The following is a 223233-nucleotide window of genomic DNA, read 5'->3' as shown; positions in this document are numbered from 1 at the left end:
GCCCTGATACGTGCAGAGCCTCACACACGCTGACCGGGGCTTCAGTTCAGGACCGAGCGAGCTCACACCGCGCATGCGCAGCGTGCTTTCTGGCTTTCTGGCTTTCTGCTGCAATTCGGCAGAAATCTGTCACAGCCAAAATAACAGGCAGAAAACAGAGCTCTGCTGTTTAAAGTGAGATAAAGAACTTTTTCACAGTGTTTTGCAGCTATAGTGAAATTTTAATGACATTGATATTAGCATGAATTGACATTAGCCCAACTGGATTCCAGGATCATTCTGTGAAGTGGTCAGGATCAGAAAAGAGGCCGGTGGCAGGCCGCAACATGTCACAGTCATGAGAGAGGGCTTTGTTCCAGCAGGCTTATCTGGGATCAGCTGTTTTAATAGTTTTGATATGCATGCAGTTTCTTCTACTTGGGCTAGGACTGCATAGCATGAACAAAATGCTATGCGATGTTTAAAGGGGAAAGATTTTTCACAATTTGTACACAATTACAAAGTCATCCAGAGTGGTTTGGTGTCAAATGGTTCATTGTAGAGAAACTCACAGACTCAGATGGCTTTACAGTGGCTGTGATGGGAACCAGGGGTTGCCATGTCTACAACACAGACACAGGCACTTTATTTACTATCCAAAAACCAGGCAACAAATATGTGTCCTCTGAGTTTTATATGTGATGTTGATGATGGTAAAATAGTGATAAATAAAAAAAAGGGACTTTTCTTTACTACAAACTGCATGTACCTTTCTGCTCTGAATGGATTTTAAAGGCAAATTTAAGGCCAAAACCTTCTTAAATTTCATCATAGATCAGCGCCTCAGACATTATATTCATAAGCATTTAATGTAATAAGTAATGTAATAAGTTGTATTCTTCGCACCAAACCAATCTAAATGACTCTGTTTACATCTTAAGCATTTTATTATGCAGAGTTTTTTGAAAAGTAGCTGGAATTCCCCTTTAATGCCAAAACGATTCTTTTTTTTCGTTTTCGGAATATTGACTCATCACAGCATCAGGAACGTGCCTTCAGGATGCTCACGGCACACAATAAATACAACTCATTTGCATATCAGCATCACAAAGGTCAAATATTATGATCATGATTAAAGAAAGATATATTGGCTCTACTGAATCTTGTGATCCGAAATCTTTTTCACTATTCCAGAGAATTCCAGATGATCTTCCTACTCACTGGAGGAGAAGGCCGTCTCTCTCTCTCTCTCTCTCTCTCTCTCTCTTTCTCTCTCTGAGAGAATGCTGGCTGAATTAAAGTGATAGTTACTCATCGTCCTCCACCAGCATGTCTGTAATTTGGCTCTAAATCTCTGAAGTTACTCTCATCCATGAACTGCTCAGGCAGGCCTTCTCTGCCATGTGGGTTTAAGGGAGGAGACCGAGGAATTTACGAATGTGTGTTTTATTCATCGTTTGTTTGCGAGTTCGGGCCTCTTCACACATTCAGTTTAGAACAGATGTGGGTCACTGCGATGGCGTTCCACAGCTTTGAAGCTGGAAGAAATGTATTATAGAAATGTAATAGACTGTTAGTCTTCAGTCAGTGTTGTTACAGTCAGTGATGTGACAACTTTACTGAGGTTTTCAACATAACACTATGTTTTACATGTAAATTGCATATTAATATTTGTGCCTGGTTTGCCATCATAGTCACGACCTTAAATAGTAATAGTAGTACTCTTAGTAAAAGCTAAAAATGAACTTAAATGAAATAAAACTTTAAATATATATATATATATATATATATATATATATATATATATATATATATATATATATATAAACTATATTTAAAAATGTCATTTACCTTAAAGTAGTAATGACCCTTAAACATAAACTGCTGGGGAGGAAATGAGCAGAAAGTGAACACAAAAAAATAAAAATGTACACTTTATTACATGTGTGGTAGGTGTACCAGGAGCTGACAATAAAACCAACATAAAATGTTCATATAAGAAGATGAAATTGCTGACATGTACATTGCAGAACCCTTAAATGTATTATTATTATTATTATTATTATCATTATTAATTTAACGTGGTGCAATCTGCAATTTAGCACACAACTTTTATTTAACTTTCCTAATTAACAAGAGTTTTAGCATTTAAACCATTTAACCTTTAGGTTACTTATCACTAAGCTAAGTAAAATTGGCTTTCCACAAACTATCGATAACATTTTCACAGCTGTCTGCTTTCTTCATCATACCGCCTAAGCTCAAATGACCAGAATCTGTGATCCTCTTTAAGGCCCAGTCTCACTAGTGTTTGCAATTTGCAACCTCTCACTGGCCTCTGTAGGGGCGGCCCTTCTTACAGCAACAGGTTAAACACCACCCCGTCGAACATAGAGTGTTCCATAACTTTTGCACTGGCTGCACACAATAGTTGTGCATTAAAATGTGCAAAAGTGTGTTCTTGACCATTTGACTAGGGGGGCCAGACCTTTGCATATAACTGTAAATGAGCATTATTTTTGTGGGGTATAGATGAATTGGCCAGCTTGCTGTTAGCTCCTTATCTAACTGCAGCTGCACACCAGTCACTGCACTACCACCAACCATGCCCATTATCTACCGTCTTGATGAACGTGCAACGTATAATGTGGCAAATACCTGATATAATTTTGTTCACTTTTGTGTCTTTACTGTTTACAGTAGGCAAATTAGCCAGACTGCTAACTGCTATATTAGCTGTTTGGCTAACCGCAGCTGCATACAAGTCACTCCACTCTCCTCAGACATATATACAGTATATTTACCAATCAGTGCAGCACTCTCATCTCACGTATTTAGTCAGCTAATTTTGGGGTTTTTGCCGGTTATCAAGTTAGCTGCTTGCTATCTGCACCAAAATGGAGAATTTTTTGACATCACCAATCTGGACCAGTCTCGGTCACACTCATTTTCGCAACCTGCAAGAGTCACGTGTGACTGTGACTTTAGCTGCTTACTAAGCAGGAAGTTCAGCCCATACTTTAACCATCCTTTTGTTGTTTATTTGTTTATTCAGCATTGTGTTTACTTTTTGCGAATGATCGTCCAACAATTACGTAAACTGTAGCTCTATGCAGAGTACATGTCAGAGGCTTTGTTTCTTTGGTGTCATCTGGCCAGAGGTCAGGCCACTAGAAGTCCAGAAAACAAACACAGACACGCGCTTCAACAAGAAAAACAACAGAAAGAGCCTAGTAGCCTAAATATATGACTTGTCAAATTCAACTTTGTACTAATTCTACACATATTCATTTTATAGTCCATCTTCAAAAAGAGAAAAAGAGAAAGCAAGTAAACAAGAGGCCCAGACAAAAGGAAATAAAGGTATTAAAATGCTGGAAGGTGTAATTTTGTCACAAATGTATTCAAAGAAAAGCAGCAGGAATGAGCATCATCCTTGTCAACAAAAACTTGCGTCAAAATTGCCAGTAGTGAAAAATGTTTGGTTAATTTTGTGTGTGTGTAGATCTGTCAGTGTCTAGATAGAGGTTCTATCCTTTGTCAATGTTCTTGTTCTCTTAGATGTAGATCCGACCATTTATTCCAACTAATCTGCTAAGCATGGACTTTAATTAATGTCTTTTTTGATGGCCTAGTGCTTGATTAGCTGAGACGCATGTCTAAAGCTTTAGTAGGAACAAAGACGTTGACCTAAATTATACCTTTGTTGAGAAGACTGTGGACCACTGCTCTAGTCTGTACCATTTCTCTATTCAAGACTCTCCAGCTTTGGTCTTCGTGATATACCCTACGTGTAAAGTTTAGTTATAGCCATATGATAGCCCATGTGATCCAGGTTATCATGGTCTTCTGGAACATCTGGGCTCCATATCCAGATGTTTGCAAAGCCCATCAATTTAAAAAGAACTCTTCCCTGGAAGTCTGTAACATTTCTCCAGTCTCCAGGCTTGCAGGGTCTACAAAGGGTCATCCCAACTCTACTCAACACAGTATCTAATTAGTGAAATCAGGTCATGGTTTGTCTAGTTAAACACCAGTTTTCATCTTGGGGATCTACTTTCTTGCAGTTTAGTTTTTCACCCTATTTCACTGCTGTTCACCAGTGATTACGTTCCTGTTCTGGAGGGCAGGTGTTAGCATAGTTTTGTGGTTTCCTTGCTCAAACACACCTGTTTCAATCCATCTGTTAATCGCGTTTTGCAGTGTTTTGTGGGTGTGTTTCAGTAGGGGAATTATCAAACTGTGCTGGACACCCGCCTTCCAGGACCAGAGTTGAATACCTGTACTGAAGACCCTGTTGTTCCATTGTTTCCCCACCCGGTCCTGGGGATCTACTTCCCTGCATAGTTTCCAGTATTCAATCCTGATCCAGCTAATCAGGTAATTGTTAAGGTCTTAATGAGGTGAAAAAATAAAACTATGCATGAAAGTTGCCCCCCAGGACTACAGATGAAAACCTCTTGTTTAGTCTGGTGATTCCCATTCCAGTTTTTGGTGCCCCTAGACTGTTCACATTTTTGCACCTCCAAGCTTCCAACACATTTGAACCAAGCAATCAGGAACCAGACAGTTGGTACAGGTGTTCAGGGACCTGAGATACAGCAAATGAGGGCTGTCTGAGGACTGAGTTGAAACCATTGCTCTAGACTGTGACCTTTCCCTGTTTTCTTGTGTGTGAGTCAGTGAGGGTCTGTAACACTCCAACTGCTGTATTTTTTTCAAATATTTATGTTACGTATGTTTGGCCTCTTGGTCCCGGACCTCCTCAGAGCCGGATATCGTCCAGTGAGGTGAGACGCTGCCCGAACAGCTGCTCCTCATAGTCCAAGAGCTGTCGGAGAAAACCTGCATTGGGTGCAGCACATGTGCGCCTTTCTTTGAGCCAGCGGAAGGCATGAAGCAGGGACCAGCGACGCTGTTCCATCAGGAAACCCAGTGTCAACACCGAGCTACGGCTGCGGCCCAGGCTGCAGTGCACTAGGACACGCCCACCGGGTGATCCCGGAGACCCCCGAAGAACTGCTGCAATGAACCGGGAAGCTTCGGGAAGGGCCTGCCGAAGGTCCTGCTGGGCGTCATCACTGAGCCGTAGCCGCAGGTACCGCAGGACATTTGGGAAGGCGTCAGAAATTTCAGCGGTAGCATTGACAACATGTGTGATATGGAGGTTCTTGATGATGCGGTAATCGTGGGCCTGGGAGGCAGAACCTTGGTACAGCGCCCCCTCCAGGATCTCGGAGGGATATATGGTGAGTAGGCGGCGCTCAGACTCGAGAAGGACCATGCGTGGTGTGCACAGGAAGGGGTAGAGGGAGTGGAAGGCCGAAAATCCACCCAGTAAGATCACAGGGTCCATACCGAGAGCACTCAGTTGGAAGAAACAGTGCTGAAGAGTGGGGCTGTCAGCACGGGCTTCCTGACTGCCTACTAAAACAACACACAGTAAAGGAAAGAGAGAAGAAACACATGTAAATAAATTACCTTTTGTTAATGGATAAATTTGGAGAGTTTAGATCCATTGTATATGGGCTACTACAGTTAGCTTGTAGGGCTACATCTAAAATGGGCCTCATGCAACAATATCCTCCTAATTTTTTCATAAATTTGTTCTTGACAAAGGTCCTGTGAAAAAATCTATGTCAGATTCATGACATGTTCTTACACAGCAGAACCATTTGAGTGTCTGTAGATTCTATTCTTACCTAAGAACAAATCCCAAGTAAGAAAACGTTGGTGAATGTCGGAAAACTGCATAAGTTGGTTTTAAGAAGAATTTCTTCCTAAGAATGGTTAGTAAATGAAGCCCAATGTATGGCTGTGCTAAGACATTGTCTCCAATAGATGGCACTAGAATCTAATTTGTATAGTTAATGGGGCCTATAATCATCATCAGAACTGCCTACAATTTGTTCATGATTTACACCAGTAAATAATTTGCCAGAGCAACTTTTGTTTGTTCTAAGAAGAGAACCGGGAGTTTGGGCCATTCCTTAAATATACCCATTGTAGCTGTGATTAAATGAAAATCATTGTGTACAAGTTTTCAGTTCTACAATTTTGATGCAGATTTGTACTTAATACCTATTTCTGGAATGTGCTGCTGTAGTTTTAACTGGGGACCAGAATGTATTCATCTTCGAGTGTTTGAAGAGCATGCTACCTGGGCTGTGTCCCTCTTCTGCATATAGCAGAATAATGGAGAACTCCTGTAGCTGGACGCAGCTTATCAAACAGCCCAGCTCAGGGTGAATTACTGTCACACTTGCACGTGCCGTCACCAGATGACTCTGCTTATACCTGTGCACAGAAGCATTATTTTTTCCATATAAGTGGCTTTGGAAAAACACTTCTTAACTGTGCATTCAGACATGGAGATACTTCAATGGACATGTACAATAGGATTTACATTTGACAGACCTAAAAGCAGAAAACAATAAAATAATGAATGTGGCATGTGCAAACGTTTGGACACCCTTCCACTTGTAAAGACTCCAAACTTCACTAACTCATTGGAACAGGTCGAGATTAGGCAGGTCAAGAATTTTCATCAGGAATTGTCGACTGATTACAGTTCCAGAGCGAAATTAATTCTCTGACTCTTCAAACCTTGGGCTAACACTCAACCACCATGTGGTTCTATAAGCAGCTGAGGATCTGAAAACAAAAGTCATTGATTTCTACAAAGCAGGGGAAGGCTATAAAAAGATTTCAAAGTGGTTCCAGCTTCTAATTTCCACTATAAAGAAATGCCAGTCAAGGGTAACTGTGAAAGCTGAGACAACGTAAAAATGGAGCACTTTGGCCACGGTCACCAAAGGTATGTTTGGAGAAAAAAGGAGCAGCATTCTATGAAAAAAGGGTAAATTCATTATGCTTTGGGCCTGTGCAGCAGTAAGTGATACACGGATATAGAAGAATAATTTCCCCTATATATCAGAAAATTCTGGAAGCAACTGAATAGTCAGTCAAAAACTGAAGCTGAAAGAGGCTGGCTCCTAAAAAAGGGACAATGATCCAAAACTTACCTCAAAATCCACAATGAACTACTTCTAGAAATGCACGCTAAAGTCCTCAAGGTCCCTTGACTTGAGCATCACTAAAAATCTGTGAGTAGATTTTAAAGATGCGGTGCAAGAAGGCTCAAAAAACAGGAATAGAAAGACACCAGTCCTAAGCATTTAGTCCTAAGTATTTATATAAGACACTAAGTATTTAGGACTAGGACTTAGTAGGGTGTCCAAACTTTTGCACCTGTCACAATTGCTATATTTTTTTTCTGTTTTTAAATTAATTAAACATACCATAACTGTACATTAATCTTATTCATCTTTTCCTTATTCAAATATCGAAAGTGCCTATCAGAGTACAACAGATGAAACACATACAAAGTGGGTGGTCATGCACTATATTAAGAGCTTTTGTAAGTACAGTGGTCCTATAGAACTCGCTATGCTGCTTCTTCTGCCTACCTGTAAGATTGCCAGCCATTCTAATGATCCAAGCTAGGCTTTATCAGAGCAGAGGAGCGGTGTGTATTACCTGTCTGCGGAGCGGCAGTCCAGTATGAGAATGTAGTACGGGTCATGAAGTGCAGGCTCACCAGCTTCAGCGTTTAGCAGGTTATACACCTGTTGAGGGGTCACATAGCCCCTCTCTATGTTTGTTTTCTCGGGAAGAGCAGGAACCAACAGCTCCTCTAAACACACAAACACATACATACTCAGACAAATGCCAAGATTTTTTATTCTAGATGACAAACACCGATATTAGCATCTCAGTCTAAAAGCATCAAACCTTCATTGTTAGTCTGAGTGCCTGAGAGGTGTGAAAGCTTGGCCGTGCCATTCATCTCACTGCAGGGGGCACTGCGTTCTCCAGGCACGGACCTCCGAAGCCCAGTGGAGGAGACTAAACGGCATTTATCAGCCCTGCGTGGTGAGAGGGGAGGAGGAGGGGTGGAAAAGGTGGGAGGGAAGAATGTATGAAGGAGGATTATAGGAAAATAACACTTGTGGGTATACTTGTAACAATATGTAAATACCAAAGACTAATCTAACATTATGCTATTATAATACATTAGAAGGCATATCAAATACTATATAATACTATACCATATAATTTATACCAAAGACTTTCTGTCTAATGTGTAGTTTTGTCTGGACCCCTTTCTACACTAAATTATAAGGAATTTTAAGATAATGATATGCTGTGTCCATATTTCACCACCGTAAATTTGTCCCAGTTATATACTGAACACTAATTCAAACTGGCTTTAGTAGATATACTATGTAGCAGGGATATAGTCCAGTCTTGGTGATCTACTGCCCTGGAGAGTTTAGGCCCACTCTTAAATGCAGATACTTCTGAAGGCCATGAATTAACTGGAATTAGTTGGAACAAAACTAATATATTGTAATATATTCACATGCAGTAAATGTAAGTATAGGCATATGCGCCTCGCCATTCCCCCTCAAGAGAATCCCCAATACCGTCTTCTGTTACTTTATCTGCTAGAAAAAACAGCATAGACTAGCCTGGCCTGTAACTAGCTAAACCAGTATATGCTGTGTTTTGAAAACTGGTATGCTGGTCAACCAGCATGACCATGGTGGGTGACCAGCTGAACCAGCACGAGACCAGTATGAACCAGCTAGGTGAATATGAACCAGTATAAACCAGCATGGAATCTGCTTTTTCAGCAGAGTTCTTAGCTCAGATGAAGTTCATTAGCTTAGTATTTAAAATGCTTAGACTGGGTTTAAGGTAGCAAAGCACTTCGCCAATACAGCTTCATTACTTTGCTAGCTTGCTTGTTAGCTAAAGGCTACACTGCTAACAACAATACAAAGAAACACCCACCATGGTTCTAAACCAGACAGCCAGACAACAACGTTATTCATGAAGTACGTATGTTATGTTCAGATGTCTCACAATTTGTTTTGTTCTGCTTTACAGAGTTCGCGTGGCTAGATAATTAGCTCACTGTTGCTAACCTAGCTAAGGGTGAGCGCACACTGGGTCCTTTGGGATGATTTTGGTAAGGGCATGTTAAAAAATGAATAAAGTAGCCGTAGGATTTGTTAAATTATGCGGTGAGGAAACAATGAAACGCAATATGGAGCGGCACGAATGCTCAGTCGAACGCTAGCTAGCTAACCTAGCTAACAAGCTCAAGCTAGAACAAGAAGGTTAGTTAATACAACAGTGGACAGGAGCATATTTAATTCTGTACACTGAAATGTATAATAAAAAAAAAAACGAAAACCAAATGGACCAACAGGAAAACCAAAAAGACCAACAGGAGTACAGATTAGCATATGTTAAATTAGCATAGCAACATCATTTCATCACTTCCTGTCCGTACAAATTGGTAGTACATTATTTTTGTGTTCTATCCAGCCAAAATCTTACAATATTAAGATTAGAACACACTACGTACCTTATAGTATTAGTGTTTAGAACACTGGGACACACTTATTTATAATTTACAGTCATTAAACCTACATATTTTAGCATTTATTTAGTGTTGCTCTGAATGCACTTACCTGGACAGCACAGTGCCCATGGTTTAGGGTGGGAGGCATTCGGGATTCTTAGCCTTCTTCGCTGCTATGGGCCGAAAGGTAAGAGAGTCGGCAAAACCATCCCGACGCGCACATACACCCTCACACACACCTGAGAAGACCTCTCCTGACTCCAGTCACTCAGAAGGGTGAAGCTGATATCTGGCCATGGTGCTCATTTGTTCCGCAGGTGTGAAAAAAGTGAGTGCTCTTTTTTTCTTCCTTTTTATTCTTTCTTCCTTTCTGCCCGCTTGACCCTCCCCCCCTTTCTTGGCTCCTTTTTTTTGTTGGATTGCCATGGTAATGGTGCAGACTGAAGTGCTCTACAGGAACAGGGGGGAGCTGGACCTGACAGCTCCGAGTGTCAAACACTCACATGCACATACAAACACACAAACACACACCACACGCACACACAGTCATACACACCAAAACTGACACAAACATATCTAAATACTTTTTATGCAAAATGCAGCATCCAAATTGAATGTACATACATACACACATGCATATCGCTGTTGTCAGAAGAAAACCTCGTATCTCCAAAATTCTAGCTTTACAGGAGAAGATAAAGGCATACTCTTACTTTTCAAGGAAGTCAGTGGATCAGAATTTTTTCTGAATCATTTTGGGCCGTTTCTTTTAGTCCATTCATCATGAAATTTGTATACAGTGTAAAGGAAAACAGGCAATTTTAAATTATGTCAAAAAACAAAAACGTCAAAAATGGAGATACAAGGTTTTCTTCCAACAACAGCGATATATACATACATATATGGGTATTCATACATATATATATATGTGATGTAAACAAATTTAGAGTAGTTTAGTGTGAAATGCTTTGTTATAGAGAAACTTGTATATAATGGTGGCGATCCAGACATCCGAAGAGTCTATTGCCTCTAAAAGCTCCCCCACAGAAAGCAATAACATGAAATGATTACACGTGTGTTGTTTGACTTTTATAAACAGATCTGAGATTTTGGGTCAAAACATTGCAGTTGGTTCCGATTACCGCCATTGTGAACTATGCACCATCAAGCTAAACCAAAAACTGAAAATCGACAAAAATGGAGATACGAGGTTTTGTTCCGACAACAGATATATATATAAATATATATATATATATATATATATATATATATATATATATATATATATATATATATATATATATATATAGTATCTTACAAAAGTGAGTACACCCCTCACATTTCTGCAAATATTTTATTCTATCTGTTCATGGGACGATACTATAGAAATTAAATTTGGATATAACTCAAAGTAGTCAGTGTGCAGCTTGTATAGCAGTACAGATTTACTGTCCTCTGAAAAGAACTCAACACACAGCCATTAAAGTGTAAATAGCTGGCAACAGAAGTGAGTCCACCTCGCAGTGAACATGACCAAATTGTGCCCAATTGTGTGGTTGTCCCTCCCTGGTGTCATGTGACTCATTAGAGTTACAAGGTTCCAGGTGTGAATGGGGACCAGGGCTGTTAAATTTGGTGTTTTGGGTACAATCCACTCATACTGGCCACTGGATATTCAACATGGCTCCTCATGGCAAAGAACTCTCTGAGGATGTGAGAAATAGAATATTTGCTCTCTACAAAGATGGCCTAGGCCAGAGGGGATCTGAATCCTGACCCAGACGTTGTCCTATGCGGATCTGGACCTATAACCGATAAACTATGGATAACTATTTAATTTTGATGGGGTGGTCCTATTTTAATTGCTGTAACTTTTCTAGCCTTTATGTTACTGGTTTAGTGGCTCGGGAAACTCCTAGACCAATCGCATGTGTTTTACATATCACGTGACGGCACTCAGCCGATCAGATCTATGCATTACGATGAGCACTGAGACTCGAGTGAGTGACGCACACACAGGGGATGAACGAGGCAAGACACAGCACTTAGGATAGGAAAGTGAGTCAGAGGGAGGTTATTTCACATGGCTTGGTCTAAAAAGAGAAAACTGACAATAAATGTTGCTAAAATATAACTGAAATGTACTTTATTTGATTTGACATTCAGTTGTTGTAGATTCTGATAATACTACTAGGCTGCTTCAGTAAACAGTATATGGCCACTGAATCATGATGCAAGATCCGGACCTTTGCTTGAGGAATTTTTTTGGACCTTATTGAATTTCAATTAAACACCCCTATCCTAGGCTATAAGAAGATTGCTATCACCCTGAAACTGAGCTATAGCACAGTGGCCATACAATGATTTTCCAGGAAAGCTTTCACTTCGAACAGGTCTCGCCAGGGTCGACCAAAGAAGTTGAGTCCACATGTTCAGCATCATATCCAGAGGTTGGCTTCAAAAAATAGATGCATGAGTGCTGCCAGCATTGCTGCAGAGGTTGATGAAGTGGGAGGTCAGCCTGTCAGCGCTCAGACCATATGTTGCACAATGCAACAACTTGGTCTGCATGGCTGTAGTCCCAGAAGGTAGCCTCTTCTGAAGCTGACACACAAGAAAGCTTTTTTCTTTTTTTTCACAATTTGCTGAAGACAAGCAGTCCAAGAATACAGATTACTGGAACCATGTCCTGTGGTCTGACGAGACCAAGATAAACTTGTTTGGCTCAGATGGTATCCAGCATGTGTGGAGGCGCCCTGGTGAGGAGCACTAAGACAACTGTCTCTTGCCTACAGTCAAGAGTGTGGTGGTAGCATCATGGTCTGGAGGAGCTGCAGTTCATTGAGGGAAACAAGAATTCCAACATGTACAGAAGCTATAATAGATATAGTAGATATATATAATAGATAGATAATGACCCCAAACACACCTCCAAGATGACAAATGCCTTGCTGAAGGTAAAGGTGATTTACTGTCCAAGTATGTATATAAGTATCTGTGCAGCTCTGGTGAATTCCATGCCCAAGAGGCAGTGCTAGATAATAATGGTTGTTGCGGCTTGTGTTGCCAGCTATTTAGACATTAATGGCTGTGTGTTGAATTATTTTCAGAGGACAGTAAATCTGTACTGCTATACAAGCTGTACACTGACTATTTTAAGTTATATCCAAGTTTCATTTCTACAGTATTGACCCATGAAAAGATATAATAAAATATTAGCAGAAATGTGAGAGGTGTACTCACTTTTTGGAGATACTGTGTGTATATATATATATATATATATATATATATATATATATATACACAACCCCAATTCCAAGGGCATGTTTACCACTGTGTTACATCACCTTTTCTTTAAACAACACTCAATAAGCGTTTGGGAACTGAGGCCACTAATTGTTGAAGCTTTGTAGGTGGAATTTTTTTCCCATTCTTGCTTGATGTACAACTTCAGTTGATCAACAGTCCGGGGTCTCTGTTGTCGTATTTCACGTTTCATAATGCGGCACACATTTTCAGTGGGAGACAGGTCTGGACTGCAGGCAGGCCAGTCGAGAACCAGCACTCTTTTACTACAAAGCCACGCTGTTGTAACACGTGCAGAATGTGGCTTGGCATTGTCTTGCTGAAATAAGCAGGGACGTCCCTGAAAAAGACATTGCTTGGATGGCAGCATATGCTGCTCCAAAACCTGTATGTACCTTTCAGCATTAATGGGGCCTTCACAGATGTGCAAGTTACCCATGCCATGGGCACTAACACACCCCCACACCACCGGCTTTTTTTTTTTTGCTGGCTTTTGAACTTTGCGCTGATAACAATCCGGACAGTCCTTTTTCTCTTTGGCCCTGAGGACACAACGTCCATGATTTACAAGAACAATTTGAAATGTGGACTTGTCAGACCACAGGACACTTTTCCACTTTGCGTCAGTCCATTTCAGATGAGCTCGGCCCAGAGAAGCCGGCGGCGTTTCTGGGTGTTGTTGATATGTGACTTTCGCTTTGCATGGCAGAGTTTTAACTTGCACTTGTAGATGGAGCGACGAACTGCGTTCACTGACAGTGGTTTCCTGAAGTGTTCCTGTGGTAATATCCGTTACAGAATGATGTCGGTTTTTAATGCAGTGCCGCCTGAGGGATCAAAGGTCACAGGCATTGAATGTTAGTTTTCTGCCTTGCCGCTTACTTGCAGAGATTTCTCCAGATTCTCTAAATCTTATGATGATATTATGGACTGTAGATGATGAAATCCCTAAATTCCTTGCAATTGCATGTTGAGAATCGTTGCTCTTAAACTGTTAGACTATTTGCTCACGCAGTTGTTCACAAAGTGGTGAACCTCGCCCCATCCTTGCTTGTGAACGACTGAGCCTTTCAGGGATGCTCCCTTTATACCCAATCATGACACTCACCTGTTTCCAATTAACCTGTTCACCTGTGGAATGTTCCAAACAGGTGTTTTTTGAGGATTCCTCAACTTTCCCAGTCTTTTGTTGCCCCTGTCCCAACTTCTTTGGAACATGTTGCAGGCATAAAATTCAAAATGAGTGAATATTTGCAAAAAACAATAAAGTTTATCCGTTTGAACATTAAATATCTTGTCTTTGTAGTGTATTCAATTGAATACAGGTTGAAAAGCATTTGCAAATCATCGTATTCTGTTTCTGTTTATGTTTTACACAACATAACATTCCCAACTTCATTGGAATTGGGGTTGTATATAGATAGATAGATAGATAGATAGATAGATAGATGTCAAACCATTTTTGTCTTTTTTTCACATTTTTGCTATAATTTGAAAAAGAACGTTGCTCTTTACATTGTGTGAAACAGACAAAAACTCTGGTTCCATTGACTTACATTAAAAGTAAAGTATGTTTTTCCTTCTCCAAGTTACCATTTTGAGAGACAAGCTTTTGTTTTTTTGCACTTTTCCGCTGTAATGTTGTTCATGAATTCTATCTTGTCAGGCTGATATTGTGTCTTGTTCATCTGTATGTTGTACAGCACAGTTCTCACACTTGTCTGAGGTAAATGGTACCAAAAGCACACACATCCCATGATGCCACCAGGGTTGTTAGTCATTGTGTAATCGTTGATGTATTGTTGGAAGTCACTGGCCTACAGCTGATAGCATTATGGAGGCTTCTGTTTGCTCTGCTTTTCAGTGGTGTTTGTGTCAACATTATGCAAAACTTTATTTATTCAGGTAAAACTAAAAACAGATATGTGTGCAATATAAGACAATCATAATTATAGTATAATAAAAAGCTTGGTACTTGTAATCTGTTAATATTAGGCTACTGTTGTTATTTCTACTTTGCTTCATTTTAGGTTATGTTGCTACAAGTAATGAGGCTGAATCTGATCAGATTAGTTCTGTTCTCTGATATCTGCTTCAGTACTTTATGCTGGTAATGGCCCAATACTGATCCTGGGAATGCCATCTCTTATTAAAAGTAATGTTTGGAGATGCTGCCAACAAACATCAACCAACGCCTGTATCACATTCTACATAGAGTATCAAACCACAATGCTTTTTAGTGGCTAAGATCACTGTAAGAGCAATGGATTACTTCACTGAGAGACAGAGTAGAGGGCTGAGGTGGGGGTGTGGAGGAGGAGTGTCACTCACAGATGGTCCAGCCAAAATGTCAACCAGTGTTTATGTATGGAGCCTCACTGATGACATCCATTCTTCACAAAAATAATGCGTGTCCTCTTAAGTAAGTGTAATTAAGCCATGACTTTGTAAAGCATGGGAACAAGATAATTAAGTTGGGTCATGACTTAATAAGGTGTGGAAATGAGAAGATAAGTCATAACCACAATTTACTAAGGTGTGAGAACTACATAATTAAGTCATAGCCACAACTTAGACATGGGAACGAAATAATTAAGGCAAAATTTTTAATCAGTGTCTAGAGTGCAGGCAGCTCAGTTTAGGACCTGGACTCTTTTTTACAGAGCTATGCTGATGTTATACATGTAGAATGTGGTTTGACTTTATTGTGCTGAAATAAGCAAAGCCTTAAAAGGCCTGAAAAAGACGTTGTCTGGATGGCAGCATGTGTTGCCAAAACCTATATATATCGTTCAGCATTGATGGTGCCTGCACGGGTGCAAAAGATACCCATGCCATGTGCACTAATGCACCCCTGTGTCATCATAGAACTGTGCACTGATAACAAGTCGTGTGGTCTTTGGTGTCCATGATTTCCAAAACGAATTTCAATTTTTGATTCGTCAGCCCACAGGACACTTGTCCACTTCACCTCAGTCCATCCTAAGTGAGCTCAGGCCCAGAGAAGGCAGCGGTTGTTTTCGGATCCTTAGCCTAAGGTTTCTCCTTTGCATGGTAGGGTTCACAGACAGTGGGGCCTTGCAGTGATTTTCACCACAGAATCATGTCTGTTTTTAAACCAGTGCCGTCTGTGACACAAAGATCATGGGCAGCCAATAGTAATTTCTTGTTCCATGCATACAGAACCTTTCTCTGGATTCTCTGAATCTTTTAATGTTATTTTGTACCGTAGATGATGAAAAGCAAAAGTTCTTTGCTATTTTCCATTGAGAAATGTTATTCTTGAATTGTAGCACTATTTCCCCACGCAGTGTTGCACAGAGAGGTAAAGCCCTCCCCATCTTTACTTCTGAAAGACTCAATCTCTCTGGGATGTGATTTTTATACCCAATAAAATAGTCATGAGATGTTCCACCAGATGTTTTTTCTAACATTACACATCTTAGCCAATCTTTTGTTGCCCCTGTCCCAACTTTTTTTAAATGTGTTGCTGGCATCAAATTCAAGTCATCTTGTTTCCCAGTTTCAAAATTTTATATGCTGTCTTTGTACTAATAACAATTAAATATATGGTTTAAATTATTAGCACACTATTGCATCATTAAGATATGAGTTCCAATAAACGTGCTCAGACAGTCTATGTGTGTTTTCAAGAGTTCAGCAGCCCTGATAGGCCAGCGTGTAGGTTGTTGTATGGCAAAATATTCTCCAACCAACGTCAACATTACATATAAAAACTCAAAAGACAAGTGTGGGTTCAGTGGTCATTATGGACAGTGAATACAACAGCTATAATTGCTTTGTAAACATTGCGTCCCCTAGTTCCTATCGCCATCACTATAGCGTTTTATTAAGCATTTCACATCAAACCCCTCTGAACAGCTTTGTTAACATCTCAACAAAGTTGTAGGGCAGCACTTTGATGTATTAATGTGATTTTCCAATGTCATTTTTGTCCATTTCTATTGGTTCTATCATTGACAGCTACTATAGACTTTATATATCTTTAACTGTTAACCAAACAGTTTCAGTCATTACCTTTGGTCATCTATAGTCATATATGACTTGTATGGTATTTTATGACCCATAATGATGATATGAATTACCGCCAAAAGACTACCAATCAGAAACCTATCTGAAAAGATAAAATAATAGGCCACATGTAATGACTGTTAGAGAGACCTGTTTTGGCTGGGTTTGTGGAGGTAGAGAGAGTAAGAGAGAGGTGTTAGCAGAAAGATAGTGATGATGAAACACATTAGTTTATGTTAGTGAGGGTGGCTCAAAGTCCAACCTGAGCGGTCAGTGCCTCAGAGCATACATAGGCACATTCAGGAGGGAACAAACAGAAGCCCCCCATCATATCTCAGGACAGAATATTAGTACGCTTAATGTGATGATAGATCTGAGAAAATGACCTAGTGGACAATATATGCATTCTTTCTTTCTCGCCTGGCCGCTTAGGAACAGGAGGAGAAAAAAAAATGGATAACATGACACATCTGCAAAGTGAGTATATGAAGTTGTTCTCTTCTTTTGGCGCGATTTGACTGTGTTTGCTGGTGTTTAAGTAGCTATTTTCTACAGTTTTCTCACACAGCATTACATGCAAACTAAAAACCAGCATAGACCAGCAAAACCAGCGCATGTTGTGTGTTACATGCTTTCAAACGGTTAGAATGTGTAAATTGTAATTAACAACCATGATAATCAGCTTCCATTTAGTTTTCTTCTGAAACTGATGCAGACTTTTTGGCTTCTTTGGACTGTTGTAACTGCTGTGAGAATTTACTGACCGTTTACAAGTTACATTGCAAGTGGCAATCAGCGGGGTCCAAGTACTGTACGCTCTTTTGGATATTAAGTATTTAGAATGGCTTCTATTTACAATAGATGTTGGTTCTCAAAAAAATGCCTGCCATTTTTTTTTAAATTCAGGCTTTTTGATCTTTGTATGGTAAGTAACATTTTTTAGTTTTTCTGCTGAAAAAACACTGAAAAGTTTCTGTTGGCTGCTGGTTGTGCCCAATAGTCAGTAATGGTACAGGAAAATGATTTCATATGCATTCAATGTTTTCTAAGACATTGGGATCTAAAGGGATCTTCTTTAGGATCTAAAGGTGTCCAACAGGAAAGTAGTGGTCGCTAATGGTAACCATTAAGCTAATTTCCATTAGATTAGGTTTTAGTCCTGATGGTTCGAATGCTCTATTTTCAGTAGAGAAGTAAACATCTCAGAACAGTACAGTTTATGGACATGCCATGTATCTGAACTTCTGTTTAACTTAATGAACAAAGCAATTCCACAGCAATGACTCTTGCATTTGTGTCTCAGCGCAGCGCATTTTCTTCTAGAAACAATGCTGCCAAGCCACTTTACACAAGGTTGCTTCCTGAACTCATCTTTGCACTGCTCATGAGTTTTCATGTGTGCTTCATGCAACAGCCCAGAATTGGTAGTAGGTCTATATTTATGCAACGCACCAAAACTCTTTTACTTTTATAATGGAGTAAATATTGTGCGCTAACAAGAAAGATAGAGGAGAGATACATTTTATTTTATATTCCTAAATACATTTGGAAAGAAATAAAAGAACAATATTTATTTTTATAAAAGCTACGTATTTCCTCTACAAATGAAAACGTTCTTTCCAGCACCTACCATTTGTGAACAATACAGCCTAAAGCGGTGAAAGTGAAATGTCACAACTTACCCCATAGGCCAGCTTATCTGTGATAGACTGTGGGGCAGGTTGTCTGGTAAGTTGCTGAAGCTAACCCTGCCGTGAAGGCTGTGCTTTAGCCTGGTTAACTCTCACTGTGAGTTTTTATATATTTAAAAAACAGCGCTATATTACAGCCACCAAGAGTGAGATTAAAATAACACAGGAGTGAATTCTGTGACTTATATGGCCAACTCAGTATTCGTGATACTCTTATGATTAAAAACATAAATTATATGGTACAAAGAAAGTCTTCAGGGCAAATCTTGAGAAATATCTGTCAGATTGCTGTAATGCTGCTATAAGAAGATGACCAACAGTATGCTCAGTGTACAGAGTGCAATGAGACTTTTATTGTGCTGGTGCAATGATGGACCTCATGAAGTTTTTGAATAAACTTGTTTTTATATCGTAGGAACCTTGTGACTTTGTGACTGTGTGTCCAGTGGCGTGGGGTCACCACTGAAGCCCACCTGGCCTCACTCTGCTGGATCCCAACTGGACCCAGAATGCACCTCTCCAAATGGTCAGAAAATCACTTTATAGTTCAGACAAAAAACACACAGTGTTCCTTCTTGTTTCGAATGTAGTAAATATGTTTGGTCTCTGAATTTTGTTTCTTTAGCTTTGTACTGGAGCTATGAGGCTAATGTAGCTAACGAGAAATAAGGCCTTACGCTCATCAGCTGGCATACTGAAAACCACATGGCTAAATCATCAAACACTAATTTAGCAACCAAGAAAAAAGCAATGTTTTTTGTACTTTTTATTTGTTTGGGGCAATAATAAAAACAATTGGTGTTTTTTTTTTTTTTTTCGTTTTTTTGACCCCACAATTTTTTAAATATTCACGTCTACGAAACGGTCGAAATTGCACTTTGTGGCATATATACTGACTCAAAACGTGCTCTACCAAATGGTTGAGCAGAACATTAAAGGGTTAAGGGAAAAATTGCGGAATTATTTATTTATATTTATTTATACACTTAGCAAGCAGTCCACTCTAGCTGGCCTAATGCTGCTTTTACTTGGCATCTGTTTAGGCTACTTAACCAGGCTAACTCAGTGCTTAACTTTAGCCTTAAGGCTCTCATGGTCAGTAAAATGCAAAAGTCAGAAAGCACCCTTCATTTATTTAAGTCAAATGACTGTCAATGCAAGTTATTCATTATTCAGGATATTTTTCTTGCTTCACAAAAAAGAAAACAAAAATTACCCAGAAGCCTCAGTATCTAAATATGATATCAGTTTTTCTCAGTATTTTTCCTTCCAGTCTTTACCTTTATTACAGCTTCCATTCTGTTCAGGAAATTTGCTTTCACTTTCTCAAAGAAATGTGCAGGGATAATTTCCTCCAAAACACCTCCAAAGTTCAGTCTTGGAAGTTGGTTGCATTTTCTGCTTCTCATGATCGAAATAATCCCAAACAACGTTGAGGTCTGGACTCTGTAATTGTCCTAAAGACAAAAGATGAATGTTTCTCTGATGGGGTCAGTTTTGGTTGTCTACCAGGTCTTGCAGGTGGTCATTAGGAGTCTCATTTTCTCAAAAGTTTTGGAAACTTGTTTTCCTTTCTCCTTCCTTATGCAAGTAGACTATCTTACATGTAATCTCAGAAATTTCTCCTGTATAATGAATAACTTGTGCTTAATGGCCATTTAGACTTGTAAACTGAAGGGTGGTCTTTGACTTTTGCTCAGTTCTGTATTGTGTGCTTCTGCATAATAACATGACTTTTGCTGAGTAATTCCCTCGTTTCTGTCTCTCCCAGTTCAGCGTGGCTGCAGGTACATTGCCCTACTGCACTGAAGGTGTGTTCACATAAGGTTTACAAAAGCCTGGCCCCACTCCTGCCCTGCAGTGCCGCCATAGTGGTGGTAGTGTTGTACTCACTGGCGGATCAACTCCACAGCTTTGTGTGTGGAATCTTCATGCCTCAGTACCGCTACCCATATGCAGTGCCTCTCGCCCTCATACAGGTACTCTCAGCCTTGAAAATGCTCACTGGAGAGTTTCAGTTACAGTCTGTGGCTCATCTGTTTCTGCACAATTTGTCAGCTTCCACTATCCAATTCACCACTGGTCAGGACTGACCGCAGGACTGCTGTTGATCAGACATTATTTGGGGGGTAGACCATTCTCAGCTGCGTCGAGTCACTGCTAGATTAAGCATGAATACACTTATTAAGCAGATGCTTTTATTCAGCGCAACTTACTGTAGGTCAGTGTAGCGTTAGTCTGTATGTCTGTACTTTCCAGATGTTGCTGAATCTCCTGGCACTGGTTGGTCTGCATGCTGTGGGCCTGGTCAGGCTGAAGCCGTATTCCCTAAGGCTGGCTGAGCGTCTGATGGTGCCAGCCGTGTGTGGTAGTGTCCAGTCTGTCCTGGCCCTGTGGGCAGAGGCCAGCGCCCACTCCGGTCTTTATCCCCTCACTGCCCGCCTCCTGCCTGTCCTCAGCCTGGCCTGGAGCCACCTGCTTGCCCTAACCACGTCCAACAACACCCACTTCAACTGCATTCTGGTTGCTGTCACTTTCGTCTCTGTCACCATCACAGGTAGAACCACAATACCCAGCATGCATCAAGGCAAGAATAGGATGATTATGAATAGGCAGATCATTAATTATGGTCTATGAGTGTGTCAATGTCTAGTTAAAAATCCGATAACTGCAGAAAATCAGATTATGTCAGTAATCCAATCAACACATTTGCATGCACTTCAGTAATCAGATAATGTGGAAACTCCGGGTCTACGCGAGTCAGACAGTAATCTGATTTCTGCTTTCCAACTTGCCAATAAACTGGGCTTGATGTAAACATGATGAAACTTCATAACATAGCTTTTTTTTATTTTTTAAAACGCCACTTTACTTGAAAATATGAACATACATCATTTAGAAAGCGAAGAATATTTACATCTTTCATTTTGTCAAGCATGTAGCTGGTTTCAGCGTCACTTCAAAGTGTTTCGTGGCAACGCTGCTTGCTCAATTTCCAGTACCAGTGTGTTTTCACACATGCGCAGACTCTGAATCTGAAAGAAATCAGAGTAAGAGTGTAACTAATAAATCTGGTTGCTGAGCTAAAATTTACACAACCATGTGAATAACTAGATAACTGCAGAAATCCATAAGGAATTATGATTGGATTATTCAGTGCATGTAAATGAACTCAATGTTAGCATTTTTAGAACGGCTATTCCCTAAAGGGACAGTCCATCCACAATAAAGAAAAACGCAACCATGGCAAATGTGTTGCGAACAATGCTCACTCACATTTTCTAAGCCGCGTGGGTGCTAGAGCCTATCCCAGCGGTCATCGGGTGTAAGGCAGGAAACACCCTGGACAGGTCAAAACCTAGGGGCATTTTAGCATGTCCAATTGGCCTAACATGTCTTTGGACTGTGGGAGGATACCCACGCAGACAGGGGGAGAACATGCAAATTCCACACAGAAAAGGCCCCGGTCGCCCGGCCGGGGAATCAAACCCAGACCCTTCTTACTGGGAGGCGACTGCGCCACCGGGCCGCACGCTGCACAAACATACCTTTGCAAACATAAAATTGTCCCTGGAGGGCAGTACAGTTTGCTTGCATCTGTAATTTTCTAAAATGGTTTTGAAACAGCAGTCTGAGTGCATTCATGCCTGAACCTTTATTGCCTGCCACTTTCATTTGAAGTCATTTGGCAGCATCAGACTTCAGAACACTCAGGCTGAGCCCCAAACCATGTACTTTAGCACAAAATAGTATGTGAAAAAACAGTGCAGCACCATTAGAAGTGCATTCCTTAGTGTAATTATGTAAAGCACAGAATGCGTGGGTCAGGACGGAGCCTCAGTAACACTAGCATATGGACAGACTTTGATGAATACAATGGATGCATTGGCAAAGCTTTACACTAAAGAATAAACTGTCAGTCACTTGTTTCACACAGCCAGTGCAATTAAAGCTATCATGATGGCCATTCGGAGGAACTGGAAGCATAATCACACAATATAAAGCTCATTTGAAAATGTATAGTACAGTGCAGAAATCAGAGTACCCTCTTATTTATTTAGTTTTATTTTTAGTTCTTTATTTTCAGTGTCAGAAAAAAAAAATTACAGTAAACTACCAACAAAAAACTTCCATCCATCCAAAACTATCAGTTTTATTGTGCACTTATGAATTCTGTGCCCCTGCTGCCACTTTAACTCTCCCTTCTTTCTAATCTTAAAAATGGTTTCAGCTATATCTTTCCAAAAAACGATATTCCCCTTTGAAGAGACACGTGCACACAAGAAACTATCCATTCTCACCTCAGCTGAATCTCGTGAAAAAAGTGAGAAAAGCAGGTGTTTCCAAAACTGGACATTAAAAAAACGACTAAAAAAACAGAAAATGGGACTCCTAACAACCACCTGGAAGACCTAGTAGACTGTTAAAACTGCTCCCATCAGACAAACAGCGCTTAAAGCTTTCATCTTTGAGAGAAAGGAGAAAATCAAGCTGCTTCAGATCTGAAAACATCCGCAGGTGTTTCTGTCCATCCTTTTACTGTGAGAAGACCACTCAGCGCACTGAGAGAAGGAGACAGACAAAAGAGAACTTTTGCACTAGAACACTAAACCTGGACATCTGAGAGGTTGGAAGCGTGAAAAATATCCCTGCGGATTTCTGAAAAATGAATAAACTGAAAGCGAGTCTCCTGAAAAGAGTGGAAGCTGTAATAAGGGCAGATACTGAAAAGTTGATATTATATTCAGATGTTGTGCCTTCAGTCAATTAAAATCTATGAAATAAGATGCACCGAATGGCTGTTTTGACAGTAAATTCAATAAATGAAAGTATGGTTTGCACACTCCTTCTTCTTCTTTCGGCTGCTCCCTTTAGGGGTCTCCACAGCGGATCATCTGCCTCCATCTTGCCCTATCCATTGCCTCCTCTACTTTCACACCAACCATCTCCATGTCCACCTTCACTACATCCATAAACCTTCTCTGAGGTCTACCTCTTCTCCTTCTGCCTGGCAGCTCCATCTCCAACATTCTTTGCCCAATATATCCACTATTCCTCCTCAACACCTTGTCCAAACCATCTCAACCTGGCCTCTCTGGCTTTATCTCTAAACTGCTCCACCTTCACTGTCCCTCTGATCTGCTCATTTCTAATCTTGTCCAGCCCTGTCACTCCCAACGAAAATCTCAGCATCTTCATCTCCGCCACCTCCAGCTCAGCCTCCTGTCTTTTAGACAGAGCCACAGTCTCCAAACCATACATCACAGCAGGACGCACTGCTGTCTTGTAAACCTTCCCTTTCACTCTTGCTGCTATCCTTCTGTCACACACCAGCCCTGACATCCGTCTCCAGCCACTCCATCCTGCCTGCACCCTCTTTATGGTTTGCACTCTACTGTAGTCTAAAGTGATTCTGAACTTCACACTGCCTCCTGTAAGGTGTATGTATGTTTGTCTTTTCAGCGTATAAGGGCCTCTATACCATCGAGCCACTGGAGTACTTGTACTCTCCTCTCAGCCTCTTCCTGCACAGCCTCTCCCTCGCCTGGCTAGCCAAGGTGGCCCAGTCTGAACGAGGACACACCTCAATCTTTGATATTTACTACACCCTGACAGTGACTCGCAGCTTATTGCTGGGGTTCCTGTGCCTGCTGCACCCGGACAGCCCGCGGGCCATCACAGACGGCAGCTGGCATAGTCTGCTGTTCCTGGGCTACATGCTGGGCTTGCTGCTGCTGGGTGCAGTGCAGGTCCTTATGGTGGACATTACGGCCCTGAGCTTCTCCGGCCTGGCTGCGGCCCTGCTGCACTCAGCCAGGGGACTCGCTCTGCCACTTTACAACCTGCTATAGCACAGACTGTGCAATCAGAACTAGGAGTGCCTCCTGTCCAGGATTTCCTTGGATTCTAGTGGTCTTTCCAGGAAAATACTCCCACTTTGTCCTGGATTCTATGCATTTTCATATGTCAGCATTTCTTCTTCTTTTTAATGAGATACAGGAGCACATTCAGTGCAAGGCTCATTCTACCAAAATGCACCACAGAGCACCACAGGAAGTCTTTCTTACCTGTAGCCATCAAACTCTATAACTCCTCCCTCAATGTACAAGAACTCAGAGGTGCAATAATTTTACTGTATTTGTAAGAATTTAAACTTGTTCATATACCTGCTACAAACTGCTCCAAGTTATTAAGTAAACCCAATCAGACTTGCTTACATGGTTTCTGGCACTGTACGACATGCTGTTATGTGAAAATGCATGAAAGTATGGACAAAAGTCAGAATTCAAGATATCTGAGGCCTACAGCTGCTGGCACATTGTTAACAACACAGTAACAGTTTCCCAAATTATATTCAGGGGAGATGCCAGGTTTACTGTGGTTCATCTTCCAGAAATATTTAGCCAATAGCAGCTCCATGGTCAGAAACCTGACCTCTGATGAAGAGCTACACAACTGTGCATCAGCAGATGGGCTACAGTCTGTAACTGTAAGGTAAACCTTTCTAATAAAATGTAGAACTTTCTGAGCCGCCTCCACCTCACAGCAATAAAACACAATGATGCTTTTGTGTAATGTGGCTGTAAAAGCATCGATGTCAGAAGTCCTGAACAAATAGGCCACTGGATTAGACTTTTCTCCTCTCTGTGCTAATTTAGGTTTATATGGCTAGACTCACATTTGAGTTTATAGGTAGTAATTGCAGGTTTGTTTGACTGGGAAAATGATGTGCATCCTGAAGAGCAAATATCTAGGCTATCATATAGAATGCTGGAAAATATTATAGCTGTGTTATACTTTAGCTGTTACGTAAAATAACTAATTAATAAATATAGAAATGTAGCCAAACCAATATGTGTATGTATATATATATATATATATATATATATATATATATATATATATATATATATATATATATATATATATATATATGATTGGAACAGGAGAAGAAAACCTATAATGTAAACCTTTAATGTAAGTCAGTGGAACCAGATTTTATTCTAAGTAATTTGGGGCTGTTTCTTTTGGTCCATTCATCATGAAATTCACACACAATGTAAAAGCCAACAGGCCTTTTCAAATTATGTCATAAACAAAAACAAATGACAAAAATGGAGATATGAGGTTTTCTTCCAAAGGCAGCATTAAATGAACGCTCTAAAGGGCAGAAGATTTGCATTTTTTACTCAGTTTTTCTGTGATAAGCAGTTTTTTAATTTGTTTTCCTAAGATATTATATTATTTATATTATTATCAAAATATTAAAAGTGTTGTTTTCTCTTCATACTTATGCCATTGTAACAACAGAACATGTTGTCTTGATAAAACAGTGCATATTATGTTGTGATAATAGCATAAATAACTCGAGATCTTGTGAAAACCACATTAATAGGGGGCAGTCATGGGCTGGAGGTTAGGGAACTGGCCCTGTGACCAGAAGGTTGCCGGTTCGATCCCCAGTGCTGACAGTCCATGACTTAGGTGATCTTGAGCAAGACACCTAACCCTCAAACTGCTCCCTGGGTGTCATGGATAGGGCTGCTCACTACCCCTACTGTGTGTATATTCACTAGTGTGTATGTGGTGTTTCACTTCATGGATGGGTTAAATGCGGAGGTGTAATTTCCCTGTTCGTGGGATTAAAAGAAGTATCACTTAATTTGACCATGGTATTGACATGTCATGAGCTCTTGGGTAAAAAAAAAAGCAAATGAAGATGCAGTGAAAAAAGCAAATCTATGGCTTATATATTTAATACTGTCAGACAGTATTAAAACCAGTTAAACATGTATATATTAGAGATTAATTCACAAATCCCTTTCTAAGAAATTTTTTTTAAATACCCCACAGCTTCAACTGATGGGTTTTGCTCCTTTTTCAGAGATACACTGGGTGTATGTATATATATATATATATATATATATATATATATATATATATATATATATATATATATATATATATATATATATATATGTATATATATATATTATATATATATATAAAGCTATGGGGTATATATGAAGCTATATAAATGAAGCTGTGGGGTATTTTAAAAAATTCTTAGAAAGGGATTTGTGAACTAATCTCTAATATATACATGTTTAAGTGGTTTTAATACTGTCTGACTCACTACAAACTGTAAATTTGCAAAGGTATTGACAAAGTTTAGCCCAAAGGGGCCATTCTCTGTCAGGAGTCTGAGATAGCATAATTTGCCTCACTTTCTCTGTGGGGGTAGCTCTTCATCTTTTTGTCTCCATCACTCTCCCCTCTCCCAGGCCTGTGCAGTATTTGCTAGTTTTCCCTGCTAGAATAACCAGCATGGTCTAGCATGGACTAGCATGGCTGATCGCCACCAAAACTAGCTTATCGCAGCTGTCGGAACAAAACCTTGTATCTCCGTTTGTGTCATTTTTCTTTTTCTGACATAAATTGAAAATACCTGGTGTTCTTTATGTTGTTTGTAAATTTCATGGTGAACAAACCAAAAGAAACGGCCCAGAATGACTTGGAAAGACGTCTGGTTCCACTGACTTACATTAAAAAGTAGTTTTTTTCCTTCTCCTGTAAAGTCACCATTCTGGAGATACAAGGTTTTGTTCCGATAGCAGCGATATGTTGTGTTCGTGGCTGGCATGCTGGTGAACCAGCATGACCATGCTGGGGTGCCAGCTAATCCAGAACCAGACCAGCATAAACCAGCAGACAAAGAGGGATCTGACCATTTACATATCCCCAGGCCTCTGTTAGCTGAATTTAGCATAACAGAATTAGCAGTTAGCATTCTCCTCCAAACATGTTGAGCTGTGCAATGATGTGTTAGCAGCAGTTTGAAAAGATGGTGGTGCTCAAAGTTGGGATGTAACTGAATACAAATATATAGAATACCGAAATTAAGTACCTGTGTTTTACATCTTGTAAAGCCTCAGAATCTGGTTACCTTAAACTGCTAATCATTAACAGTGAGGAAAAGTGTGGAACAAAGAATTCCCAAGTGCCTTACCAGCTAAACCAGAACTAGTATGTACTGATAAAGTATACTGGAGGGTACTTATTGTGTTGTAATGGAGGGTGTATTCAGAATTTAGCCATCATTACTTGTGAAAGTTTTTCCCAGGCCTGGTAGAGCTTCATGTCTCAGAGGAAGCGTGTGCTAGCGTTTACCCTGCTTGGTAGCACTATGTGATGGGTGAGACTTAGCCAACAGGTAGGAATCTACTGGCAATTTTTCAACTCTGGGCTTCCTAATTCCCACCTCAAAGCGTTCAGATCACCTAAACTGTTCTAAAAATTGATTCTCACCATAAACTAGTCCTAGTAACTTGGTTGCTGATTGCCTACAGAATGCTCTTTAAAAGCATTTACAGCAGAATTAGGATGTTGTTTGGCTAGTGCTTCATTTATTTTAAATGTGGATTTAGGTTACAGCAATTTATCATTAATATAGGGGCAGAAGTTACATGATAGTGTGGATCAAAATGCTCAAACAGAAACTTTAAAATCAGCTTGAAAACGCTCAAAACACACTATTACTACTTATTCTACAGTGATGAGCCACGAAAGCACAACTAGGAGAAGGCTGCGCTCTTCGGAAAGACCTTTTCCATCTGGGAATTACAAGCTGGCTGTTTGAATAGTTTTTCTACTTGGAAGTTTCAAAGTTCCCAATTTCCGCTTGGTGATGAAATTCAAGGTTCAAAATGCCTGATACCGTTATTTTTTGTGTGCTTTTGTTGAATTCTATAGAAAACACTGCATTCATAGAGTCAAAAAACACATAAGCAAGTCTACTTGAGATTACTTAACATCTCAACATGATTTGAGGTATGTGGTGAAAGTTCCACTGCTTGTTAGCTACATGAGCCTCACAGCTCCAGTGGAAAACTAAAGAGGCGAATGTCAAGCATGAAATGCATCTCAGGCCTTACCTCATTTGGGATACGGGAAATATGTGTAGACATTTTATTACCTATATTCCCAAACTATTTGTTGAAGAGAATAGTCTGGTGCTAACATTGTTTCCGCCAAAACCTGAATTCCGGGCAGGTACGAGAAAAGGTATGATTTGACACTAGAGATGTGCTTCACAAGCATTGCCAGAGGATAAATGTGAAGGATAAAATCACCAATGATTAATCCATGAAGACTCTCTGTGAATCTGGTTAATGTAACACCACCAGCAATCCAGTTTATCAGAGAAGGACAGTTAAAACACTGCAGCAGTTTTCTCATCTGTGACCCTTTATGAAACTATCTGTAATTAAATATTATTTATTTGGTAGAGTACTGTAGACAAACACATTACAAAATACTGTATGAAAATACATATGCATATTAGAAAACAGCGTTGAATACCTAATACCTTTCAACCTTTCTAACTTTGAGAGAAATGTTACTCTGAGATTTGCCCAAGAAAATGCAGACTAGATCAAAATTCAGTCCTTCTGCTCTGGTTGGCTTAAGACTGGTCAGCGTTAGGGGGCAGGTGGATGCCCAGGCTCTGCAGCAGGTTAGAGGCAGGTCCAGCAAGGCCAGCCTGTGAAGCCAGGGACTCGAGCAGATTTGTGACCAGGTTCACATCCACATTCAAGGGCTGGAGGTCCTCCTCTGCTGGCTCTGAGCTGCTGGCTGCATCTGCTCTGTCATTGCCCTGTTGGAAATATTGAACAAGGAATGTTAATACTAAATCAAAACTAAATTTAACAAATGAAGCTAATTCATTTTTTTCCATGGGAAATACATGAAAACTGAACCTGTTAAGAAATCCTGACAAGAACTTAAACATGTCAAGTGAGTACTACAAACTTTTATATAAAATGTTAAATGGCCCATATTCTACATTTCTACATTTTGTAGTGTTATTTCCCCCTCTTGAAATCCATGTATACAAATGTTGTGGATTTAGGCCATTTAATTTTTAATTTTTGCATTTTCTAGCAGCATCTGTTAGAATTAAACAGGCTATTTTTGTTACTGTGCCTTTAAGACTGGTGTAAGTGCCCCTTATTGTGCATCATTCAGAAAGCCACACACTTTCTACAGTAACAACACCCCTTATATCTCCAGCAGGCCAACCCTCTATTGGCTGAATGGGCAGTCACACATTTAAATGCGTTATAAATGGCTGTGATATTAATTCAAAATGTGATATTTTTGCAGTTCAGTTTCTATATATTGACTGGGGAGTGAACACTAAAAACATTTGAAATTTGGATTTCCATGCAATGGGCTCTTTCATTTTCAGCAATCAAAACATTAGTTATTAGGTTTCTCACTTTGGCGTTGCGGGTGAAACTCTTGCCAATGTTTGTGGTTTGCAGCTCTTGATCCATTTCATCCATGTATCTCCTCAAACTGCCCAAAGCTTCTGCTCCTGCTTGCTCTCGAGGGCCTACTTCTTCATCCTCATCCTCCTCATCCTCATCCTCAAAATCATCCGAATCCAGCTCCTCATCTTTTCCACCTGTAAAACGACGTGAATCAAAAAATCATCTATAAACCTTTTGTGAGTACTATATAAAAGTATTCATATGTCATATCAAGGGGAATTAGATCATACAGAATATTAGAATATTCAATCACAGAACTATTATTAGACCTTTTATTTCACATCCATCATGTTAATCAAAAGCCAAGAAAGTTGGCTCATAAGCAAATCACAATCAGAAAAACACACACACACACACACACAAACAGAAGCATGTACACTGTATGGGCATAGTAGGAACAGAGGCCTAACTTACCAAGCAGTCTGTCCATTGTACTGGTCACTACATCAGGGTCAAAACTAAAGGGTTCTGGCAAACAAGACCTGAAACCCAAAGGTCAGCTGTTTACTGTTTAACCCAGTGCATTCAAACACATTGCTGAAGTATTACTGCAGTGTTTGAAGTGATTTATGAAGTACTGTAATATTATAAATATTGTTCTGGACAGCCAGTGTCCAGCACAGTCTGGTCATTTCCCTGCATCTGAACCTGGTAACCATCAGGAGTGCTTACGCGAGGAAGTCACCAAACTGTGCTGAGTTCCAGGAACAGATTAATAATGATGATGATACCGTGGGAATTCTGCTCCTTCGTGTGACGACATGGCGTTGATGAAGTTTTTCATCCCCTGCGTCACGGCCACCAGACTGTAGCCAGCTTCTTCTTCTCGCTCCTCTTCCTCAGCCACTCGCGTCCCACACGTAAACCCCCGACCACCCCTTTCCTCCAGCAACCTCTCCAGCTCTTGAGAACTGATGTTCAGCCAGTCATCACCTGCAGGGGGCAGCAAAGAAACACCTCAATACCTTTTACAGCACTTACTGAATGGCCCAATCCCATTATTTCTTTTTACCCCTAACCCCTTGGAACTGAGTTACAAGGGGTAGTGGTTGAACTCTTGCCCTATGAAATGGGAACCTAAAAAAATTAATTAAAAAACAAAATAAAGATATATAATAAAAAAGAAATGATAATAAAAAAGGAGGTAAAGTTCAGCTCCTCACTGCTGGGCTTTAGTTACATTTAGGGCATCATATGCCTTCAAAGACGGGGGACAGTTATTTATTATCACCCACCCCCAATTCTTTGGTAATATGAAGCTGAAGTCAGATATTCAACAGCTTCCTGTTCGAATTTTCCTGTTTCACCTTAAATGGAGCAGCAGTTACATTCTGGCGCTTCAGGCATTGATACTGCAGGACTATTTAAGGTGGAATGGGAAAGTTAGCTACCTAGCTCCTATAGACATTAGCATGCCATTAGTGATTTTTTTTATGCTTGTTATGAAGAAAATGAACATAACACATTGAAACTACATTAAACTAAGATAACAGAGGGGATTGGCATTACTGTCTTATATGTCTTAGAACCTTAGAAACCAAGGGGAATTTCACAGATTTCTCAAAATTTCTGCAAAATTCAGTTGCTGAGATGTGAACAGTCATTCAGAACACTTTTATGTAAAAAACTTTACTGCGGAGACCAAATTCCAAATCTCTTTATAATGGTGGTGATAGGAACCAGGGGCACATGTACCTCTCATGGATGCCATGCAGTCTCAGATATTAGGCAGCGTATTCAAAACTAATTCATGTAATAGCTTTCTGTGAGGGTGATTTTAGAGGCATTAAACTGACATCTGGTTCCCATCACCACCACTGTGAACGACTCTGACTTGTCAAGTCACACGTGGCAAGCCAAACATGTCTTGGATAATGGACTACATTTGGGGCCAAAGAAAAAATATATACTTAAAATTAAATTATATTAAATTAAATTACTTAAAATTAAAATATATTTAATTCTTCACTCAGCTATATGGTAACACTTTATTCAGAGGGTCCACTGTAGATGCTTTGTAGATGCTCAGAATATCTTTAAGTAATATTCAACTAAATGCAACTGAACAGGTTGGGAATGGAAGATTCTATCAAATATATCTCCAACACTAAGCCTAAAACTAACCCTAACCTCAAGGCAAATCCTACACCTACTCCTAAACCTAACCCCAACCATAATGTTACTGATAATCACCTGAATATCACCTGTAATAACGTTAATGATTTAAGTATTGATAGATCATCTACAGGGGACCATCCAAATGAAGTGTGACTGCTATATTTTATATTAGTGGTCTACAGACATCAGCTGTGTTTATAGTCTAATTCCGGCAATACGCTGTAAATTAGACTACCATCGAACTTGCAGTTATAAGTCCCTGTATACATCTTAGCGCTGAGTTTTGGTTCAAAACCTTATCATTTGAAGTAGACAGCTTCACTCAACATAACTGCATTTGCATTGAGACAGTCTGATCAGAAGTACGTTTCGAGCGGTGCAGGCACGCTTGGTCCCAGCTCAGCTTCAGGGAGCAGCTGTGAAGGAAAATATTCTGTATTAAAGGCAAATGGAAATGGACTGATGGCTAGAAGGGTTAACAGCTCTGTGTAGTGGAACCTCAGCTATGTTGTCATCAAGCAAGCAACAGCGGGGAAAACATACTCTCCTCCGGTGGAAGATGTGCCTCTTGTTTCTTCAGTTCCTCCAGACTATAGGGGGCGCTCTGTAACACCTGCAGCACCTCTTCACCTGGACCATGAACACTGGAACTGTGAGGGATTTGATACACAGAAAATACTGTTTATTATAGGTTTAAATGTTCATATTATTAAGGCTGAGATTAGGATCACAGTTAGTGCTAGGACCAGGGTTAAAATCGGGGAATATTTTGGTGAATTGAATAGGTATTTAATTAAATATCAGTTCAATGCAAGGTAAGCGTCTACAGAGCGTCTACAGTGGGCTATGTAAGTGTTACCAGAACATGGGTAAATTTATCTGTAATATAGTACCAACACCACAACTTCATCAAATCAGAAGCAATTTTGTACACAGTGCACATTAATGTTCAATGCACAGTGTAGTTTTTATTGTTCTTCTTCTTCTTTCGGCTGCTCCCTTTAGGGGTCGCCACAGCGGATCATCTGCCTCCATCTTGCCCTATCCACTGCCTCCTCTACTTTCACACCAACCATCTCCATGTCCACCTTCACTACATCCATAAACCTTCTCTGAGCTCTACCTCTTCTCCTTCTACCCGGCAGCTCCATTTCCAACATTCGTTGACCAATAGTTTTTATTGATATTATAAGGGAATTTAGCCCTTCTGTATAGACATATCGCTGTTGTCGGATCAAAACCTTGTATCTCCAAAATGGTAACTTTACAGGAGAAGGAAAAAAGTTGACTTTTAATGTAAGTCAACTTTTTTCCCCTCCAAGTCATTCTGGGTCGTTTCTTTTGGTCCATGCATCATGAAATTTACACACAACGTAAAGGGCAACAGGCATTTTCAAATTACGCAAAAAACAACAAAAATAGAGATAGAGACAGCAGCGATATTCTTAAATGTAATTAAATAGACTGTTATCCCACATGGGTAACCTTGGAAACTGAAGAGGACCATGCTAATAAAGCTACCTTATACTAAACTGACAAAAAGACTGGTATCAGTATACTGTATGTATCTGATGATGAGATACTCATCTAAACCTATTTAATCCCAGGACTTTGGATTTGAATGAGAAACGCCAATTGTGGAGCCCCACCTGTGTGTCCTTGTGACTGACTGCTTGAAGAAGTTCTCTGCCGAAGTCATTAACTCTCTGTACCGCACGGAGCCTTCCAGTTCCCCCTGAACACACATCATAAAACAAGAAAAGCTCCGTGATGATTATTTCAATGCAGAGTTAATCTCGTTTGCATAGAAGTTTCAAACAGTGTCTCAGTTCACCTTGAAGTACCCGTTCCTCTGCAAGCTGTCCAGAAAGCCTCTCCAATGTGGGTGAGAGCTGACTGGAGCCTCGTGACCCGCGGCTGCTGCCAGCCCATTCTTACTGCACAGGATCTCAAAGCCGTGAGCCTTTGGGGAAAAATAACACCTTACATATTCGACATTATTTTTAACTACAGAACTGTGGAAATAAGTGAAAGTTATTAAATTAAAAAATACTTAGATTTGCTCCTTCTGTGCACTAGGTGGCGCCTTGGAGAAGTGGATGATGTGGCCAAAATGTATATATTTACAAAATTGACATGTACGCCAATCAGGCACAACATTAAGACCTTGTTTCTACACTCGTTGTCCATTTTATCAGCTCCACTTACTGTATAGTTTCACTTTGTAGTTCTACAGTTACAGACTGTAGTCCATCTGTTTCTCTGATCTTTGTTAGCCCCCTTTTACCCTGTTCTTCAGTGGCCAGGACCCCCATGGACCCTCAAAGAGCAGGTACTATTTGGGATCATTCTCAGCACTGACGTGGTGGTGGTGTGTTAGCGTGTGTTGTGCTGGTACGAGTGGATCAGACACAACAGTGTTGCTGGAGATTTAAAAAAATGTGTCCACTCGCTGTCCTCTCTATTAGACACACCTGCGTTGTCGGTCCACCCTGTAGATGTAAAATCAGACAGCTGTACAGTATGAGCCAAATCATCCTCTAGTCCTTCATCAGTGGTCACGGGACGCTGCCCACAGGACGCTGTTGGCTGGATATTTTGGTTGGTGGACTATTCTCAGTCCAGCAGTGACACTAAGGTGTTTAAAAACTCCAGCAGCACTGTTGTGTCTGATCCACTCGTACCAGCACAACACACACTAACACAACAGGGTCCATGGAGGTCATGACCACTGAAAAACAGGGTATAAGGGGGCTAAGAAAGTAGAGAAGCAGATGGACTACAGTCTGTAACTGTAGAACTACAAAGTGCACCTATACAGTAAGTGGAGCTGATAAAAAGGACAATGAGCGTAGAAACAAGGAGGTGGTCAGAATGTAATGCCTGATCGGTGCATGCATTTATATACTTAAGTAGACCTATATTTGTAGATTAACAGTGTGTTTATTATTCTAGGATATTAATTTTTATTTAAGAAGCATCTTTAACCATGAAATGTATATGTAAAATATTTTTATTGGGCAAAATAGTAAAACCAAAACACAACAGTACATAGATAAACCTGTATCAACAAAGGGTGTAAAATGGCGTAGAGCATTGCTATATGTTGTTTCCTGTCTGTTTTTCTTCAAGGCTGGAATTAGTGTCATATTCTGCAGCTTTTTGTTCTAATTTTCCGTTCCACCTTAAAAGGACCTGCATACAGCACCTGTGCAGACACCTGAACGTAACAGCTGCAGCATTTAAGGTGGAACGGGAAATTCAAATAAGAAGCCAGCTTCAGCTTTGAACAATTTTTCTAGTCATTTGTTTAAAACGTGTGACCCGTACTCTCACGCCACTGACCATCAGACATGCAGGCTACTTCAGATGAAGTGGGAAGTGACTGAGGATTTGCTGCATCATTTCCTTTCAGAACGTGACTGAACATCAGCGCATGAAGAGCCCATAACTCACATTTTACTAGTACTTTATTTTCACCCCCTGATGTCCACTTATAACACTTCTGTGGGTCTGTGAAGCAAAAATGGCCACAATTCCCTTTTACATGACCATTTCAAATCCCGCTTTATTCCACACAATTAAACAGTCTATTATTTAATATGCTATAATATCCATATAAGTGTAAATGGTCTCTGTTCTGATTGGCTGTGCTGTATTTTGCCTCATTCTATAAACAGTCCTTGCTGAAAAACCCTTAGGACCTCAGCATGAATAGGTTGGCCCAAGTATGTAGGCTGAATGTATGTTTAAAATGCGCGTCATTTTTGTGACATCACAATTCAACATGACTACAATGCTCAGTTTCCATGTATGGACTGGACCTTTAACAGTATTTACATAATACGTCAAACACTTATTTATTCACAAAAAGCCAGGAAAATTTGGTTTTCAATGACATGGGCCCTTTAATTTAAGTAATTTGTAATTAAGTAAATTGAAGTAATCTGTACACAGCTACTCCACAACAATTGACCACTGAGCTCTGTGGGCATGAGGGTCAGTAAGGAAAGGTCCAGGCACTCACCAGCTTCATGCCCAGCTCATGAGCCTTGTACTGGGGGTGAGAGCGAGGGGGCAGGGTGTATCCACTCCTTCGGTCTGGAACAAAACTCTGCTGCATCAGCTGAGCGTACAGACAACGAGTGAACGTCACCTGATAACAGAGAGAGAGAGAGAGAGAGAGAGAGAGAGAGAGAGAGAGAGAGAGATGACACACAGGATACAGTGGGATGTTTCAGTAACTTAGTTTTAGTCCAGACATGTACAATTTTATTTATTTATTTATTTATTTTGTACGGCAGTTGTTTACACATTCATATATATATATACATACATATATAAAATTTTCTATATATATATTTTCTGTTTTCAGCTTTTTAGAAGAATGGTCAAGGTAAGGATGTGCGATATGGCAAAGATATTATATCACGGTACATGATATACATCATGATATTCTGTTTTTCTGAGATTTAATAAGCTGGAACATGTAAAATAGAATCTGTAGTGCCACATAAAGAATACTATAATAATAATAATAATAATAAATCTACAACACTTTGTAGATTAACCCTAACCCTAACCCTAACTCAATGTTTTATGGACTGTACTGCACTAAATCCAATTAAAAAGGTTAATTATGCTCACTTTGTGATTAAACATGTAGTTAGTCTGTGTTCTTTAAATACTAACAATATCCACAATATGCTCAAAAAAGTGTATCGTGACAATTTATCATGATAGCAATAAAATATCATCATATTGCCCACCCAAAAGTGAAGACATTCAAGCTAGAAAATGAGCAAGACAATCTTCTTGATTCCTTCAGAGCTCTTTAGTTTGGAGCAGAAGTTTCTAATCAGTTTGAACTGCACATTTTCTGTGTCATGCACTGAATTCAGTGCCATCCAATCAGAATCATTTGCACCCCTATAGCTCCTGCATACAATAATACCAATTTTTTATGTACCTAGTCATAATCATTTTTACACGACTATTTCCCAACCTCTATTTACCCTTTAGATTTAAACAAGCTGATTTAGTTCTACTGTTACTGCGCCTTTAAAACACATGAGAGATGTAAATGAGCTTTGCTGTGATTAGCCACCGTCTATAGTGCTTCGATGGATGGATTTTGCTTGAACGTTTCAAATGATTCACAATGAGCTCTGCAGTCAGCAAGAAGTGTCAACAATCAAATCTCTCAGATTCTTCACAGCAGCGCTTCTTTGCCTTGATGCCGCTTTTTCACTCTCTTCAGCAACTTCACGAGGAGCCACCTGGGATGCTTCTCCAACAGGAGTGAGAAACAATATCCATACCATCTCTCTCCAAAAAAAACTCTCTCTCTAGAACAGTAACTTTACAGGAGAGGGTACAAATGGTCTTTATTTTCAATGGAAGTTCATGTAAAGAGATTTTATTTGAAGCCATTTTGGAGCATTTCTATTGGTCCAATCATCACGGAATTTAAAGACAATGTAAAACACAACTGATGAGCCCAAATTATGCAGAAAAACCAAAAATCGCAATATGCTGACCACTGACCAGGCTCATAAGTACCTGCTTGACAGGTGGATTTATGAAAATAAAAAAAAAAACTTTTAAAGTGCATCTTTTGGAAATAAATTCATTTACATGCATCAACTATTTATGCTTATTAGAAACTTTTTTTTAGCATTAGAACATTTTAAAGTATTTAAAAAAAGCTTTAGTAAGGCATTAAAGCATTAAAGTATTGGAAAAGCATTTCAACTTAAAACCTTTCGATCAAAACATACATCATATAACCAAAATTTTGACTGAAGGAATGTAAGCACACGTACCGAAGTGAGGACTCTGGCGTCCGGCGGAAAGTTCCGGAACGTTCTGCAGGCCTGCAGGTCAATGGGGTCACGCAGATAGAAAGCAGATACGGCAGGCGCTATGAGGGCTGGACGCTGTGACAACACTGCAGCAATGGCCGCAGGCAAGTAACAGTGAGCGTGATGGAGACTAGACTGGATCTTATCAGGGTACCTGCACACAGACGTAGACAGACAAAGAGTTTTCTATTCATCTCCTGCGTGTCAATTTCTTTAAAATGTGCATAAAACTGAAGACTAAAGCCAGAAAGGCTTTAAAAAAAAGGCCCAAATATCAGTGGAAAATGGTTCATCAAGAAGGGGAAAATGTGAAAAACAGAGGGAAACAGATTTTCCATGTAACTGATGACGTAATGGGAACACGTTTGTCACTTCATCCTATCGGAACTGTTTGCCCCAGTGGTGTTTGTGGGGGTTTGATGGGTGATTGAGACTTCAGCCCTTATTAAACGGACCACTGCCTGCTAGGGATGGGATCTTTAACGTGCTATATATGCTTACCTGAGCATGTCGTGGATAACGTTGGTAATTAAATGAACTCTGTCGACCTGCATGTTTCACTACAAATAGCGTAATTGTGCGGAATTTAGTGCAGTGCAGTTTGTAAAACACTGAATAAAAATGAGTCATAGATTTATTATTGTATCGAATACACTGAATGAAAATAACTGCAGTCATAGTTATTATTGTATTTGTATGTGGCACTACAGGTTCTTGTCTGTTCCAACCTGTAATAACGCATGTCCTGTCACAGCGAGCATTACTGTGCAAGAGTCTAACATCATCTTCAGGAATTTGTGCAAAACAGAAGACGAAACACTGAGTGGGTTTACGTGCGCTCAATCTTCCGATCATAATCGGATTTCTGCACTTCTCATTATTCAAACGGTCATGTAAAGACCATACTCCGATCTAGAAATCCGATTAAGTATTCTGATTAAGAGGCTGGGTTTTAGCTCAGTAATCAGATTTCTCAGTGCATGTAAACTCTTACTCTGACTTCCTTCGGATTTCTCAGTCTGAGCGTGTGCGGAACAGACGGTGGAACCTGAAGACGCAGCTAAACACTTTTTGGAGCGACGCTGAAACCTACAAACTACATCCTGGAGGAAATGAAGGATTTAAATATTCTTCATCTTCTAGATGACGTAGGTTCATTTTTTCAGGTAAAGTGAAGCAATGGTTAAAAAAAAGCCGTGGCATGAAGTCTGAGTTTCACACTACGTTTACGTCCCGTCTCCGTCTGTGAGTTTACTGGCCGGCTGCAAAGCAGAAATCCAATTACTGTCTGAAGATCTGAAGTTTCCCCATTATCTGATAACTCAAATGCATATAAACATGCGTTGATCTGCGTTTTCATTATTATACTTTTGTTTTACTCAAAGGTCTGGTGTTAGACCCCGGCCCTGCGATGGACTGGTGACCTGTCCAGGGTATATCCTGCCTTCCACCCAATGACTTACAGGATAGGCTCCAGCTCCCCCCCTACCCAGAAGCATAGGTGGCCTAGAAGATGTGTGTGTGTGTGTGGGTGTGTGTGTGTGTGTGTGTTACACCCTGATGTCCAGGCTATTAGCCTCGTTTCTCAATCCTCACCCCTGCAGTCTGCGGTCGATTGCAGAGCGGATGCGCTGATGTGCCAGGCAGTGGTCAGCATGTTTGTGCAGCACGTCCAGGGCCTCCTGCAGAAATGGCACCGAGTCCCGGGGCCAGCCCACCTCTCCAGAACGCGTGCGATTGGGTAATATGTGCAGCTCCCCGCGATACAGGAACACCTTCAGAGTGACGAACAGACAGAGCAGCCAATTAGCAAACAGATGCATAAACAGTGAGGAATTCATATGTAGTGCGACACAGCATGTGTCACTACATATCAGTATTTGGCCATAGGAAGCAACACTAACTTAAAATCAAATATAATATTTTTTTTATTTTAAGAGGTAACTGACGATAGTATCAGATCGAAAGAGTTTGGCATCTTACTCTGTTCTCGCTGCTGTCGGGGTCGAGCCATTTGGGCAGATATTCTGCCGCCTCAATCAGCAGGAACTGCCCATCGTTGTCATGGATACTGGCAGCCAGTTGACTGAAGGTGCGTGTGAGGTGCTTGAGCAGGTAAACGATGAACCACTCGTCCTCCACGTTATCACCGAACTCTGTGCTGCCAGCCAGGTGGGCCGGCACACCCCCTGTACACCAAATGTAGCACTGTTTAACAAGTTGACACACAATGCTTCTGTGCACGTTTGCATATATCTACCTATTCAGCCTACAGTAAGTTATCCCATTAGAGTTATCTACAGCATTTCAGCCCAGGCAGCCAATCAGAGGACATAGGAGAACAGAGGTTATTTACATCAGTCTTAAAGGCAAAAAAAAGTAGGATATGGTCCCTTTAAAGCACACAGTGATCTACTACATGTTCCCACCTTTCTCTGGATGGTAGCTGAGGTTGAACGGCTGTTGCTGCCAAATGTACTTCACTAAGAGAGGAGCGAGTTCAGCCAGCAGGTCCTCCAGAAGCTGGGGAAGGGTCTCCTCACTGGTCTGTGTGTCTGGATGGACTAGAAAGAGCCTGTAGTGGACCACATCCTCAGAAACGGGCACTTTCTTCAGGGGATCCATCACAATAGTGTCCACCTTCAGTTAATTTAAAGCAGAAAACATGTAGTTGAGCAATGTATCAAAATACAGCAAACATCCATATCATCAGTCATCATCATCAAATTCACTGTTTGTATGCAGTGTCATGGCTAAAACTGCTGAACCTATGATGTCCAGTGGAAAACAGAGGAGCTCAAAGGGGAACTCCACCAAATCTTTCAACATTTCTGCAAGTCATTCTGAGAGGTTTGATGTGAAATATGTCATTCTAGAGTCACAGTGGTGGCCAGAGGAACCAAACATGTGGAGAATTTAATTCTCTGTAATGTCTGTAATGCTTAGATTATTAGAACTAAGATCTATGCAGATTTTCTTGAAAATAGGTAGAATGTCCTTTTAACATGATTCCCAAATAAAACTATTATGACTAATGGCTAGTAGAACTATACATGGACCAGCCATAGCATTAAAATCACCTCCTTATTCGACCCCCCCCCCACCTCCACCCACCACAGGGCAGGTATTTGCAGTGACACTGATGTGGTGGTGTTGTGTTAGCGTGTGTTGTGATGGTACGAGTGGATCAGACAGATCAGTGCCACTGGAGTTTTTTAACACTTTGTCCACTCACTGTCCACTCTATTAGACAATCGTACCTCGTCGGTCCACCTTGTAGATGTAAAGTCAGAGGCTATAGCTCATCTGCTGCTGCACAGTTTGTGTTGGTCATCCTCTAGTCCTTCATCAGTGGTCACAGGACGCTGTTGGCAGGGTATTTCTGGTGGGTGGACTATTCTCAGTCCAGCAGTGACACTGAGGTGTTTAAAAAAATCCACACACACCAGCACAACACATTATCATGTTGGTGTTACTGCAGTGCTGAAAATGATCCACCATGCAAATAATACCTGCTCTGTGGTGGTCCTCTGGGGGTCCTGATCATTGAAGAACAGAGTAACAGAGTATGCAGAGAAACAGATGGACTACAGTCTGTAATTGTAGTCTGTAACTACAAAGTGCTGCTATATGACCAGTGGAGCTGATTAAATAGACAATGAGTGGAGAAACAAGGAGGGTCAGTACATCCAGCACAGAAAGTGAAGTTTATTAGGTATCATTCTTTTGGACTAACATTAAAGCTAAAGCTCTACAGTGAGAACCTTGAGTACCAGTAAAACCGTCCAGGAGCTGAACCAACGCAACAGAATGAAATTAAGCACAAAAAATATGTGTAATTTTTTTTAAGGACACGAAAAGAAAGACTTTATCTCTCCCAAATACACCTGAGAAGAAGTCAGAGCACTATCACTGATGCCTCGATGTCGCCTTCCCAGCTTCTTGTTCGAATTTCCCCGTTCCACCTTAAATAGTCCAGCAGTTACATTCTGGCCCGCCTGAGACGTTATAATTACAGCAGTGCTGCATCATTTAAGGTGGAACGGGAAAATTCGAACAAGAAGCTGGCGAATAAGAAACGGAGCGCGTCTCCAGGTTATGAGTCATAAAGGAAAGGACACTAAAATCATCTCAGCTATGAATTACTTACTCTTTATTATTTCACTCCATCAAAACATCCAAACAGACCAGAACGGCAGGAATAACTCGGGCGTAAGCGTGTAGTTGTGTACATGCGCACAAAACCACGACCAGCAGATACTTGAAGCTTGGGGAGTGATAGATGTCAAAATAAAAGTCCGACAGCCTTGAGACTGAATTCAACTCCCTGTGTTTACAAACTTGTAATTCGTGTACAAAGATTAGATGCGTGTTTTGCTGTGTTGAGATGCGCTCTTTATGCTGTATGTCATGGGAAAAAAATATTTTGACACAGGACCGCTACTGAACTGTGAGTTAGCTAGATAGAGATAGATGCTTTGTTGATCCCGAAGGAAATTTAGTAAAGGTTGGTTAGAATTGATCTAAAACAAACATCTGATAAACATTTTCAAATGCAGCTGAATTAGATACGTTTTGTTTTCGCGACAGCCCCCTTTTTAAAAAAAATGCATATACATTTAATATTGAATTCAAAACAGATTTTAATCGGTGAGCACCAAAGCTGGTTTTTAATTTGACAGGTCAGCTGGCCTAACCTGGAAGTTCTTTGTAGGATGTAGTGAGGTTTTAGTTTACGTCTCGAAAAAGCGTTAGTGTTTAGTGATTTTAATATTAATATTAGATTTGTGGGTGATAATGGGGGAGGCTGATGGCTCTGTTCGGTTCTACTGCACCGCCGGCGGCGGCATGGAGACATTTTTGCTGGATGAAGTCAAACGCAAACTGGAAGCCACCGAGGTGAGCTGAGCTCCTTACATCACACCACATCACATTATTATATCATCACATCATCACATTATTATATCATCACATTATTATATCATCACATCATCACATTATTATATCATCACATTATTATATCATCACATCATCACATTATTATATCATCACATCATGATATCATATCATCATATCATCACATTATTATATCATCACATCATGATATCATATCATCACATTATTATATCATCACATCATCACATTATTATATCATCACATCATGATATCATATCATCACATCACCATATCATATCACCACATCATCTCATCATCATATCATATTATCACATTATTATATCATCACACCATCATATCATCACATCATCATATCATCACATCATCATATCACATCATCACATTATTATATCATCACACCATCATATCATCACATCATATCGTCACATCACATCATATCGTCATATCATCATATTGTCATATCACATCATAATATCGTTATATCATCATAGCATCACATCATCATATCGTCATATCATGATATTATCACATCATCACACTTCAGCACTTCAGCTTTAAAGTTTAAAGAGAGAAGATTTCTGACAGTTTTACTGCTCTCATACACTCACTCTTCTGCGGTTCAGGCAGGTTCAGTGATCACAGTTAAAGGGGAATTCCACCAACTTTTCAAAATTTCTGAATATTTCTGTCCATAAACTCATCCAGTCATCCAGAGTGGTTTGATGAAAAGTGGTTGATTTTAGAGAAACTTACAGACTCTTTGAGAGTGTCAAAAAGGACTTAAAACCTTTCTCTTTAGCAGAACTTACAACCCTTGATCTTTCTAGAGTGTAAAGATGTTTTTATAGTAGTTCTTTGATTTTACAGAGATTTGCTTCAAATGTAAAGTGAGTTACAAATAAAATGTATTATTATCCATCCATCCATTTTCTAAGCCGCTTCTCCGTCAGGGTCGCGGGGGGATGCTGGAGGCGGAAGGCAGGATACACCCTGGACAGGTCGCCAGTCCATCGCAGGGCAGACAGACAGACAGACACAGACAGTCACTCACACATTCACACCCAGGGGTAATTTAGCATTGCCAATTGGCCTGACTGCATGTCTTTGGACTGTGGGAGGAAACCGGAGAACCCGGAGGAAACCCACGCAGACACGGGGAGAACATGCAAACTCCACACAGAGAGGACCCTGGTCACCCGGCCGGGGAATCGAACCCAGGCCCTCCTTGCTGTGAGGCGACAGCGCTACCCACCACGCCACCGTGCCGCCCCATATGTAGTATTAGTATTATTATTATTATTATTATTATTATTTACACCTGTCTTCTGAGTTTTTTATGTGTAACCTGTATATGTTGATCATGGTAAAATAGTGATAAATCTGTTGTAAAAATAAATAAATAAATAAAAATTCTCTTTGGGGACTATTTTGCCTTACAATGCCCTACATGTACCCCTCCACCATAAATGCCCTGAAATAAATGAATTAAAATGCATTTTAAACCAGAACCTTATCACAAAACTATTATAAAACAACGTGTCAGAAATCAGAGATCTTATATCTAACCATTTCGTGTAATAACTTTCTGTCTTTACAAGCATTAAACTCTTTAGATGTCCGGTTCCTATCACCACCACGGTGAACAATTCTGACTCAACAAGTTTCTCTAGAACAGGAAACATTTTTTAAAATCTGTGGATTTCCCCTTTAAGTCAAATCAGCTAATAGGTTATGCATATTCATTGGTTTTGTCATATTCATATGTCTGTATGGAGAACCTGAGGTGACGTGGTGATTATTAATTAACAAAGCTTGGCCACTAAATATCAAACATATCGAAGCCCCCCAGTTATGAGAAACCTAACTTGTTGCCTGAATATATTAATTTGTGGCCTCATTATAGTAATTTATGGCCTTCATATAGTAACTCATGGCCTCAAAGCAGTAATTCGTGGCTATTTCACATTAAAAAATAATCACCCTGTTACCTCCCACCCTGTTGTACATTTGTGGCAAGTTTCTAGTAATAAAACTTTCAAGTTCCATGCAGGTACAGTCATGGAAAACTGACGAACTGTGGTCCATTTATTGCTGCCCAGTTTATCAGCCTCCCCCCCCTCTACTCTATTCATCAGTGGTCATTTTCTGACTGCTGTTGATCAAATGTTGCTTGGATGGGAATAGGGTTTAGGAATTAGGGCAGTATTTCTTGCAGACGTATGTATACGAACTAAACTCACATTGATTATCTTTTCGTTTTTTTTAAAGAACATTATTGTGCGGTAAGAGTTTGTGCTAATGTTTTCTCTTCTAGAAACATGTTAGTGCTCAAATTACATCATTTTTTGTAAATCCCTGATTTGGTTTTGGCCTCTAGCTAGAATTGCATCCTAAATGTGGAAGAAATGGCCCCTGTTGATTGGTCCGGCTCTGTGTGTGTGTGTGTGTGTGTTTGTTAGGTGGAACACATACCTGGCAGAGTGTTTTTCTGTTGCCGGGCAGCTCTACAAGAATTGATGCGGCTGAAATCCGCTGAGAGGCTGTTCCTGCTCCTCCGCAAAGCTCCGCCCACCTCCCTACCCAAAAACCCAGGTATCACACAGGTGTGCAGCAAAGTCAAATGTATATTTATTAGGACCTTTAGACTTCGATTCAGGCTTTCTTTCTTATACCCTATAAATGATGGTTCTTTAAGGGTTCTTTAGTAAAGGCAATGGTTCTATCAAAAGCCATGAACACTCAAAGAACCCTTTTGTTTATTTTTTTGGGGTCCTATATAAAACCCAGTTCAAAAACGTGCTATACCAAACCAGCTACGGCACATTCTCCATCAATCTGAAGAACGCTATCATGGTGCACAAAACCCTTTAATCATGCAAAGAGTTCTAAGAGTGTTAATGGTTCTTTATAGAACCATTTTCTTTACTAAAGAACCCTTGAAGAACCATATTTTTAAGAGTTCAGGGTTAATACAAGTTGATATGAAGGTACAATTAGCAGGACTTTTAGGCCTGTATATAGACTTTAAAGGTCTGGCTGCTTTGCTGGTGTAACTTAGGAAACAGCCATTCACAACTGAAATGTTTCCAGAGGACACTCAAAGAGGATGGAGCCGTTAAAATCTTTGCAGCTGTCTAAGGTCCAGTCAAGTCAAGTTTTTATATAGTGCTTTTTACAACAGGTGTTATCACAAAGCAGGTTTACAGAAAAATCCAGGTCCAATCCCATGAGCGTCGCCTATGGCGACAGTGGCAAGGAAAAACTCTCTTAGAGCAAGAGGAAGAAACCTTGAGAAGAACCAAGACTCTGAAGAGGAACCCACCTTCTTCTGGTCGACACCAGATAGGAAATAGCATTACTACAAATAATTGAACTACAGAAATGGGGAAAAACAGGTGAAACAATGGTTAATTGAATAGTTTGAGTTTATTTAGCAGCAGCAGGAGGGTCAGCTTGCACAACATTGTACAGCGAGATGTTTCATGGTGGACAAACTGGTCCAGAAGGCTGGCGAGCAGTGGGCACCTGATCAAAGCAGAAGAAGCAACAGCATCAGATGCACAGGATGGGCAGCTGTTCAACTCCGCGACTCTTCTGTAAAGAGTGACTGATCACAGATTACAGTGTTAACAGTGCAGCAGAGACTCCAGCAGGTCTAGTTTTCACAGCCTAACTGAGAGAGAGAGCCAGAAAGGTAACAGAGACACGAGGTCTTGCTGAGATATCAGCGCCCCTCGGCTCCATCGTCAACAAACCTGAGTGAGCGAGTGAGTGAGAGCAGCGGGACGACAGCATCAACAATCCCAGTTTACCATAATACTCTATGACCATGAACCCCCAGATCCGTGCCTTTTATCTAACAGGGAAAACTAATCACCAAAGCTTTGACTAACCAAGTGAGTTTTTAGCCTAGACTTAAAGACTGAGGCTGTGTCTGAGTCCCGAACACTGAGAGGTGAGCCAGTACCTTGTGATCTAAGTAGGCATGATGGTTCATAATAAGAGATGAGTTCACTCTAGTACTGAGGGGCTGTTTAGAGCTTTAGAGTACTAACCTGTGTCTGCCTGTGAAGGGGAAACAGCAAATGGGGGACAGCAGGGAGACCTACTCATCTTATCCTTTTCGTGAGGATCCACCGATGGGGAAAAGGGGGGGGGGTCTATTCTGCCTCTAATACCCTGGGGAAGAAGAAAGGAAATAGTTAGGACATTATAAAGTCATGGCCAAAGCAATGTAATTACCAGTAACAGATTGTATAACCCAGGCTGACTGTATATTGCACTATTGTTTGTTTTTAAATGTAAATCACACTGTTCAGACCACATGGTGGGGAATGGGATGCTCGAGGGCAGGGCTTATTACATAAAACCTGGGGGTTCCTCGGAGAACGAAAGGCTACTTCTCCCCATGACTGCCATTGGAAAACACTAGCTGCCAGTAGTGTTTAGAGAACAGAGCGGGTGAAGTTGTAAGGTGAGATGGGACCCAGGCTCGCGGCTGCTTCTCATGCCGAGACCAAGCCTGACGCTTAGTATTCAATGTAATTACTTTATTTTCTGTTTATTTTCCTTTGTACAGTTTTTGTTTCATGTTTTACCTTGTGTGAATAAACCACCTGCTAATGCACTCCACCTTTGGTCTCGTCCATCCTATTGGTCTTCTGCACTGTGTGCTGGCTTTTGTCGGCCACTGTAGTGGACGCAGAGTTGTAGGCAGGTTCTAATTAATCGAGCTTAAAAAGTCAATTTTCTCTCTTCTTCTGTTTTCTGTTTCTGTTTTTCAGGCATTTTAGAGATTAACAGTTTTTATAGATTTTTATTGTACATTTAAACAAAGAAGCATATATTTGTATTATTGCACCAACATGACAAGCGTTTACCCAAACCCTTCCCATCATAACGGTGTCAGTACTCCATTCATTACCTGACCTATTCCAGTACAGTACAGGGCTCTGCAGCATAAAAATAAATAAATAAACTAAATTAACAAACTCCAGCAAATGTTTAAGCATATAAATGACCATAGATATACAGGGCTTTGAAAACACACCAAACTGGGTGGTCGCAGCGTGGTGCACCTCTTTAAGAACTCTGTATATATTTTAAATATTTCCCCCATTTGCGTCTGTACACCTCTAAACCAGAGACCTGTAGAGAGAATTGCCACTCTGTAATGTCTTCCAGCTTTCTCAAACACCAGAGGGCGCTCCTGAGCAAGACCAAAATGAATGGGTTAAGATTTTAGCAAAATCGTGGTTTATAGGCATTTCAAACAGCGTCTGGTGTGTCCATGACGTCACTGAGCTCGAACAGCCAATGAACTGTTCCGCTCGCCAACCAATCAGCACTCAGTAGCGGTTTTTATCCTTTGAGCTCCATTTACTCCCATTCATTTAGGATTCACTCGTGGACGCCCTCTGGCGTTTTACAGTCCTGTTTTTGATATAATGAGGGAAATAGGAAGCAGCCAGGTTCCTCATAAACCGGCTCTGCTATAAACGCCCAAACAACTACAATGTTTATTTTTCATATGCTGCTACTTTGCCCATCTCCCTGCTTCCTTTCACCTCTTAAGGATGATTTGGCTACCAGTCATTAAACTGGTTTGAATCCAAATCTTTAAATATTCTCCGCCGGCTTTTATCCATCCCCGGTTCTAAGGTTTACAGATGTTTTTAAATTGAGTAATAAAGCACTTCACCTCACTGCAACATGACCCTCTGATTAAAACGCAGAGCACTAAGCCACTCACTGCAGATTAACCACTGCATTTCTCTCTCCTCAGCACCGCAGTGTTAAGCTTTTCATTGACGTCAGCCTTTCTTGTTCTTCCACCAGCAAAAGCTGCGAGTATGATACAGCAAAGCATCGTGGGAAATCCAGATGTTTGGAGACAGGCCCTCTCCACCTGGGCTGCGCTCCAGGCGGAGCTTAACGGCTCCCATGGGCGGGGTCAGAAGAGAAAGAGAGAAGAAGAGGAAGACGATGTGAATGGAATAAAGGAGAGCGTAGAGAGTGAGGACGCTTGTGGTTTGGGTCAGAATCGTCCCACCTTCAGGGTCAGTTGCCGCTGCAGTGGAGCCATCGCTCGCTGCTGTAACTCCCAGGTGGGTATTTTTGGGCATTAGTGTTGAAACGAATGGAATAATGCTTTCATTTTTAATTAATGATGCAATACAGATTGGTTACAGTTGCATGCATGAAATATTTGATAACTACACCTACTCTGCAATTTCACATAGTAAAACTGTAAAAAATTATTATAGTTGTAAATAGTGGCCATAAAGACATTATAATATAATTAATATGTACAATAAATTCAGTAAGAAAAAATCAAAGCACAATACAAAGTTATAATAAATTATTATCCTGTATAAATTAATAAAAAAATCACAGTGCACAGTTATAATTAGATTAAATGGTTAGATTCAATAAAATTAGATAATAATTGACATTAGCTTAAATAGTGTTTAAGACTAATTTCCAGTTTTAAGTCATCATTTACAATTAGTATCCAGAGTGATGTTAGAATAAAAACAAATCCATAATAAATGAATATACAGCATAAAGTGATAACAAATTATTATCCAATATTCATTTATGACAAAAACATTATGCAGTTACATTATCTTAAAATTGATATCAATAAAAAAGTTCTAATAATAGATAGAAGTTCTTAAATAATAAGAGTTAAGATTATAATAATAATATTAATATCAAAGTGCTTCATATTGCTGAAGTGGTTGATTGAATCAATTAATAGAAAGGAAGATAGATTGACACAAAACTCAATAACTGATTATAAATCCACAATAACTATTTATCATATACATATTTTCCCCCAAATACTTGAAGTATAAAAATAAAAAGTCTAAAACAAACTTTATATAAAATGAATCAACAGTCATTGCATAACAAAAATAAGATATATGACAATATTGAAGTCAAAACTATGGATTGTGTATTTATGGGTGTGTTTGTGACTGTATATGTGTGCGCGTAAGTGTGTTTATCCATATTTATTGTGTTTGTAATGATTTGTTTATTTTTATAGAACTTGAGTCGCATCATTGGGGTGGCCATCAGCCAACAGCTTGGATGGAAAGCTGACCTGAGACAGCCGAATCTTGAGGTATAGGCAGAAATCAAAAATCTCTCCAGTTGTAAAGTCATACTTTGTTTTGCTGTGTATGCTGTTGTTAATGATCTGTTATCGTTTATATCGTATTGTCTTTTCTTTGATGCCTTTGTGAACCAGGTGAATGTGTATATGAGTGATGACCACTGTGTGCTCGGGATTCCTCTGTTAAGGTACCTCTTTCAATGCCATATCTCTCTAATAGGACAATGCATGGTTAGTGTGGAGTGTTCATAGAGTGTATACTGTGTGCATGTGTGTCTTCTAGGCATCCTTTGGCCAGTCGCAGTTATATGAAGCACACTGGGCTTAGGTCCACTATAGCCTGGGCTATGACATCGGTGTGTCCCATAGAGGTACTATACAAGCAAATTTTAGACACCAGGCTATCGCAGTTTATTGACTATATTTGTTGTGAAGAGAGAATTGTTTACATGACACCCTAACCCTTATTGTTCTGTCCCTGTCTGTCTCTCTGTCCCTCTTTCTCTCGCTCTTGAAGGAGGCCTCTGTGATTTTAGATCCTATGTGTGGAGTTGGCACGATATTATTAGAGGCAGCTCAGGAGTGTCCGGTCTGTATATACACACACACACACACACACACACCATTTAATTAACTCGCACTACTTCGACACATACAGTACAGTGCAGAAGTCAGAGACCACTCTATTTATTCACTTTTCAGTCAAAACGCCCCTTAAGTACAAGATATTCCTTTATCAGGAGACATTTCAGAGGAAATTAGATTAAAGATAATCCACTTGCACACGAAAGGAGAAAGTCAAAAGAACTACACATAAAACGGGGCTCCTAACAACCACCTGGAACACCAAATAGACACCAATACAGTCCCCATTAGATAAACAGAACTTAAAGCTTCCCTGTTTGAGAGAGAGGAGAAAATCAAGCTGCTTCAGATCTGAAAACATCCACAGGTGTTTCTGTCCATCCTTCCACTGTGAGAAGACGACTCAGCGCTATGGGTCTGAAGGGATGTGTAGCTGTTAAGAAGAAGGAGACGGACACACATCAAACAAAGAAGCTAAACCGTGGACTGACCACCCCAGAGTCCAGACCTCAGCATCAGTGAATGGGTTTGATTACTTCAGAAAATGATTAACCGACTTGTAAGACTGAGCTTTGGAGGCGTGTCTGCAGATTTTTGAGTCTCATGAAGAGAATGGACGTTGTAATAAATGTGAAGAGTGACTCACTAAATACTGAACAATGATATTTAGTTGTTGAGGCTTAATTTCCTATTAAATATGTTTTCTGCATTTTTGCTGATGCTGAAAAATGAATACCTTGTACTTAATGCCTGTTTAGAATAGACTTCTGCACAGTACTGTATCTACAGTAATGTCATCACACTCATTAAAAGTGTGTGTGTGTGTGTGTGTGTGTGTGTGTAGAGTGCTGTGTTTATAGGAATGGACAGTGAGGAGGCTCAGTTGCAGAAAGCTGCAGAGAATGTAGAAGCTGCTGGCCAAGTAAACAGAATGCTGCTAGTCCAGTCATCCTGCATGGGTACTTTCCTTTTTGCTTCTTCCTTCTTTCAGTCTCTTGCCATTGATCTCTTTTAATCCCCTCTGTAGTCATCCTCTGTACATTAATAACAAAGGTTGGAGCACAACACAGTGTTTCTTGCTCATATTTCAGTACTGATAGTGCAGAAGGCTGCAATATGCAAATGGGCCTCTAGCCAATCACACTATTTGTTTGTATCGTGCTGTGAGCATCCCACTGTGTTTATAGTGTGCTGTGAGAGTCTGTTGGTGTTCTGGTGAATCGAGGTACTCAGGTCATTCCCCTTAGTTCCAGAGAAGCGAAATCTTAATGCTTCTGTATACCAATACGTTTTGGACACTTTGTAGGAACAGTTTGAGAAAGACCCTTCTCTGTTCCAGCATGACTGAGCCCCACTGCATAAAGCAAGGTCCACAAAGGCATGGCTGGGTCAGCTTGGTGTGGAAGAGCTTGACTGGCCCGCACAGAGCCCCAACCTCAACCCTATCAAACACATTTGGGATGAATTAGAATGGAGATTGTGAGCCAGGCCTTCTCGTCCAGCATCAGTGTCTGAGCTCACAAATGCTCTTCTGGATGAATGAGCAATGATTCCCGCAGACACTCTCCAATATCTTGTAGAAAGCTTCCTAGAAGAGTTGAAGCTGTTACAGCTCCATATTAATGCCTATAGATTTAGAAAGGGATTCATAAAAGCTCTTGTAGGTGTAGTGTGTAGGTGTCCCAATACTTTTGTTCATACATAATTATCTTTGGTCTGTGTATATATATATATATATATATATATATATATATATATATATATGTGCGCAAAATGTGAACAGGTCAAATGACATATTTTTTTAATATTCTAGGGTTAACACATACAGAGGATACACGTCTGCACATTTTAATACACAGTTACTGTTTATTTGCTAAATTTGAAATAAATATGAGCTATGAGGGCAAAACAGTTCATAAAAAAATACAGCAAGCATTTTTTTTTGAGATCTGAGTTAATCATGGTCTCTTTTCCCCTTTCTCTCTGTAGATATCCCATTACCAACGGGCTCAGTGGACGCAGTCCTGTGTGACGTGCCGTTCGGCAGAAGGTTCAGCTGCAGCACGGACATGACCTCTGCCCTGCCACGCATACTGGCCGAGATGGAGAGGTAGTTCAGCAGAGTGTTCACAAAACCACACGTGGTTTGGTCAGTTAAACATTAAAGCAGTAGTCTGGCGAAAAATCAAACATGCACAGTTTTGCTGATTACCCCAAATGTAGTTGGTCAACCAAGACATGTTTGGTCTCCGAAGATTGTATTTAGTTTTACACAAGGAATGGAAACTTGTCTGGTAGCATTATCAGTTAGCATTGTCTAAAACTGTTTGAATTGGTATTGTTATTAAAAGATAATATCAGTAATAGCTGTATAATATACGTGTTGAGATGTAACCAGTCATTCAGAGTGGTTTGATGTGACCTGGTGAGATGTCTTTACAGTGGTGGTGATAGGAACAGTTACAACACCCTGCATGTGTCTCAATTTCAAAAATATGTTCACGGTAAAAATCTCAAAATTATGTAAACATTTTTAGCCACCACATAATGTAGTCATAGCTTGTGTAACTTTTTATGAGGTAGCTTTTAGAGGCTTTGTAAGACGTCTGGTTCCTATCAGCACCACTGTGGACGCTTCTGATTTGGTAAGGTTTTCTAGAACTGAGCGTTTCATCTCAAACCACTTTGAATGACTTTGTTTACATCTTAACTGTTACATTAGGTAGACCTTCTGAAAATTTGGTGGAGTTTCTCTTTTGGTTGTGTCAAATAGGCTTGCTCATGTGCTTTCTGACAAAAGCGTAGAAAACATTCTATCCTCAAATGGCTAAACTGATTTTCAGTCTGATATTATTATTAATATTATTATTAATAATAATAATATTATGATTACAGTCTGACATTTAAATGTGTTTGTCTTTGCAGGGTTCTCAGTGACGGTGGATATCTGGTTCTCCTGTTAAGTCTACAACTTTCAGGCCAGATTAAGAAACTAGTCAAATCAAACACACCCAACCCAGAGTCACGCGCAGCCGGCCGTAACACTAAGTCACCTGACCACACACACGGCGTGAGCAAACACAGCTCAGAGCCAGACGAAAACAGAGAGACAGAAAGACTGAAGCTCAGTTCGCTGCTTCTGCAGAACACACACAGAGTGAGCCTCGGCAGCACCGACGCAATCATACACACCTACACCAAGACACACACACTTACACACTGAGACGGAAGCACAGCCTTCTGTATCACCTGTGACCATAAGCCCAATAAAAGTGATGATACAGGCTTGTCGTGAGGCTTTTTTTTTCAGCAAATGAGCAAATAAATGTAGCTTCTATATGTAAATGTAGCTACAGTTGTGTGCAAAAGTTTGGCTAAATTCCTTATTTTGTTGATTGTTGGTGTCAAATGCATCAAACTCAACCGCTGCAGCATTTTAAAAATACCATTTTCTGCCTATTTTAATGCATAATGTTACTATATATTTGATTACATTTGGGCTTTACAGCTAAATATGGCATCTTTCTGCCTATTTTAGTGCACAAATTCAATTGTATGGAAGTCTGGAGAGACCATGAGGTAGCTATAATTTTCAGCAGGTTGATGATATGGCAAAAATACTTCTTTTTTTTTTTTGCAGTACTTTGAGAAATTTTCATGATAAACAATATGTAACAATATTTGTTTTTTCAGACATCTGATCAGTTGGAGCTGAAAAAATAAAGTGCTACATTTTGAAAAACACTATCAACAACTTTGAATGCCATGATTTGTATTCAATATTCGGCATGTGTTGCAGCCGGTCAGTGTTCTACAAGCATTGACCATATGCACAATATGTTTAGAAAGGCGTTTCGAATTGTAGTGTGGCATAATATATCATGATATTGATATATATTGATTGCACATTGTACAATTTATAGAGGACTTAACTTACTTTAAAAAAATAAAACAATTGCAATACTAATTTGAACATAATTTGGCCATGGGTGCCCAAATTTTTTGCATACAACTGTATATAGACGGCTTGAACCGTTTCAATGCATAAATGGTCCTTTGTATTCCTTCATTCTTCATCTAAACTGCTTATCCTTCTGGATCGCGAGGAGTCCTGGAGCCTATCTCAGCGCTCATTGGGCGGAAAGCAGGAAACACAATGAACAGATCACCAGTCTATCACAGGGCAGACACACAGCCATACACACACCTAGGGGCAATTTAGCATCTCCGGTTGACTTGACTGCATGCCTTTGGACTGTGGGAGGAAACCCACACAAACTCCATCGCCCGGCCGGGGAATCGAACCCAGACCCTTCTTACTGTGAGGCAAATCTTTTGGCTGCAAATGTTAGGACTGTGTTACATTTACATACAATCATTCAGAAACACATAGAAACACTCTACAAAGACAGGAATACAAACATCAGCATGTGAGGATGAGAGAGAGAGAGGGAGTGAGTGAGTGAATAAGCGATTATAGTGCAGTATGTTGAAAAGCCTGCAACAGCAGCATTCCTCTCTTTATTACTCACTACGCTAACCACAGATGAGTCAGGTCAGGTGATTTAGACTAGAATAACAGCTGTGTGTAGGGTGGGGCGGGGTCCACAGATATTCAGAAGTGGAACATTACTTGAGTATACTTCATCGCTGTACTTGAGTATTATTATGGAACATTTGTGCTTTGTGTATGTTGCTGCACTCGTACTCTAATTCAGTTCCATTTCCAAGAGAATAAACATATTTTAACTCCTTACATTTTCATTTAGGCCTTAAAGTTCTCAGATCTCAGATGTTTTTGTTGTTATTAATGTTGTTATTAACACATCCATCCAGTTTAATGAAAAAACTGCTTACAGCTATGTTAATTTGTCCGTGGAAGGTCTAGTGCAGCCTAATACTCACCAAATCATGCAACGCAAAACAAAGAAAATTCTAATTTATCTGGTAAATTAGAAATGTTGTTCTAATGCGCAATGTATGGTGTTCATTTGAATGGCAATAAAGTCTGTCTAAGTCTAAATAATTTACTTTTTACCTTTATGTACTTCTCTGCAATTAGTCACTAGTTCCATTCAACCATTTGCTCCAATCAAGCAAACTCCTGCTCCAGTTAAGTAAAAATGTAATGGATTTGTGCAACGCTGTAAAAAATAATTGGCCCAGTTGAATTAAATTTTAATATACGATAAAGACCATATGACTAAACACAGAATTCAGCTTCTAAAAAAAGATAATTCCATTTATTGAAAATAAACATCTATACAAAACTCATATCATCTGTGTGAAAAAGTAATTGCACCCTAAACCTAACAATTCGTGGTGCCACCTTTGGCTGTAAAAACTGCAATCAAATATTTGCGATAACTTGCTTCGAGTCATTTACATCGCTGTGAAGGAATATTGGCCCAGTGTTTGCAGAATTGTTTTAATTTTGCTACGTTGGAGGGTTCTTAAGCACAAATGGCCCATTTAAGGTCTTGCCACAGCGTATCAATGTTCTTATGGTGGAATGCGATGTTAACTTTCTGCCAGATGTAATGGGACCTGTGTGTTCCAAAAAGTTTCACCTTTGATTCTGTGGACATCAAGTCATCTAGATTTTTTTGGCAAATGTAAGATGATCCTTTGCGGTCATTTTTAGTCAATGTTTGGAGACTGTGGCTCTGTCTAAAAGACAGGAGGCTGAGCTGGAGGTGGCGGAGATGAAGATTCTGAGGTTTTCGTTGGGAGTGGCAAGGATGGACAAGATTAGAAATGAGCAGATCAGAGGGACGGTGAAGGTGGAGCAGTTTGGAGATAAAGCCAGAGAGGCCAGGTTGAGATGGTTTGGACATGTGTTGAGGAGGAATAGTGGATATATTGGTCAAAGAATGTTGGAGATGGAGCTGCCGGGTAGAAGGAGAAGAGGTAGACCTCAGAGAAGGTTTATGGATGTAGTGAAGGTGGACATGGAGATGGTTGGTGTAAAAGTAGAGGAGGCAGTGGATGCGCTGTGGCGACCCCTAAAGGGAGCAGCCAAAAGAAGAAGAAGAAGTTTGGAATAATCCAGTCTTTGAGATGTAGTCCAGGGGTTTGATGTGAAGTGGTTCATTGTAGAGAAATATACAAACTCTAATTTCTTTAGTAGTGATGGGAACCAGGGGTCACGCTGTCTTTAACACAGATATAGCCATTTTATTTACTATCCAAAACCACCAGTGATCCTACATGCCTTCTGAGTTTTTCTATATAATGTTGATGATTGTAAAATCGTCATGAATCTGAAAATAATATGTTTTGTTTGGGGACTATTTTACCTTACAAGGCTCTGCATGTATCACTACACCATGAATGGATTAAAATACATTTTAAGGCAAAACTTTGTCACTAAATATTCACAAAACAGAGTCTCAGACATCAGGTGGCATATATCTAACTATTTCATGTAATGAATTTGTGAAAGAGATCTGTGAAAGGCATTAAACTCTTCAGATGTCTGGTTCCTATCACCACTACTGTGAACAATTCGGGCCCAGAAGGTTTCTCTAGAACAGAGCGTTTCACACCAAACCACCCTAAATGACTCGGTTTAGATCTCAACCATTTAATTATGTAGACTTCTTGGAAATTCGCTGGATTTTCCCTTTAAACTCCTATGCTGATGGATGCTGAATGTTCTTCGCTGAACTTCTATAAGGAGCATGACTTCAGGATTTTTTTTTTGGACCTGATACTTTTTTATTACTAAAGTATGTTTCTAGTTTTACCTCAGATTTAGTCATTTCTTCTTTAAAATAACACTCTTTCTTCAGTTTATGAACACAGTGAGTGGTGATGCTAAATCTTTTAGCAGCAGCTTTATTGCCATTTCAGCCTTAGTGCAGGATGCTCTGTGCGCATGCGCACTTCGCGCCGGAGGCCATGTTGCGGTCGGGTCCGGTCGTTATTGTTTCGGTTCGCCGAACCGATTCTGTCGAACTGTCCGATTCAATGATCCGTTTAGCATAGTCACCATAGACAGTGACTTTCGAGGCAGCGGTATTCACAATGACCTCCTTCGTAAACAACGAGGTTCAGGGAGGGTGGGATGACCAGCTTTACCTGACCTCATCTTCTGTTATGGCTTCATGCTGTGAATTTATTAGTTAACCTTGATATAATATTAATGGGGGCAGTCGTGGGCTGGAGGTTAGGGAACTGGCCCTGTGACCGGAAGGTTGCCGGTTCGATCCCCAGTGCCGACAGTCCATGTCTGAGGTGTCCTTGAGTGAGACACCTAACCCCCAACTGCTCCCCAGGCACCGTGGATAGGGCTGCCCACCGTTGCGGGCAAGTGTGCTCCCTGCCCCCTATTGTGTGTGTATGTGGTGTTTCACTTCACAGATGGGTTAAATGCAGAGGTGGAATTTCCCTGTTTGTGGGATTTTAAAAGTATCACTCACTCACTGTACTTTTAAAAGCATTATGTGTACCTTGGTGTTTTCCCTGCTGTAACACAGTCAAGCTAATCAGCTAATTAGCCAGCTCTTCCTTACTGGTGTGGACATTCTGCAGAACAGGATTTCTCAGTTTAGCCAGATTAAACCGAAACTCAAGCCTGTCCAGTATGGAAAGAGCTTAAGGACACACCTTTAGACAATCCTCAATTATGGGCTTTTGTTATGCAGCTAAATTAGAAATGCCCCCCAGGACCACAGTCTGTGCTATAAAATATACATATAGACTCTTAAACAAATCCTCAACCACAGTGTATGATAAAGTATATAGATTCAAATCTATATGCTATAATTAATCTACCGATGGTGAGTGGCCTAAAACAAAAGCTGTGTCTGTAACAGTGCCCTGTTCTCTATATAGTGCGCAGTTTTGGGGTTCTGCCGTTTTGTAGTGGTGTATGAATACATAGATCCAGTGCACACAAACAGTCCCACATTGCACCCCAACAAATAATGCACAACTAATGTACCATAGAAGATAGGGGATACCCATAATGCACTGCATTGTTTGACAATTCACATGCAACTAGTAGGCTTAGCGAGCTCAGCTACAATGGCAGCATCTCCACAGAGCGCTCTTCAGGCCTGTTACAGGATTTTTAAGTTAAGTGATACTTTTTTAATCCCACCCGTGACGAGAAACATCACATACACACTAGTGAATACAGTGAGCACAATGAGCAGCCCTATCCACGGCACCTGGGGAGCAAGGTGTCTTGGGGGTTAGGTGTCTTGCTCAAGGACACCTCAGTCATGGGGTCACCGTCAGCACTGGGGATCGAACCGACAACCTTCCAGTCACAGGGCCAGTTCCCTAACCTCCAGCCCACGACTGGCCCCTGTTTATAGTGTTTATGTGATGGAATCTGCTGTTGCATAGTAGCGAACAAGCCTGCATGATGTAGTGTCTGAAATCATTTATTACCGTCACATATTCTGTTCCCTATTTTAACTGGTTCTATATACTAATCCAGATTTTCTAATGTAGGGAGGGTGCAGTGATGGGGGGGACCTTTTGGACATTTATGTGTAGCGCAGCATCATATCCTCAGCCTCGTTGATTGGATATAAATCACAATTTTATATCCTTTTCATGTTTCTGTTCATCAGTGTTCTCTTACTACAATGACCAGAATGCATTGTGCAAGACCACCATATAAGCACTGGGAATCCCTGTGGTGCCAACCAACTGTGGGCCACCGATCTGCAGGGTAGTGAATCAGTTAGCATTGGTGTATCTCGACTTGGTGCTCGAACAAAATGATAAGGAAAATAGCACTTTGGATCCTTTCTTTCCACTGTCACCACAAAGTGTCTGCAGAGTCATCAGAAGGATGAGTAAACTGGAACATCAGTAAACTGGAAAATCTCACTCGCGATGCTACTGTAGGGTGCGGGACATGTTTACAGATGTACACTTGTTGTGATTTTTCCATTTTCCATTTCCACCAAAGCGTCTTTTCAAGGATTTCTCACGGTTTCATGTGAGCGTCTGCAGCCGCTCGATTCATTGACTCGGCTGAGTCGAGTTGTTGAAGGGATTCGACTCCGAAGCTCGGCTGGTCCCTGACTCGTTGAACGGCGCTCAGTGTTTGTCTCTCGGTTCGGTGTTTCTCCGACACGGCGCGGGCAGAAGCGCCCTGAGCCGCCGTCGCCATGAACTCCAGCCTGGACCTGTCGAGGCGAAACCCGCAGGAGGACTTTGAGCTCATCCAGCGGATCGGCAGCGGGACCTACGGAGATGTCTATAAGGTGGCTCGGCTTGACTTGACTTAGCTTAGCCTAGCGTAGCTTAGCCTAGCCGCTAGCAGCGGGATAAAAACAAACGGGAGCGGCCCGCTTGGTGTTGGGGGACAGAAGTGCTGGATGGTGATGTGAGGGTCTCGGACAGTGTTGGGACACAACAAGAAGGGGACGGGATGAGTTGTCGAGTCAGCCCTGCTCCCTGACGAGGCTGAAGTCCGCTTATTCTTCTTATTCGTCTGCTTCTTGCTCGAATTCTCCCGTTCCACCTTAAACGTGTAGCAGTTAACTGCTTTACTGTTTAAGGTGGAACGGGAAAATTCAAACAAGGAGCTGGTGTCAGAAGCACTGTTGCTTTTAGGACTTGTATCATGGGCTTTGGGTCCACTCTCATTGCAACCAGTCCCCTGGCATCTACTGTGTGGTTGAGGTTGAGGTTGTGGTTGTGGTTGTGGTTGTGTTGGTGATGAGACACTTGCTTTTATGACCCTGGTATTCTTCTAACTTGCCTATTCTATGGCACTACTGTGTTGTGACTGCAGATTGTAGTGATGATGGAAAAGGAGACTTGTTTTATGGATGAGTATACAGTCTTTGAGTATATCTTATTACAAACCATAACTGAAACTGATGTACTGAGAGATAGCAGTAGGTGACAGTCAGCTTTGGGATGTAATACTTTGGGATTTTGCAGGTATTGGAAAAACAGAAGTTAAGTAGTATCTGTATTCAGGCCAAGTCATGTTTCAGTCCAATGTAATGATTAGTTATTAATTTCAGTGATACTGAGCTCTGCTAAAGCCTGAGTAGACTGATAAACCAACGTGATGATCAGTTATTAATCTCAGTGTTACTGAGCTCTGCTAAAGCCTGAGTAGACTGATAAATCAATGTGATGATCAGTTATTAATCTCAGTGTTACTGAGCTCTGCTAAAGCCTGAGTAGACTGATAAATCAATGTGATGATCAGTTATTAATCTCAGTGTTACTGAGCTCTGCTAAAGCCTGAGTAGACTGATAAATCAATGTGATGATCAGTTATTAATCTCAGTGTTACTGAGCTCTGCTAAAGCCTGAGTAGACTGATAAATCAATGTGATGATCAGTTATTAATCTCAGTGTTACTGAGCTCTGCTAAAGCCTGAGTAGACTGATAAATCAATGTGATGATCAGTTATTAATCTCAGTGTTACTGAGCTCTGCTAAAGCCTGAGTAGACTGATAAATCAATGTGATGATCAGTTATTAATCTCAGTGTTACTGAGCTCTGCTAAAGCCTGAGTAGACTGAAAAATCAATGTGATGATCAGTTATTAATCTCAGTGTTACTGAGCTCTGCTAAAGCCTGAGTAGACTGATAAATCAATGTGATGATCAGTTATTAATCTCAGTGTTACTGAGCTCTGCTAAAGCCTGAGTAGACTGATAAATCAATTTGATGATCAGTTATTAATCTCAGTGTTACTGAGCTCTACTAAAGCCTGTGTAGACTGATAAATCAACGTGATGATCAGTTATTAATCTCAGTGCTACTGAGCTCTTTTACAGGAATGATCAAACTAATTAACATCTCAGTAGTGGGCATGTTTTGCAAATGGTAAATTTAGCATCAGTGATATATTGGACTCCCGCTTTTTTTTTTTTTAATGATGAGAATTTTCATGAAATATATTAATAGAAAAAAATACACGAAGAAAGCTGCTAACCAGTTATAGCAAGGAACTATGAATTAATTAAAAAAAGTTTTCCTATCTGCTTTACCCAGATTTATTTGAAATATATTCTGAATATATTATTTTTTTACGTATTGTAACAGAATACTGAATACATTTCAGACAGTGTATTCAGGTTTCAGCCAGCTCTGCTTTTCCACACTATTTTGCCCAACCCTGGTGGCAGTGTTGTTATTATGACCCATATCGTGGGCTGTGAATATGCAGTCTCACTTCTCTAGACTAGACTACTGAGAGGGTGTGCATCCCTGTGACAGCACTGGTTTTATAACCCTGGGTCATAGACTTTGTCATCACTTCCCTGGCGCTCAGAGGGTGTGCTGAAGTGATAATTTAATGATGTAATGCCCCTAACATCACTATCTGAGAACTGCGTGCCTCAGTCGTCACACACTTGCCTCAGAGTTCTTTACAGTGGTGGTGGTAGGAATCAGGGGAGGTCAACATTGCATATATAGCCGTTAAACTGCTGGTGAACCTCTAAGTGTCTTCTGAGTACTTATATGTAACTCTGATGATGTTAAAATAGTGATAAGTCTGAAAAAGTATGTTTTTCTTGGGGAATTTTGGGCCCCTGAATGTATCTGTCTGCCATGAAAGTTATCTTTTAGTCCAAAAACGGTCATAAAACCTTGTTTCAGACATCAGGCAGTGTATACAAAACCATTTCATGTAAGAACTTTCTGTGAGGGAGCTTTCAGAGACGTCCACCGCTGGGAGCAATTCTGATTTGATGATTTTCTCTAAAATGGAGCATTTCACATCACATCAAAGCACTTTGAATGATTTTATTTACAGGTCAGTTATTTAATTCTGTAGAAATTTAGAAGAATAAGTAAAAATCTACGTGCTTGTGTGGTTTCTGATACTGTACTTCTACAAAAATGGACTGAAGTATTTTGCATCGTATGTTGCAGGAGTGCACTTGACATTTTATCTTAGCTCCAAATTTCTTATCAGTAATGGGTCGGTTTATTACTTTTATTATGGCTGCTCTGTGTTTAAGTTCTTTCATGTAATTAACATGAGTCAGTTAAGTGCACCTGTATTGTATTTGAATGCTGCTGCTATTCTTGCACAAAGATGTTGTAGCATAATTATACATGAGTCATTGTGCCAAGCTGCCAGTTGCCTCTTAGGCTGTGTTCCATTACAAGCCCCATTAGCCACGTTTACATGCAGCCTGATAATCTGTTAATAATCAGGTTAATAGCTCAATCGGAATAGAATACGTCCATGTAAACACCTCAGTCGGAATAGACTAATCCGATTGAGGCCACTCGGAATACAATTTCTATCTGATTGAACGAGGTGGGTAAACCTCTAAATAATCAGTTAAATAGAAGAATATTAGCCATGTAAACTGAATCTGATTACACTCCAATCGGAACGTGTAAGTACGGGCTGTGCATGCGCGTCGCGTCATAACGAAAGGTTTATCAACATGGCAGAGCAGAAACTGGTCTGCAAAGGAGACGGAGTTTATGCTCTGATCTTTAAGAGACGGCGGTGGGACGGACGTCCAGCTTATGTGTCTCAGAACACGACGTCTTCCTCACGCCGCTTTCTTTAATAGTACATGTGAAGGACGTTTTTCTGAGTCTGACATCAGTAAATAAAAACACATGCGCTCCAGCTGGACACTCATCTCACACCGACTGGACCTCACATGATGTTTGCTGTCATGGTAACGTTTACTCTAAGCGCTACTCCATGCATGCGCATCATTTTGCATCGGATTACTTGTAGTGAGCATGTAAATGAAGATTTTCATCAGACTGTTGAGCAGAGTGAGCATAAACACCTCAGTCTGAATCTGTAATCTGAATGTATTCAATCGGATTGGCAAAAATCTTTGCATGTAAACACAGCCATTGATCAAATCAGATTTTTTTTTCTCTCTCTCAAATCCGATCTCTGACGATGATTCGCACTCGTTTAAGTAAGTGATTCAAATCTGTCATTAATGTGAACGAACTGGCATCCTGAAAAGACCCGCCTACGCACATCCTACTCAGTAACTTCACTTGAGCGAATCACTTGCATCATCAACACAAACTAACGGTCAGAACGAGCTTCGCTGTGAAGATAATTAACTCTGATGGCGCACAGGCAGTGGGAGGAAAAAAAAGCACATGAAATCCTATTTGAGTGAATCGGATATGTATCCTGTTTAGGACCACGTCCGAAAGTGGCTGAGGTCGGGTTTAAAAAGATCAGATTTGTGTGTCCACACAGGTGTAAAAACATCAGATCTGAGTCACATTAGGGCTAAAAATCGGGATTTGTGCCACTTCAACCTGGTAATGTGAACACAGCCTTATTTTCGATGGAATGCTTTATTTGATTCAAGGTATTTCATGAACTGATTTTCCTTTTAAAGAGCAGTTAATGTTATTCGTATTGCAACTTAAACGAATGGCTAAAGGCTTACAAAAGTTATCCGTAACTCAGTTTGGCTGTAAAGAAATTAAGCTCAGAATCGGCCATTAAAAATCTTGTAGTTATGTCATTTATTGGACACCAGTGTGTCAAACGCTGCTATCACAGACCACATAAACAAGCCTATTAGAGATAACAGAACAGCTCACAGGGTAAGACAAGCGTGTGATGGTTTAGGCATGCTGTTAGCGTGATGCTACGTTAGCCTCGTTGTTTCAGTGCAGAATTAAAGAAACGTCAGACACCAAACTTTTCTTGACTGCATTTGTGCTGAACAACTCCTTTAGGCCAGGCGGTCGGATTCATGCACGTGGCCGTTCATGTGTTGAGGTGAAATGAGGGGCCGTGGAGGTTCGGTTGTCACAGTGGGGGACAATGCATTCTGAGTGTGTAGTGGCAGATGGTGACAACCAAGTCCTGTGTGTGTGAAAGGGAGCGAGGCGGGTGTGTCTGAGTAGGGGTTAGATCCACTTACATCAGTTGTGTCATTTTATTTACCAAAAAAAGGGTAAATTCATTTTCACGTGACCATTTTGCAACTTCTTTTTGTCCATTAGAATTAAAGTTTTTATTACTGTTTCTTCAGGACTGATATGTAAATGAGCTCTGTTCTGATTGGCTGCTGTGCATTGTGCCTTATTGTAAAAGCACTCAGAGCTGAAACGCTCCTTATAACTTCAGTGTGAATGAGAGGAGTTAAACCGCTGAATATGTGGATATATGTTAAAATAGCTAGTTCATATGACATCACAGAAACAGTGAACTGAAAACAAGCTGTTTTTGCATCTGGACTGTATGGACTGTGGAGTGATGGTAACAATGTGTGCAAATGACTTTAATATTTAAAAAAAAAATGTGAAGAGAAATTCAGTTTTTCATGATGTGGGCCGTTTAAACGGTCGAGCGAGCTTTACACTGAACACTCTCTCTACCAGTTAAGACGATCTTTAGTTAGCACTGAGATGCTTTTGGGAAGCTGGGTCTTTGGGAAAAGTGAGTATGTTGGACTTCCTGTGAGGACGGGAAATAGCTAGACTTGAGGACGTGAGCATGCATGTGTGTGTGTTTGTCTGCACACATGTGTGTGCAGAGTTGGATCTCTGTCCATCCTGTTTGTTCCTGATTGTTCCCTCTTCCTGAAGTTTTGTGGCTGGTGACTGTTTGCCATGTGGTTCAGCAGGCAGCCGTTTATAAAAAACACAGTCTGCTCCTTTAGTAAACTTTAAATGCCAACACATTTGGCCGGTGATGCTGAATAAGCTCCCTGTGAGGGTTTCCTTCCAGCCTTCCACTGAGTAGCAGAATCTCAGCATCTGTGTTAGTGTGTGTTGGTTACTGAGAGAGATCCACCACCCAACTAAGGAGGTCAGAAACTGACCAATGATGAATGCGGTGAAGGGGATCTGATAAATCGTGCAGCGGCAGATGGAGCTGCAGGCTGTAGCTGTGTACCTGTATGGTAGGGATTTCTGATAAAGTGGATGGTGACGTGGTAATGGGGAGAGTTGGGGTCAGAAAGAGCCGAAGGCCAGTTCACTCGGACGGAATTTCAGCTGTAATCCATTTGCAGCTGTTAGAAAGTAAATATGAGCCGAAGTGTTTGTTGTAGACACTCATAATAGCCTGGCTTACATCTTGGCCTATGCTGAGTTGTTGTCTAAAGAAACAGATGTTTGAGTGTGAGTGACGAGACAAGTGGCATCGCTATACTGGCTTAGAGTGAACTCACCTTTTTCTGTACATCCCAACAAGCTTTAGCAGCGTTAAACCACGTCTGCTCCCCTCAACTACAGAACTGTTACAGCGCTCAGTCATACTTTAGTATTAGTGCATTCCCACGCAACAAAAGTTCACCCCTCAAACTACTATGATGGAATAGAGAAACCCGGTGGTCTGCTAGCTGGTGTTTGAATACTGTGATACACTCCGATGTGGTAGGAGTTATGGCACTGAGATGATGTGATCCATCATTGATCTACCCAGCTAATGTGTGCTGTTCATATTAAGCTAATGTTGTTTCGAAAAAGTACCGTTTAGCACTTTTAACCAGATAGCCGAGCCCTTGCCACCAGACAGCAAAAAAAAAGTGTTCTTTCTTAAATTATGAATATAACAAAAATGTATTTTTCCAGCCAGACACACCAGTCTCCCACTGTCCGATGACAGATTTGTGAAATGTTCCACTGTTTGGCGAGTGTTTGTCATGCTCTGACCATAAAGGATAGTTTAAAACAGCAATTAACCACCCAGGAGCAAAACTCTGCCTTCAAACTTGAATGAAATAATGATCTGATATTTATCTTGATATGTATTGATTTTGAACGATATTAAATGTTTTTATCGTGATAACATTTTTGGCCATATCGCCCAGCTCTACCCGCACCCGCCTGCAAACATTTAGTCCCACTCCCGCCCGTGTAGTTCTGTCAAGGCAAACTGACATCCAGTATCTGACGTAGAGTGAATTTACATACACTTAATAATCTGATAACTGTTGGAAATCAGATTTTGTCAGTAATCTGATCAACTTGCGCTTGAGTAATCAGATAATGGGGAAACTCTGGGTCTACATGAGTCAAAGTTATCAGATTTCTGCTTTACAACCAGCCAATAAACTCACATACGAAGGCGTGACAAACATAATGTCAAAGTCAAACTTTTTTTTTGCGCATCTTTACCTGAAAATATGAGCATATCTAGAACATGAAGAATATTTAACTCCTTAATTTCGTATTTGGTTTCAGCACCGCTCCAAAAGTGTTTTGCTGCGTCACGTGGCAACGCTGATTGCTTATTTCGGTACCGAAAAAAATGTTTTCGCACATGCACAGACTGAGAAATCCGAAAGAAACCAGAATAAGAGTTTACATGCACTGAGAAATCTGATTACTGAGCTAAAACCCAACTCTTTTTGTTGTATTTCTTATTCGGATTTCTAAATCGGAGTATGGTGTTCACCAAATGCCATGTATTCCCAGTAAACACAAAGCTGCAATTAAACCACAGAGCGGTTATTTTTGGTATTTTGCTGAGCAGACTGAAGGCTCCATCATCTCTGTAAGCTACAAGTGTGTTCTTCACGTGATCAGTTGCTTTCTTAATTCTTTAGTGACTTAATACATTTTAAATGTTTTACTGTTAACTTTTATATTATTTAGTCATTGTTCTAATTTTTTTTAGGCTGTTCATTAATCTGTGGGATTTCTCTTCTCATTCCTGCCTACTGTGGGCTGGTTTCTACACTGAGAATTGGTCCCATGCCATGAGATATGGTTGCAGGTGCAGTCTTCTAGTCTGAAGTTTGCTTGTTTAGCTTTGCACTAGAGCTATGAGGCTAATGTAACTAAGAAGTAATGGAAGTTTATGTGCACCAGTAAACTTTGGGCAAAGTGCTTTCCTAAATCATCACACGCTCATGTCAAACTGTGTCAAGTTGTTAAAAGTTGTTAAATAATTTCTAATAGACTTGATTTATGTGGTTTCTGACAGCGCATGTCATACTGATGTCTGTAAAAATGGATGGGTTGGATAGTGGAATGGAATGAATGTTAAATGGCAAAAACTAGGTGGAATTGTCTTTTTTTTCTAGAACTGAACTAAATAATATTGATTTAGTTGGTATTAATTTTTGTGTTTGTTTATGTAGATTACAAAGCCTTTGTACATTTAAGAGCACGGTGGAGTAGTTGCTGAATTTGTTTACACAGTAGAGGAGAGAAATGCCTCACGAGTGTGTGTGAGAGAGTGAATGAGGGCAAGCGTGTGTGTGCGTGCGCATTATTCTCTGATATTTTCCTGTTCTCGTTTTGACATCAGTATTATTTTAGTGTTCCAGATAAGTGGTGCTGTGCATATATGCACGTAGTTCTCTGGTGTTCTTGTTTCTAATTTGTACTAAAGCCTGTTGTTACTTGCTGTTTGATGCCCAAAATGATGTAGCACACAGTTTGGAGGTCTGCGCGGGAACGAAACTGAAGCCTGAACCCGACCCCACCCAAATGAGACCCGCCCCAGCCAGGCCTTTGACACTTGCATGCACTAACATATGGATTGGATGCATGTTTTATTGCAGCTTTGCTTTGTCACTCTGATGGACAGAGTCATGCTGGGGTTATTCTAGTAAAGTGGTATTTTGTGATTCTGTAATGCACTGACAGCATTTCCGACTGCTGTAGTTTTGTATTGTATATATCGTTTTGTATGTATGTATTGTTCAGCGTTAACGGATGCACCCCTATAGCATAAATACTGGCTTTTGAACTGGGCCCAGAGGACTTCCAAAAGAATTTCAAATGTTGATTCGTTGGACAACAGGACACTTAAATGGGTTCAGGCCCAGAGAAGGTGGCAGTGTTTCTGGATCCTGTTCATATGTGGTTTCCTCTTTGCGTTTTAGAGTTTTAACTTGCATTTATTCGCATTTCCACTGCAGAATCATCTCTGTTTTTAATGCAGTGCCGCCTGAGGGCCCAAAGATCATGGACAGCTGATGCTGGTTTTTGGCCTTGCCCCTTGCATACAGAAATCTCTCCAGATTCTCTGAATCTTTTAATGGTATTATGTACCGTAGATGTTGAAAAGCAAAAGTTCTTTGCTATTTTACGTTGAGAAACATTATTCTTGAATTTGATTGTGCAGTCTTTCACAGTGGTGAACCCCTCCCCATCTTTACTTCTGAAAGACTCAGCTGCTCTGAGATGCTCTTTTTATAACCAGTCATAGTAACCACCAGGTGTTTTTTTTTAGCATTACACAACTTTACCAACCTTTGTTGCCTGTGTCCCATTATTTTTGGAAGTTGTTGTTGGCATCAAATTCAAAAGGAGCATATATTTTTCAAAAACAATACAATTTCATTTGATATGTTGGCTCTTTACTATTTTCAGTTATATATGTAGTTTCAATGATCTGCAAATCATTGCAGTGTTTTTTATTTACGTTTTGCACAGCATCCCAGATTTTTTTGGAAATGGCGCTGTATGATTAAAATAGTAGATAAATGTTCTCTGCATTGCCACAAAACTGATGCAGCGACTTCACTGACTATAAATAAATTTTTTTACACATCATTTCATGTTTCCAAGGCACCAGGGGAAAAATGAATAAGAAGTTTTTCAGCGTGAGGTGTAAGGCCTTAGTGATTGCCTGAGTGTCCATTGGTTAGTTTGCACAAAACAGACAGACACACGAATCCACCACTTACAGGCGAGAGGCAGATGACAGACTCATGCATGCACAAGTTACATACAATGAGAGGCAGCATGTTTCTCAGCTTGTCTTAATTGACTCATAACTCTGGATGTGAGTGACCAACAGTCTTGTGATGACATGGAATGGAATGACCAGACTGTACAGGTTCAGGAGTTGTTTGAATTGTATTTTTGCTCTGTATTGTTGCAAAGATATTAATAGAAAAACCAAGAAAAATCATAATTTGACGCACCAACACATTCATTGGCCTCAAAGGATTAAGCAAGTTTAACAAGCAAAAGGATAGATCCACTATGATCTTATTAGCGTTAGGTGTAACGGAAATTAGGTATTCTGCGACAGTTAAAAATGACGACAGTATTCAAAAATGTCTGTGTTTATGTGGTATTTCAAAATGATAATGTGCCGGTTTGAGCTTCTTTTGGAGATGCAGCTCCACATGAGACAAAACACAAAATAAACAGAATGAATGTCTTCAAGCGCTCCTCACAGAAAGAGCAAACAGTGACCCTGGAGGCTGCTCTCCATTTAGAAAATGTGAAAGTAACGCACAAGCTTTATCACGTCATTCAGCAGGTGAAACATTCGTTTTTCAACATAAAATTTGGACATTTGCAGGCCAGTTTGGAGTTTCTAATCCTTGTGACATTTGCAAAAAAAGTTCCACTAAGCTATTCAATCATCTTGGTTGTCGCCATGCCAACAGATTTTACCTTTAGTTAGCCAGCATCGAACAGATTCTGTGGTGAGCAGAGCTAGTTTCATGCTAGCTAAACTAGCTAAGCTCCTCTCTCCTGTTTAGCAGGGCTGTTTAACATTTAGCTTTTTTTTTTGAAAGATGGCTTGAAAATTGATTGATTATTTGGATTGTGAGAAGCAGCAATGCAACCAACTTCTGAGACTGAACTTTGGAGGTATGAAAAATTATTCCTGAAGACTTTGTAGAAAAACTGAAAGCGAGTCTCCTGAAAAGATGGGAAGCTGTGGACGCATTAAATACCAGAAATATTTATATTATTTTGTGAAATGTTTTGCAGTAATGTGTATTTTCTGCTTTTTTCCCCAATTCTGAAATTGAAAAACTTTTATTGAAATTGAAAAACAATTAATCTGTTTTGATTGGAAAATAAATAAATGAAAGGGGCTCTCTAGCTTTAGCACTGTACTGTATTCATAATTAAAATGGCTAATCAGAAAAAATGGTAAAATAATGTAAGAACAGGCTAGAATGCATAAGAATAGGTGGCGGTTGCAGTGTTCACATTCTGAGCTGGATTTTATCTCTGTTATCTGGGACCAGACATGATTGTGTATCTTTTTTATATTCTCAGTGCTAAATTCCCTTTTTTCTTCCATCTCTCTCTCTCTCTCTCTCTTTCTCTTCTGGGAGATTACATCATCAGATCTGCTGTTCTGTTAGACAGATGTCTCTCAGTGAAGGCCTTACAGAAGATGCCTTTGTGTCTGCTAGTGTATGTGTGTGACATAAAGAGACCATCTCCCAGTATAGATCTGCAGAATTTCAGAGAATATCCCTCTGCTAACACAGAGAGGGCATCCATACTTGGACTGGGAAAAAGTGACTGAGAGACTAGGAATAGATGATATGGCAAAAGTGTAGTATCATGATATGAAATATGCATAATGATATTACCTTTTTTCTGAAGCTTGATAAGCTGGTACAGAAAAGCAGCCCCACATTTAAAAATATAGTAACAACTAAGAATATGTTTATTCTTCTTCAGTGTTTTGCATATTACAATACAGTATTACGGTATTGTATACAGTGTATGCAATATACATACAGTCTGTAATTGAACATATACAGTTACAGACTGTAGTCCATCTGTTTCTCTGCATGCTTTGTTAGCCCTCTTTCACCTTGATCTTCAGTGGCCCTTACAGGACATAATTATTAGATGCTTATTTAAACTTATTTATTTATTTGCTGTATACATGTGGTATTTACTATTATATAGTTCGAAATAAACCATGTTCAACAACTTAAGGCAATGAAAAATATCTTTACAGTTCAAAACAGAACTGAACAGTCTGTTTACACATCAGCAGCTTCTCTGGCTCAAAAACAGAGCTCAGTGTTATTTCACAAATTTCTCAAGTCATTTTTCTCATATGAGCATCTTGTTCACTTGCGCTGCATCTCTGAGCATCAGTTCAGTAAATATCACCGTCGTTTATGCTGTTAGTATCAGCGACTTTGTGTTTTATCTGGCTTGGTTGAAGCGACAGGCTGCGGGACCCTGCTGCTGAGTGATATAGCCGACTGGTGGATGTCGAATGCAGGTGGTGATGCACACAGGCCTGGCTAGTGGGCTGCTATGCTAAAGGCTAAATCAAGGCTAAATGCAGTCTTTACACCGGGGGTCTGGTGGTTCATTCCACTCTCAGTGATATTAACACAGCGGCAGACAAGTGATTACTGAATGAAGCAGCTCAGCTGTCCGAGTAAGCGGCTGCGGTAGTTTAATGCCGGTACAGGTTCTGCCACAAGCATATTTACTGCTGCTTGTTGTCCCACACCACCGGCATGTTGTTAAGTTCTGCCTAATGGGGCACATCAGATACAGCTTCGTAGCATCAGTCACAGGCATCGGTATCCTGCCACCAATGCCTATAGTCCGTTGAAGTGCCAGTACTGGTGCCAATACGATATTGGTATTGGTGCAACACTAATTATTTGGGTGGCTCAATCTCAGAACTGCAGTGACATTGTGGTGGTGGTGTGTTAGTATGTGTTGTGCTGGTGGGAGTGGATGACACACAGCAGTGCTGTTGGTGTTTTTCAATACTGTGCCCACTCTGTCAGTCTACTGCACAGTTTCTGTTGTTCATTATTCAGTCCTTCATCAGTGGTCACAAGACGCTGGATATTTTTGGTTGGTGGACGATTCTCAGTGACACTGATACACGTGTGTGTGATGGCCATTTGTAAATATTGTTTTGTTGTTATGTATATTTATCGTTTAGTGTGTTGGTCATATACTCTGCACTCGTTTCACACTGTTGTGTATCTGCACTCTATGCTGTCCTGTATAATGTGGTCTGAAGAACAACATTTCATTTCGATTATACAATTTATGCTGAGTAATGATGATAAATACTTCTTGGTTTGAATTTTGGTTAAAGGTAACTGTATGTTAGAAATGCAGTGTCACAAACAACATAAACAAGGCTGTTAGAGATTACTTAGCAACATTAGCCTTGTAGGTCTATTGTAATATAAGCAATCTGTGGGTGCTTTACTTGTCTTCATAAGAGGTGGAAATAGAGATTTTCCACACTGTTCCCTGTTGGCCTTGCAAGCTGACCAGTAGTTCCTTAAAATTTCTTGTCATTAATCAGCCTTTTTATCTCTCCCTTCTACCTCAGGCGCGCAATGTCAACACAGGAGAGCTGGCCGCCATCAAAGTCATTAAACTGGAGCCAGGTAAACATCTTCGTCTGTATGTCCGTCCATCTGTCTATGCATCAGTTTGTCTGACCACCCATCCATCACTTCATCCATCAAAGTTGGCACTGATTGCAAAACCTCTCTGTTTTAGACACAGCATGCTCATGCACACTCCCTCTGGGGTGCAATATTTAACTAAAGTGCATATGCGCATGAGCAATAAGGTGGAATGGTCACAGGCAGTTAAATATTGCTAAACACGTGTCGGTTCGTGCTTCGTTCATGCACATAAGGGCTGCTGGTCACCTAATGCTGACCGAAGTGTGTTATCTTGCCCAATCGCTACCTCTGTATTCTTTCCAGTCGGCTCCACACACTTTCCATAGTGGTGTGTGTACGTGCTTATCTGCTAAGGCTGCGTGACATGGACAACACACCAGTACTGTGACTGTGTTGCAGTTGAGATATACCTTATGATATAGGAGACAAGACACACTTGTATATGTATTGAAAATTGGCATATTTATATATTTTTAAGGGCCTATATCATGGAAAACTGAATTTTACTCATTAAAAAAAAAAAAGAATTGGCAAAGTCTAAAGTTTCAAAACATACCATACACTCCCCTGTCCATACCGTATACACACTGTATGTCTCTACTGAGAACAGGAACGTGCATGGTTATTTATTTTTTAAGATGGCTTTCTAATAATAAAAATGCATTGGGGAATGAATAATATAATGTTGTTGAAGACCAACTTGCATTATTTTGCCTGTTGTGAATGATTAGACATACTCATCTGGAGCTGTGATTGGTCATGGTGCTCAGGGTACACTGTAAACAGCACTGGGATTTGTTTTAGGCCTCATTTGCGTAGTGCAGCCTTTTCTGATGGCAGTATTGCAGAAAGCAATATCGTGATAATGGTTAACTAAAAATTGTGCAGTCCTAATATGTAATTTATTTTCAGAGGGGTACAAACGGTCCCTGCACTAGATAGGACAGAATATATATTTGTGTGTTTGTGTACATTTGTGTGTGTAATGTGTTTGTGTGTGTTTGAATGTGTGCATGTTTGTGCATGTGTGTCCCCACAGTGATGGGACAGAATGTGTTTGTGTGTTTGTGTGCGTGTTTTTGTGTGATTGTATTTTTACTGTTTTTGTATGTGTTACTGTTTGTGTGTTTTATTATGTGTTATACAGCAGTTAGTTCTGGCCACGCAAGCTGATTGGTTGAGAAGTGTTCTAGCCGTGCTGTTATTTAAGCAACTAAGCATTGCTAAGCAACAAGTTTGACAGCTGTAGAAGACGCTCAAGCCATTTGAACGTTATTACTTCTTACTTCGTGCACAAACAGAAAACGGACACTTTTAAGGTCACATTTGACCGACAGCCGATTTGGTCAGACTCTGACACTAAATTCCCAAACTGTCGTCACCACTGAGCGGCTTTTCAGTCGGCAGCTGTGACAGAAGAACAGCTAAACAACCTGGAATCAGCCAGAAATGAACCAAAATACCATTCGCCTAATGTGCAGTCTGATCTTCAGAGTCCATAAAACTTCATAAAACTGACTCAATAAAAACAGAAAAGCTGCTCAGTGGGACGACAGTTTGGGAATTTAGTGTAAGGAGCTGGAGAATGAACTGCCGGCTGTGCAGCAAGTGTGCGGAGCTCATTACTCTGACGTAGCAACAAGCTGCTTGTTAAAGAGCTATAATTTGGAGGAAGGATCTGAACATTAAAACATATTAAACGCCGCGTTCACGGCCAGTTTATTCATTTCTTACTGTATTTATTTAACTGTTGCATTAAAGCAGTAGAGCACTCGAGGTCATGTGTTATCGCCAATAACGTCACGGCTGTGATGATCTACGACGACCAAATCACAGCCGTGATGCTATTCCGCAATAACACACTCCCTCTTGTGTTCTATTGCTTAATTATTGTTTGGGTGTGTTTTGTTTGTGTTTGAGTGCTATTGTGTGTGTGTGTGTGTGTGTGTGTGTGTCTGTCTGTGTGTGTGTTTGCGTTTGTGTGAGGGAGGGGGGGGTCATTGTTCTTTAAATTCTCTATTGCATTGAATAACTTTGAGTGTTCTAATTAATTAATTGGTTTATTGGCTACTGTCTTGCAGGTGAAGACTTTGCGGTGGTACAACAAGAGATCATTATGATGAAAGATTGTAAACACTCCAACATTGTTGCTTATTTTGGCAGCTATCTCAGGTACGGCCTGGACACGAGTGCACTCGAGAAAACCTGAATTGCATGTAAAGCTCAGTCAAAAGTTTGGGCACACCCGATAATGTAATTCCATAATATTGAAGATGATTAATGTGAATAAATGAGTGCCTAAATGCTTGTAATTTGTTTCTAATACAACTATAAGTAGTAAAGTGTATGTTAAATGAATTTTTAAGTCTTTTAGGTTTTCATTCTCTCTGCTTAAAAATGTGAATATATCATTCCTGAGTGGCACAACCGTCTAAACGTTGGCCCTATCATCAGGAGATCGCGAGTTCAATCCCTGGTGATGCTACGGCCGTCCGTAGCCGGGAATCCAAGAGAGAACAATTGGCCTCGCTCTCTTTGGGTGGGTAGGTTGCCCCCCCCCCCCCCTTCTCCCTCCATCACTCAATGCGATGCTAGTCAGCTCAGGCGTCTGTTAGCTGACGTAACAGATCTGGCGGTTGGCGCTTTCCTCCGAGCGCGTTCGGCTGTCCAATGACGTTGCGGCAGTTCGAAAAGAAGCGGTGGCTGGTTTCACAGGTCTTGGAAGAATCCTGTGTGAGCTTTCACCCTCCTAGCATTTATAGCATCATGTGATTGGGGCGTCCTAACTAGTGGATGGATTTGGAGACGACTAAATTGGGGAGGGGGAAAAAAAATAAAATTAAAAAATAATAATAATTTGAATATATCAGTGACGGAAATAGTTTTGCGGATTTGTGTTTGGCTCAGGTCTGCAGGCGAATTTTAAGCTGTATTTTGATTGATTGGAGTGTGCGCAGGTTGTGTGCTGATTGGCTGTTTTTTGTGTTGGTGCTTTAGGAGGGATAAGTTATGGATCAGTATGGAATACTGTGGAGGAGGCTCACTGCAGGATATTTATCATGGTAGGCGTTACTATTACGAAGTCTAGCATTTCATTGAGTTTATACATATTTCCTATATAAAATTTACATCTTTTATTCGTTATAACAGTGACTGGGCCTCTGCTGGAATCTCAGATTGCATATGTATCACGGGAGACACTGCAGGTACACACAAGCTCTCACAGCTACTGAATCGAATTCCCTGTGAGCAAACGGGTGACGTCCTTCTGTTCTGCTGTGTTTCAGGGTTTGTACTACCTCCATAACAAGGGCAAGATGCACAGAGATATTAAGGTAGGCTTTCTCATATCCTCCTCTCTACCTGCATTTAATTTAGAAGCTATACCAACCTGCTAATTTGCTTTAGAAGGGGATGCCAATTTTGATAGATAACCATGAAACCTAAAATCACGCACATGATCCATGAATGAAAAATTCAGATGTGACAGTATCATAATTTACTTACTTAAGCTGGCCAGTATGACAAAATGTACTTAATTTAAATATGTCACAATATGCTTTTCTGAACATATTCTGGATGTCATCAGTACTTTAAAAAGCACTTCCCACCAGCATGTTTGACTAAAAAGAGAAAATAATTAGTCCTGTTTATTTTATACTGTTTAGTATTTTAAAAAATGGGGCACTACTTATTCGTTTTTTGTCTATTGCAACTTAAGAAATTTTAGATAAAAATAAATATTATGACATATATTGTAATTTTTTTTTTTACTATCAGTATATTGAGTTTTTGACATACCGCCCACCTCTAGTGCTTACTTACATTTACCACATATTATTAGCCCAATTTAACAAATACATAAGGCCTGACCGGTTCATACGCATAGTTTAAACAACAATCAACACCATGTTGGTAACTTGCAGCTCTTAAGCTTTTTGTTGTAAGACTAATTACAGTGCTAACTGTTGGCTAATAAACACATCTGCAGGCTATAGCTTGACCCTGCATTCACACCAGCAGCGACCTTTCACCACTTGTCACCCATATCGCTGATCGCTCATCGCCTGTGGACGTTTCTGAACCGAAACTGATCATTGGTTGCCAGAGTTTCACCGACGCCAAGCACAAATCAGATGCGTTCCCTCTAAAATGAAATAAAAATCGCTTGTGTACTTACTTTTTATTTAATCCCCATGTTTGTGTAGTATGAGGAGCACAATATTCGCTCTGTGATTACTGTCTATTTGCGGCGAAATCCCCGTTGCCATTATTACTTCTCTAGTAGGAACAAAAGAACCCAAAAACGAAGTGTACTGAAATAAAGCGTGTATGAAAGCAGCCCGAGACCGTTTGTGGAATACTTGGTACAAGTATTTGCATCAGTTGTTTTGTCCACCAGCTGCAAGAAAGCAGTTTTCCTGAGTGGGTTACACAATAAAGGCTTCATGAGGACCAAAACGTGCTTGAATGAAATTTTAGTTAGTTAATATGAGATAGTCACATTGTTCCTGGCTCACGTGGCTAAATATTCTGATTACAATAGATGCGTTTAGGATCATTTAATCTCTACAACATCTCTTTACCTATGGCTCTGGCTCTGGCTTTAGCAATAAAAATCAAGTGGAATTAACTCCATTGACTCCAGCGGCAGGAGTCAAGAGTCGGAGTCGATTCTGTAAGTCAGGCTTTACAGAGTAAAAATCGCACCTGTTTGAATATCAGTCGTTTCTCTGAAATTAATTACCTTTTAAATGAAGGTATTTGTCAAATATATATGTATATATATGTGGTTAATGATTAATCGATTAATCACCCCTAGTTCCAAACTTTGGCTTGAATAGCTTTTTAGTTTGTTTATGCTATTGTGTCTTTTTGCAGGGAGCCAACATCCTGCTAACAGACAACGGCTATGTGAAGCTGGGTAAGGCATTGTAGAAAGCAGACTGAGTAAAAAAGACTTTACCTCTATGGCTGTTGTTCACTTATGGCTATATTTCTATTTTTCATTGTTTTTGATTGTCCGTTTTTCTCCATAGCGGATTTCGGAGTATCTGCTCAGATCTCGGCTACTCTGGCCAAGAGGAAGTCGTTTATTGGAACGCCGTATTGGTAAAATCCTGCTGTTCTATATTTGTCAGTTTTTGATTAATCGTTAACTGTAAAGACTAAAATCAGTTGTCGAATAGCTGGGACAGGTTCTGAAATCTGATTGGTTGAGCCATATTCAAAGCTGTTGTAAAATACTTGATAAGGACACATTTATAGGTGTACACATCAGTTGAATTCTGTATTAATGAGCCAAGATATGTAAAAATGTATGGACCATAGAATGTAGTATTGATTGATGGAACCAGATGTAAGCATGTTTATGAAGTAGATGGCCCAGTTATATACATAAGAACCTGGTTTAAAACGAGGGACTGGCAACTACAATACATTTATGAATATGTGATTAAATACGAAGAACTTGATGAAATTACTGAAATGATGAGTTACTGAATGTTCTGTATTCTAAGGGACTTTTGTTATATTTACCACTCATCACTAGTACAAGTAAAAAAAAACATGAATGCCGTGTAATTAAAAAAAAAATGTATTGAAACACTGTTCTTTAAAATGAATGTAGCCTGAAAATGACATGCAGGTTATAATGCCCTGCTCACTTATCATACTGATAAATAATTTTTTAAGCAAGTTCACATTGCTCTGGGTTGTGAATGTTCATAATTGTAGTTTGCAGTGTCACCCTCACCCTAAATGCATATTCACTCTGCCCCCTCCCCCCGCCTGTCTGATTCTGTCTGTCTGTCTGTCTGTCTGTCTGTCTGTCTGTCTTTCTTTCGTTTTCTCTCTGTAGGATGGCTCCAGAGGTGGCAGCTGTAGAAAGAAAGGGTGGTTATAATCAGCTGTGTGATATCTGGGCTGTGGGCATCACTGCTATAGAACTGGCTGAGCTACAGCCACCCATGTTTGACCTGCACCCGATGAGGTAATGTATGTTAATTTATGTCAGGGCTGCCTAAAGTGTGGCCCTCGGGGAAAAAGTTGCAACCAGAAAGTTACCCTAATTTGTGTGTGTGTGTGTGTGTGTGTGTGTCTCTCTCTCTCTCTCTCTCTCTCTATATATATATATATATATATATATATATATATATATATATATATATATATATATATATATATATATATATATACACACACACACAGTCAAGCAACATATGTATGTTATGTGTATATGTATATGTGTGTTGCTTGACTGATTTGTTCACTCATAGCTATAAAGATTTCACTGCTTTTAAATGGAAAACGTCTGTCTTGAAAATGAATTTGAGCAAATGTGACAAATTTGATTAATAGTGATTAACTGCACAAAATAATGCAATTACTCATAATTAATTTTTAATTGTTTGACATCCCTAGTTTTTATTATATTTTTTTCAGTGCTCAAAGTACAAAATAGTTACTTTCATTCATTTGTTGATTTAATTATGTTTTACAATAAAAATTCTCTTTGACCCCTTAGAGCCCTTTTCCTCATGACCAAGAGCAATTTCCAGCCTCCTAAACTGAAAGATAAAGTCAAATGGTAAGTGTTTTCATGTGTTTGTCTGTGTATGTGAAATATGCTAAATTATTAAAGGGAAATATGCTAAATTAGTCATCACAGCTTATGCTTATTTAGCCTCTGTGATGTGAAATATGTTGGGAAAAGTTGCAAGAAGCAGCCGTCTCCTCTCTTCTTTACTAAGGACAAATAACTTCCATCACTTTGTGAAAATGGCACTGACCAAAAACCCCAAGAAGAGACCAACAGCTGAAAAACTGCTCCAGGTAAGGATGGCCCCGCCCACTTTTTGAGTGCCATTGCCTGTTAAAATTGCCACACTTACTGACCTCACATCCTGTTTGCATTAATCAAGTCACTGAGTTTAATTGCACCACTTTCTGTTTCCCTCAGCACCCATTTGTGTCGCAGCCCCTGAGTCGGACCCTCGCCATTGAGCTGCTGGACAAGGCCAGCAACCCTGACCATGCCCACTACAGTGACATAGATGATGAGGAGCCTGATCCTGAGGTAAGTGCACAGCCTTGGACCCTTGCAGAATCACAAGAGGAGGTTCAGATATGGAATACTGAAGTCTTATTGGTTGTTTCTTTAGCAGTGACCTCAGTGAAGGTGAGCCATTCACTCTGCTAGTGGTCACTCAGGTACCCATATGACTTGGATGTCTGCGCATGCTCGAGCTGTGAATATTGAATATTCATGCTTTTAAATGAATAGTATTCTAATATCCCAATGAAAAAAATATTCTATGTTGTCATGAATAGGAAAGAAAAGCATGAGAGGTTTAACATGTTGTTTATAGGGTGAGACTCGCATAAGAGGTTATCCCTACATATTAACTTTGCATTTTAACTATCATTTAACATACTACCAGCTGATATGTTTTTGATTGAAGGATTTCATTTGCATTTGAATACGGCGTTTTTGCCTAATGTAAGCCACAATATCAAACCTCTCACAGACTCTGACAAAAACTTAAAGGTGCATTGTGTAAGATTTGGAGGGATCTATTAGCAGAAATTGAATATCGCATACAAAACCATGTTATCATTAGCGTATAATCACCTATAACTGTGAATCGTTGTGTTTCCGTCATCATAGAATGAGCCCTTCATACCTACATAGGGAGTTGCTCCTCTTCCAACAGAGGCTGCTATGTTGTGCATCCTTGTTACTGCAGTAGCCAAGAAAGGAAACCAACCCAAACCGAACGCTGGCTCTAGAGTGCCTTTCATGTTTTTACACTGAAGCTTCAGCTTGAATTTGGTAGTGCTGTAGCACCGGGTGGAAGGCATATAAAGAAGAGGTATCGATGGTTGCTGGTGGTGCTGGCGAATCATTTTGTGGTGTGAGAAGTCTGGGAACCTAAATTGTGACAAATGGAGGATCATGCTTGGTGAATCCTCATTGTCAAAGACGCAAAAACATGAAGAAGCAAAATGAAACCAAAACGGCCACTGTAGATTCTACTCCATGCTTGGAAAGGGAAGGGTGAGGGAGGAGGATTCAGTTGGTTGAATGGTTGGTACCAAAAAAAAAAAAAAAAAAAAATATATATATATATATATATATATACAGTGCATCCGGAAAGTATTCACAGCGCTTCACTTTTTCCACATTTTGTTTTGTTACAGCCTTATTCCAAATTTAATTATATTAATCTTTTTCCTCAAAATTCTACACAAAATACCCCATTGTGACCATGTGAAAAAAGTTTTCTCGAGAGTTTTGAAAATGTATTAAAATTAAAAAACAAAGAAATCATATTTACATAAGTATTCACAGCCTTTGCCATGAAGCTCAAAATTGAGCTCAGGTGCATCCTGTTTCCACTGATCATCCTTGAGATGTTTCTACAGCTTAAATGGAGTCCACCTGTGGTTGATTGGACATGATTTGGAAAGGCACACACCTGTCTATATAAGGTCCCACAGTTGACTGCATGTCAGAGCGCAAACACCAAGCATGAAGTCAAAGGAATTGTCTGTAGACCTCCGAGACAAAATTGTCTCGAGGCACAAATCTGGGGAAGGATACAGAAAAATTACTGCTGCGTTGAAGGTCCCAATGAGCACAGTGGCCTCCATCATTCGTAAATGGAAGAAGTTCGGAACCACCAGGACTCTTCCTAGAGCTGGCCGGCCGTCTAAATTGAGCGATCGGGGGAGAAGGGCCTTGGTCAGGGAGGTGACCAAGAACCCAATGATCACTCTGTCAGAGCTCCAGCGTTCCTCCGTGGAGAGAGGAGAACCTTGCAGAAGGACAACCATCTCTGCAGCAATCCACCAATCAGGCCTGTATGGCAGAGTGGCCAGGCGAAAGCCACTCCTTAGTAAAAGGCACAAGGCAGCCCGTCTGGAATTTGCAAAAAGGCACCTGAAGGACTCTCAGACCATGAGAAACAAAATTCTCTGGTCTGATGAGACAAAGATTGAACTCTTTGGTGTGAATGCCAGGCGTCATGTTTGGAGGAAACCAGGCACTGCTCATCACGAGGCCAATACCATCCCTACAGTCAAGCATGGTGGTGGCAGCATCATGCTATGGGGATGTTTCTCAGCAGCAGGAACTGGCAGACTAGTCAGGATAGAGGGAAAGATGAATGCCGCAATGTACAGAGACATCCTGGATAAAAACCTGCTCCAGAGCGCTCTTGACCTCAGACTGGGGCGACGGTTCATTTTTCAGCAGGACAACGATCCGAAGCACACAGCCAAGATCTCAAAGCAGTGGCTTCAGGACCACTCTGTGAATGTCCTGGAGTGGCCCAGCCAGAGCCCAGACTTGAATCCGATTGAACATCTCTGGAGAGATCTGAAAATGGCTGTGCACAGACGTCTCCCATCCAACCTGATGGAGCTTCAGAGGTACTGCAAAGAAGAATGGGCAAAACTGCCTAAAGATAGGTGTGCCAAGCTTGTGGCATCATATTCAAAAAGACTTGAGGCTGTAGTTGCTGCCAAAGGTGGTTCTACAAAGTATTAAGCAAAGGCTGTGAATACTTATGTAAATATGATTTCTTTGTTTTTTAATTTTAATAAATTTTCAAAACTCTCGAGAAAACGTTTTTCACATGGTCACAATGGGGTATTTTGTGTAGAATTTAGAGGAAAAAGATTAATTTAATTCAATTTGGAATAAGGCTGTAACAAAACAAAATGTGGAAAAAGTGAAGCGCTGTGAATACTTTCCGGATGCACTGTATATATATATATATATATATATATATATATATATATGTGTGTGTGTGTGTGTGTGTACGTACCATATTTGAATGATAGTAGACCCCTGCCAAAATGAAAGAAGTAACCATAGTTATGTCTGTTGTAAATATGCTTACTTGATACCTTATCCACTCACTGTCCACTCCTACCCTGTCAGTCCACCTTGTACAAGTCAGGTCAGAGATGGTGGCTCATCTGCTGCGCAGTTTGTGTCGGTCATCCTCTGTTCCTTGATCAGTGGTCACAGGACGCTGCCCACAGGATGCTGAATATTTTTGGTCGGTGGACTATTCTCAGTCCAGTAGTGACGCTGAGGTATTTCGAAATTCCAGCTCCAAAGGGGTCCTGACCACTGAAGAACAGAGCAAAAGGGGGCTAACAAAGTATCAGAGAAACAGATGGACTACAGTCTGTAACTGTAGAACTACAAAGTGCAGCTATACAGTAAGTGGAGCTGATAAAATGGACAATGAGCGTAGAAACAAGGAGATAGTCAGAATGTTATGCCTGATTGGTGTATATTTGCTTAGTGGTGTATAATGCTGGGTGCTATAGTGAGAGAACCGATCAATGGAGGGATAAAATACTGCACTACGTAAAATGATGTGACACAATAATTAACATATTAAACTGTTATTACGATATTAGGTCAGAATGCACCTTTTAAGTTATCAGATACAAAGATGAGTTCGCATATTTGAGTGACCTTACTGCATGCCTGCAGTGACTTGCAGTGACACACAGAAATCTGTGATGAGCTCAGTATATATAATATAATTATTGAGGTGTATGTTGATAATGACTGGTTTCAATGCAGTATACTCTGTTTGTGTGTGTTTTTGCAGTCTCCTGTGTCTGTTCCTCATCGGATTCGCTCAACAAGTAGAAGTTCACGGGATGGAAAGACTCTGTCCGAGATCAACTGTGAGTGTCTGCGTGTATCTGTAGTCTGGTCAGTCTTATCTAGTGTTCCTGTGTGTCACTCTTTGGTTTGGAGGAGTTGATTTGGTGCATGTGAGCGTGACCTGGTGGCCTGTCTCATAGTGCATGTTCAGCTAAGGCTAAATGTCTAACGGCTCCCTGTTACCTACAGTCTCGTGCATGAAAAATGTGCCACGCTCCACCTGTTTAAAGTTTATAGCCCAGATTTGGGGAAAAATGGGTCGAATTTCAGTAGACAAAAAAAAAAAGAGTTCAGCTTCTATTATAATAATGGTTTAAAATGACATCACCATCTATTTGACTGGAAAGAAGAGTTACAGCCTCATACGACGCCCACCTTTTGGATTTATCTTATGAAAAATGAAAGTTATGAAGAATATGACGAAGTGCGGTTTGGAACCACCGGTGGTTCCAAGGAGTTTAAGAGGTTAATGTGAGACCAAATATTGTCTATAGGTGTTACTGACTCCGTGACAATCGGACACAAAGTCATGGTCATTTCAAACATTCTGCACTCGGAGATTCTCGCCAGGAATACAATAAAACATACATTAGTGAAGTTAGTTTTTTTTTTTCTTTCTTTTTGTTTCTTTTTTCTCTTTTCATTTTCTTTCTGTCTGGTTCTCTTTGTCTCTCTCTCCGTCCTTTTTGCCTTCTTTTTTGCGTTTGTGTTTTTTGTCGTCTTTCTCTCTCCCTCTCTCTTTCTATCTCCCACTGTCTCTCTCATCTCTCGGTTTATTTCTCGCTGTCTTTCTCTCTGCCTCTGATTTTTCTTTCTTTCGTCCTTTCTTTCTTTCTTAACTCTCTTTCCTCACTCTGTTCATTTTGTCTTCTGCCGTGCTTTCTCTTTCTTTCTTTTTTCTCTTTCTTTATTCTATCTTTTCTCTGATTTGCACCCTTTCTGGTTTTCTTTTTCTTTATTTTCTCTTTATCTATTCTTTTTGTCATTTTCTGCCTCACGCTCCCTTTTGTTCCTTATTTCCTTTTTTATTTTTTCTCTTTTTCCTTCCTTTTTTTCTCTCACCTTTTTTTCCCATCTCTTTCCAGGCTTTGTTCGTATGTAATAGTCTATTCAAACATGCAATAACAAAGAACAGGATTTCTAAAGTCAGTGTTTATCTGGCTTCATAGAACATTTTAGCTACCGCTCAACCAGCCTAACAAAATACTCCCAGCTAGAAAACTCGATCCGTCAGCTGCTCAGATGCATAACCTCAAATGTGATTCTGTTGCTGTGCTACAAAGACTGCTGTCAACAGAGAGTCTAAACTATGACTAAACTAGTTTACTCACAGCTGTACAGAAGCACTGTTCTTCTCCACTGCAGTGCTACTCGATTCAACACAGCTAATTAGGACTACTACATTTGACTCATTTACACCATCAATTACTTAATCCTAAGCAGGTTACTTGATATCGGTGAGTACTAAAAATATGTACTTGCAGTCAGTCTGAAAAACTGATATTGATGCATCGCTATTGAAAGCCATTAATATTTTGGGCTTGGCGCATTGTTTTAAACCCAAATAGGTCCAAAAATATTCGTTGACAGAGTCACACAGCTTACAGCTAAATACAAATAAATATAAAATATTATATAAATGGTTTTACATAAGACATATAATGCACTGTTTGGGTGTACAAGCCATTATTTCCTGACCAGGAGCACTCGAACCAGTCGTCTGGCCATAATGATCCGGACCTTGTCAGAGTCGCTCAGGTTGTCACGGCTACCTGTTTCTCCCACATCGAGAACTGTTGGGTTAATGTCTAACATATCGCAGACCTTGACACAGGTGTTATGAGATGATTAGCTGTGAGTGGTTGTAATGTTTTGGCTCATCTGTGTATGCGGTGTATTTAGAGCGTATTTTTTTTCTGTCTCTCTTTTCTTATTTTGCATGTGGTTGTGTGACTCAGTTGATCAGGTGAAGTTTGATCCTCCTCTGAGGAAGGAGACAGAACTGCATCATGAACCGGTATGTAACACGTTTCTTTGTGGGGGGAGGGGGCGGGGGGGGCAAATGGTTTTTGTTTTACATTTTTTGACGTTCAGTGTATTTATTTGTAGGAACTTCAGTTGGAGCCGCACAGTATATTAGGAGACAACAAGTGAGTGTGTTAGTAGTTTGTGTGTGTGTGTGTTTGTGTCTATGTGTCTATGTAGGTGTGTGTGATGTGCACTTTTATATCTGTGTGTTTGTGAATGTGTGGATAACTGTCTTTCTTACTGTTTCTATCTTTATCATCCTCTCGTTCTCTCCTCTGCCTTTTTTCTGTTTCACTTTTTCCCTTTTTCTCTGTCTTGACTCTCTGTCTGCCTTGCTGTCTCCCTCCTTTTTTGCTTTTTATGTTTTTTGTGTTTGTTCTCGTTTTCTCTCTCTCTCTCTCTCTCTCTCTCTCTCTCTCTCTCTCTCTCTCTCTCTCTCTCTCTCTCTCTCTCTCTCTCTCTCTCTCTCTTCCCTCTCCTTTCTTTTTTTTGATTTGTTCCTCGCTATCTTTGTCTGTCTCTGCTTCTCATTTCTTTTTTTCTTTCTCTTTTTCCTCTTCTTTTCTTCACTGTCTTTTTCTTTTTTTCCCTTTTCTCTCTCTCTTGGCCTTTTTTGTTTCTCTATTTTCTCATTCCTTCCTCTCTATTTTCCTCTTTTTCTTTTTCTCTCTCTCCCCCACTCTTTCTCTTTATTTCTTTCTGATTTTCTCTCTGTTTCTCTTTTTATTCTTTCACTTTCCTCCCATTTTTCCTCTCTTTTTTGTCTGTCTCTCTCCCCCTTTCTTTTTTTCTCTTTTGTTTTCTGTCTCTCTCTCTCTCTCTCTTTAGGAGCCTATTAAAATCTGTAGCAGAGGAGCTTAATCAAAGGTAAGTGTAGCCACGCCCCTTTCTGCTTTTGATTGGTCTGCTCTAGTTAGCTCCTCCCACTCAGCAGCGAAGTACAGCCAAGCAACTGTTTAGACTTAACCCCCCCCTCCTCTGCTCAGCGCTGCTTAGCTGCCCTCACTCCTGAGCGAGTGTGTGTCTGTATGTTTGTGAAAGTGTGTGTGTGTGTGTGTGTGTGTGTGTGTGTGTGTGTGTGTGTCCTTCTCTCTTGGCTCTAGATGCCACACCCTCTTAGTCTCCACCCCTTTCTTATGTCTCTCAGGGGTCATGTGACACATTTAGAGGATGGTGAGGAGGAGGAGGATGATGATGGTGGTGGTGATGATGAAGCTGTACAGTAAGTGTCCGAGAGTAAGAGAAGTGTTTATTTGTGAACACACATGTTGTGCCCCTCGTGTCGCATGGTTTGGTCGTCATCATCACCACCTTAACAAGCCGCTGTCTCTGTCTCCTGATCTCTTGACCACTCTTGAGCTCAGACTGCACGGGTTCTGCACTGCTGTCTTCTGTCCTGTGTCTGTGCGCAAAACCGGGTGATTGAGCTTGAGCTCCAGCATGCAGTGGGGCCGGACCGATATATCGTTTATCTGATAAAATCAGTTGATATCAAGGGTGAATCAGTTTCTTAGTATTGATAAAATCCTGCTAATATTACATAATAATACTTACGAGAATAATAAGAATATTTTAGAAGTTTGAAATCACTTGTCATATTAATAACTAAATAGTAATTTGCACAGTGTACAAATATTAAGTGCACACCAAAAGAGAAACGTAATAGTTTATTTACAATGTATTTTGGTCACACCAAGAAGCTATAACTTAAGGTTTAAATAAAATAGTAATTTATTAAATAATAAGTGTAAATAATACTAATAATTAACCCGAGAACTTACTACAAAGAGCTATTTGATTAGTGAGATTTGCGCCTTGCTTTTTAAATATAAGACCTTCTGGATATTTTGTTCATTATAATTAAGCTAATTCTTGAGGTTATACATGTTTTTGAATCATCAACAGTTGTGTTCATTGTTGAAAATGTCAGCTTTCTACAAATTATTTAGAATAAACTGTAAAATTTAATTGGACAATTTTATCATTTGTCTGAATTATTAGCTCCTTAAAATCTGTCATCTAATTTTCATATCAGTCAGGCCCTGACATGCAGGTGTAATGTTTTCTTGTTGGTCTAAGTGTGTGTGTGTGTGTGTGTGTGTGTGTGTGTGTGTGTGTGTGTGTGTGTGTGTGTGTGTGCGCCGTATGGATACATTATGGTTGCTTTGGACTTTTGAACATTAGTGTTGTTGTTGTTGTTGTTGTTTAATGTCTGCTCATGTTCCTCTGTGTCTGTGATGTTGGGCATGTTCTTCCCTTCTGTTTTCAAAGGAGTGAGAGAAACAGGGTATATCTAGTGTGTGTGTGTGTGTGTGTGTGTGTGTGTGTGTGTGTGTGTGTGTTGAAGCATGTTGTTGCTTGCAGTCTCTCTTCTCTCTTCATGCTTCCCAAGTGCAGTGTTATGATGGCCTAATATGCTTCTATCAAAGTAGAAACACAGAGAATGTGTCTCGCTGCAGTGTTCTGATGCTTTGCGCAGCCTACACAATGTTGTGCGTCAGTGCTGAGTTTGCTGTGTTGCTCTGCTGCTAGCAACTATGCTCTTTGCTCCTGCATGACTAACGACCCAGTAATAATGGTGATCTGATTATTGCTGGTTTCACTGGTTCTGCTAAGTAGCTGCACTCAGCCTTTTGCTTGCTCTGCTTGGCAGCAAATGTTTTCCTTTGCATGAGCAGTGAACCCAGCCTAGAAACAGCTTTAGGAATGGGGCTGGGCATTATGCCCAAAAATCTCAACAACATATATTTGTGTTGTTAAATTTTGATTATTATTGTGTTTATTTCCTGTAACACTTTTTTCTGGTGGAATAGTTTTTGGAACAAACTGCTGTCAAAAATATCTCGCTGCTGTCGGATTGATATCTTGTATATCTGTGAATCAAAAGAAATGTTCCAAAATTACTTGTAAAGAAGTCTGGTTCCATTGACTTACATTAAAAGTAAAGTATGTTTTTTTTCCTTCTCCTTTAAAGTTACAAACTTTAAACTGCTAATACCGGTTTGGGGGAAAGATGGTATTATCAGTCAAATCAAAAATCAATCAAAATTTATTTGTATAGTACTTTTTACAGCGGATGTTGTCACAAAGCAGCTTCACAGAATTCCAGAAAAGACAGAGTTTTAACAAGAATGTAAAAAATGTAAAAATGTAAAAGCTTAACTTTTTAAAAATTGTCATTTCAATTGTCATGTTATTATCATTGTTTTAAAGCAATAAAGCAAAATTATTGTCGTTTAGTCGCCTGGTGAATGAGAGCAATTTAATACAAGAAGACACCACAGCGCTAGTTAATTTAACTTCATTCATCTGATTGGTCCCAGTCTTTGTCTTTCATGTCATTGGTCCTGGAATCCTGCCGTCCACTGTGTTTCCTTATGGTTGTTTGCAGATTGGATTTTAAAGACCAGACCTCTTTTTTTTGTGTATTTGTGTTTGTGTGCTGTGTATAATAATCTTAAACTGTATGTTTCATTTCTAGTTCAAATGCCAGTTCCACAATGAGACCCAAAGTACCTCCCCCACTGCCCCCCAAAGTAAGGATTTCTCATTGGTTCTTACATTAAAGAATAATGAGCTGCATATCACGATGCATCTGAAAGTGCTGATTTAAATGCATTCATTTTGTAATCTTTGGCTTGATTTATAATTGACTATGAACTTATTCCTAAAGGCAGTTTTTCCCCCCCAAAGATTTCAGTGTTTTTAAACACAAAAATAAAAAGAATCTTTGTGGAGTCAAAGATTTACATCAGTATTTTCCACCCACCCCTTATGCTCTCTCTCTCTCTCTTGCTCTCTCTCTTGCTCTCTCTCTTGCTCTCTCTCTCGCTCTCTCTCTCGCTCTCTCTCTCGCTCTCGCTCTCTCTCTCTCTTGCTCTCTCTCTTGCTCTCTCTCTCGCTCTCTCTCTCGCTCTCGCTCTCTCTCTCGCTCTCTCTCTCGCTCTCGTTCTCTCTCTTGTTCTCTCTCTTGTCCTCTCTCTCTCTCTCTCTCGTCCTCTCTCTCGTCCTCGCGCGCTCTCTCTCTCTCTCGCTCTCTCTCTCGCTCGCTCTCTCTCTCGCTCTCTCTCTCGCTCTCTTGCTCTCTCTCGTTCTCGCTCTCGCTCTCTCTCTCGTCCTCTCTCGCTCTCTCTCTCGCTCTCTCGCTCTCTCTCTCGTTTTCTCTCTCTCTCTCTCGCTCTCTCTCTCGTTCTCTCTCTCTCTCTCTCTCTCTCTCTCTCTCTCTCTCTCTCTCTCTCTCTCTCTCTCTCAGCCCAAGGCTCTAAGTTCAGCACAGAACGGTCCCACTGGAGATGACAGTGGTGGACAGGGTACAATCAAGCGCTGCCCTGCTTCTCCAAACCCCACCCCTCCTTCTCGCCCTGCCTCCTGTGTGCCCCCCAGACCTCCGCCCCCTCGACTGCCCCCTCACAGACGCCGCAGCTTAGGTAAAGAGCCCACTGAGCACACTCTAACAGAGCCAGGTGGGGATGATGGGAGTTTTAGGTTCTGGGAGTGGCTTCATGCTGAGGAGCAGGAGGAGCAGAAAGAGCAGGAGGAAGACAGTAAGCCTGGCTTCACACAGTAGCCAGATGCCACTCTGTGATTGGTAGATGACCGTGCCAGTTTGCCTCACCTGTAGCCTCATTGGAGTAGAGCTGCAGTCTAGTTTGAGTGGCTTTTAGTGACTCCTGTACTCAATTTTAGCTTTGCACAACTTAATGGCAAAAGTAGGGCCTCGCTTTCCCCCAGGTGTACATGTTGGCGGTCAGCCAATGTAGCTATGTGGCAAATGTAGCTAACAGTTAACATTCTGCTAACTGCATGTCTAAAACATCACATGCTTCAAATAGACCCACTGCAAACAGCCCACTGAAGTCAGAATTTTGTCCTTTTTATAAATGGCTGTCATATTCTGTCATGACATAGATGTGAGGTTACTTAAAGGGCCCATGTTCTTATTTTTAAACGTTTTTTTTTTTTACATTTTTATTGGGGGGGGCACTTTACATGCAGCACTTTATATGCAGCACTTTAGCCTGCATATGCAGAAATATGTTGGTTTTTGTGACATCACAAAAGCAGTGCATCCGAAACAGCCTGCTTTTGCAGCTTGGTTTCCATGATGATTTAGACATGACGGCTTACCCAGTGTTAATTAGTAGAACATAAGCGTGTTGATAAAACTAAGTGTGTGAAGATGACGGATGTGTTTTCGTTGTGTGTGTATAAGCGACGGTACTAATTGAATTTGTGTGTATTCAGGTAACGGAGTTAGCCCGACTCAGCAGAACGGAGAGAGAGAGAGGCAGTCGACCCTCCCCACGATCCCCAGCCGCAAGAGCAAGGACATTCCAGTGAGTCTGACCGCTTGCATTACTGCAGCCACTTCAGCTCTGTTTGTTTTCTTTTGTTTATTTTAAATGTCTCTCCCTCCACTGTTGCAGAAACCCATCAGTAACGGCTTGCCTCCAACTCCTAAAGTGCATGTGAGTCAACCACCTCTTTCTCGTTCTCTGGAATGTGTGATCTGACTCCACCACACATACTTACTTTAGACCAAAAGTCTGGAAGTGAGCTTTATTATTCTTTTTTTTTTTCCTCTTCCATTCATTTTCCGATTTCAAATAGTTTTCCAATAAGTACCTTTGCAAACATCCAACGAAACACAACACGTTTGACATCAATGGTAGCTAAAGTTTGTATTCCATGTTCCAGTAGGTTGCTCTCAGACTTTTCACCAAAAATACATGAACTAAAATGATTACAGTATGTAGCCTACAGTATGTGCTACAAAATCCAATGCCCTAAGCAACAGAGAACGTCTGATCATGCAAGGCGATGATTTCCATTATTCTGAAGTGACACCTTGCAGTTTGGCAGTCTTTTGTGAATTTTTCTTCATTACATAACATGAGGCTACAGATGATGTTGGCACATAATAATTATTTCTCATTTCTCTTACCATTTGAATTATTTGTAAAGTCTTAGATTCTTAGATTCATTTTAGACCAATTTTGACGAAAACCAAAGGTGCCAATTATGTGCATCCCTACAATGCAGTTTTGTAATTACATATTTGTCGCTGTTGTTGTTATTTACATAATCGGCACTGTCAGACAATTACAATGTTTAATCGCGATTGTTTTTTATTGGTATAGTCACCAGTGTTTTTGTGTCCTTAATTGAGATTAATTGTGTTCGTGTGTTAACTGTAGTTAATAATAATTAATTGTATGTATAATTTGCTCAAATTTTACCTTGAATAAAGATTTTTTTCCATTTAAAAGAGCTATATGAATAGACAAAATAATCTTCGTCCAAATGTATTCATTACTTTTAATAAAGGCATAACATTATTAGCTTATGGATGCTTCTTACAGTCGAGGCTCACAATGGGAACTGGAGCACCACTTTGCTTTTGTTCGTTTGCTGCTTTGTGCACTGTGCAGTGTAAACTGTATTTAGGAGCTATATTTGAATGAGAGGTCTACAATCACAGTTTTTTTTAACTTCTGCATATGGCGCACTGCAGCTGGGCTTCAGCCTGCGCTAGTACAGATGGTTGATTTTGTCCTACATACATTCTGCCTCTAATTCAGTTGTGTGTGGTTTGTTTTCTGTAGATGGGAGCTTGTTTCTCTAAAGTGTTCAATGGCTGCCCGCTGAAAGTCCACTGTGCTACATCCTGGGTCAACCCAGACACCAGAGGTAGGACACACAAGTCTGAAATTAATAATCCAATAGATTAAGATTGAGAGACCCTTATTAGTCCCACAACAGGGAAATGTTACCTCTGCAATCTAACCCATCCATGCAGTGAAACGTCACATACATACTAGTGAAGACACACACTAGGGGGCAGTGAGCACACTTGCTAGCGGTATGCAGCCCTATCCGCAGCACCCAGGGGGCAGTTGGGAGTTAGGTGCCTTGCTCAAGGACACCTCAGTCATGTACTGTCAGCTCAGGGGATCGAACCGGTCACCTTCCCGTCTCAAGGCTGGTTTCCTAACCTCTAGCCCACAACACCACCTTGACTGTTAAATCCAAAATCAGCATAACAGACTTTTTCTGTCACAGCAAATCTGTCGTTATCTTCAGCTGTTGTATATTTGTGTTACTTGTGGTTTTAGGATTTGAATAACAGTCCAAATTACTATTCAAAGCGGTGCCTCGGGCCAAATAATGAAAGATTCAAATAATATGCACACCCAGCACACAATCCTTTAACACATTTGACTTGCATCAATAATTGTTGAAGTGTCTTTACATGATGTGTACATTTTGTATTGACGGCCAAATTCTGGCTTAATATCTGATTAAATAGTTCTCAGTGATTTGTGTATGTATGTAGTGGCACATAGCAGATTTTTTAAACTCTGAAGTCACTTACATGCTAATAATATAATAGCTGTGAATTTTTTGTGACTAATTTTTTGATTGCTTTGGTCATATTTTAGATCAGTATTTGATTTTTGGAGCTGAAGAAGGCATCTACACCCTCAATCTGAACGAGCTCCATGAGGCCGCCATGGAACAGGTGAGAAGCTGCATGTAATAGTCTGATTTTTGACAGTTTTCAGTGGGGGTGGGTGGTTTTTTTTCAACTTATACACTTTAAAAAAAAAGGTGCCACAGATGTAGTGCCATAAACAAAAGACTTATAGTTCACATCTCTCTGCAAAGATTTCTGTGCCAAGATAAAATGGACAGAATACCTTGGACATTTAGAAAAGCATGAAAGCATGTATATAATATAGTAAAAGTATATAATAAGTGAAAATAATAAGTAAATTATTTTGCCTAGGAAGCTACATTTTCACTGCCTTTTTTGTTTGTTTTTCCTCAGATATTTCCACGGAGATGCACATGGCTGTACGTGATGAATAACTGGCTTCTGTCTATATCTGGTAAGATTCACTTACTAGTAAAGCATTGTAACTAAATATGCATATAATAAATTAAAAGCAAAGTGGACAGAGAACGAGAGAGAGAGAGTTTTTGCTCGGAGGCCAAAAATTACAGGGCACATATCATGGAGAAAAGAATTTAATTTCAGAGTTTAATGTACTTGTTAAACACTGTTAAAGTTTCAGAAATGTGCTTTTCACTCTCCAAGCCATACAGTCCATATATGCTCCACTAAGCTCCAGAAACAGCCTGTTTTGAATTTACTGTTTTTGTGATATCACAAGAATCAACACAGTTAAATACACTTGTTCAGCCTACAGCCTATGACTGTTTTTTTTTCTTTTTTTCTAACTTTTAATTTTTTCAACAGTAATTTAACTATCCTAATTTAATTTCTAATTCGGCTTAATTTAATTATTTTCTCTTTTAAATGTTGTTTTAGTAGTGTTTCATGTTTTAATGTTTTGCTATTTGTGTTCACTTTTTTAAACAACTCTGTTCTGACTTTTCCCATTTGACATATTTTCAAATTTGTATGTGTATGAAAGGTGCTATATAAGGCAACGCCTTGCCTTAGAGGAGTTTAGCTCCACCCATTACAGCTGAAGTTCTAAGAAGTGCTTTTTGAATGAGGCACAATACAGAGCAGCCAATCAGAACTGAGCTCATGTATCTTAAAGGTAGAGAACCATGAACCAGATAAAGAGACACTGGAAAATGGTCATTAGGAGTTATGACCATTTTTGGCATGTAAAGCCACACAGATGTTGACCTTAAGGGAAAATTTGTAGAATATGTGCCTGCTTAGTGTCAGTGATGTCAAATAAATATATGAACCAGCATTTCAGCGTGTAATGTTTAATGACATTATTTCTACTGCTTCTGTAAAAACTTGTCACTCAAGATCAATGCTAGCCTGGAGTGGACAGCGTCTGCTTGTGTTTTGCAGGCAAAGCCTCCCAGCTGTACTCCCACAACCTCTCAGGCCTCTTTGAGCACGCTCGGCAGATGCAGAAGTTACCAGTTGCCATACCAACATATAAACTGCCTGATAAAATCATCCCTCGGTATGTTCAGTGTTCATCATGTGAAGTACAAAATGAGTTTTGATGCTGAATTGTTAAATGTAAAGTTGCCAGTAATTTCCGATTGAAGAAGTTGATTGGGAAGCTGAGGCCCCTCTGCTGTGCATACTGCCTTTGCTATCTTAAACCTTTATCTTTATCACATATTAAATTATGTATAGCCTTATCTTTAGATGATAAGCTCTTTCATATCCCAAACCATAGGTGCATTTGTGAGCTCTTGCTGTCTGGATTAAGTATCTGTACATTTTACAATCCAAATATTTTGTAGTCTGTCCTTTTTTCCTCCACGTTAAGTAATTGGGATTAATATTTTAGAAGTTATGTAGTTTTTATCTCAGCAACTGTTCTAGAGTCAGTGCTACTTGTTTAATAAAGTTTACATACAACTTTGTATATTAGTCCCACACTATTGAACTGGCGCAGTGGGTAGCACTGTCGCTTCACAGCAAAAAGGGCCTGGGTTCAATTCTCCGGCTGGGCAACCAGGCTCCTTTCTGTGTGGAGTTTGCACGTTTTCCCCCCGTGTCTGTGTGGGTTTCCTCCGGGTACTACAGTTTCCTCCCGCAGTCCGTAGTTATACAGACATGTTAAAATTGTCCTGAAGTGTGAATGTGTGTGTATAGATGTATATGTCTGCCCTATCCTGTGATGGCCTGTCCAGGGTGTTTCCTGCCTTCTGCCTAAGGACCGCTGGGATAGGCTCCAGCAACCCCCTTCGACCCAGAAGGATAAGTGGTTTAGAAAATGTGTGGGTGTGTGCACACGTGTGTGTGCGTGGTCAGCCACATTAGTTACTTAGTTTTCTTTCAGTTAGATTAAATTGATGCTGGTTTTCGTTCCCTGGAACAATGCCGAAGAATCGTGAGCATGTTGTGTTCTCTATAATCAAAACACATTCATTGCCAGAACTATTGAGGCTTATAATTTATATTACTTTACAAATAAAGACCTCAAAATTGTTTGCTTTACATTGTCAAATTAAGGAAATCAAGCATTTTATTGAAGCATTTGTGTTTTGTTGTCCTATAGGAAGTTCACAGTGTCCAATAAGATTCCAGACACGAAGGGATGCCAGAAGTGTTGTGTAGGTGAGTTAACCTTAACATTAATTAACAGTAACTTGAACATCTTAATAACTTAATAACAGTAACTTGAACATCAGTTAATTGATGCGAAGCTAATATGCAGATGGTTGCTTTAACCTTAGGCATAATTATGAAAAATAGTTCACACATGCATGCATCTGTTTTGCTGTGTTTGTGTGTGTGTGTGTGTGTGTGTGTGTGTGTGTAGTTCGTAACCCATACACAGGGCACAAGTACCTGTGTGGTGCATTCCAGTCCAGTGTAGTTCTATTCGAATGGGTGGAGGCCATGCAGCGCTTCATGCTGATCAAGGTGGGGATCTTGTATGTGTATGTGGATTCATGTGTGGGATTATGGTCCTAAATTTTTTATTCTTTCTTTGTGTGTGTGTGTGTGTGTGTGTGTGTGTGTGTGTGTGTGTGTGTGTGTGTGTAATTATGACCTTATCATTGCTGTCATATTAAAATCTTGTAGACCTTAGGTCTTCTATGTGGAAATTTCATGATAAATGGTACAAAATGGATTGGAATGAAATCTTGTTGCAATTCATAATACCTAAAAAGTTGGGACAGTGTGTGAAATACTAATATAAACAGAAAGCAGTGATTGCAGTGATTCCAGATACAGATTTTTTTGGTATATATTCTAAAATCGATGCCTTATAACACATTCCAAAAAAAAAAAAAAAGTTTGGGGCAGGAGCATGGTACGTCACCATTCCTTTTAGCAACACTTAATTGTTTAGGGACTGAACACACTAGTTACTTCACTTTTCACCCATGTTTTCACGAAGAAACGGCTCTGGACTGCACCATATGCAACCGTGCTGTTGTAACATGCACAGTGAGTCCTGTCGTAAGCATGAACGTCTCTGAAAAAGACGTCATCTGGAAGGCTACATATGTTCAAAATATGTATTCAATTTTCAGCATTAATGGTGCCTTTACAGATGTGCAAGTTACCTTCTAATACACCCGGGTACCACGACAGACCATGTTTTTGAACATTACATGGTAACAATCTGGTTAGTCCTTTTCTTCTTTAACCCAGAGAACACAGAAGAGGTTGACCTGTCAGACTACAGTGCATATTTTTGCTGTGCATCAGTCGATTTCTGATGAGCTTGAGCCCAGAGAAGTCGACGGCAATTCTAGACATTAACAAATGTGCTTCCACTGTGCATAGTACAGTCTTGACTTGCATTTGTGGAGTCAGCAACAAAGAGTAGTCATTGACGCCTGTTTGTCATGAGTATTTCTGAATCCGTGTAGTTATATCCATCAGAAGTCATGGGCTGGAGGTCAGGGAACAGGCCCTCTGACCGGAAGGTTGCCAGTTCAATCCCCAGTGCCGACAGTCCATGACTGAGGTGTCCTTGAGCAAGACACCTAACCCTCAAATTCTCCCCGGGCACCATGGATAGGGCTGCCCACCGCTCCGGGCAAGTGTGCTCACTGCCCCTTGTGTGTGTGTGTATTCACTAGTGTATATGTGGTGTTTCACTTCATGGATGGGTTAAATACGGAGGTGGAATTTCCTTGTTTGTGGGATTAAAAAAGTATCACTTACAAGAAGAACTTGTGGGGTTTTAATGCAGTGCTGAGGAATCAAAGGTCACAGGCATTGAACTGTGGTTTTTGGTCTTGCCCTTTACACATAAAGATTTCTTCACAATCCAGATGTTTTTATTTATGCTCAGTAGAGAGTGAAATGCCTAAAGTTTGCAATCACTCATCGAGAAACATTGTTATTAAACTGTTGGAGTATTTGCTGCTGCATTTTTTGGCAGTTTTTTTTTTTTTCACCTGTAAAGTTACCATTCCAAAGTTCCAGCAATGTTATATTTGATAGTATGACTGTAGTCCTGTTGTGTTTTTGTGTGTGTAGAATATAGACTTCACGCTGCCTTGTCCACTGGAGGTGTTTGAGATGCTGGTGGTCCCGGAGCATCAGTACCCACTGATCTGTGTGGCCGTCAGTAAGGGCAGCCAGCCTGACCAGGTGGTGACCTTTGGCACGGTGGACCCGAACGCTCCCGTACCCACCTTCACTGAGCCTGGTACAAATTGCTCTATGTGTGACCTGCACAGTGTTTCAGCTACAGTTATTTAGTGCATCTTGAAATCTTAAATTTCCCTGTGAGATATTTGAGTCTTTTTGAAAATATTCATAAATGGGTCTGGAAGAAGTGTTTACATAGTGGAGTGGAATATAGACATTTAGGGGGAATTTAGAGTTAGGCAAAGCTACATGTTCTTCACCAGAGTGAAAAGATAAGCAAATAAGCAAATAATACTAATTTTCCTAGCAGAAATGTTAAAACAATACAATTAGCAACATAACTAACAAGTAAACGTTACTCAGTGCTGCACAGTAAAATAACTTTTATTTACCTTTTATAATTTCTCTGGTATCTTCGGTTAAAAATAAATAAGGCACAGATGACGATGATAATGACTATGACGACATGCCATTTGCTTTACGTGTTTCTCGTTGATCTAGTGTATTTATGCTGTCATTTGTATTTAGACACGCCACAGACGTGTGTAATCCACGTTACTCAGCTGGAGAGAGACACCATACTAGTCTGCTTGGATCGTAAGTATGAATTACTGCTGTGTTTGTGTAGCAGACGTCAACAAGGCAGGGAACGTAGATCAGAACAGTTCAGACAGCCACACCACACTCAGGGATATGGAGCTCTGTGTAGTTCATTCCTGAACAGTGAACACATGAGACTTGGGGCCACTCTCCCTCTCTTGCCCGTTCAGCATTCACAAAGCTTTTGGTGATTGACCGGAAAAACACACAGTACACAGGCTTTGTGTTGCACTAATTAATGCCCCACCTACAACCAGCAAAAGGGTAACTAGGAACCATGCACATTGAAATTTGTTGAAACTCAGATATTTCACAGTAATATTCACTTATTACTCCACAGTGAGTCTTAGTCAAGCTTTAGTGAGGTTAATATGCAAAGTTATATTCAAATAAAATAAAGAAGTAGTCAAAACCAGTACCTTTATGGCTTTTATTTGCTTAAGGTGTTGTTTTAAGCTTATACAATTTCAGTGCACAGTGTGTAAAGGTGGTCTTTTTATAGTTTTATTATGTCTGTTTATTTTTCAGGATGTATAAAGATGGTGAATTTACAAGGCAGATTAAAATCCAACAAGAAGCTCTCTGCTGAACTCACCTTCAACTTCCAGATTGAAGCAATAGGTGAGTGAAACTGCATTTGTTTGTTTGTGTGGTTCTGTACAGACGTCGTTGCTCCCTGCTGCATGACTGCGTATTTATTTTTTGATAATATTTAGATTGTGTGATTAATGTGAAGTTTATTTGTAAAACCTGTTTTCTGTCTATTTCAGTTTGTTTGCAGGACAGTGTTCTGGCCTTCTGGAGGCATGGGATGCAAGGACGCAGCTTTAAAACCAACGAGGTGAGTCTGAGGCTTCGTACTAACTTACTGTGGCTGTTCAGAGTGTTATGGTGAATTTTGTTCTTAAAGGGGAATACCACCAACAGTCATTCACAGGAGTTTGATATGGAATGCCTGTAAGGTTACCCTACCAACTCAGTGGTAAGTTTACAGTGGTGGTGAAAGGAACCAACTAACAAATTTAGCCATTTTAGTTTCTATATAGTATTTACTGTTTTTTTTTTTTGTTTTTTGTTTTTTTTCTCCTTCAGGTATAGGTCTACCTTGCAAAAAACATTTTAAGCCAAACGCTTATCTCAAAACTATGATCATCCTGTTTTTCAGCATAGATAGCATATTCATAACCATTTTGTGTAGTAACTTTCTGTGAGGGAGTTTTTAGAGACATTAAACTCTTTAGACGTCTGGTTACTATTCCCACCACTGTGAACAGTTGACTCATAAATCTTTTCTCTAGAATGGAGCATTTCACATCAAACCAGCCTGAATGACTGTTTGCTTAACCACTTCTTAAAGATTTAATTATGCAGAAATTTAGAAAAATCTGTTTCCCCTTTAGGTTCTGACTTGCACATCTCTTTGCCTTAAGGAAGATGCATAAAGTCACCTTAAACTCTGTTTATCTTAAACATACTTTGTGGAAATCTTTAAGCAAATGTAGTTTTAGCTTACCTTCAGCTGACATTTTTAATTTGTATCACTTTAAGCACATTTCTTGACTTATGCAAATATGTCCTAAGTATTTAATTTATAAACATCTAAGACATTTTCTGCAGACTGGTCTTTAAATTGTATCTTTCTGTGTTGAGAATGTGGATGCATCTTGCTGTGCATTTTCAGTGTAGCTACATAATGAACAACATTTTAAAAGGTTCAAGAAAAATATGGTAATGTAAAAAAAAAAAGGTTTTCTTTCTTCACAACAAGACTATACCTACAACAATAACTTAGTAAATCAGAATCATAATAAAATATCTCCTCTTCTACTGACAAACGCAAGTGTGGTAGGATTGAAAGTTTAGAAATCACACAATTTCTCCAGCTGATTCGATGAACTATAAGTAAAAATTAATACCAGATTACATCTGGCTTTTGTTATTGTTGACGACGACTGAGACTTCAGAGTTTAAAGTCTCTGGTTAAAGAGGGCAGCGGGATGATTGTCCCAGACTTGAGTTTTGTGTGAGCATGACTGTGCATTTGAATGTGTTCGTAACAAATGTTCTTGCTTTCTTACTGCACCAGATCACACAAGAGATCTCCGATAACTCACGCATCTTTAGACTGCTGGGATCAGACAGGTAAGAAAATTACACTGACAGTACTGCAGAACACCTGCTGTATGCATTTACAGGGCTGGCCCAAATAGCAATTTACAGGCCATTGAATATTTATTGGTATTTCCAAATAAGAACTCGAATGCCTTTTCTCAAAATCACCCTTGAAAACAACATTATGTACAGTACTCTGTGAAAATTTTAGGCATCTAAACAAATTTTTAAACACTTTACCTCAGCAGTGAGTTTATCACAATATACGTTAGAATAAAGTCGTATTCATAATTCCAGTAAACATAAAAACAGTATAAAGTAACAAGAATTTCTTGGGTCCATATTTTTCCTTGACAACTTCATAGACACCACAGACACTTGTCAATATCATCAGTTACATCATGAGCACAATTTACTGAAGCTCTGATTGGTCAAACCAGGAGCTGCTTTTTAAATACATATAATACTGGACTTCCTCGAGGAGAGGCTTGGAAATGGGTAAACAAACACACTAACATCCAGAAAATTTCTCTCTCTCTCTCTCTCTCTATATATATATATATATATATATTTATATATATAGATAGATAGATAGATAGATAGGTTATACAATTATATTTATATAATTGTTAATGAATATTTTTTACATTTAATTTGGTTTATTCAAATAATAACACTTTCTTTTTAATAGATTTTGAAAATGTCTTGGGTGTGTAAGACTTGCACACAGTACTGTATTAACAGGTGCCTAAATCAAGAAAAAATTATCCCATTTTTTTATATTAAGAGTTTGATGTGTGTTAACATGGTTAAATAATGGTTTCAAAACGTTTCATTCGTCTAAGCTGCAAAAACAGCCCATTTTGGATTCACCGCTTTTTGTGATGTTGCAAAAATACATAAAATGGCACAATACATGTGGGATATGGGCCCTTTAATATATTAACAGTGTATACAAGTGCAAATGATCTGAATCAGTTATAGTGTAAGGCTGGCCTACCAAGTGGTACTCTGAAGTGGTGTTACAAGAGGTCTTCAGATAATATCACTGTACTTGTACATTTGAGACAGTTTGTCAAATTTCTTATGCATCCATGGTATACTAGCCTTATTAAAGAGCAAAATAATACAGTTCATGCAATAGTGCAAAAAAATCTTTTCATTTATAAGACAATATTCAGTAAAATATGCAGAAATTAAAAAATATATATATATATTTTTTATAATTCTTTATTTATCGTATTTGTGTTTTTTCATAACAAAAACCCCATCAAATAAATAAATAAAATTAAAATTAAATTTTAAAAAAAGGAGAGAAAATAATAATAGTAATAATAATAATAATAATAATAGATACACATACATATAAAAAATTCAAAAATATTTAAAAGTCAGAGCCCTCCTAGCTATGTGAACATTTATAATTGTGTGGTACATATAGAAAAAAAATTAACTAGATACATTTTTTATATCCACCAGTGCTGTGAATGCTTTCTCTGTAGTCTTTAAAGGCGGTCAGATATCATCCAACCTCACCCAGCCTATAACTTAAACTTGAATTAGTCTGAACAGAAGAATTTCCTCACCACCCTGTAGTGTAGCAATACAAAGAAGTTGTTAAACTTCCTTTACGATGGTTTAATTTCTACTGTATCTCTTCATCAGTATCTTGTGTAAAATTGATTCAAATTGAATGGCGTCCAGAAAACCCAGTGTTGTACATCATTAGTGAAAAGCAGCACAGTTTGTTGTGCTCTGAGGCGAGGTAATGTGGATACCTAGCATTTATGATGTATTCAACTAAACCAGCTATAACATAAAATTTTCCATCTTTAAACAATATTCTGTCTAAATTCCTTTGCTGATTAAATATATTGTGGTTTATACCGTGAATACTGTATGTTGAAACTAACATGTATGTATGTGTCTTTGTGCATGACAGCAATACAATGCACTCCACAAATGCACAAATTGCTATTCATTGTTGGCTGTATTAGCATTTTTGGATGAATTATTCTGTTGTGGTGGTTTATTTATTTATCTTTTTCTTAATTCAATGAGATATCCCTCAATCATTGTTACCTTACAAGTGTGTATGTATGGAACTCAAATCTTGCGATGATGATACCCTTTAGTACACAGAACATAGTTACATGAGTGTTTTTCAACTGCAAGCCTCGCAAACAAGAACTGGGAACCTATGGTTCTAGGTCTGGATCATTTTCAGCCTAATTGAGAGACAAGTGTTACCTTATCTTAATACCCACTGTTTTTATTGTCGTTTTGGTTATTTTATGCCAATCTTAAGTGTCTAACTTGGCAAACTAGCGAATATGCTTGCTAGTTATACTTATTGGTTGATATGAAGTCATATTTTCCACCCTTCACTGCTTATATGCTCACACAAATGACAACAGCTACAAAGAAAAGGCATCTGTTGATTGAATATATTGTAGTTTAAGCTGTAATTTTTGTGGCTTAAAAAGGCAAAGCTACTGAGTGCAAAAATGATGTAAATAATGAAAGAAGATACACACAAATACCAACGTAACAAGCACATACAATTATTAAAATATTCACATTATCTGGGCCAGCCCTAAACATATTTTTGCTGTCAGAACAAAACCTTGTATCTCCAAAATGATAACTTACCGGGTAAGGAAAAAACATACTTTCCTTTTAATGTAAGTCAATGGAACCAGACGTTTTTTCCAAGTCAATTTATGTCTTAATTAAGAACAAAACTGAAAAAAAAGATAAACATTGAGATACAAGGTTTTGTTCTGACAGCAGCAATAAACAATACACTACTGATGATGTGCTTCCACGACTACTGCATACTGAACCTAACTTACACGCATGTGTGTTTGTGCATTACAGGACGGTGGTGTTGGAAAGTCGACCGACAGACAACCCCACAGCCCAGAGTAATCTGTACATACTCGCAGGCCATGAGAACAGCTACTGATCACATACACGCTCAATCTCACTCTCAACGGCATTCCACAGCCAGTCAACATAAAAACTACATCCCCAGCCATGTGTATAAGCTGTGTGTGCACGTAGACATTCCTATAAAACCACACATCCCTCCATGTGCAACAGCCATTCTACTAAACTGCTGTAACACTACAACTCAGCCACAGATAAACACTACCAGAACCTAATCAGCATCAGGAGAAAGAGGAAACAAAGCAAACTCACCCGCTGCTCTACTCGACAAGCACTACAGCACGACTGTACTGTACACACAACGGTTGTGTCACAACGAAACAAACAAGATTGCCTATTCATTTATTTATTGTGGCATGCTACGGAGATGCAGACGGCATCCTCTTTTTCGTTTTTAGATTTTTTGTTTTAAACGTGTCACCGTTCCTGCTTGCAGCCTTTCCTTGTCCTTTTAGAGCCAGAGGAGCCGGTGGTCCAACTTTTGTGTCAGGGGTCCATAACGACTCTGTATTCACTTTCTCAACAGAGCGTAACTTCTGTGTAGGTATTTGTTATTGCATTGTAACCATATAATGATATGCTTGTGAATTTCTGCATTTTACAATATAAGAACATGTACTTGCATAGAAGTTACAGTATGCTAACATACCTATGTACATACTTTGGTTCATCGGACACCTGGTAAGAAGCAGGACCACGTGATTAAGTCCAAGTCCTCATATGAGCCCTTCTAGGCTTAAAGGAAAACTTCATCCAGAATTCTTAATGTTGCTAATAATCTGAGTCAGGCAACAAGGCAAGTGAGAAAATGCTGACTGATGCATAGTTGCCTTTTTATATTACTTATTTAACAATACAGCCTATTTATGATTTATGTAAAGGCTTTGGACTTTTCTCAAATCTAATAAAGTAAGTAAAACTACAACTCTTGTACTTAAACACTAAAGTCAATGTGTTGTTAATGACAGCAGCACAGTTCACTACACAAATGCAAAAATTGCTATTCATTGTTAGCTATGTTAGCATTTTTGGATGAACTATTCCTTTATGGCTGTATGTATTATGCATTTTTAATTAAACGAGCTATTCCTCAATCAGTGTTACCCTACAAATGTGTGTATATATATATATATATATATATATATATATATATATATATATACAGCTGCCAAATGGAACTTAAATCTTGGGATGATGATACTCATTTAGCGCACATGAAGTCAGACTCCCTACACAGTCCATACAGTTACATGAGGGCGTTTTTCCACTGCAAGCCTCAAAAACAAGAACCTGGGAACCTATGGTTCTAGTTCTGGTTCTTTTTCCACCTAACTGAAAGGCAGCTGTAACCATCATGAGCACGATTAATGATTTCCTTGAAATGAACTGTCATTTTAGGTTGTGTTGTGCCAAGCTACCATCCTTGCTAATTATACCCATTTTAACTTTAACGTTGATATGAAACTACATACTGCACACTCCACTACTAACATTCTCAAAGAAATGTCTAGAATTACACAGAATTGTGTGTAGAACACACGCAAAACTTACATTTTTCTGTCAAGTGAGAAATTACGTGCAAAATACTTGTTCTGTGGAAGCTAGCGTTAGCTTCCTAACTAGCGTATCTTAAATCAACATGCCATCCTGGTCTGCATTAGCGACAATGCTTGCTAGATATACTTAGCTAAACTTCTTGGTTGATATGATATACTGCACACTGCTTATATTCTCACACAGATGTCCACAGTTACACAGAATCGTGTGTAGAACAAAAGCAAAGCTTATATTTTTCTGTCGAGTGTGAAAATATGAGCTAAAAAGATTGTTCTGTGGAAATTAGCGATAGCATTAGCTTCCTAACCCAGCTTATAGAAAATTCCGTGAATATTGTTCTGTGGAAGTTAGCGTTAGCTTACTTAGAAAATTCCTAGAATAGCAATCAGCACATCAACATACCATCCTAGTTTGCATTCTGCTGCACTTATTGGTCAAATAATAGTGCTTGGTGAATTTATTCTGCCCTGGAAGAGTAAAGAAATCGCTAAATTGTTATAAGCTTTAGCTGCAAGTGTTAGCAAAGGCAGAGGGGGACACACTCACATCTAGCACTCAAGTATCATTAGTTCATGTTGGTCGGATCTTGATCAGGTACCGAAAACCATATCTGGAACCTTTTGTTACCTGATCCTTTGCCAAAGGAAAAAGCACAGTTCCAATTTTCTGGTACTAAAGATTCTGACACTTTTTGCAGTGGAAAAACGCCCAGAGTGTTCAGTTATTAGTAATTGACCAAGATCAGATTTACTCAACTTTGATGTTTAGTTGCAATTGCAAAATCTACCTAATATCAAATTGGTTCAGACAGAAATGTCTTATTTCATGTTTATCCATTCCGCTTTGTAAAACTTGACCAACTCAAATTGTTTCCTGAATCGTACTGATTGTAGCCAGATTGTGTTACTTTTTATTAATCCTGTCATAGAGGATTTAGTCCAAACTTCAAGATAGCTGCCATAAACCCCAGCTTTAAATGCTGAAACGTTGCCATTTCATGTCCGAAGTTAACCTAGGACTGAACCGCTGTCATATTGTTAAAACCCCATGGGCCAGTCCCATAGATTAAGCCTTATTCTTAACTACAAAAGGACTCAAAGGGAGAATTTCCGTTCATGCTGTATTGGTAGCTGTAGGCTAAGCTCGAAAAAGTCTGTCTGAAACAACCCGGTCCGTTTAGGTTGCTATTTAAGTCTTGCCTTTAAAATAAAGAACAGAAATCAAATGTCACTTATTTCCACTTTAGCGTGAGGAATTTAGTTTTATTTATGGAAAGATGGATTTCAGATCTTGAAGTGGGATGGTTGTTTTTGTATTTTATTGCTTTTAACTGAAAGCCATGCCTCACGTTTGGATGATTTCGTAACATTACTAATCACTGTATCGAAAATTTGCACAGTTTTATACAGACTATAATGTGACATTCGCTGTTCGCAAGTGCATAGGTGTTTCGAGATGTACATAAAATACAGTAACATCCGCGTGCATCGCTTTACACTACGGACATGTGCATTCACACTCTCAAGCTGTGATGTCATTAAGAGATAGAATAGACGAATAGAGATTACTGAGAAATAGTACATGTGAAGAACATGGTGACGAGATACAGTACCGGTCAAGAGATGGACCTGTGAGGGGTTTTTCTTTGTTTTTGCTACTTTTGAGTAATAATAGACATCAGCACTATGTAATATCACAATTACTACAATGGGAAATGTAGGCCTCCTGCTAAATAAGGCACATTGGCTGGTTGATTGGCTGAATGCATTAAGAAGGACAAACATTCCGCTAAGGCTGCGTTCACATTACGAGCCTCACTGCTTAATTTGGTTTCGATCTTTTTGACTTGATGGTTCACATTCCTCTGGACAAGTGGCTTCTTTCTGTCAGTCTGCATCCAAATCATGTAACGTGATGGGACACAGATTTTATTCAGATGCATTGCTTCTGCAGCATTTACTAGGACGGTAAGTTCAGTTTAGGACCTTGTGCAAGAAATGTAATCTAGCCATTCTTATTAAGGTCACAAGCATACAAATCAAGCATGTAACGATCTACAGTGGTGGTGGGGTGGGTTGGGGGGGGGGTTAGTTCAGCCTGATAACATTGAGTTCATGTAACAAGCAGTTGAACAGGTTTTGTTCTGTTGACATAAATGCTTTGAACAAAACAGTGCAAAACAGTATTTCAGCTTAGGTAAACAAAAGAAGTATTAATTTACTTCAAACCTAAATAACATCTGGCCTCTACCACCTTTTACAGTATAGGACCACATGTGAAAGGATGCACTCACGTTACCAGACTAAAGTGGTGTTAATCAGATTTTTTTTGTTCTAATATGCAAAACAGAATTTCAGTTTAGGTAAACAAAAGCAATATTAATTTGCCTCAAACCTCAGTAATATCTGGCTTCTAGCATGTTTTACAGTGTGGGACCAAATAACAGGCTGCTTTCACATTACCAGACTGGAGTAGTGTGAATCCAGTTTTTCTTTGTCCTAATGTGACACAGTCTGTTCAAATCAGATCTGAGCCACTTTTATATGTGGCCCTAGATCAGATACATATCCGATTCATGGCCACGTGACCTTAATGAGAACGCAGAGATTGGATTTTTTTGTTTTTGTACCATCATTTATCATTAATGAGGCAGCAGTGCCTAACCTGAAGTTTAAGCCAATAAACACTGCAAAATCAGTTCATCTTGCGCTAATAATAAACAGCTGAGAAGTGCTCTGAGCAAGTCATTTTCATGACGAAGGCTTGTTCTGCTGGTTAGTTTGTTGTTCATGACACACGTGGTTAATTCGCGTGACGTCATTGATCAGGATGTGCGCATGCAGATCATTTCAGGACACAGATGCGTTCACATTAATGACAGATTTGAGCCACGAGCACGATGTGAACGATCAAGTTAAAAGATAGGATCTGAGCAAAAAAATCAGAATCAAGCAGTGACTCTTGTAATGTGAACGTAGCCGTACAGTGTAAACCACATATGAAAGTGGCACAGATCTGAATTTCAGAGCATTCGCACGTTAAGGCAAAAAAATTTCAACGAAAGTGAACATAACCTAATAAATTCTTAATGAGGCTAGTTCGGATAATTTAATGATTGTGGTTCAAAGTTTTTAACTGTAAATTTAGCTAAACTGAGCTTTTAGTGCAAAATGCCTTTGATTAGAAATAGCAAACATTTAGCTTGGTGTGTCCAGACTTTTGGCCTATACTGTGTTTCGATCTCTGACACTTTTGTAAGAAGAAACAATGCAATGTCTCGCTGATGCAGTATGTGTAAATATGAGAGAACTCTTTCCAGTGTGTAATCACTTCTTAAAAAAAAAATCTTAATGCATTCCCCTTAATCCAGAGCGTTTATTATCGTGATTACTGAATGTTCACTTTTTCAGGAATGACCGAATAATGTCTTGTTGAAGGGCCTAATTTAACGATTGAATTTGGGCTACTTCTTCAGGTTCGTTGAATAACCCAGGGCTAAAATATTTTAATGCAGTTAACGTTCATTTCAGACTGTGTAATTTAGCAGATGATGATGACTCAAGGCTGCATTCTGTAAGATTTCATTATCTTACTCGGTTCCACGCTGGGCCACTCCTGGGGACAGATTAGGACTTGCTGTACATTTTCCCTACAAGACATTCCACATTACCAGTCTAAACATGCAGGGTGAAGTATTGTACACACTACTCTATGGCAAGAATGGGTTTTTAACCCTTACAAGTCTAGTCATTTTTGTTTTGCTATACTTTTACCTGTAATTACACAGTTACATAATGAGTTGGATAGTTAGTTACATAATAAATTAATAGTTACATTGTTATTCAAACATCGGATTAGTAACACTTTATAACAACAGGCCCTGATAAACAGCAACTTAAACATTCTCTATTCTATTAACCATTCACTTAGTAATGTACCAAAATATAAAAATTATTTACTGATCTTTATGATGAATGTATATATATATTTATATTATAAATATAATACATTTATAAAAAGTACAGTGCTTGAATCAATTCCAAGCAACTTGTAAAATTTGATAATAATTTAAATACAGTGGTCTGCAAAAGTGTGGTTCAGTCAAAATTCAAATAACTGAAGTTAAAACAATACAGAAGCTTAAATATGACATTTTTCTCTACAGTTATTATTTGTGTTTAACACATAGAAAAAAATCTAAATATTACAATATAAAATGTGCCATAACTTTTGCACAAGACACTTGTCATACTTTATCCATATGTTAAATTCAGCAAATAAACAGTAATTGTGTGTTAAAACAGGGAATTTGACCAGGTGGAGCGCAAACTTTTGCACATGACTAGCCGCATTTATGAATGCACGAAAACAATAATATAGTTATTAACCAATGTTAGTAAATGTTTAGACAGTTATTAAGTTGCGTTTTATAGGGACCTGTTATAAAGTGTTACTGATGGATTTTATTTATTTATTTTTTTAAACTGACATTCACTTTTTCATCAAATTCAAATCATAATAAAATACTGTTTACAAACACAAATTTACTAGGGATCGAATATTTAGAATCTGTACTTTACGCAAAGGTTCTCTGCTTGTTTCAATAAATTGCAAATAATAAATAATAATTCATATAAAATGACAAACCTCTATAGATTAATGCATTTAGTTTCAGCCTTTCAGAATGCAGCTTTCGTCTCGCAGCAGCATTGCGTAGATTCATCTGACTGAGTCGTAGGTTTGAATTCACACGGTCCAGCATGTGGTAATGAAAAAAAAAACAACGAAACGTTTTGTCGGCTGCATTAACATATTCGATTCACACTGCAATGCACATGACCTGTAAATAGTGTAAAATAATATTTGGTTTTAAAGACTGTATAATCGTCTATATTTTGTTTCAAATGTGAAACTGATCTATGAGACTGAGGTAACACATTAAAAGAAAAGAAAAATCAACATTAAGTGGTCATTGTCCATCTCTGAGTCTTTTTTTGACCATATAAACATATCAAACACACACCTACTTGGGCTTTTTATTGTCAGTAATGAAGGTAGTAAATCTTTTACTTATAATGTAATACTGCCCACATAACTAGTATTGCCTTCTATATTCATCAGCTATATCTGCATATCCTGACATTGTGACATCCTGACCATAACATATTAATTTCTATACAAAGGTATGTACAGCATACCAAGAGTACTGTATAATAGTTTATTAGAGTACAGCCAAGAATATAGCCAATGATGTGACAGCATTATAAAAGTAATATATATTTGTGTATACATGGGTGGTGTTGTGTTCTCTTGGGTGAACTTCAAAAGTTTTGTTGCTAAATAGGGGTGTGAAAATGCATCAAATTTCGAATGTTACAATCAGCTATAACAAAACTTAATAAAGTACAGTGCTATGCCAAACTGTAATGAGTTGAAATCAACCTCCATTTATTTCATTTCCAGTGAAAATGGCCATTCAGTACAAGCGTCAACAAACCTCGACAGCAAAATATAGCAACCTTTATTACAGCTTGCATTCTTTTCAGAGCATTTGCTTTCAGTTATTCATATAAATCTGCAGATATTTTTCCACACCTCCAAAGTTCAGTCTTAGACGTTGGTTGTATTTTTCTGCTTCTCACAGTCCAAGTAATCACACACATGCACAGATTTTTTTAATTCGCTTATTCTCCTGCATGCTGGAGTCTATTAAAGCTCATTGGACAGTAGGCAGGAAACACCCTCGACAGGTTGCCAGTCCATCACAGCCATTCAGGTAATCCAAAACACAAAATTGGATGCTTAAAACGTCACACCACATCTCAGATTTCCAGTTTCAGCGTTCTTGTTTCTTCTTTTTTGTCTGTATCCTTTTCTCCGTGAGGTTCTTCTTGACAGCTACACATCCTTTCAGACCCATTGCACTGAGTGGTCTTCTCACAGAAGGATGGACAGAAACTCCTGTGGATGTTTTCAGATCTGAAGCAGCTTGATTTTCTCCTCTCTCTCAAAGATGAAAGCTTTAAGTGCTGTTTGTCTGATGGGGCAGTTATGGTCTCTACCAGGTCTTCCAGGTGGTTGTTAGGAATCTTTTTCTCGCTAGTTTTTAAGCATTTTTCAAACTTTTGGAAACACTTGATATCTTCCTTATGCAAGTTGATTATATCTAATTTCCTCAGAAATACCTTCTGAAATATGAATAACTTGTACTCAATGGCCGTTGACAGGAAATGAAATGAATGAAGTTCTCTTGCATGGATCTACAAAAAAGCTTTGTGCATTATTCTTTCACTACTGTATAAGTGGTTCCTAAGTAGCTCAAGGTATTTTTAAAAATAATTGTTCATACCAGAGTAATTGAATCAAATTGAGTCAAGGTGAAATGATTCAGTGAATTTTTAGAAATGTGGCCCAAGTTGTTGAACTGTAGTTAACTCAGTCCTGTAGAGGGCAAAACACTTTTTGGTGTATATTTTCAGACAGCAGTGCCTCGGTCGATGTCTCCAGGGTGGGCTACTCTGTTTGACCTGCCGGACTCCAGTTCACTGCTGCTCTGTCCTTCAGCCTTTTCAGTGGCCTTTTCTTTACTGTCCCCACTGGACCTGAGACACATACACCAAATGTAATATTAGTGGTGGATTTTATGCAGTCATATGCAAAAGTTTGAGAATGCACTTCTGCACATTTCACTGAATTTAACATATTGGGGAAAAATAGTCTCCATAAATGGCTCAGCACTGCACTGGAGGGGGCAATCAAGAGCAATTAATAACATAGCATCCAAGCCAACCTAACAGCTGTGTTGCTGGTGCAATCTCATCTGGTGATGAATGGTTAAGATGCTATAAAATACACTATATTGCTAAAAGTATTCACTCACCCATCCAAATAATTGAATACAGGTGTTCCAAATACTTCAATGGCCACAGCTGTACAAAACCAAGCACCTCGGCCTGCAGACTGCTTCTACGAACATTAGTGAAAGAATGGGTGGCTCTCAGGAGCTCAGTGAACTCCAGCATGGTACTGTTATAGGATGCCACCTGAACAACAAGTCCAGTCGTGAATTTTCCTCACTACTAAATATTCCACAATCAACTCTCAGTGGTATTAAAACAAAGAGGAAACAATTGGGAACAACAGCAACTCAGCCACAAAGTGGTAGGTCATGTAAAATGACAGAGCGGGGTCAGCAGATGCTGAGGAGCATAGTGCGTAGAGGTCAACTTTCTGCAGAGTCAATCACTACAGACCTCCAAACTTCATGTGGCCTTCAGATCAGCTCAAGAACAGCGTAGAGAGCTTCATGGAATGGGGTTCCATGTCATTGGACTCTGGAGTAGTGGAGACATGTTCTCTGGAGTGATGAATCACCCTTCTCCATCTTTCAATCCGATGGGCGAGTCTGGGTTTGGCGGTTGCCAGGAGAACGGTACTTGTCTGACTGTATTGTGCCAAGTGTAAAGTTTGGTGGAGGGGGGATTATGGTGTGGGGTTGCTTTTCAGGAGTTGGGCTCGGCCCCTTAGTTCCAGTGAAAGGAACTCTTAAAGCTTCAGCACCAAGAGATTTTGGACAATTTCATGCTCCCAACTTTGTGGGAACAGTTTGGGGACGGCCCCTTCCTGTTCCAACATGACGGCGCACAAGCACACAAAGCAAGATCCAGAAAGACATGGATGAGCGAGTTTGGTGTGTAAGAACTTGAACCCTATGGATTAAGAATGGGATCTCATTCAAGTTCGTATGTGTGTGAAGATAGACGAGCGAATACTTTTGGCAATATAGTGTACAATCATTATGCTCAGCAGCCAAAAAAGCACTTGTACTATGTGAGCCCTCCCTCCTACCCTTGTCATGTTCCATGTGCTCAAAGACCCTGAGAAAATATCAGCGACGTGCTCAGAGAGGCGCATCTTGACATAATCATAATAATATTCATAAAATATCATGATCTCCCCCAAAGACAGCAAGTCCCCATTAGGAAGAGTGTTTGTGTAAGACAGATACATTTTGTTCGTCTCACTTCTTCTTGAAGAGTTTTTTGAAGGAGCTGCGGAAGCCTTTGCCTTCCTTCCTGCTGCGCTCACTCAGAGGGGTGTGTTCTCCTTCCTCAGATACGCCCCTCCACTTTATGTCCTCCCATATCGGGGTTCCAGACTCCTGAGGCGGAAAAACAAACTTGTAAATAACTGTGTATTCAGATGGTCCTTGTCGTAAACGCAAGTAGTAAACTTGGACGGTTTCCGTGTTACATGATGTACAGATGTTATGTTGTTACGTGATCAAGCTAAGAGAAGTTGCTGTACTGTGGAGGGACGTCATAATGACTACAAACAACAAACCAAACTAAAAGCAAAACCATGGTGGTTATGAATATAACAATCATTCTAATTCATTTCTCCTTTTCCGTTAGTTAATTATGGTTAGTTATAAAACATAAATAATATTGTCTTAAAGGTGCTTCTGGGTATTCAAGTGCTCCTTCAAAAGTTCAGAGTGTTCAAAGCCTATGAAATTTTCGAATTTTGTGGATAACCACACCCATCCTTTTAGGTTACAATTTTTGACCATGCAAGTTGACAAGGAGTGTCTAACTGCACTATAAGACAAGGCATCAGCTTTTACAGTATTGATTTCCAGTAATCTCAGTGTGAATTTGCACACACCTTGTTGTGTACTTGTTGCGTTAACTCCTCAGCACCGGTGTGCGGGTGGGTTTCATGCCGACGCGGTGGGCTGCTGCGCCTCAGCCTCGATTTTGCACTCGATTGGCGCTCCAGTCTCGGGTGGATCGGGGTCCTGACCTGGTGGCTGTGGCTGTCGATGTTGTCCAGCTGTAGGCCATTCAGCGATTTGCTCTTCCGTTGCACTGCCTGCAGGGGGCGTGGCCTCATCATGCCGGCCGAGTCGGGCGACACACAGCTGCGGTTGGGCCTGTAAACCCCGCCTCCAGAGCTCCGGCCATTGCCATGTAATTGGTGCCCTGGGCCAGGGGAGGGGCTGCAACGCACAAAAGCAATATCGATGCTGGAGTCTGAGGAGTGGGAGGGGCTTGAGCAGCGAGAGTCTTCGCCTCCATAGGGAAGGAACACCCCCATGGCATTGGCCAAGGCAGAAGACCCTGTCCCCTCCGCCTCTGGGATGCTGTGCAGCGGAGGGGGCGGAGATTTGTGGTGGGACTCCGAGTCGGACACAAAGGAAACAGGAGATGGGACATCGCTATGGTAACGATGAGGCTCTGCCTCCCAGTCTGGGTAACGACGGACTGCTGCCTGCTTGCTTCGTCTCAGACCATGAACTGGATCGCTGGGGGAAAGAAGGAGGGGGATAAATAAATGTGAATAAATGTGCACATGTTGGACAGAGATAAGTAGATTAATTGTGTTGCGATTAACGATTATTTGTTCGAAACTTCAAATTTACCCATAACCAAACAGCCAAGAAGAAATAGTGGTGTCATTTGCTACAGGAAATTTTGTAAAAAAAAATTTTCACTATTCCTTTAATGCACACAGATAGATACAGGTGTGTGCAGAAGTTTGTGCACCCTTGATTGCTATGCTTTGGAAGGTATAGGTAATAACATTATGACCACCTCCTTGTTTCTACACTCAGTGTCCATTTTATCAGCTCCACTTACTGTATAGGTGCACCCCTTTACCCTGTTCTTCAGTGGTCAGCACCCCCATGGACCCTCACAGAGCAGGTACAATTTGGGTGGTGAATCATTCTCAGCACTCAGTGTGTGTTAGTGCAGTGCTGTGAATGACCCACCACCCAAATAGTACCTGCTCTGTGAGGGTCCACGGGGGTCCTGACCACTAAAGAACAGGGTAAAAGGGGCTAACAAAGTATCAGAGAAACAGATGGACTACAGTCTGTAACTGTAGAACTACAAAGTGCACCTATACAGTAAGTGGAGCTGATAAAAAGGACAATGAGTGTAGAAACAAGGAGGTGGTCATAATGTAATGCCTGATCTTTATAATAGTGAAATATATTGCTTCTTCTTCAAAGGACACAACTTTGCATACTATAATGGACAATTACTGTTTGTCTGTTGAATTTGAAGCTGCACCGTGTACGTTTTTTGCTAAAATATAAGGTGTGTGTGCTGCCGCAAGTCGCCCTGTAAAAATTAGTATGTATTAACATCACAAAACATGCTCAGAAAGAAGGTCCAGGACAATGTTTAGGTCTCAAACCATTAATAATGAAAAAACATTACGCTGCTGAAGATATGATGACCATATTAGACACGTTTGGTTTGACTTCACCAGAGTTCTCTTTAAATACTCTTTCAATCATCAGATTCATCCAACAGGACAGGGTGCAAAACGCAACTCACTTTACAAAGTGTTCTACCACGTGTTCCTTGCAATTACATATTTCCACCACAGAGGTCTCCAAATCCTCAAGTTTTACATAGTGAAGCTTTCACCCATCAGGGAAAAACATCAAACATGGCCTGTGCAAAAGTCGTGGTACATTTTATAGGTTTTGTTTCCAATCAGTTAAATTCAGCAAATAAATATAAATTGTGCACTAAAATTTGCATATTTAAAAACATATTTAAGTTTGTTCCCTGTAGAGGATGTGTTAATTTGACAGAGGGTATTCAGACATTTGCATATAACTGCAGATGGGCAGAGGTAAATGGGTGAATTATGTTGTAAATAACAATGAATTTGCTTAATGTTATTAGCTGTTAACTCACATTAGTGCACTGGAGTTTGAGGAGCTCTCATAGTCCACTTTATACAGCTGCTTTACTGACGATCTGAAACACACACCATGCCAATTATACACACAAAACACACTCAGAGACCTTTAAGGCTCCCCCCTCTCTCTCTCTCTCTCTCTCTCTCTCTCTCTCCCCCATTTATATATGTATAGCCATAGAACACTCCTCGAGTGTTCTGTTGCTTTTATACAACAGTTAAATAAAGTAAGACATTAATAAACTGGGCCATGAACGTGGCGTTTAATATGTTTTTATGTAACAAGCAGCTTGTTGCTACGTCAGAGTAACGAACTCCGCCCATTCGCTGCACAGCCGGCAGTTCGTTCTCCAGCTCCTTACACTAAATTCCCAAACTGTCGTCACCACTGAGCAGCTTTTCTGTTTTTACTGGGTCAGGCGAACGGTATTGGGTTCATTTCTGGCTGATTCCAGGTTGTTTAGCTGTTCTTCTGTCACAGCTGCCAACTGAAAAGCTGCTCAGTGGTAAAGAGAGTTTGGGATTTTAGTGTCGTCTCATCTTCAGAGTCTGACCAAATCAGCTGTCGGTCAAATGTGGTCTTAAAAGTATCCATTTTCTGTTTGTGCACAAAGTAAGAAGTAATAACGTTCAAATGGCTTGAACATTTGCTGCCAGGTCCTGGTCATTTAAGGGGTTAACCTGAAAGTTCAACATAGCAGAGGAGGTAATGGAAATTCCTGTTAATTAAAAGCTACAGAGAAAATGGGGCTCATAACAACCACCTGGAAGACGTGGTAGACACTAAACTGCCCCCATCAGATAAACAGCACTTAAAGCTTTCATCTGTGAGAGAGAGAAGAAAACCGAGCTGCTTCAGATCTGAAAACATCCGCAGGTGTTTCTGTCCATCCTTCCACTGTGAGATCTCAGCGCTATGGGTCTGAAAGGATGTGTAGCTGTCAAGAAGAACCTCACTGAGAAAAGGAAAGAGACACGTCAAATAAGCTAAACAGTGGACTGACCACCCCAGAGTCCAGACCTCAACATGTTCGGGATTATTTGATTCATAAGAAGCAGAAAATGCAACCAACTTCTAAGACTGAACTTCAGGGGTGTGGAAAAAATATCCCTGCAGATTCCTTTGAAAACCAGAAAGTGAGTCTCCTGTATAGAATGGAAGTTGTGATAAAGGTCAAGGTGAACTCACACATTACAATACCTGCTGAGGTCTTTGCGAGTGTGCGTGGCCCGCTCCTGCTGGTGTGTGCACAGGTTGTGTGCGCGCTCTCTCAAGGCGTGCGTGTGTGAGTGTGTGAGGAGCTCCTGGTTGTGCTGGAGGAGGTGGCTGTACTGAGCGGTGAAGGAGCGAAGGTGCTGCACACAAACCAGCAGCAGATAATAATCAGGATGCTCCGATTCCGTCTGCCGCAGCAAACTCTGAAACACACACAAACAATAATTGATTGTTTAAGACTGCCACATTTACCATAAGCACAAGTGGCCTCACATTACAACACGTTACAAAGATTTATCCAACAATCATATGTTTCCTTATACCCTGAATGTAGATCATTCATGATGCCTGAAATTTGTATCTTAACTTTACCACTAGACTGTCAAAGCTTCCAGGTGGAAGCCTATATCCCACCAATTAGCACTGTGCCAACTGAATTCCTGAATTCACACAAAGTGTACTTTCCTCAAACTGTGTGGAGTTGGTCAGACTTCTTTATGTGGTTTCTGACATACTGTTATCTATAAACATGGACAGGTATATTGCATTGCTAAAAACGGTAACAACTGCCTTCAAGCCTGAATGTAGTCAGAATTATACTTAACAAACCTTGCTGCACCCACCTGCAGGAGCCCAAGGTATTCTGGGATACGCTGAACCGGCTGGAGCAGAAGAGTATGCAGGGGTGGGCGTGTCTCATCTCCTGTGATGTCACCCTACATTAAAACAAGCATGTTTGTATATATATATATATATATATATATATATACACACACACACACCGTATTGCCAAAAGTATTTACTCACACATCCAAATCACACATCCATACAGACTGCTTCTACAAACATTAGGGAAAGAATGGGTCGCTCTCAGGAGCTCATGAATTCCAGTGTGGTACCATAATCAGACACGACCTGTGCAACAAGTCCAGTCCTGAAATTTCCTCGCTACTAAATATTCCACAGTCGACAGTCAGTGGGATTATAACTAAGCGGAAGTGATTGGGAACGACAGCAACGCAACCACGAAGTGGTCGGCCATGTAAACTGACAGAGTGGGGTCAGCGGATGCTGAGGCGCATAGTGCGCAGAGGTCACCAACTTTCTGCAGAGTCAATCGCTACAGACCTCCAAACTTCATGTGGCCTTCAGATCAGCTCAAGAACAGCGTAGAGAGCTTCATGGAATGGGTTTCCATGGCAGAGCAGCTGCCAAAGCATGGAATGCAGTGGTGTAAAGCACCGCCACTGGACTCTAGAGCAGTGGAGACATGTTCTCTGGAGTGATGAATCACGCTTCACCATCTGTCAGTCCAATGGACGAGTCTGGGTTTGGTGGTTGTCAGAGGAACGGTACTTGTCTGACTGCATTGTGCCAAGTGTAAAGTTTGGTGGAGGGGGGATTATGATGTGGGGTTGTTTTTCAGGGCTCGGCCTCTTAGTTCCAGTGAAAGGAACTCTTAATGCTTCAGCAGACCAAGAAATTTTGGACAATTTCATGCTCCCAACTTTGCGGGAACAGTTTGGGGATGACCCCTTCCTGTTCCAACATGACTGCGCACAAGGCACAAAGCAGGTCCAGAAAGACATGGATGAGTGAGTTTGGTGTGGAAGAACTTGACTGGCCAGCAGAGAGCCTTCCCAGAAGAGTTGAAGCTGTTCTAGCTGCAAAGGGTGGGCCAACATAATATTAAACCCTATGGATTAAGAATGGGATCTCACTCAAGTTCATGTTTGTGTCATATGCGTATCTCCATTTTTGCCGTTTTTCAATTTTTGACATAATTTGAAAATGTCTGTTGTCCTTTACATTGTGTGTAAATTTCATGAAAATTGAACCAAACCAAATGGCCCAAAATTGCTTGGAAAAAATTCTGGTTCCATTGACTTAAATTAAAAGTAAAGTAGTTTTTCCTTTGCCTGTAAAGCTACCATTCTGGAGATACAAGATTTTTTTTCCAACAACAGCAATATACATATTGGGGGGTGGGGGTGCCGGAGCCTATCCCAGCAGTCTTCGAGCGGAAAAGAAGGATACACCCTGTATATATATATATTGCTGTTGTCAGAAGACAACCTCATATCTCCAGTTTAGATGTTTTTCAGTTTTTCACATAATTTATAGATCGAAATGACCTAAATGACTCTGGAAAATGTCTAGTTCCATTGACTACCATTAAAAATAATGTAAGGTTAAAGTTTTGGAGATACAAGGTTTTCTTGTGTGTGTGTGTGTGTGTGTGTGCATTAAAATGTTCACTTTGAAAAGCAACAAAATGTAATTTGACCAGGGAACCCATACATTTATATACAATATAAATAACAGAATACAATACGAATGAAACTCTTCTGTTCCTATAGGTTTTGTATAAAATGACAAAATACTACAGAATTGTTGCCACATGGCATCAACATGCAAAATTGGAAATGCCATTTTCATACCTTTATGTATTTCAAAAACATTTAGGCATAAATGGTAATTATTTTTTTTTTTCTTCAAGCCAGGAAGTTGAAAATGACCAGTGTCCAATGGCAGTGTATTGATTTACTCCCATGCATCGCAGATTGCAGTTCCACTGTCACATGCTGTTGCCACATGACAACAAATGCAAAGTACAACCCAAAAAGGCTTTTTGATCTTTTTTCAGTAATTATGCCATTTGTTCGTGTTTGTATTTCGTAATTCATGCAGTATAGGGTTAATATATCAGGTTATTGCGAACAATTAAAGAAAATCTGTGCATGTCACTCTGATGGGCAACCTGTCTGTGTACCTCTAGTAGGCCACCTGACTTTGAGGAGTTTGAGGAGAACGAGCTGACGACTGAGAGACACTCTGGCAGTTCCTTCAGATACGACACATAGTGGTCCAGAAAATCACTCTGAAAAACACAAACACGTTCATTTCACCTTGCAGAACTTTACACTTTCAAAATAGATAGTTCTTCAAGGGTTCTTTAGTAAAGACAATAGATCTATATAGAACTACAAACGTGCAAATAACCATTTGCATGCTTAAATGGTTCTTTGCATGATGAAATGCTTCGTTAGAATGACGGAGAATCTGTTCTATGGTTCTACATTATACCATTTTGAAAATGGTTCTATACAGCACCAAAAAAGTATTCTTTTACTGTTTTTTGACATCATAAGAACAGCAGAACCCTGTTTGGTGTGTACAACACATTCTCCATCAGTCTGAAAAATGACCACGCAAAGAACCCTTTAAGCATGCAAATGCTTCTTAGTGTCTTCATGGTTCTATATAGAACCATTGCCTTTACTAAAGAGCTGGACAGCTCCTTTTAGTCTGCAGAAGCACATTCATCCCAACATGTTATAACCTTAGCTTGACCCCAAAGTAACCCGGTCCTTTTGCGATGGTAGAATTCTAGAATTTGCTTTGACTGTTTTATTTTGGCTTATTGGTGGTGATTTCTGGTCAGTTTATTGGGTCAACTTGTTTTTCTAATGCAGAAAAAGTTTATAGCACCTCTTTACTGGTGAGCCTCAGAAATACGTCTCCCATGATGCCTTGCCAGTGGCTCTTCAGCACGCGCTCCTGAAGGAGGTGCAGAAGCTCCAAGTGCTGCTGGATCAGAAAGCGCAAGGAAGAGGGAAACGGCCTGAGAGTGAGAGAGAGGGGGTGGTGTGTTAGGTCCTTTAAGAATCTTGATGTCCTATTATATCAATGTTTCGCAGAACCATTACTTAGCTAGTAAAAGTATTCAGGGATGCACAATAGTATTGGAGTAATATTGGTATCTGTAGTTTATTGCTTGAAGGACCTGTGTAATAATGTCATTTACATGATTTTCCACTTATGTCAAATGCAGTTTGTCAAAACATGTTTGGGACCCAAGACTATTTTGCTACGTAATACAGTACAGAAAAAAAAAGTAGTGCAACTAATAGCCAGTGATTTGTTTTTTTCTATAAAGCTGCCTTGTGACAACACCTGTTGCAAAAAGCGCTATATAAATAAACCTTGACTTGACTTTGACTTGATTTGCTGTAAATTTAAACTGATATTTTTTACAGTGTGAGAATAAATAAGCTCTACAGAAAAATGCCCAGTAATTAGAGCATGAGTGCATGCATAATATAAGCCCCTCCCACCTCCCCACCCACTTTACTCTGAAAGGTTCATGGTCGTTGACAACGATTTCCACAAAAGATGGCAAATGAGAGATGTTCAGAAGAGAAGGAGGCGAAACAATTTTAAATTTCAAATTTTCAAATTTGAAATTTTCGTTACACCCTGTGCATGCGTGTAGTTCTGAGTGTGTTACCGTTTATCTTTTAGGTTGTTTTCACAGCCGTTGAAGCTGATGTTGGCCTTCAGCAGCAGAGAAAGATACGAAACGTACACTCTCTCAGACTCCAACAGCTCTAAAGCAGCCATCTGCCTTCGACCTGCACAAACACATATGTATACATGTATATATATATATAACTTTTAATTAGACCCCTTTGGGATGAGTTGGAGTGTCCAGAACTCATCATCCAACATTAGTGCCTGACCTCACTAATGCGCTTGTGGCTGAATCTACTCAGGCTTTAGCAGAGCTCAGTAACACTGAGGTTAATAACTGATCATCACATTGATTTATCGGTCTACTCAGGCTTTAGCAGAGCTCAGTAACACTGAGATTAATAACTGATCATCACATTGATTTATCAGTCTACTCAGGCTTTAGCAGAGCTCAGTAACACTGAGGTTAATAACTGATCATCACATTGATTTATCAGTCTACTCAGGCTTTAGCAGAGCTCAGTATCACTGAGATTAATAACTGATCGTCACATTGATTTATCAGTCTACTCAGGCTTTAGCAGAAGTCAGTAACACTGAGATTAATAACTGATCATCACATTGATTTATCTGTCTACTCAGGCTTTAGCAGAGCTCAGTAACACTGAGATTAATAACTGATCATCACATTGATTTATCAGTCTACTCAGGCTTTAGCAGAGCTCAGTAACACTGAGGTTAATAACTGATCATCACATTTATTTATCAGTCCACTCAGGCTTTAGCAGAGGTCAGTAACACTGAGATTAATAGCTGTTCACATTGATTTATCTGTCTACTCAGGCTTTAGCAGAGCTCAGTACCGATGAGTGACTATTCAAGAATGTAAGATGATTTGGTTATCAGCTTTTGCAGGTTGGAAAACTTGGTTTCGCCTTTCAAAACCTCCTCTGTAGAAATGTAAAATGTAGATTATCACGTAATTGCTTTGTTCATACCAACATGTCTTTATGCAGTTCTGTCATCATGAAACAACATGGAATTTGATATGTTGAAAAGGGGCTATATAAATAAGTTTGATGGATTGATTGACTTCAGCGTTTCTCTAGTTTTATATTGTATTACTCGTCCCACTGTAATTTACAGATTGAGTTTCTGGAATTATGTTTATTTGTAATTTATTATCATATATATTTCTTATTTTATGTGCCTTGGAGGTAGCACATGCTAGCCTTCCCTTCACCCTTCCTGCTAGATAGCACTGCAGGATTTGGTGAGACCTAACTAGGGGGAAAAAGTGGATGAAGAAAAGTATGAATGTTTGACTCACTCATCTCCTGGTTGTCCTGTTCTGTCAGGTCTCTGCTGTCTTTCCTTTCTCTCCACACTGGAGATCTGGAGCGATTCCTCAACGAATCCTGCTCAGAGTTAGAGTCTATAACACACAGCGTTACAACCGCACTCTCTTACTGAAATGTCCAGTCCAGAAGCCCACTCTGAATCCAAAAGGACCCCACATCTTGTGTCAGTGCCTACTTTAAACATACCCTCAGCAACTTTGCCTCAACACTCGGATGTGCATCACATCTATGTTACACAAGTGGCCTCTCACAGTACAAATAGGACAGTAAGGAGCAGATTATGAAATTGACATGCATTGGCCCTCAGCTAGGTTGGCTTCAGTGAGATAATGAGATTGACAGGCAAAATTTGCAATGCAAAGCATTTTTTCAACGTTCAAATATAAATTAATTCTGTGAATAACTGCTTTGTCTGACTATAGGCTTTAATTTAGGATTGTGGTGCATTGTTGTCGCTAGCTGTGTGGCCTTTAGCTTCACTAGCTGGCTATTAGAAAGGTCCCCAGATAGCTTGCATATTTCGGCCTGCTGGCTTGATATGGTCAACATTCCACTGACTGTTTGCCACTGCTGGTCCACGCTCAGACCATCCAGATCACTGTCCTGTATACAAGGTCTAACTAGGTTTTAATCTCCTCAAACAGATTTTGAATGTGGAAAGCCTTTTATTTTGAAAAATGAACTAAGACAATTATTACTGTTGTATATCTGGTTTTCTTTATATTACTGTTGAATTTTTTACTCACCTATATTACAAAGGGTAATGAAAGAAAGAAAAAAGTAAAGTGGCATTTTGTCTAACACCTTTTTTTGCTTAGCCTCCAGTAGTCCACCAGCTTTGCTGTCAGTGGGCAAACATACTGAACATAGCAAATGAAAGGTTACAGTTCATTTTAAAGGATTTTACTGCTGTAAGCAGTTTCTGTGGCATTTTTCTGGGTATGACCCAAGCATATATCAACACTCTGCTGACTGCATGTCACTCATCGTCCACCTTCACACCACCTACATTACTGTTCTGCATACAGGGTCTAACTCAGGGGTCAGCAACATGAGCTCTGGAGCCACATGCAGCTCTTTTACTGCCCTGTTGCGGCTCCACAGCACAATTAGACTTTGTAGGTAAAAATAAAATAATCATTTGCAGTAAAATAAAGCTCTGCTGATCGTTCAACCCAGTTTTAACAATAAATGGTCTTAAATGCTGGAGTTAATGTAAAACTGCCAATTCACTCTTTTACTCTGAAGGTTGATCCACAGATTGCTGGTCACATAGCAATGCAGACAACAATCTTGCCTAGCTGGTAGCTAACCTAAAATTAAAGCGACAGATATAAGATGAACATCAATGATTTGGACTTATTTACATTTATAATCACTCCAGCTGGTTTCCTGATTAAATCTGCAACAAGAAACTGCTTCATATTCACCAACTACTTATTCAAATTTTCCTGTTCCACCTTAAATGGTGCAGCAGTTACATTCTGGTGCCTCAGACACCATTTAAGGTGGAATGGGAAAATTTGAATGAGAAGCTGATTTTAAAAAATCAAACGCTGAGAGACATTTTACAAGAAACTATTCCACTTTTGCAGAAAAGTTTCCCGTTGGAGATGTGAGAAAAGCAGCTGTAGCTGAGCTAAAGCTTAAAGCAGAGCAAAGGAAGTTTGTGCTTTTGCTTTATATTTTTCATCCTGTACTAGTACATTAGTACAGGCCGAGACATAGTTACAGCCAAGATGATAAAATGGACATGAAACGTTGTGGCTTTGAAAATGGTTTGATTTTTTTGTTGAAAGGACAAAACGGCTCTTCTTAACTTTTGGGTTGCCGAAACCCTGAGATAACTAGTCTCCTCAGACTTTAAATGCACACAGCCTTTTATTTTTGAAAAGAAACCAAGACACATATTACAAACAGTTGAGCGAATATATAACAGGCCTAATATAAAATGATTTTGATGAAAAATGTTGTTGCTGACACTGTGCTAGATTGGTTACAGCTGTATAACTGGCTGTATAACTGTATATAGCTGTATAACTGGAAAAAATGAAGGAAAAATAAGTAAACTGAACAGTGAAAAGTGGCATTTCGTCTAACACTCTACCTAACCACCAGTGGGCCAGCCAGAAAACGCTAAAGGAAATCCAGTGGGCCAATAGTGGCCTGCTATATTCTTGCTGGGGAGCTCGATGGACACCCTTCACTTGAGCTAATACAGTAACGGAACGACCCTTAAGGTGCACTCAGGGATGCACCGGGGCTAAAGATGAGGCCAAGTGGAAAAGGACTGATTGATAATTATATACTCACTCTGACTGGCTGGCAGGCTGCTGATGTAATGCTGAATAAGGCTCAGTTCTGTTTGGCTGCAGAGAGGGGTGTGGCCATCAGTTGACCCCTCTCCCCTGGAGAATTTTCTACCAATCACACAAATCAGAGATTCAGTCAGGGCTGAGGAAGCGTGGGTATGTGGGGTGGGGGTGGTTATGGGTGTTTGTATGTGTGTTACCTGTGTTGTGTGTTCTGCACTAACTCCACTTCTCTCTGGAGCTCTTTGTATGTGCAGCTGAGTTCAGAGATCTGAGTCAGAGCACTGCTCATATCCTCCTGCAAACATATCCATACACTCTTAAAAAGGGGTTCTTTTGTAAAGAAAATGGTTCTATATAGAACCACGAACACTCGAAGAATAATTAAACGGTTCTTTGCATCGTTAAAGCACCAATGTTGCTAATGATGCGCAGTGTTTTTAAGTGCAATTCTTCAAAAAAATGAAGAAATATTCTCTTAGGGTAATCTTATTGATTTCCTTGATATTTTCATCATTTCATCATGGAAAATTGTCATTGTTCTCTTATGTGGGCTACGTTTCAATTTATCATGTACCATAAATGAGACAAAATACATTTTGAATTTGTATTCATTGTTATTTCCATTATTTCGCTTAATCCGGTCAGTGGAGTGAAATCGAGGAAAACATCAGACCAGGCATTTAAAAAAATAGCAAACAAAAACTAGAGGTGATGGTGGAAGAACCAGCCAACAAGAAGTCCAGAAGATCTAAGCAGTGGCAGAGCAAGGCTGTAAAACATGTACTTTCTGTTTAGCAATAGTTAGACTTTCTCTGAAGGCCTAGAAGGCCCTGGGCCTTCCACCAGTTATAGCATGTTTAAGTTGCTAAGCTATGATTGGACAATCGTTAGTCAAAGGTGGGATCTAGCGAAAGGTGTGGTGTGATTGGTGTTAATTTTATAAAATTGAGTTTACTTTTGCTTCAGAGTAGCAAGTTATGGCACCATCACAGAGAAAGTAGTGGAGTAAAACGTTGTTCCAGCCAAAACTTACCAGTGACTAGAAGAGCTTGCAACGTGTGCGAGTGTGTGTACATGTGTGCACCTGGAGTGTGTTGAGAGTATTTCTCAGTGACAGGATCTTCTCGCCTGTCTCCCTCTGGCAGGCGGAGACTTTCTCCTCCAATCGTCTGTTGCTCTGCTGCAATGCTGTGACTTCCTGGACAACACCCCCAAGTCCCACCTTTAGCTCTGCCCACAGGGCCTGCAACTGCAAAAGTGGGCGTCAACAGAAGGTCAACAGAAATCAAGTTCATGAGTAAAGTACGAGTAACGCAGAGAAGGTGGCCAAAACAGAGAATGTGTAGTGAGGAGAACTGCCACTCAATAATGTCTTCTAGGTTTGTCAAACACTAGAGGGCGCTCCCGAGCAAGTTCCAAATGAATAGGCTCCTATACACCACTTAAGTTGTCATTCTGTAGTTGGAGTAATGCTCATATGAGAAACTCCTGTCTAAGGTGGATTTCTCTATGGCAAAAATCAATTAAAAAATGGTTCATGTACATTTTTCCACTGAATATCACTGGATCCTCTGAATTTTGAGGTCATTAAGAAGCTCTATTCACTAAATTGACCTCATATGACAGGCAAGTACACAAAAAACACCAAAAACAATCCAGCAAGGTAAAGCCATGTCCAGTGTGGTAGTTAATTTGACAGCAGAATAGTATGGACGGAGTAGCTGGTATTATTATATATTATACAACAGTTAGTTCTGGCCAAGCAAGCCGATTGATTGAGAAGTGTTCTGACATGTCAGGTTTGTCGACAAACACTGTATCACTCCGCTGAGACGCCGTTGCAAAAATGGATACTTTTAAGATCACATTTGACCGACAGCCGATTCAGTCAGATTCTGAAGATGAGACTACACTAAATTCCCAAACTGTCAGTGTGGAGCTGGAGAACAAACTGCTGGCTGTGCAGTGAGTGAGCGGAGCTCGTTTCTCTGACGTAGCAACAAGCTGCTTGTTTAGGAGCTATAATTTGGAGGAAGGAACTGCGAATATTATAACATTAAAAGCGGCATTCACGGCCAGGTTTAATTAATTTCTTACTTTATTTATTTATTTGTTTATTGTTGTATAAAAGCAGTAGAACACTCGAAGTTGTGATATTATTCCATGATAACACATTCCCTCTTGTGTTCTATTGCTTAAACCTAAATATAAGTTTAGTGGTAGACCTACTTCCATTGAATGTCATGTCATTGCCCAGGAGTGCTTGCTTGCTATTAGCACAGATGTATCAATGTTCATGTATTGTCTCTTTAAAAAGCTTGTAATTCAGAGGTTCCAGTGAAATCCAATTTAAAATGTACAAAACAGCAGCCAATCAGCACTCAGCAGTAGTAATGCCAATCAATCAGCACTCAGTAGCAGTAATGCTAGATAGATAGATAGATAGATAGATAGATAGATAGATAGATAGATAGATAGATAGATAGATACTTTATTGATCCCAAAGGAAATTTAGGCAGTAGCAGTAATGCTAATCAATCAGCACTCAGTAGCAGTAATGCTAATCAATCAGCACTCAGTGGCAGTAATGCCAATCAATCAGCACTCAGTACCAGTAATGCTAATCAATCAGCTCTCAGTAGCAGTAATGCTAATCAATCAGCTCTCAGTAGCAGTAATGCTAATCAATCAGCACTCAGTGGCAGTAATGCTAAACAATCAGCACTCAGTGGCAGTAATGCTAATCAATCAGCACTCAGTAGGAGTAATGCTAATCAATCAGCACTCAGTAGGAGTAATGCTAATCAATCAGAACTCAGTGGCAGTAATGCTAATCAATCAGAACTCAGTAGCAGTAATGCTAATCAATCAACACTCAGTAGCAGTAATGCTAATCAATCAGCACTCAGTAGCAGTAATGCTAATCAATCAGCACTCAGTGGCAGTAATGCTAATCAATCAGAACTCAGTGGCAGTAATGCTAATCAATCAGCTCTCAGTAGCAGTAATGCTAATCAATCAGCACTCAGTAGGAGTAATGCTAATCAATCAGCACTCAGTAGGAGTAATGCTAATCAATCAGAACTCAGTGGCAGTAATGCTAATCAATCAGAACTCAGTAGCAGTAATGCTAATCAATCAACACTCAGTAGCAGTAATGCTAATCAATCAGCACTCAGTAGCAGTAATGCTAATCAATCAGCACTCAGTGGCAGTAATGCTAATCAATCAGAACTCAGTGGCAGTAATGCTAATCAATCAGCACTCAGTAGCAGTAATGCTAATCAATCAGCACTCAGTAGCAGTAATGCTAACCAAACAACACTCAGTAGCAGTAATGCTAACCAATCAGCACTCAGTGGCAGTAATGCTAATCAATCAGCACTCAGTAGCAGTAATGCTAATCAATCAGCACTCAGTAGGAGTAATGCTAATCAATCAGCACTCAGTAGCAGTAATGCTAGTGTGCTGCTACGTGAAACCTGTCTGCTGTAGAAAAAACGGAATGATTTGAGTGTTTTCTTTGATGTTTTTGATGGAATATGGATGGAAAACGGTTGGAAACTTGTTTAATTTTTAGTTTTCAGCCGTTTTAGCCATTCACTCATATTCATTAGGGATGCCCTTTAGCATTTTACAGTCATGTTTATGATATAAAGGGAGAAACAGGAAGTGGTCAGGCCCCTTTTAACTGGCTCTGGCCGAATCTCGAAAGACTCCAAACATACCGCACTACATAGGTTTTGAAAGTCTTCCACGCTCAGATATTATGTGACACACCCAGTCGGGAGCCATGTGGGAGAGAAAAATAGACAGAAAATGAGCTGAAGTGGAAAACTAAGAGGAAAAAGCGGTGAGGAAGAGAGTGAAGCAAAACGAGTGACTGAAAGCATGAATGTGCGGATGATTAAGACATGTATGCGACATGTACTTTAATGTGATTACAGTAGCGGAGGGTCAAGCTAAATTTGGCCACAATTCGGTCACACTTTCTCCATTAAGACTTATTGTCTCTGTGATTTTAACAGCATTGGTTTGTGTGTTTGTGTCCTCAGTGACCTCAGATTTGAGCAGATAAACGAATCAATTTACTTGAATGGTGGCCTACATGACCAGCCCCTTCATAGCAACTGACACAAATCAAGCTCACGATCATGTGAAAGCCATCAGAGAGAGAGAGCAGTGGAGGAGGTGGGGGAGAAAGAGAACACTAAACAAAACTGTGGGTTTCTCTACCTGGACCATATGCAAGTCTGTGTCATCCATGTGTCCATCTGCATCTGAGAGATGAAATAGAAACATAGCACACAGTTCTTTATGAGTCTGTACTGCGGGTGAAACCCAGGGGAAATGTTATGAATGGTCAGAGCAATTGAAGGTGGTCTATATAAGCAGATGGGCTTGTGAGGCCTGCTTTGTTTTGGCTTCCGTGTTGCTACAATCAAAATAAGACATTATTTTGTGTAAGAAGTTGTTTTACTGAAGTTTTGCTTTTACTTCAAATATAGTTACTAAAGCAAGAAGCCACAAGAGGCTGTGCATTACAGCGATTTTATCACGGGGAAGGGTGTTCTTAGGCACAACACGAAGCAGAAGGGGTGGTAAAATTACAGAAATGGACAGCCTCAAGTGACTTATTGCTTTTATGTAACTGTGGCCAAAATGAAATATGCCAAAATATACAATATTAATAATAAATTATTAATAATAACCAACATAAACAAGTATTCTGCCAAGAAAAGTAGTTCCTTTAGAGTATGGTAGCGTTGCCATGGACTACTGAAGGAGGAGAACATTTGATCACCCATCACTGTACATTGCAGTCATTTCATGAACTTTTACTCTTGAACTTTTTGTCATGTAACAATGAACATATGAAAACACAGCACCATTAATGCAAACAACTTTGCTTTATAAGTAGTTTAGCACTTTATAAGTACTTTAGCAGTACTTCTTGTGCTGGGGCTGAACCTCAACTGTCTCCCTGCTCCCTACATAGTGCACTACATAGGAATTTAAATACTAGAGCCTGCACCCTAATGGTGCAAAATACAGCTAAGAAATACTCATTTGGGACTCACTTGATAAATGATGTACTATTTGGCTGTAGAGGCTAGAATTTCTAAACTTTCCTAGCTAGAACACTATTTAGGGAACACGAGTCATTGGGTTTCAGCCTGGGTTTGACACTGGGTTCTGTCTCAAACATTTTAAGTGATCCTTTTTTTAATCCCACCTCCGCATTTAACCCATCCGTGAAGTGAAACACCACATACACACTAGTGAATACACACACACTAGGGGGCAGTGAGCACACTTGCCCAGAGCAGTGGGCAGCCCTATCCACAGCACCCAGGGAGCAGTTGGGGGTTAGGTGTCTTGCTCAAGGACACCTCAGTCATGTGCTGTCGGGACCGGCAACCTTCTGGTCACAGGGCCAGCTCCCTAACCTCCAGCCCACGACTGCCCCCTCATACATTCAAGTGACATTTTAAAAACTTTAATACTACTGTTTTACAGTAAATCATACTGTAAGTGCTTTACTTCAAGCCTGTGATATTAATGATGGAGCTGTGTAGGCTGGTGGCTATCTGTTAGCCTGTCAGCTAGCTGACCAGCCTAGTTCTAGCTAAGAACATAAGTCACCAACAGGTTCTTACTACAACAGCTTTGAATGAGGCTCAGCCAATCAGATTTTAGGACCAGACCTATCTGTTATAGTTATATAGTACATTTGCCTTGTGTTTTATTTTTCACTTTTCTGTGAAATGAGAAGCACAGAATTCAACCAGCTTCTAAGCCTGAACTTGTGGTGTGGCTGCAGATTTCTTAGAGGAGCTGAAAGTGAGTCTCCTGAAAAGAATGGAAGCTGTAATAAAGACCATTTCTAAATAAATAAATAAGCATTACATAATAGGCTAATAAGACAATTTCTGAGGGGAAATAAACTGCAGAAAACGTGAGATGAATATCAATCAAATGAATTTAACTTCCACTTCACCTTCTACTTTGCCATTCTCCATGATCCACTGGAGAGTTCTAGATTCCGGCTTAATATTCCAGTATTAATTCCACTTCTACAGTCTTCTCCAGCGTCTGGAATCTTGTCTTTCTTTTTGACCACTTCTAGAAGAACCCTCACCGCTTCCCTTGAACGTCAGACGCTGTGTGGCCAAACTGAGGCCTCCAGTGGTCCAGTCGGCTCGGATCAGCTGAGCTCTAGCTTTCGTAGACCACTTTAGTCTCCCTCTCCCTCTCTCTCTCTTTCTCCTCTGTTCCACCTATCTCTTCTCCCTCTTCTGAGGCATGTGAGTCTGATGAGGCGCTGGACAAAAAGAGGCCTTGTTTTACAGTAAGTGGAGAAATGAAAGGATGAGGGAGGGGGATGAGAGAGAGAAAGAGATGCACTGCTCCTTCATAAAAAACAGATGATTCAATTTCCTCTTCAACCTTTAAGACAAATTTACCATGAACTGGAGTCACACAGATCTTCACTTCCAGGCAGATCTTCAGTCATTGCGTATTTTACTGAAGTGACTCAGAGCTGTAAAGTGTTAAAACTGTGTAAAACATCTAAATAAAAAAGTGAAGCTCGCACACCCAGCAGTAAAAATCAAGAAAAACCTCCCATGCATAAGGTTAAGATTAAGATACAAACCCTCCCAGCTCACATATTAAAGAACAACCACAAAGAATTGCTTTCCAAAGCAGTATCTGCAGTGCTTCTACACTCACTGGCCACTTTATTAGAAACCGCTACCTTGATAACCCACCTTGCTGGTGTACAGTTAGAGACTGTAGCTCATGTGCTGATACACAGTTTGTGTTAGCCGTCCTCTAGCCCTTCATTAGTGGTCAGCTTCTGACCACAAAGCTGCTCTTGTCTGGATATTTTTGGGTGGCGGTTCGCTCTCAGTGTCACTGCTGTGTTGGAAACGATCCAAAACTTACCACAAGTATATGCGTTGTTTGTTGCTGATATCTGCAACTTTTCACTTGGTTTTAGGAATACGATTTTATTAAATATAGGTAAATATTATCATCATAAATCGTAAATATTTATTTCAAGTAATCTCTTATCTGCTTTGACCTTTGGTCACCACTTTTTTAAATATGAGGCATTCTGGACATTCTTTTTATTCAAACCTTATTTACAATCAACTCAGTTTTATTAGAACTGAAGTATGAATATTTTCTATCATTGTACCCAAGATATTCATTTTATTACAACTTTATATTGGATTTTCATTTTATTATCATTTTTACTAGACCTTAAATGTGGATACAGCTTTATTTACTTCATTCTGGGTATTAATACAACCCCATTTCCAAAAAAGTTGTGGAAATAAAAACAAAATGCAATGATATGCAAATAAACTCTATATTTCATCGAAAATAGTGCAAAAACAACGGATCAAATGTTGAAACTGAGAAATGGTATTGTTTTTTGAAAACGCAAACCCAGCAGCACTGCTGTGTCTGATCCACTCATACCAGCACAACACACACTAACACACCACCACCACGTCAGTGTTACAGCAGTGCTGAGATTGATCCACCATCTAAATAGTGCCTGCTCTGTGAGGGTCCATGGGGGTCCTGACCACTGAAGAACAGGGTAAAAGGGGGTGACAAAGTATGCAGAGAAACAGATGGACTACAGTCTGTAACTGTAGAACTACAAAGTGCAGCTATACAGTAAGTGGAGCTGATAAAATGGATAATGAGCATAGAAACAAGGAGGTGGTCATCATGTTATGCCTGATTGGTGTAGTTTAACCATTTGAACAGCTGTAGATAATCTATAGGGGACTATAGAAATAAAGTGAGACCCAGAATTGTTATACGTTTATCAGCAGCCATTTATTGAAATTCCAAGCGTTTGAACAGTGCACTGACTGTAATATGGCCAAAAATTATATTAAGTTACTCTACTGAATCTTCACTGGGCTTCCCCCCTCTCTCTCTCTCTTTTCTCTCACTCTCTCTCTCTTTCCCTATGGGCAGGAAGCACTCTTCTCAGGTCTTATACAACTCCTGACTATTTACCGCAGTCATGAGCTCAGCTGCATGTGTGTGTGTGTGTTTAGGGGATGCTCAGATGCTGAACAGAAGGCGTGTTTTTCTCAGAAGGTCACAGTCTTCTCACAAATCACAGTTTCTCTCCATGAAACAAAGTTCCGATTCTTAATGAAGCACGTGTGTGTGTGTGTGTGTGTGTGTGTGTGTGCGTGTGTGTGTGCGGAAGGTCTTTCTTAAAACCATGATGGAAAGTTCTAAATCGTTTCATCACTATCTAAGATCTGAATGTTCTGCAGGCTCACATGGTAGTTGACTGTAAGTGTATTACTGTGTGGGAGTCCACTAGCTGTAATCGTTAAAGGTAGCACTGACCATGATACAGTTGACCGGTCTCACCTGCAAAATCACTGTGGATCCAGGCCGTCCCTTCAGGAACAACACGCTTAACTAGTTGTATTCTTGGATCTCTAGTCATTTATTTTTGCACTTTTGTCAAAATTTTTGTACAGTCAAAGGCTGAATGAGCAGTCATAATGTAAGTGAATATGTTCATTGCTGTGACATCACAGCTGTGATTTGGGATGGTAATCTTGTAATGAGAACTCGCCTCTGGCATTAACATCAAATTTTAGCGCTGGATTTTGCCAAAAACAAAGAAAAGCCCCCTTCAAACCCCACCCCCAAGTTTCTAGCTTGCTAAATCAAAACGAATGTGATTGCTTGACTCCACTGTCGAATCCTAAATGTTGTCGTAGCTGCATTTTTGTAGGTCTTCTTGATTTTTTGTATGCTTTGAAAACTCCAGTTACCCTTTGAATTGTGTTAAAATTTCATAATGAACGGAACAACAGAAACGGTCCAAAACTACGTGGGGAAAAAATCTTGTCCTTTCAACAAAAATCTAGCCACCTTAGGAGCCACAACATTTTTTGTCCATTTTACTAAAGTAATGTTTTACCATCTTGTCTGAAAATATGTCTCAGTGTGCTAATGTGCTAGTATAGGCTAAAATATATATATGAAATATTATATAAATTATTTAACTCAGCTATAGATACTTTTCTCGCATCTCTGGCAGGAAACTTTTACTCAAAAGTAGAAAAGTTTCTTGTAAAATGTCTCTCAATGTTCACGTTTTAACGAGGCTGAGCTTCTCGTTCTCTTCTTGTTCGACTTTTCCCGTTCCACCTTAAATCTCAGCCTGAGAATGTAACTGCTGCACTATTTAAGGAGGAAATTCTAATGAGAAGCTGACTTCAGCATCACGGCTTTTTAGTGTTTGACAGTTTCTCGTTGCAGATTAAACAAGTGCTTATAAACGATGATGACCCCTGCATTAGGCCTTCGGTTCAGCTCCTGAAGTCCTAACCAATGAGAGAGCTCACTTGGCTGTATCTACTTATATACCACAGAAAAAAAAACTGATTGGATAATTTTGTGTTTTCAGATATTTAACTACTTTGTTTCCAACCAAACACTAATAATGAAATGAATGCTTGCAGAGTGAGTTTAAAGAAAATGATCAGGTTGACTAAGAAGTAAAAAGAAAAAACAGTTACAGACATGTAATTATTTTATTTCACAGAAATTGCTAAGCTCTCCTCGAAGGCCTGGAAGGCCCTGAGGGTTTACATGAATGTTGTTTAATATAAAGGCCCAATCCCACTTCACCCCTCTCCTCTACCAGTCAGGTGTCCTGATTTTTGATGAGATTGAGGGGTAGGGCAAGGTTTTAAGGCTACAAGGCTGTCCAAATGGAGGTTTTACAGAGGCGCACTCCAAAAATTACGACAACCACTGTATAATCTTAGTTAAACGTTGTTTCAATGTATTATGACCCTTTTCTTCATAACAAGCATAAAAATGGATAGTAGTAGCTCATGTCTCTGTAGCTCGCTAAACTTCCTGTTCCACCTTAAATGGTGCAGCAGTTACATTCTGGCACCTCAGGCATCAGAACTGCTGCCTCGTTTAAGGTGGAACGGGAAAATTCAAACAAGAAGCTGGCGAATAGCTGAATTCAGCGTCATATCACTGAAGATTTAGGGTGGGTGATAATAAATCATTGCCCCCTCTTTCAAGGCACATGATGCCATAAATGTAACTAAAGCCCAGCAGCAAGGTTGCTGAACTTTACCCTCCTCTGCTATCACTGCAGGGTCGCTTACAGAGCAGCGCTAGAAGCTGTTAATGAAGTAATGTTCTTTTTATTTGAGGGTCCCATTTTGTAGGGAAGATTTCTACCACTACCCGTTATAACTCAGTTCCAAGGGGCAAGATGACACTCGAAAACAAGGGGTAGGGGTACACATAAGAAGTGGGATTGGGCCTTAGACTGTGTAGAATGGAGAATTAACGATGCAGTTTCAAAATGAGACAGAATCTCCCCCCAATTTTTAAAGTTAATAATATAAATGTATTGTACATCTCTTACGAGTTCCTCAAAAAATATTTTTTTCCCATTTTTAATGCTTTTAATGTCTTAGTTCTGCGCAATATTTTTTAAAAACTCTTACAGAATGGAAGATCAGAAGCAGCATGAAAAAAAATACCCTTTTTTCAAGACAGACAATGAGTGTTCTGTTATAAGAGGAACACATACTTACTTGTTGATCAAAGAATGCGCAGTGTCTGGAAATCAAAACAGAGCCACTGCGTTAAGGCCTCACTTCTACAGAGCTCATGCAGCATTTGTGTTACATGTTAAGCTTGAGTTTGAGTCCTGGTGCTGCTTTTCTGTGGAAGGTTCCAGTCCACACGCGTCCCTCTGAGTCAGCGAACTCGCCCTCACCTTCAAATCTGAAAAGAAACAAAAAAACATCCCACATAACCAATTACGCAGTAAACCCTCATACAGTCAGCTCTAGACACTGCCATCGTGTCCCACTGAGCTTGAGGTGAAAACATTGGTTTGGATGTAATTCAGAAACATAACGTCTTCAAACCCATAAATGGAGATCTTATGACCAATATTTAGTCAAATACAGGTCCTAAATTCTTTCTCTAAAGTGATTTCATGCTGGACAGCTGCAGGAGATGTGGAGTGAAGTGACAGTCATAACAACAGAATCAAAGATCTTGCATGTTTCTACATGAGCCAGCCTACATAAATTATCACCGCTTTACACAGTAACGTCATACAAATTACTCACTCGTAGCTTGTTGGAACAAGCAGAGAGATGCAGATTTTAAACTATCAATCCATACCACATTACTGTTTATAAATACACTATATGTCCAAACGTATGTGGACAACACCTAATTAGTGAGTTCTGATGTTCACCTATTGCTAACAGGTATATAAAATCAAGAACACAGCCATCTCCACAGACAAGCACATGCAGCAGAATGGGAGGTACTGAAGAGCTCATTGACTGTCATAGGATTCCACCTCACCACCCAAGTCAGGTTGTAAAATATCTGCCCCGCTAAATCTGCCCCTGTCAACTGTAAGTGCTTTTATTGTGTAATGGAAGTGTCTAGGAGCAATAACAGGTCAGCCATGAAACGCAAGACCACGTAAACTCATAGGCTATGTTCACACAGCAGGTAAAAGTGGCTCAAATTTCTCACCAAATCCGATTTTTTTGTTTGGCTGTTCTTATTATCTTTTAAATGTGACCTATATGCAACATTAGTCTAGAAAAATGCTTCACAGGGCTCATCCGGAGGTAAACAATGACTTCCAATGAACGCCAATCGCTCCCAGAGGGTTCAGTTTCATCTTCACCAGTGTCACAGGAACCATCATGAAGCTTCACTGACTGACAGCTGGGCTCACCACCCAGTATGTGTTTGAGCTCGCTGTAAAAAGGGCACGTTATTTGGCCACTGTCACTTCTTTGGTTTGTGTCCTCGGATTCTGTAAACTTTACTTTTAGACTTTAACTGGTCTTTGACACTGCAGCCTCGTTCTCTTCAAATATGGAGGGTTGTGGATAAGTCTCTTCTAATTGTTGTACAGAAATATGTTTATGAGGTCTCAGATGCACAAAATTATGACAAGTGTTGAGTTGGATTGATATAAAAACAGCGTGAGTTGCGAGCTGGCTGCTCAGAAAGAGTCACATTGCCGCAGATCGGATACGTATCAGATTTCAGTACCACATATGAAAGCGTCTCAAATCAGAATTACAAATGTCAGATTCAATGCGTTCTTTCCTGTTCACACTGACACACATCGAAGTCACATATGAAGAAAAAAATCTGATTTGGGCCACTTTTACCTTCTGTGTAAACATAGCCATAGAGTGGGGCTTCCGAGTGCTGTGTAAAAATCACCCATCCTTTGTTGCTTCATTCACTACAAAGTTCCAAAGTGCCTCTGGAAACAATATCAACAGAAGAGTTGTGCGTCAGGAACTTCATGAAATGGGTTTCTATGGCTGAGCAACTGCGCACAATCATGCTGCTGCTGGACTCTTATCATCTTGCAGTTTGATGGACAAATTTGGGTTTGGCAGATAACATGAGAACACTACCTACCAGAATGCATAGTGCCAACAGTAAAGTTTGGCTGAGGAGGGATAATCGGCCTTTTCAGGGTTGGGGCCCCTGAGTTCCAGTGAAGGTTAAGGTTAATGCTACAGCATATAAAGACTCTTTAGACAATTACATGCATTATGGCAACAGTTGGGGAAGAACTTTTCCTGTTTCGGCACGACTGTGACCCTGCACAAAGCGCCATCTAAAAAAACATGGTTTAATGAGTTTGGTGGCCTGCACAGAGCCCTGACCTCAACCCCACCGACAATTTACAAACTACTGAAGACATTAATGCACATTAATATGACAATACAAAACTGTCATAACTGGCAAATTTCTGACGGGCAAATTTCTAAGCTTATTGTTGGACTCAACGATGTTGTATGGAGCTGATGATGCTATAATGATGATGCCATAAGTAACTTATTAAGGTTAGTTAGGATCTAAGATGCAAGCTAAGAACATTAATAAGCGTGTAACCTGTTGTTGTTGAAACTTCCAGCGTATTTGGTCCCATCAGGAAAGGAGTACGTTCCGCTGCCATGATACATGTTCTCTCTGAACTGCCCTGCATACACCGCGCCTGAGGGGTGAGAAAGAGTCCCACTGCCATTCATCTGCAACAGACACACAGAAGACTACATTACCCAGAAGGCTGAATAGCTGATAATTGTCTTGCAAAAGTTATGCTGCACTAAACTTTCATAAATAAATAAATAAGAAGTAGTTTATTTGAGATTATTTGATAAGTTGAAATGGTTTGAGGCGAGTGTGTGATGATTCAGGCATGCAATTAGCATGAGGCTAATGCTAATGGTTAGGGTTTAATTTTCTGTTACTCGTTAGCTACATTCGCCCCATACGGAAGGTATACCAGGTAAAATAAAATGAGGCAAACTTCAGACACCAAAAATGTCCCAACTGATCGCCTACATTTCATGTAGCAGGGAAAAATGTGTACATTTGATTTTTCACTGAACTGTCGCTTTAAATGATGGAAACCGTAAACATATAAATACTCACATACCTTGTCATTGCTCCATTCTCCAGTGTACGTTGTTCCAGAGGAAGAGATCTGTGTGCCAATGCCTTGTCTAATCAACACACCATCGGGGGTACGACCGCACTCCCCCTCTACCACACACACACACACACGCACACACACACACACACACACACACACACACACACACACACACAAGCATGTGTTACTGTCTTTGTGGGGTTTCCATGGTCTTGGTCTTGCGCACACATCTCCAAAAAGTACTGCAGAAAGGTGAAAGACCACCCTTCATTTACTTCACTTCAACTCACATTTTTCAGGAGATATTTTTGAGCTCAAAGTGAAAAAAACAGGAGCTTCCAAAATTGGAGATCAAAAAATGATTAAGAGCTACAGAGAAAATGGGGCTCCTAACAACCACCTGGAAGACCTGACAGACACTAAAACTGCCCCCATCAGATAAACAGCACTTCATCTTTGACAGAGAGAGAAAATCAAGCTGCTTCAGATCTGAAAGCATCCACAGGTGCTTCTGTCCATCCTTCCACTGTGAGAAAATCATACTTTACTTTTAATGTAAGTCAAAGGAACCAGACGTTCTTTCCAAGTCATTCTAGACGGTTTCTTTTGGTCCATTCAGCATGAAATTTACAGACGCTGTAAAGGCCAACATACATTTTCAAATTATGTCAAAAACTGAAAACAACAAAAATGGACATACAAGGTTTTGCTCCGACAGCAGCGATATGTAAATGCTGCTGTGCTCCACTTTACTCAACCTTAACCTTAACCTAAGTAAACACGACCTAATCTTACTTTTTCTAATAAAACCTGTACTTGTTGCTGTTTTTGCAGCCAAATTACCCCACAACATCACAGTCTTCATGTTTTCCATTATGCTGGGACTGTTTGGTCCCCACAAAGAGATAAAAACATGCAACTACACACACACAACTCAAACTGCAACTGCACTTATTTTAACAGCACAGAACTTTTCATGAGTTTAAATTGCTATAATCCTTAAATTAGACACATGTTGCACTCACCATATTTGTCTCCATTTGGAAAAATGAATGATACTTTCAACATCTCAGGCTCTGAAACACAGAAATCTTCTCTAAATGAAACAGTTAAAGAAATCTAGACAGTGGTGGGGAGACTTAGACTGTATTACCTTTAGCCTCCTCACATTTCCCTCCCTTTTTGACTGAAAGAAGGATGTTTGAGGTCATCTAGGTGAGCGCACTAAGCTTTCAGTCTAAAATAAATCAAAGAGCTTGCTAATCTGTCTGTTATAGTTCTAGCATAGCAGCTCGACAGAGCCCCTAAAGTGACGTGATGAGTATTTTCTAATAAGGCGTGGTCACAAATTAACATTATGAGGCCACATGTAAAGTTTCTCATAACTTGTGGCCGCAATATATTAATTTGTGGCCTCGGTGTAGTTATTTGGAGCCTTAATATAGTTATTTGTAGCCTAATTAATTTGTGGCCCCAATATAGTAATTTGTGGCCTCCATATAGTAAATTGTGGCCTAAGTGTAATTATTTATTATATATTATTCAAAAAAATAATTTGTCACTCAGTATTTTAATTTGTGGCCTTAATATATTCATTTGTGGTCACGCGTTATTAAAACATTACCACCACGTCACCACAGAGGCTCCGTACTTGTCTCAGCTTCTCGAACTTTCGGAGAGGTTTTGGTTATTATAACGCGAACGTAAGATGCTGCAGTAAGTCGCTGTAAATGCCCATAAAGTCAGAGGTGTAAAGTTCAGGTCCAGAAAGTAAAAGTCCTTCCCAGGATTTTGTTCCAACTGCCTGGACAGCTCGGCTGGAGGTTTGGTCTAACTAGAGAAGCCAGGCCGTTGGAACAAAATCCTGGGAAGGATTTTTGCTTTCTGGACCTGAATTTTACACCTCTGCATTAAAGCGGATTTTCACGCTTCAGTAATGCTGAAGTATTGACAGGGATGTAACGTTACTCACCAGACATGCTGATAAACACGATACAGCAGACGATCCTCCACTAACAGCTCAGCTAAACGCATTCAGCACTTTAACACTGAGTAGATAACGTCTTAAATTCATCACCATGGCAACCGATCAACACTTTAGTCCAAGGCTCAATCTCAAATGGTTACGTATTCCCTATTCCCTATTCCCTATATAGTACACTGTTACTTCTACACTCGTAGATACGTATGATACACCCGATGTATCAGGCACGTTATATGTTGTTTCTGTATGTTATTGAGTGCCTTGACGTAAATATTTCATAATATATTTTTTATTCCTTTTGAATGAATTTGTATACATTTTGATTAATACAACACGGCGGTCTGATCCTGTCGTTGTAAACGCGTCTTTTCTGCCATCTAGTGGTTCAATAACAGCACTACATTCAAAACTCGGAAAAGTTTTATATTGTTGTTTGTTTTATTGTGCGTTTTGCTTACACGCATCTGTCTTGTTCTCCTTTTAAATAATTAATGTCACTTGGTTTTGTTTAGTCAAATTCTGTTGTTTTAAACGTGATGTTCTAGCAACTCTAGGTCCCCAAATCATGGACGTGTCTTTACTGCCGCCTAGTGTTTACTATAGGCACTACAAATCAGGCAAGCTACGTTAATAACGTTTAATAGCCAGCCAATGAGCTGCTCCGCTGGCCCATCAATCATCCCGCTCTAGCAGTAAAGCCCGCCTCCTGCTGCCTAAAACCCGTTTGCTGTAAAAAAAAGGAAATATAAAAGTAGGATTTTCTTTTTTTTTTTTGTGAAATACATCCTTCTCCTTTCTGAAATTAAAGAAACGTTCTGGGCGAGTGATTAGAAACTATTTTAACTTAGTTTTTAGCCGTTGAGCTCCATTCACTCCCATTCATTGAGGACTCACTCGCGGGCGCCCTCTGCTGTTGAACAGTCCTGTACTCGTTATAACGGGGGAAATAGGGAGCGGCCAGGCTTCCATAAACCGGCTCTGATGGTGGCGAAACGCTTTTCAACCAGTCAGCTTGTATGGTTGTGTGGTTGGTTAGCGTAGTGGGTAACACCTCTGCCTTCTACGCTGTAGACTAGGGCTCAATCCCCCCGCCTGGGTAAGCCCCCTACACTGCACCAATAAGAGTCCTTGGGCAAGACTCCTAACACCACCTTCGCCTACCTGTGTAAAACGATCAAACCGTAAGTTGGATAAGAGCGTCTGCCGAACGGTTGTATAAAGTTCAATATTTTCAGAGCTTGGAAAAATATCATGTACAATTTTTGGAGTGTGGAAACTGTAAGTGAGTAAGTAAGTAAGTAAGTAAATAAATAAATAAATAAACACTACACCTGCGGGATTGAAGCCTTTAAACGCGCTCGATAAATAAACTTGACTTCACCGCCGCCTAGTGGTTCACTAGTGACACTACAGCGCCCTCCTACCCGGAAACGAACCTTTACACAGTAAACACGTGTGTGAGGGAGGACGGAGAGCGAAGGAGTAGCAGTTATACAGCCGTGTAAGTAAAGCAGTTTATATTTATCATATCCATATTAATATTGCTCCCCACCATTAATGTTTCTTTAATTAATGACACTCCTTTAACCATGAGCTCTCCGATAGTTAGCTCAGGCGGTCTGAACCGAGACTGAGGTCTTACACAGTCGCAGCGTTCAGCACACGCTCCTCTCCAGAGCGACTTACAGCTTGTGCTTTGTCTGTATAGCCAGCTACTTGTCCGAATTCCCCCCTTCCACCTCGAATGGGGCAGTAGTTACAGTATGTGGTTGTAACTGCCCCACCATTTAAGGTGGAACGGGGAAATTTGAACAAGAAGCCGGATTCAGCTTCGCTCACAGCAACAGGACTAGAGCTCGGCTGCGTCCCAAACCGCGCATTATTACTACTACTAGTACACAATGTATAGCAGGCCAAAAAGAGTTCGCCACCATTAGGAGTGCATTCATTAGTTTAGTGCGTGTAGTCCAGTAGTTGGACGGAGCCCTAGTTAGTTTTATGCTCAGCACCACTCCGAGGGGTTTGAAGGGTGAATCCCACACTAACTTGGAATAAATGAGACACAACTTCCTTGCTGCTCTTTCTGTTCACTCAGGAATTTCTCAGTGAGCTGGAATATGTTGACATTCTGCTTTTCTTTATGTTCTCTTATGATGCTTATGTGGATTTACATGCCAAAAACAGCAATAATCAGTTTTTACTTTGTACCATTTAAACAAGTGTTTCATTATTATTATTATTATTTTGCACTTTCACGTTTAAACAGGCTGTTCTGTGCCTTTAAGACAGACCCCAAAAGTATGTGGACTGTCTTCCTAATTATAGAGTCCAGGTGTTCTAGCCATTCCAATATGTGCAGTGCCAGATGTAGGCTGGAGTGGTGTAAAGCACGCAGCCACTGGACACTTGAGCAGTAGAAACGTGTTCTCAGGAGTGATGAACCTGGCAGTCTGATGGATGGCCAATGCCAGCAGATCATAACTTAGTGGAATGCATAGTGCCAACGGGAAAGTTTGGTGGAGGGGGGATAATGGGCTGGGGCTGTTTTTCAGGGTTTGGGCCCCTTAGTTCCAGTGAAGGGTGATGTTAATTCAGCAGCATGCAGACACATTTTACACAATTTCATGCTTCCAACTTTGTGGTAACAGTTTGGGAAAGACCCTTTCCTGGTCCGGTATGACTGGGCCCCGTGCACAAAGCAAGGTCTGTAAAGACGTGGTTTGATGAGTTTGTTTTACTTTCTTACTAATATAAAAGATGGGAAGCGGATGGGGAAAGTATTAAAATTTCATTTTAACGGTAACCCTTTGTCCAGCTCCCCTGTATGTTTGCGTAGAGTTGCCTCCCGAAACTGTTGCAGGTGGTGGCAAACGTTTGCGGGAAACAGAAAACTCTTTGGAAACGTTCTCCTGTGTTTGCTGAATTTGAACGTACCGATGGCCTCAACGTTAAGACAGCGATGCAGTGTTTAAAACTGGAAATGTTATCTAGAACATGGACAGGGTCGTTGTGAATAATACGTACTTGCTTCTCTGTTCCAGCTTCATTGATGATCCTAGAGAACAGCATTTCAAAATAGGTGTTACAGCTCATTATATGAAGTAAGACGGCTTATAACATGAACATTAACTAACTATCTAGCACAGATAACTTAGAGCTGAATCTTCTTCATTGAGTGAAACAACGTGTTTCCTCTTCAGATGCCCCAGCATGGAGGTCGACAACTGACAGCCTTTTTTCGGAGAAAAGCTCCCACACATTTTTTTTCCTTTTTGGCCAAGAAGTTCTTTTTTGGCTTGGTGCTTGAATTCTGAACACAGTTTGCCAAACTGCCAGTTCTTTGTGGTTGTGATGTCACAACACATGGAGGTTTAGATGCCTCTGATTGGTCTAACTCCTCTGCAAACAGTTCACAAGCTTTGTTATTATGTTCAAGTTCTGCTCTTAAAATTAAGACAATGTTTTTGATAACGCAGGTTTTTAAAACTTGCAATTTGAAAATGCATAAAATTGCAATTTTGAAATAAAAAACGATTGATCTTTCAACCCCCTCACAAAAACTTCAAAAGGGCAGTTTTTTTGCAGCTTTGTTTAAATATAGAAATGGAATGGGTGGAGGCGCAATGCATTGAATTAAGGTTCAACCTGCTTCCTTCCCAACAGAGAAGATAAGGTCCTGCCCATTTGAATGCAGATTGGTGTCAGAATCAACAGATTTCTTTGACCTGCTCTCTGTGTGTTGTCAGGTCATGGGTAAGTCCAAGCAAGTTGGAAACCACAAAAGCGACAAAAAGAAGAACATCGCAAAGACATGGAAGACGAAGCGAAGGACGAAGGACCTTGATCAGATCCATGTGGACATGATCCCCACAAACGCCGCCAAGCTGCTGAAACAGGACGTGGACTATGACGTCGCAGGCTGCGCTCAGCACTACTGTCTGCACTGCGCGTGAGTCTTCCAAAGTCTGGTTTTTAGTAATGGTGTTCTCAAAAGAATCTGCATTAAAATATTATAGTTAATAATAATAATATAAATACTCTTGTGATTGATTATTGGGTTGACATTCTTTTATTTCTTTAACCCTCTTTCATTCACATGATGACAGCAGTGTTTGGGAGAAAAAAAAATGTCACTTTCTTGTATAAATTGGACCTGAATATTAAAACCGAAATAAAAAATGCATGTGTGGGTCTTTTGAGGAGTATGTTGCCTTAAGGCAACATTGTGCAACACTGGAAAGAAGTCATACAGAGCATCATAAGAAACAAGATTTTATAATCTAAATATTTAGATTTACACTCTGTTACTGAACAATTTGTTGAGCTTTAAATACTGAAAAGATGAATAAATCTTTTCCGTGTTATTTTCAAGGAAAATGCATTACGACAATGAAACTCTGGGAAGTAATGTTTCCGAAAAGGTTTAAAAATGCATAACAAGCATGACCAAGTACACACATTTTTTTTATTGGTGTATTAAAATTCTTCCCCTCATTATGGTTCATTATTAGCATTTCATTGTCATTAAATGTGTATCATGTCACTGTAAAATGATGAAAATGGGTTTGTTGCCCTGAGGCAACATTATGCTATAGAAGGCCAAGTTTCTGAATCTTAGGCCACAAAATTGTAGCCGAAATAATGTCATGACAAAAGTTGATTAGATAAAATGCTTATTGTTTATAGATAGAAAAGGTGAAAATGAATACATTATAGCTGGTTTAGTTCATGTGTTTGGCACGAAGACATTTGTGCAAGGCGTCTGCGTCAGCTCACCTCATAGTACAACAAACTCTACCACTTTTCGTGCAAAAAGAGCAAAGATGCCTCTGGAGGAAATCACACGTGGAAGCAGTTTAAATTTACGTATCATACAGGTTAACTAACTGGTCAGTTCTCACTGCTATACACTATTAGTACATTCTTGCCACCTGCTGGACATATTTTGAACTGCAGAAACAAACAAGTGACCCATTTTCTACATTTTTCTCGTATATTTAGTCATCATGCATTTTCTTAAACCATTTTTGGGAAACACTCCTCATAATATCAGTGCAAGAGGCTCAAGGCTTGAACTGCTGTGGGTTGAATAAGCTGATCTATGCAAATGAGTTGCTTCTTTGACATCACAAAAACAATACAATTAAGTTTTTGCAACTTATCATATATGGACTGGCATGTGAAGAGCATGTTTTGGAACATTTACAGTGTTTAAATATTACATCAAAGTCCAAAAAGAGAGCATTTTTACTGTGATTATATGCTGTTTAAAAAGATGGCATAAATATTGTTTTTTAGGTGAATGAATTTGAGATCAAGTATTCGAGTGCATCCAAATAAATGCAGAAAATAATTTAAAATATTTTAATGCAAATACCTGTTAGATATTACTGGTAAATAAGCATCTTATTGTGGTGCTTATTCACTGTAAACATAAATTTAAAAAACAAATGTAATTTTTAATCATTCTGCGGGTAAATATTTTGTGCTTTGGTTTTTCTGCATTTATTTTTCATTTTCTCTAATAGTTTTAATTTTAGCTTTAATTTACTGTATCACTGAGGAACGGTTTTCCAGATTCAGTACTGAATCTGAATTCAGTAATTTACTGAAAGGAAAATCTAGTCTCTGTCTGGGAAACTGACTGTATGGTAAATGGCTTAATGTGAGGCTGCTACACCATTAACCCGGATGTCCTCGTTGAACCACACTGGATGATTAATTGAGATAATTGTTGATTGCAGGCGATACTTCGTTGACCTGAAAACCTTGAAGGAGCATTTCAAGACCAAAGTTCATAAAAAAAGGTGGGATTTTACTTTTACTTTTTCCTCTCTGTCCACAGTTTCTCACTCTAATGTCAACCAAAGGATATTTGAATCCGCTGTTGATGATGCATTAACTTGCTGCTTGCTGTTAAAGGTTTAAAACGGGCTCTAGAGATCCTTCCTGGCCATTTTGTGTTGTAAGACCCCCAATTTTGAAAAATGCAGGATCATACTTCTTATTTAGTTTAAGAAAAATCAAGGGAGGGTGAATCCTCATTGTCAAAGAAGCGGAAACATGACCACCACTATAGGTTCTGCTACATGTTTCGAAAGGGAGGGGTGAGGGAGGGACATTCAATTGGTTGCAATCTGCAGCTCACTAAGTCTTACACACTGCACCTTTAACACCTTTATTTTATTCAAGACTTTTTTTCCCCCAAAGCGTGATGGCAGCAAACTACTGAGCTAGCTATCTATGTTCAGTTAAAGCACACCCACAAGACCTATCAATGTCCTCTTTAACTGACTGCAGGTATATGTACTATGTGCTCTATGAATTCATTGTGGACGCAAGCTTTTATCCCAATTATATCTTCATATAAAATGATCTTAGCTAGCTGCTATCTGAGCTGCCCTCGGTCTGAATGGTCCTCCAAGCAGCTAACGCTTGGTAGTAGCAAATGTCAGCTACCCAGCATTTTACATGTAGCGGCACTTTGACGAGTAAAAGCACAGTCTTAATAATGGCTAAAGGTGCTTTTCAGTCCATTTAATCAGAGATGTCAGTGACGCAGGTAAGCATGTAGGTGATTTCAACCAGTGGAGCCACATATGACCCCAGGCAGACCACCATGGCGAAGGGGACCACTGTGCACTAAGCTTCTTATTTTCTGGTTCAATGGAAAAAAAATTCCCTAAGCTTCCTTAGTGGGTTGCAATCTGTTGGAATTATCACTTGAATCAAACAAACATTATAGCCCTCCTGTAATGTTTGGTGTCAATTTAGCCCATTTCAGTGTCTCTAAATAAATGATTGACACATTTTTGCTTCATATTCTGTGACTTTTCCTAATTTAATGTTGAAAACTGGTCCTGTACAAAAGCAAAGTCCTAAACAGTTTTTGTACGCATCAGTGTTCTTCGGAGTCTGTTTGACCCCAGGCTGTTTTAGCTGTGTAAAAGAAATCTCAACATTTTACACACTTTTATTTTGGTTGTTTTGGATCTGCTCTTTTACTGCCCTGTTGAGGCTCCACGGCAGAATTAGATTTTTAAATAACAGATTTTTAAAATTAATAAGATTTAACACAGTTTTAACATTAATGGTCTTAAACTCTGGAATTAGTGTAGCCGATAACTGCTAATTCACCCTTTAACCCTGAAGGTTGGCACGCAGACTGCTGGTCATCACAATCTTGCCCAACTAGTAGTTAACAAAAAAGGCAAAGAGAAAGATTTAAGATGAACATTAATAATTTGGAGACACATTGACTTATTTGCACATATAATCACTCCAGTTGGTTTCCTGATATGTTCAGTCTGCAGCGAGAAACTGTCAAACACTTAAAAAGTTGTGAGGCTACAGTCAGATTCTTGTCCATCAGCTTGTTGTTAGAATTTCTCCACTCCACCTTAAATGGAACAGCAGTTATATTCTGGCACCTCGGGCATCATTTAAGGTGGAAAACTCTAGTGAATCAGAAGCTGATTTCAGCGCTGTGAAAAGCGGAATGTGGAGAGACTGTTCTACTTTTGCGGAAATGTTTCCTGCTAGAGATGCGAGAAAAGCGACTATAGCTGAACTAAAGCTTAAAGAGAAGCAAAGAAAATGTATTATATTTTTTAGCCTTTACCAGCACATACTAAGACAAAATTACAGCCAAGATGACCTAATGGACCTAAAACATTGTGGCTCCCAAGGTTGTTTTTATTTTTTTTATGAAAGGACAAAATTGCTATTCTTATCATTTGGGTTACTGACCCCTGTTTTCTGTGATTATCGAGGTCATTGTAACATTATAACCTCCCTCTGCTTTAGGGCCCTAACATAACCCTACCTGTAGTAGCTCGAGAACCACTGATAGTTCGCACCACATGGGTGGAGAGGAAAACAGAATTCCCATCAGAACTTTCATATTTTCTTGGAGGTTTAAATTGCTGGGGCCAAATTGACCCCAAGATGTTAATTTGAGGGCGACAGGAGGGTTTGAACATTTTCTAGGTTTCTGTACTCAGTAAAGTCTGCATTGAAGCTTACAACTAGTTATCTTTCTCGACTAATTGCTGCGATACTCCGCTGTTAATTATATACAATAACCATCTGATGTTCCGTCAGGTTGAAGCAGTTGAGAGAGGAGCCGTACACCCAGGCTGAGGCTGAGAGAGCAGCGGGAATGGGCTCCTATATCCCACCGAAAAAGGTGGAGGTGCACACACAGCAAGTGGAGGAGGACATGCAATGAACGCCATGCGGTGCTGGAGCATAAACATCACTGTTAAGACGGTGGCGCGTGCATCACCTGCAAAGCTTTAAATGATGTTAATGTGATCTTAATGCTGTCACGCATTGAGAAACCTGAATTGCTATTTGGACTTGCCTGTTTTAACAGTTTTCGCTCAGTTTGACATTAATGGCGCGGTAGTCCAGGGTGTATTGTAATGATTATTGTCATAAAATTTCAGGCAAGCGTAAAGCTTGTCCTGCTCAAAATGAGCAAATGGTGAACAATTACACCAACAATTACAACGTTTTCAGTGAGGCACGGTACTGCACTTTTTACCATTTCCCTGCTACAACCAGTTCAACTACTTATCAGGCCCTTTGGGGGTTGATAACTATGCAGAAAACACTCTCAGATCCTAACACTGCTGGTACAGTCAGCCTGGTGTAGTTTAGTCTCCAATCAAATCCCACAGCGATAAACTGACAAACTGTTGGTTTGTTTTGTTTGTTTGGATTTGCTTATTTTTGGAATCTGAATGCAAGTGTCTTGTATTTGCATTCATGTGTAAATAAAAAATAAAAAAATTGTGAATTCACAATTTGTTTAAAAGAGATTTTGACATGACTGTCTCTTATTTCTGTTGTTCAGAGTGAAATTAAGAAAGACGTTAGAACCAAAACATTTTCTATTTTCCAGTTTTGAGTATTTTCTGTATTCGTGTACTGGCAGGTACATCGATAACTGTCTTATTTCATTTAGAGTGATTTGAAGTGAAATGGTTCATTGTAGAGAAAAGAACCAACTCAGATTTCTTTACAGTAGTGGTGATGGCACCCAGGGGTCATAATGTCTATATGCTAAATTTCCTTCAGGATCAATAAGGTAGCTTTATATCTGTCTGTCTGTCCGTCTGTCCTACAACTCTATGTCTATATGTCCATCCATATATATATATATATATATATATATATATATATATATATATATATATATATATATATATATATATATATATATATATATATATATATATATATATAAAACAGTATGTAGTGTTGATGGAAGTGAAATAGTGGTAGGTCTGAAAAAAGCTGTTTTTGCCTTGCATGTACCTCTCCACCATGAATGGATTTAAAAAGTACAATTTAGGCCAAAAGGTTACCGCAGTGCTGTTATAAAACGTCTGTCTTTTGTTCAGTGTGTTACCATTTCATGTAATAGCTTGCTGTGAGAGAGCTTTTAGAGGCAGACATCTAGTTCCTATCACCACCACAGTGAACAATTCTGACTCTCTAACAGAGCAGTTCATACCAAACCACTCTGAATGACGTTAATGATTTTATTATGCAGACAATTTGAATAATTGATGGAGTTTCCCTTCAACATGGAAATTATGGTCATGACAGAAGGCTAAAAAGACAAACATTACAAGGTTTGTAAAAATCACATGTGTGTTTATGAAATTTAAACATCTGTCTTAATTCAATGTCAAATAATTATAATAGACTATATTTTCAAGCAAAACTCTTCTTAAGGCAACCCAAAGAAAAAGACAAATACAAATAAATATGGAGAAACGGCTTTGGTATATTTTAACACGGTAATACTTTAATGAGTAAGCCATGGGAATTATTTAAAATGTAAAGGTATAATCTTGATACAGAACATTTAACTCTTGACATTGTCAGTGGTTTATATAAAGCACATCTTAAAGGGGTAAGAAGTGGGACACTGGCCCTTTAAAAACGTCGCTCTTTTTCCCCATCCAGCTGCGTTATTTTTTCCCACCTTATTTACGCCAAGCCCCGCCTCCTACTTTGCTGGGATTGGCTAGTAATTCATACTTAACCCTGTAGGACGCCTCGCCAGCCAATCGCAGAGCAGTAAGGAGGCTGGGTTTTGTTTGAAAACGGGTGGGGTAAAATAACGGCGAATACGACGTCTCTCCTCTTTCCCAGATTCGAGTTGGAAGCCAAGAAGGAATGTAAGGAATTAGGGGGCGCTGGGGAAAAAAACTGTCCCTCGCAGAATTCCCAAACGTTTTCAGTAGCTTTTTTAAAACTTGAAAGCTATGAAAAAACTCCATGGTAGAGAGAGTGTCTGGTAGCGTTTAGCTTAGCCCGAACATGACGGCGGAGGGGGCTGAAGCTGCGCCGCGGACGGAGAGCTCCTCGTGTCCGGGGAAGGAACGCCAGACTCCGGCGTCAGTGGAAGGAGGAGCCGGTCCTTCCCGAAGGAGCTGGGCGCTTTCCACGCTGCTTATAGTCCTTGCTGTCCCCATTGTCGGTGTGGGCATCAGATACTACCAAGATACTTTGATTTGGAGGCGGCATGTAAGTTTGAATTTTCTGGAACTGCTCAGAAATTTTTCCGTTCCACCTTAAGTGGTGCAGCAGTTACATGTAACTGCTGCATCGTTTAAGGTGGAACGGGAAAAATGGAATAGGGAGCTGATTGTAGTACATTTAAATTCTAACGAGGGACTGTGTTTTTTTTTTTAACTGTCTGATTGACCAATCAAAAGATGGAAAAGGGAGCCTGTGTTAGGAAAATGCAAAAGAAAGAAATTCACTGGTCAACTTTTATTTGAACACCTAGACTGATCAGTGGACTGATCACACTGGACTTAGACATGAAGGAAGAAGCCCAGTTCTTGCATTGCACAGGCAAAGTCTCATTGCCACGTATTGTTAACTGGTAAGATTAACACCACTGTTACAGCACCTTAACTGTCCCCAGCTGTTTGTACTTCAGGGATGGGGGTAGTTGCATGTTTGCCCCAGCTGGTAGTGTGCAAACCACCCCCTCCAACTTCAGACTTCAAGCTGCTCCCTCCATTAGACAGTGGTCTGTGTGCACATACTCACAGACTGAACGCCCTCCCAGTCTGGATAACTGGCCAAGTGGAGTGGAGAGACCCCATTTACTGCTGATCAGCGTATCAGATGAATAGAGATGCAGGACACTGATCAGCCATAACATTGAAACTACCTCCTTGTTTCTACACTCATTGTCCGTTTTGTCAGCTCCACTGACCGTATAGGTACATTTTGTAGCTTTGCATTTACAGACTGTAGTCCATCTGTTTTTCTGCTCACTGTCATCTCCCTTTAACCCTGTTCTTAAATGGACAGGACCGCATAGGACCATCACAGAGCGCGTATTGTTTGGGTGGTGGATCATTAGCACTGTAGTGAGACTGACGTATTGGTGACGTGTTAGTGTGTTGTGCTGGTGTGAGTGGATCAGACACAGCTGGAGTTTTTAAACAGTGTCCAATCACTGTCCACTCTTAGACGATCCACCTTGTAGATGTAACGTCAGAGACAGTGTCTGAAAGTGAAAATGACAGGACGGTTGTTTGAAAGTCAACTCGTTGCCTTGGGCTAATTGTTCAATGTTGTGTCCTTGGCCAGCAGTGTGCCTTTGAGCACCACTGGACCGTGAGAAACGTGGCACAGTTGTCTAGGCTCCATTGACCTGTCTACTGTCTTTCAGGAAGCTGGGCTGAAGACCCTGGGACCAGAGGGACTCTTCTTGTTCTCATCTTTGGACGTAGACCATGACCTGTACCTCAGCGCTGAGGAGTTCAAACCCATTGCAGAAAAACTCACAGGTTTGACAAATACATTTATTCAACTATGTTTGTGAAACTATTATTTAAAGCAGTCAGCTGTAATGAGCCCATTATCATCCAGACCATTGCTAACTATGAGTTCAAGATTAGATTAGTGGTTCAGAGCAATGCCGGCCAGCACATCACTATCCATCAAAGCCTGTGAGGAGGATGATGTCTGACACATTTCTCTACGTGCCTCTACCTTGAAGGTATTCCCCCACCCGCAGAGTTTGAGGAGGAGTTCCTCCATGACCCGAACGGAGAGACTTTCACCGTCAGTGCCAAAATGCAGCCATTGCTGTTGGAGACCATGACCAAGAGCAAAGATGGTTTCCTAGGGGTAATGTTTCATCCTTTGCATCCTGTCTTAAGTAATAGTCACAATTTCAAAACTCAATGGGGAAAATTTGACTCTTTTTTCACTTGACAAGATAAAACATGTTTGGAGATGACAAAAGTATTTTTTGCTTGCTTCTTTAGGCTCGTTTTACTTTGTGAAACTCTTATGCAATGAGTTGTATACTGTGAGTTGTATGCAAGACAGTTGCCATTGATAGTTACACAAATCTAGAAACAAAGTTGCACGCAACACACTTGGTTGGAACTGGTACAAAGGCAACATATCAGATGTTGAAACTGAAAAATTGTATTGTTTTTTTGAAAAATATTTGCCCATTTTGAATTTGATGCCAATAACACATTGCAAAAAAGTTGGAACGGGGCGACAAAAGGCTGGTAAAGTTGTGTAATTTAAAAAAAAAAAAAACCTGGTGGTTTATTGACAACAGGTTAGTAACATGCCGTAACGTAACGTGCCACCTTCTCTGGGCCTGAACCCATTTAAAATGGACTGAGAGGAAGTGGAAAAGTGTCCTGTGGTCCGACGAAACAACATTTGAAATTCTTTTTGGAAATTATGGACACCGTGTCCTCCCGGCTAAAGAGCACTCAGCTTGTTATCAATGCCCAGTTCAAAAGCCAGCATTCATGGCATGGGTGATGTGCACAGCTGTGACGGCCCCATTATTGCTGAATGATATTTACATATTTTGGCAACATATGCTGCCACCCAGATGATGTTTTTCATGAAAGGCCTTGATTATTTCAGCAAGACGGTGCCAAACCACATTCTGCATGTATTTCTGTATTAAGAGTCCAGGTGCTAAACTGACCTGTCTGCAGTCCAAACCTGTCACCACTGAGAACACTTGGTGCATTATGAAATGAAAAATAGGACAAAGTAAACCGTGAACTGTTGAGCAGATGAATCAAATATCAAAGAAGAACGGGAAACATTTCACTTTCAAAATTACACCAATTGGTCTCTTCAGTTCTCAAACGCTTACATAGTGTTGTCTTTTGTTGTATTGTCCTTTAAAATATGGTTTACATTATTTGCATATCATTGCATCCTATTTTTTATTAAAATTGTGCACTTCTGCATTCTACAGTTTCAAGCTTTTTTGGAAATGTGGTTGTATTTTTATGTTGTACATCTTATGTTTTATTGCCTGGTCAGTTGATCAGGTGAAATCAGTCTTTTTAAAGTCTGTCTTTCAAAGTGATCATGTCATGTCTCCATTTTGATTGGCTGTTACATGAAACTTGTTTCAAGAAGTTGAAATGCTTACAGCTTCAGATGGGTTTCAAGTGAAAAGTTGCATAAAAGTTTTCCATGTAAAGCCAGCATTAGCTTTGCGTTAGAACTACAAGGCTGTTGTATGTAACAGATGATGGAAGCTTCTACACCACCAATTAGCATCATGCAAGCTGAATCTCCAGCAGGCTTGCTTATGTGGTTTCGGACACGATATGACACAAAAATGGACAAATTCCAGCTAGCTCCAAACCTAAAGAAGGACACCAGACACATCTGTAGTGAAGAGAATATTGTGTAAATCTGGCTGATCACTGAACTGTTAGTAGTCAATTAAATCCTTTGTCTCTGTAGGTGTCCCATAGTTCCCTGAGTGGACTGCGTTCATGGAAGAGCCCTGCTACTCCGTCCTCCACTTTCTCTGCAGCTCAGTTCCGGGCTTTTCTGCCTCCGAAGGGTAAAGGGGAGCTGGGAGACACATGGTGGATCATACCCAGCGAACTCAACATCTTCACCGGCTACCTGCCAAACAACCGCTACCACCCTCCAACCCCCCGCGGCAAAGAGGTACAGTCTGAAAATCACGAGTCATTCAATAATTTGACTAACGATATATATATATATATATATATATATATATATATATATATATATATATATATATATATATATATATATATATATATATATATATATAAGGTAACGGAATCAACAAAAGCAACAATACAGATCAGATATGTAACAATTAAAATGTACAGAATTTCAAAACTCTTACAATGTGTGCTTGAATGCAAGATGCAAGTGAATATTTACACTGTATATGTATATTTATGCTTTTTATATTTCTAAAATTGTGCAGTACACATGTATGTATTGTTCTAGATGAAAATTGACAGAATAACACTGTTTATCTATAGATGTATTAATGTAATTGCAGACTACACTTAAAAATAAATGGTTCTTTAGTAAAAATAAAGTGGTTCTATATAGAATCATGAACACTTCAAAATCCCTTTACATGATTAACAGGTTTTTGCATCATGAAAGGGCTTCTTCAGATTGGTGGAAATGGGTTTTATATGGTTCTGTATAGAAACCTTTTGAAAAGGGTTCTTCTGTTATTACAGGCTTGACATTGTTACAATAGAGAAACAGTTTTTGGTGCTATATAGAACCCATTTCAAAAAGGATATGCATAGAACTGTTTTCTTTACTAAGGAATCCTTGAAGAACCGTCATTTTTCACAGTGTGTTATGAACCAGTGAAGTTGCACAGCATCATTCAAAGTGAGTTCCACCATTTTTTGAAACTGAAATGGTTAAGAGGCTGAAAAAGTCCGTTTAGAGTGGTTTTAATGTAAAATGTTCAATTCTAGAGAAATTTTAGAAGTCAGAAATTCTCACAGTGGTGGTGATGGGAACCAGACATCTGAAGAATTTAACACCTCTAAAAGCTCCCTCACTGATGCTTATTACATGAAATGGTTATGATTATGTGGGCTGATGTCTGAAGTGATATTTTTGTGTTTTTGTAAGGTAAGGGTATTTTTAAAACATGTTCATGGTTGAAGGGTACATGTAGGGTGGAGGGCAAAATAGTCCCCAGAAAACTAGTGGTTTTGGATCTGATAGAAGGAATGAGCGCACAGAAGTTTCAGCAACAGTTTTGTTACTCATCAGTTTCATCTCTGGCGTATCTGTACTATACGCCTCATGTCTGGTAGGACGTGCGTGTAAATTTGAACGGAATAGCTTAACAATAAGGCTGCACAGTGTACCATTTAGAAACAGTACATTTGTAAAAAACAGTCCCCAAACAAAACTATTAATCTTGGACATAAAACTCAGGTTAGTGAGTATTAAACGATATACAGGGTGAGTCAAAAGTCACAGGACACCGTTTTATTTTATTTTTTATGCTGTCACAAGCCTCCATGATGCAGCGCTGAAGGTGGTGTTTGTTGCAGAGTTTCTCAGCATACACAATTTGTTTGAGATGACCCCAGAGATTAAAGTCAATAGCAAAAGCCGTGACTTGACTCACCCTGTAGTTATATTTGTGTTGTAGACATTGCGACCCGTGGTTCTTATCACCACCACTGTACAGAAATCTGAGCTTCTACTGTACCCAGTGTCACACGAAACCACTCAGACTTTATTTACATTTCAACAGCTGAATTTTGCAGACATGTAAAAAAAATATATGAAATTCCACTTTAAGTCTGACCGAGGTTCAGTGGTGCCAGTGACAGTTTGTTGTATTTACATGTAGAAAAAAACTCACTTCTTAGCAGTAAGAGCGTTTTTTTTTTTCGTCCCAGATACTCGATTCATTTAAATATTTAGTAACGACTTAAAGATGCTCTTAGTACATAAGAAGGCGCCCTCAAGATCTTTTTTTTCTCAAGGAAGCCAAGATTCTTCAGTGTTTGCTTAAGAACGCTATGTACGCTTGTCCACAGTGGGGTTGTGGAGCATGCTGGCCGAATAAACTGTGGAGGATGCCAATAAACTGGAGAAAACAGAGAAGATAGGACTTTTCTCTTTTGGTGTGCAGTTTGGACTAAACAAGGGTGGACATTTGATCGCAGCTTCTATTACCATTACGGCCCGTATGCTCCATCCTTTCCAGAGCGCTCAAAGTAGCAGGTTTACAACCAGAAGGCATACGCAGTGTTTTATGCAAGTGGCCATTGGTGTAATTAGTTCTGGTGACTGCATGTGGGGGAAAATATCTAATTGCAATTATTCCATATTACTTGGTGACTGCAATTTAAGTTGAGATATTTTATAAATTGAGATTCAGGCCTAATTTATTTTGGCCAAAAAGACCAGAATATCCACATTTTTTTCACATTAACAAAATATATAGACCTATTAAAATGCTTTTGGGGGAAAAAAGCTTGTTACAAGTAAGTTATAGCTGAAAATCCTATTGCAAAACTATTGTAAAACAATATAAACATGAGGCAATATTCATAACCATTTTATGTAATATCTGTCTGTGAAGGAGCTTTTAGAGGCTCGAATGGAACATTTCTATGACTGTTTACACCTCGTGAATAAATTATGTAGCATTGTGCAAGATGTTTTTGAAAAATTAGTGTAAGCAGCATATGATCATATTATTATACAGTGTTTGGGAATATTGAGACCTAGGACAGTTAAGAGCTATAACATTGTAATGTGTAGTACTGGATCTGTATCTGAGCTCATGTCGTGGTGTTTCTCTTCTTTTCCGACCCCTCAGGTTCTGATCCATAACCTGCTCAGTATGTTTCATCCTCGGCCGTTTGTCAAATCCCGCTTCGCTCCCCAGGGAGTCGTGGCCTGCATACGAGCCGTCAGCGACTTCTACTACGATATTGTGTTCAGGTATTGACCTTAAAGCTGGATCAATGTAGAGAAACTTACCAAGTCAGATGTCTTTACAGTGGTGGGGATGCAGGAGTCACAATGACCTACAACACAAATGTAGACATTTTTATTTATTCCAAACCACAAGTGAACCTACTTGTGTCTTCTGAAATTTTATATGTAATATTGATGAGGGTACAATAGCAGAAATTTGGAAAAAATAGTATTATTTGGGGGCTGTTTTGCCTTAAAACACTGTTTACCTTCCCGCGGTGAGTGAAAAAAAAATTTTTTATTATAAAATCATAATAATTTTTCTCACGAATGTCTCAGGCATAGTGCAGCATAGTCATAAACAATTTATGTAATAACTGTCTGTGATGTAGTTTTTAGACACATTAAACGCTTCAGACGTCTGGTTGACGTCTAATGATTTCATTGTGCTGAAATGTAAGAATAGTGGAATTCTCCTTTAAAAGATTCTTAACCTTATTCTCCAGGGTATATTTTAGTTTTTCCTTCTGAATTTAAACGACCAAATCGTAAGGCAAATATTCAGTATCTGCATGAAATAAATGCAATTTCTTTTTTCTTTTCTTTTTTTTTTTTTTTTTGGGTAAATCTCCTCTCAAATTAAACCAGAAAAACCAGATCACACACATTGCTCTACATTTACAGTTTACTGCTGAAAGTCAAAAATCTTAGACGCTCTTTGTATTTTTTTAAAATGTCATTTTTACAGAGCAGATCACTGATGAGACGCCATCTATTTATAGTTTGTAGCCCAGATTTGTGGAAAAATGGGTCGACTTTCTGTAAAAAAAAAAATTTGTAAGTTCAGCTTCTTTTATTATAAGGGTTTAAAATGACATTGCCCATCTATTTCACTGGAAAGAAGACAGTTACAGCCTCATATGATGCCCACCCTCTGAATGTAGCTTATAAAATATGAACGTTATGAAGAACGACTGTGCGTTTTGGAACCACCAGTGGTTCGAAGGAGTTTAAGATGCTACTGTAGCCCCATTTGTTCGTCTCCTCTCGATGATGGATAAGAACCAATTCCTTAATCATCCCCAGTCTTGAGTTGCTTTGCAGTTTATTAATCAGACTTGAAGAATGTCCTGGATTGCAGACTGACGTTTTAAAACCACATCTAAACAGAAGGGAGCGCTGCTTTCGGATGACATTTCTCAGGCTTCCTCACATTCTATTTTCCTTATCAGTCTTGCGAGGAGGGCTTTAGCATTTTAATTTAATTTCATGTGAGCAAAAGTTAACTTCTCTTCAACAGTACCTAACAGTGTCTGTTATTAAAATCAAACTGGTCTGTTACGGCATGATCAGATGTTTCAGTTGCTTGTTTTGTGTTCCTAACCACAGGATACATGCCGAGTTCCAGCTGAACGAGGTGCCAAATTTCCCATTCTGGTTCACTCCTGGCCAGTTTGCTGGCCACATCGTCCTCTCCAAAGATGCCTCTCATGTCCGGGACTTCCATCTCTATGTACCTAATGACAAGTCAGTACCCTGCAGAAGCTGTCTGTAATTATACAGAAGCCATTTTAGAGCTTCCTCTGGCAAAACCATCTGTTGAGTTTGTTGGGTTTGTAGACCGCCTAAAGGGCCCATTTTTTACCTTAGGTCCACTGATGGTGTTTGTGTTGGTTTATGTACCAAAAATTGAAAATAGAACAATGTTTTATGGCCATTTTCCTGCCTCTCCTTATCCCTTAAAATTAAACAAGTTCTTTTTGTTAATATGCCCTAAAGACTGAGATTTAAATGATCATTGTTTTGGGTCTCCAGATCTCTGAATGTCGATATGGAGTGGCTGTATGGTGCCAGCGAGAGCAGCAGCATGGAAGTGGACATTGGCTACCTGCCACAAGTAGGTTCCCACCTAATAACACCACTATTCTCTGTTCGACCATTCATCAGAAATGTTCAGTGTGGGGGTGGGGGGGTGTGACTCTTATTAAGGAAAATTATCTCAAGATGTTTTTAAGGGCCCTTATCCAAAATATTTTATTTTAGGATTTTTGTAATTCTATTTCTTTTGTTTTCATAATTCGTTTTCCATTTTCCAACCTATTATACAAGTATACATAGCAGTGTGAGTGCCGATAAACACCAAGTTCAAGTTTTTTTCAGACTCTACTCATACACATTTTAATGAAGTAAAACTTTCAACACGTTTTATCATGCTTGGTATCAGTTTGTTACACGTTCACAAACTCTGTTTTCAAGCTGAAAGAAGAGGTGGAAAAAGACTAGGATAGAAATGTTAGATGAGGTAACCTGCCATTAGCATTTGTTCACATTTTCCATTAACATAAGCACGAAAGGGCCGTGGTAGACTTTTGTAGGCTGAGTGGGTGGACGTATGTAAATGTGTTTTTGTGACCTCGCAGAAACAGCGTATTCAAAGCAGGCTGTTTTTGCAGCTTAGTTTTCATATGTGGACTTCAGCAATGCTGTTTGCTATAACAAAATGAGATGAAAATGAAATTTTCCACAGTATGGGCCCTTATTCAAATGCTTAGATTAATTTAGCATCTCCTACTTTCAATGAAAATGAACTGCCGATATTTTAACTTCTTATTCTCCAGGGTTTGTTTTGGTTTTTCCATCTGAATTTAAACGACCAAATCGTAAGGCAAATGATTAACTGCATGAAATAAATGCAAATTTTTATTTTATTTATTTATTTTAATAGCTTCTCTCAAATGAACAGAACATGTTTTATGATCTACACATATTTCTATATGCTTACTGTTGAAAGCCAAAAATCTTAGAGGGTCTTTGTATTATTTTATAAAAATAATTTACAGAGCAGATCACTGAAGAGACGCCATCTGTTTATAGTTTATAGCCCAGATTTGTGGAAAAACGGGTCGACTTTCAGTAGAAAAAAAAAAACTTGTGAGTTCAGCTTTTATTATAAGGGTTTTAAATTACATCTCCACCATCTATATGACTGGAAAAAAGTTCCAGCTGTCATACGACGCCCACCTTCTGAATGTAGCTTATGAAATATGAACGTTATGAAGAACATGACAGTGTGTATTGGAACCACCATAGGTTTCAAGAAGTTTAAGATGCTACCAAAATATGATGCAGTATGTAGGAGAAAAAATTCACACAGTGATGTTTCTTTTCAGATGGAGCTGCGAGTGGCCGGTCCGTCCACACCCTCTGTGATCTATGACGAGAAGGGGAACGTGATTGACAGGAGGGGGGAGGGAGGAGAGCCCATTCAGTTTGTTTTCGAGGAGATCAACTGGAGCTCTGAGATCAGCCGAGAAGAGGCGGCCAGTCGCCTGGAGGTCACCTTCTATCCTTTTAAAAAGGTGAGCTTTCCAAATGCACTGATGGATGCTAGCACACTGGCACATTTAGACTGTTTCATAACCTTAAATTTCTATTTATGGTGTGCGATCAGTTCCATCAGTAACTGTGTATTACATTCTAGAACCACACTAGCAGTTCTAGAGCTGCATGTTTCACAGTTAATGTTTACCAGATCTCTTCGCAATCCTCATCATAAATTTACACCATTCTTTTCTCCCTTTCTTAGGTTCCTTACCTGCCTTTCACAGAAGCCTTCAGCAGGGCAGAAGCGGAGGGGAAACTGGTGCACTCCATCCTCCTCTGGGGCGCCCTGGATGATCAGTCCTGCTGAGGTCAGAACCATAGCATCTCAACACACTGGACAACATTAGAAATGAGCAGATCAGAGGGACAGTGAAGGTGGAGCAGTTTGGAGATAAAAGCCAGAGAGGCCAGGTTGAGATGGTTTGGACATGTGTTGAGGAGGAATAGTGGATATATTGTTCAAAGAATGTTGGAGATGGAGCTGCCGGGTAGAAGGAGAAGAGGTAGAGCTCAGAGAAGGTTTATGGATGTAGTGAAGGTGGACATGGAGATGGTTGGTGTAAAAGTAGAGGAGGCAATGCATAGGGCAAGATGGAGGCAGATGATCCGCTGTGGCGACCCCTAAAGGGAGCAGCCGAAAGAAGAGGAAGAAGAAATGAATAAACTGGACTGTGAATGCGGCGTCTAATATGTGTTAATGTTCACTTTCTTACACCACATAGTTCCTCAACAAGCAGCTTGTTTGCTAACTCCGCCCACTCGCTGCACAGCCTGCAGTTCGTTCTCCAGCTCCACACAGACCCAAACGGACAGTTTGGGAATTTAGTGTTGTCTCATCTTCAGAGTCTGACCAAATCAGATGTCGGTCGAATGTGACATTAAAAGTGTCTATTTCCTGTTTGTGCAAATAAAAAGCAAAAATGTTCAAATGGCAATGAGCGTCTCCTACAGCTGTCAAAGTTGTTGCTTAGCAACGGTGTCTCAGTGGAGTGAAAAACAGAGTGCTTCTCAACCAATCCGCTTGCGTGGTTGGAACTAACTGTTGTAAAATTTAGCAGTAACAACTTAAATATTCAAACATTTTCAACAGAATTTTATTGGCATCAGTTTAGGGCTCAACTGATTTGAACATTTTGTGGTTGATAACATTGCCGATTTTATGGGTTTGATAATTCTGGTAAAATTGGCCGATAACCGATCACACTGGCTGGTAAATGTATTCTTAGATTTTAATGTTAATGACTCCTGTAGTTTTAGTCACAGCGTGCTTTACTGACTGATATGTCACACTTCTCAGACACCAGAATCTTAAATCATAGAAATATTGTAGCAGTGGGTAGTGGTATAGCAGTGTAGTTTCTTGGACTGAATATCTGTTTATAATTTTGCTGATATACAGTCGTCGATATCGGCTGTGATGGACATATAAGTCAGGTCATACAGCAAACGTCTCATGGAATACAATTTCTTGTCTTTTATAGAACAATGAATATGAAACAGACTCATAATATGGTAGAAAAGTATTTTACAAACAAGTTCTTAAACTAAGTACTCAAAAAAAATTTTTTTCAAGGGTTCTTTAGTAAAGAAAGTGGTTCTGTGCAGAACCATGAACTGGTTTTGTATAGCAGCAAAAGTGTAATAGAAGAATTCTTTTTGGTGGTGTGTGTATAGAACCCTTTTCAAAAAGGTTCTATCTAGGACCTTATAAAACACATTCTCTAAATATACACATCATCTAAAGATTAAACCTTTAATCATGCAAAGGGTTTTTGGGTGTTCAAGGCTCTGCATAGAACCATTTTCTTTACTGAAGAACCCTTGAAGAATCATCATTTTTTTTTTTAGTTGTTCATGCCAAAATGTGATTGTCCCAACATCAACCTGACCAAAACCTGATTCTGATCGTGTTTCTTGGAAAACCTCAGGGAATACATTAACTTTCTGTTGGATGAACTTATTGCTAATAAAGAATATTCATAATAAATACACTTGACATTTTGTCATTGTTCAGTTTCTCATTACTTGTGATTCTAATTAATATCCTAAACCTACATTTGTATTAATGAGATTAATATGTCTGTTGTCCTTGTTGTCTATGTAGGTTCAGGGCGAACTCTCCGGGAGACAGTCCTGGAAAGTTCGCCCGTCCTGGCCTTGCTCAACCAGAGCTTCATCAGTAGCTGGTCTCTAGTTAAAGAGCTGGAGGACCTGCAGGTGAGACGTCTAATAAGTACTGATGTAGTTGGAAACCTGTCAAAGGCTGTCAAATAAGAAAAGTAATCTGAAGTCTTGCTGAAGTCTATAGTTTTTTTTTTTTTCATGTAACTAATCTGTCTGTATTCATACTATCGCAAAGTTATTTGGTTCTTTTTCTGGAGATTGTCGTAAATCCCAACTGATCTGTGGAGGATCTAAATATTACAGAGATACATTATATGCTGTCGGGAGTGATGGAGCTTATCATCCAACATCCAACAACCTCCCTAATGCTCTTATTCTTGGCTGAATGCAACTGAATACTCACAGCATAGAGGTTCCAACATCTAGTGCAGGCTTTCCAGAAAATTAGAGGCTATTACCCAAGAAAAAGTTGAACAAAGTCACTATTAATAGCCTTGATTTCAGAAGAAATGTTGGACGAGCAGATGTCTACAAACTTTTGACATATGGTGTATATTGGATTAAGGTTGTAACTAAATTCTGCAGACCTGTAGGCTGAACAGCTGTTTTAGAGGCTCCTAAATAACCCAGATTACTGTAGAATTCTCCAAGCCTGTATTAGTCCAGCAGCAATTTGTCATCAGTATCTTCAGTGTCAGTCTTCAGTAACTTGTCTAAGTGTAGGTTAGGGTTGTGGTGTCTGAACTGAAGTTGATAAACTAATGACCTTTCCTTTCTCTGCAGGCTGATGAGCAGAATCTGGTATTGAGTCAAAAGGCACGTTTACACCTGGAGAAGTACAGCTTCCCAGTGGAAATGATGGTGGCATTGCCTAACGGGACAGTGGTAGGTTTGCTTTACTGATCTCTGTGCTGTAGTGTAGAGCTTTAAATATTTGGCCAAACCTGATGGGAGTCGACTGCTCTGGTTTAAATATTATTTCTTAAGTATGCGTTGAGCTCACATTTTGCTGGTTTATCACAGCATGCTTCCCACTTTATTCTTCACTAATTTAATTGTTTAAGTCGTTTTTAATCAGACACTCTGGGGTCATTCTTCCATATATATTGCTGATGTCTGAAGAAAACCTAGTATCTCCATCTTTGATGTTTTTCAGATTTTGACATCATTTGAAAATGTCTGTTGTCTTTTAGATTGTACACAAATTTCATGATGAGTGGACCAAAAGAAATGATGTAAAATTACTTTGGGGGTGGAGTCTGGTTGCATTGACTTGCATTAAAAGGTTTTTTTTTTTTTTCCTTCTCCTGTAACGTTGTCATTTTGGAGATGAGAAGTGATGTGTTTTTTTTTTTTTTATTGTTATATTTTATCTATCTTGGCTCTAATGACTAATATTTTGGTCTCCATATGTTAAATAGTGTTGTTCTGTCAGGTTTTATTCTGCCCTATGCATGATGGGCTGATTTGGGTCAAATTTGGACAGAAGTTGGTCAGTTTTGGGCTCAAGTGAAGTGGTTGGGGCCAGGCTCAGATCCCCAGAGCCGACAGTACATGACTGAGGTGCCCTTGAGGGAGGCACCTAACACCCAACTGCTCCCCAGGCGCTGCGGATTGGGCTGCCCACTGCTCAAATGTAGGCAAATGTGCTCACTGCCCCCTAGTGTGTGTGTGTGTGCGCGCTCACTAGTGTGTATGTGGTATTTCACTTCATGGATGGGTTAAATGCGGAGGTTAAAATACCGTTGTGGGACTAATAAGGGTCACTTAATCTTAATTTTCAAAATTTCAGGCCTGATTAAAGCTCTGCTGTACTGGGGCCTGAGTTTTGGCATGCAGTTCAGCACTGGGAGCCCTCAGCACTGCATAGTTCAGTATTACACGCTTTAACACATAAAGGACTTAGTAATTATCCAAAGAAATTCTGAACCGTGCTCTGCTTAGTGAGAATTTGGGTCAGCTAAGTATCAACCAGAATGACACACATGCCTTGCATGATCAGTCATCGCTTAGTGGTTTGGACAATCAATTGTCAGAGAGATATCATGTGTCCTCTGGGAATCTGATAAACTTTGTTCAGCAGGATTTTAAAGGCTCAGTTTACATCAGTTCCCTGCACCCAAAGGACCGTCACTGACTGCTTAGTACTGCAAAAGAGAGAGCTCAGCAGGTTGTGAGCTGCACTGATCCAAGCCCTGTCATAATTATATACGAACAACTTCTATTATGCATGAGTATGAAAGCTGTGAAATGGTGTGCCCTAAAGGTTTATGTTTGAATCAGTGGATGATCTTCTCAAAAATGTGCAATAATACAGGCTTTGTAGCTCTGAAATCCAAAATGGGCTTATTGCCCACAGTACTGGGCATGTGAAGTATCCCTAGTTGAGAGTCGGTTCTGGAGTTCTGGAATTGACATCAAAGGCACAAATCCAATCAATTCATGTTTTTTTTCCCCCCACTGTGCTTGAGTACAGTCAGAAGTTTGAACACTCCGGTTAGCAGTTTTGTAGGTATTCTAAGTGAAGGTAAATCTTCTACAGAGAACAAAATCTGGAATTTGTGCACAAATCATGTGAGTGACCTTGGTGTCTAATACTAGGGCAGAAACATGGAATTTTGGGAGAAGATTGTACTATGAGCATAGCCCCAGCCTCTTTCGTTTATTTTTCAGGTCCACCACATCAACGCTAACAACTTCCTGGACCAGACGTCCATGAAGCCAGAGGAGAGTCCGTCCTTCAGTTTCTCGGGCGGGTTTGACGACCCCTCCACCTCCACTTACATCCGCTTCCTACAGGAGGGACTGGACAAGGCCAAACCTTACCTGCAGTCATAAAGAACAACTGGCCCACCGTGAGAGAGAGAGTGTGTGTGTGAGAGAGAGAGAGAGAGAGAGAGACATTTACAGAAAGTGGGCTCGACTCCTCCATGTCTAAAACCGAACACAGTGGGGTCACTCAGTCTCTCTAGTAGAGATCACCTTATGCTGGACTGAATAGAAAGCAGCTGCTGACTCCAGATTCTTCTACCTGTCCACATTCCATGGTAAAACACAGCAATGGAACACATTTTTAGTGCCCTATTTAACGGAAATTCCACTATTTCTTCCATATTTCTGCATAATTCAGTGATTTGAGATGTAGTTATTCAGAGTGGTTAGATGTGAAGTGAGAGGAACTGACCAGCTCAGATATCTCTATAGTGGTGGTGATGGGAACCAGGGGTCACAATGTCTACAACACACACATGCAGTTTTATTTACTATCCAAAACCACCAGTGAACCTACACATCTTGAGTTTCTATGCATAAAAAATATGTTTTCTTTGGGAACTATTTTGCCTCAGAGCACCCTGCATGTATCCCTCTATCCCTCCTGAAACTTTAGCAAAGCATCTCAAAACTGTCAGACTGCACAGTTTGTAGTAACTTTCTGTGAGGGACCGTTTAGAGGCATTAAACTCGTCAACCGTCTGGTTCCTATCACCACCACTGTGAACACTTCTGACTTCTTAGTTTCTCTGCAATGGAGCATTTCACCTCAAAACACTCTGAATGATTGTTTGAAATTCGTAACAGATGAATTATGCAGAAATTGTGAAAAAACAAAGGAATTCTCCTTTAAGGCTCTGGATGCAGTCTTTGAAGTTTTATACTGAACAAAACAGGCTTATCAGTGAAGTGCTCTGTAGTATTTGCCAACACTGTAGTTCCAAACATGCTGGAGGACTTATTTATAGAGATAAAAACTCTTCATATTTACAGCAAAACATGTTTTTCTGCTTTGGTTCAGTTTTTCTGCAGTTTTTTGTTTTTTTTCTGTGATTTTGGTTATTTGTTTCTGTGGATGTTGTTACTGTGGTGTGTTTCTGCAATATGCACAGAATGAAGGATGTGTGTTGCTCAGGTTGGTTGCAGCAGTGGTTTCAATAGTGTTTGTCTGTGCAGAAGAGCTGCAGGGCCTGTGGTTTCCAGGACAGAGCAGTTTGTGACGGTCTAGTCTGAAAGCTCACCAGGGTGGGACCAGGCCTGATGTCATTGTTCCAGTCCAGGGAAGCACCGCCCTTTCTCTCTCTGGAGACAACACAAACACCCAGAGGCAGGGATGGGATAACCCCAATACTGTATAGAATACTGAAAATTAGGCCTGTCAGAATGATAATTATTCAAGCTGACCGCAGTTATGTATCATGCTTTAGGGCCATCAAGCAATCCGCCATTTAAAAAGCAGTGCATATTTTATATATTACATGTATTAGTGGACAATATAAGCTGCATCAAAATGTATTTATTATTTTTAGTAATTCAATCACATGAACATAATTAAAAACTGCGTTATAAATTATTTAATCGCTGACACCCAGTGTGAGAGCAACAACTCTCAACTCTTCCCCGGAACTGTAGACTCTTGCTCTTGTACCCCTACGTTATATCTTGTTTCGAAGAGAAACGGAGCTCGACTTGGCTGTTTCTTTTGTTAGTTTGCTGCTCACTGATTTATCCATTGGTCTCTGGCAAGCACTGTCAAGTGTATTGTGTCGAATTATTGATCTTGCTGTGTGAGCAAGTGTGAAACTCATGTAAATTAAAAAAAAAAAAACATTTGTAGCACCTCGAAATGTACGCATTAACGCATAATGTTATACAAACCCATAATGTAACACCTGATCATGTAATAAAATCCTCATCTGATGACTAATTTTTGCACATAATGTAGTAAAGTATTACATTATATGCTGTTTAATCCATTATCAATTGTGTAGCAACATTTTTTTAAGAATAATGTAACAATACTGTAATGTTTTCTTTAGAATGCAAGTTAAAACCATCAGATGCTTAAAATGACACTGTTTACTAAAAAGACAAGCTAATACTTTATTCCTTTATGCTTTCAAGTTATTGCATTATTTCTCTAATTGCATCAGAAACTTGTGAAAATGATTACAACAGGTGATTTAGTGTTTACATTACACACTGATACTGCATTATTCTAAAATAATCATTATGCTACTTCTCTTACAATGTATTAAACAATAATGCTGTACTACATTGAGCAAAAATGTAATTGCATCATTGAATGAGGGTTTTATTACATTACCAGCAATTATTACATCGTTACATTTGTGTTATTACTTTGTGTAGTTATTACATCGAGATGTGTCATTAAAAAAACAATAGTTCTAATTTTATAAATTGGTGCTATAACACCTGTAGGGGGCAGGAGTGAGTAATGTTTATTAGAGCTTGACCTGGGAGCTGCTCAGCATTTACAGCATCATAGCAAGGTAGCTCGTCAATTCTGTCACTCTAGACTTGCACTGTAATATAATACTTGCATACAACGAACAAGACATTACATTAATCGCAATTATTAATAGGATAATTAATCATCAGCTAAGATTTCACTGTGAGGAGCCTTTGTAATGAATCTTCAGACTTTTTAGTGAACCTTTTGTATCTCTTTAGAACAGGGGGAGACTAGTGGTAAGCTAGTCTGCTGACCTGGGCTTGATGCTGCGATTTATCATTACACCCAGTAACCATCCCATCCCTACATAGAATAAGACATGCAGTGCCACACCACGCTAGAGGAGCACACACAATTCTGTCAGACTGCTAGAAAACTACTGTATCGCTTTGGATCATAGCCACAGTTAGAATTATGTGTGGAAGGTGCCATGGTATAAAGCAGTTTAACGTAGGTTTTTTGTGGTCAGCTGAGGGCAATAGAAAAGTTAGATTTGTGGAATGAATTAGTCTGAGTGCACATTTACAGAGTCGTTTATATTTTAAAGATATGAGCATACATGTCGTTGCTGTTCAAAGAAAAAAAAAAGAAAAGTATCCATAAAATAGTAATTCTACAGGAGAGGGCAAAAACTTTTTGCTTTCAATGTAAGTTAATGGAAAAAGGTTTTATTCTAAAGCAATTTTGGAGCGTTTCTATTCGTCCAGTCATTAATTTTTGACAAATGTAAAGGACAGCTGCTAAGAGTAAATGATGCAAAAAAGTAAAATTGCAAAAAAAAAAATGGAGATATGTATTTCATTGGACCGCAACGGTATATTTGACTTGCAATCAAACTCAAAATGAAGATGAAGGCCAAAGGATACACAAGTATACAAGTTGACCCGACAGACAATATGTATGCAATGCAAATGGCTAACAATGTTTTGCGAATATGCAGTGGTAAGAGCTGTGCTTTTTGGTTTGTCCCTATTCAAGTCATCCTTTGAGTTCATAAGTAACCTGTGTGAATGTATGTGCTGTTTGTACTTTGTTGGACTTGTGCCAAAAATAAAAAGGCCTGTCTTTTTTTTTTTTTTTTGGTAAAAAAACCAAAAAACCCCCACATCTGTCCATTTTCTAATGCGTACGATAAAAACGGAACATCGACACTGATTTGTCAAACATCACAAAAGATCATGTTTTAACTTATTCACATTTATTTGTCTGTATATATTACATAGTTGAATCTGTGAATTGCATGTCTGTATGGTGCATAAACAGATGAGTTTGTGCGTGAGTAACTCACTGATCACCACTGAAAGAGATACTATACACACACACACACACACACACAAAAAATCAAGTTTTTAGATGCAAAGCACCGCTGTCTTGTAACTCACTCACTTATATTTAGCAGGCTGAATACTGTCCACAAGGGGGCACTGTAAGCACCGAAGCAACTTTTTCGTGCTTGCAACTAGCTCACTCACATTTAACAGGCTGAATATTGTCCACAAGGGGGCATATAGGCAGCTTTTGGTGATTCACAATGGGGTGTTCAGACAAGGACTTTTTAAACACATCTTGTTCAAAAACAGCTAGCATTTCCTCTGTTGGTGACTAGAGAGACAGTGTCCGTGAAACGGTTTTGTCAGCTGTGATGGGATATGGTGGTTTCCCATGGAAAAGTTATTCAACTTAAATGTGTGGTTTAAACTGAAAAGTGTGTTGTACAGGATAAACCAGTGATTTTTTTTTTTTTTTAGATGCAGTGTGTGTTGTTCCATTGTTGACAACGAAAAGAAGCAAGCTTGTCATTTGAACACACTAAAAGCGCTGCATCACGTCAATAACACTGGCCCTTATTCATCACAGTGCATACAGTCAAATCTGAGCGCACACATTTCACCAGCAGTTTTGTTATCCATCAATTTCATCTTTGGAGTGTCTACAGTCAGACTCACGCCTGGTAGAAGTGTGTAAATTTGAGCATAATAGTTTAACAACCTGGCAAAAATCATTTTTGTGAGTAACTAAGCAAAACTTATCAGTACCATCTATAATACCAATAATAATTTTTTTCTGTATAAGATTTATTTAAAAACAGAAAATAATACTAATAATTTGCAGTTGTTGATCTGGTACAAACGTCTCATTAGAAGACATGCTGTGATTTTGTTTTATACATGCAGTAACACAGTGATGCACTACCATCTTAACGCTAAAATGTTTTATTTGACGTTCTATTTTTTCCAGTGGTCATGATTTTAACACTATAAAGTTTGGTCAGTAGGGGGAGCAGTGCTCAAACAGCCATTGGCTCACAAACTACTGAATGCTGTCGTTTTATTGACTTCCTACTTAACCACTTGAATGAATTAAGGTGAGCTTCATGTACATGATATGTAAACAAGGTTTGAATCAGACGTAGATGAGTTCATACACTATATTGCCAAAAGTATTCACTCTATCCATCTAAATTACTGAACTCAGGTGTACAAACCAAGCACCTAGGCATGCAGAATACTGGGTAACTCAAGAGCTCACTTAATTCCAGCATTGTAACACGACAGGACGGCTCACGGAGTCCAGTCGTGAAATTTGCTTGCTACGAAGTGGTAGGTCACGTAAAATGACATAGCGGGGTCAGCAGATGCTGAGGCGCATGGTGCACAGAGGTCGCCAACTTTCTGCAGAGTCAATCACTACAGACCTCCAAACTTCATGTGGCCTTCAGATCAGCTCAAGAGTAGTGAATAGAGAACTTCATGAAATGAGTTTCCATGGCCGAGCAGCTGCATCCAAGCCTTATATCACCAAGCGTAATGCAAATGCAGTGGAGACGTGTTCTCAAGAGTGACGAATCACGATTCTCTGTCTGGGAATCCGATGGACGAGTCTGGGCTTGGTGGTTGCCAGGAGAACGGTACTGTCTGACTGCATTGTGCCAAGTGTAAAGTTTGGTGGAGGGGGGATTATGGTGTGGGGTTGTTTTTCAGGAGTTGGGCTCGGCCCTAAGTTCCAGTGAAAGGAGCTCTTAATGCTCTTAAAGGAGCTCTTAAGAGATTTAGGACAATTTCGTGCTCCCAAACTTTGTGGGAACAGTTTGGGGACGTCCCCTTCCTGTTCCAACATGACTGCGCACCAGTGTACAAAGCAGGTCCATAAAGACATGGACGAGTTTGGTGTGGAAGAACTTGACTGGCCTGCACAGAGTCCTGACCTCAACCTGACAGAAAACCTATGGGATGAATTAGAGTGGAGACTGTGAGCCAGGCCTTCTCGTCCAAGATCAATGTCTGACCTCACAAATGCGTTTCTGGAAGAATGGTCAAAATTCCCATAAACACATTCCTAAATCTTGTGGAAAGCCTTCCCAGAAGAGTTGAAGCTGCTACAGCTGCCAAGGGTGGGCCGACATCATAAACCCTATGGATTAAGACTGGCATGTCACAGAAGTTCATATGCGTGTGAAGGCAGATGAATAAATTCTTTTGGAAATATAGTGTACATCATTAAGGATGGTTGAATCTGCTCTCTTTTTTTACGCAACTTTGGTGAATAAGGGCCAATGCGTGTCTTTGTTTCTCCTTTCAGTACAGCCTGCCGTAGGTTTCTACCATCCCTTCTCATAAATATGACTTGCTGTCATTACTGCATAGAGAAATGCATTCTAGGGAATCTTTCAGAGCTAAAAGTGTTCATCTAATATGTCTAAAAGTTCACACTCAGCAAGTTATTACATGAAATGTTAAGAGATATGTTGACTGATGCCCAAAGACATTGTTTCACAACAGTTTTAAGGTCAGGTTTTGGTCAATTTTTTTTTTTTTTTTTTAAATATCTATTCATGGTGCAGTGGTACATGTGTTGTAAGGCAAAATTGTCCCCAAAGAAAAGTATTTTTGTTTTTGATTCACTACTATTTTACCATTATTAACCTCACATATAAAACTTGTGAGACACGTGAAGGTTCTATTGTCATTCTAGATAGTAAATAAAATGGCTATATTTGTGTTGCAGATGTTGTGACCCCTGGTTCCCATCACCACCACTGTAAAGAAATCTAAATCATTTTCTCTACAATGAACAACTTCATATCAATCATCACTTAAGTTATGAAAATTTTGGATTACCCTTTAATTCATTCATCTGCGGTCACTTATTACACGTCGTTGGCACTAAAGATGTAAGTGGTGATGTTTTAATGCGTGAGCTCAGCTACAGTGGACCAGTCTGCCATTGTGAGTAAGCCAGTGGTGCGCAATCTACAAATATTCAAAGTGAGTTAAAGTCGTTCATCCAGTCAAAGCTGACCGGCAAGTGCATTAGAGGCAAGAAGCCATTCACATTATTGTAGTTTTGTAAGGTTTCTAGCATGACACTGACTAGTTTCTGCAAATATTTCAGTACTTTCCAAAGGAAAAAAAGGTTCTGAATAACATCTCGTTCTGTACAGAGGCAACTGTAACAAAACACTGAAGCAGCATTCATGTTGAGCAGGTATAGATCTGAGAGAAGGATGATGTTTTACAGTGTAGTGGTAGACAGCTAACTTAAAAAAAAAAAAAAAAAAGATCTACATCATTTCCCCCTTCCAAATGTACTCAGCCAAAACAGTACTGGTGTCTGAAGTTTGCTTCTTCAATTTTACAGCTATGAGGCTAATGTATGAAACAAGTGATGGAAGCTTACTGCCCACAGGGATGTGCCATAGAATGCTCAGTGAGGGGAGGCGCCACTCAGTAAACACAGAATAGCACAAACCATTTTAACACTGCTGTTATATTTTTAAGCACTCCACATACAGGACTTTATATAGGCGGCTGCTATATGTTCATGACATTAGTGAGTGCACCGCTCGCCCACCGATCATCCATCAGTGGCTGTAATTCCAACCAATCAGCGCTCAGTGGCAGTACTGTTAACCAATCAGCACTTGGTGGCAGTAATGCTAACCAGTCAGCACTCAGTAGCCGTAATGCCAACCAATCAGCACTCACTAGCTGTAATGCCAACCAACCAGCATTCATTAGCTGTAATGCCAACCAACCAGCACTCAGTAACTGTAATGCTAACCAATCAGCACTCGGTAGCTGCAATGCCAACCAGTAAGCATTCAGTGTCAGTAATGCTGACCAATTACCACTCAGAACCATATTACATAAGGAAAACACTTAGTATTGAGAATTGATCTCATTACAGTATCAAAATGAAACATCAGGATCAGAACCATCAGTATTTGCACATCCCTAAGGGACATCCATTCATAAACTCCAGATAATCGAATGTCAAAATTAGTCAGAATTTACATCTCTATAACCCCACTAGTTACCACTGCCCAAGTTACATGCCTAAATTGATAATACACTTGCCTCAGTATTGTGTTAACTACATTTAGACTACTTTCAGTAACTACATTCAGACTTATTTGCATAGCGTCTAACAACGCTATCCATAAAATAGACAAATAAAATGAAATAAAGAAACAAGCTTTAGACACCAAACATGCCCTGTCTGATGGACATCTGTGGTGAAGGGAAAACTGTGCAGATCTGATTTAAGCACTAATGGCTGAAGACATAAAGGTGCTGTCATTTTGAGCTATTCTGACAGTGAAACACTGGTTGTACTCATGGAACAAGAGTCTCAACTTCTGATAGCAACGACGGAGGACTACCAAACAAAGCATTAACTCCAGAGACCCAGTCAGACCATCACAGCTGAAGCTTCTACACAGAGAGCAAGAACTCCACTGTGACTCAATGGGATCACACGCGCAGTCAGACCGAAGGCGTTCTATGCCCACACAGTTCAGTTTCTCCAGTCCAAGACTCCAAGATGTATGTGCGGTCACTTTTTTGGGTTAGTGGTGGCCTTTGTTCTTAATATGAAGCGTCTTCACCTTTTAGAATACATCCAGTATTGCAGCTATTCTATATTTGAGCACACTCCATCACAGGTCATCTTATCTCTTAGAGATTGTTCAAACTAATGTCCACTCTACCAAGAAATGAAGCCCTTTGTGCTGTGATGTTTTGGGAAATGGTCTGGGGTGGTCCTTGGGGTCACCAGAAGGTCCAGGCCTCAAGCTCCAGCACTCTGAAGTCACTGGTCTCAGACAGACTGCAGTTGTTGAAAGTGTAGCAGGGGCTGCTCCTGCCCAGGTACAGTGTCTCGTCCAGCCACAGGCCAAAGTGACCACTGGGGAAGTGAAACAAAACAGGGAGAAATCATGAGGCCTACAACGGAAATGAGGTCAGTAGACATTCTTGTATTACTCTTTCTTCTCTGTGTTTTCTGTCTGTACTGCATTTTGATTTGATAATGAGTCAAGGTATCATGACAGCTCCTTTATCATATTTCACCATATTATTTTGCTCAGAATTACTTCTAGATATGCTGAAATCACAAATGTGAACCTGTTTTACTGCATTTTTATGACACACATAAAGTGAGGCAGGTGAGGCACCATCACTGTATTTCAATGCTGCTACTACACCTGTATAAAAATGACAATATAATTGTACATGACTCCTACATAACTATACATTGTGCTTACTACTAGTTACTATCGATCAATGAGCAACTCATTTTTCATTTAGCAATTAAAATGACCAGCTTTGGCCTACTAAACTACAAATGGTGTTATTTATATTGCAACGTTTGCTAATATAAGTTTCAGTATATTCATGTTTATTCAGACCATACATTGGCTGTTATTCATCAAATTTGGGTGCAGTATAGTCTAATTGTAAAATGAGAGCAAGCAAACTTTAGTGACTTTTGTTACTTATTTGTTTTAGTTGTTTCATCTTCAGCATATCTGTATGATCAAACTCACGTCTGGTAGGAGTGCATGTAAATTTGAGTGTAACAGTTTAACAACCTCAAAAAATGGTTGATTTGGGGTTTAACTAACCAAAACTATTACCAATATAATCTGTAAAACCAATATGCATAACTATAATATGAATATTCACAATAACAATACTAATAATATGTCCACACTGCAATTCAGTACAAGGAAGACATGCTTCCTTCACATGCACACTGGTATAAACGAACGAAATTATTCTACGTTCTATCTGAAAATGTATTACTTGCTTTTATTTTATACTACTGACTCCGCCCACAAAATGAACAACAGAAAACACAGCAGTGCAGAAGCATCTCATTCACTGCAATAATACAAAATTTAAATGTTATTTTAGGACAATCATCACACTGCATGATCCCATCATTCTAACATCTTAAAAACAGTAAGACATTTTGTTTATATCACATTTTATTCGCTTTTATTTTAACAATCTAAGGTCAGGTTAGTAGGGAGGGCAGTACACTTAAACACAGTCATCGGCTGACAAGCTGCTAAATGCTGTCATTTTATAGGCACCTTACTGAACCAGCTGCCGATATGTAAATGAGGTGTTGCTAGGCCGGCGCTTGATTTCACGCGCCAAAGCTGATTCATCATGTGTGCTCAAAGTAATCAGACGTACAGCGGTTTGTCCATCATTAAAGCTGCGCTCTTTTTTCTGCAACTTTGATGAATAAGGGCCAGTCTGGGTTTAAAAGACAATCGGACAATTTGGCTGTAAAGAAACCGGAACCTTCTATACAAATTCACATTCGGTGCATATTTAGTTAATACCTTCCACCACCAATGGCAAAAGAATCCAGGTCTCCTTTGATAAAGAAGGAATTTTCACCTGTCCAGCGGAAACTCTGAGAGAAAAACACCACCAGAAGGGAGAAGACAGAAATGAAAACCCAAACATCATATTGAAAGAATAGAAGAGAGCAGACTTTGGAAAATGTCGTCCTATTTTTTAAGCATCTAGCAAAAGTCAGGCTTCAAGTATTACTGCATGTGGCTGAGTGATGTACATTCATCCACTCTTATACATAACAGGGACTGTGCTTACATGGGAAGATTTTTGCCAGTCCAATTGAATACATTCTGTTTATAGATTAAGACTGAGGTGTTTATGCTCACTCTGCTCAACAATCTGATGGAAAATCTCAGTTAACATACTCACTACAAGTAACTCACGCACATGCGTGGAGAACCACTTAGTGTAGACGTGATCATGACAACGAGCATCATGTGAGTCCAGTCAGAGTGAGATGAGCAGCAGTGAGCAGTGCTTGTGTTTTTAATGACTTTAAAATGTCACACTCAAGAAAACGTGCTTCACATGTACTTATTAAAGAAGGCCGAGAGGAAAACGTTGTGTTCCGAGACACAAGCTGGACGTCTGTCCCACCGCCGTCTTTTAAAGATTTGTCTCCTCTGCAGACCAGTTTCTGCTCCTCCATGTTGAACATTATAAGCTTTCGCTAAGACACGACACACATGCTTAGACTTTCTGATTGGGAATATAATCAGATACAGCCGTTTATATGGTTATTATTCTTCTATTTAATGGATTATTTACAGGATTACCCATCTTTTTTAATCAGATAGAAACTGTATTCCGAATGGCCTCAATCAGACTAGTGTATTCCGACTGAGGTGTTTGAAGGTATTCTACTGCAATTGAGTTATTAGTTGGATTATTAGGCTGCATGTACAACACCAATAAAAACAGAATACGATGATTTGCAAATCCTTTTCAACCTATATTCAAGTGAATACACTACAAAGAAAAGATATTTAATGTTCAATATTTAAGGCATCAGATTCAAAATGAGTGAATATTTGCAAAAAGCAATTAAGTTTATCCATTTGAACATTAAATATCTTGTCTGCCTTCCGCCCGATGACCGCTGGGATAGGCTCCAGCATCCCCCCCGCGACCCTGACGGAGAAGCTGGCTGGCTGGCTGGCTGGCTGGCTGGCTGGCTGGCTGGCTGGCTGGCTGGCTGGCTGGCTGGATGGCTGGCTGGCTGGATGGCTGGCTGGCTGGATGGCTGGCTGGATGGCTGGCTGGATGGCTGGCTGGATGGCTGGATGGCTGGATGGCTGGATGGCTGGATGGATGGATGGATGGATGGCTGGATGGCTGGATGGCTGGATGGATGGATGGATAGTGTATTCAATTGAATATAGGTTAAAAAGGATTTGCAAATCATTGTATTCTGTTTTTATTTGTTGTTTTACACAACGTCCCAACTTCACTGGAATTGGGGTTGTAAACATGGCTAGTGTGTCACGCAGTTTGAGGCAATTATTTTTTACTCCTTAGCTTTGTAGCAAAACTAAAAGAATGAGCCAAACAGGACTTGGCTGATCGACTAAATTTGAGGTTAGAAGAGGAAAACTGTGTACATTTTATTGAATTAATAGTGCCATGTGTCAAGGCTGTAATACTTACAGTAAAATAATACTTAGTGCAGTTTTAATACAGGAAACTGGTATCTGCCAGTGACTGACTGTTCAGTTCTCCTTTGTAGGAAACGTGCAGTTGGTGAGTGTTCTTCATCCATGATACGCTTATAGAAGCATATTATTTATCCCAATAACAAAATTTATCATGATAATGACAAAATATAATCATATTGCCCAATTCTAGGTGTGTTTATGCCTTTACCTTAAAGCGAGGGTGCAGCAGAAAGAGGAAAGTCTCTCCTGTACCATAAAATGTGTCGCTTGGCCGCAGTGAGTTAGAAAGGAAACTGCCAAACACCTGGGAGAGATTAACAGAAAGAGTCTTACATGTGGGAGGACTACCAATAAATAAATGGTAGTACACGAGCACAACAGAATAAATTAAAAAGAGACTTTGTGATTTTTTTATCTCTTGTATGCCAACATACAATAAGTCAAAATTTATCTCAAGTGCAAAACATAACTCAGATGAATCCTTTCTCTGAAACAGGAGGGAAGAGTCTCATCTAATACCTGAAAATAACTGCCTAATGCGCTCCGAGATGGGACGTAAATATCGGATGTAACGTGAGTTTGGAATCGCATGGAGTTACAATTTCAAAAAATCTGTCCAATCTGGTGCTGCTGAGGAGGAAAGTGTCTGACCTGCTGGTTGTCATCTCTGATGAGCAGAAGGACGGGTGAGTCTGAAACGCTCAGTTTCCTGTACAGGGTTTTGAGGCTGGCGCCATGTTTACTCGTGCTGTAGGCCAGCTTCCACGAGTGACCAACCGTACGTGGAGGCAACTCACTCGAGAGCTATGGAGGGAATAAAACACAGTAACTGCTTAATAAACAATTATTTCCGTAATTGTAATTCTTTTAAGTAATATTCAGAATTTGATTACTAAACACGGAGCTATCTGAAATCTATGCTACACATATCAAGACATTATTATTAAAGTGGAATTCCACAAATTTTTCTAAAACTTCTTACATGATGTTGCTAATATGCAAACAAAATCATTCAGAATGTTTTGATCTGAAATGCTTCGGTCCAGAGAAACTCGCAGAGTCAGAATTTCTTACAGTGGTGGTGACCGGAACCAGACGTCCGAAGTGTTTAATGCTGATTTATACAAAGGGTAAATGGACTACTCCTATTGTTTAATTGGGGAGGCTTAGTTGTCACTTGGTGTGATAACTAACCCCGCTGCGCTTCAGCCAGGCTAGCTCTCACTGCGAGTTGGTTACCCGACACCAAGAAGATGATTAAAGTAGTGATAGATGTCAATGTTATTTATACACAGTATCCAAAAAAAAGTTACTTTCATGGTAAAATTGTCTTCTTGGAGAATAGCCAAACTGGTATTTTGCAGATGATGGTGCTGTGGGAATACAAGACGACTAAAAAACAGTTTACACTACTTGAAATTGTTTAATTACATAAAGATCTGTGTTATATATTATATCCTGTGCTAAGCTGTGCCTCTAAGTGCTTGTATTCGATGTATGTATGCACTGCTTGTATTCTAAATGCATGCACTGTCTCACCTCTTGGATGTGCTGTGCGTTCAGTATGAGGCTTTGCTTTAGAATGTCACTCAGTCCTTCTGGTTCTTTATCTAAAGAGAGCAAGCCCTTCCCCCTGCTGTCCTCCACACACACAATCTATACACCGAGACAAGAGTGGATTAAAAGAAGAGTTTAGAAAGAAAAAGCTAAACTGGTAACAAAGTGCCCACCAACTTTCAACTGTGTATTAACGACAAACCTTCAATGCTCCAGCAGTCACCACTAACACATCCTTGTGCACACACAGAAGTGGGCGATATGGCAAAATGTAATGTCACAATACTTCAGGACGTTTTTTGCGATACACAATGTGTCACGATCTACTAAGTTAGAACAGACAAAGTAGTGCCACATTTTACAAATACTATAAAAAACCTATGAATCCAAATACTGGTATTCAACATTTCACACACTGTGCTGCACTAAACCCAGTTAAACAGGATTAATATTGCTCTCCTACTAATCAAATCAGTTGGGAAGTGTTTTTAAGTATTGACGATATCCATAATACGCTCAGAAAGGCACGCTGTGATGTAATTTATCATAATAACCACGGTCATACTGCCCAGCTTTATGGATACACAGCCAAAATCTTTTGACACGGTGTTGATCAGCAGCTCTTAGGCTTCCTTTGTAAGCGCACCCCTCCCAAACAAACCGAAACACACCTGCATCCCTCTATATTTACATTAAACTCTCAGGCAACCACTTCTCCATGCATCATTTGATACATTCAGTTCACTGAACCAGTCACTGACAACTATAGCTGTACGCAGAAGTCTGACACCAGGTCAAATGAGAGGTTTTTGTTGATTTTCGAAGTAAAAATAAGTTAACACATCTACAGAGAACATATTGCTGCAAGTTCAAGTGCACAATTTCTATTTATTTGTTAATTTTAACATTTTTGGAAAAAAACTAAACAAAAAAAAAACCATGCCTTAACTTTAGCACAGGCCAAAATCTGTGTTTTATTATTTTCCCAACATGTTACAACTGTGTATTAAAATGTGCAGAGGTATGTTCTTTTGTAAAGGATGTGTTCACTTATTTTAATCAAAATCATTCAAGAAAATCATCTCATCTGTCCAGGGGTGCTTATGACAGCGCCCAAGTAAGAGGAATTGCCATAAAGCAGCTTAGGAGTTGTGATTAATCTTTTTTTTTTTTTTTTTGGTTTTACAAATAACAGTATGTGATAGAGTGACAGATGAATTGTTTTTATACCTAAATCATTAATTAAAATATTAGAATCTACAAATATCATAAGAACTTTTATCATGGCTTACATTAACAACACTGTCTTAACAGGTTTAAAATACCCCAAATGGCATCATCCCTAAACTTTACACATATTAAAAAGTCAAAGACTTGAATATGCATGAATATGAATATGCATGATTATGCAAATTGTAAATGCCTCTGTGCCTCCTGGTTTCCAAACTCCACCCCTTCCCTTCACTTCTCTGAGCAGAGATGCACAGGGGCACAGCACAAATATTCAAACAATCATCCTGTAACATAAAATACAGAGATTTCTCAAATCATTACCCATTACAAGCTGTTCAACTAATGCCTCATATAGGGCTGGGCAATATGATGATATTAATCTTTATTGTGATGAATTACATCACAACATGATTTTCCACGCATATCAAGGATACTGCCAATACTTAAAAACACAGAACAATGACATGTTTGATTACAATGAGAGCACAAGTAGACACATATTGTGCAATATATAATTCAGAATTTATTTATTGTGATATTCAATTTTTTGCTATATTGCCCAGCTCAAACTAAGTAAAAAGAAAAAAAAAAAAAAAAGTGGAGCCGTGTGCCTAAAAGCACAACAACTGGCAGTCTGGCACACTATGCTCAGCGTTCAAACCTCAAGCCAGAAAACAAATAATCTCACAATACTGCAGTAATGAAAAATCGCCATTACATATTTTGCATGAAACGTTCAACCCAATCATAAAGCGCCAGAAGCCGCATTTCTTTCTCCCACTCACCTCCCACTCGTCCCCCGCGCGTCCATCCCTCGTAGACTCCTCTTCTTCCTCTTCTTCCCTCTCTCCTTCATCAATAAGCACAAAGTCATCTTCATCTCTCTCCGCCTCCTCATCCTCACCTCCCTCCAGGATGCACAGGTCCGGCCTGTGCTGGGTCAGGTAGGCGTAGAGCTCGTCTGAACTGCACAGGTCCACACACATGGAGGGAGAAACAGAGAGAGAACTTTAAAGAACACTGAAAGCACAGAGTGTCCCGTGCAGGAATCATGTTCGGTATAGAGTGATTTCCAGTAACAAGCACAGTTTAATGCTCACACACAACTACAGAACTGAATAATTAACAGATTGATAGTCAAATCAGGAGAGCAGGAAAGTCACTACACTGTGCTGGACACTGGACACTCACTACGCTGTGCTGGCCCCCCAGAACTGGAATGAATGCATCAGACTGTATTTCGTTATTTTTAAACATCTTGAAGCTGATGCAACAAAAACATTCTTAACTTTCAATGCAGGTTAATGGATAATTCCCTAGCCTAATAATTCAAACACTGAGTGTTGGTGATGGGAACCAGATATGATGGTTACACTGCATATATACCCATTTTAGTTACTATCTGAAATGACCAGTGCTTTAAAAAAAAAAAAAAAAAAAAAAAAATGATAAAAGTGTTAAAGAATGTTTTCTGTGGAGACTACTTTGCCTTACAATGGCCTGAATTTCTCTTTCCATTTGTATCTTATAAAAATGTCTCAGTCATCAGGCACCATATTTGTACATATTCAATGCAATAACTTTATGTGATGTAGCTTTTTGAGGCAGTAAACTCTTTATATGTCTGGTTCCTATAACCACTATTGTGAACAATACTGATTAGTAAGCTTCTCTACAACACACCAAACCACTCTGAATGACTTTTTTCATCTTCAGGTTTGAGATATACAGAGATTTTGATTTAAGAAAATCTATGTATTGTAGGATATTTTGTTCCAGGTCATTTTGGACCATTTTAACTGGTCCATTCATCATTTTGATACAATGTAAACGGCAGGTGAAGAGCACAAAATTGGAGATCTTATCTCTTGATCTGATCTTATAATGATGATTTTCTCATCTACAGTAGGGCTTGTTACCCATTTATTTTGTGAAGAAAGTAAAAATGGGTGTGGTTATTTAAAGATACAGATATCTGAATCGTAATATTCATTTGATCATTTCATTCGTATTCGAATAATGCATGTATAGCTTGCAAAAAAAAAAAAAATGTAATGCATTATGCATTATTTTTAAGTGACAGTGCAACATAGAAATGCAGAGAATGTTGGCACATAAGCAGCAGCTCATGTTAGGTGCTATCTAAGCAAAGTTTTTAAGGTAAAGACCTTTTCTCTAATGTACAAAGCAAGGAGGATGCTTGACCTTTGGTTTCCAACCAGCATTTGAACCCACTGGCTCTACCAGGGTGTGCATTCCTGACCCACTGCTCCACTGCTGCCCTCACCTATCCTGCTGCATGGTGAACCAGGCATCTCTGCAGGCTGTAGGTTTGGCTTTGCCCAGCTCCAGCGCTGCAAAGCCCTTCTTCTTTGCGGCCTGAGGCTTCTGACGCATTCTCACAAACATCAGGGAGCTGGCACAGCCTTGGCCTGGAGATTACAGAGAGAGAGTGAAACAGAACAAAGAGCTTCTCTGTTTAACCTTTTTCTGCAGGCCTTCTAATGGCCGTTCTGCAGAATTGGAATCGTGTGAAATATGTGTCACATACTCAGTTTGTATATTTCATCGGTCACGTTGCTTAACTGGCCTGTGAGCTTCACTGTCGTATATTTTATTTTTTCCTCATTGAGGTCCATTTATAACATTTATAACATAATTAATTTTTACCTGACCATTTTCACCCTTCTCCTTATCCCCTTATCCCTTAGAAATAAACAGATTATTTTTTATTACTGTGTCTAAGGCAGACATGACATAAAAGATAAGCTGACCGGTGTTATGCCTTGATGGACTGTTTGCAGCTTACTTTTCATATATGAATAGAGAGTAAATTATATGTTTAGAACCTTTAACAGTATTTACGTTGATTTACAAGAGAAATTCTGTTTTCCTTGATAAAGACCTCACTTAAACATCAAGTTTTTCTTATTTCTGGAGTGGTGAGGCTAATCGTAATAAATAATTGAAGTCTATGTTGCACCAATTAGCGCTGCACATCTAAAGTCTCTTTTTTTGCCATTTGCTGTCCTTTTTTGTAAATTACAGTATAACATGCATAGCCAGAAAGCACATATGTAAGTCGATTTGATGTGGTTTGAAGCAGGTGCATGGTGATACAGGCATGTATTTAGCATTTAGTTTGCATTTAGTTGTCAGTTACATTGTAGTTTTCGAGTGTAAATTCATTTTTCATCAAACTATTAACGAACTCTTACTGCAGAAAAATCAATACCGAAGTAACGGATTGATAGTGCTAATATGCAAACGATACAAAACACAATGCCAACAGATCTTATTGGCTGTTTACGTTTACCTGAAACCTGCTTCTTCAAACATGGTTGCTGCTCTGTTCTACAATCCTGCTCCAGTTCTGTGTTGGCTCCTCCACAGCAGAAGGTGGCAGCGCTGCTCAGCACAGCTGCTCCCAGCGTCCCAGAGGACTCCAACGTGAGCTGCTCCAGCTGCCGCTCCACCTCAGCCATGTCTCGGCTCTCCCCACCCTCCTCCTCGCCCGTGCTCGCCTCTGCACCCGTCCTGAGAGAAATGTGGAGGTCCCAGGTCGCTGACCTCACCAGTGCAGGAACAGCATCTGCCTTGGACTGAGGTGTGGCACTGTGGATTTCACTTTGGCTCTCTTTGATTCTGTCTTTTGAGGGTTTGCTTTTTGAGGACTTCTTACGACCTTTCCACCTAGGAGGACAGAGGGGTCACTGCTGATGTTTTTGATCAAGAGAGCATCAAAGTACTAAACTATGTTACATGGTAGGACACGTCCTTAGTCCCAACAACCTACAGGTGAGCCTACTTCTGAGGGGTAGAAAAATCTACCCATGTTTAGGTAGTGTGTTTAGTCAATGGTGCCAACTTGCTGGCCAAAAAGTATTTTGAAAAATGTATATGATAACAACTCATTAACTCATTTGGGGCAGTCGTGGGCCTTAGGTTAGGGATCTGGCCCTGTGACCGGAAGGTTGCCGGTTCGATTCCCAGGGCCACAGGCCATGACTGAGGTGTCCTTGAGCAAGACACCTAACCCCCAACTGCTCCCCGGGCGCCATGGATAGGGCTGCCCACCGCTCCGGGCAAGTGTGCTCACTGCCCCCTAGTATATGTGTTCACTAGTGTGTATGTGGTGTTTCACTTCACGGATGGGTTAAATGCGGAGGTGGAATTTCCACGGTTGTGGGATCAAAAAAGTATCACTTAACTTACCTTAACTTAAACAAACTGCACTGAAATGCACTTCACATGTAATAAAGATCAAAATATATTGTAATAGAGCCACTGTACACTGACCATATTTCTGATTACTGAGGGGTCAAAATTTTCAGAGTCATCAAAGTCTATAAATTCAAAATGAAAAATTGTGATTTTTGATGAGCATACTCCATTCACCACCAGAGGACAGTGAAGAGCCAGCAGACAGTACAAAGCACAGCTACAGCACAGAGCATGGCTGATGAGTTGATAAACATCAAGCTCACTCTTCGTATAGATTTAATGGATTTTTTTTTTGAGATATCAAATTTTACTTGAATGTCTATCCCTAGGTTAGACATAATTGTAAAAGAATGCAGCTCTATTTTGTCTGTATGGACAGACTCCCCTCAGCTAAGCCCCAGTACAGACCTCTGTGTGGATTTGCTGAAGTGAACGTGGGAGATGTCGGAGAAGAAGCTGACTGTTGCCAGGTTGTCCACACTGCAGGAGAACAGATACTCCTCACAGCCGTTCTCCTGCACCAGAGGGAGGGACTTATGAGGGTCGAAGAAGATCTTGTTGGCCGTCACCAGGAGAATCCCAGAGACCACACCCTAGAGACAGAGAAATGAAAGAACATTGAAAAAGTCATTAAAAAAAAAAAACAAAACAAAAAAAAAAAAAAAACACAATACCAGAATAACAAGAACGCTGCCAGATGTGATCATTGAAAAAAAAACTAATTATATCTAGTACAATCTTTAAAGCTCTGAAAGATGAAAACATAGAAATGTTGATGAGTAACTTTGTGAAAAAACTGAAAAACGTACTACTCCATTCTTATTAACCCATTCATGTTTCATTATTCTACATAAGTTACATGATTACTACAGAGCACTGATCGTACTCTGTACTCACTTTCCGGTCAGTGATGAAACGACAGAACAACTTGAGGTAAGGCATGTCTGTTGGCCCCGCCCCCTGTGCACACTCAGGCGGGAGAGCCAATAGGCACAGCTGGCCATCAGGCATTGGCACCGCCTCCACGTCCTGAAGGTAAAGAATGCAAAAACAATAATAATTATAATAACAATAGTAATAATAATAATAATAATAATAATAATAGTAATATTAATAATAATATCTTTGTTTTTACATTGCACAGTTTATCTTAAATCAGCTGGGAGTTTTGATCAATTATTCACAAAATAATGCATTTAATATTTTCTCAAAGGATTCAAACTAAGCTCTGAACTTAAGCCACATAATCATACAGTAATTGCAAAGAAGCTGCATTAAGATAAAAAGAAATCAACTGAATGAGCTTTGATTAAGCTACAAATACATACCCAGTTGTACAGTCATATGCAAAAGTTTGAACACATCTTGGAAAATAACATGAATCGCTGAGTTCTTGTATTTCATGTAAAACATGTTAAAAAAAACTGCATTGAAATTAGCAGCACACACTTAAATGTGTTCTCTGTAGAGGACGGTTTAACTTTCAATCAACTGGAAAATCAACAGAACACATAATTTAACCGGAAGTACATTTGCATATGACTGTATACATGGCACAAAAACCTGTAAAAGGACAGCAAAACTAGGCCTGGGGAGGTTTATCGTGAAGCTAGATTAGCTGGCTGGGGAGAAAACTGACATAGCTGAAGGTGGTCTAGAGCTAAATACAATGCATCTGATCAACTCAACTGAGCAATCGCTGAATGTGACTCATTAACCAACAAAAACACCTTTGTTCAATGTCTTGTGGGTGAGTAATTTAACGGTAAATCACTGTAAAACCAAAGACAAACTACCTCCTCAACACTACTGAACAGATACGGTGTTGAAACAATTGTTACAGTTTTTCCAAAAAAGTTCCCACCACTGATGGACTAAGCTTGAGTCAGAGTTTTCCAGACTGTACCAAAGTTCATTTGCTCTCTTGTTCGCCAGCAAAAAGCAGTCAATTAAAAGCCAGCCTTGGCCAGTGCACACATTCCCCATCGCTCCACGAACGCTGCTGAGTTAGAGAGAAAGAATTCAAGCTACTCACCAGTAGCTTGTCATATTCTGCGTCTGTTGACGGAGAAACAGGGGTTGTGGGGGTCACAGCATCCATTCTGGGCTCCGAACTTGGACAGAGGTCAGGGTTTGTTGCCGTAGGTGGCTGTCCTTGGGCGGGAGAGGCCTTGCTTTGGGGGACACGGGGCTTCTAGAGAGGATTGAGTGGAGACATATTGTTAGAGAAAAGCACAGGAGTCATACAGCTTTAAAATGCCACTAATAGCTCTCTCACTTCCCCATTTCATTTTCTCAGTATGAGACAGGCCCACTCTTGACATCACCACACAGCTGATGAGGGAGGGGCAGACAGGGGGGAGGAGAGCAGAAGCAAACCAGAGGAGGAAGAGACGCATAAGTTATATGTAGGTAAACAACATTCCACGGAAATAAAAGGGGCAGGAAGTACTTCACTTCCTCTGTATATTATGTCATTTAAACAGCACACATTCTGCATGAACTGCTGTTCAAAGTCAATGTTTTTCCATAACATGCAACCAAATTGGCTGCAAAAAATGATAACACGGTAAATCTGTGAAGCTACACTGTTTTCAAATCATTAGTTGGAAGCTAATTAAGAAACCTTAGATACATTTACAACGATGAACAGATCTGTAAACGGACAGCCGCCTCAGAATGAAGATACAACAAAATATTCTTGTCCCTGAAGCACTTGTTGAGTCATATTGTCTCGATTGGCCCCTTCCAATCCTGTCCATGTGCCTTGTGTTTACTTCCTGGCCGTCCACGTGCTTCTTTGTTTTGATTCTTCACTGTCCTGCCCCCTTGTTTCTACTTGTTTGTTTCTACATGTTTTCCACCTGTGTCTTGTGATCCCTTGTAATCCCTTGTGCTATATACGCCCCGTATTTGCCCTGGTCTGTGTTGGTCTTTGTATTATATGTACTGTTCGAAGCATGTTGTTTGGATCCTGTGTTTCTTACGTTATGTCTGGTTCCTGTTCTCTATGTGTTGGCTCTATGACCCTGGACTGTCCCGATCCTGATTCTGGATTTGCCCTCAATAAATCTTGCTTTTCTCAGCACATGCCTCCGCGTCCTCATCGCTCCGAGTTACACATATAAATTATATGACACAATTCTTAAGATTTGTTTTCCAGAAACTACTACAAATTATCCTGTACCTGCTATGAACTAAGAGATACAGTACTATGAAAGTCACCCATCATTTCTTTATTTACCAGCCAAAACAGCCAGTAGGGAAAAGTTATGGTGGCACTTTATTTTGAGTGGTACTTCTCAGATAAAAAAAAGCACTGAACGGACTCTCTGTAACATATCAAAAACATATGAGGGTCAGGATTATGTTTTGGGTTTTGCGTAATGGAAGTAACATTAAAGATACATCTTAAATGTAAGTAATGCATCAACAGCATCTACAACATCTACAACATATTTACTTCATGTATTCAGATGTTAATTAAAGTGTTACCAAAGCTGTTTATTTTGTCAATGATATGAAAAAACAGAAAACATCAACAGAAAAGTACAAATAAGTCTCAATAACTAAATATGATTTTTTTCATTCTTGCCTTTATTACTGCTTCCGTTCTTTTCAGAGGGCTTACTTTCAGTTTTTCTGTGAAATCTCAAGAAACCTTTAAAGATCTGTCTTAGAAGTGGGTTGCATTTTCTGCTTCCCACAGTCTAAACAATCCCAATTACAAATTTAGACTCATCAGTCGAAAAAAGACTCACTCCGCATCTCTGATGTCCAGTTTTGTTGTTTTAGTGCTAATTTTCTGTGTCTATTTTCCTACGTTGCTTGACTTGTACTTAATGGGTTTTTTAAATGAACGAAGGATGGTCTCTGACATTTGCACAGTACTCCAAGTTGTGGTGTGGACCCTTTATTTACCATTACTTTGGGTTAATCAATCAAAACGTATAGCTTTTTCTTGTTTTCAAGCCAAATCAAGAACAAACCATTCGTGGCAAACCAACAAAACATCATCCATTTATTTACTACTCTAAATATTTACACCATACTCAACATATCACACCACATTCATTTTCAAGCACATGACAATAAAACCACTTACAAATATGAATGTAATATGAAATTTATGTATGTACCTGTGTGGTTGAAAGGGCAGAGCAGGTGGCTGTGGATTGTGTAGTATCTGCTGGTCTGCCACTGAACTGAGAGGCCACGCTAAACACTGTGTCCCCCTGATGAACCTGTTTAACATGCACAGAAAAGTACAGAGGTGACTAATATTCTGAAAAATGGCAATTAAAATGTTTTTCTTAGGTTAACAATTTTTCAAATGTATCACTAATTCAAACATCAAAACAACCTGATTTATATATAGGGTTAGAGAGAGAGAGAGAGAGAGAGAGAGAGAGAGAGAGAGAGAGAGAGAGAGAGAGAGAGAGAGAGAGAGAGAGAGAGAGAGAGAGAGAGAGAGAGAGAGAGAGAGAGAGAGAGAGAGAGAGAGCGCAGTAGTTTGTTTGATAAACATGATGCAAACTACTGCCAAATACGATGACCAGCAATATATCCTGTATCCAATGCATAACCTAATGATTTGCATTATGGATCCACTGCACTGGTAGAATCTGCTAACCACACAGACCAAATGCAAATAGCTTCTACCATCCTGTTCCACAACACAGCATCAACTACTCGACACCTACTGAAACCACCTGCTAAGCTTTGAAGGGAAACCTCACCAATTTTTAAAAATGTCTGCACAATTTCCCCATCAAGACAAAACCAACGTAATTCAATGTGGTGTGATGTGAAACGCTTCTTTCTAGAGACACTTACTGAGTCAGCCTTGCTCAAAGTTGTGGGAAAGAGTTGAAAAACGTCTCTAGAGACTCCCTCACAGAAACCTATTACATGAAATAGATTTAACGATATATGCTGCTTGATGCCTCAGACATTGGCGAGAGGCATATGCAGGGTACTGAGGCAAAACAGTCCCCAAAGAAAACTTGAAGGGTTTCTTTTTTTTCCTCATGATACACATGGCTAGAAGACAGTTTTACAGTAAATATCAACACTATTTTATGATCAAAACCACCTTTACTTAGAGAAATAATTTCTCTTTTTCTGTCAACCAGTATTCATTTAAACACTAGTTCTATCCAATATTGTTATAAGTTGATATATATCATATTAGAATTTATGACTATTTATTTATTCATGACTATTTTACAATCATCAACATTACACATAAAACTCAAAAGAACATGCAGGTTCTCTGGGGGTTGTGTATAGTAAATAAAATGGCTATATTTATGTGGTAGACATGGTTCCCACCACCACCACCACTGTAAAGAAATCTGAACTGAAACCATTTTACATCAAACCCATCTGAATGACTTTGTTTACACCTCAATGATTGAATTATGCATTTGATTTAGAAATATCAATGGAATTCCCCCATAAGCATAAATGTGGCGGGCCTCATAGAGGCCACTGAAATTGATTATTTGACATCAACCCAAAATCATGCCAAAACAAATCATGATTGATTTGAGTCTATAGTAGCGGACCTGATCTTGACCGTCCATCTGAGTTATGTCCATAACCAGCAGACCAAACAGCCTACATTAGGCTCCTGAAATGGGTCACAGACAATTGCCTGCTGGCACAGCACTCTAAAAACGTGCACATGTGTGTATTCCCGAGTTAGGAATCGCTGTTTTATTTTGATATTTTGGCATCACCTGTCACTGAATGGGTCTGGGATACAGCAAATATCCAGAATTATTCTCATTTCAATTTTCAAAAAACAAAACATGACATAATTTGAAAATACATGTTTCCCTTTAAATTGCATGCAAATTTCATGAACGGACTAAAACAAATGACCCAAGATGACTTGGAAAGACGTCTGGTTCCACTGACTTACATTAAAAGTAAAGCATGTTTTTTCCTTCTCCTGTAAGGTTACTGTTTTAGAGATATGAGGTTTTCTTCCAACAACTGCAATATACAACAACATATAATTATACTGAACAATTTCTTGTTTACTGAATTCTTACAAACTTTTGGCAAATAACAAATAGTTTGTAAATATATATATATATATATATATATATATATATATATATATATATATATATATATATATATATATATATATATATATATAATACCATACCACTTAATGCACAAATAACATGCATTTATTGACCTCAGCTAACAGCACCAAATGTACAGAAAACTGATTGAGCCAGTATGAGAGACACTATTCTCATCACTGCAGAACATTTTCCGTTCCCTAAAACAGACAATAAAAGTAACCATCTCGTAACTGCATAACTTCAGCTATGACTGCACTCATTTTCCAACCACAGACCGTAAAGACTTTTAATGGAACATCCATCAAGGCACAATAACATGGTGTTATGAAACTGAGGGGCTCTTATTTTAGCCAAAGATATTAAGATGTTACAATTGAATAGTGGCTAAACCTTCTAATTCTGTAAATCACCACAGAAATACACAAATCAACAGAATACAATATGCTAAAAAGCTGAAAGGAAGAAAAAGCTACACCAAAGCAAACGTATAAAGCCGACATGCAGCCTGTGCTGATGTCCTTCAGTAACTATACCACAATGAACAGCACTTACACAAGCACTCAGATCTATTCTCATCATTAACGCAGAACTAGGTAATTACCAGAGCCTTTTTAGACCATTCTCCCCAATTGGAAAGCTTCAGCAGAAACTTCTGAAAGTCCATGAATCCAAACGGCTAATAATCAATAATGAATATGTGGCTTAAAAGTGCTGTACTGACAGCTCACAGCGTTTTGGTGAACTTTGCTCAGTAGCCTTCTGTGAGTTTCAATATGATGTAACATAATGGCCATAATATCAGTAAAGGCTTCTGTTTATCTGTAAAGTATGAGGGTGTAGCTGACAGTAAAGGTGTTTGCGGCGCTCCAGACTAACTTTTTACAGAACCGTCCCTGCACCGCCCAGAATAACTGTCAGCCATTCTCAATTGAAAGCCAGTTACGATAACTTTCACACAGGCCACAATTTTCTTACATTCATTCCTACACATTTTTCCAATATGTTCAATCCAGCAAATAAACAGTGACCGTGTCTATATGCACATCACAATACGATCATCTGGAGTTTAGCACAGGAATCAGGGTTTTCAGCAACCCTTACTCTGATTTCTTTCTTTTTTTCTTGTCTGAGCATGTGCACAAACAGAAGACAGAGCTATCCACGTAGAACACCAAGCAGCATTCAACACACCACCTACTAAATGGCAACAAAACACTTCTAGAGCAATGCTCAAACCAACTACGTGCTTGATCCAATGAATAATTTGCATGTTCTTCATCTTCTAGAATAGAGGTACCTAATCCTGGTACTGAAGATCTACCACCCTATACATTTCAGAGCGAACACACCTGGATCAGCACTACTGATATGTATTTTACCTTTATTACCTGGTAATAATCAGGTGTGATAGATTAGGGCTGGAGCTAAACTCTGCAGGGTTGTAGATCTCCAGCACCAAGACTAAGTATCCCTGCTCTAGATGATATGATGTACACTATGTAGCCAAAAGTATGTACATACACCTCTTAATTGTTGAAGTCAAGTGTTTCAGCCACAGCTATTGATAACAACTTGATAACTTGCAATCAGTAAAATGGGTCGTACTGAAGAGCTCAGTGACTCAGTGATGGCACTGTCACAGGAGGCCACCTCGGCCACAAGTTAGTTTGTCAAGTTTCTGTCCTGCTAGATCTGCCCCAGACACCTGTAAGTGCTATTATTGTGAAAAAGGAGTGTCTAGGAGCAACAACAGAACAGCCACCAAGCGGCAGACCACACAACCTCACAAAGCGGGGCAGAGTCCCAAATGACTACTATAGAGCTCCAAACTGCTTCTGGAAGCAACATCAGCAAAAGAACTGTGCGTCAACAAAACAGAACACCTAATCAGACCAGGGGCACCTAAATTTTGCATATGACTATACACTCAGACATGCAAATCATACATACGCACCTAGACTATAAATACATCAGGCAGCACATTCTTTTCTCAAGAAGAGAGACACAGAAAGGAAGAGAGAGACCTTTACTCACCCCTTGCTCATTTCTCCTGCTTGACTCACCCGATGATTCCAGCGTTTTGTTTGCATCAGATGGGAAAGCAGCCTCTGTGAAATCGACAAACAAAATGTTAATCTAACAGCACCTCCTACACTTCGTCATCGCTGATTATTTCTGTTCTAGCCTTTTTCTGCTATTTGTTTCATTTGCTTCACTCATTCTTACACCGTAATAAAAATCAAGATGAGTTCAGTTTAAATATAGGTTTGTGCTTTCCCGCTCTGCAAAACCCAAAACGTTTGAGCCATTTATGCTGGTAATGTGGATTTTTACCAAGAGTGACAAAAACATATGCAACCCAGCATCTCTCTCTCACAAACGCACACAAAACAGTTACTGTGCGAGGCAGATTCGGTGTGATGTTCACAAGATTCAGCTCAGTAGCATCAAATCACTGTTTATTCCGCTCTTATTAAAATACATCAAATTCAGGTAATAAACATTAATAAATACTATAAAAAAACATGACTGTATATGGTGTATAAATACCAATATAAGTTACGATTGGTAGTGGGCAATGTAATGTTCGGACTTTTGTCAGTGATAAGCACATTCAATGCAGCTTACATATCACGTCAAACAACATTTAGCAGTTATAAGCTGCTGCATACCAACACATATGCACCATGGGTTTATCTATAGACGTGTACTCATGATATGTTATAGTTATCGTGATAAATTTGGTCATTAGGATAAACAATACACATTTCTGAGGATATCATCAGCATTTAAAGAACACATTACATGCTTCATTACAGAGGGTATAATTAATCCTGCTTAACTGGATTTAGTGCAGCAAATATAATAATAATAATAATAATAATAATACGTGTGGATTATTATTCTTGTTTTCCATTTGATGTTGTATAATCTTTTACAATAAAAAGCCAAACATGTTTTAGTGACCCATTCATTTTAAATACAGCGAATCAAACAAGCGCAGAACATACTTAAACTGTCTGATTGGGAATGTAATCAGATACAGGTGTTTACATGGCTATATTTCTTCTACTTCACAGATTATTTACAGGAGTACATATTACGTTCAGAATATCTCGTTCAGTATTCCGAATGGCCTCAATCAGACTCGTCTATTCCGACTGATGCATTCTATTCCTATTGAGCCATCAGTCAAATTATTACTGGATTATCAGGCTGCATATAAAATGTGGCTAATTTGAAACAGTGCATAAATGGTTTTTCGTTGCAAGGGGTGAATTGCATTTCAGGTTTTTGTTCACAGTTAGGGTTATGCCACCACCTGCACAACTTATTCAAGCCAAAATACCACGATATGTATTGTGTATAATAAAACTGATGAAAAGCCAAGATAGTTAGAATCAGAACTAAAATAAACACAAACTATGTTCTAAAATGAAAGTGAGAGGAAAGTGATGTGCGAGACAAGTAGGCTGGCTCTGCGGGGCTCAGCTTTCGTAAAAGAGGGCGGCAGAGCACAGTAAAGAGAGGAAATGTGGGCCTTTTAACTCCATCTTAAAACACACAGACGCTCATTCTCTTTAACAGCATTACCTATGCAGATTTGATTACACACTGCATTCCCAGGCCAAAGTCATGAGACTAACTTACTTAGCTCATACTTTTTTAACTGCAAAGCTCCCTCATGCTTCATGCCCAAAAACTTGCACTTTGAATCTGATCACACCGTAACATTACTTTCCCCAACCAAGAAAAATACTGAAACCTCCATGTTAAAAGTCCATCTACTGTTAAGAAATCAGCAGCAAGTATGAGGTAAAACTGTAACCATGGCTGGGAGCTGAAGGTTGAAGGTTATCTCTCTCACCTTTGAGGTAATACTGCCTCAGTTTTGGGTTGCGGATGTGATGCCGTCCGGCGCTTCCCTCTGCTGCAGTCAAAATGTTCCGGGCTCCGTTAGCGCGGGAGGTGGTGTCCCACGATCCCGTGAAGAAACCCGGAGGCTGGGTGACGCCTGCAGGCATCTTGGTGCCCAGTCTGTGGGTCAGCACAAGAGAGGTCAATATAACACAGCCATGGTTTAGCCTCATCAGCTCCATTTCACCATTACAGGCCAATGATCAGGCATAAGCAAAAGTCAGAGCACTCCCGGGTAAATTACATGTTTTGTTGATTTTCTAAGTGACATTATTTAGCACTTCCACACTTAAATATGGCATTTTTGCCAAGTTTAACATATTGGGGGGGGGAGAGGAAAACATAACATAAAATGTGCTATAATGTTTGCACAGGCCACATTTTAGGTTATATTTTTTGCCCCCATATGTCACAATTAGCAAATAAACAGTAATTGTACATTAAAACGTGCAGAGGTGTGTTCTTTGTACAGAATCCGTTAACATATTTTCACACAGAAAAAAAAAAAAAAAAAAAAAAAAAATCACCAAAACATAATTTGATGAAGGGTACCCAAACTTTTGCATACGACAAAGTGTTTGTTTTACTGGGAAAATCCCTGAATTTTCTAATGACTCAGTATGACAAATTCTTAGTTAGACGGTCAGCTGATGTTTGGATGAGGCTGCTATGGTGAGCCATCAGGTTACATGGGGAACTTAGACAATGACTCAACCACTAAGCTTCTAAACTATTGACCTGAATTCTACTTATTATTAGGCAGTCAATGCAAATCATACAAAGAAGCTGCTGGTGTTCGCAGAAAAATGAAATGGCTACTCCAGAGTCCAGATCACAACATCACTGAATATGTTTGGATCGTGAGACACTTAAAATGCTACCAACTTCTAAGACAGAGCTTTGGAGGTGGGAAAAAAATGGAATAAAAAGCAGCACTGCTGTGTCTGATCCACTCATACCAGCGCAATGCGCCACCACATCAGTGTCCGGAGTCACTGCAGCGCTGAGAATGATCCACCACCCAAATAATACATGTTCTGTTGTGGTCCTGACCATTATAGAACAGATGGACTACAGTCTGTAATTATAGAACTACAAAGTGCACCTATAGAGTAAGTGGAGCTGATAACATGGACAATGAGCGTATTTATTTATCATATACTTTTATTAACTTTAACAACTTATGGAACAAAAACAATGTATGATCAAAAAAAGATAAATCAGACAAAATGAGTTCAACATTAACGCTGACTTCACTGTTTACAAACATAATTATCAGAGAAAATACATAAAGAAAAAGGCATAACGAGCCATCTTCCCAGATTTGATGACTGTATGATGACTGTTATTAACAGGCTCTCTATACTTGCACGAAATCTCTTTTTAATGAAACACTGGTCAGCGGTCAACACTACAGAAGTGCTGACGACAACTGAAACTCACTCAAAATAACACAGCATGATTTAACGTCTTGTGATGACAATAGTATAACATTATATTACCCAACAGGGGAAGTCAACAGGACTTCTGTCATCTACTCCCTCTAACTGCAAGACAGTAAAGAAAACACTGAGAAGAGCTGCTGGTCCACCTGTCTGAACTGTTGACTCCAGTAGCTTTTAAACTAGCAGTGCAGCAAGGCTAAGCACAAGCACTGATTTTATACACCCAGCAGCCTGACCTCTTTCAAGCTAAAGTAAACCTACAGCATTGCCTTCAGCTCACCTATCTGATTCTCAGCAGGGCAAAAGAGGTTTCGCCGTACTTATGTGTAAACATGAGCCAACATGTATAAGACTGAGAAGGACTGGCCTGTTCTTGACGTTGCCAAAGTAGCTGGCTCTCGTCTTGTCTCTGTGCTGCCTGTAGTCCATCGTTCCTTGTGCTGGGTCTAGAAGCAGGCCAGTCCCTGGAGGCCTTCAGTGGACGGGATAAATGACGTAGCATTTCTCACCTGTGCGCACAGCTGGACGCATCTTCCTCCTCTTTTCCTTCGTCATCCTCGCTTGGCAGAAAGACCTGCAGTGAAACGGTGGAGAGGTTGAGTGTTTTGTCTACGCATATCAGAAACGGAAAAATGCTTCCAGAGCTCATTTACTGAAATGTAGACGCTGTGAGGCACAAAACAGAAGGTTAATGTGCATTTGCATGTCAGTCAAGACGCTCTTCAGCCCAGTTGACAAGGGGGGCGGTTTTGGTTGCTGGAGCCTATCCCAGGAGTCATTGGGCGGAAGGCAGTACACACCCTGGACAGGCCACCAGTCCATCGCAGGGCAGAGGCGCCCGGTCACTGGTATGAATTCAAAATATGAACGGGAAAATCATGTAACACTGAATATGGTGTCTGTTTAGGAAAAAAGCCCATCAGTTTGCTGATTATGTACCGAGAGCTGAAAGCTCCCCCTCATTGCTGTGAACTGCGCAAGCGGAGTAGCCAAAACAAGTTTTTTTGTGCATTTTTGAGCCAAACACTACAGACTATTCATGATATTTTTTTGCCAGATTGTACCGGTGATTTCAAATATCTTCTCCAAATAATAATGAGTTTTGAGCTTTTAGGCCTCTCTAATCAAAGTAATAGGAACCTGGTCTTGTATGGCTGGAAATAACTGCCTGGTGGTGTTGCAAAGATAGCCGACCAAGTCAACACACTTTCCTATAAGGGTTTGGTGTAACTCACCTCAGCTGTTGAACAACATAGTAAAGAAGCAATTCTATCTTTATTCAGCAGACAAGCGATGCCAGAGACAAAGGTTTTACCCTTTCTGCCAAAAAAGGAAGCTAAAGTGAGGTTTGGTATAGAGATAGCTATGATAGCCACGTTGCTAACTTTAGCTTTTAGCTCGTCCTCTTCATTTGACAAGTCGTTTCATTTGAGTAAACCATTCTCTTCACGGCAATGATGATTTAAAGACATCTGCATTCGCCAGCTAGGGAAAAAAACAACAGTTTTATATAAAGGCCCTCCCACCTTCACAATACATCACCAAAAGGGGCTCTTTTTCTCTTTTTGAATAGGAAAATCTGACTCTAGAGAGCACTCTGGCACCACTGTAGCATGCAAGTAATCATATTTACACCAGATATAGGGAGACTGTTTTCATTTTGGCTCAACTGTCCCTTTAAAAACAATCTGAAATGTTTCAATTCTTTTACCCAGGCTGAAGTATATCTGTGAGGAAAGTGATCAGCATTTTAGTTCAAATGTAATTCTCTTAGTTGGGTTTAATTTCATTCTTTTAATCTACCGGACTGCTACTCTTGATCAATTTCAAGCTTTAGTGTTTTGTTTAAGACCGAAACGAAAAGAATAAACCCTCACAAACTTCAGCTCCCATGCAGTTAGGGAGCTTGGTGGTTACTTGAGTTTTTAAAGCTCCTTTTCGGTCGCTACTGTTTCGTTATTTCACCTAAGTAAATTAGCTGGTATCCCAAAACTGTAGCACCCTGCAGCTATAAAAATTAAAAATAGAAATAAGTGGGTTCCCCAGCAGCGCCTGAAATTCAGATGGGCCATCTTGAACGAATTGTTCCGTTCCACCTTAAACAGGGCAGGAGTTACAGTAAGACTCCAGACGCCAGAATGGCACTGCCGAACCATTTAAGGTGGAACGGGCAAATTCGAACAAGAAGCCGGTGAATAAGCAGCTGACTTCATTCTCGAATAGCTCTACCGCTTCTGTCGCAGTTCTCTCACATCATTATTGCATAACACGACATTACAGACATTTACAGAGCTCAAATGCCTTTTCAGGCGGAATTCAAAGCAGAGCAGCAACGACGAGGCCAGATACGGATTTCATGAAGTACAAAAACAATGCAGCTAGCCTAGCTAGGTTAACTAACCAGCCCCCGGTTTTCGCGAGCAGCATAATTCCAGTAAATCCAGTATAAGAGAGGCTGGTCGCTCTTATGTAACTCCTACAGAGCAACAACACATTTATCTACCACAGAACACGAGGACATTTCGCAGCAATGCAAGAAGCAGTATAAAGACAGACAACTCACCTTCCCATCAGGGTATCGTCTAATCTGCAGGTTGCTGCAGTGTGTTTGAGTGTCTGGATGGGATGAACACTCTCCTGTTTCTACCGTAAAGAGCTAATGGTGGGCTACAGACGGCAAAAGCACGCCGCCTTCTGCTGGATCAAGCACAGAGGAGAAAGGAGCAAAATAAAAGGGAGAAATGTGTACACAAATACACGGGGCCTCTGAGGTGAAACGTTGATTGTTTTTAAATAAGGCGTGGCCACAAATTACGATATTGAGGCCACGAGTTCCTATACTGAGGCCACAAAATACTGTATTGCAGCATGAAATTACTATATTGAGGCTACGAAGCACTATACTGTGGCCACAAATTAATATATTGATGCCATAAGTTACCTTTTTCATCACTTGTGGCCTCCATATGTTAATCTGTGGCCCCACCTTATTAAAAATATTCACCCTCACCCTAGGCAGATGGGTCATTTACACACATATACAAAATGTAAAAAGAGAATCAAAGAGAACCAAAGAAGCAGGATTGGTGCATAAAAGAGGAATGCCACCCAATTTTTAAAAATTCTGCATAACTCAGTCCTTGACATGTAAACAGTGATTCCGAGTGTTTGATGTGGAATGGCTCACTTTAGTGAAACTTACCTGCGTGTACTTTGTCTACAATAGTGGGGAAAGGAACCAGGGGTCGCAGGGGTCACAGCGTCTACAGCGCAAACATATGCATTTTATTTAGTTTTATTTTTATCTAGACAGTGAACCTCATGAGTTTTTAAATGTAGTGTTAATAGTAGTAAAAAAGGATACGGAGGCTACTATATTTCATAGACATAATAATATTTTTTTAAATAAAATAATAATAATAACAATAATAATCATCACCACCATCGTCATAATAATAATAATAATCATCATCATCATCGTCATAATAATAATAATAATAATAATAAATCTGTAATTAATAGTTTTAAAAATGTTTATACCAAAACTATTGCAAAAGAATGTCTCGGGCATCAGGCAATGCATCCTCAAATACTTCATAAAATCGCTTTTCTGTGTTTTTAAACGTATGAAATGCTTCAGACTCTAATCATTGTAGTGAATCTGGCTCGGTGAGCGACTCATGAACGGAACATGATGAGCCTATCATTTTTATTTTATCTTACTTTTATTTTGTCGTGCCCAAAATTAACCAATCAGAGCGCTGCATCTCCTGGCTAACAGGCTAACGCAGCATCTGGGTAGTGTTTGGTTCATTGCATCGCGTCGGCACAGAGAAAACAGAAACACCTGCACAGGTTAAGATGGAAATCTGCTGTTTTAAACCACTAATAGCTCGCAATACACTCGCCCTTCATTTCCGAGCATATCGCGTTCGTTAACGGGCTTGTTTGTCCGAAGGTCGGTCGGTGTTTATTCCGTTAGCCGGCTAGCGTAACACTTAACCTAGCGGTTATAGTCGACTCTGTTAGCTGGAGCGAATGAAGCTAAGCTAAGCTATCCAACAAACTGGGGTCAACACACAGGAACCAAGGTTATCGGTCTTTTACTATAAGTTAGTTTAAACTGGGTGTTTGTTTAAACCATTGCCCTTCTAAATAATGGAATTGGGCTTTGAGCTGCGAAATGTTGAAAGCCCGAAGTAACTTCCACGCGAAGCTAAAGTCAGTTTCTTGTTCGAATTTTTTCCGTTCCACCTTAAATGGTTCAGCAGTTACTGTAAGTATTTAAGGTGAAACGGGTATTTTCCGGCAGCAAGCTAACGAATAGGAAGCAATTTCGGCCTCGTACGTCCACAGTGGTTAACTTTAGTAGCTAGCGGTTGCTTAGATACGACTGGTTGTGATTAGCACAGCGCACTTTTTGCTCTGACTGCATCTGAATAGCGTAAGTTAGTTCCATAGAGTTCATAGTTATTTTGCTTATGCTGACATGTTATTTCAGATGAGATCAAGGGTGTTCAGCCATTATATAAGATGACTAATAATATCTAGCCTTAAAGTCCACGTCTAAAAGCTCCTTCACAGACTGCTGTTACATGAAATGCTTATGAACGCTGCCTGATGTCTGACACGTTGTTCAACTACAGTTTTGTGATAAAAATTTTGGCCTGAAATGTAAATGGAAGGACACAAGAAGTATGTTTTAAGGCAAAAATAGTCCCAAAAGGAAGCTTACTTTTTCAGACCGACCACTATTTTAGTCATCAACAGTATTTCATATTAAACCTCAGAAGACACGTGTAGGTTCACTGGTGGTTTTGGGTAATAAATCAAATGGCTATATTTGTGCTGTAGACACAGTGATCCCTGCTTTCGGTCACCACCAATGTAGAGAAATCTTCCTAGTCTGTTAAGTTTTTCTACGATGATTTCTCATCAAAAGGCACTGAATGACTTTGTTTACATCGCAACCACAGAATTTTGCAGAAATTTTGGTGGAGTGCCACTTTAACTAAGGGTATCTAATGTTAATCTGTTTTAACAATGCTGACGGAAGCTGGCTTTGTCAGTGTTTCTCAGTTCTGGCCCTGGATTCTCTCTGCATGTTTTAGAGTTTTCCTAACAGTTGAACGAAGTGAAAGTCATTGAAATGACCTGATGAGATGAATCAAGTGTGAAGCAGGCAAACCCTAAAATGTGCAGTGAAGGGAGAATCTAGGACCATGATTAGTGAACTAATTAGGTAAGTTTTCCATATGCCTGTCTGCTGAGGTAGCTGGCTGACACACATGCACTAGGGTGCGTTTGTGGTTCTCTGTGGTCTTGTGCAGCAGCTCCACTGCCAGTCTCTTACTCTCTTTTCTTCTTTCTAGATGTGTGGTGATCTTACTGCTGTAGACTGAAGAATTCCACCCAACCTGCTTGCCCACCATGCCCTTTGTCCTGCAGTAACCACCTTTCGGCAAAACAGTGTGCTGCGTCGTTTTTAACTGCTTCCAATAAGATGGAAACGGAAGCGGTAAGCTTTCTCGCTATGTGCTGTCCTACTTACTTACTGTGTTTGGTGGTGGCTTATGTTTGTGCGTGTGTGTGTTTTCCAGGCGGTTATCCCCATTTGGCAGAACAAACCCCATGGCGCAACCCGAAGTGTGGTGCGGCGAATCGGCTCCACACTACCGCTGAAACCTTGTCCTAGAGCATGTTTCCAGGTGAACACACACATAACTGTCTATAACTACATGTATAAGTTCATTTTTATTTCATTTAATCATTGCAGCCTGCAATAATTAAGTCCTCAATTGTGCAAGTTCCTACAAGCTTTCCAAATAGTTTCTGGTGCGGTGCATGATTGAGTGGGTCTTAATTAATTGTGATTAACTGCAGACTTTGGACTGATATGAGACAAATTTTTTGGCTTTTCTTACTTGGGCAAGATCCGTAATGCTTTTTTGTTTATGGACCTAGCTATTGTTGAATTGAAGCTCAAACTGATCTTTGTGCATCGACCAGGAGCTGCCAGGTCTTTCTCCGCTGCGGCACTTGGACGGCCCAATGGTGCCTACGCTGGCTGACATCGCCTGGATTGCGGCTGATGAGGAGGAGACCTATGCAAGAGTGAGGTGTGTCTGCTTCGCCTTGTCAGTATGGTTTATCATAAGCTATGCTATTACCCTATTACAGAGTTCTGGAATCAAGTTTATGTCAAATAAGACAAAGTCTGATCTCTTATTGCCACTGATCAAAACATGTTTCTCCAAAGTGTGTAATAAACCTGGGGGAAGCTTTGGAAATCTGGTAACATAAGTGGTGGGTGATGTGGGAGAAATGTTCACTCTGTGTCACAATACTTACTTTGTCTGTTAAGTTGGAATAGACAAAAAAAAAAAAGACGGTTGTTCCATATTAAAAAAAAAAAAAGAAAAACTAAATAGGAATGATTTTTAATCAGTGCTTCATTAAGTGTGCTGTGTTAAATAGGGCTAATTTTGCTCTCTCTATGAAGAAACATGCAGTTGTTTAGAGTATTGATATCAGCAGGTAGAGCCTATTTTTGGGAAACACTGTGATGCTGATATCGTGGGGAGGAAATTGGGGGAGTACATGAAATTGTTTTCTGCTTTTATGCTGTTTACATAAGAAGGGCTCCGTAATGTTTGTAACATATTTGCACTCTTAGAATGTTTTTACAATTCACATAAATGAAAAAGGTTTGTGCTGTAACCAATCCTTTCCTCCCACCGGTCAGGAGCGACACGCGTCCCTTCAGGCAGGAGTGGCGGCCGACTCCCCTGCTGGTGCTCCACAGAAACTCATCAGTGCCCAACTTCAGGCGTGAGGGCAAAAGGATGGAGGGTCTGAGGAAGCCGGGTGTGACTGCGCTAAACCGCACCACTGCCCTGCAGGATGAGCTCAGCCGACTGCGGGCTCAGATCGCCAAGATTGTGTCTGGCGAGACAGGTGGGGCAACTGGATGTACTGTAGAGCATAAAACAGCTGTCGTCTGGTTCCTTCTGCTTTCACTTAAATGTGTTTGCAGCTGTTATTACGTTATGTATTTTTACCTTCTCCAAAACACGCAAGCACTGGATGATTGAATGTTCAGAAACGTTATGGAAATCGCAAGTCATAGTGTGAATGTGCAGGAACCTGCCAAAGACTTCAGCTTTTGTGTGTTTGTCATTAGTATTTGGCAGTTATTAATTTGTTGGCCTTCAGATTAGCTGCCATGTTAGCTAGCTGCCAGATCAAATGACCATATAAAAGAACCTGATGTGGTGGAGATAGTCTGCTCTTCTACATTTTACATTGTCAAACAATCTAGGCTTTTACAGACATTAGACATGTTCAAGCCAAACCTGCTGTGATTGCTATTTTCAGCAGCTCCCCTTTCTGCGTTGTCTAAATGAGGAGTGTATAAGTGCATTATGCAACAGTGGCATTTGAATGGCGTTGCATAGCAGGATGCTTGCCAGAACAACAGGTTCATTTGGGAAAAGACTTGAGCTACTTGTGTAATCTATGCGGCGCTCTTTGAAATGTGCTTTGTGCTAAATTGCTTTATGGCTAATTAAAATTATTTGGAGCCACTTCTTCCTTAATTAAAATAAAACCAAAAAACATTTTTGCACTTGACCAAAGTACGTTGTATATAATATCACAAAGATTTGGTGTCTCTTGTCCCCGGGTTTAAAGTAATGTTGCAAAATTCTGTTGTCAGCATTAGTTGTTGTTTAGAGCCATGTTTTGTGTTCTGGACAGTGTTAACCATTAACGGTTATGGCTGTCTTATACGGTGCATTTCAAGAGTTTCTGTTTCAGCTCTTTTCTAGTTTATTTTCCATTTAATGTGCAGAACTGATTTACATTGAATGCATTCTTAGATTTTTGGTTTGACTGCTTCTGAGGTTAACCCTTAACTTAAACTAGTAAGAATTTTCACTGGTGAGTCACTGTTAGCATTTCAATTTCAAAAGTCCAAGTCTAGACATAATCCATGTCCGAGAAACCAGCCTAAAGTGAATCTTTAGGTTTGTGCTCTAGATAGAAGGCTGAGGAGTAAAGCTACTTTTACCCCACCAATTAGCCCTTTGTAAACTGCATGCCTAAATATATATACAAAAGTCTGGAATTCTGAGACTAATCTGTAGCTTTATGTGGTTTCTCTCCCAATGTGATGCACTGCTAGAGGTCTGCACAGGCATTAAAGTGAAGCCTGAGCCTACAACTTTGAGACCCGGGGGAAGCCCTGTTGGGCTTGGTGTGGTTGGACAACTTCTACATACTGTTTTCTGTGCCTGTGTTTTTCAGCCGGGGTTGCTAAAGCTATCGAAGAGGCTAGAAAAATTGCACTGATTAAAATACGACCATTCTTCATAGTTTATTGGTAATAGGTCCAGCTCCACATAGGACAGCGTCTGGGTCCGGACTACGTTTCGCCTCGGGTTTAGTGTTCTCCCTGCTCCTCACACTGCTGATCCAGCTAATTGGCTCATTAACCAAGCAGAAAAATCAGTAAAATGTGCAGGGCATTGGGAACCCAAGACCAGGGCTAAGAAACACTGATCTTTACGGTCTTATGCAAAACTTTGACCACCCCTGGTGAAATTACATTTTACGTTTTCTACATGAAAATAAGTCAACACATTCTCTACAATGCTCAATTTCTATTTATTTGCTGATTTTAACATATTGAGGCAAAATAAAAATATAAAATATGCCTTAATTTCTGCACAGGCCACATTTTATGGTTTTTATTTTTCCAGTATGTCACTAATTGTGCATTCAAACGTGTTCTGTGTAGAGGATCAGCTTTTAGCTACGCAGCACACTTTTGTCCATTTGTATGAATTTTAAAATTTTCACCAGACTGTTACTTTAAGTTTACTTCTAATTTTAAAGACACTGTATTTGTATACAAAGAAACATCTCAAGTATTTTGGGCTTTCCTTTGTTGGCCACTGTTCAACATATGATGTTCTGTTGCAACAGATGCCTAAATGGAGGTCTTCGTGAGTTTCTGATAATTGATGATCAGTGAAGTCAGTTTTTATGTTTCAGACTCGAACCCCATCACCCCTGACCTGCTCTCTCCTGATGACACCAGCATGGGTTTCTCCATGGCTCCTTTTGAGACAGCCGTGTACCAGCCGGCCGCCTCGGCCTCCTTCGTCATTAGCGACGTCACTGAGGAAGACGAGGGGGAGGAAGATGAAGACGATGAGGCGGAAGTGTCAGAGCTGGCACCAGACCCCATGCCGCCGGTCTCCATGACTGCGTCTGCAACCTTTGACCTTGATCGCCCTACTATGGACTTCCAGGAGGCAGAGGAAGATACAGTCTCGTTGTCCAAGTCCACGAGCTTCGCCGACGTCAAGGACATCCTGAGGGACATGAACCGCATGAAGATGTGCAAGGACAGGTGAGTGGATGCATTTGTGACCTTTCAAAAGAGGTTTTTGGATTGGACAGAAAATCAGCACGTCTCTGTGTATGCAGGTATTCTCGTGGCTGTACGTCATTAAGGGAGGAAGACTCTGCATCACTGATATCTGAAGCTCTGAGGAAGAAATTCACTCTGAGGGAAGACGACATCGGTGTGAAGAAGTAGTGCGTCTCCTCTGTCCTCCCTCCTCCTCCAGCTCTCCATGTAAGAGAGAATGAAAATGTTAAGCAGTGCTGTAGATACTGAATACCATTTGGACTAAGTGATGATAAAAATAAATAATTGAAGAGGTATCATCCAGGCAGAGCTATGTAGGCACACCCCTGCTGCGTATAGACAGTGGGATTTGGCCGATAGAAATTTTAGGGGAGTGAATTTAAAATAATAGATAAAATCAGTTGGTATCATTTTATATTTACATTTTACATTTTAATTTTATACTCCAACGGACGTAATTAAACTGTGCTTTGCTGTCACATGTTTGCCTGTTTTTGAGTTATCACACAACATAAACTCAGTCTTAATAATAATATATTTTAGCCCTGGGGGCGGAACTATCTAGAGTGCTTTGCGCTTTTGGTTTCTGCTACTTTTATGTCATCGGTTCTTATATAGTTAAGAAAATAAAAGTTTTTGCTGTGTTATAACATGTTATTTGCATGCTGAAGTTTGATTGGGATGTAATACCATTGTTGTGTTTATGTTCAGATTCTAGGGTTCAGCATGCATTGCCGTCATATACAACCCCATTTCCAAAAAAGTTGGAACGCTGTGCAGAATGTAAATAAAAATAGAATACATTGATGATGATGATGATAAATTGTGTAAACCATATTTTAAAGGAAAATACTAAAAAGACAACCAATGAAATGTTGAAACTGAGAAATTTTATTGTTTTTGTTTTTTGGCCATTTTTAATTTGTTGAAACACGTTCCAAAAAAGCTGTGTTGCGCTGTGTTGCGCTGTGTTGCGCTGTGTTGCGCTGTGTTGCGCTGTGTTGCGCTGTGTTGCGCTGTGTTGCGCTGTGTTGCGCTGTGTTGCGCTGTGTTTCATTACGTCTTCTTTTAATAACACACTAAGTGTTGGGGAACTCTGAGGAGACACATTGCTGTAGTGAAATGAAAGTGAAATGTTTTCCCATATAGGATTTCAGCTGCTCATCTGTTCGGGGTCTCCTTTGTCGTATTTTTCAATTCTTTACCTTCCAAATGCTTTCATTGTGCCAGTTCTGGACTTCACACAGGCCAGTTTAGCACCTGGACTCTTTTAATACATAGCAATGCTGTTGTAAAACATGCAGAGTGAGATTTGGCGTTATCTGGCTGAAATAATTTAGGCCTTACCTGAAAAAGAGGCGGCAGCATATGTTGCCAAAACCTGTATATGTTGTTCAACATTAATGGTGCCTTCACAGATATGCACATTGCCCATGCTATGTGCACTAATACACATTTTGTCTTTAGACTGGAGGGGACAGTGTCCATGAAGTGTCCATTTTCTTCCAAAAAGAATTGCAAATATTGCTTTGTCAGGACGCTTTTCCACTTCCACTCAGTCCATTTTAAATGAGCTTGGTCCCAGAGAAGGTGGCAACATTTCTGGTTCCTGTTTATGTATGGCTACTTCTTTGCATTTTATAGTTTTATGTTGTATTTGTGGATGCAGTGACAAACTGTTTTCACAGACAGTGGTTTTCAGAAGTGTTTCTGAGCCCATGCAGTGATTTCTGCTATAGAATCATGTCTGTTCCTAATGCTGTGCCACCTGAGGGACCAAAGATCATGGCCAGCAAATACTGGTATTTGGCCTTGTCCTTTGTATTTCTCCAGATTCTCTGAATCTTTTCATGATATTATGTACCGTAGATGATGAAAAGCAACACTTCTTTTTCTGATTTATGTTGAGAAACATTATTCTTGAATGTTGCACTGTTTGCTTGTGCAATCTTTACAGAGTGGTACATCTTTACTTTACATCTTTATCTATACCCAGTCAAAAATTCAAGTCAAACTTCAGTCACTGACTTTGACTTAATCTAGCTAACTTACATGTTTGCTATTTTTGTTATGTGTTTGTTTCAATTGTGCACATAGGTTGGTTGATTGGTTTACAGGTATAATTGATTATCAATCTCGATTGAGTATTTTGGGATTTTCGAATTTGAGATTAGATTGATAACACTTTGTTGTGCCCAGATGGAAAATGTAGGTGTTAACCTCAGCTTACAGAGTAAGCAGACTTTATATACGAAGAAATAAGAAGTTAAGACAATGTGATAATATAGAAGAGTATAAACAGGAATAGGGAATAAAAAGATTTTTTTCAAAATTCCAAACAATGCTGAATCCTCTGAATTTGCTTATTCTGTCTTAATTTAAGCTAACAGGTTTCTTTAATACAGCCTCTGGTGTTGGTTTATTTCTAAGAGCTCTGCATGATTCTCTTGTTTGTCTGCTTTTGTTGCTAGGCCAGTGCCTGTGGATTGTTGCCATGGAGACCCCATAACGCCCCATCAGCAGCAATGCAGAGTTTCCCCTGGCGATCTGCCCAGCCCCCGTCCCTCCCTTCATGATGCTGTACTGCAGTGAACACACCTGAAGGGGAAGGACAAGCTGTCTTGCGTAGTTCTGCTGACCACCAAAACACTTACAGAACATACATACACACCCCTCTGAGGCTAAGAGGAGCAGACGCGTGTGTGTGTGTGTGTGTCTGTTGAGTGTGTTGTGGAGGGTTGTGTGTTACATTTACAGAACATATTTTCATACCGTCAGTCAGACCGTTGACCCCTAATACAGTGTGGTGTGTTGTTCTTATTGGAAATCAGTCATGATGCTTTTTTATGTGGTTAATTTGAATAGGAGATAAAAAGGAATTACACAGATTTTTCATTTTTTCAGTCAGTCATTTAGGGTGGTTTGATGTAAAATGGCTTTTTTTTTTTTTTTTAACACACACAGTGGTGGTGATGGGAACCACTTACTACCAGTGACCCTAAACATGTATTCTGAGTTTTTATATGTTGATACTGCTAAATAGTCATAAATCATTTCTATCTACTTTGCAATCCCATGGCCAGCATGCACCTCTCCACCATGAATGGATTTTAATACATTTTAAACCAAAACTTTGTGAAAAACTGTTATAAAACAATGCCTTATACATCAGGCCATGTATTCTTAAGCTTTTCACCTGATATCTTTCTGCGATGCAGCTTTTAGACACATTCAAATCTTTGGACGTCTGGTTCCTGTCACCAACGCTCAGTTTTTCTAGAATGGAGCCTTTCACATCAGACCACTCTGACTTTCTTTACATCTTTAACGAATCTGTGAAATTGCCCTGTTTAACATCTACATTCATAGCATCTAAATTTACCTGTCTAGCAAGATTACACTTGTCCATCTCCTGTAATGTCACTCCATTCAACCATCATGCTTCTCAACACAACACAGTGAATCTCAACACAGGCCATCACCTCTTAATCCCACGCAGGATGTTCATTTTGTTAGATGTTACAAAACCTTTTGCTTTTAGCCTCTCTTGCCTCTTCCTGTCCCTTACAAAACCCTGCAATAGATACTTGAACCATGTTTGATGAATGACTAGTTTGCAATATTTACTTGTTTTTGTCAGTTTTATTTAACTAAAAACCAAAAAGCAGACATTTGAGCACTCGAGTTTTGTGTGCAATGCACACATTAGTTTGCCGTGCTGTGCTATCAATGTTGCTTTGTATACCTTTTTATTATTATAATTATTATTATTATTATTATTATTATTTGCTTGAGTAGCTCAGGGTTTCTACTTGAGCAACTCTAGCTGAAGTATTTTATCTGAGCCACAAGATAACCAATTACCAAGTTAAGAAAACACAATATAATCTAGCTGCTAGGTTTCGTGTCGTTTGCTGTGGGTTTTTGTTTATAGAGAAGCGTGGGACAGGGGGGAATAAATTTTGACTTTATACTGTACTGTGCAAGAATTAGAGACCACCTTTCGTTTAGGTTCCAATCAAAATGGCAATTAGGTCCAAGTTATTCGTTTTTCAGTTTCGGGGAAAATAACAGAATACATTAATACACACCTCCAAAGCTCAGTCTTAGAAGTTGGTTGATCTTTTTCTGAAGTAATTAAACACATTCAGTGATGTTCAGGTCTGGAATCTGGGGTGGTTCAGCTTCTTGGTTTGATGTGTCCATCTCCTTTTCTCAATGAGGTTCTTCTTAACAGCTACATGTCCTTTCAGACCCATAGCGCTGAGTGGTCTCCTCACAGTGGGAGGATGGACAGAAACACCTGTGGATGTTTTCAGATCTGAAGCAGCTTGATTTTCTCCTCTCTCTCAGAGATGGAAGCTTTAAGTGCTGTTTATCTGATGGGGGCAGTTTTGGTGTCTACCAAGTCTTCCAGGTGGTTGTTAGAGATCCCATTTTCTTGTTTTAGAAACTTCTGTTTTTTCACTTTGACTTTCGCCTTCCTTAAACTCTTCATAAATATCTCCTGAAAAATTAAAAATTTACATTGAATGTCTGTTTTGATAGGAAACTAAATGTAGGGTGGTCTCTAACTTTATGCACTGAACTGTATGTTGGCCAGACTGTACATATGTTACAACGTGTGGTTGCGGTGTGTGTATAGCTGCTGTTGCTGCCTCTTTAGTTTAGGATTTTCTGTATGTGTTTTATATGGATGATGATGTTGACTCACAACGTTACAGAGTCTGAAAGAACGTGCTTTGTGATGATCTGCATGTGTGTCTTGAAGACTGAACTAAAGTTTGAAGCATTGAATGCCAACTGTGTGTGTTACCTTGTATGTGTTTCTAGTCGCCTTACCCAGCCTCTTGCCTCTATCAATTCCTCTACTGTGGGTTAAGTAGGGATTTATTTATTGGTTTAGCCCTAAGTTAAGAGTTTCTGTCCACACTGAATGGTTTCAAATGCAAAGTCAATGCACCGAGTTTACTAAAATATCATGGGATATTCTGTTCAAATTGGTATACTTGACTATATAAACCACAAAATCGTCACTGTTGGAACAAAACCTTGTATCTCTTTTTTTATAGCATTTGAAAACGGCAGCTAGCCGTAGGAGTGTGTTTAAATTTCAGGAGTTGACCAATAGCAGTGGTCAAGAAATACTTAGAATGTTTTTTTTCCTTCTCATGTTCAGTTACAATTTGGAGATATAAGGTTTTGTCAGGCTGACAATATGCTGTTAGTAGTGTTGACTACTGCTAACTGACCCCTCATAGCATTCATTCATTCTTAACTTGACCTTTTTTGGCTTAAATATTCATCAAACTGACACCTGTGTGTGCCATTCTGTCAAGATGAATTGGCCTTCAACATCTTCTGAGCCATAATCCTCTCAAACTTAGTAATCAATGCAATATACACTTTATAAATGAACAGGCTTGCAGATTTTCCACATTTCTACAGCTGAAGTCAACACTTCACCCTCCTTGACAAGCCTGCACACGGTCATGAGTGCAAAACACTGCTCTCAAGAGACCTCAAAAGCTGTTTCACTGATAATGGTGCCCCTTGTGGGGAATTTTAACCTGCTAAATGTGAGTGAGTGAGTTACAAGCCAGGTCAGTGAGGTAACCTTGCATCAAAAATTATTCTAAAATGGAACTAGCTGTCACTAAAGTAAGCTCTTTACTTTCACAACTGCCAGACCAGTTTGTTTTGTTTTACAATGTTACTAAACTTTTTAGTTAGTTTTACTTTTGGACTGAAAATGGGGATTCCATCACTTTTTCTAATTTCAAATTTCTGTATTATTTAATTCCAATTCCAATTATATAATGTAATGTAAACAGTCATTCAGAGTGGTTTGATGTGAAAAAGTTCACTGTAAAGAACCTGCAGACTTGTTTCTTAACAGTGGTGCTGACAGGAACCAGACGTTGTGTCTATAACAGAACATATAACCATTTTATTTACCTGCAACTTTTTTGTGTAATACAAAAAATGGTAAATCTGAAGAAATGACTTTTCTTCTGGGACAGTTTTGCCTTTCAGTGGCTCTGCATGAACCATGAGGAATTTTAAAAATACTTTTTAGACCAAAACCTTCTCAAAACTTTCATAAAACAATCGTGCATCGGTATGTTTATAACCATTTTGTGTAATAACTTTATTTGAGGAAGCTTTTAGAGGTGGATGTCTGCTTCCTATCACCACGACTGTGGGCAGTTCTTCAGCCAAGTTTCTGTAGAACAGCATTTCACACCAAACCATTCTGAATGACTTTGTTTACCTCTTATCCATTATATATATCGAAATGTTGAAACAGGTCAGCACTAGGCCGGGCACTGAGAATGGAGATGCTCCATTGTAATATATGTGCTGTCTGTGATGCACTGTGTCAATACATTAAACTCAAAACATAGCTGTGTGCTGTATATTGCACAACGAGTACAACAAGGCTTTATTGGATCCATCCTGGCTTCCATGCTCTTCTGTATAAGCTGTACAGAATTGAATTTAATGACAGCTGAACAGGTGTTGGGTTGTGACCTTTATTCGGGTTGATATTTATAACCTGCGCTAGTACTGTCCTTCTGATGTGTCTTGCTACACATGAACCACTTCCAAACAGAGGAATAGAACAAATATTAAAGGGTTTAGAATAGAGTTCAATGTATCTCTTAGCCACATGCCTATTGTAACCGGATAAGTAACTGACCCTATGAACACGACAATAATGTACTCCTATCAATCAGCTGTAGCAGAGGAATCTCTCAGACTGTGTAGTGGAAAGAATTCGGGACTCCTGCCTTCTCTTTCTTTACAGGTTGAACGTTTGGTTGATCGTTTCGAAGCGGAGGATTGTGTGTGTTGTTTTTTTCCAGTAGCAGAATGCTATACCTGCCTGTATATTATGCATACAAAGGAGATTAAAAGGCTAATGTTTGAAGTACGTGGGTTTCATTTCCTTTGTTTAGATCAGGGGTGCACATCTCTGGTCCTCGAGGGCCAGTGTCCAGCATAGTTTGGAGGTTTCCCTGCGCGAACACACCCACTTGACCTGAAAGTTAACAGATGAGTGTAATCAGGTGTGTTGGAGCAGGTAAATCATCAAGCTGGGCTGGACACCGGCCCTCCAGGACCAGTGTTGTGCACCCCTGGTTTAGATGTTTAATTTTGTGTGAAAGGTCCATTTCCACCATATAACATGTAATGATGCCCCCTGACCACACAGGGGCAGCACAAACACAGAAACTAGTGGTGACGTTCCAGTCCAGTCAACGTACAGTGTTTTGGAACAATGTGTAAAGTAACAGCCCTCGCATTTAAAAGACCACTGTTTTTTTTATGTATTTATTTATTGCATAATCAAATATAACCATTTCATTTATTTTGTTGTTTATTTTTTTAATCTACAAACTGAACCTTTATATATGTCCATTTTAAATTGGTAAATGAGCGGCAAATCTTTGGGTAGTAGACTTTGCGCAGTATTTTTCCTTAAGATGTACCTCTTTGCCATGAATGGCCTTTTTAAAAATACTGTACATCTAATAATAAACATATGTAAAAACTAGTCTAAAACAACTTCTTAGGCATTGGGCAATGTGTTTGTAAACAGTTCATGTAATAACTTTCTATAAGGGAGATTTATGAGGCAATAATCTGTGTGCACAAATCAATACACTGAGGCCTCAATATATTAATTTATGGCCTTGGTACAGTTTGGCCATGTCTTATTAAGAAAATAATCATGTCACATTAGAGATTATGTACATTTCTGATCAAACTACTGAAAGACTGAAAGGCTTTTTTTTTTTTAGGGTTTTCATGAGAGAGAAATGTTGACATCTGTGGAATTCCTCGTTAAGGCAGTAGTCACTTTTATTTTGAAAATGGCCTTGTTTCAGTAAACTGACTCGCTTTACCCATGTTCGGCAACTTTGTCCATGCTTTTGTGTTGTGCTAAGCTACTTAGCCTTTAGTGTCTCTTTCACTGTCTGTTTTTAGGTCATTTGTGACTCGGAGTGCAGAGTCCAGACTTGCTTTTCCAAGAACTAATAAACAGACTCAAGCTGGCATTGATTTACTGCTTACAAGCCCAGTAGCCGTGTAGAACTCTGTGTGGCCTGAATGAAGTCTTACAGCCAAGGAGAGGTCCACCTGGTCAGTGTTTGCTGCATCTGACAACTTCTAGTTTTAGATTTTCGCAGGAATCCAATTTAGTGTGCTGATGGAAAAAAAAACAGCACAGACCAGCATGAAGTCTATACTGGTCTAACCTAAACTAAGCTGGTTGGTTTAGCTGGTCACTGAGCTTACCAGCGTCCAAAACCACATGTCGCTGTTGTCGGAAGAAAACCTTGTATCTCCAAAATGAAACTTGACAGGATAGGGAAAAACCTAATTTACTTTTAATGTAAGTCACTGGAACCAGAGATCTTTCCAAGTCATTTTGGTCCGTTTAGTCCATTCATCATGAACTGTACATACATTGTAAAAGGCCACAAGTGTTTTCAAATTCTGTCAAAAGCTGAAAAAATTTGAAAAATACAAGGTTTTCTTCTGACAACAGCGATATGCTGGCTTTGCTTGTGACCATGCTGGAATATGCCAATTTTACTTCACATTTAATTAGTAATTTTATTAAAGATTTTATTCCATTCAGTTCAGTTGGTGGCAGCCCTTGGACTGCTTGGCTGTTGCTCAGTCCTCTCGCTTTGGAGCTTTAAAATTTTAATTTAAACCAAAAAAAAGAAACTTCAGGGACAGAAACTGGACGTACTAATTAGCTTCACTGCGGTTCTAGAGAACTTGGGAGTTTTTAGACTGCTAACAAGTCGCAAGTTAGCTAACTGATCATTTTAGCTGCTTTTACTTCTACTTGAGATGAAGTAGCAACACTGAAACCAGCATTTTAGGCTGCTCTACCCGCATCTGCTTCAGACACAACCAAGCCCTTTGGTTTCTAACTGCTTTTGCTATCTAAAGTTAGCCAGTGGCCTCCTAAGTTAGCCAATGCTCTCCTGCTGTCATCCACTTTAGCAACATGCTAAAACTTTCCACTTCGTCTCTGTCCCTCTGAGACCCTGTGACTTCGAAGACTCTAGTTAACCCGCTTTCTTTGAGATCTCTTCTTCTCATTCTCTCTTATTTTCTCTCTTGAAGGCCCATTTTGATCCAGGCCAGTTTCGACTGGCGGTCTATTTTCTGAGTGAGTCCTTGGCCTAGTTCACTCCTCACCTCGCCAAAGTGGATCCTGTCTATTTTAGATGCCAGGAGTTGTCTGCCGAGACTTGGATTAATAGAGTCCGGTGTCACAATGTCGTCGGTGAAGACTATAAATATCCACCCCACGTGACACTGACACGTTTTTGCTAATCTGGCTTGCAATTAGGAGGCTGTTAACTACGCTAGTGCAGGAACCACATGAGTGTTTGTCCATGTGTTGAACCAAATTGCTAGTCAATGTAGCCTCTTGTCCACATGATCCAACAGGCGTAGCATAATGGCTAACGTGTTAATGCACTAATGTGCTTTTGCTGATTTTGCTGAATTCTCTAAAGATTCAGAGTCATAACACTTCAGGGAATCTCTGGTGTAAAAATATCGACTTGATTGACTCGCAAAGTAGGCTAATGCTAACTGAAAGTGAAGCGGTTGAAGAGTACAGTTATCAGCACAAATGACAGAAAAGAGCATTTTCATTCTCTCGCTCTCTTTTGGAGATGGAAATTATAGGTCAAGAGGTCCAGAGTATCTTCACTGTAATTAAGCATTTTCTTCTGTGCCGGTTTTGCATCTTCTCCTCGGCAATGTAACAGATTAGCATGATGGCTCAATAGGTCAAGCATGTGGTACTGAATTGTGAGTTTAGTCATGCAGTTTTCAAGGCTTAGTCAATGACGTCTGAGGCCATGTCTAACCCAAAGTTTGGGTGTGGAATAAAACTGGGTCTGGGCAAGAAAGTAATGAGCATGTTGGTGCTCACGTCCTTGGTTCTCATCCTCTAACTGTTCATTGCAAATTCTTTCAAAAGCCAATGGAATGAAGTGTTACTTTAGCAAAAAAACATTTTTGCAAAGTTTTCAACATGTAGTAGAATAAGTTGTACATGTTTGATGTTCCTTAAGTTATGCACTGGAGCCACAATGCTAATGTAGCTAAGACATAACCCCAGTTAGTATAAATTGTATGACTAAATCATCACACTTACCTCTAAGTGCATTGAGTGGTTAAAAAAAGGACAAGGATACTGTAAAATACAGGCTTAGCAATGTACTGTATTTAGGTTCAATGTGTACTTTTTCATTTTTTTGGATAGCAGTATGTTATATAGCATCAGAAAATCCATAAGTAAGTAGATATTTTGTTATTAATCTCAATAAACCTGTCATGTAACAGATGTAATTAATTACAAACTATGTAATTAAGACAGGCTTGGTCTTAACTTGGTTTCGCTCTTATTTGGACTTTGTTTAGACTTGATCTCACTTTTATCAATTGGGTCTGGCCTTAATTTGGTCTCATTTTCTTAACTTGGTCTTACTCATTTGAACTTGATCTTAACTTGGTGTCACTTTCATTTGCGCTTAGGCTTGATTTGGCCTCACTCTCATTTGGGCTCGGCCTTAACTTGGTCTCAGACTCATTTGGACCCGATCTTGACTTGGTCTCGCCCTCATTTAGACTTGGCCCTCACTTGGTCTCACTCTCAGTTGAACTTGTTCTTGACTTAGTCTCAATCTTATTTGGACTTGGCTTGGTCTTGAACTTGGCTTGGTCTTATCTTGATTTGGTCATGTTTGTCTTAATTTGATCTCATTTTTATTTGGACTTGGTCTTGGTCTCTGTCATTTAGCCTTGACTTGGACTTGTTTGAACTCTTTAGTTGATCTAACACTTATTTGGACTTGACTTGGTCTTGAACTTGGTCTTAGCTGATAGGCTGCATTTTGAGTAAGGGACAAATTGTCCAGATTTGATTTTTGGCCAAACTGTTGATTTAGGATGCATTTGGGGGCAGTCGTGGGCTGGAGGTTATGGAACTGGCCCTGTGACCAGAAGGTTGCCGGTTCAATCCCCAGGGCCGACAGCACATGACTGAGGTGTCCTTGAGCAAGACACCTAACCCCCAATTGCTCCCCGGGCTCTGTGGATAGGGCTGCCCACTGCTCCGGGCAAGTGTGCTCTTTGACCCCTAGTGTGTGTGTATTCACTAGTGTGTATGTGGTGTTTCACTTCATGGATGGGTTAAATGCGGAGGTGGAATTTCCCTGTTTGTGGGATTAAAAAAGTGTCACTTAACTTATAATGTAGCGGACTCTCCATCCACAGCTGTACAAAGTCATTAACTTAATGAACTTGTGTTGTCATAGCCACAAACTGTGGTCATTTGTTCCAAAAGCCATTAATTCCCTGAACTCCGAAATCCGATTTGTCTCGACTTGATTAAAGTTCCACCTGCAAAATGATTATTTAATCAGGTTTATTCTGTCCAAATGAGTGATGAGACTTCCAGGACCGCGGCTGAGTGTGGTTGCCATAGAAGCTGTTTTTTGGGGTAATGAGTGTGAAGTTTGGTACGAAACTATGCAGACCCCCTCAATTAAAACATACCAGAGGCTCGGCGTCTGTCTGGCGGCCATCGCACCTTGGTGCCAGAAACTTACTTTTAAACCATTTCCTTAGCAACAGACATTGGCCAGGGGGGAAAAAAAAACAAAAGAAAGTGTACAGTTCTTTGTTTCAACCCACTGCTGCTTGCTCTTTAGTGGAGAAAGTCTTGGAGATAGCACAAAAAGTGATTTAACAAAACTTAACAATGAAAGTTGAGCTCAATTCTGAGTTTATCTGTGGACCAAATACTCCAAAATGATTCCTCTTTTCTTTAATTAGGCCATTAATGTCATTTTCTCTATTAAAATAGTAGAATTGCTCAAACCAGCCCCACTGTCCTCACAAATGAAGAGATTTTCTTTTTTAGGCAATCCTGGTTGTGTGCGTTTGTGTCTGCTGAGGTCTTTGAATGCCTGAGCCCACCGCATCTCATTCAGATGTCTTTGTTAAGCTGTTTCCAATTGCTTCCTGTTGCTATGATACCTTCTCGACATGAAGGATGCTAGGAGACAAACCCTCAGCGGAGCGGTGGTGGTAAGAAGGACTCTGAGCGGAACTGAACGTCTTTTTTTTCCCCCGGCAGACGAGCCAGAAGTTACGCAGCCAGCAGTCCATGCAGGTTCGACGCTCACTTTCAGGGCAGATTAAGTGTATATGGTGTGAAGTGGACCCACATGAGCAATCCACGGTTCATTTGGTGATTTTTAGTGTTGGACTATAGAGAACCTAAATGGGAATTCCACAGAGTTTTCAAAATTTCTACAGAATTAAACGATTAAGATGTAAACTGAGTCATTCAGAGCGGCTTGGTGTGAAATGCTCTGTTCTAGACAAACTTCCTGAGTTGGTTGCCCACAATGGTGGTGATAGGAACCAGACATCTGAGGTGTTGAGTGCATCTAAAAGCTCAAAGTTTTTGGCAACACTGTACAACATCTATTAGCACTTAGTTTATAATTAACATCTATTAAATAGTTAACATCTATTAGCACTTAGTTTATAATTACCTATTCATGAATTAATCAGGTATTTCAGTTATTCACCATTCACATGATTTAAAACAGACGTATAGCTATTACTGTCACTATCATAGCTATTACACAATGAAATAAAGTGCTTCTAATTCATAAATAACTCTGTTTTAATCATTTAATCATTGTTTGTTTATGAAGAGAGTTTTTTATTACATTTTCATTTTTGAAATAACAAATGACAAATAACAATCAAATATATAATAATACTGGTGTAATGTGGAGCGGGGAGGCGGGTGCATATGCGGAGATAAGCGACTGTTTTTAAGGGCAAATCCAGGGTCGTGGTCATAACAGTCCAGGCTCAAATGGCTAACACGGATGCATGGAGAGTCAGACATGATAAACACAGGAAAACTACAACTGGGGTGGGATGAACGAACACCAAACAAAACCAGCAGTACATACATCAAACAACATCCCAAACAAAGACCAGCAACAACACAGGGGAAAACACAGGGCTAAATACAAGAAGGCTAACAAGGGATAATAGGACTCAGGTGAAAAGACAGGTGGGATTAATCAGGGGCGGTGTCACAAAACAAAGGGCCGGACAGGGAATCAAAACAAAAACACATGGACCAGACCGAAACACAACATCAACACATGGACAGGACTGGGAGGGGCCAATATTGACAACTGGCTGATAATGCAGAATGTGCTTTGTAAATCTAATCAAAATAAAGCAAAAAAATGTAGGCCTCTAAATGATTTGGGAAACATTAACAAGCAGCACTGATTCTTGGTCATGTTTTACCATTGATGTATTAATAATATGTAAACTATTTGCATATTTTTGTAGCCTGTAATCTACAGTGAAAACAATTTAGTCTTTAGAAATCTCCAAGTGCCCATTTGCAAACTATATACACCAGAACAGGAGATATTAGTCTATAAAGAACCCCGATAAAAACTCCTATGTACTAGAACAGGAGATATTAGTCTATAAAGAACCCCAATAAAAAATCCTATGTACTAGAACAGGAGATATTAGTCTATAAAGAACCCCAATAAAAATCCTATGTACTAGAACAGGAGATATTAGTCTATAAAGAACCCCAATAAAAATCCTATGTACTAGAACAGGAGATATTAGTCTATAAAGAACCCCGATAAAAACTCCTATATTCTAGAACAGGAGATATTAGTCTGTAACAATCTCATGAAATGCTCCTATACACCAAAATGAGAGATGTTAGTCTATACCAATCTCATTGAATTCTCGTATACACTACAATAGAAGATAGAAGAACCTCAATAAACACTCCTTACACTAGAACAAGAGATATTAGTCTATAAACAACCTCAAGAACACTCCAATACACTAGAATAGGAGATATCAGTCCATAAACAACCTCAAAACACTCCTATACTCTATAATAAGATATTAGTCCATAAAAAAACTTAATAAACACTCCTATACACTAGAATAGGAGATATTAGTCCATAAGAAACCAAATGAAATAATCATATACACTAGAATAGGAGATATTAGTCTATAAACAACCTCAATAAACACTCCTATACACTAGAATAGGAGATATCAGTCGATAAACGACCTCAAAAAACTCTTATACTCTATAATGAGATATTTGTCCATAAAAACCTTAATAAACACTCATATACACTAGAATAGGAGATATTAGTCCATTAACAACCTTAATAAACCCTCCTATACAATAGAATAGGAGATATCAGTCGATAAACGACCTCAAAAAACTCTTATACTCTATAATGAGATATTTGTCCATAAAAACCTTAATAAACACTCATATACACTAGAATAGGAGATATTAGTCCATTAACAACCTTAATAAACCCTCCTATACAATAGAATAGGAGATATTAGTCCATAAGCAACCAAATTAAACAATCCTATACACTACAATAGGAGATATTAGTCTATAAACAACCTTAATAAACACTAGTATACAATAGAATAGGAGAAATTTATCCATAAACAACCTCAATAAACACTCTTATACACAAGAATAAGATATATTAGTCTATAACAATCTCAATAAACAGTAGTAAACACAGAATATGAGATATTAGTCCACAAACAACCTTGATAAACATTCATATGCACTAGGAGACATTCGTCCCCTTTAGATTAAGACTTTTAGCACATGTGCTGTAGATATCAGAGGTCCAAAACACTGCCCCCTATAGGACACACCTGGCAGCTGAGATGCTTAGCTGAATCCTCTGCACGTTTAATGGCTTAACTACCTGTTAGCCCAAGTAACGTATAGGCACACAAACAAACGAGGGTCCAATGACATTTAAAACATATTTACCGTTACTAAACATTGCTGACCAGAGCTACAGTGATTTCCCTCCTGCAATGACCTTCTTTTTCACCAGTCTTTGCCATGAAGCAGATTTTATTATGCAGCCAACCTTATCAGGCCCTGGGCCACTGTTGGGTTTGGTCTTACAGCTTGTTATCAGAGCCTGCCTGAAATGAAAGCATTGTCTCAGAGCCTCCTGGCTCCTGAAGCGCGGGCCACATTGACTGCAAGGTATGACAGTAACACCAAGCATATCTATATATAGTTTGCCCATAAGAAGACTGAAGTGAGTGTGTAATTTTTTTCCTCTTTCCCAGGAGTCACCGGCAGACTTGATGGCAAAGAATGGGACATCTTTCTATAAATAACCCACAAAGCTGGTGGGTTTCGACGCCTTCCGAAGGCCGCTTCCGAAAGCGAATGTGCCATTTGCTGAATGGGGAAACAGAGTGGGCGTCAGGCAGATCAGTCTGACGCTGAACGAGGGATGAGTGCTGTCAGTCTGCTGCGTTGTGCGTTACATGAAGAGATGGGGGCTGGTTAGTAGGAGTGCAAATCTGTGACCTCATAACCATTCGAATTGATTATGAGTCGTTAGGAAATGAGTCAATGCGTCATCGTATCTGAAATTTTATTACTATTGGATTAAATCATTCTTGTTCAATTCAAGAATCTGAAAACACATCTTTAATTGTACACACTATATACACAGTACTGTACAAAAGCCAGAGACATTGACTCTATTTCCTGTGAAAACAGCCATTAAGTACAAGCTTATTTATTTGTCAACATCATAAAAAGTAGAAAACATCATTTTAACAGAAAAGTACATAGAAACCTCAACAATGTAATATATTATCACATTTTTTTTACATTTAGTGTGCTCACACTTATGCTGAGATAATTCTCTACATTTCCAAAGTTTAGTCTTAGGCCCAATCCCATTTCACCTTATGCCCCTTACCACTTAGCCCTACCCCTCGGTTTTGCTTGTTCACATCTAGGGGTAGGGTGTCCTGATTTTGCTAAGATAGAGAGGTAGGGTGAAGTGTTAAGGCTCGATGGCCCTCCAAACGGAGGATTTTCAGAGTCACACTCCAAACGGAGTGTTATGAGAAAAAAAGAAAAATGGGCAAGATGGCTGCACGAGCGACCAAAGAAACCCACAAATGTGAAAATTGTCACAGCTAGATAAATACAGTAACCACTATATAATGTTAGTTTAATGTTGTTTCAATGTATTATATTCCCACCCTATTATATCCCACCCTCTTTGAAGGCATATGATGCCCTAAATGTAAATAAAGCCCAGCAGTGAGGAGCTGAACTTTCCCCTCCTCTGCTGTCAATGCAGGCTGGCAGGGTCGCCTACAGAGCAGCGCAAGTAGCTGTTAATTAAGTAATGTTCTTTTTATTTGAGGTTTGTCCCATTTCGCAGTTCCAAGGGGCAAGGTGACACTCACAAACAAGGAGTAGGGGTAAAAATAAGAAATGGGATTGGGCCTTAGAAGTTGGTTGCTTTTTTCTGCTAACCTTAAAAGCAGTGTTTGTGTTTATACACTACAATTATTCAATTGCATGAGGAAGGAGAAAGTCAAAGAGGCTTAACAAAGCTGGAGTTCAAAAGATGCTTAAAACCTACTGAGAGAATGTCCTAACAACCACCTGGAAAACCTGGTAGACACCAAAACTGCCCCCATCATCAGATAAACAGCACTTAAAGCTTCCATCTTTGAGAGAGAGGAGAAAATCAAGCTGCTTCAGATCTGAAAAGATCCACAGGAGTTTCTGTCCATCCTTCCACTGTGAGAAGACCACTCAGCGCTGTGGGTCTGAAAGGATGTGTACATCCTAACATCAAACAAAGAAACTGAACAATGGGCTGAGCACCCCAGAGTCCAGACCTCAACACCACTGAATGTGTTTGATTACTTCAGAAAAAGATCAACCGACTTCTAGGACTGAACTTCGGAGGCGTGTCTGCAGATTCTTTGAGAAACTGAAAGCGAGTCTCCTGAAAAGAATGGACGTTGTGATAAAGGTGAAAAGTGACTCATTAATACTGAAAAAAAACACTATTGCATTTAATTGTTGAGGCTTCTGTGTCTTTTTCTGTTAAATGTTTACTGGAAATTAAATAAATGAAGGGTGGTCTCTGACTCTGTGAAGTGCTGCATTCTAAAAAAACCATAGTCCATCTTTTACTGCCTTTAAAAACTCCTTCACAGAAGTGTTTACATGAAATGGTTATGAATACACATAGAACACAATGGTTTTGTATAGTAATTAAAATGGATGTATTTGTGTTATAGACATGGTGACCCCTGGTTCTTGTCAATACCACTGTGAAGAAATCAGAGTCTATAAGTTTCTCTACAGTGTACAACTTCATATCAAACCACTCTGAATGACCCTGTTAACATGTCATTGAATTATGCAGGAATTTTGAAAAATTGGTGCTGTTCCCCCTTATGTGTCACCTGATCGACTACATTCAAAATCAATGCAGTTCAATTGCCACAGGCACACCAGGGCATGTCTTTACTCATATTGGTTGGAATTAATCTGAGAAGATCTCTCCTCTGATCCGCAGACATGGTGAATACTGAAGAGTGTCACGATTGACCCCTCCCAGTCCTCCATGTGCTTGTGTTTACCTTTTGGTCTTGTCCATGCGCTTCGTTGTTTTGATTCTTCCCTGTTCTGCCCCCTTGTTTCTAGACTCTGCCCTTGATCATTTTCACCTGTGTCTTGTAAACCCTCTTGTTAACCACCTGTGTCTTGTTACATGTTCCTGTATTTAAGCCCTGTTAGGTTGCTGGTCTTTGTATTGTATGATATTGTATGGTGTTTGTTCTTCTGGCTTTAGTTGTGTGTTTAGTCTGTTTTCCTTTTTGTTATGTCTGTCCCTCCATCTCTCTGTGTTGGCTCTTTGACCCTGGACTGTCTAGACCCTGATTATGGAATTGCCCCTAATAAATCTCGCTTCTCTCAGCGTATGCGTCCACCTCATCGTCGCTCCTCAGCGTTGCAAAGAGGAAATAACGTCTGATGGCCTTGTGTGTTTTTTGTGAGTGAGAAAAATTAACGTTGATCAGTCACCTCAGTTCAGATAATGTTTTTTGATCTTCGCTGTCTGTCTGTCTGTCTGTCTCTCTCCCACACACAGACACAGAGCTCTTATAGATACCCCGGTGCGGTGAAAGGTGTGATTAGAGACCGCTTCTTTCATCCTGAGACGGCACTCCAACGCTGCCAGCTGCCTCCCTTCACACATCAAAGAGAGAGAGAGAGAGAGAGAGAGAGAGAGAGAGAGAGAGAGAGAGAGAGAGAGAGAGAGAGAGAGAGAGAGAGAGAGAGAGAGAGAGAGAGAGAGGGAGAGGGAGGATGGAAGAGAAGAAGGTTGTAACAGAGGAATGGAAAGAAGGAGATAGAACGAGTGAAAACAGAGGAATTCTCCTCTAGATGTGCTTAAAGGGTCCTCACTTTTTTGAAATGCAAGTGATTGATGTGGCGCGTGAACACTGTTACAGTTTTAATGGGGAACTCCACCGATTTTACAAAATTACTCAATTGTTCAGTGTTTTAGACGTAAACAAAACCATTAAGGGTCAGAGTTGTTCTTAGAGAAAATTACAGAGTCAGAATTGTTCACGATTTTAGTACTAGGAACCAGA

At 39.8% G+C, this 223233-nt stretch overlaps 11 protein-coding genes across 26 annotated transcripts; 6 read left to right on the top strand and 5 right to left on the bottom strand.

The window, feature by feature from the left end:
• Window positions 1-4744: 4744 nt before the first annotated feature.
• On the bottom strand, window positions 4745-9661 carry LOC108433298 (serine/threonine/tyrosine-interacting-like protein 1). The gene is made up of 5 exons (XM_017707764.2): window positions 9525-9661; window positions 7774-7907; window positions 7519-7675; window positions 6140-6276; window positions 4745-5406 (listed from the first exon to the last, which is right to left on the bottom strand). Exons 1-5 carry the CDS (start codon window positions 9542-9544, stop codon window positions 4745-4747), a joined length of 1110 nt encoding a protein of 369 aa, XP_017563253.1. The 5' UTR covers window positions 9545-9661.
• Window positions 9662-17031: 7370 nt separating this feature from the next.
• Window positions 17032-25020, top strand: si:ch211-248a14.8 (solute carrier family 35 member D3). 2 transcript variants are annotated; one of them, XM_017707847.1, is made up of 5 exons: window positions 17032-17230; window positions 18860-18970; window positions 20216-20423; window positions 20704-21001; window positions 23908-25020. In XM_017707847.1, exons 2-5 carry the CDS (start codon window positions 18954-18956, stop codon window positions 24294-24296), a joined length of 912 nt encoding a protein of 303 aa, XP_017563336.1. In that variant the 5' UTR covers window positions 17032-17230; window positions 18860-18953; the 3' UTR covers window positions 24297-25020. The 2 variants fall into 2 exon arrangements, with proteins under 2 accessions (XP_017563336.1, XP_017563337.1); XM_017707848.2 differs by lacking the exons at window positions 17032-17230; window positions 18860-18970 and having other exon boundaries at window positions 20365-20423; window positions 20682-21001.
• Window positions 25021-28674: 3654 nt separating this feature from the next.
• Window positions 28675-42020, bottom strand: ecd (ecdysoneless homolog (Drosophila)). 3 transcript variants are annotated; one of them, XM_017707845.2, is made up of 13 exons: window positions 41913-42020; window positions 40192-40402; window positions 39746-39951; window positions 39359-39537; window positions 37724-37916; window positions 35926-36054; window positions 33733-33861; window positions 33548-33633; window positions 32442-32548; window positions 30512-30713; window positions 30195-30262; window positions 29727-29914; window positions 28910-29101 (listed from the first exon to the last, which is right to left on the bottom strand). In XM_017707845.2, exons 2-13 carry the CDS (start codon window positions 40385-40387, stop codon window positions 28910-28912), a joined length of 1875 nt encoding a protein of 624 aa, XP_017563334.1. In that variant the 5' UTR covers window positions 40388-40402; window positions 41913-42020. The 3 variants fall into 3 exon arrangements, with proteins under 3 accessions (XP_037398146.1, XP_017563334.1, XP_017563335.1); XM_017707846.2 differs by lacking the exon at window positions 41913-42020 and adding an exon at window positions 41023-41084; XM_037542249.1 differs by lacking the exon at window positions 41913-42020 and having other exon boundaries at window positions 28675-29101; window positions 40192-40387.
• A 435-nt stretch (window positions 42021-42455) lies between these two features.
• On the top strand, window positions 42456-53671 carry thumpd2 (THUMP domain containing 2). 2 transcript variants are annotated; one of them, XM_017707774.2, is made up of 10 exons: window positions 42456-42661; window positions 45139-45271; window positions 48518-48786; window positions 49734-49811; window positions 49938-49990; window positions 50086-50173; window positions 50320-50391; window positions 51232-51346; window positions 52377-52497; window positions 53313-53671. In XM_017707774.2, exons 1-10 carry the CDS (start codon window positions 42560-42562, stop codon window positions 53608-53610), a joined length of 1329 nt encoding a protein of 442 aa, XP_017563263.1. In that variant the 5' UTR covers window positions 42456-42559; the 3' UTR covers window positions 53611-53671. The 2 variants fall into 2 exon arrangements, with proteins under 2 accessions (XP_017563263.1, XP_017563264.1); XM_017707775.2 differs by lacking the exon at window positions 42456-42661 and having other exon boundaries at window positions 45144-45282.
• Window positions 53672-59419: 5748 nt separating this feature from the next.
• On the top strand, window positions 59420-109440 carry map4k3b (mitogen-activated protein kinase kinase kinase kinase 3b). Of its 3 annotated transcripts, XM_017707843.2 has the most exons (33): window positions 59420-59617; window positions 72386-72443; window positions 74549-74639; window positions 75465-75529; window positions 75618-75673; window positions 75755-75802; window positions 77349-77391; window positions 77507-77579; window positions 78328-78459; window positions 78994-79056; window positions 79220-79301; window positions 79429-79545; window positions 83105-83183; window positions 85122-85180; window positions 85273-85313; window positions 86020-86058; window positions 86339-86413; window positions 88673-88727; window positions 89444-89618; window positions 90436-90527; window positions 90618-90659; window positions 91797-91881; window positions 92634-92713; window positions 93023-93083; window positions 94034-94151; window positions 95202-95260; window positions 95466-95569; window positions 97145-97316; window positions 97787-97855; window positions 98387-98479; window positions 98629-98699; window positions 99945-100000; window positions 102851-109440. In XM_017707843.2, exons 1-33 carry the CDS (start codon window positions 59522-59524, stop codon window positions 102936-102938), a joined length of 2637 nt encoding a protein of 878 aa, XP_017563332.1. In that variant the 5' UTR covers window positions 59420-59521; the 3' UTR covers window positions 102939-109440. The 3 variants fall into 3 exon arrangements, with proteins under 3 accessions (XP_017563332.1, XP_037397762.1, XP_017563333.1); XM_037541865.1 differs by lacking the exon at window positions 86020-86058; XM_017707844.2 differs by lacking the exon at window positions 86339-86413.
• Window positions 109441-110629: 1189 nt separating this feature from the next.
• Window positions 110630-135051, bottom strand: arhgef33 (Rho guanine nucleotide exchange factor (GEF) 33). 2 transcript variants are annotated; one of them, XM_017707771.2, is made up of 16 exons: window positions 134976-135051; window positions 130349-130672; window positions 128584-128627; window positions 125432-125596; window positions 124545-124642; window positions 124346-124452; window positions 122002-122106; window positions 120709-120832; window positions 119910-120042; window positions 119191-119298; window positions 117041-117133; window positions 116403-116620; window positions 115198-115260; window positions 113147-113786; window positions 112504-112640; window positions 110630-111081 (listed from the first exon to the last, which is right to left on the bottom strand). In XM_017707771.2, the coding sequence occupies exons 2-16, from the start codon at window positions 130368-130370 to the stop codon at window positions 110955-110957; spliced, it is 2184 nt and encodes a 727-aa protein (XP_017563260.1). In that variant the 5' UTR covers window positions 130371-130672; window positions 134976-135051; the 3' UTR covers window positions 110630-110954. The 2 variants fall into 2 exon arrangements, with proteins under 2 accessions (XP_017563260.1, XP_017563262.1); XM_017707773.2 differs by lacking the exons at window positions 128584-128627; window positions 130349-130672; window positions 134976-135051 and having other exon boundaries at window positions 125381-125456.
• Window positions 133925-141232, bottom strand: morn2 (MORN repeat containing 2). Of its 5 annotated transcripts, none has more exons than XM_017707841.2 (5): window positions 141194-141232; window positions 138904-138954; window positions 137882-137988; window positions 137335-137471; window positions 133925-135168 (listed from the first exon to the last, which is right to left on the bottom strand). In XM_017707841.2, exons 2-5 carry the CDS (start codon window positions 138944-138946, stop codon window positions 135066-135068), a joined length of 390 nt encoding a protein of 129 aa, XP_017563330.1. In that variant the 5' UTR covers window positions 138947-138954; window positions 141194-141232; the 3' UTR covers window positions 133925-135065. The 5 variants fall into 5 exon arrangements, with proteins under 5 accessions (XP_017563330.1, XP_017563329.1, XP_017563331.1 ...); XM_017707840.2 differs by lacking the exon at window positions 141194-141232 and adding an exon at window positions 139851-139956; XM_017707842.2 differs by lacking the exon at window positions 141194-141232 and adding an exon at window positions 139851-139956 and having other exon boundaries at window positions 137335-137437.
• Window positions 141233-141257: 25 nt separating this feature from the next.
• znf593 (zinc finger protein 593) lies at window positions 141258-148687 on the top strand. Its single transcript, XM_017707839.1, has 4 exons — window positions 141258-141363; window positions 143609-143811; window positions 145607-145669; window positions 147966-148687. Exons 2-4 carry the CDS (start codon window positions 143612-143614, stop codon window positions 148090-148092), a joined length of 390 nt encoding a protein of 129 aa, XP_017563328.1. The 5' UTR covers window positions 141258-141363; window positions 143609-143611; the 3' UTR covers window positions 148093-148687.
• Window positions 148688-150047: 1360 nt separating this feature from the next.
• On the top strand, window positions 150048-168223 carry selenon (selenoprotein N). The gene is made up of 12 exons (XM_017707770.2): window positions 150048-150407; window positions 151573-151690; window positions 151903-152033; window positions 153645-153857; window positions 156541-156665; window positions 158031-158168; window positions 158457-158538; window positions 159812-160000; window positions 160228-160333; window positions 162130-162242; window positions 162933-163034; window positions 164823-168223. Exons 1-12 carry the CDS (start codon window positions 150201-150203, stop codon window positions 164985-164987), a joined length of 1689 nt encoding a protein of 562 aa, XP_017563259.1. The 5' UTR covers window positions 150048-150200; the 3' UTR covers window positions 164988-168223.
• A 2915-nt stretch (window positions 168224-171138) lies between these two features.
• Window positions 171139-197981, bottom strand: si:ch211-15d5.11 (oxidation resistance protein 1). Of its 4 annotated transcripts, none has more exons than XM_017707835.2 (16): window positions 197752-197981; window positions 195556-195762; window positions 193694-193863; window positions 191860-191933; window positions 187861-187965; window positions 185757-185915; window positions 184619-184750; window positions 184130-184314; window positions 182814-183190; window positions 181785-181929; window positions 180283-180463; window positions 178247-178363; window positions 177359-177511; window positions 176916-177011; window positions 175034-175107; window positions 171139-173583 (listed from the first exon to the last, which is right to left on the bottom strand). In XM_017707835.2, the coding sequence occupies exons 2-16, from the start codon at window positions 195615-195617 to the stop codon at window positions 173448-173450; spliced, it is 2166 nt and encodes a 721-aa protein (XP_017563324.1). In that variant the 5' UTR covers window positions 195618-195762; window positions 197752-197981; the 3' UTR covers window positions 171139-173447. The 4 variants fall into 4 exon arrangements, 3 of the variants coding, with proteins under 3 accessions (XP_017563324.1, XP_037397917.1, XP_037397916.1); XR_001858286.2 differs by lacking the exons at window positions 171139-173583; window positions 175034-175107 and adding exons at window positions 176365-176395; window positions 176700-176770; XM_037542019.1 differs by lacking the exons at window positions 171139-173583; window positions 175034-175107 and adding an exon at window positions 176443-176770.
• A 970-nt stretch (window positions 197982-198951) lies between these two features.
• On the top strand, window positions 198952-208943 carry mtfr1l (mitochondrial fission regulator 1-like). Of its 2 annotated transcripts, none has more exons than XM_017707833.2 (8): window positions 198952-199043; window positions 200561-200706; window positions 200789-200896; window positions 201198-201307; window positions 201934-202145; window positions 204246-204606; window positions 204684-204834; window positions 207099-208943. In XM_017707833.2, exons 2-7 carry the CDS (start codon window positions 200692-200694, stop codon window positions 204793-204795), a joined length of 918 nt encoding a protein of 305 aa, XP_017563322.1. In that variant the 5' UTR covers window positions 198952-199043; window positions 200561-200691; the 3' UTR covers window positions 204796-204834; window positions 207099-208943. The 2 variants fall into 2 exon arrangements, with proteins under 2 accessions (XP_017563322.1, XP_017563323.1); XM_017707834.2 differs by lacking the exon at window positions 198952-199043 and adding an exon at window positions 199126-199279.
• Window positions 208944-223233: the final 14290 nt, after the last annotated feature.

This window comes from Pygocentrus nattereri, chromosome 10 (assembly GCF_015220715.1).
Source record: "Pygocentrus nattereri isolate fPygNat1 chromosome 10, fPygNat1.pri, whole genome shotgun sequence".
Lineage (NCBI taxonomy): Eukaryota > Metazoa > Chordata > Actinopteri > Characiformes > Serrasalmidae > Pygocentrus > Pygocentrus nattereri.
The sequence above is the reverse complement of the archived record's forward strand: the minus strand, read 5'-3'. Positions and strand labels throughout refer to the sequence as shown.

Bases quoted from the DNA above. Each gene is read 5' to 3' on its own strand.
- LOC108433298 (XM_017707764.2), bottom strand. From the start codon at position 9,544: ATGGGCACTGTGCTGTCCAG. The intron at 7,908-9,524 runs GTAAGTGCATTC...CTCACCACGCAG, and splicing joins ATGGGCACTGTGCTGTCCAG to GGCTGATAAATGCCGTTTAG. The intron at 7,676-7,773 runs GTTTGATGCTTT...TTGTGTGTTTAG, and splicing joins CACTCAGACTAACAATGAAG to AGGAGCTGTTGGTTCCTGCT.
- si:ch211-248a14.8 (XM_017707847.1), top strand. The intron at 20,424-20,703 runs GTACTCTCAGCC...TGTACTTTCCAG, and splicing joins TGCCTCTCGCCCTCATACAG to ATGTTGCTGAATCTCCTGGC. The intron at 21,002-23,907 runs GTAGAACCACAA...TTGTCTTTTCAG, and splicing joins CGTCTCTGTCACCATCACAG to CGTATAAGGGCCTCTATACC.
- ecd (XM_017707845.2), bottom strand. From the start codon at position 40,387: ATGGATCCCCTGAAGAAAGTGCCCGTTTCTGAGGATGTGGTCCACTAC. The intron at 33,634-33,732 runs GTGAACTGAGAC...ATGTGTGTTCAG, and splicing joins AGAGGAACGGGTACTTCAAG to GGGGAACTGGAAGGCTCCGT. The intron at 30,714-32,441 runs GTATGTTTTCCC...TGCCCCCTGCAG, and splicing joins ACATCTTCCACCGGAGGAGA to GTGATGACTGGCTGAACATC.
- thumpd2 (XM_017707774.2), top strand. From the start codon at position 42,560: ATGGGGGAGGCTGATGGCTCTGTTCGGTTCTACTGCACCGCCGGCGGC. The intron at 50,174-50,319 runs GTACTATACAAG...TCGCTCTTGAAG, and splicing joins CATCGGTGTGTCCCATAGAG to GAGGCCTCTGTGATTTTAGA. The intron at 52,498-53,312 runs GTAGTTCAGCAG...TTGTCTTTGCAG, and splicing joins ATACTGGCCGAGATGGAGAG to GGTTCTCAGTGACGGTGGAT.
- map4k3b (XM_017707843.2), top strand. From the start codon at position 59,522: ATGAACTCCAGCCTGGACCTGTCGAGGCGAAACCCGCAGGAGGACTTT. The intron at 88,728-89,443 runs GTAAGGATTTCT...TCTCTCTCTCAG, and splicing joins CTCCCCCACTGCCCCCCAAA to CCCAAGGCTCTAAGTTCAGC. The intron at 94,152-95,201 runs GTATGTTCAGTG...GTTGTCCTATAG, and splicing joins CCTGATAAAATCATCCCTCG to GAAGTTCACAGTGTCCAATA.
- arhgef33 (XM_017707771.2), bottom strand. From the start codon at position 130,370: ATGGAGAATGGCAAAGTAGAAG. The intron at 120,043-120,708 runs GTAACACACTCA...TCTCACTCTCAG, and splicing joins AACAACCTAAAAGATAAACG to GCCGTTTCCCTCTTCCTTGC. The intron at 119,299-119,909 runs GTGCTATAAACT...TGTGTTTTTCAG, and splicing joins TGAGGCTCACCAGTAAAGAG to AGTGATTTTCTGGACCACTA.
- morn2 (XM_017707840.2), bottom strand. The intron at 137,989-138,903 runs GTGAGTGCAACA...TGTGTGTGGTAG, and splicing joins TCCAAATGGAGACAAATATG to AGGGGGAGTGCGGTCGTACC. The intron at 135,169-137,334 runs GTTACACGCTTA...GTTTCTTTTCAG, and splicing joins GGAAGTTTCAACAACAACAG to ATTTGAAGGTGAGGGCGAGT.
- znf593 (XM_017707839.1), top strand. From the start codon at position 143,612: ATGGGTAAGTCCAAGCAAGTTGGAAACCACAAAAGCGACAAAAAGAAG. The intron at 143,812-145,606 runs GTGAGTCTTCCA...TGTTGATTGCAG, and splicing joins CACTACTGTCTGCACTGCGC to GCGATACTTCGTTGACCTGA. The intron at 145,670-147,965 runs GTGGGATTTTAC...ATGTTCCGTCAG, and splicing joins ACCAAAGTTCATAAAAAAAG to GTTGAAGCAGTTGAGAGAGG.
- si:ch211-15d5.11 (XM_017707835.2), bottom strand. From the start codon at position 195,617: ATGGACTACAGGCAGCACAGAGACAAGACGAGAGCCAGCTACTTTGGC. The intron at 191,934-193,693 runs GTGAGAGAGATA...TCGATTTCACAG, and splicing joins GAGGCAGTATTACCTCAAAG to AGGCTGCTTTCCCATCTGAT. The intron at 184,315-184,618 runs GTGAGTACAGAG...CTCTGTCTCTAG, and splicing joins GTTTCATCACTGACCGGAAA to GGTGTGGTCTCTGGGATTCT.
- mtfr1l (XM_017707833.2), top strand. The intron at 200,897-201,197 runs GTGAACACACAC...TGCATCGACCAG, and splicing joins GTCCTAGAGCATGTTTCCAG to GAGCTGCCAGGTCTTTCTCC. The intron at 201,308-201,933 runs GTGTGTCTGCTT...CCCACCGGTCAG, and splicing joins GAGACCTATGCAAGAGTGAG to GAGCGACACGCGTCCCTTCA.